Genomic DNA, 288358 nt, shown 5'->3' with positions numbered 1-288358 from the left:
AATGCACCACCTGAAAGGGTGGTGGAGGCAGACTTAATCATGGCTTTCATAAGGGAACTGGATAAGTACCTGAAGGAATTTTTAAAAAAATTAACAGGACTATGGTAAAAGGGTGGGGGTGTGGGACTAACTGAAATGCTCTTGCAGAGATGGCACGGGCTTTACGGGCCGAATGACCTCCATCTGTGCTATAACCATTCTATGATTCTAATTAACTCTAAAGCACTTTGGGACATTCTGGGGTAGTGAAAGGTGCTATGTAAATACAAGTTCTTTCTTTAAAAATGTTGAAGCCTCTTAAAAAATGCCCGTGCATTTACAATTACACTTTTTATCCATGTTTATTTTTAGGTTACAACTGGCTCAGCTTAGCAGAGCCTTCAAAACTCAGGCCATCTTAGTTTCAATTTGACATGGATCCCTAGTTATCAGTAGGACATACATTCAGCTAAGGGGCAAGGTCAGTGCTTAACTGAGTTTCATGTTATCTGAACACATCTACAATGAGAACTCATTTCACTGACTGATATTTTGTTCAGATACAGGAAGTTAACAGACTGCTCTGAATAGTAGCATTTTGACAGTAGTATTCATCGAGACTTAAGGTGATCAAAAGTTAATTCAATTATTATGAATGAAATCCCAATACGTAACTTGAAAGTGATGAAAACGTTTCTACATTCCATGGCTATGTTTAAATCATCATGTTGATTTATGGAAGACAAGATATGGAATGATGGAAATCTCATAACTTACAAGGGCTTTTTTTAACATGATCAAGCCATTGTGACTGCATTATCAGAAATGAATTTTGTTTATGTTCTGCATTCTAACTTTATCAATTTAAAATTATATGCTGCCCCAGATCAAACCTGGCTCAGGATGTGGGAGAGAGATAAAAATGCACTTTCCAAGGTTGTACTGAGAAAAAATAAACACTTGCATTTATATAGTGCCTTTCACGACCACTGGATATCTCAAAGTGCTTTAGTGTTAGCCAGGATTTCCGCTCCATATGGCCGTTGGGTACCTATGCTAAAAGTGTGTCAATAGCATTAGCTCAGCCTCACATCGGTTTACTGGCACTTACTGTCCAAGACCACACAGGCATTTTGGACAAGATACCACACACAAGATTACCTCCACCCCAATACTCATAGACCTGTAAAGTTCTACAATTTCAGAAGACTGGCAAGAGGAAGGAAAAATAGACAACGTGGTAGGGACTAAAATGTGTAATTTAATGTAGGGATTTTCCATTTGTCAAATTATGCCAGCTAGTGTGGATATGAACACTAAGTGAATTCCTACCCTCTTAAATTCTGTGTATTCAGCCTAGCAGAGTACCCAAAAGGTGTAAATCTGTTGTCATTCATTCTTCCAAGAACTGCAGCAGAAACTCTGTTCTTCCAGGATCTACTGAATCAAACCCACAAAACAATATATATATATATATAAAATATTAAAACAAAGGCCTAAAATACTTTTACGTATCAACCATTTATACAATTTCATCAGTCTTTATTGTTGGATGGTCATGGACTTATTAATAACAATATTTACGATCATAAAGTGCGGGGAAATTAAATTCAAACACTGAACTGCATTTATTTTTGTGCAGAGATGGATCAACACGGATATACTTTAACCAAAATCAGCGGGTCGCTCTCACTCCAAGAATGGCATTCGGCTGCTGCTACGTTCCAGTAAAAACAAAGAATGTTTTCGTAACTTTTCCTGCTTCTTTCATTGGACTTTTAAAACATTAAACTTCTTACGGAGAAACGTTGATCCTCCGCTGTAAACATGTCCCGAGTAGCTGAGCTGCGTGGGCCGACTAATGAGATTTCAAATGAAAGACAATTAACCACCACTTACGGTGTCACCAACAGAAAGTTATTGTGCTCGCTTCAAAGCACATGTTGCTGGTAATGGTATCTACTCGTTAATTGATGCGAGTTGTTGTTATTAAAACCAGGAGACTCGAGCGGCCTATTCAAACCGCCTACCGCCGGTTCCAGGCCTCGGCTTCTCCCCACCACCGCCTGGGCTGGAGCCGAGCACGCTCGGCATTCTGGGAGCTGTAGTCCGCCAGTCCGGATGAGCTGCTTCTTTGTCACGGGGCGGCGCGACCAGAAAACTACATCGCACGCATGCGCGCGCCAATCCGTCGACCATTCCTACGGCGCACCGCGAGGTTCAATATATATAGAGGGGGGAAAACAAAATCATAGCTATAGAAGAAAACAAAAGCAAATCTATAATTAATTCAAGTCTACGCACAAACCACAATAAGGGAGTTTAATTTGTTTTAAATCATAAGATAAATAAGGTAGAAATTCTAATATTAACTTACATGTAGAAGTACATGGTTGCTGCGCTGGTGTTGTAGCAATAACACTGGTCCGCTCAAAACAGGTAACAATTGAAAGAGACTTTTAAAATATTTTTATAACATTAATCAATACCAGTCCCCCAAGAAATGACAACTCTGCTGAAAAGGTACCCTCTGTTACAAGGGCGGGCTTAAAATAATACTCGGGGATGATGGACCTCGTGAGAGGCATCATAAAAAATTAACCAGACAAATGTTGCAGCGCTCGTTTACATTAAATTCGTGCTGGTTCAGTCATAATGAAATTCTATCTGGATTTTTTTGAAGTGCAATTATTGAAATACTCACCCTGTCATTTGTTTTGTTACAAGTTACTTTACATATATCGTGGTTTTATGACCATTTGAAACGATTCTGTCCGAAAGACTTAAATGAATTTGTACGTGAGATTACGTTTCAATCGAATGCACGTTGACTATAATAATAAATGTACATGTTAAGTCCTTCTACAATCGGATTATTAACATTCCCAATAAGATATTTTGATATATTTTTAACCCGTGTGCTTTATGCCCAAACTGCGACAATCTCATCTTGACGTGATGCTTAATACATAACAAAGGTCAGTAATACATAATAAAGGTTAGTGGAGTTAACACTGTTTTAAAACTTTGTCAGTCAACCAACGAGCAAATAACAGCAAAAGCTTTTCTATCATGCAGTGCTACATGCGTAAGGGTGCAGTGTATTTCAATATTTGGTAAAAGGCCATTTGCTTAGTTTGACAAATTTATTAGTACTGTTGCTGAAACCATGCTTTGCCGCCTTTGCAAACACCTTCCTTGCTGACTTTCCCAGCTCCACCTTACACATGGTGCTTCACTTCTGAATGGCCTAGATCTAATTTTAAGATTGTGCTCTTGTCTTTGCCATTATCTTTGGTCCCTGCCACAAACTGCATTCCCAGCCACTGACTCCATCCCTCTCCCTAGCATCTGTCTGAGGGTGAACCAGACTGTTCGCAACCTAGGTGTCATATTTGACCCTGAAATGAACTTCCGGCCACATATCCGCGGCATAACTAAAACTGTCTTGAGGTCATTCAGAACTCGGCAACCCGTGTCCTAACTCATACCAAGTCCCGCTCATCCATCACCCCTGAGCTCGTCGACCTACAAGCACACCTCAATTTCAAAATTCTCATCCTTGTTTACAAACCCTTCCATGGCCTCGCCCTTCACTATCTTTGTAATCTCCTTCAGCCCAACAATCCCCTGAGATGGTCTGCACTCCTCAAATTCTGTCCTCTTGAGCATCCCTGATTATAACTGCTCAACTATTGGTGGCTGTGCCTTCAGCTGCCTTGGTTCCAAGTTTTTGAACTGCCTCTTTTCCACCTCTACCTCTCTTTCTTCTTTAAGCTGCTCCTTAAAACATACCTGTTTGACCAAGATTTTGGTCACCTGCGCTAATTTCTACTTGTGCGGCTTGGTGTCAATTTTTTTAAATCTCCTGATACTCCTGTGAAGCGCCGTGGGATGTTTCACTACATTAAAGGCCCTATATAAATACAAGTTGTGGTTGGATACTCCCACCAGAGGAAATAGTTCCTATATATCCTATTGAATCCCTTTTTCATTTTAAAGCCCTTAATTAGAACACCCTTCAATCTTTTAAATTTGCGGGAATACAAACCAAGTTTATGCAACCTGTCCTCATAATTTAACCCTTCAAGCTCTTGTATTATTCTGGTATTGTACCTGCTCCAAGGTCATGAGGTCTGGTGCCCAAATCTAAATGCAGTACCCCTGATCGGGTCTGACCAAGGCGCCACACAACTGAAGCATAACTTCTTCACTTTTGTATTCCAACCCCCTTGAGATAAAGACCAAAATACCATTAGCCTTTTTGATTACATTTTGTACCTGTGCACGAGCTTTTAGTGATTTGTGTACAGAGACACCTAATTCCCTTTGCTCTTCCACAGCTTCTAATCTCTCACCATTAAGTTCCATAATTTTCTATATTGTTTCTTTGCAAAGATGCACCCCATTGGCTAACTCTTATTCCATTTACAGTAATCATTTATTACAATTAATAAAGCCTCACACACCTTTACACAGCTTGCTTAACTTTATTCCACTTAATCCCATTGCATTGCTATATATCTATAAAATAAAATTTAAAAAAAAATATATCTACCTCCCTTTTAAAAAAACAATAATGGATTATGCTTCCATTAGTTTCCAGCAAGTCATTCTGGCCTAGAATTTCACTGACGCTGCGCCTGATTTACAGGTGTAAAACGATCATGAAAGCATCCAATATGACAGGCCGTGCACGCATGAGCACACAAACTGAGCCAGAGGTGCACCACCCACCATATTGGTATTGGCATCAAAATAGGCATCTTGAAACAGGCATTGGGCCCTTTGCATATGCAAATAGGAGGCCACATGCCTATTTGAGGCCTTCTTTGTAAAATTGGACTGCCCTAACACAGCCATTCAGGAAGACGAGGTCTACGTTTTTAAAAAGAACAGGTTCAAAAAAAATACTTACTTGAATGTGGAGCCGGGAGGTGCAGGAAACCGTTTACCCGCTTCCGATTGCTTCCCTCCCTCTCCCAGTCGCCCATCGCTTCTTCCTCCCTTCCAAGATGCAGCAACCCGAAATTCAAATCATCTTCACTGGCGTGCTGCCTGGGGATGCCCAGCAGGTGTCTGCAGCTCGCCGGCCTCAAGTATATGAGACCTGAGGTCCAATATGGAATACAGGCCGGCGCAAACCAATATCTAGGCCTCTTATGTCCTAACAATTCTCTGAGTAAAAAATAATTCTCCTAACCTCTCCCTTCACTCACCGACCTGCACCATTACCACTAAAGTCCCCCAAAGATCAATCCTTGGTGCCTTCCTATTTCTCATCTACATGCTGCCCCTTGGTGACATCATCTGAAAACACAATGGCCCTGAATTTGCAGTCGGAAACTTCCCACAGGGAAATGCCTCGATCCACAAATAAAATGCCCATGTACCTGGTGGTCCAGAGATTTGCGGTCCTGGGTCTCTCCGGGTATGTGTGGGCAGAGGTCCACGTATCTCGGGCGCAAGAGATTCGTAAGTGCCCCTGAGATCACGTGGTTCAGCCCAACAAATGACAGAAGGGAATCCCCATTTTTCTTCTTAGGCAGTCCCGGATTCGAGGATGACTTGCTTCCACACCAATATGAGTTCTCAGGTGACTGATGAGTCCAATGCGGGACCTACAGTTTCTGTCACAGATGGGGCAGGCAGTGGTTGGAGGGTGGGGTGCTTGAGTTATCGTGCGCTCCTTCCATTGTTTACGCTTGGCTTCTGCGTGTTCCCGGCGAAGAGACTCGGTGTTTGGCGCGTTCCCAGAATCTTCTCCTCCATTTTGAGCAGTCTTGGGCCAGGGATTCCCAGGAGGCGGTGGGGATGTTGCACTTTTTCAAGGAGGCTTTGAGGGTGTGCTTGAACCGTTTCCTCTGCCCACCTCGCTTGCCGTCTTGGAACTCTTGTTTTGGGAGTCTAGTACGGGCATGTGGACGATATGGCCCATCCATCGGAGCTGATCATGTGTGGTCAATACTTCGATGCTGGGGATGTTGGCCTGAGCGAGAACACTGATGTTGGTGCGCCTATCCTGCCAATGGATTTGCAAGATCCTACGGAGGCAGTGTTGATGGTACTTCTCTAGTGCTTTGAGGTGCCTGCTGTACATAGTCCATGTCTCTGAAGTATATAGGAGGGTGGGTATTACTACTGCTCTGTAGACCATGAGCTTGGTACTGGGTTTGAGGTTCCGGTCTTCAAACACTCTCTTCCTCAGGTGACCGAAGGCTGCACTGGCACACTGAAGGCGGTGTTGGACTTCATCATCGACGTCTGCCTTGTTGACAGGAGGCTCCTGAGGTATGGAAAATGGTCCACATTGTCCAAGGTCTCATCATGGATTTTGATAATCGGAGGACAGTACTGTGTGGCAGGGGCAGATTGGTAGAGAAGCTTTGTCTTACCGATTGAGGGTTAGGATTTAGGTGTTTAGGTGCAGGAGTTGGCCATTCGGCCCTTCGAGCCTGCACCACCAGTCAATATGATCGTGGCTGATCATGCAACTTCAGTACCCCATTCCTGCTTTCTCTCCATACCCCTTGATCCCTTTAGCTGTAAGGGGCACGTCTAACTCCTTTTTGAATATATCTAAAGAACGGGCCTCAACAACTTTCTGTGGTTGAGAATTCCACAGGTTCACAATTCTCTGAGTGAAGAAGTTTCTACTCATCTCGGTCCTAAATGGCTTACCCCTTATCCTTAGACTGTGACCCTTGGTTCTGGACTTCCTCAACATTGGGAACATTCTTCCTGCATCTAACCTGTCCAATCCTGTCAGAATGTTACATGTTTCTATGAGCTCCCCTCTCATTCTTCTAAATTCCAGTGAATATAAGCCTAGTCGATCCAGTTTTTCTTCATATGTCAGTCCTGCCATTCCAGGAATCAGTCTGGTGAACCTTCGCTGCACTCCCTCAATAGCAAGAATGTCCTTCCTCAGATTAGGAGACCAAAACTGTACACAATATTCAAACTGTGGCCTCACCAAGGCCCTGTAAAACTGCAGTAATACCTCCTTGCTCCTATGCAAATCATCTCGCTTTGAAGGCCAACATGCCATTTGCCTTCTTCACCGCCTGCTGTACCTGCATGCCACCTTTCAATGACTGATGTACCATGACACCCAGGTCTCGTTGCACCTCCCCTTTTCCTAATCTGTCACTATTCAGATAATAATCTGCCTTTCTGTTTTTGCCACCAAAATGGATAACCTCACATTTATCTACATTATACTGCATCTGCCATGCATTTGCCCACTCACCTAACCTGTCCAAGTCATCCTGCAGCCTCTTAGCATCCTCCTCACAGCTCACACTGCCACCCAGTTTGGTGTCATCAGCAAACTTGGAAATATTACATTCAATTCCTTCGTCTAAATCATTAATGTATATTGCAAAAGCTGGGGTCCCAGCACCCAACCTTGCTGTACCCCACTTGTCACTACCTGCCATTCTGAAAAGGACCCGTTTATTCTTACTCTTTGCTTCCTGTCTGCCAACCAGTTCTCTATCCACGTCAATACATTACCCCCAATACCATGTGCTTTAATTTTGCACAATAATCTCTTGTGTGGGACCTTGTCAAAAGCCTTTTGAAAGTCCAAATACACCACACCTACTGGTTCTCCCTTGTTCACTATTAGTTACATCCTCAAAAAATTCTAGAATATTTCTCAAGCATGATTTCCCTTTCATAAATCCATGCTGACTTGGACCGATCCTGTCACTGCTTTCCAAATGCGCTGCTATTACATCTTTAATAATTGATTCCAACATTTTCCCCACTACCGATGTCAGGCTAACTGGTTTTTAATTCCCTGTTTTCTCTCTCCCTCCTTTTTTAAAAAGGGGTGTTACATTAGCTACCCTCCAGTCCATAGGAACTGATCCAGAGTCTATAGAATGTTGGAAAATGACCACCAATGCATCCACTATTTCTAGGGCCACTTAAGTACTCTGGGATGCAGACTATCAGGCCCTGGGGATTTATCGGCCTTCAATCCCATCAATTTCCCCTAACACAATTTCTTGAGTTTCTCCTTCTCGCTAGACCATTGGTCCCCTAGTATTTCCGGAAGGTTATTTGTGTCTTCCTTAGTGAAGACAGAACCAAAGTAGTTGTTCAATTGGTCTGCCATTTCTTTGTTCCCCATTATAAATTCACCTGATTCTGACTGCAAGGGACCTACAATTGTCTTCACTAATTGTTTTCTCTTTACAGTTTTTATGTTCCCTGAAAGCTTACTCTCATGCTCTATTTTCCCCCTCCTAATTAAACCCTTTGTCCTCCTCTGCTGAATTCTAAATTTCTCCTAGTCCTCAGGTTTGCTGCTTTTTCTGGCCAATTTATATGCCTCTTCCTTGGATTTAACACTATCCCTAATTTCCCTTGTTAGCCACGGTTGAGCCACTTTCCCCGTTTTATTTTTATGCCAGACAGGGATGTACAATTGTCGAAGTTCATCCATGTGATCTTTAAATGTCTGCCATTGCCTATCCATCGTGAACCCTTTAAGTATCATTCGCCAGTCTACCCTAGCCAATTCACATCCCCAGACAAAAAGCAAAAAGGGCCACATTACAGAAAATTCTAAAGGGGCAAAGTGTGTTAAAAAGACAAGCCTGAGGGTTCTGTACCTCAATGCGAGGAGTATTCAGAATAAGGTGGACAAATTAACTGCGCAGATAGCAGTTAACGGATATGATGTAATTGGCATCATGGAGACATGGCTCCAGGGTGACCAAGGTTGGGAACTCAACATCCAGGGGTATTCAACATTTAGGAAGGATGGATAGAACGGAAAAGGAGGTGGGGTGGCGTTGCTGGTTAAAGAGGAAATTAATGCAATAGTAAGGAAGGACATTAGCTTGGATGATGTGGAATCGTATGGGTGGAGCTACGGAATACCAAAGGGCAGAAAACGCTAGTGGGAGTTGTGTACAGACCACCAAACAGTAGTTTGATGCTGTCCCCAACCTCACTACAAGAAATTAGGGATGTCTGCAATAAAGGTACAGCAGTTATCATGGGCGACTTTAATCTACATATTGATTGGGCTAACCAAACTGGTAGCAATGTAGTGGAGGAGGATTTCCTAGAGTGTATTAGGGATGGTTTTCTAGACCAATATGTCGCGGAACCAACTAGAGGGCTGGCCATCCTAGACTGGGTGATGTGTAATGAAAAAGGACTAATTAGCAATCTTGTTGTGCAAGGCCCCTTGGGGAAGAGTGACCATAATATGGTAGAATTCTTTATTAAGATGGAGAGTGACACAGTTAATTCAGAGACTAGGGTCCTGAACTTAAAGAAAGGTAACTTCGATGTTATGAGACATGAATTGGCTAAAATCGACTGGCGAATGATACTTAAAGGATTGACGGTGAATAGGCAATGGCAAACATTTAAAGATCACATGGATGAACTTCAACAATTGTACATCCCTGTCTGGAGTAAAAATAAAACGGGGAAGGTGGCTCAACCGTGGCTAACAAGGGAAATTAAGGATAGTGTTAAGTCCAAGGAAGAGGCATATAAATTGGCCAGAAAAAGCAGCAAACCTGAGGACTGGGATAATTTTATAATGCAGCAGAGGAGGACAAAGGGTTTAATTAGGAGGGGGAAATTAGAGTATGAGAGGCAGCTAGCTGGGAACATAAAAACTGACTGCAAAAGCTTCTATAGATATGTGAAGAGAAAAAGATTAGTGAAGAAAAACGTAGGTCCCTTGCAGTCGGATTCAGGTGAATTTATAATGGGGAACAAAGAAATGACGGACCAATTGAACAATTATTTTGGTTCTGTCTTCACGAAGGAAGACATAAATAAAATTACGGAAATACTAGGGGACTGAGGGTCTGGTGAGAAGGAGGAACTGAAGGAAATCCTTATTAGGCGGGAAATTGTGTTAGGGAAATTGTTGGGATTGAAGGCCGATAGATCCCCGGGGCCTGACAGTCTGCATCCCAAAGTACTTAAGGAAGTACCATAGAAATAGTGGATGCATTGGTGATAATTTTCCAACAGTCTATCGACTCTGGATCGGTTCCTTTGGACTGGAGGATAGCTAATGTAACACCACTATTTAAGAAAGGAGGGGGAGAGAAAATGGGTAATTATAGACCGGTTAGCCTGACATCAGTAATGGGGAAAATGTTGGAATCAATTATTAAAGATGAAATAGCAGCATATTTGGAAAGCACTGACGGGATCAGTCCAAGTCAGCATGGATTTATGAAAGGGAAATCCTGCTTGACAAATCTATAATTTTTTGAGGATGTAACTAGTATAGTGGACAAGGGAAAACCAGTGGATGTGGTGTATTTGGACTTTCAAAAGGCTTTTGACAAGGTCCCACACAAGAGATTGGTGTGCAAAATCAAAGCGCATGGTATTGGGGGTAATGTATTGACGTGAATAGAGAACTGGTTGGCAGACAGGAAGCAGGGAGTCGGGATAAACGGGTCTTTTTCAGAATGGCAGGCAGTGACTACTGGGGTGCCGCAGGGCTCACTGCTGGGACCCCAGCTATTTACAACATACATTAATGATTTGGATGAGGGAATTGAGTGTAATATCTCCAAGTTTGAAGATGACACTAAGCAGGATGGCGGTGTGAGCTGTGAGGAGGCGCTAAAAGGCTGCAGGGGAACTTGGACAGGTAGGTGAGTGGGCAATCGTGTGGCAGATGCAGTATAATGTAGATAAATGTGAGGTTATCTACTTTGGTGGCAAAAACACGAAGGCAGAATATTATCTGAATGGTGGCAGATTAGGAAAAGGGGAGGTGTAACGAGACCTAGGTGTCATCGTACATCAGTCATTGAAAGTTGGCATGCAGGTGCAGCAGGCGGTGAAGGCAGCAAATGGTATGTTGGCCTTCATAGCTAGGGAATTTGAGTATAGGAGCAGGGAGGTCTTACTGCAGTTGTACAGGACCTTGGTGAGGCCTTACCTGGAATATTGTGTTTAGTTTTGGTCTCCTAATGTGAGGAAGGACGTTATTGCTATTGAGGGAGTGCATCAAAAGGTTCACCAGACTGATTCCCAGGACTGACATATGAGGAGAGACTGGAGTGACTGGGCCTGTATTCACTTGAGTTTAGAAGGATGAGAGGGGATCTCACAGAAACATATAAAATTCTGACGGGACTGGACAGGTTAGATGCAGGAAGAATGTTCCCGATGTTGGGGAAGTCCAGAACCAGGGGATATAGTCGAAGGATAAGGTGTAAGCCATTTAGGACTGAGATGAGGAGAAACATCTTCACTCAGAGCGTTGTTAACCTGTGGAATTCCCTACCGCAGAGAGTTGTTGATGCCAGTTCATTGGATATATTCAAGAGGGAGTTAGATATGGCCCTTATGGCTAAAGGGATCAAGGGGTATGGAGAGAAAGCAGGAAAGGGGTCCTGAGGTGAATGATCAGCCATGATCTTATTGAATGATGGTGCAGGCTCAAAGGGCCGAATGGCCTACTCCTGCACTTATTTTCTATGTTTCTATGTTTCATATCATCGAAGTTACCTTTCTGTAAGTTCGGGACCCTAGTCTCTGAATTAACTGTGTCACTCTCCATCTTAATGAAGAATTCTACCATATTATGGTCACTCTTCCCCAAGGGGCCTTGCACAACAAGATTGCTAATTAATCCTCTCTCATTACACAAGACCCAGTGTAGGATGGCCTGCTGTCTAGTTGGTTCCTCGACATACTGGTCTAGAAAACCAGTTATACACTCCAGGAAATCTTCCTCCACCGTCTTGCTACCAGTTTGGTTAGCCCAATCTATAAGTAGATTAAAGTCACCCATGATAATTGCTGTACCTTTATTGCACACATCCCTAATTTCCTGTTTGATGCCATCTCCAACCTCACTACTACTGTTTGGTGGTCTGTACACAACACCCACTAGTGTTTTCTGTCCTCTGGTGTTCCACAGCTCTACTCATACAGGTTCCACATCATCCAATCTGATGTCCTTCCTTACTATTGTGTTAATCTCCTCTTTAACCAGCAACACTACCCCACCTTCTTTTCCTTTCTGCCTATCCTTCCTGAATATTGAATATCCCTGGATGTTGAGTTCCCACCCTTGGTCACCCTGGAGCCATGTCTCCGTAATCCCAATCACATCATATCCACTAACAGCTGTCTGCACAGTTAATTCATCCCCCTTGTTATGAATGCTCCTCGCATTGAGACACAGCCTTCAACTTATTTTTTAAACACTCTTTGTCCTTTTAGAATTATGTTGTAATGTGGCCCTTTTTGATTTATGCCTTGGATTTCTCTGCCCTCCACTTTTACTTACCTCCTTTCTACCTTTTGCTTCTGCCCCAATTTTACTTCCCTCTGTCTCCCTGCATAGATTCCCATTCCCCTGCCATATTAGTTTAAACTCTCCCCAACAGCACTAGCAAACACTCCCCCGAGGACATTGGTTCTGGTCCTGCCCAGGTGCAGACTGTCCGGTTTGTACTGGTCCCACCTCCCCCAGAACCGGTAAGGCCCATACTCTCACACGCTTTGGTGAAGGTTTGGAGTTTGACTTCTGAGTGTGCACAGAGACGAGCGTCGTCTGCATACCGTAATTCTACAACAGAGGATGGGTCAACCTTGGATCTTGTTGTAGGCATTAGGCACCTGCTGAATATATCAAAACCTAGGGCAGCGGCACCTGTAGTATAAGGATAGAACTAAATATGTAACTCTAATACCATAAAAATGGCTACCCGTGAAGCCTCAAGGGATTTCTGTTCGCTGAAATAGAACGCATTCCTGGAAACTGATAATTGTTGTTTCCCACACACAGGACTAACAAGCAAACTTTGCAGATGCCTCTAATCAGCCAGGCCTCAGACGAAATGTTCTGGTAGGACAATATGACTCTGTAACAGGATTAAGATAAGGAGGCTACCTAAAGACAGCACCCAAGGACGGTAAGATAAGGGGGGCCTGGACCATGTTACAAGATACATGAGTCATTCCTAGCAACACACCCCTTAGCAACACATGAGCCACTTTACATTTAGAGACTAACTATCTATTGGTCTAATTGAATCTATAATCAGTATGATTGGATAGTGTCCAGCCGAAATGGGCTGATGTAACTGTAGTAAACTGTTGTAAAACATACAAAAATCCATGAAACCCTTTGTTCGGTGGAGAGAAGTGCCTGGATCCAGTCCTGAGGCTTCCTCCCCGCTAGCGTAAATAAAGGCCGCATTGGCGTTGGAACCGACTCTGAGTGTTGTGATTCTTCTGAGAAAACATTCACACTAACTGTGGCGTCACGAACAGGATTTCGGGGTCGCTGACGCGCTTGGAGAAACCGGGTGAGTATACCTTAAACAAAATTTTATAACGGATGCGGAAGGTGGATGCTGGTTGATTGACACGAGGAAACGGTCCAATATCTCAAACACCTAGCCTGAGCCTGAATTAAGAGGACTTCAGTCCCACGTGACGGCCAGGAACTAAGTAGGTGCCGGGAACACACTTGGACCGTAGGATCGTGATACCGAAAGACATCTTCCGGACCCAGTAGTGTGATTTGAAATATACCCCGGGGTAGAACCAAGCGGTGTACAGCGGCTAACGGAATCCAAACCTGTGAACAGGATCGGACCAACGGGAAGAGCGGTGGTAGGTAGTCGTTAAGGATATGTAGAGCACTGCGGGAATTGCTTAAGCACGTTTTAAGAATTGTATAAGTTTGTGTAACAGCAGAACTTGTGACCTGACAGTAGCCAGGAGATGGTCTACTACAAGTTACGCTAGGTAGAAAGCGGACCTCTGAGAGTAGATTCCTAACTGTTCTAGTCCTACCCAGGAATGGCCACGAAAGCAAGTAATCTCGGGTGGGGACCAGAATGGTCCCTTACCTGCCACCTGGCGGAAAAACAAAAGAAACTAATCGAGAAAATGATTAGAGCAGGGTGGGATCCTCAGGACCTGCCAGCAAATGGTGGGAGAAGGAAAAGAAAGATAAGAATGAAAAGGCTGTAGTTTTGATACTGCGAGCCCATGTAAAACTAACAGAGGAAGTAAATCAATATGTAAGAAATAAAAAAAAACCTGATAATGATTATCTTAAGTGATGTATGGATCCAAGAATAGAGCCGGCCAAAAAAAAAAATTAATAAGCTTTGTTGAATGAAGAGAGACTTTTGTGAATGTCAGTCGTTGAGAGTCCTTGTGTGATTTTTTGACTGCGGAATGAATTTTTTTTATGTTTTCATGTTTCCGAAAGCCTGGTTGGAAGAGGAATGCAACTGTATGTTTATTTTAGCTCCACCCACTTTTCTAAACAGAGTGAAAGTTTTTTTTTAACCCTTTGTAGTGTTGTCCTGTATGTGGGAAGTTTTAAGACATTTTAAGTTAGAAACGCAGGTGTGGATTTATTCGGATGATAAGTTACGGAGCTAGGAAATGTACAAAAGATAAAAAATACATGGTCCCGTTGGTTAAAACATGCAATGATTGATTACATTGGGTTGAAAGACATAAATTTAGTCTCGGAATGAGATAAAGAATGCCTTTTAAAAAAAAAAAGCTTCTAGCAAAAAAAAGTTTTAAATAAAGATTGAAATTACAAAGTTTGAATTGGGATTTTGAGATATTCAGAGAAGGCACAGCAAAATACTGAGGTGGATTCAAAAAAAAAATTATTAAATTAAATCTGATCTCTTAAAGAAAAAAAAGGAGATATAAAACTAAAAGGTTTGGAAACAATCTAGAAATACCTTCAGGGATCAGGTCAAACTCCTGGGCGAGTGGCGAGCTATCTGCGAATGTGTAAAAGGGACTTTTGAAAAATGTTAAAAACAGCAAGCTTTAGCAGTTTAGAAGAGACATTTTCACGACTTTGAAACTGGAGAATTTTGAAGATAACGAGGAGAAAAGATCTAAGCTATGCGAACTCAGCACAGAAAGAAAAAACTGGGAATTAGAGAATCTTACTGAATTTTTAAATTCTTATAGAAAATAGAACTGGCACGGATGTTGAGATTTTGTGCTGAGAAAGAAATAAAACACAAGATTTGCCCAGTGAACGGGACCGTAAAAAAAAACCCGAAGTGTTGGAATGTATGAAAATAACGAGAAGAAAAGATCTAAGCTATGCTAACTCAGCACAGAAAGAAAAAATGGAACTGGCACAGAAGTTTAGATTTGATGCTGAGAGAGAAATTTAAAAAAAAACAAAATTGAATTTCAGTAATCAATTAAAAATGTGTGGTCTCGTTTTAAATCAATTTAAAAAAAAAAATTATTTGGCAAGTACTTGAATTAGAAGTTAAGAAAAATTAGAGTTTAATCTAAAATGCTGTCTTTCCTGATGAGAAGATTTTTATTCTGACCACTTTACTAATGATTTATGCTGTTTAATGCATTCCTAATTTCTAAGCAAGTTTTGAAGGCAGAAAGACTTGGAAAAAAAAAGAATTTTTCGGATGATTACATGAAGTCACGTAATGACATCAGGCTTTCTTACAAACCTGTAAAGGAGTTAACCCTTTTCCATTGACAGCTGTTTTATACTGGACATTATTAATTTGGATTTCTTAATAAAATAAAGAAGACTCACCTGGCAGACAGGAAATGGTGGGATATTCAGAATAAAAATAAAACGGAACTAGCTGGTCAAGAGTTAAAAGCTAAAATAAACAGGCTGGAAGAGATGTTTTAAGAAAACGGGACTAGACGGATAGTGCAGTGCGCAGCCATAGCACCATCACCTATGGCAATCGAGCCAATGTACCCCACGGTGGGTAGGTGTAGTCCACAAACCCAACCTAACGGTAAAGCAGACAGCAATGTTTGGAGGAATAATGGTGGCATTGGTGTTGATTGGAGTTTGGATAATATTTAGATGGGTCATCGTGCAGGCTCGAGCACAGCAGGCTCAAACGCAAAACCGACGTAAGCCCAGACAGGGACATGAAGCGATAGAGATGGTACGACTATAAAGAATATGGTTAACCTAATCCTTACCTCCGATTCCACAGAGTGACAGCGACACAAGTAGACCAGAACCTAACACCTGGTGACGACCAGGCTATCTGTTTAAAATTTTCAGATAAAACACTCACCAAGATGGGACCGCAGTGGTGACTTCAACTCTGGGGACTTATGATACTGGGAACCTCAAGACCCACGCAAACACTGGATGATACCAAACGATTGCAGCGCACTCAGGAAATAAACAACTACATGAACTATGGAGTCTTGTTTAATTTAACGGATGGAATGTGCATCCCAGCAGCCAAGGATTGGAGCAAGGACAGGACTTATTTTAATGCATGGTTACAAGTGAATCCTAATAAGAACCGGGTATGTGTACAGTGCTCCACGGGTATAAGGAGCAGCTGCATTAAACGGAGGGATGTCAAAGGGCCCGATGAATGTACTTTCAGCATAATTTGCGCGCCTCCGGGACAGTCCCAGCAATCAGTCATCCGCAAAAAGGGAGTGGGGTTGTGTGGGTACTACGAGGAGGTAGGGGCGGCTGCAATATCATTGTATGTATGCTTCTCACCCCCTCCGACACCGCGCCCCATAAGAACCACTACATTGCCCGAGGAACTGCCTTGTCCCATAACTACTAAGGGACCAGAAAATGGGATTGTAATGTACAATGAAGGGGAATTATTGTATGATAATGTTAAACATGAAATTGTGCCTGTCCTGATCAATATTTCAAGCATCCAGATGCCGGAATACTGTACAGAACAGTCAATGAAAATGTACAATGTATTAAGTAAAGTTGTAATGCAGTAGGCTGCCGATGCAATGGGTGCCAGTAGATTCCAAGGACAGGGGTCAGCCTCCAGGATAAAGAGGGGACTAGTTAATGATGTTGCTACCGGTTTCAATACAGGGACCTCCGTAGTAAACTCGATAGATATACAACGGTTAAATGAGAGAGGGGAACAGCTTAGAGGGGTGATGAAGGGGTTATTAGAGAGGGTGGAGCAAAACCAGGAAGACCAAGCCAACCTAGGAAAGGAGGGTGCCGAAATCCAGTTGGATGGCATCTCAGTCCTGGAAGCTCACGCCAAAACCATCAATCACCTCATTGATAGAGAAAAAGAAGATACAGGAAAGCAAAGACAGGGGCAACTCTGTCACGCTTATGGTCTGTGGATGGTGGGACAGATCCGCCACAATCTCGACCAGATCCAACGCGGGGAAGTACCCGATTGGATAGACAGTTCACATTTAGCTCAGTTGGCTAACCAGAGGGGGACACTGGATAATTGTACTCTGAAGGGACTGACCCGAGTACACCCAGTAATTCCAGATTGCCAGATGGATAGGAATACTGGGATAGGGATAGTCCTGATGATCCCTATAGCCACGCCATACTCAGGGCCGTTCCCCCTGTACCAACTAGAGAATATCGGAGTAATACGAGAAAATGTCTCCATGCGTTACTATCTGACCACCACCTCCGCCGTTCGTCGAAACAACATGCTTATCGGAATTTCCCTAAAAGAATGCAAGCAAAGGGGGGAGATCACAGTATGCCTTCACCCGGTAGGCTGAGGTGAGCTAGACGAGTGCGGGTTTAACCGAACCGACGGGTGTGTACTAGAAATAGTGCCCGCACACAGGCACTTCGCGAGGGCAGACTACGGAGGGAAGGGAAGATACTGCGTCTCTACCACAGAGCGTTCATACCGGTATAATGACCTGCAGTGCCCTATACCACAGCCAAAGTTTTGCTTTACGCCACTATGACCTGTCACGATCGGGCAAGCGCATATCACCCAGGTTAGGCGCCGGAAGCCCGAAGTTATTGATGTAACCGATCAGCTCCACGATCATTTGCAGGATTATGACGAGCCAGATCAGGTCCCTATCCCACATCTAACCGAAGTATTACGAAAATTAAGGCTCAGGGTGGGTCAATCCATAAAGCTCTACCACCAACTGCAAATTAAAATCAAAGTACTGGAAGAAGATATCGATGTAGACTTACAAAGTCAGAGTTGGTGGAGAAAGGTCTGGGACTGGGGAATAAATGTGAACATCCATCCTTGGATTCGAATAATTTCACACATACTGGTTGGGATACAATTGATCTTAGCAATAACATGGGGCATAATGGCCTGCCAGGCGTGCAGGCACCAGGCACAACGAAGAGGGACCCATGACCGGTCCCCAAATACTAAACAAGCCTGTCTAATAAAGGGGGAGGAGGATTTGGCCTTTGTCAATTTGATTTAAGCAACCGGGACTCCTGAAACCGCGTGACTGGCCAGCATGTTGAGGCAGGGAGTACTGGGCCATGCACAAAATCTAATAAAAGTAGGGCGGTCGGTTAAAGGGGGACTAGGACTAGTCCCTTTACCGAAAGGAGGGAATTGTTGTAGGCATTAGGCACCTGCTGAATATATCAAAACCTCGGGCAGCGGCACCTGTAGCATAAGGATAGAACTAAATATGTAACTCTAATACCATAAAAATAGCTACCCGTGAAGCCTCAAGGGATTTCTGTTCGCTGAAATAGAACGCATTCCTGGAAACTGATAATTGTTGTTTCCCACACACAGGACTAACAAGCAAACTTTGTAGATGTCTCTAATCAGCCAGGCCTCAGACGAAATGTTCTGGTAGGACAATATGACTCTGTAACAGGATTAAGATAAGGAGGCTACCCAAAGACAGCACCCAAGGACAGTAAGATAAGGGGGGCCTGGACCATGTTACAAGATACATGAGTCATTCCTAGCAACACACCCCTTAGCAACACATCTCTTGGCAACACATGAGCCACTTTACATTTAGAGACTAACTATCTATTGGTCTAATTGAATCTATAATCAGTATGATTGGATAGTGTCCAGCCAAAATGGGCTGATGTAACTGTAGTAAACTGTTGTAAAACATATAAAAATCCATGAAACCCTTTGTTCGCTGGAGAGAAGTGCCTGGATCCAGTCCTGAGGCTTCCTCCCCGCTAGCGTAAATAAAGGCCGCATTGGCGTTGGAACCGACTCTGAGTGTTGAGTGATTCTTCTGAGAAAACATTCACGCTAACAGATCTGGACTGGAGGCGACAATGGTTGAACATTTTCCCGTTTGTTCTGTAGATTAGCTCCATTCCAGTGGGGAGCTTATTGAGGGTGAGATGGAGCATTGCAACAAGGAAGATCGAGAAGAGCGATGACACAGCCTTGCTTGACCTCGGACCACACGTGTATTGGGTCTGTGGTGGATCTGTTGGTCAGGATCACGGCTTGCATGTCATCCTGAAGCAGGCGGAGGATCGTGATGAACTTTTGAGACAGCCGAATTTGAGGAGGACACTCATAATGCCCCCACCGCCCCCCCGCCCCCCCGGTTGACAGTGTTGAAGGCCTTTGTGAAGTCAAAGAAGGCAATGTACAGAGACTGGTGATGCTCCCTGCATTTTTCTTGAATTTGACATGCGGTGAAGATCATGTCCATTGTGGGCGGAATCTGCATTGCGACTCTGGGAGGAGCTCTTCAGCCACTGGGAGAAGGCAACTGAGGAGGATTCTTGCAATGGCTTTCCCTGTGGCAGACAGCAGAAAAACTCCTCTGTAATTACTGCAATCGGACTTGTCACCTTTCTTGAAGATGGTCACGATTATAGCGCCTCTGAGATCCCCTGACATGCTCTCCTCCTTCCAAATAAGAGAAATGAGTTCATGGATTCATGCCAAAGTGCTTCTCCGCCATGCTTTAGTGTTTCGGTGGGGATTCCATCTGGTCCTGAGGTCTTATTCTTCAGTTGGCAGATGGCCTTTTCAACCTCATGCCGGGCTGGGGTTGTGCTGAGGTGGCGGCGGGTAGCATGCTGCGGGATGGAGTCAAGGGCACTTGCATCTAAGACAGAGTGTCGGTTAAGGAGATCTTCGAAGTGCTCCTTCCAGCGGGTACTGACTGCCTCTCTGTCCTTGATGAGTATCTCTCCGTTCTTGGGTGCTCGGGCCGTAGGTGGTCTTGATTGCGCTAAGGAATCCACGCACATCATGGTTGTCAGCTAATTGCCGAATCTCCTGCGCTTTTTCCACCCACCATCTGTTCTTTAGGTCGCGAGTTTTATGTAGTACCTCGGTCTTCAGACGTCAATAGAGCTGCTTTCATGCTCTCGAGTTGTATTGCTGTTTCCAGTTCAAGAATGCCTTGCGCCTGCGGCTTATCAGCTCCAGGTCATTCTCGTCGAACTAGTCTTGGTGTTTCCTGGTGGAGTGATCAAGCATCTCTTCACAGGTGCTAATTATGGAGGCCTTGAGGGCAGACCAGGCATTGAGGACACACTGTGTCTCCGGTTCACTGGAAGTCGTCAGGTTGGTTGTGAGGCATTGGCTGAATAGGGCTTTCTTAGCAGGGTCTTTGAGTGCTCCAGCATTGATTTTCCTGTGGTAGCGTTTCTTTTGCCGCTGCTGTTTTGGGGCTACATTGATGGAAATGACAGAGCGGATTAGGTGGTGGTCAGTCCAGCAGTCGCCCGCTCCTGTCATGGTGCGGGTGATGCGGACGTCCTTGTGGTCCCTCGCTCGAACGATGACGTAGTCTAGCAGATGCCAGTGCTTGGAGCAAGGGTGTTGCCATGAGGCCTTGTACTTGTTTCTTAACGGAATAAGGTGTTGGTTATGACAAGACCATGTTTTAAGCATTTGGTCAGGAGGAGGGTACATTTGGAGATGGCTTTCCCTACCCCCTCTCTGCCGATCACACCTCCCCAGAGGTCTGTGTCCTTTGCAACTCTGGCGTTAAAGTCACCAAGGAGGATCAACTTGTCGCCCGGTGGGGCTCGGGTCAGGATTGTTCAAGGCTGGAGTAGAATTCCTCATTGATCTCGTCTGTAGATTCCGGTGTTGGGGTGTACGCATTGATGACCGTAGCGCACTGGTTCTGGGGCTAGGGTGAGCCAAAGGGTCATGAAGTGTTCGTTTATCCAGCAAGTGGAGTCTAGGAGACGCCCAACTAGCTAATTTTTTTATGACGAAGCCTACCCCATGGAGGTATGTACGGAATCCCCATAAGTATGAATGGGAATACTCCAAATATACCTCTATACATCAAATAAATAAATAAAAAATATTTAAAATGAATTAAAACGGCATTTAATTAAATATTTAAAACACAAATTTAATTTTTTGAAAAATAAATGTACATGTTTTAAAGGGGCTAAAAATAAACTTGCCTTATTTCACAGGTTTTTAAATGCATAAGTTACTGAAAACATTTTATTTTCCTGCTTTTACCAGGTGTAAGAATTTCACGGGCATTCGCTGGGCAGGACTCTCTGCCTACTGATGCCCTCTTCACAGGGATGCGTTGGATCTGTCAAGAAGATTCTGTCAAGAAGATGTTAGCGCTTGTGCAGTACATGCCTAAACCCGGAACTTGCCGGCCCTACGGGCGCGTGTGCACCTCGTACGCACCTGTAGAGGCCGCAAATTATGGCCCAATGTCAGATTCCACATGTATGCTGATGACACCCAGCTCTATCTCACCACCACCTCTCTCGACCCATTATTAAACGAGGCAGAATAATTGGGAGATGTTGGAGTGAGCATTGAAAATAACTATCTTGCTCTGCTGTTGCTCCAAGCAAGACTGACAAATGTGAAAGTGATGAAGGTGGTGATGACCCAGAGTCAGACTCGGATGATAAGGGTAAAGGTTATGTCCAGCAATCACACAATGTCTTGGTCCTGTAATCACAGATCTAACCATAATAATTGTTTGTTGCTGAAAGGTAGTAGGCCTTGATATAACAGCAATCACCTGGACTCGAGGCAAAACTCAACCAGCATCCACAGCTCAGGGATCTAAGAGGACAGAAAAAGAAAGCCTTTAAAAGAGACATTAAAGAGGTCTACCTGACATTACTTTCAGAAGAGGCAGAAACAGCAATAAAGCACAATGATATCCAAAACAGATATGCAATAATGTAAAGACTGGAAAAGAGACATCCAGCAGTGGATTAGCTCCAAAGCAGCCTCCAATGGAGACCTGATGACTGATCATAATGACTAACTAGAGCGATGCCAGGAGTACAACTATGAGCTGTTCACATTCACATCCATCGTTCCAGTTCAGGAGTTCATCAATAGAGCCAAAAATGCAAGAATTTACGTTGATATCTGGTGAGCTCCCCACCATGAGGAAATTAAAGAAGCCTTTGCCAAAATGAAGAATGGAAAAGTACTGTGTATTTGTGGCATCACTGCTGAACTATTGAAAAATGTTGATGAAGACACTATCAATCGCCTGCACCAACTATTTACCAACTATTTACAAAAGTATGGACTTATTACTCACCAATACTGCCATGGCATCCTCCTGTGTTTTTACAATGGCAAGGGATCCATAACAGAATGCAGCTACTGCAGGAGTATTACCCTACTATCAATAGTGGTTAAAGTATTCGCTAGGCTGACATTTGCTTGTATCAAAATCCCTCCGAGAGACAAACGCCACAAAAAAACTGGCTTCATAGAGAATGGGTACACTATTGAACAGATATTTACACAAAAGCAGGTGGCAAGCAAACAACGCCAATATATGTGGCTATTATGGGCCCAAGTTTCCACATGATTTGCGCCTGATTTTTAGGAGCAACTGGTGGAGAACAGACTATCTTAGAAATCGCAATTCTCCACATTTTTTTTCTGCAGTTCTCGTCAGGTAGAACAGTTCTACTTTGGAACAGAATCTTTTCTTCAAAAGGGGGCGTGTCCGGCCACTGACGCCTGATTTGAAAGTTTCCACAGTGAAAACGTACTCCAAACTAACTTAGAATGGAGCAAGTGAAGATTTTTGTAGAACTGAAAAAACCTGTTTTACACATTAAAAAATCAGGCGCAGGTTACAAATTAGGCGTCCAGAACGAGGTGGGGGGGAGGGAACTTATTAAATTCTACAATAAATCCTTATTTATACTTCTACAAATATTATACAAATAAATCCAACCTGAATAAACATTTATAAGCAAAGAAAAGATTAAATAAACCATCTTCCTACCTGTGTGAAAGTGCTTCAGTCAGGCCTTTCGGGACCGAAGGCTGAACGGGCCGGGCCTGGCTGGGCCCGAGACTTCGGGCAGGGCCCATCCCCAGCACCAGATTTACAGGTAGGTGGCGTTGGGTCGGGTCGGGGAGGTTTGGTTCGGTTCGGGGAGAGGGAGGGAGAGAGAGGAGGGGGGGAGGGAGGGAGAGTGGGGGGGAGGGAGAGAGAGGGGGGGGAGGGAGGGAGAGAGAGGGGGGGAGGGAGGGAGAGAGAGGGGGGAGGGAGGGAGAGATGGGGGGGAGGGAGGGAGAGAGATAGGGGGGGGAGGGAGGGAGAGAGAGAGGGGGGGAGGGAGGGAGACAGGGGTGGAGGGAGGGAGAGAGGGCGGGGGGAGGGAGGGAGTGAGAGGGAGGGGGAGGTCAGGTCGGATCCAGTCCGGGGCGGGGGGGGGGGAGCAGGAGTTGAGTCGGGTCGGGTCGGGTCCAGTCGGGGGGGGGGAGCAGGAGCGTGTGTCGGGTCGGGTCCAGTCGGGGAGAGGGGTCGGAGCGGGGGTCGGGTCGGATCCAGTCGGGGGGTGGGAGTCGGGTCCGGTCGGGTCCAGTCGGGGGGGGAGGGAGCGGGAGTCGGGTCGGGTCCGGTCCGGAGCGGGAATCGGGTCGGGTCCAGTCAGGGGGGGGGCAGCAGGAATCGGGTCGGGTCCGGGGGGGCGGGGGGGGGAGCGGGTGTCGGGTCGGGTCTGGTCCGGGGGGGGGAAGCGGGAGTCGAGTCGGGTCAGGAGGAAGCAGGAGCTGGGCGTGGGAGGAGCGTTATTCACACAGCCCCAGTGAGGCCATTCGGCCAGGGCTAGGGGCTGCGTGCTTCGGGCCCCTCCCACACAGTTTTGGGCGCCTGGAGCTACTGCACTTGCGTACCCACTGTAGCGCACGTGCAGAGGTCCCGGCACTGTTTTCAGCACAGGGACCTGGCTCCGCCCCCCCCCCCACAGCTCCTGCTGCGCCGCGCCGAGGGCCAGAGGACCAGCAGGGAGGTGGAGAATACCGAGGATTTTTTTAGGCGCATTTTGTGGCGCGAAAAACGAGCGTCCAGGTCGGGACTGCGCCGTTCTAGGTGCGTGTGGAAACTTAGGCCCTATATGTTGCCTGCATTGATTTGATAAAAGCTTTTGACTCGCTGAAAAAGGAGTATCTATGGCTTCCGTTACAGTCTCTAGAAATCCATACCAAAATCATGTCATTAATCAGAGCTTTATACCCACACAAGCAGCCGGGTCTCTATGGACAGAAAGCTTTCTGAACCTTTCATGTTTTATACAGGAATACCTGTACATCATGGCTGTGTTCTTGCCACAACCTTATTCTTGCCAGGTGTTAATTACATCACGATGTCAACAACAAAAACAAGTGGTTGTGGGATCAGTCTAGTCATGGTCTATATGTATATAGATTTGGACTTTGCTAGTGACAAAGCAGCCATGGCTGAAAATGTAGACACACTCACTGAAGCTCTGTGAATTTTTCACCAAGAGGCATGTAGCCTTGGTCTTCAGGTCAGCTGTAACAAGAGAAATTATAATCGCTAGGATGATGATGATGCATCCAAGAATCAGTGACAAAATTAACTGACTTAGGTAGCATGATTTCCTCCTAAAGGGGACTGTTTTCCTGACTGCCATAGGTGCATTGCACTTGCAAACTGTACAGTGATCTATCACATATATAGTGATGAACATAAGTTGCAATCTCAAAGTACGGCGCTACAATGCATTAGTTGTATCCATATTTAAATATGGCTCAGAAATGTGAAAAAGCACCAAAGAAATGAATAAGTGAATTGATGGATTCAATTGTAGATCACTTTGCACACTATTAAAGGTTAGGCCTCAGGATAAAATTCATATAAAACTGCACACATCCTGACTAATCAACCATCATTATCTCTGTTGGTTAACATAGAAACATAGAAAATAGGTGCAGGAGCAGGCCATTCGGCCCTTCGAGCCTGCACCACCATTCAATATGATCATGGCTGATCATTCAACTTCAGTACCCCACTCCTGCCTTCTCTCCATACCCCCTGATCCCTTTAACCGTAAGGGCCACATCTAACTCCCTTTTGAATATATCCAACGAACTGGACTCAACAACTTTCTGTGGTAGATAATTCCATAGGTTCACAACTCACTGGGTGAAAAAGTTTCTCCTCCTCTTGTTCCTATATGGCTTACCCCTTATCCTTAGACTGTGACCACTGGTTCTGGACTTCCCCAACATCGGGATCATTCTTCCTGCATCTAACCTGTCCAATCCCGTCAGAATTTTATATACATCTATGAGATCCCCTCTCATTCTTCTATGGAAGAGGCATATAATTTGGCCGGAAAAAGCAGCAAACCTGGACTGGGAGAAATTTAGAATTCAACAGAGGAGGACTAAGGGTTTAATTGGGAGGGTGAAAATAGAGTATGAGAGTAAGCTTGCAGGGAACATAAAAACTGACAGCAAAAGCTTCTATAGATATGTGAAGAGAAAAAGATTAGTGAAGACTAATGTAGGTAGAATTCTTTGCAGGCAGAATCAGGTGAATTCATAATGGGATACAAGGAAATGGCAGAGCAATTGAACAAATACTTTGGTTCTGTCTTCACTAAGGAAGACAGAAATAATCTTCCAGAAATACTAGGGGACCGCGGGTCTAGCGAGAAGGGGGAACTGAAGGAAATTCTTATTAGTCAGGAAATGGTGTTAGGGAAATTGACGAGATTGAAGGCCGATAAATCCCCAGGGCCTGATAGGCTGCATCCCAGAGTACTTAAGGAAGTGGCCCTAGAAATAGTGGATGCATTGGTGATCATTTTCCAACAGTCTATCGACTCTGGATCAGTTCCTATGGACTGGTGGGTAGCTAATGTAACACCACTTTTTAAAAGGGGAATGAGAGAGAAAACAGGGAATTATAGACCGGTTAGCCTGACATTGGTAGTGGGGAAAATGCTGGAATCAATTACTAAAGATGTAATAGCAGCACATTTGGAAAGCAGTGTCAGGATCGGTCCAAGTCAGCATGGATTTATGAAAGGGAAATTATGCTTGAGAAATCTTCTAGAATTTTTTGAGGATGTAACTAGTAGAGTGGATAAGGGAGAACCAGTGGATGTGGTGTATTTGGACTTTCAAAAGGCTTTTGACAAGGTCCCACTCAAGAGATTAATGTGCAAAATTAAGGCACATGGGATTAGGGGTAATGTATTGACATGGATAGAGAACTGGTTAGTAGACCGGAAGCAAAGGGTAAGAATAAACGGGTCCTTTTCAGAATGGCAGACAGTAACTAGTGGGGTACCGCAAGGTTCAGTGCTGGGACCCCAGCTATTTAGAATATATATGAAATGATTTAGACGAAGGAATTGAATGCAATATCTCCAAGTTTGCAGATGACACTAAGCTGGGTGGCAGTGTGAGCTGTGAGGAGGGTGCTAAGAGGCTGCAGGGTGACTTGGACAGGTTAGGTGAGTGGGCAAATGCATGGCAGATGCAGTATAATGTGGATAAGTGTGAGGTTATCCACTTTGGTGGCAAAAACAGGAAGTCAGATTATTATCTGAATGGTGACAGATTAGTAAAAGGGGAGGTGCAACGAGACCTGGGTGTCATGGTACATCAGTCATTGAAAGTAGGCATGTAGGTACAGCAGGCGGTTAAGAAAGCAAATGGCATGTTGGTCTTCATAGCGAGAGGATTTGAGTATAGGAGCAGGGAGGTCTTGCTACAGTTGTACAGGGCCTTGGTGAGACCACACCTTGAGTATTGTATGCAGTTTTGGTCTCCTAATCTGAGGAAGGACATTCTTGCTATTGAGGGAGTGCAGCGACGGTTCACCAGACTGATTCCCAGGATGGCAGGGCTGACATACAAAGAAAGACTGGATCGACTAGGTATTAAAATAATTGTTAATAACTCCTATGCTATGGGCACCTCATGCACAACCCCAAGTCTAACCATGCCAGATCATTCACCACCAAAACACCATGGAAGAGATCACGAGGCAGACACAGAACAAGATGGGATGACTACATAAAAGCGTTCCGAATAGCATGGGCCTTACTGCTGATGAGGCACAAGTGAAAGCAAGGGCTGGAAGAAGCTGATAGCAGCAATGTCCTCTTATGGATAAGCTCCTAGACAATGACCTGGACTCTACTATTTCTCATCTGATTTTCAAGCTAAGTACTTTTTAATATCCAATGTTGCAAAACTTTGTAGTTAAAATATTTTAGAATCAGTAAACCGCAACCATACAGTGAACTATTTAATTTCTATATCTAGTCAATGCTGCTAAAGGGAATTGAGCAGGATTGACGAGTACAGATGTCAAATATTTGTATTTTGCACTTAAATTAATTTAAACAGTTCCCTCCATGTACACTTAAAGCATGTACTTTGCTGTTAAACAAATAGTTTCCATTTTACAATTTTTGTTAGCTAACATTTTCCTATAATTGTAACCTGAATTACGTAGTCACTTGTATGGCAGTGTTGCATAATTTGATTAGCCTCAGGGATCAGAATCTATCTGCTGCGGATTCATATATCACATGATGTAATTCAGGCGATAATTAACAGCGGAGCACTATGACTTATCTGCTGATTTTCCCTTTGATCTCCCTGTGGGAAATAATTAGCCTTTGTTTGGCTTCATCTCCCATAGTCATGTAGCAGCATGGCTGATATCAGGAGTTTACCACACGGAACTGCAGGCAGAGAGTCTACCCTTCACTTTCTACAGCAGCTTGATAACCCTTATCTGTCAGATTCATTTACTCATTCGAGGTCTCTCCCAGCTTCTCTCTAGTTGTCTCTTTTCCTTTTGTAGTACCATCAGTTTCCTTTCAGTTTTCATCCTCTTCTCTTTTTCATGGGGCAGGGAGACACTTGAAAAATCTTTGCTCAGGAGATTAAATTATTGCATAACGTATATGATAACTTTACAACATTTGTAATACCAAAGAGAAGAATAATGGTGTTTTTATTTTGCATATTCCATATGTTTGCTCTATCTTTCAAAAGCCTCCACACTACACGGAAAGAATACTCATCTCGAAGCTTGCAGAAAATACATGCATCCCTATTTGCCCTGTTCATTTGCAATATGGGCAATATGAAAATAAATCTGAATTACATTGGATCTGGGGTCAGATGGACAAAGGGCGTTGTTCACATTTTAAAGGCAAATATGATACCTAAGATTCACAGATACAAAATATGCATTCAATGCCTATAAGGGCTCACTACAACAATTGCTACAGGATAGAAATTGCACGATCCAGGTGAGCGCAACTGGGGTGTGATTCCACTGGGGGAGGGACATAATCTGGTATAGAACCTGGACCTCCTGGGTTTCTGCCCTGATGAAAAGTTGGCAATAGATAGCAGTCCGAGGGGAGAAGTGCAGGAGAGGACGGATGCTCTGGTAGTTTGTGGGCATGTTGGGGGTTGTGCCTGAGTTTCCCCAGGAATCGGCTTGCATTCCCCTGATTAGTCCAATGGAACCAAAGTTTGCTGAGCGCAGGGGTGGATCGTATTGTGAGCTCACTGAAGACACCATCTAAGGAGAAATGAGTGGTGATCTATCCTTGACTATTTATCATCTACATGCTACCCCTCAGCGATATCATCCAAAAACACATCAGGTTTCACATGTATGCTGACAACACCCAGCTCTACCTCACCATTACCTCTCTCGACACCACCACTGCCTCTGATTTGTCATGCTGCTTGTCTGGCTTCCAGTATTGGATGAGCAGACATTTGTTCCAATTAAATATTGGGAAGACCAAAACCATTGAATTTGATGCTCACCACAAACTTTGTTCCCTAAGCACTGACTCCATCCGTCTACCTGGCCACTGTCTGAGGCTGAACCAGATGGTTCGCAACCTTGGCATCCCATTTGACTTTGAGTTGTGCTTCCGACCCCATATCCTCTCTGTCATCAAGACCGCCTATTTCCATTTCCGTAACATCGCCTGACTCCGCCCCTGCTTCAACTCATCTGTTGCTGAAATCCTCATCCATGCCTTTGTTACCTCTAGACTCAACTATTCCAATGCTATACAATAGCAAAATATTGCGGATGCTGGAATCCAAAACAAAACCAGAAAACGCTGGAAACGCTGAGCACACCAGGCAGCGTCTGTGGAGTTACCGTTTCAGGTCTGAGGCCTTTTGTCAGAACTGGAATAGTTAGAGATGTAACAGATTTTAAGCAGATACAGAGGCAGGGAAAGGATGAGGGGAGGAAAGAACAAAAGGTACAGTCTCTGATAGGGTGGAAGACAGGAGTGATTAAACGTTGCAAATGGGGATGGCAGAATCATACACAGCAGCTGCCTGCAAAAATAGGCGCAGAAGTTAAGGTCTGAAATGGTTGAACTTGATGTTGAGTCCAGAAGGCTGTAAAGTGCCTAATCGAAAGATGAGGTGCTGTTCCTCGAGTTTGCGTTGAGCTTTGTTGGAACAGTTTAAGAGGCCGAGGACGGAGAGGTCAGAATGGGAGTGGAGCGGAGAATTAAAGTGCCAGGTGACCGGAAACTCAGGGTCACTCTTCTGGATTGAGAGGAGGTGTTCTGCAAAGCGGTCACCCAACCTGTGTTTGTCTCTCCAATGTAGAGGAGACTGTATCTTGAGCAGTGAGTACAATATACTAAATTACAAGAAGTATAAGTAAGTCGCTATTTCACCTGGAAGGAGTGATTGGGGCCTGGATGGTGGGAAGGGAGGAAGTAAAAGGGCAGGTGTACACATCTCCTGCGCTGCCGTGTTTTCACTATCCCCTCTGACCTTCCCTTCTCTGACCCCGAACGATCAGTCCTCAGCAAAGGCCTGAGCTTTATCCCCGTATGCCCCCACCTCAATGAATTTCAAGCTCGGCATGATGCCCGAGCTCTTTTTCCGCTGCCTTCGTCTCTGTGCCCACTTATAAGAACATAAGAAATAGGAACAGGAGTAGACCATATGGCCCCTCGAGCCTGCTCCGCCATTCAATAAGATCATGGCTGACCTGACCATGGACTCAGCTCCACTTCCCCGCCTGGTCCCCATAACCCCTTATCCCCTTATTGTTTAAGAAACTGTCTATTTCTGTCTTAAATTTATTCAATGTCCCAGCTTCCACAGCTCTCTGAGGCAGTGAATTCCACAGATTTACAACCCTCTGAGAGAAGAAATTTTTCCTCACTCTGTTTTAAATGGGCGGCCCCTTATTCTGAGACTATGTCCCCTAGTTTTAGTTTCCCCTATGAGTGGAAATATCCTCTCTGCATCCACCTTGTCAAGTCCCCTCATTATCTTATATGTTTCGATAAGATCACTTCTCATTCTTCTGAACTCCAATGTGTATTGGCCCAACCTACTCAACCTATCTTCATAAGTCAACCCCCTCCTCTCCAGAATCAACCTAGTGTACCTTCTCTGCAGTCTCCAATGCAAGTATATCCTTCCTTAAATACAGAGGCCAAAACTGTAAGAAGAGCAGGGGAGTTCAATTGTCCTGACAAATTTTTATTCCTCAAACAACGTGACTTAAAAAAAATAATTCCTGAGCTAATCTGGTCATTTATCTTATTGCTTTTTTTGGGAGCTTGCTGTGTGCACATTTATCTAGATTTTCAAAAGGCCTTCGATAAGCTACCACATAATCGACGAATGAATAAGGTCAGAATGCGCAGTCAGGGGACAAGTAGCAGAATGGATGGCTAGCTAGCTTCAAGACAGAAAACAGAGTAGGGGTAAAGGGTAGTGTTTCAGAGTGGCAGGAGGTGGGAAGTGGTGTTCCACAAGGATTAGTGCTGGGACCACTGTTCACAATTTATATTAACGATTTAGAGTTTGGAATCAAAAACATAATTTCTAAATTTGCGGATGTCACCTAACTGAGGAGAACTGCAGCAAATTACAGGAAAACATTAATAAACTTGCAGAATGGGCATATAATTGGCACAGATAAATGTGAGATATTACATTTTGGTAGGAAGAATTTTAATTGGTGCGAGTCTGGGTAAAGCAAGCAAAGGGATCTGAGTACAGATACACAAATTACTAAAAGTAGCGACACGGGTTAACAAGGCCATAAAAAAGCAAACTAAGCACTAGGGTTTATTTCTAGAGGGATAGAATTGAAAAGTAGTGGAAGTTATGCTAAACTTGTATTGAACCTTAGTTGGACCACACTTGGAGTACTGTGTACAATTCTGGTCGCCATATTATTAAAAGGATATAGAGGCACTGGAGAGAGTGCAGGGAAGATTTACAAGGATGATACCAGAAATGAAGGTTATACCTATCGGGAAAGGATGAACAGGCTTGGTCTCTTTTTTAAAAAGAGAAGGCTGAGGGGTGACCTAATAGAGGTCTTTAAAATTCTGAAAGGTTTTGATAGAGTAGATACAGAGAGAATGTTTCCACTCGTGGGGAGGAGAAAAACTCGAGGTCACCAATATAAGATAGTCACCAAGAAATCAAATAGGGAATTCAGAAGAAACGTCTTTACCCAGAGAGTGGTGAGAATGTGGAACTCACTACCACAGCAATTGGTTGATGCGGATAGTATAGATACATTTGAGAGGTAGTTAGATGAGCATATGAGGGAGAAGGGAATAGAGGTTTACACTCATAGATTTAGATGAGGAAAGACAGGAGCAGGATCGAGTGGAACATAAACGCCAGCATGGATTGGTTGGTCCTAATGGCCTGTTTCTGCACCGTATATCCTATTTAATACTATGTAATTAGTCATTAGCTGTGAAGTGCTGAAAAGTGCTATATAAATGCAAGGGATACTTTCTAATTCTGTTTGCACAGAATGTTTGCTGGATAGTTTTATTTAGTATGCTTAGTGTATTCTGGAATTGAAGAGGATTTACTGTGATTGAAAGGCTGCATTAGTGGGAGCAGCGTGGGCGACCCAGTCCGGAAATCGGCGCGGTCCTGGCCTGCAAGACCATCATCGGGCCGGGGCCATCAGAAGGAGTGTGCAGCGGCATACCCACTGCAGGAGGGCGACGGCTGCGAAGTCAGGTCGCTGATTGCAGTGCGGGCAGGCACAGCAGGAGGGGCGAAGGAGCGGCCAGAGTTTGTAGAAGGAAGTGACCGGGGCCCAGGAGAAGCGTGAGTCTGAGACCCAGAAGAGGCCAGGGCCCAGGGGCAGCACGGGCCGGCCCACACTGCGATTTGTGTGCGCGCTCGATCTGTGCAGCAGAGCAGGTCCCCAGTCATCTTGGGTAATCCTTGCCACTGGACCAAGACCTAGCTCTGTCAAGCCCGTGTGGTGGCTGGTGTGCAACGGCCACCACACGTTTAAAAAAATCTACACACTGGCATCTTCCACCCTCCAAGATGTAGTTCGGGACTTGGAATATTAAATCCTTCATTGAAACACCTGTGAACTCATCCCTTTTTAGCATGGAAGCAAGTCATCCTCGTTTCGAGGGACTACCTATGATGATGATGATGACTCTTAATTCAACTTTGTGTAGTTAATTTATCTGAACACCTACCTTTAACACTACATTTTTCTTGAGGAACAGAATAACAAAATTTTGAAACTTTAACTTTAAGACAGTTCTGGTCGCCGTATTATAGGAAGGACGTGATTGCACTGGAGAGGGTGCAGAGGAGATTTACGAGGATGCTGCCTGGAATGGAGAATATTAGCTATGAGGTCAGATTGGATAGGCTGGGTTTGTTATCCTTGGAGCAGAGTAGGCGGAGGGGAAAGAGACCTCATATTTTGGTGTATAAAATTTTGAGGGGCCTGTATTTAATTGATAGCAAGGGCCTATTTCCCTTGGTGGAGATAATCAGTTGCAAGGGGGCATAGGTTTAAGGTGGTTGGTGGAAGGTTTAGAGTGGATTTGAGGAGAAACTTCTTCACGTAGAGGGTTGTGGGGGTCTGGAACTCGCTTCCTGGAAGGGTGATAGAGGCAGAAACCCTCACCATATTTAAAAGGTGCTTGGATGTGCACAGGTTACGGACCTAGAGCTGGTAAGTGGGATTAGACTGGATAACCTCTTGTTGGTTGGCGCGGACACGATGGTAAGTACATCATGGAATCTAATACGAGCAGAGTGATCAGTGTAAGATTTCTAAATCCCTGGCATTAAATTGACAGCAAGACCGATTCTTTTAAAACAATTTGGAATAGTTTATTAAGCACGCACATGCACATCTATCAGAGAAACAGCAGTCGTCAGCTATCTTACAGATCTACTTAGTTACAACAGATACAATGATGTTACAATAAAAAAGGCATACTTCACTTCCCTCTGGCAAAGCACACGGCCTGCATCTTTGTTTGTAGAGGAAGGTTCCTGCTTTGCCATGTGCTAAGGAGAAGGGAGACCCAGCAATCTTTGCTTGGATTATTAAACCCCTTACGGCCATTGTTTCTCAGAAAGCCTTAGGATTGGGTACTATTTCCAGGGCCATTCCTGATTGGCTTCTCCTCATACATGTGTCTGTCTGGAGGGCCGGTGCCATTCCTTGATTAGGTTAATGGCTTTCCAATTAACATCTTTTCTAGTTTGATGAGTTTCAAAGCCATGCTGACATAAAATTGGGGAAGTCATCCATTTTGTTTCTTTTAACACTGCAGCCTTTTCGTATAATCTACACTTTTAACATTTATTTATATTTATATATACAGCATCAATTTCATCATTACTAAACACTTTTATTCTTACACCTGGACTGGTTTCGATCGCCTGGATGGGTCGGAGAGGAATTTTCCCAGATTTTCTTCTCACAATTGGCCTGGGTTTTTATCTTTTTTTGTTTTTCCCAGGAGATCGCATGGTTCCGGGTGGGGTGGAGTGTAAAATGTTACGATACATAGGGTATCGCAGTTGTGTGGGGCGGACTGGTTGGGCCGGATGCTCTTTATCTGTCCGCCATTGTTCATTATTCATACATTTATATGTAACCTTCAGGGCTGCTGACCGAGGGCCGTGTGGCTCTTTGTCGACCGGCGCGGACACGCTGGGCTGAAATGACATCCATTTTCTATGTTTCTATGGGCTCAAAATTGGCCAGGAGATGCTCCGTTTTTTTTTTGGAGCAACTTGATTTTTCTGGAGTATCTTAAAAATCCCCATTTTGCACATTCAATTTACACCAGTGTAAGTGAGTTAGTTACGATTCTTTTAGTTTCGTTTAGTTTTTCTCAAAAGGGGCGTTACCAGCCACCTACGCCAGTTTTGGCCATTTAGGCCACTTTGGCCAGCTAATAGTTACTCCAAATCTACTTAGGCCAGCATATGTGGCCACTTCAGAAAACCCTTGCGGAGAGTTAAGAAATCAGCGCAGGTAGGTACATTGGAGGCCAGCGGAACTTAATGACTTGACTAAAGAATGTGAATAGGATCAAACAGCTATACAGGACATCATATGACAAACTTCGCAAAGTTAATTTACTATACAAGAGAAGCATTCATGGAAGCTTAAACTACAAAAATAAAAGATACTTGAATTAAATTGCCCTAATCTCACAACTAATTTAAACAACTATTTGTATGCAATGATTATACTGGGCCAAAATTGAGCCTATATTATCTAAATAAAGTCTACTTCAATAAATAAGATGGTCTCTCAGTGTTCCTCTGTCACTTATGTTCTTCTGTCACAATAGCACCAGGTGAATAGGCTTGACAAATGGTCACCACTATTCACAAGAGACAAAACATATTTACATAATTTTTTCAAAATATGCAAAAGTCCAGGAAAATGACAAGCCATTAAGAAAGTTCAAAAATAGCTACAGTGCATAAAATTTCAAACCTGAGGTAGATCGCACCGGGAGGCCACTCGGCTAGGGATAGGGGTGGGCATCGGGTCCCACACACAGAGCGGCTGCAGCACGCACACAGAGAGGCTGGGGGCGAGGAGCTACTGCACATGCGTGGACACTCCACTGCGCATGTGCAGACGTTCCGGCACTGTTTTCAGCGCAGGATGCTGGCTCCGCCCCCGACCCGACTGGCCACGCTGCGCGAAGACCGAGGAGAGGCTGAACAACGGCCAAAGTGGGGAGCGATTTTTTTTTTTCTTTTTTCAGCGCACTTATCAACGGAGAAAAGCGGCGCATCTCTGGTAAGTGCGCCGAAAAAAGGGGTGGGAGGAAACCTGTTTCTAAATGATTAATGGCTGAGGAAGCCTTACACATCAGTGAAAATTTGACAAACTGCTACAGAATCATAGAATTTTAAAGCACAGATGGCAAGTGGAACTACATCGACTTAAGCATCACGTGAGTTCAACATGTTACAAATGAGCTAAAATATTTGGAATTCATATTACAGGTAGTATGCTAATTTTTGTTTAGATGTTTGTCATATTATTGTGGTCATGTGAACAATATAACAATATTTTGTAATACAATTTAGAAAGTCAGCAATTCATTGGCGTGGAGAGGAAAGCATCACAGTCACAACCCTATTGGTAATTGTTTTTCTCAACATCATCTCTCTACAAAGTTACCACGTCCCTACCTGAGGATGCCTCTATTGCTGCTTAATTGTCAAGGATGACCTGAGAGCTGCATCTCTTTGAGGCTGTTATCAAGAATACTTTTTCTTTATACTCATGAGGATAAGCTGGGACTGCTTGATGCTGATGTTAGGTGTTCTCGAAATAGAAATTGTTTCCATTACACAGCACAACCATCCCTCACCTTGGGCATAGAAACTCACAAAAAATATAACCTTAATTCACTTGTAACTTTATCACTTACAAAGTTTGCATTTAGCATCACATGATAAATTCTGTTGTATGAGATGGCATATAATACCTTCAGCTTTCTGAACTCTCCCTTTGGTTCTTTTCCTGACCGTCCCCTTTCTGCTGACCCTGTACATGCTTAAAAGTTGTTCATCTCTTAACATTTTTCAGTCTGATGAAAGGTCATTGGGTCAAATCTTGCTGGAAAATTATTGAGGCGTTATTCATTTGCAAATCGCCCAGCAAGTTCAGGGGATTAAGAGTTATGCTGTGAGTTGCAAATCTCTAGAACTGGCTGGTTGATTTACGTAGCTCCGCTGTTTGATTCGCAAACATGGCACATCACCCTTAGCCTCCCCGTTATTTTTAAGAATTTGCTGGATTTGCACATTAATTGCCCATTAAACTTGCCACAGAAAGTTAGGTCTGGAACTTAAAACCGTAAATACAATTTTAATGACGTGATCATTGTTAATACGATGCCAATCAACCTCTCTGGCCCAGAAAAAAAAAGAAAAGAAAGACTTGGATTTATATAGCACCTTTCACGAACACTGGATGTCTCAAAGCGCTTTACAGACAATTAAGTGCTTTTTAAAGTGTCGTCACCATGGGAAAGGGAACAATTTAAATTATTCAATCTCATTCTTGCATGTAGTAAATTCTTCTTAGAGATTTAAAAAATGTCAAATTTGAAATTTTAAAATATTTTATTTAGTTGCCGTCTCCTTTTTCTTTCTCTCTTAATCCAATCTTTATTTCCCTCTATTCTCTTTCTGTACCTGATTTGACTTCACCCTCCTCTGTTGTTCCTGTTTCCTTATCAATCTTTAAATCTCATTGGTTAAGCAAATACACTGTTGGTCTCGCCATTCACCAAGGTCCCAGATGTCCTGTTACCTTCGCACGTCGTTATAAACTTGCACTTCCAACAATTGGGCTAGAAATTTAGTATCGGCCCTTTTGAGGTGTTAATCCTGTCTGGGCGGTAACAATAGTGCCCCATAAAAGTTTGCGCCGTCTGCCGCAAAATTATTTTTCTGCGCCCCAAGAGGGAAAGGGAGCACAAAATCAGCCGTTGCACAATTCTCTTTGGGCGGTGCAACTGAAAATCTCAGCGGTAAATTTCCAGAACAAATGCGCTTGGTGCGAAGGTCGGTATACATTCCGTGGAAAGTGAATTTTCAAGGCATGGTAAGATAAGTATGCGCATGTGCAGTTCCAACTTCTCAATCTGCTCAGAGTGGGAAAATGGAGGAGGAAGGAGGTCGCCATCGTGCCCACCGCTTCTCGGCCACGGCCGTCGACGCATTGGTGAAGGCAGTGGAGAGGCGCTGGAATGTGCTCCAACCTTCCAGTGGAATGAGGCCCACTCGTAGAATATTCAGGAGGCTATAGAGGGAGATGGCCCAACACATCTCCTCCAGGAACACGGTGGCCAGAACAGCGACACAATGTCGCAAGAAATTCAACAACCTCATTAGGGTCGTGAGGGTGAGTACCCTGTCGATTAACATTGAAATACCATAATGTGAACCTCACTGTGTCTCAATGTTAAGGGCTAGAAATTCGCCGACTTTGCGACCGGGCTTTTGGTGATATTTCACCCTTCGCGACAAAAAACTGGTCGGCGAGAACTTCGGGCACCTTTTTGCGGCGGCACTTTCCATGTACCGCTGAGGAGAGGAGCACTGCTGTGCAAGACCCGAAATACCGATTTCGCCCGAAATTTGGCTCTCTCCGCACCTGTATTCTGCACTCAGAATACCGACTTGGAAAAATCTGCGTTGCAGCCCTGCCAGCAGCGGTAAGTATGAAGACCTGCAAAAAAGGTTACATTATTATTTTTTAATATTTTTCAGTGATTTCGTAGGTAAGGGTTTTGTGAATTTTTTTTTCCAATTTTTTTGTTTTTGTTTTTCTCTCCGCCCAAAGCCTCTCTCGCAGCACTATTGGCCACGGACTAAATTTGCCGAAATGCGTGGTTTGTGCTGCGAATCCTCATGCAAAGTCGATTTTTAACACTGCACAAATTAAAGGCTGAATATCGTGCCTACTCATTAACGGTAGTGAAGCGAAAACGGTAATTATGGTGTAAAAATACCATTTTCGCTGAAAACTGAATTTCCAGCCCATAGTCTTTGCAGTACCTGTTCCTTCACTATGTGTACCAGGCCATGGTCTTCGTTGGTGAAGTCACCATAAAAGTTCAGGTGCAGTTCCGCAGCCATGCCCTGGCCATTCAAGCGGCGGTTACCACCTTCTTCCCTATTTAGCCTGACCCCTCCTCGCACTACCGTTTCACTCTTGTTATGCGTTAGCACCATTTCAGCCTCATCCTTCATCTTAGGTGGTTCTCCCCTAATCCCACTGTTCACACAGCCACTCTGCGCAGCCACACAGATTCAAATGTAGATCTGTACACTTCCACACAGGAGGAGCTATTCAACTGGAAGGCACATGTGGCACACAATGAGCTGCTCACTCAAACGTTTTGTTTGTTATTGCAGTCGAAACTGACACACAACAGGCGCAAGCAGAGACGCATTGGAGGAGGGGAGCCTGACATCCAGGACCTCACGGAGGTGGAGGAACAAGTGTCCGCCCTCATGGGCATACCACTTGGAGCGGTAGTAGTTGGTGAAGCTGAGCCCCCTGGGGACAGCGACGGTATGTTAATGCCCTTTACGTTTTATGTGAGACCCTTTACCCTTGACATAACATGCCGTACCCCTTTACATATAAATATTCAATGCCACTTCCTTCTTCCCTTCCTGCCCCCTCCCCTGCTGCTAACCATAATTGTGTTGCTTTTTGCTTACGGATGATGAGCCAGAAGCACAGCAGCCTGGCTGTAAGCCATCGACTTTGAACAACAGCGGAGATAAGGAGGAAGGGGACCAAAGTGTGACCACAGAGCGGGACCCACCATCAGCAGTGTGGACACCACCTCGGTGGAAGAGCCAACGTTCCTGGGCTTCGAAGATCCTGAAGCTCCCGGCCCCAGTGGCTTACAGCTATGCCCAACGCAAGGGGAAGCTCAGGGGCCAGCTCCCCGGAGGGTGAGTTGGCTCATGAGTCCTGCTCAGAGGCACTCGGATGTGGACCTGGACTTGGAGGCTATGTCGAGAGAGTCCATGGTAATGCACCACGAGTTTATGGGCGCATTAGAAAGGGTCCCGCGGAGCATGGATACACTTGCTCTGACGTTGGCGGAGGCTGCCTCAAGCATTGCCCATACCTCTCTGCAGCCCAATGAGCCCATCCTTGCCCGCCTACAGAGGGAGATGGACTCAACGAGTGACAGTGGAATGTCAGATGTGATGACGCGTGCCATGGTTGATGTGGCAGCAGCTATCGCTTCAAAGACGGGTGTCACGCAAGGCCTTCGTGGTGTGATGCAGTCACTGGCATCAATTCTCAGACTGCTGCATTTCACACTCAGTGTGCAGTGAGTCAGTCTCACATTGATGCGATGCAATCACTGACTGCTGCCATCCTCTCTGTGTTCCCCACACTCCAACGGGAAAGTGACAGTGCCGAAGCAGGCCAGCAATTTGTGCTCCCACAGATTGCTCTGGATGCTGAGGCTCTGCCCTGGGGGAGTGGCAATGGGCCGCTGGAAATGGAAGGTGCTGTTCTTGCTCAAGATGATAGCATTCCGGCTCCCACCACTGCCACTCTGTCTTTGCATCTGCTGCGGACTACATCACAGCCATTCGAGACTGCTGCCGCCGATGTTGAGGCGATGGAGTTCGCAGCCGGGCTTTCCAGGCCCAGAGCTGGTCCAGGGTGTCCTGTTAGGCCATCTGTAGTGTCTGCCTTACAGATACAGCAGCCCTCAAGCAGCTTTGCTGCAGGCACTGCAGCCCCATTAAGGAGGAGCAGTAGGTGTGGGAGGGGAGTTAAGGAAAGGGGTGGCAAATTGCTGAGCAAGTCTCTATAAAAGCTTTGCCCACTATGGACAGATGTCCTCAATCTGTAAATATCTCGTTGCCATTGTTTGACACCTGCTATTGGTGTATGGGTCTGGGCCTAATATGGAAGCTGGTGTGGAATTACAAATGGCAGGAGCATTTGTACACATACTGCTGAAGTTGATTTTGTGTTATGCTGTTTCAAGGGGCATTTGTTACATTTGTTATTCGTTCCTTGTGAGGAGTTGTTGGTGTGATGTTTGAGGCAAGACTTTTGATGCCATTAATAAAATGTTAATTCAACTGTTTACATTCCCATCTTGTGTATTAATGTGTAATTTCACTGAGATGTGCCATTATTGTAGCACATAGCCTGGCCAATATCATCTGCATCCGTCAGCTTCCTCCATTCAAGAGAAGCGATGCATCATGAGCCGCTGACATGTGGCCCTTGCACTGGCAGCATTACCTCCGTGCCTGCTGCTCCTCCTCCTCCTCCTTGTCTGGCTGGTCATTCGGGACCTCGGCAGACTCCTCTTCCTCTTCCTCCTCCTCCTGAGGTGGGGCTGCAATCCCCACTGGCAATGCCTGGGCCCTCATTATGGCCAAGTTGTGCAGCAGGCAGCACACCACAATGAATAGCGATACCTGTTGAGGCAAGTATTGAAGGCTGCCTCCAGAGTGGTCCAGGCATCGGAAACGCTGCTTCAGCACCCCTATTGACTGCTTGATGATGTTGCCGGAGGCCGCATTGCTGTCGTTGTAGCGATGCTCCGCTTGGGTGGTAGGGTTGCGGTGGGGGGAGGGGGAGGGGGCGTCATTAGCCAGGTGGCTAGTCCGTATCCTTTGCCCCCGAGCAGTCAGCCGCGCCCTTCCCATGGTGGGTGAAACATTCTTGGCAAATTGCTCTCACGCAGGATGAATGCATCATGTTGCTATCAAGATAATGGGCACTCACTGCGAGGATGCCCTGCGTGTGGTCACACAGCCACTGCACATTCAGGGAGTGGTATCCCTTTCTGTTTCGGAAGATAATCGGCATTCTGGAATGGTGCTCGCAAGGCCAAGTGTGTGCAGTCAATGGCTCCTTGAACCATTTGGAAGCCCGCTATCCTGGCAAACCCACATGTCCGCTCATCCTGTTTATCCCTGTTCATTGGGAAGGTGATGAAGTCCATTCTCTGGGTGTCACGTCGCGGATGCAGCGATGTGTAGCGAATTGAGGGACGCTGCATATGTCCCCGATGCAGCCTGGAAGGAGCCGGAGGCCTAGAAGGTCAGCGCCACAGTGACCTTCACTGGGATGGGGTAGCACAGTCCTGATGCCGATGTGAGGCTGCAGGTCTGCCTGCAGGAGATGGCATATCTCTGAGTACCACCTTTCAGAAGCGCAGCCTTCTGATACACTGCACTTCCGACATGTCCAGGTAGTAGCATTGCTCCCGATAAACCCAAGGCGGGTAAGGCCTCCTGTCCCAATGTCTATGGGGATTCCTCAGTCATGGCTGACATGACCAACAGCCTTTCTATCTTGACGCTGCCTACCAAGAGCATGTAGACGGCAACGCGGGCGTGCTAGTTATGCACCCATGGAGCTATCAAACTCAAGTTGCTAGGAACCTGTAAGGTCAGATAAATCTGCCGCTGCCAAGGAAGAGGTTCATGCACCATGCTCTGATGAAACGCTGCACCTACTCTGACCTCCGATTAATCTGGTTGCTCCTCCCTTCAAATAGACTGCAGGTATCGCTTAAAGAAGTTGGGACCACCTGGTTTGTCCGGCGTGTTCAGCGACGACTGCTAAATGAGACGGACACAGATAATTCTGCGAGCGTGTTATTGTACGCGTACTGATGTCACGGTCTGACTGAAATTACACGGTGAAGCGGTAGCGATTTGTACCGCCGGTTAACCTGAACCAAAGTTCCCGGAGGGGCACTTCAACCTGCGCGGACGGGCGGAAAGCCATTCGAGGCGCATTACCGCCCCTCCTGGGTGCTAACTGAGGTGCTACACAACTGAATTACTCGCCCAATGCCTCCCTCTCCCTCTCTTTCACTATCATTTTCAACTTAATACACTTTTAATAATTTATAGCACCTGAAACAAAAGCTACAACAGGTGTATAATCAGAACATGATCATTTTTTTCTCAATTTCTCTCACACAGAAATGCGGGGAGACTTTAACTCCGAAGAACTAGTGGGTTGGGAGAGGATGGGGGGTAAAAAGTTTTGATTTTTAGAATAGGAGCGTAACCCACCTCCAACGTGTCCACTTTTGGGTTTAACGGAGCTGTGTTTGGATGCAGGTGAGAACACTACTCGCTGAAGTTAGGAATTTCCTAATTTGATGCGGGCGGGTACTTATTGGTGAAATTAAAATCCTTAGGAGACATTAATGAGGTATTGTTATATTGTTTTTAACTTGGCTTTAAATTTTACTTGGGCAGCATGGGTTTCCCAGGGCTCAGGAAACTGACCCGGAAAACGGAGGCGGGTTTGAGCCGCTGTTCAGGTGGGTATTTAAACTTGTCAGTGTCCCATCTGAATAAAACCTCACTTATTGCAGCTGCTGTTTCAGTTCCTTCTGGAGAATGCTTGTGTGGATACAGCTTTTTTCAACCTTTGAGTATTTCAAATTGACAAGATCAGGATAAAGGTGCCTGGGATTTGTTTGGCAGCATGTCAGAAGAAGACTATCATGATCCACAGCAGTGAAGACGTGCTGGGGTGGGATCAGCACGTGCATAGGAGAGAGATTTGCAGGTGGAGGAGGATGAAGGGGCTCATCATTCATCTTCGGATGAGGAGAGCATACAGGAGGCGGATGAAGATGGGGCACCCATCATAGGATATACAGCGCAGAAACGGGCCATTTGGCTGAACCAGTCCATGCCATCACCAGACCAACCACTTACATTACTGCCTGGGATGCCTGAAGTTCACCGAGTGTAAAAAAACATGACAAATAAAATTCCACCAGCACTAATCGCCCACACCACAACCCAATCCTTCACCGCTCATCCACCTATTGCACATCCACCCAATGGGTCCCATCATGAATTGTCATTCATCATGAAACAAGTGAAATGGCAAGTTGGCCCTCGGGACACAATAATGATGATGATGTGGTAGTGATGCGAATCAATAAATTTTATGTAGCATTATACTTAACAACATAACATTTTGTCAAACACCCATGTGCTTACCTTCGGTAAATTACAATTTCTTTAACTTACGCTTCCTACCACTTCTACGTGGTGCATCCTGTGTGCTGCCCTGACTGCTGAGATGCATTTAGTCTACGTCTTGGTGCCCGCCGGACCTGCCAAAGACAGCTCCACCTGCACCTGTGTGGGGGCAGACTAAGCCATCTGGAGACGAGGCAGCATGTTGTGTACTGGCTGAAGGGTTGGGGGAAACGGGTGAGAAGTAGAAGCGCTTTGAGTGGAGTTTCCCCTTCCATCATCCCTTTCCTGGGTGAGCGCGACATCACTACCACTCTGCTGCAAATCTGATTGGTGAAGTTCAGTGATGATTTATAAGGCCACGGATAAGATATCTGTAATCATGTTGAAGGCGGCAGACAAGGTGGCATCCGAAGTCCGAATGGACATGGTCATGGCATGCATTGGACTCATTTGAGAGTCGTGCTTGAAGCTCCATGGAGGCGGACTCTCCATGGCAGACATTCGTGCAATTTTCTGTGCCACCAATCCAATAGTGGCGAGTTGGACTCATCCATCCTCTCCGCTATTGAGGAGAGTGTGTGTGCCACGTCTGTCAGTACTTGGTTAAGTTATTGTACATCTCTAGCATTCTCCTTCGCAACGATAGCTCCCGGGGTTCAGCATCAATGTTCCCCCTAAGGCCCGTGAACGCGCGGCCTGGCATCAATTGGGAGGTCTCGTGCAGGCCGCTCACAAGCTGTTGCCATTGGAAGATAGTACGCAGCAAATTTAAAGGGGCTGCACTTAAAAAAGAAATTAGAGGGAACATTGTTCAGCATTTGTGTCCAGCTGAGCAGAGCTTGGAGAGGCTTGCTCCCCCGATGCAGACTCTCCACAGTTCTACTGTCAACAAGTGTCTGCTTGTGCTCACTTTTGAGGTGTGAATCACCAAGTGAAAATCCAACTAACTCTCTAACTGGACGCACTGAAGTGCGAGTATCTGTGCTGGTGAATGGCTGTAGGACCTGTGATGGTGCACCCTCTGACAGAATGAGATCCTCTGAGGAGTTGTCCTCATGGATGTCCTGCGACGCTGTATGTGTGAAGGCACTGGAAGACAAAAGAAAGGGATATGACTTAGTCATGGCAAAATCACAATCTTGGCAATCACCATACTCGATCTTATCATAGTTCAGTCATTTGATAAAACAAAGTCACCATATATTTGTAATTCTGTCTCAAGCTATCTGCAAGCTCCCTATATATCCATTCTTGACTGAGAGGGACGCAGATGTGCCACTTATTTCCAGGGCATCCTGCTCTGCATCTGTGAGCTGTACTATTTGTGGTGGCCCACCTCCAGTCCTCACCTAAAAGGGGAGAAAAAACAGACCAGTGAGTGAGTGAAGGTGAGGTATTCGCCCGATGGGTGCACCAAGAAATTCCAGATTTAATCCTGGCCTTTGTTGAATTAATACATTTTACCCAGGTCTGTGTCAGCGGCAGTAATATTGACCTTAGCATCCCTGTGTTAATGAAGGGGAAAATTAGGCTGGATTCCCACTCCTGACAGAAGTCCAGTGATCCCAGTTGCAACAGTATCTGTCTGTTTGTATACATAGCATGTGGACAGGATCAGGTATGATGTTCCCCCGCCCCAATCACTCAGTCAACAATCTTGCCAACATTCACTGTATTCGATCACACGTGAAGGACAGCCACCTGGGCGAATATTGGAGGGTGACAGCATTCCTGGAACTGTACCCAACCTGGTGTCATCTATTGTGTCTGTAATGACTCCACGAGATAAGGTATTGTACTTGAACTGTGGTGACCTTAGTCCATTTATTACAGCCCCTGAGTGAGGGTACAGCATGGTGAACTCCCTTTTATACCTGGTTACCTGACGTGTACAGGTGACCCCTAGGTCTCCACCAGTTGCACCCTCTGGTGGTACAAGCATAGTGTATACAGTGTGAAGATACATCCAGTAGTCTTATGTAACTGTACATTGAGTGTACAGGGTATATACTTATATTATACATACACAACATCACTCTCCCCTAAGTCTTGTGCCACTGACCTTTGCATTGTGTGCTCTGGCCCTAGACTTGAGTGCCCAAAGCCCTTGCACCTTGTCTATGCTTTGGCTTGGCTCTCTCCCTGTTGACCCCCAAGTCCTTATTGCCACAACATTGGGAAATGGTCAGCAGTGGACGGTTAGAGGTTGCAGTGGGAGTTGAGTGGATTCTGGGTGTGATCCATGTGTGAACATGGCTGTGTACATCCATTTTCTCCCCCCATACATAGACCATGTGTGTGGCTCAACACCTGCATGTGCATACATGTACAGAAGGAAAGAACAAAAAAAAAGAACATAGGAGTAATGACATCACTGTTTGGATTCTGCAGTAGTGGAACGTACATTTTATAGGTAAGGTACATACGTGGTATTACAGTCTTGCCCCTGGGGTGTAGGTGCAGGTGGGTGAGGTCGCTAGTTCCAGAGTAACCGGACTGTGTCCAGGTTGTCTGATGGCGGCGCTGCGCCCCCTGCCAGCTGGGTGGGCTCGGATCGCTAACCTGGCTGAGTCTCAGGGCCTTTGTCATTGCCTAGTGGTGGGCAGAGCCACAGGAGTGTGTGGCCTCCCTGTCCTCCTTTGAGGACTGCGGTGTCTCCCTGCTGCCCTTCAGCGGTAGTGGGAGCCTGGTCATCCCAGGTCCCATCGGGAGGGCTGGAGGATGCTAGCCTCTTGCTCCCGGTACTGGTCCTGGTGGCCAGAGAGATAGAGACGATCTGGGCAGGGTACCTGGCCCTGCAGCTGGTATGCTCCCTCTGTGTGTAGTCACGCTCCCTGGGGCATCACATTGGTTCCGGAGGCACAGGCTACATGATTGGGTAGCCCACTGGACCTGGGTGCTTCCGACGTGAGGTTGCCCTTGGTTTTGTCGGTGTACATATAGAACCCGGCATCGCACATCGCTACTTAATTTACTGTCATAATACATTGGCTCCGACCGCAATCGCCCGATTCAACACGGTTAGTTGCATTTACATACTTGCATTTGTCAATTACATCCTTTACATGTGTATTACTGGCATTGCTGTACAGAGTGGAACTGTCCCTTTAATTGTGATGGGTTGCCGGTCTCCTTTAAGAAGGCCTTGCAATCTTTACCCCAATCCGGCTTGCTGCTCAGCATCACGTGCTGCTCCCTCAACTCCACCACCACCTTTACTTCAGGCGCTTCACCTCGTGGTCCGGGTGCCATTTTCTTTCTCTCCATGAGGTAGGCTGCGGTGATCCTTTTCTCCCCAGGTTCTGCCACGGATGCAGGGAGGTTTCCTTCTGCGCCAATTTTTTTCCTCCGGAGTCCTACCACTGGAGGCTGGAAGGTGAGGTCGGGTCGTTTGGGCTGGATCATTTCGCCTTTGGGTTGAGCGGTCTGTGTCGTCTCAACGCAGTCGAATTGAGCGGCTGGTTTCTCAGGTGTCGTGCTGGATCCAAATTCGTGACCGCATAGGACGTCGATCGACAGAGATTGGAGATTTTCCCAGCTCCAACAGATCTGTTTCATCCATCTTCTTCCTAGCAGCGTTGGACCATCACCAGCAACGATCCACAAAGGTAACTTGTGCATCACACCTCCATGGGACACCTGGACAGCCACGCTGCAATCGACTGGGATGGTTTCGTTTGTGTAGGTGAGCAGCTTCATTTGGATCGGGATCATTTTAGGTCGTTCGACTGGATTGTCTCAAAGTTTCTCAAAGGCCGTCTGATTCATAAGTGATTGGCTCGCCCCTGTGTCTACCTCCATCATGACTGAAACACCGTTGATTTCAACTTCCATTTTCAACGGAGAACTCTCGGTGGAGCAGGTAAACACTCCGTACACCTCTTCGTGGGGCTGAGTCGCCTCATGGACTCTCTCCATCGTTGCTGGAGTCCGGATGATCGGCCAATTCTTCATCGACTTGGTGAGTAAAATTTCTCTTGTACATTTGCTGGAGGTGGCCCTTCGTGTTACAGCCTTTGCAAGTAGTCTTTGTAGCGGCACTGGTGGGCCCTGTGATTTCCCCCACAGCGCCAGCATGGGGTTGGCCAGTTGGCCTCATGTGGCGAACTCAGGGTTGCGGGACTCAGGGTTCTGTTCTCTCTACCCTGAGAGAGACCGCTTGCAGCAGCCTAGCCTCTAAAAGGCGCCAGTTGATTCACAATACTTGCTGGGTTAGAGTCCTGGGGGTGAGTCATCTGCTTGGAATCGCAGGCCGAGGCCATGAACGCCTAGCTCATATTAATTGCCTTCTGTAGGGTGACCGTGGTGTCTGCAGAAAGCAGCCTGTGGAGAAGGCCCTCATGGCCGATTCCAATAACGAAGATGTCCCGCAGCGCTTCGGTGAGGTGGTCACCAAAATCACACGGTGCAGCCAATCGTCTGAGGTCTGCAGCATATTTTGCGATTTCTTGGTCTTCGGGCCGCCGGTGGGTGTAGAACCGGTGTCTGGCTGTGAGGATGCTCTCTTTAGGTTTAAGCTGTTCCTGTAACATCATTACGAGCTCTGCATGTTTTGTTTGTTGTCTTCTCTGGGACTAGCAAGTCCCTGCGAGGCCATAGACGGTGGGATAGCTCTGCACTCATCAGCCAGCGAGCATGGTGTGTCTCCCGCCAGGTTGTTCGCAATGGAAAAGTGTTCGAGCCTTTCCACAAAGGCCTCCCAATCTTCCCTAGCGGCGAATTGTTGAAAGGTGCCAAGGTTAGCCCTTTTTCGCGTGGAAATTCGTAATCTCGTCGCCAGTTATTGTGTCTGTAAGCACTCTTGTAGTGACTCCATGAGGTAAGGTATTGTACTTGAACTGTGGTGACCTTAGTCCAGTTATTACAGCTCCTGAGTGAGGGTATAACATGGTGAGCTCCCTTTTATACCTGGTTACCTGTCGTGTACAGGTGACGCCTAGGTCTCCACCAGTTGCACCCTCTGGTGATACAAACATAGTGTGTACAGTGTGAAGATACATCCAGTAGTCTTATATAACTGTACATTGAGTGTACAGGGTATATACTTATGTTATACATACACAACATCAACATCTTCAGAAAAGTAGGGTGGGGAAAAGTTGGCAGGAAGAGGAACAATAATTTATAGAGGCAGTCTGGTGCACTACATGTTGATATAGCAATACTATAGTCATGCCAAGAGTTTTAAAGTCATGACCATTATTTTTTTTTTAGTCGTTCATGGGATGTGGGTGTCGCTGGCAAGGCCAGCATTGTATTATCCATCCCTAATTGCTCTTGGCTTTTTGATCTAACCAAAGTGAAGCACCAAGCAATATTATTTGGCCAGTTAGTCTGACAGCAAGTTTTATTCCAGGTCTTTTTATAGGAATCTTGTGGGATTGGGGGAAGAGAGGCTTTAAAAAAAAAATGAAACGGACAATTTGGGAAACAGTGGGTACAATCCCCAAATTTAATGGACTCAAATTGTATGGATCATGTCTTAATTTCCTGATATGTGCTTCCAGTTGATGTGGTTCCATACCAGGAGCACACATTCAAAAAATGACCCTTAAGTGTAAACATCGGCAGTGAATGGTAATAGGATGGTGCAATACAAGGATGTATGTTAGAAGATGATGCATTTATTTAAATAGGTTTCAACAAGTCCTAGTGTTGTGTTGATATCAGCTTTAGATTGTATTTATTTTATAAGTACAGAACCTTGAAGATGTGCTTTCTATGGCACTGTTGTTAAGCATTGGAGCTGTCATTTATCTTCAGAAATGTAAATCAACTTTATTCATACTGGTGATTCACCACTGACCTTTACTTTTTATAACTGTATAAAAGATATCCCTTGTTATTTATTATAATTTCTTATGTCCCTCTTCGCTAGCATTAACTATGTCCTGTGTACAACACTGTTATTGGTATTATTTTGAAATTAGAAATGACTTTTATCTTCAAAATAAAATATGCATAAAAATAACATTAGTGATAATTTATTCTGTGGAATGGTATGCAAAACATATTTTTACTAACGTTTTAAACCCGACTGTAATTGCCACACTATTTGGCCCCACTTGGCTCTGTGCTGTGTCTAGGTCAGATAAACGCCGGAAATTTCCTCGAGGCTTCATCTATTCTGCACATAAATGGGGTTTCTGCCAAATTTATGGTGGTGGAGCAGGAAAAGCTCCAAAGAAATCCTTGACGAAAATTATAGTCTTGAATTTGAGCTGTACATGTCTGTCCTGTATCATGTACTGCTTGGAAATGTGGTAATACTGCGGGGTGGCAGGAATTGCAGCAACATCTCCTATGGTCCAGCTACCTTTTTACACAACATTTTAACTAAGATGGTAATAGTTGGGATATTATTAATAGTAGAAATAAATGCATCACCATCTTTGCCACATACTGAGGTATTCTGAATGGAAACAAATATGTGGAGTCACATTTTGTCCTCACTTGGGCTAGAGCCTTTCTTTGAATGAAAAATGGCAAAATGCCTATTTTTGTTGATCCAGCTGTGGAATGCACAATTTCTGATGAAAATAGTTGAACACCAAGCTAAAAAAAACAATCAGACTTTGCACATGCTAGAAACCTGTTACATAAAAAACAAACACACTTTTAGTGGGAGAGGTCAACCCCCCAAAATGCAAGGAGGCATCAAGTGTAACAATATCATTCAATGTAGTGTCAACCACTTAGAAGGCCTGACTAAAGCTGCACAAGTTGAAGAGAACTAAAGCGAGACATGAATAATACTTAAGGCAAGTGACTTGTTATTGCTCAGATTAGATTAGCTACTTGCATTTTCACTTCCTTTGGGACTTCTTATGCTAAACTACAGTATTTGTGCAGCAAATTGTGCTATGCATATTAAATGTAAAGATTCATAGGATTTGTTCCAGCATTTCACACTGTACCAAATTACTTGCCCTACCGTGTTCAAAATTATGTGAGGTTTTGATAAAGTAAATTGAGAAAAACTATTTCCACTGATCGGTGAATCGGTAACCAGAGGACATAACGATAACAACTTGCATTTATACAGCGCCTTTAATATAATAAAATGTCCCAAGGCACTTCATAGGTGTGTTATCAGACAAAAAAATTAAAATCATCACCAAAAGAGCAAAGGGAGTGACTACGACAAATGTGATGAACTGAAAAGTCTCCTGTCCTGTATGTGATGAGCAATCATTGTCTATACTAGTCAGTGATTGAGAACGTGCAACACCAATGACATCTACAGTGATGACGTCGGTCATGCATGCCATGGACACAAAAGGAGCATCTCTGCAATGGATCCAAACACCAATGTGCAGTAATAGCTTACTTTAACTTATGTGGACAAGTTACAGGCAGCTTTGAAATAGGGATTCCAAGACCTCATTGATGATATCATAAGCACCATATTTAATAAAATTACTGAATTGAAGCTGGTTGAGATGCCTACACATGGTTTTGCAACAACTAATACTTTGAGATTCCGAGGGCAATATCTGGCCCTAGCACAAGTATAAAATGGAACAATTAACTGCGGTATAATATAGCACATCCATGATACACATTGACAGTCTTTTCCAAGTGATTCCTCTATTAGGAGTATCAAGATGGTACAAAGACTTGGTGTCTGATCTCAACCCCATTTGGATAGAGTTGTTCATTGGTGCAAAGCCCCAAAACCTCCTAGTAAGTCCATCGCACGTGTGCCATCTCTTGGAAATGCCATTTTATTATGCACAGAGGAATTTCCTGTATTTACGGCTGTGTGTACTCTCTGCTTCTTTAACATAGTCTTCCGCTGAGATACCTCTTGGGGAAACATTTTATCGAGTGGCGTAACATCGCCAGTAAAAAGCTCTGTATTCGAGGATCCGACCTGGCACCACTGTGGACCTGGACAGGAAAGTACTACATGGGGCAGCAGCATTCAATCAGTACTTGAGCCACTTTGTTGATGTCCTGCCCAGGACAAAACAGGTTTCCTCTACATACAAAAATTGCTGCAAATCTAGATTGTGAACTATAAATAATTGCGCTCCAAATTTCAAAATCAGATCTATCCAAATTAAAGCTGAGAGTCTGGTGATAGCTGGGAAAGAATAAAAAATTGAGTTTAACGGCTCTAGATATGAAAGCACAGGATCAGGAAAGACCTAAGAGCGGACGTACAGGAAGTCGGGGCGGGGATAAAGAAATTAGGAAATGATGTAAAAAGAGAGTATTGTTGTGCATACGGTGCGGGTAGGCAGATCATGTTAGCGCAGAAAAACAAAGGGGACCTGGCTCGCTTTTACACAATAACCGATCCGAAGAGACACATAAAGGGCTACACGGTTTATAAAGTGACGGCACGGGTGAGTTCCTGTTGTGTGCATGGGAAGAGGTTTCAGTGCAGTCGGTTCTCTCAGTGCAGACGTCTGTGGGAAGGTGTTTTCAGCTGCCGTTCACTGAGACAACCCGGCGGGGCTCGGGCTCGGGCTGCCCCATGGTTCGAATAAAGAACGAGCCCGGGACAATTGGAACACGGGCCCTGGGAGAGCGTGCACCGTGCAGCCTGCATGAGGGGACAGCAGCCTAGCCACTGGTAATAGGCGAGCATGCCATGTTACTGCCTCATTTTCTGTTTTACAAAACAAAAATCCACCTGTGAAGTTACCGATAGAAGTTAAGTGATTCATCTATTTATCGTTTCAACAATTGTAGTGAAGGATGCCAGGGATTGGTTGCAAAATAAATAGGGTTATTTAATGTGTGTGTTCAGATTGCTGGTATAAACGCAGCCCAGCATATTCGTTATTTTGCATTGGTGTCGCTGTATTTCAGCATTACTCATTTATATGTCGTTAATACTTGTTTAATTTCTATAGTTGGGTTAAGATTATTTTGATCGATTTGTCTGTAATTATACGAGTTCACCCAGATGAGGTTGTGTTGAAGGGCACCACGTTGTATTCAATACACAATGTGTGGTTTGCAATTGGTTTTCCTTAGTTGATGATATTTAGCAATCTATTGGATGTACGGCTTAATTCAGATTCAATAGTTTATTATTTTTTTAAAAATAGGTTGTTTCAAGAAGAAATCCAGAGGACGTCCAAGAGGTAATGACTACAGCACTGAGTTAGATTTTGTAGTTAACAGTATTTTAAGTAACTGACGTAGCTTATTTTTGTTATGGAGTGATTTAGGCACATAACTTTAGAAAAAACAATTGACTTATGATATATGAGTAAACTAAAAATATTATGATCACATTTTGAGGTGGGAATCATGAAAACTCTTGGGGTCTAGGAAATGTTGGTATTTTGTGTATGCAGCAGGAAGGAGGATATCAGCTGTCTCCTCCAGCTGCACACACAAAGGCCCCTATTTTCCCCATCATTGGGCGCAGATTTTTTTGGCGTAGATGGGCAGTTCTAATTTTCCCCAACATTTTGGTGCCAGCGCCGACTATCAGTGCCAGAGTTTTTGGTGCCATATATTTTGGCGCTAGAGCACGTTAAAAAGGTGATTACGAGCCGTTTCTGGCCATTAAGGTAATTTTCCCCACCACCGTTTTTTTAAAAACCGCACACAGAGACATTAAAGACCGTTTGTAAAAATCCTACCTTCACTTTATGAAATCGGCACTGGCCCGCTCCTATCCCTGACTGAAGGTCCTCCACGCTTTTCAGAGCAAATAACTGGAGGTTAAAAGTAAACCAGGCGAAATAAAACTTACTGGTGAGCCTTTTCTATGAGTGAGAAAACTGGAGGCAAATTTAAAACACATTTTCCCAAGCAACTTTTCCCCTCAGTTCCAACTCCAGCCAAATTTCCAAAGATACTTCCAGGCACATCACAAAAAATGCAGAGTAACCTCTTCTCCAAAACTGCAGGAAAAGCACCACATCAAGAAGAGCCCTCAGAAAGCATTCATTTTCCATTGGAGAGAAACTTTTCAATGTAGCCAACCCGACCGGTTGCTATCCCTGGCCGATGGTCCTCCACGCAAGACAGTGCAACGCACTCCAGGCACATTGGAAAAGATTATATTAAAGACTGGACATTGATTTTTGTTTTTAAATCGTCTCCCTTACATTTTAAATGTTTGAAGACAATGTTACAATGCTTAGATTGACCTGCATAAACAATAATGTATTTAATGAAAGGGAAATCATGCTTGACAAATCTTCTAGAATTTTTTGAGGATGTAATTAGTAGAGTGGATAAGGGAAAACCAGTGGATATGGTGTATTTGGACTTTCAAAAGGCTTTTGACAAGGTTCCATACAAGAGATTAGTTTGCAAAATTAAGGCACATGGTATTGGGGGTAATGTATTGACATGGCTAGAGAACTGGTTGGCAGACAGGAAGCAAAGAGTGGGAATAAACGGGTCCTTTTCAGAATGGCAGGCAGTGACTAGTGGGGTACTGCAAGGTTCAGTGCTGGGACCCCAGCTATTTGACAATATGTATTAATGATTTAGATGAAGGAATTGAGTGTAATATCTCCAAGTTTGCAGATGACACTAAGCTGGGTGTCAGTGTGAGCTGTGAGGAGGATGCTACGAGGCTGCAGGGTGACTTGGACAGGTTAGGTGAGTGGGCAAATACATGGCAGATGTAGTATAATGTGTATAAATGTGAGGTTATCCACTTTGGTGGCAAAAACAGGAAGCTAGATTATTATCTGAATGGTGACAGATTAGTAAAAGGGGAGGTGCAACGAGACCTGGGTGTTATGGTACATCAGTCATTGAAAGTTGGCATGCAGGTACAGCAGGCAGTTAAGAAAGCAAATGGCATGTTGGCCTTCATAGCGAGAGGATTTGAGTATAGGAGCAGGGAGGTCTTGCTGCAGTTGTACGGGGCCTTGGTGAGACCACACCTTGAATATTGTGTGCAGTTTGGTCTCCTAACCTGAGGAAGGACATTCTTGCTATTGAGGGAGTGCAGTGAAGGTTCACCAGACTGATTCCTAGGATGGCAGTACTGACATATGAAGAAAGACTGGATCGACTAGGCTTATATTCACTGGAATTTAGAAGAATGAGAGGGGACCTCATAGAGGCATATAAAATTCTGATGGGATTGGACAGGTTAGATGCAGGAAAAATGTTCCCGATGTTGGGGAAGTCCAGAATCAGTGGTCATAGTCTAAGGATAAGGGATAGGCCATTTAGGACTGAGATGAGGAAAAACTTCTTCACGCAGAGAATTGTGAACCTGTGGAATTCTCTACCACAGAAAGTTGTTGAGACCAGTTCGTTAGATATATTCAAAAGGGAGTTAGATGTGGCCCTTACGGCTAAAGGGATCAAGGGGTATGGAGAGAAAGCAGGAATGGGGTATTGAAGTTGCATGATCAGCCATGATATTGAATGGTGGTGCAGGCTCGAAGGGCCGAATGGCCTGCTCCTGCACCTATTTTCTACGTTTAAGGAATATTTTATTTGTGTAAAAATGTTGTTATCCACTAGAATAGGGTCTGATCAACCAGATAAGTATGTTTACTACCTTGTATTGAAGCCTGCCTAATGACAACTTGACTCCCAATCAGATGTTCTTACCAATTAAAATTTATAATTGATTGGTGTAGACCTTATTAGAATCTCTAAAATGTTTAGACTCTGTTATTGCAAAGAGCCTGGCCAAATATGAATTGAGCATAATATTTGGGCGCTAAATTGAATCCTGCCTAAATGGGTGTTTGTTTGTGCCACCTGGATCCTTCCATTCATTAACTGCATCAAATTGGGTTACACTTGAAAATCCTGGCTTTACAAGAATACATACATGTACCATGGTCCTGCATTGCATGTGTTAATGACCCAGAACAAGTCAGGATCCATGGACACCTTAGTACTGGAACCTGCCTCTGTTTTATTGAAACTTATTGGTTACAAGGAAGGAGGCCATTTGGCCTGTCGAATCCGTGACATCATCTAAAAAGATTTTCTAGTGCTGGATTTAAAAAAAAATAATGTACAGGATTCAGGTTAAATGTCCAAAATAAATATGTTTATTAACCTTTTGTACAGTACAGTTGTACTTGGCTTAACCTAACTTATCTTTTAACTGTAATAACTTTAATAAATTTCATGTCAAACTTTTCAATGAAAAAACAAACAAACAAACGCCACTCCTGTCCCTGTTGATGCCGCTACCCCTGTGCGTGCCCGTTGTTGCAGACTTCTGCTTCCTTGCCCCCCTACCCCAAGATTTTTTCTGTTTTCTTTCTGACAGCGCATTTCTTGTTGCTGGATTTCGACCGGGACAGAGCTTGCAGATGTCATTGTGGTGGTTCCTCCTTCGGCATCATTCTCAGCCTGTGGATCAACCCCTGACTTTGGTCTGGGCGTTAGAATGTTAGTGGCAGCAATGACAACCTGGGTGTACTCCCTAATGCTGCTACTACCTCTGACATCCCCTCCTTTATCTGTCCCGACAGTTTTGCCAGCTCTAATGACAGTCCCGCAATTTCTCCCCTCCCCTCACCCATTCCTCCAGCCAGTGTTGCTACTTCATGTTTCAGTCCCGCTAATTCTACCCTCACCCCACCAAAGGTTTCCAGGAGCAATCTTGTTAGTTGGATGTTCTCCCCAATCATCCCCACGAGATGTCCTCTGTTCACTGCATTCTGTATCAGCTCTCCCTTCCACCCTCCTCTGCCATCTCACAGGTGTGGCATGCAGTGACACGCTGGGTCTCGCAGCCTCAGACCGTACACCTTGAAATGTCACGTCGGTTGATTCGCTCAGGAAAGGGCTTGGAATCCTCGAGGGGTTCACCATCTTCAATTCCAATGTAACCATCTCGTTATCGGAGTCTTCCTGCTGCCCTTCACTCTCCCGATGTAGAATATCTGGACTGACTGTTTCCTGAACATGCTCTTCTGCTACTTCAGCTGCACCTTCTGTCTCCTGATGCGCAACATCTGCAAAACATAACCGGGATGCTTGGTTAGCAGCAGAAAGGAAGGGGAAGCATACCCAGCACATGCAGTACTTAACATTTAGCCAACCCAGACTGCAATTTGCAGGGCTTTACCCTCTCTTGGTAAACTGGGCCCAGCTTCCACGTTGGTGGTTGATCTTCTCCTGAAAGATTTAATCACATAAGCTATTCTCTGCTCCACAGCTGTTAGTTTCAGCCTACTTGCCGACCTCCTCCAGTTTGTGACCGTTCCCAGTTGATCTACAACACAAGATGAAAATAGAACTTTTGCGCACACACGCACACACACACACACACACACACACACATGAATCACATTTACAGATGTTATTGCAGTGCATAAATATAAATGTAAATAAATTTGTATAAACTTACATAAAAATATTACTTCCAGTCAGTGCTTGTCCGAGGTCATGCCACATTTTGAGCTGTGCACCGCTTCGCGGGGTAATGGACAATGCATTAAACTCTACTGCAATCTGGTCCCAAACTTTTACGAGTACAGAGGGTTTAAGTTTCTTTTTACCGAAGCACCCTTTGTTTTCAAGAACTTCCCATCTACTCTCAATGATGTCTACCAGGGGCTCAGTTTCTTCCGCGAGAAATCTCTTGGCCCTTACGGCTTCCCCTTCTCCGTCTACGTCTCTGACCCTTTCGCCTTCTCTGCACCCTTCCCTTGCATCCATCTCTTGATTGAAGCTGTATTTCCTATCTGCAAATCCACCTCTGACACCAATGGGTTCTCACTGGTGATCCAGACCAGGCAGATCAGACCTGCTGAAATTTTAAAACTTTTTTTTTTACAGTGCATGCGCAGTGAGCGTTTTTTTAAAAAAAAGCGCATGCGCAATGGATTTTCAGCGCACATTGTAAGCTCCGGCCCCCGAAATGGACTCTGGTAGCGCGACGCTAAAAATAGCTTTTAGGTCGGGGAAACTGCCGTTTTTAAAATTTTGCCGCTGATGGTGGGGAGAAAAACGTACGTAAAGGTAAGTGGACACCAGAAGTCTTTATTGGGGAAAATAGGGGCGTTTGGCGCATAATTTACTAAACAAGAGATTTCACGAGCCCTCCCCAAATTTAGTGCAATAATTTTAGTTTCCTCTTGTCTGTGAAACCCAGTTGTTCAAAATTAATATTTTCCAATGTGTTTTCTTACTACGAAGCGGTTGAAGGTGTGATGGACCTCAGTAGCAACATGCCATGTATTGGCACAAACATGCAAACAAATCATTCTGCGAGTACATGATATTGCCAAAACATCCAATGTATGACCCCAAATACATATTTTTGGATCTACATTTTTCCTTGCATGTAGCCTTTGATACTGCATTTGTTGCTGCTTTTCAAAACGAAGACCACCAAAAAGAATGCCGAAGTACGTGTCTCATGTTTGTATTGTCCACATCAAACCTTCAACATTGCCCTCTCTCGGTATATCATTCTTGCCAGCCTACTTGGGTATAATACTGGTGCCATATACTGAGAGGAAATGATCAAATGGTTACATTGTTAGATAACCGTGTTGTATTCTACTCAAATTGTGTAAATTCAATTCTCAAGTCATCTTTCTATGTCCTCTGTACCCTTTACACTATCTCATCCCTGATGTATTGAATACCTTGTATGCTTTTGCTTAAGAAATTAGGGTTTATTTCCATATCATCTTGTGAAAAGTTCCATCTCTGAGATTGAAGGGCTGCTTATCTTCAAAGAAAAAAATCAGTGTGTCCCTAATTTCCAGTTATTCATAAATTTGATTACAAGATATATGAAACTCCTAATACATTTGCTGAAATTAATCAACTTGTATATATCCCTACAATTTCCGAGCTAGCCCCATCCATTTTATTTAAAAAGCTGACCAATTTATGATCAATTTCAATACTGGCATTCTTCCAATGTGGGGCTTCCACTGCTTGGGGAAGATATGCACTTTGCTAGCTCTCATGTGATCACAAACATTGGTGCAAGAAGCATCTCAATTGAGGGACATCAATCTGGGCCCTGAAGTAGAATTCTGTATTCATTTCCCTTCCCAATTCCAGTGAACTTATCTCATTCCTTGAGAGGTAGTCCTATCTTGCTGAGTAATGTAATTTATATGTTCAATAACAACAATAATATAACTTTAGATTCCAAGATCTTCCCTGGCTCTCTGTCTGTAACTTAATTCAGACTTTTATCAGGAGTTTTCCCCTTCCATAAAAAATGTGTAAACTGGTTGACCGTAATCATCAGGAAAGCTATGCAAATCTTAATCTTTTGAGGACATTCTCCATCATTTCTGCACCAAAGTAGTAATAAAGTAAACTTAAAAACTGAAGAAGACATTTATTTAATTTGTCTTAAGTACCACATTGCTAGCATCAGAAGTGCTCTTCTATTGGATTGGTGATGTTTTACAATATTGTAATATTAAAACATAGTGCCCTGTTGCAGAGCATTGAAATTTGAATACAATGCACCACAGATCTCAGCTGTACCATTTTGTGGGAAGTGGGATGAACAGGACAGTCAGTCACTCTTAAGTAACTGTAGTACACCTCGAAGTGGCCAATTATAGAGGGGCATTTCCAGAGGGCTAGGAGGAGATCACCTCACCTGTTCACTGTCTGAGGCAGGAATGGGAGAAAAATAATGGATATTTAAAAAAGAAAAATAAACGATAGGGTTAGGGGAATAATAATCCTGTTGGGAAGAGGGAAGTGCTGAATGTTGTGCCTAAGGTTTAGTGTTGGAACCCTAATTGTTTCTCGCTTATATTAACAACGGTTTCAGAAGTTTAGTGCGTTTTGATGAACTTTACAGATTAATTGTGTGTGTAAGATCTAAAAATATGTAGGTGGGTTACTAGTGATAGATTAAATTTCACATGGACAAATGTAAAGTATTGCACGTTGAAAAAAAAAATGGGGTTGTACATATTCCACAATGGTGTCAAAATACCTAAAGGTGAAATTAAGAGATGTAGTGCTGGAGCGGCTACTACTCCACTTACTAGCCTCCATCATCGAGCCAACCATTCCTAAGGAGCAAGCGGGCTTCCGGAGAGGCCGTAACTGCTGTGACCAAGTGGTAACTTTAACAACGCACATCGAAGCAGGCTTCCAGCACCAGCTCAAGACCGCTGTAGCACCCGTGGACCTCTCAGCGGCGTATGACACGGTATGGAAGCATGGACTGCTTTTCAACTCTCCACCATTTTACCCTGCAGAACAACGATCCATCTTCTCAACGCCATGCTTAGCAACCAACGCTTCTGTGTGTACTCTGGCACCCAGAAGAGCAGATATAGGACATTGAACAACGGACTCCCACAGGGTTCTGTCCTGGCATCCACGTTATTTAACATTTACACCAGTGATCTACCCGAAACAGAGTCACGCATGTTCGTATACGCTAATGACATTGCCTTGGCCACACAAAGCACAAATTTGTCCCATCACCAAAGAGACCCTGATCAGTCATTTACATAGGATGGAGATCTATTTCCACCAATGGCGACTCCAGCCAAACCCGCAAAAGACTCCCCTCGACATTCCACCTGAACACCCATCAAGCAAACCAAGCTTTGAAAGTCTCCTTTTGCGGCGCAGAGGTAAACTATGCCAAAAAACTCTCCTATTTAGGAGTCACGCTTGATCGCACCCTGTCATATAGACAACATCTCCAGAACCTTGGGAAGAAATTAAAGAGTAGGGTCAATTTGATCCAGAAACTCGCCGGATCCACGTGGGAAGCAGACGCTCAAACCCTCTGTACAGCAGCACTCGCCCTGATGTGCTCTGCAGCGGAGTACTGCTCTCCAGCATGGTTATCGAGTCAGCATGTCAAATCCGTTGATGTCCAGCTGAACTCTACTATGAGAATTATCACCGGTACGCTTTTATCGACACCAGCACTGGCTGCCTGTGCTTGAAAACATCGCACCACCACACCTATGCCGCGAATATGCAGTCTCCAGAGAATACAACTTCTACAACCACTACACCAGGCCGACTTGAACAACTTACCACCAACTCATCTCAAATCTGGAAGACCATTTTGGACTGTTGCCAAAGCCCTTCAGTTAGCTCCCCTTAGCCTTGATGACCAGTGGTAAAGTGCTTGGAAGAACTGCGACATATGCAATGGATTCCTTATAGAGGACCCCACAGTACAACCTGTAGGATCAAACCTTCTTCGCAAACAGTGGACAAATCAGCCACCTCAGAACTGATCACGGTAGATGCTGCCACCTTCTCCATAGGTGGAAGATTTAAAGCATCCCCATCATGCAACTGTGGAGCTCCTAATCAGACCCTGGAGCACATCAATGAGCACTGCCCTCAGAGGAAATTTGCAGGCAAATGTGCAGGTTGGGCCGAATGGGATACTATATTGGGTTATATTTTAAATATAGAAGAAATCCTCAAATACATAATTTATTAACCTACAAGTTTTTGTTTCCCTGACAGTTCTTTGGTTAAGGGAATGTTTAGGTGATAGTCTCCCAGGCTTATGCAATTTTGTAACCAGCCAACAGGAGGTGATGGAGAGTGCACAGGGTGCATTGCATGCCAATTTTTTAATGTCTTCCCTTTGAGGAAGTGCTGGCATATGCTTGAGTTTTGCTTCTTACACATGGGTCTGAAATCAGAAACCCAGCTTGTAGGGAATGACAGGAAATACCTGGCCCATTTTGGTTGTACACACTCACTGGACTGTGGCAGCAGTGTGTATATTTTATGCATGAAATTTAAGCAGCATTACTGTTTTCAGTTGCAAACATTTAGGTTTCTTAAAATGTTTCATGCAAAATATTGTCTGAGATTCTATAACAATATTTATAAGATTGTTAAGTCCGAAAAGGATTGGCCAAGCAATATCTGTAATCTACCCTAAATCTGAAAACACCATTCAACGCAGTTGTCTTCAAACTATGATGCACAAGGTTCATTTAATTTAAAGCTGCATTACTTGATGGTGTATATCTTGCAATATAATAAATGAAATTGCAATATATTACTTACTTAAAAATCAAATTGATAATATAACCTGTTTTGGAGTTGAATTTATTTTCTGTATGCTTCAATTTTCCTACACCTTATTTACAAATCCTGCTAATTGTGATTTTCCATTACACTAAGTATTGCCGCTTTAAATCACATAAGTAAATTGTTACAAGGTAATGACTGAGATTAATGTCACACTTTCTAGTTTTTATTTAATGACTACACAAAAGAAAAAGTATAGATTTGCATTAATGAGCCACACTTAGCTAATTTGTTCATTAATATAACTAATTTCCTAAACTACCAAGGGACATTTTTGCCATACAAGAGGTTTATAGGCTGGGAATAGTAAGTCTGGAAAAAGCAAACTGGCTGTTTGCACTGCAGCTAATGCAGTGCTTTATTTCTGTAGTGCAGATTTTTGATTTTCATTTTTATTCTAGTACCCCTGTCACACTGTAACGCAGGTGTCCTAAGACGAGTGCAGGGAGGACAGAAACCTCCCGTGGAGCAGAAGGTGGTTTTACGATCATTGCATCACTAGTTACATAATGCTCCATTCACAGATTTGGAAAAAAAAATGTTGCCTCAATTTTGTAATTTCTTTCCTGAAGACATTAATTCTTGCTGGGGTGTGGTTCAGTGGGCTCCGCTGGCCACCTCTCCTTCAAATCTGTTGTCATCACCCCTCTCCTCAAAAAAACAACCCCTGTTCCCACTTTGTTTGCTAGCCACCGCCCCATCTCCAACCTCAATTTCCTGTCCAAAGTTCTTGAACATGTTGTCGCCTCCCAAATCTGTGACCATCTTTCCTGCAATTCCCTGTTTTTTGAATCCCTTCACTCTGGTTTGTGACCCTGCCAAATTACCGAAACGGCTCATCAAAGTCACAAATGATATCCTTTGAGTGTGACAAAGGTGAACTATCCCTCCTCGTCCTTCTGGACCTGTCTGCAGCCTTTGACACAGTTGACCACTCCATCCTCCTCCAACGCCTCTCCATCAACGTCCAGCTAGGTGGGACTGCATTCGCCTGGTTCTATTCTTATCTATCTAATTGTAGCCAGAAAATCTGTTGCAATGGTTTCTCTTCCCACTCCCGCATCGTTACTTCTTGTGTCCCCCAAGGATCTGTCCTTGGCATCCTTGGAGATATCATCCGAAAACATGGAGTCAGTTTCCACATGTACGCCGACGACACTTATCCCAGTCAAATTTATCTAATTTTGTCTTGTAACACTGTTGTGAAGCACCCTGGGACATTTTACTACGTTAAAGGCACTATATAAATAAAAGTTGTTATAATATGAGCCTAGGCATTGAGTACCAACAGGCTATTTGATCTTGGAGGGCATCTCAGCCAAGTCCCTTTCTATATTCATCTGACCTCCATGCGTAAACTTGTTAGCATGGGTCATTGATAGCCAAAAACAACAGGAATCCTGGTTGGTTCTTCCCCCTACAGTCCAAGGCACTGAGGCCAAATGTAGTTGCTAGCCTGTTTATGATTAACTGACTTGACATATACTAAGAATTGAACTTGTGACCAACTGGTGTGTATGGCTTTGTAGCACATTGTCTGGTACATTTAGCCACTTGACTGTTGGGGCAGTTCCAGAACCTTTTATATTAAGGTAATCCATTTTTTTTTCTCTCTGTCAATGTAGATACTTTAATTTGCTGTGTTGAAGTGCAAATAGTCATATTGGTTTGCTAATGTCTGACTTTCCCCCCTTGTTTCAGATAGTAGTTTGGAAACGTTACAGTGATTTTAAGAAACTTCACAAAGAGCTCTGGCAGCTTCATAAAACTTTATACAGGCATCCAGAATTATTTCCACCTTTTGCTAAAGGAAAAGTTTTTGGTAAGGCAGTTATGTTTTATTTTTTAACTGTTTGCAAAAATGCAGTGTCAGAATTACGTTTCTGCTTTTTCTGCAAAATTTGCAGTGATGTCAGCTAGAATGGACATTTCAGTTTATAATCATGGGGAATAAGTTTTGCTGCATAAAGTACATTAATTTTGGTTTTCAGATAAACCACTGTGTGCGTTCAATTTTTCAAAATTTGATTTGTGTGCTATGGTAATTAGGTACTGAATAAGGTGAGAGCATGTGGAGTCAGGAGACCAGTAACAGAATGGATAGAACGTTGACTACAAAACAGAGTAGAGGTAGGGATTAAAGGTAGTTACTTAGACTGGCAGAAAATGGGAAGTGGTATTCCATAGGAATTGGTGCCGTTTACAGAAATGATTTTGACTCTGGAATCGGAAATACAATTTCAAAATTTGGCATGTTTAATACTGAGGAAGACGGCAACAAAATACAAGAAGACATTAATAAAATTGCAGAATGCACGTGTAAATGCCAAACACATTTCAATATAGCTAAGTGTGAGGTGGTGCATTTTGGTAGGAAGAATAAGGAGGCCGCATATACCTTGGAAAATAAGAGTTTAAATGGGGTAGAGGAGCAAAGGGATCTAGAGGTATAGATTCACAAATCATTGAAAGTAGCAAAACAAGTTATCAAGGCCATCAAAAATACAAATAATGCACTGGGATTCATTGCTAGAGAACATAATTGAAAAGCAGAGAAGATATGTTAATATAGAACCTTGGTTAGATCACCCTTGGAGTACTGTGTACAATTCTGGTCACCATATTACAAAAAGGATATAGAGGCACTGGTGAAGGTGGGTTTAAAAAAAAAGATTCACCAGGATGATACCAGAACTGAAAGGTTATAACTATCAGGAAAGGCTGAACAGTATAGGGCTATGAGAAGGCTGAGGGGTGACCTGAGAGGTCTTCAAAATTATGAATGGGTTTGATAGTATAGACGTAGAGAAGATGTTTCCACTTATGAGGAGTTCAAAACTAATGTCACAAATATAAAATAGTCACAAATAAATCCAGACTTCCTTACATAGAGTGGTTACAGCGTGGAACTTGCTACTATGGAGTAGTTAAAGCAAGTAGCATAGATGCATTTAAAGGGAAACTAGATGAGGGTGAAATGAATTGAAGGATATGCTGATCAGGGTCGGGTGAGAGGAGGCTCGAATGGGCCATACATACCGCATAGACCAGTTGGGCCAAATGGCTTATATCTGTACTGTAATTCTATGTAGTATACTGATACTCGACATTCGAGCATGGAGTCACAGAAGTTGCAGGATTGAATTTGTATCCAGCATTTTTTGCATAGTAAGCTTCTTATCTCAGTTGTACCATTGAGAGGAGGTATCAAATGAAGGTGAGGCAGATCCCACAGGGAGAGAGAGAGAGAAAAAGAAAGAGGATAAGTCACCATAGATCACTCTCGTGCTACTCCTAGTGGGCAGCGGAACACCGGCCTAGCACCAGGTTCCATTAGATTGGAGAATGATGTATTGCTTGGCACCAAAAAGAGGTGGAAGGATTTATTTTAAAACCATTTTAAAAGGTTGAATTAAGTTTACAGAAAAGTTGATTCTTGCTGAATTGCAGTGGAAATATCTAAGCAGTACTTTTTCTATTTGTATTTTCTTTGGTGAGTTTTAATTCTTATCAAGATGTGTGCTGGGAAACAGGAGATTTACTTTTTAGGGCCAGTGTTAACGTATAGTTTAGGCGGGATTGGTGTCTGCAGAATTGAGCTCTCCTTAAACTGTCTGTACCTTAACTCCCGTTTGAAGAAAAACATTGTCTGTTGCACCAGTGTGATATCTTTAATTTCTTGCACTAGCCATTCTCTGGTAATTATGGCTTGTTTGGGTTTGCTTATTAGCACAGAATTACAGTAGTTTTTGTGTTGTAGCCTGTGCTCACTAGGAACTGGGTTAAGTCTGTTCAAACGCAATTCATATGGGACTCGTACACCATCAGAGAAGCTGACGTTTTCAACCCATTCGCTTAGGCAGGATTCAGATGCTGGGTCTCCGAGTTTTCCCCAGTCCCTCAGAAGTAAAAGGAATTCAGCAATATAGTGCTTGATTTACTTGAATATTTTTAACTGTCTCAAAAATAATAATGGCTGAAATCTTAAGAGTGCTTTTCAGAATCATTTTGCTGAGATTTTAATGAATGTAACTTGGGCCCTTTGCTTCACGAAGGTCTCATTGCCATTGATATTTCGAGACAGATTGATGTATTATCTCTTTCAATGCACAAAGACAGAAGAATTCTTTTTAGAAGGCAGCAGAGTCCATTTTAAGTTTACAATCTATCCGTTTGTATAAACTTTCATATGAAGAAGTTACAGCACAGACATTTTACAGTGTGAAGCAAAGAATTCTCCTTTGTCACATTTTATATATTCTCCTTGAAGTGTTCCAATCAGAGTTATACATGGTGGTTACACACCAAGTGTGGTCTGACGTGGAGGCCCCGACCTGCAAGAAACCATCAACAGAAGGTCAGGACCATAAAAGGAACGGCGAACGGCGGCCATGGGCAGCATGGAGGCATAGTACTATAAGGTACAGCGCGAGCTGGTGCAGGAGGGCAACGGCAGCGAAGAGTGATGTCAGCAAGGTCCACATTGGTGATTGGAGCGTGGGCAGATACAGCAGGAGTGGTGAGATCGGGGCGAAGGAATTGAGAGAGACTGTGGAGGGATGTGTTCGGGGCCCAGGGGAGGCGTGAGTTCGTGCCCAGGGGCAGCATGGGCCAGTTCACACTGCGATATGTGTGCGCACCAGGTCCGTGGAGCAGAGCAGGTCTCCAATTGTCTTGGGTTATCCTTACCACTGGACCAAGACCTAGCTCTGTCAAGCCCGTGTGGTGACTGGTGTGCAACAGCAACCACATGTTAAAAAAAAATCCAGGCACAGGCATCTTCCACCCTTCAGGATGTAGTTCGGGTTCTTCATTCGAAACACCTGTGAACTCATCCTTTTTTTTTGGCGTGGAAGCAAGTCATCCTTGTTTCGAGGGGCTGCCATTACAAAGCCTCATTATAACTTATGTAGACATGTACTGCACATTCTGACTACATATTCTGATACTCTTTTTAAATTCAATTGTCTCTTCACATTGTCTTGACACTTAGTGACAAATCTGTTGTTATGCCTAGATCCCTTTCAAAGTCTGTGCTGATTCTGTTCCATTTACAATATACTTGTGTTCTCTTTCCAATCAATATTAAATTCTTTACAGCTGTCAGTAATACATTTCAGTTGCATAACCAATCTATGGCCCCAAGTTTCCACATGATTTGCTCCTGATTTTTAGGAGCAACTGGTGTAGAACGGAGTATCTTAGAAATCGGAATTCTCCACATTTAGTTTTCTGCAGTTCTAGTCAGGTAGAACAGTTTCACTTTGGAACAGAATTTTTTTTTCAAAAGGGGCGTGTCCAGCCACTGACGCCTGATTTGAAAGTTTCCAGAGTGAAAACGTACTCTAAACTAACTTAGAATGGAGCAAGTGAAGATTTTTGTACGCTTGAAAAAACCTTGTCTACACTTTAAAAAATCAGGCGCAGGTTGCAAATTAGGCGTCGGGAACGAGGTGGGGTGGGGGGGCGGAGGGAAGTCATTAAATTCTACAATCAATCCTTAGTTATACTTATATAAATATTATACAAATAAATCCAACCTGAATAAAAATTTATAAGCAAAGAAAAGATTAAATAAACCATGTTCCTACCTGTGTGAAAGTGCTTCAGGCAGGCCTTTCAGGCAGCAGTGTGGCGTCAGTGTCTCGTCTCGACGGCAGCGGCAGGCAGCAAGCAGCCTTCGAGCTGAGCTGCGGTGCTTGAGGCAGGCCTTCATTCCCTGTGAAGATGCAGCACCCAGACGGACTTGAGGCCATTCGGCCATGGGATTGCAGCGGCGTCAGTGGCTGGTCGGGAGCCGAAGAAAGAACAGCAGCAGCCTTCGAGCTGTGAGGGGGACTGACTGAGGCTATTTGGACAGGGAGAGGCAGCCACATCGACATCTTTATATTTAAATTTGCAGAATGGGTGCACCACATATTATGCAATGGTTTGCTTCCTCATGCAAGAAATTCTTTGTTCTTGGTGGAAGTTGATCCATTGCAAAGTTGAATTGGCACTTTTATTTCTCCAAACACACAGTCCTTAATTTGCAGGCACCGGTTCTGCAAGTTTAGCAGTGAAAAGCTGAACTCACTAAAAGCACTCCCTCACACACAGAAATATCAAGAAAATTAAAATACAAGCCTTTGCAGGGGTCCAAGAAACAAATCTTCACTTTTTCTGCAGCACTTTTAAAAATGGCCGAGTGCCAATGTTTACTTCAGACTGCGCGAACGCTCCAACGCGCACGCGCAGGGTTGCCGGCACCAAGAAGCCTCATTTCAATTGTACCCGCCCCCCCCCCCACTTACAAAATCGGCGCGAGTGGTAGGCTCCGCCCCCTTTGCGCCGCGCCAAGCAGACATCGAGCTCCAAGGAGCTCGAGAATACCGCATTTTTTTTCCGGCGCCGTTTTGGGTGCGAAAAACAGGCGCCCAGCTCTGAGGTGTGCCTTTTTCGCCGTGTGTGGAAACTTGGGGCCTAAGTCCTTGTGTTAACTGAATCCTCCATCCATACTGCACTCATTTGAATGTTGACTACAAATTTAACAAGCTTACAATTGGTTTCTGTATGCAGATTATTTTGTATAAATACAAAATTAATTGACCATAAAGTGCTTTGGGACATCCTGAGGGTGTGAAAGGTTCTATATATATTTTTTGTGTATGAAAATTGTTTGTTTTCTTTCTCGCTCACTCTTCCTCGCTCTCTTTCAATTATGTCTCCATGCTGTGATCCCTGATGTACTTGACTCAGTACCTTCTCCTAGTCTGCCATTATATCTCTCACGAGTACTCAGTATTTTCTATTTTTATCTTTTTGTTCTGTCCCTGAATTCCCATTGGTTTTGGTGGTGGTCTGGTGTATTCGCACTACAAGTATAGTGTCTTTTCAAAGTGTCATTGACTTTGTGCCAATGCTAAATATTTTGGGTTTCAAAGCTCAAACTGCCTCCCAAGAATGGGAGTCTGACTACTCTTCATTAGGTATTGGGTCGAACCCTGACTCTGGATTCCAGCTGTATTTATACTATAACTGCAGTATTGCTGTAAAGTGAAACAGCTTCACAATGGTGTTGCAGATATCGTGTAAATACATACTTACTAGTCTCTTGCTAGCGATCTTGTGAAAAGATTTCGAATGGTCCAAATAAACAATATTGCAGGAGTTTCCTTATCTACTTTATTTGTAACATCTTGAAAGAAGTTGAGGAGATTTGCCATGCAGGACCTTCTACTTCCAGATCTATATTGGCAGTTTTTATTACACTGTTACTGTATAGGTAGTCCTCTTCAGTATGGTTATCAGTTTCTCTACTCGTGAACTCACAGGTCTGAAATTTCCTTTGACATATTTGTCCCTCTGTTTAAATATTGGCATTCTGTTTGCTTGTTTCTAACCCTGTACAGCCTCTCCAGTAACCAAAGAGGCTTTTGTGACTATAGCTGGTCCTCTCTGTCTCCTTCACACTAGGATATATATCATTTGGTCCAGGGGATTTATTAATGTAGAGTCCACTTAATCTATCAAGTGCCTCCTCTACATTGATTTCCAAATCCTCTGGGATATTTGCTGTTTCAGAGTAATTGAACAATGAGGCATTATTTTCTCCTGTAGTAAATATTTAAAGAAAATAATAATTAAAATGGTAATGCTGCAATTTCTGTATAGCGTACTGAAAAGCCAACTGCCAGGTTCAAAACTAGAAGGCTGGTGGCATTGGGCCCAAATTTTAGCTGGATTTGCTCCTATTTTTTTTGAGCAACTAGTTTTTTTTTGGAGTGTCCTAGAAATTGCAATTCTCCACATTTAGTTTGCTCCGGTTTCAGTGAGTTAGTTTTGTTTTAGTTTTGTTTTTTTCCCCAAAAGGGGGCGTGTCCAGCCACTTACGCCTGTTTTGTAAGTTTGAAATGCGAAAAGTTACTCCAAACTAACTTGGAACGGAGTAAGTGTCCACTTTTGTACGCTCAGAAAAACCTTGTGTAGAGTGAAGAAATCAGCGCAGCTAGCCAGAGATGGGGGGTGGGGAAGGGGAAGGGAAGAGAGAGCATTGAACACCTTCAATTTTAAAAATAAAGAACCATCATCAATAATAAATCAATAAATAAAAAATTAAAAGTTCCTACCTCACCTATCCGCTCGGGAGCACCGGAAGCCCTCCAGCAGCACACAGCAGCCCTGCCTGCCTGCCTGATTAGGGGCCTGCCGCCCGGGAGGTGGTCGGGTGGGGGCCCCCGCTGCCGGGGAGGAGCTTGCGCAGGGACCCCCAGCGCCGGGGAGGAGCTTGCGCAGGGGCCCTCTGAAGAGCTGGTTGGGCAGCCCCATCACAGGGGAGGAGGTGTTCGGGCGGGCCAGCGAGGAGGCCTCGAGATAAGAGCAGTGGCGGCGAGGCGAGGGACGGTGAGGCAGGCAGGCCACTCAGCCCGGGCTAGGGGTGGCGAGCATCGTGTCGTCCCATCGGCCAGGGATAGGGTCACCCGGAGACGGGACGCGCTGGGAGAGCCAGGAGCTACTGCGCACGCGCGCAGACGCTGGCAGTCTTTTTGGCGCAGGGCTGTAGCTCCGCCCCCCGCTGCACCACGCCGACTGGAATGGAGGCCTGCAGACAATTCAGAATACCGAGGTACTTTTTAGGCGCATTTTTAATTCTACAAACTCGGCGCAAGGCTCGGCGGTGCGCCGTTCTAACCAACAGTTCAAACTTGGGCCCATTATATGGTGAGAATATTTGTATTCTGTTTATTGCAGGGTGAGCATTACAATTACAATATCAGAAATAACTCCCCAAGTACCAAAATATTACAGAATTAAGGGCTGGATTTTCGAGAGGTTTGCGACCAGGCTTTCACTGCAATTTGACCCTATGCGGTGAAAACCCGGTCGCAAAGCCCGAGTGAGATCCTCGGTTACCTGTTTGCAGCAGCGGTGGGAAGAACCGCCAGGGAGAGCTGCACCGGACGTGTAGCGAAACGGATTGCGTTCCGGTCCGATTTTTGGCAGTCTCCCGACCCGTACGCCGCGTCCAGAACACCGACAGGTTCCAGCAGCAGTAAGTTAGAAAACCTGCAAAAAAAAGTAAGGTAAAGTTTTTTATTTTTTAAATTTTGTTGCACCGATTAGTTAAGGATCTTGGTAATGTTTTTTTGAATTTTTTTTTCCCTCCCTCCCAAGGCGCCTCTCAGCGCAAACAACCCTGCACTAAAGTTGCCGAAACTTGCGTTTTACGCCTAAAATAATTGTGCACAGCCTCCCTTTGGGCACAGACCCCAAAGGCTGAAAGTTCGGCCTAAAATCGGTAGCACAGTGATCAGGGTAATTTTCAGTTATCACTACCGTTTCCAAAAACATGAAAATCCAGTTCTTAAATCTTACACGATACTTTAAACATCTGCTTGAATGTATACCACAGTGTGACTAACCATATTTAAATATAACTCCAGTGCCAGAACTTACTTTGAAGCAGGGTTTATGTCTTTGTTTGTCCAGATCTAGGTAATATTTTTTTCCAGGTGCAAATAAGCTGTTTCTGCATTAAGAAATGTCACCCCAGTTCTGATTATATGTTCTGTGTGTGCTTTTCTATGGTCATTAATGTCACTAATTTTCATCCTTTGCTAGATCACCTTCCATTTCTTCAGGCTTGTACTTGTTTTTTTGCACCAATCATACAAGATGTTTTGTCTGTAAACATTACCAATGTGTAAGACTTGCCACCAGGGGACGCACCTGTGGGAGACCCAAGGGTCACCTGCACACACTGGGCAAGCAGGTATAAAAGGCAGTCTACCATGCTGCTTCCTCATTCTGGAGTTACATTAAAGAGGAGACCAAGGTCACAACAGTTTGAGCTTACAATATACAGTCTTGTGGAGTTATTCTGAACATAACAATTGGCAACGAGTAACAGATCACGAACTTTCACAATGTTATGGTTGCCGTTGGTATTCTTGAGAGATTTGTTGAGGATGATGATTTGGGAAACGTTCGTTGAGCATCTTGACTAGTACTTCGTGGCCAACAAGCTGGAAAAGGAAGAAACCACGGTCAAGCGCAGGGCGATTCTCCTCACCGTTTGCGGGTCCACGGTATATGGCCTCATCAAAAATCTGCTAGCACCGACGAAACCAACGGAGAAGATATATGCAGAGTTGTGCACGCTGGTTCGGGAACACCTCAAGCGGAAGGAGAGCATCTTGATGGCTAGGTATCTCTATTATACGCACCATCGCTGCGAGAGCCAGGACATGGCGAGCTATGTCACCGACCTAAAACGCCTTGCGGGACCGTACTTATTTGCTGGATTTTTGGGGGAAATGTTGCGGGACTTTTTCGTGCTTGGAATCGGCCACGAGGTCATTCTTTGCAAACTGCTGTCTGCCGAACCCTTAGCTCATGTCCACGAGCGATAACGCTAAATAGATATCATTGCAGCATCAAAGCTCACCTGCAAGTACTGTGCATAAAATAACGCCTTCAGCAGGCAGAACTGTACATGGCAGGGCCTACACGCCTGCAGAGGCCAGACCTAGGATGACTCCGAGTCTGCCGTGGGGTGTGAATGCGACTCCATTAGCACGATGTTGGCGCTGCGGAGGTGATCATTGAGCCCATCAATGTCGATTCAAGCACTGTGTGCGCAAGGGCTGTGGAACAATGGGGCACCTCCAGCGAATGTACAGACGTGCTGTGACTCACCACGTGGCAGAGTCGGCAGAAGATGACCGATCCGGTGCGGATGACGCTGAACGAGTAAGAGGCAACTCAACCCGAGACTGAAGAGGAAGTGTATGGGGTACACACCTTCACCACCAAAAGATAATGTTAAAAGTCAAATTAAACGACATTCCAGTTTCCATGGAATTGGACACTGGGGCGAGTCAGTCAATTATGAGCCAGAAGGCTTTTGAGAAACTGTGGGGCAACAAGGCACAAAGGCCAAAACTAAACCCGATCCACAGCAAGCTGCGCACTTACACCAAAGAGCTAATACCAGTCATTGGCAGTGCGGCAGTGAAGGTAGCGTACGATAGAGCTGTGTATGATTTATCACTATGGATTGTACCAGGCGATGGCCTAACGCTGTTCGGCAGAAGCTGGCTAGGAAAGATCCGATGGAACTGGGACTACATCAAAGCACTGTCTTCAGTGGATGGTGCCTCGTGCGCCCAAGTGCTAAACAAATTTCTGTCGTTATTTGAGCCAGGCATTGGCAACTTCACAGGCGCCAAAGTGCAGATCCATCTAGTCCCTGATGCATGACCCGTTCATCACCAGGCTCGAGCAGTTTATACATGATGCGAGAGAAAGTAGAGATCGAGCTGGACAGACTTCAACGAGAGGGGATCATATCGCCAGTCGAGTTCAATGAATGGGCCAGTCCAATTGTTCCGGTGTTAAAAAGCGATAGCACGGTCAGAATATGCAGGGACTACAAGGTAACAATCAACTGAGTCTCGTTACAGGACCAGTACCCACTACCCAAAGCGGATGACCTGTTCAGGGAGGAAGTCGTTCACCAAGCTGGATCTAACCTCTGCTTACATGATACAGGAGCTGGCTGAACCTTCGAAAAAATTGATGTGCATCAACACACACAGAGGACTGTTCATATACCACAGATGTCCTTTTGGGATTCGCTCGGCTGCGGCCATCTTCCAGAGGAACATGGAGAGTCTGCTGAAATCGGTTCCATGCACCGTGGTGTTTCAAGACGACATCTTGATCATTGGCCGCAACACCATCGAACACTTGCACAACCTGGAAGAGTTTCTCAAGCGACTGGACAGAGTGGGACTCAGGCTGAAATGCTCCAAGTGTGTTTTTCTGGTGCCAGAGGTCGAATTTCTGGGGAGAAAGATTGCGGCGGACGTCATCAGACCCACGGGCTCCAAGACGGAGTCCATCAAGAATGCACCCAGACCACAATGTGACGGAGCTGCGTTCGTTCCTGGGACTCCAACTATTTTGGTAACTTTCTACTGGGGTTGAGCACTTTGCTGGAACCTTTGCATTTATTGCTACGTGAGGGTGACGACTGGGTTTGGGGTAAATCTCAAGAGACAGCCTTTAACAAGGCCAGTAACCTGCTATGTTCTAACAAGTTACTTGTATTGTATGACCCGTGTAAACGTTTGGTAATAGCTTGTGATGCATCTTCGTACGGGGTCGGTTGTGTGTTAAAGCAAGCCAATGTGTCAGGCAAACTGCAACCGGTTGCATATGCGTCCAGAAGCTTATCTAAGGCTGAACGAGCCTACAGTATGGTTGAGAAAGAAGCATTAGCATGCATATATGGGGTTAAGAAAATGCACCAATACCTATTTGAACTCCGGTTCGAGCTTGAAACTGACCACAAGCCGCTCATTTCGCTGTTCTCAGAAAGCAAAGGTATTAACACCAATGCTTCGTCACGCATCCAAAGACTTTATTTGCGTATGACTATGTAATCCGCCACAGACCAGGCACTGAGAACTGTGCTGATGCCCTCAGTCGGTTGCCATTGCCCACCACCGGGGTGGAAATGGCGCAACCCGCAGACTTGCTTCTTGTAATGGATGCTTTTGAGAGCGAGGGGTCACCCATCACGGCTCGCCAGATCAGGACCTGGACTAGCCAGGACCCTGTGCTATCACTAGTAAAAAGCTGCGTCCTCAATGGGAGCTGGTCGGCGGTCCCGGGGAAAGACAAGACGAAATTAAGCCGTTCCACCGACGCAAGGATGAAATGTCCATCCATTCGGACTGTCTCCTATGGGGGAAATCATGTAGTTTCACCAAAAAATAGGCAGGAAAACGTTTATACGCGACCTTCACAGTATCCACCAGGCATAGTCATGATGAAGGCTATCGCCAGGTCGCACGTTTGGTGGCCCGGCATTGACTCGGAATTGGAGTCATGCGTACACCAATGTAACACTTGCTCACAATTGAGCAATGTACCAAGGGAAGCCCCACTGAGTCTGTGGTCATGGTCCTCCAAAACGTGGTTTTCGCTGGCCCCTTTCTAGGAAAGGTGTTCCTAGTAGCAGTGGACGCTTACTCTAAATGGATTGAATGTATAATAATGTCATCATGTACGTCCACTGTCACCATTGAAAGCCTCCGGGCCATGTTCACCACCCATGGTTTGCCTAACGTCCATGTTAGTGACAATGGAGCATGTTTTACCAGCTCGGAGTTCAACGAGTTCATGACCTGCAATGGCATCAAGCATATCAGGGCTGCGCCGTTTAAGCCCACATCCAATGGTCAAGCTGAACAGGCAGTCCAAACCACCAAGCAGAGCTTGAAACGCATGACGGACGGTTCCCTGCAGACCTGGTTATCTCGGATTCTGCTCCGCTACCACACACGACCCCACTCGCTCACCGGGGTTCCCCCTGCAGAATTGCTAATGAAGAGAGCACTCAAAACCAGGCTCTCCTTAGTCCATCATGTAGAAACCCGGCGTCACCGGCATAATGTGTACCACGATTGCGCAGCTGTATCGCGAGACATTGAGGTTAATGACCCTGTGTTTGTTCTTAATTACGGTCATGGTCTCAAATGGGTTGCTGGCACTGTGTTAGCCAAGGAGGGGAATAGAGTGTTTGTTGTCAAATTTTTGAATGGACAAACGTGCAGAAAGCACTTGGATCAGACCAAACTGCGGTTCACTGACAACGAAGAACTGTTTGAAGAGGACATTACCATCATTGATCCACCAACACACACCCAACCAGCAATCGACCTCGTGGTCAACCACGAGGATGAACCCACCATGCCCGACAGTCCGATCAGATCAGCCACACCACAGTGCAGCAATGATCCGACCGACTCACCCATGCCAGGACTTCAATTCAATGTTATGTATGTGAACTTGTGTGTGTAAGACTTGCCATCAGGGGGCGCACCTGTGGAGGACCCAAGGGTCACCTGCACACCCTGGGTAAGCAGGTATAAAAGGCAATCTACCATGCTGCTTCCTCACTCTGGAGTTACAATAAAGAGACCAAGGTCACAACAGTTTGAGCTTACAGCATACAGTCTTGTGGAGTTATTCTGAACTTAACACAAGCTATTTTTTCTAAGGAATCTGCTGGTAATCCACACCCTCAATTGTTGAAGCAAAGATTCTGAGAATCGCCACATTAGGCTGTGGGTTAAATTTGGCTCTTTTTGCAAGAAGCCACATTGGACTTGAAGGACAAAATTCCACAGGAACCTCATTTTGAGACTTCCATTGTTTTTCCAAATCATGAAATTCTTAAATTGATAACCTACTGAACCCAGTAATGTCGGCCTGTACATGAGTGGTACAATTTAAAGGGTTGGAATAGATGTTTAATGACACTGCTATTTTGTACAATTGTTTGACGTTCCGCTTGTGGTTGAGAATCTTATTACCAGTGACATTTACTACAATTTAAGTTTCAAAATGGTAGGACCTTTTTTGAAAAGTACTAGAGGAGTAATGGACCTTGGACCGGATTTTCGAGAGGTTTGCGACCGGGAAATCACAGCAAAAACCCAGTTACAAAGCTCGGGCGGGATCCTCGGGTACCTGTTTGCGGTGGCGTTTAAAAGTACTGCCAGGGGGGGAGGTGTGCTGACGTGCAATGTCTCCGAATGCGTTTGCGATTGAGTTTCGGCACTCTCCCGACCCGTACGCCGCGGCCAGAATAGCGACCGGTCAAACCGATGCAGCCCTGCCAGCAGCGGTAAGTCAGAAAACCTGCAAAAAAAGGTAAGTTTATAGTTTTTATTTTTTTTGCAGTGATTACTTAGTTAAGGATATTGTAAATGTTGTTTAGACTGTTTATTTATTTTCCTCCCTTCCAAGGCCTCTCGCGCAGCGCAAACGACCCCGGACTAAAATTGCCGAAACTTGCGTTTTGCCCCGTCATTAATCGTGGAACATCTCCCTTACCGATGCACCCCTGACGCAGACCCCAAAGGCCGAAAGTTCGGCCTAAAAACACTACTGCAGCGAAAACGGTAATTTTCACGTTTCACCGAAAAACCCCGAAAGCCGAAAATCTGGCCCATGCATGTATTAATTTCCTGGCGTTATAGGCTAAAGACGAGCTGATCATTAAGCATTTTCTTAAGCCAGTTTGATGAAACTCTCTTGCCAGTGTCGGCTTTGGCTTAGTAGTAGCACTCTCGCTTCTAAGTCAAAAGCTCATAGTTTCAAGCCTCACTCCAGAGACTTAAGCACTTAATATAGGCTGACACTTGAATGCTGCCCTGTTGGAGGTGCCATCTTTCAGATGAGATATTCAACCTCAGATGGACGTACAAGATCCTATAACACTATTTGAAGAAGAGTAGGGATGTTATGTGTCCTGTCCAGCATTTAGTCCTCAATCAGCATCACTGTTGGGGCCGCTGTTGTTTATAACTTAGCTGGTCATTTATCTTGCTGCTGTTTGTGGGACCTTACTCTATGTTTCCCTACATTACAAAAGTGACTGTACTTTAAAAAGTCTTTCACTGTCTTTGAAGCACTTTGAGATGTCCTGAATTGTGAAATATGTTGTATAAATAAATAAAAACAGAAAATGCTGGAAATACTCAGCGGGTCAGGCAGCATTTGTGGAGAGAGAAATAGAGTTCACGTTTCAGGTCGATGACCTTTCGTCAGAAAAAACTGTACTGACAAAAGATCTGTTTCTCTCTCATTTCCAGCAGTTCCTGTTTTTATTTCCGATTCCCAGCATCCGCAGTATTTTGCTTTTTATATAAATAAAAGGACTAACTATTTGTACTGCACTTTTTTTGACGGGCGTCTGTCAAACCCTGCACCCCACTGCCTGTACTGCACTTTTTTGACTGACAAGCGACAAGCCCTGCCCCCTGTCAAGCTCCGCCTCCCCCTTGGCCGAATCATTCCATGCGCGTGGTGTGAGCAGCAGGACCTGAGGCCCCAACTCTCTCTCTCTCTCTCTCTTCCCCCGCCCCACCCCCCGGCCGGCCTGGGCCCGATGGCGGCGGGAGGGAATGATACTGAGGTAGCGAGGGGCAGGGAGAGAGTGAGAGGCATTGTAGAGGCAACTTTTTCTGATCTCTCTTTGTACCTTAGTATCTGGTTTATGGTCCTCAGTTTCTCTCGGTGTAGAGGGAGCTTTACTAGAGAGATGGAGGCGGCCGATGGCGTCGGGTCAGGGCCCAATGGCGAGAAAGAGGCTGCGGGGAGAGAAGTGGGACCCCGAACCGGAATTGAAACCCTGCGACCGACCGCACCTCCCGCTGAGCCCCAAGCCTTCCATGAGACGGAAGAAAAAGAGAGCGAGAGAGAGAGAGTGTCTGGGGTAGGAAGAAAGAGACCGACCGACCCACCCTGGGGGAGGGAGAGAAAGCTGGAGGGGGGGGGGGGGTTGGAGAAAAGAGAGGGGGAGAAAGAAAGAAGGAGCACAGGGATGGGGGGGGGGCGGTGAGGAAAGAAAGAGAGCTTGGGGAGGGGGAGAAAGAGAGAGCTCTGGAGGTGGGGGGGGGGGGGGGAGAGAAGAGAGCTCGGGAGGGGGTGGGGGAGTGAGAGAGCGAGCTGGGGGAGGGTGTAGAGAGAGAGTGAGCTGGGGGGTAGAGAGAAAGCGAGCTGGGGGTGGGGTAGAGAGAGAGAGCTGGGGGAAGAGAAGAGAGAGAGCTCTGGAGGGACGGGGTGGGGGAGAGAGATAGCTTGGAGAGATGGAGAAAGAGAGAGAGAGAGCTCTGCGAGGGGGAGAGAGAGAGAGCTCGGGGGGGGGGCGAGGGGAGGAGAGAGAGCTTGGGAGGGGGAGGGGAGAGAGAGAGAGAGAGAGAGAGCGCCTCGGGGGATGGGGGGGAGGAAGAGATGGGGGAGGGGGATCGGGGGGGAGAGAGGGAACTCGGGGAAGATGGATCACGTTCTTCTGACTTGCTACAAGGGACATCGTTGGAGTGGATGATATCCAGAAGTCATGATACTGTCACTATTCACTTCATACCCAATAAACCTGTTAACAATCCATACACAATGCCCCATCTAGGTGGGATGGGGGAGGGATGTACTTGGACTGGGATAATAAGGCACTTGGACTGGGGAATGGATGCACTTGGACTGGGGCCAGGCACAGACTGGGATAAGGCACTTGGATTTGGGTGGGGGATGGATGTACTTGGACTGGGGTACAGGACTTTGGCTGGCCCTTGCTGTCTTCTGGGGCGCTCAGTGTCGCTTCAGGAAGTCAAAGTGGATCGAGTTACAATTTGCAAAGTCAGTGAGACCTTGGGATAGGCGGACTCAGTGACACATTCCTGTGGAACTTCAGGGTGTGGCCTAGCCTCCAAGGGGACCAATCAAATAAGGGGTGGAGCCTGTTGGCCATTTTTGCAGTACAAGTAAGCGCATCCATAAATAAATGTTCTTTCTTCAAATTTTGAAGTAGAAAACAGACTAGACACACTGGCACCTAAAGGTATTCGAGCCCTGGCACCTGATGAGGTGAAAAAGACTCTGGAACATCACTAAATTGTTTACTTGGTGATTTTTTTTCACACCTAGATAAAAACACTTTTATAAAGAATTTAACACGTTGACTGGCAAAAAGGGTTTCGTACAATTCTTAAATGAATCATTCCAGACTTTTGCAATTAATTTAAAAGTTTCATTCAATTAAGTTATTCATTTAACAGGGCAAAGATAGAAAAGGGATTTGTGCATAAATATATTCTTTTAAATGCTTTATTCTTTTATCAGTTATTCATTTAAATTGACTTGATATCTAATATATATATACCATATATATCTAAGATATAATGACTATATGTATATCTAATATATAATAACAAAAAATGTGAAATTCCTCCCCCCCACACCACATAGTGGAGAAACTTAGTCACTTATTCAAGAAATGGAGGATGTGGGAGGACTTATTAGAGGTCTTCAAACTTTTTGGGGATATGGAGAAATTGGATCCAGTAAAGCTCTCCTGTTGGGCATACGATTCAAGGACCAATGGACGTAGCTTAAAGAAAATAAAAAGTTTAGACACTTTTTCAATAATGATGGTAGAAATGTAGATTACCAGTGCGGTGATGAAAGTTTGGAAGCATGGCCCTATGTACCAGTTATCTTCTGCTCCCATTTATTATGTTACACTGTTACTATGCGGCCAAGTTTCGGCCTGAGTTGTTCCTGTTTTTTTGGAGCAACTGGTTTAGAATGGAGTATCTTAGAAATTTGAATTCTCGGCATTTAGTTTGCTCCAGTTCTAGTCAGTTAGAACAGTTTCACTTTGGAACAGAATTTTTTTCCAAAAGGGGGCGTGTCCGGCCACTTACGCCTGTTTTCAAAGTTTCGGCAGTGAAAACTTACTCCAAACTAACTTAGAAATGGAGTAAGTGAAGATTTTTATACGTTCAAAAAAACCTTGTCCACACTTTAGAAAATCAGGCGTAGGGAATGGTGGGGGGGGGGGGGTGGTTAAAGGGAAGTTTACAAACATTAGTTACAAACACACTTCAGTTTTACAAATAAAGAGCCATCATCAATAATAAATGATAAGTATATCAATAATTCAATAAAAAAAAAGTAATAAAAAATAATTTAAAAAAAATCAATAAATAAAACATTTTCTACTTTCCGACTGCAGCACCGGGAGTCCTCCAACAGCGTGCTGGGACGGCCCCCCCCAGTGTGTCTCTGTCAGTGTCTCTATCTCTCTCTCTCTGTCTGTGTGTGTGTCTCTCATTCTCTGTCTGTCAGTGTCTGTGTTTCTGACAGCGAGGGGAGGGGGGGTGGGGGGGGAGAAGGGGAGGAAGGAGGAGGGAGGTAGAGGAGGGTGGGGGGGGGGAGGAGGAGGAGGAGGAGGAGGAGGGTCAGGGGTGGGGATGAGGAGGGGGTGGGGGGGAGGGATGGGGGGGTGGGGGGGAGAGAAGGAGGTGGGGGGCGGGGAGGGGGGGTGGAGGAGGAGGAGGGCGGGGGGAGGAGGGAGGCAAAGGAGGGCGGGGGGGGAGGAAGGAGGAGGGAGGCAAAGGAGGGTGGGGGTGGGGGGGAGGAAGGAGGCAAAGGAGGGTGGGGGAGAGAGGATGGGGGGAGAGAGGATGGAGGGAGGGGAGGAGAGAGGGAAGGAGAGAGGAGGGAGTTGAGTAGTGCAGATGTCAATCTGTATTCTGGAGCATTACTTGATTATCCTTTGGGATTTGATGAGTATTTACTTAAAAAAAACGTTTCCTCAAGAGGTAAATCAGTGGGTAAAATCTATGAAGTTTAGATGGGGCTACAGTTGGTTATGTGGTTATGTTACTGAACTGGTAATCCAGAAGCCCGGACTAATAATCCAGAAAACATGAGTTCAAATTCCGTTGAATGTGAGAATTTGACAAATCTGGAAATAATCTCAATAAAAGTAACCATGAAGCTGTCCAATTGTTGTAAAAACCGAACTAGTTCACTAATGTCCTTCAGGGAAGGAAATCTGCTGTCCTCACCCGGTCTGGCTTATATGTTGAATCTTAACTGCTCTCTGAAGTGTCCTAGAAAACCACTCCGTTATAGGGATGGGCAATAAATGGCGGCTTTGCTAGAGTTGCCTTAATCCTGAGTGAATTTTTTAAAGCAATTGTAGATCATCTGTAAAAGAAACAGTCGATGGGATGAACAGTCACTTCTTGTTATGTACTTGCTTTCTTCTACTTTTTTAGAAAAATTCTCCCCATCGCCCATCTCCCATCTCCCATCTTTAGTTACATAGGGCCCAAGTTTCCACATGATTTGCGCCTGATTTTTAGGAGCAACTGGTGGAGAACGGACTATCTTAGAAATCGCAATTCTCCACATTTTTTTTTCTGCAGTTCTCGTCAGGTAGAACAGTTCTACTTTGGAACAGAATTTTTTCTTCAAAAGCGGGGCGTGTCCGGCCACTGACGCTGATTTGAAAGTTTCCACAGTGAAAACGTACTCCAAACTAAAGTAGAATGGAGCAAGTGAAGATTTTTGTAGAACTGAAAAAACCTGTTCCACACATTAAAAAATCAGGCGCAGGTTACAAATTAGGCGTCCAGAACGAGGCGGGGGGGAAGGGAAGTCATTAAATTCTATAATAAATCCTTATTTATACTTCTACAAATATTATACAAATAAATCCAACCTGAATAAACATTTATAAGCAAAGAAAAGATTAAATAAACCATCTTCCTACCTGTGTGAAAGTGCTTCAGCCAGGGAGAATTCTGCAGCCGTTCGTGCCGCTGAGCGGGAGGGGGGCGGGGGGGGAGGAGAAAGCGGTTTGTTGTTGTGGAGGGGAGGGAGGGGAAGGAGACAGCGGTTTGTTGCCGCGGAGGGGAGGGAGGGGAAGGAGACAGCGGCTTGTTGCCGTGGAGAGAGGGGAGGGAGGGGAAGGAGACAGCGGCTTGTTGCCGTGCAGGGGAGGGGAGGGAGGGGAAGGAGGGGAAGGAGACAGCGGCTTGTTGCCATGGAGAGAGGGGAGGGAGGGGAAGGAGACAGCGGCTTGTTGCCGCGCAGGGGAGGGGAGGGAGGGGAAGGAGACAGTGAGAAGGGTAGCCTCAGTGCTGATGTGCTGATGGCAATGTGATTTTATTAAAAAATGTTCAAAAATTAAACAGCTACAAAGAACTACAAAAATGGCCGAGTGCCAATGTTTTTTTTCACACTGAGCATGCGCGAACGCTCCAACACGCATGCGCAGCGTTGCTGGCAGGAAAAAAACTAATTTAAATAGTACCCGCCCCCTCCCACTTACAAAATCGGCGCGAGTGTAGGCTCCGCACCAGGCAGACAAGGAGCTGCAAAGCGCTCGAGAATAGCGCGTTTTTTTTCTGGCGCCGTTTTAGGCACGATAAACGGGCGCCCAGCTCGGAGGGGCGCCCGTTTTTTATCCTGTGGAAACTTGGGCCCATAATGGTAGAGCTGTTTTAATTTCTGGGCCGAAGATAAGAGTGATATTCTCTCTCTCTCTCTCTCTCTCTCTCTCTCTCTCTCTCTCTATCTCCTTTATCTCTACCCTTGTCTTTATTCCCTGTATTCCTTTATGTTTCAACTGCTTCTCTTGTTTGCAATTGCCTCTTTCACTTCTTTGTCTCCTCCCTGCTTTCCACCTGTTCTGAGTAGTCTGGGATGTGCAAATTATTTTGCATGTTTTGGTCCAATAGCAATACGGTGTAAGCAGCCTTATTCAAGGTGATTTTCATTGCTTCTGTTGCTCCTGCCACCATCTTCCATGTAACGACTGCTGATGTTTAAAATACAAAAATCAATACCTACTTGATTGATCTCAAAATTGAATTTAATTCAGATCGATGAGATGTAGTAGTGTTCAAAAATAAACCAACGGGATGAATGAGGCCAGAGTGCTCCGTGACGCTGTGGTGTAATCATTAAAAAAATATTTTTATGCTCAATTAAAAGATTGTATAAGTTTTACTGCTCAAAGGTATATCATAACTTATTTATTTTCCTCTCCATCCTCCCCATTTAAGCTTTTCAAAGATTTTTTAAAAAGCTGCTGATTGTTTCACACTCTTGGCTTAAATCTATATTCCTAAACGAAAGGTAAAGTGTTGTAAAGTTAGAATGATTCCAAATAACAATTTGAAGACGTGCACTAGAGTTTTTGTGCAAATATTTTCTCCTATTATCTAATCTATCCTTTAATCTTTGCCATACGAAGATATAAATAACTATTGTTTGCAGATTCAGCATTATTTTGCTACTTTCAGTGGTCTGTTGAAAATCGTACCTGTAGATTGAGAGAACTGCATTTGAAAGTTGCAATGCTGCATTCGGTCTATTATGTTTATTTCCACTATGACCCACTAATTGGTAAGCCTGACTTCTTTTATAACCACATCCTACAATACATTAACAACAACAACTTGTATTTATACAGTGCTTTTAACATAGTGAAATGTCCCAAGGCACTTCACAGGAGTATTATGAGCTGGAAAATTTGACACTGAAAAATTAGGACATGGCCAAAAGCTTGGTCAAAGAGGTAGGTTTTAATGAGTGTCTTGAAGAAGGAAAGAGAGGTAGAGAGGCAGAGGGGTTTAGGCAGGGAATTGCAGAGCTTAGGGCCTAGGCAACAGAAGGCACGGCCACCAATGGTTCAGCAATTATAATCAGATGCTCAAATGGACAGAATTAGACGAGCGGGGGTGGTTTTGGGGCTAGAGGAGATTAGAGATAGGGAGGGGCAAGGCAATGGAGGGATTTGAAAACCTGGATGAGAATTTTGAAATTGAGGCGTTGCTTAACTGTACTTAACTGCTTAATGCCAATGTAAGTCAGCGAACATAGGGGTGATGGGTGTGCGGGATTTGTTGTGAGTTAGGACACGGGCAACCCTAGTTTTGGATCAGCTCTGGTATATGTAGGGTAGGATGTGAGAGGCCAGCCAGGAGTGCGTTGGAATGGTCAAGTCTAGAGGTAATAAAGATATGGATCATTAGCACACGTGGAAACTAATGCTGTGCTTTCGGATAAGTCGCCAAGGGGCAACATGTAGATGAGCATTAGGAGGGGGCCAAGGATAGATCCTTGAGGGACACCAGAGGTAATGATGCGGGGGTGGGAAGAGAAGCTGTTGCAGGTGATTCTCTGGCTACGATTAGATAGATAAGAGTGCAGTCCCATCCAGCTAGATGGCGGTGGAGAGGCGTTGGAGAAGGATAGAGTGGTCAACCATGTCAAAGGCTGCAGACGTCAAGAAGGATGAGGAGGGATAGTTTGCCTTTGTCATAGTCACAAAGGATGTCATTTGTGACTTTGATGATGGCCATTTCGCTACTGTGGTAGGCGCGAAAACTGGATTGGAGCGATTCAAACATGGAATTGTGGGAAAGGTGGGATGGATTTGGGAGGCCACAACACGTTCAAGGACTTTGGAGAGGAAAGGGAGGTTGGAGATGGGGCGGTAGTTTGCAAGGACAGAGGGATTCGGGGTTTTTTTTTGAGGAGAGGTTTGATGATGGCAGACTTCAGGGATAGGAAGACATTACCTGAGAAGAGAAAAGGAAGTTGGGTGAATAGCAGTTTGGTGGAATAGGGTTAATGGAGCAAGAAGTGAGTCTCATGGACAGAATGAGCTTAGAAGATCATGAGGGGAGATTGGATAGAAACTGGAGAAAGACGTGAGGTCAGGGCTAGGGAAGGGGGGATCCTTAGAGGAAGTTTGGCCCAGTGGGCTAGGGGAAGGAAGAGAAGAGGCGACCGAATGGATGGTCTCAATCTTGGAAACAAAGAAGTCTATGAGCTCCTCACATTATCGGAGGTGAGGGTGGAGACTAGGGAGAGGGGTTTAAAAAGACGGTTAGCAATGGAGAATAGAAGCCGAGATTTAGCTTTACATTCCAGAATAGTGAACAATTTTGGTAGACGAGAGCAGGATCCGATAATGCGTTATGTGGTCCAACCAAATCTGGCGGTGAATGGCTGAACCAGTTGTCCGCCATATCCGTTCAAGTCTGCATTGCTTGGACTTAAGGGAGCGAAGATGAGGGCTGTACCAGGGGGAACGGCCAGGGTGAGAGAGAATAATTGTTTTCACAGGGACTAGGGTATCAAAGGTAATGGGACTCAATTTTGGCCAGGGTTGCTCTTTTTTTTTGGAGTAACTTGATTTTTCTGGCATACCTTAAAAATCCCCATTTTGCACATTCAATTTGCGCTAGTGTAAGTGAGTTAGTTACGATTTTTTTTAGTTTAGTTTAGTTTTTCTCAAAAGGGGGAGTTACCAGCCACCTACGCCAGTTTTGGCTATTTAGGCCACTTTGGCCAGCTAATAGTTACTCCAAATCTACCTAGGCTAGTGTATGTGGCCACTTCAGAAAACCCTTGCGGAGAGTTAAGAAATCAACGCAGGTAGGTATATCGGAAGCCATTCGGCCTGGGATAGGGGCGGGAAGGGAAGTGGAGAGGACCTGCACCTAAAGCACCAAGACTTACAAAGCACTAAACAAAGCACAGAAAAGTAATAAGCATTCAATAACAAATTAAAAAAAAAATAGAAGTAAGCCCTACCTTCCTCTGAAAACTCGGCCCGGGAAGGCAGCGGTGCGGGAGGCCACTCGGTCTGGGATAGGTGCGGGACGACCGGGAGACTATTCGGCCAGGGATAGGGGTGGGAACTGCTGACATCGGAGCACACACAGACTGCAGGAAGCAAACTCACCAGATAGGCTGCAACAGGCTGCAGCAAGCAAACGGCAAAACACAAGCAGCTACGATTCCTTTTAAAAATGGCCGATTGACAAATCTCGGCATGCGCAGACATCGCGACCCAATTCCAGTGTGCATGTGCAGACCTCCCGGCACTGTTTTCAACGCAGGACGCTGGCTCCGCCCCTGACTCAACGAGCCACGCTGTGCGACGGGAGAGGCCGAACAGCGGCCAAAGTAGGGAGGAATTTTTTCGCCGCACTTCTGAATGGAGAAAAGCGGCGCATCTCCGGCAGGTGCGCCGAAAAAAGGGGCGGGCCAAAATTGAGGCCATGATTGAGATCGATAACTGCAGAAATGTCAGTGAATGGAGGGCCAAAGGCTGAACAGCTGGGAGTTGCTTAGTGCAAGTCCCAGTATTGTATACTTTATTTAAGGTTTTGAAAGTGCAGCAGCCCATTTTAATGAGTTGGTTTATGTTTTTGTCCTCTTTGATGAATCAGCAGTCATTCCATTTGAAATAAATAACTACTAGAAAACTTTTTAATGAAAGTGGACATTAATCACAGTTCATCGTGTTTTGTACTAAATCAAATGTGCTGTTTCAATGAATTTACTAGTTAAAATCGCAATATAAAATTTCTTTACCTGCTGCGGAATGTTAAGCTTAAGAAAGGGTACATTTCAGGTTTGTGTAAAACCTAATGATTACATCAGTGTTCTGCTGATATTGATGAGCTTGACCGAGAGAATGAAGAATCCATTATTGGGATAAATCCATTACCCGTTTTTTATAAAGCTCAGTACATGATATGCCTTGGCATGCAGACTGCACCTTCATTAAGGATGATGTCAGCATTTAGTAAATGCTATTTGTGACCATATTTAACTTCTGCAGTCATAAGATCTGGGTAATAGTGGTGCATATACAGTAAAATGTGATAACCTGGCTGAGAAAAGTTCAGGACAAATTTGTGGATAATATGCATTCAGTTGTGACTGATTCTAATCCTTTTTTAAACCAGTGCATTTGTGAACCAAATGCAGCCCTGCAGAGGATTAAAAGAGCTTGATTTCATTGTTGAAATCAGTAATTTGATTCCCCAACCTGTTTGATGATTTACAGCAGTGATTTCATTGAGTTGACTTTCCCTAACATTGCCAGCACTTCCATTTGGATTCTGAATCTTCAGTAGTCATCTGTGCAGTTTGTATCCAAGATCTTTATTGCAAGTTCATGATTGTCCATAACTTATTTTTGTTTTTTGGGGAAAAAATCCTGCTGCTGATAGAAACAGTTAGGATCTAAGCAATCAAGCAATTCCTTCTTTAATGCATGTAATTCATTTTAGCCTTTTTTCTTTTGTAATTGGAACATTTTGTGATTTGCACGTAGTCAATTCATACCCAAATATTGAGCCACGTGCCATGAGAAATCTAGTTTATATATAAAAGAACATTCTAGCTGCGACAAGCCAATTGTGTAAGGTGCTGATGGTGAACCTTTCCTGCGAGAACACTGAGATCAAGTGCATGACCAGGCAGGTATGTGAAAATTAATTATTTTTCATTTAAATCTAGAGAGGAAAGAAGTCCCAAGATCAGGAGCTAGCCTTATAATTTAGAATATCCTGGATGTGCAGAATTTCCAGAATGAATGAAGGATCAGAAAGTTGTCTTGTTTGAGCAAAGGAATACTGAGCTTGAAGACTAGCTGGCTGCACTCGACACATATGTGGGGAGGAAAGGTTTCTGGAAGAAGCATTCCAGAAGGTGTTCAACCCACAAATCGAGAGAAATAGTGAAGCAGAGGAAGGGAAGTTGGTGACCACCTGCAGGAAGAAGAGACAGAAGGACCCTTGCTGAAAACCCTAAGGGGTCAAAATTCAGTATCGCCCCATTTGGGGGCGGTAATCGAGGCGAGGTGGGACTTCCTGCGACTGGCACGGAAGTCCCACCCCGGCTGTGAAATTGGGCTGCACTTCCTCTCTCGGATGGGACTGGGGTAAGTGCGCAAATTTTCCAGCGTTACCCAACCTCTCCGCATAGCGCTGGCGCGAGCACAGGACCCTCCCCTTTCATTAAAGGGGAAGGCACACTGCGAGCTCTTCAGTGGGGTGAGGGGCCTCAACTAGGCCACCGGGGATGCAGGGTGCCGTAGCCGCAGCCCGGCACAGAAGCGGAGTGTCGGGCTGCACCATCACGGCTCGGACCCCATGCAATAGACATCGGCAGGCCGGACCGGTAAGTTGGCCGGAAAAACAAAATGGCGGCGTGCACCTCCCCTTTACTTTTTGCCCAGCGAGCGGAGTGCGGCCCAGTTTGCGACCCGCGAGGCTGGCGATGACATCGCCCGCAGCGGCCTCAAGGCGCTACCCAATTTCTGCTGCGAGGCGAAAACGAGTCACTACCAGTTTGCACTTCCACTAGCTCCCGCACAATTTCGCGGGAGGTGATAGCACCCCCGAGGCGCAAGCTATCCGAATTTCTCCCCCGCCCCCCCAGAGTCTAATTCTTGTCCTTCCATCCTTGTTCTCTATGATGAGAACAAGGATGGAGGTACAGGAGAGACTAACCAAGAGTAACACCTTGATATCATGGAGCAAGGGGTTCCCCATAAGGGAAAAATAGAGATGGTAACCAATGGAATAGGAGAGTTGTAGTTGTGAGCAATTCTATAATTAGGGGAATAGATGGAATAGATGATTTTTGGAGCTGTGACCAGGAGTCCCAAATGATAAGGTGCTAGTATAAAGGATGAAATGAAACACTTGAATAAGTTTTTGAAACGGGAGGCAAAACAACAAATAGTTGTGGTTTACAAAAATCCAATTAGATGGGAAAGAGTTAGATGTAGCTTTGAGAGAGAGTTTGTCTAGTTCAGCTCTTAACTAAAGTGCAAGACTACAAGGGTAGTAATTTTATGATTAGTCCTGCTGCCATGTACTGGATAAATTATAGAGAAATAAATTAGATGTGGCAATAAGATTTAAAAAAAAAAGGAAATAACTTACATTTATATAGCATCTTTCATGACCTCGGGATGTCCCAAACGCTTTATAGCCACTTTTTTGAAGTGTAGTCACTGTTGGAATATAGGAGATGCAGCAGCCAAATTTGAGTACAGCAAGCTCCCACAAATAGTAATGAGATAATGAATAAATAATTCTTTATGATGCTGATTGAGAGATAAATATTGGCTGGGATACTGGGACAATTCCCCTGCTTCTCTTCACATAGTGCCATGGGATCTTATACGTCCACCTGAGAGAGTAGATGGGGCCTCGATTTAACGTCCCATCCGAAAGGTGGCACCTCCCTCAATATTGCACTGAGTGTCAGCCTAGAATTTGTGCTCCAGTCTCGAGCGGAGCTTGAACCCACAACCTTCTGACTCCGCGGCAAGAGTGCTACCCACTGAGCTACAGCTGATACCATGGTAGAAAGATGGTACAGAAAGGAACGCTTCACATCCTTGGGGCATTAGGGGACATTCGAGGGCAGGAAGAGGCTGTGCAAAAGGAAAAGACTATATGCAAATTCATGGTATCAATATCCATGCAGGAAGAGTAGATGGGCAGTGGGGAAGAATTTAAACTAATGAGATGTTGGTGGAACAAAGAGCAGATCTAGAAAGAGGGAAAAATAAACTGATGTAGTTGGAAAAAATTCAGAAGGTAGAAGTTTAGGTACAGAGTAGTGGCTGGCAATGACTGTTTATGTGCAGACAGATACAGTAGGTGACTAGTGGAGTGGAGCGTAAGGATATGACTGAGAAAATAAAAAGACAAAACAGTATGGCGGAGCTGGGAGGAATGGAAGCCTCCATTTTTGATATATAAAATAAGCTGACTTTGATCGAGAAAGAAAAACTTATATTTACATAGTGCCTTTCATGTTCTCATGATGTCCCAAACTACTTTAGAGCCAATGAATTCCTTCTGAAGGGTAGTCACTGCTATGTAGGCAAATGTGGCAGTTTTGTGCAGCAAAGTTTCACAAACAGTACTGAGATAATGGCCAGTTAATCTTTTTTTAAATAGTCTGGATTGAGGGATAAATGTTGTCCAGGACACCATGAGGATTGGCTTGATCTTCAAATAGTGCCATGGAACCAGCAGAGAGAGCCTCGATCTCATCTAAGAAAGAGTAGGGCCGAAATTTCCCCCCAACTAGGAGTAAGCGCACTTACCAATCTTTAAGATTTTTCTCTGCCGCAATCTTGCACCGTTATTCAACATTGTTTTGTTTTGTCGGGCTGCGCTGAGGGGCGGAAGTGCCCTTGGATCGCGTCAGTCGCCCCAATGAGTCACCAGCGTCGCGCTGCCGCGTCACACATCTCTCCCCTTCAATTAAAGGGGAGGGCCACTGCGAGCTCTGCAATGAGTTTAGTTAGGCCCACTGGGCCACGAGGAAGGGTTTCGGCCGGGCCAGAGGCCGGGTACACAAGAGGGGGTGCTGGGCTGCCTGTCTGGCTGACCTCTTAGTCGGCCTGACAATTAAAATAAAATTGAGATGCCGGCAGCTTGACCTGCCCTTTCCGGGTGGACGCGCCACCCAGCCACAGGCAGCTTCCCGCAGGGGAAAGCTGTCAGTGGCACCTACCGGCGGCGGTGCCGCTCCCGTGGAGCAATGTCCCGCGGAGTTGGAAAGTGGGTCGCCACCGGGCGGTGTATGGTCGGTGCGTGCCCGATGGGCAGCAGCATGGGTGGCATGCAAACCCATTCCCACTGCTCCCGGCCCGGGGGCAATTTCGGATGGGTCAGCCCATCTGTCTGCCCCCCGGTCGGTAAGACCTATCCGCTCCATTATCACCTCCTAGAGGAGGGAATGGATCTTAAGGAGGGGGGCAATTTTGGCCTCAGTACCCCCTCCAACATTCTCTCAGTACTGCACTAAGGTGTCAGCCAAGAATAAGTGCTCATGACCTTGGAGGAAGTAACGGGAAAGGTAGCATAGTGGTTAAGTTACGGGACTAGAAATCCAGAGCCCGGGACTAATGATCCAGAGATGTGAGCTCAAATCTCACCACGGCACTAGTGGAATTTAAATTCAGTTCGTGGTGACTATCGGATTGTCGTAAAAACTCATCTGGTTCATTAATGTCCTTCAGGGAAGGAAATCTGCCGTCCTTACCTGGTCTGACCTATATGTAACTACAGACCCACTGCAATGTGGTTGACTCTTAACTGCCCTCTGAAATGCCCCAGCAAGCCACTCCGTTGTAAAAAAACACTACAACAACTTGTATTTATATAGCGCCTTTAACGTCCCAAAGCGCTTCACAGGAGTATTATGCGATAAAAATTTGACACTGAGCCGCATAAGTTGAAATTAGTGCAGGCTTGTTCAAGGAGGTATGTTTTAAGCAGCATCTTGAAGGAGGAAAGAGAGGCGGAGAGGTTTAGGCAGGGAGTTCCAGAGCTTGGGGCCTAGGCAACAGAAAGCATGGCCACCAATGGTTGAGCGATTATAATCGGGGATGCTCAAAAGGGCAGAATTAGAGGAGCGTAGACATCTTGGGCGGGGAGGGGTGTTGTGGGGCTGGAGAAGAATTCAGAGATAGGGAGGTGTGAGGCAATGGAGGGATTTGAAAATAAGGCGGAGAATTTTGAAATCAAGGCGTTTTCAGCGAGCACAGACGTGATGGGTGAGCGGGACTTGGTGCGAGAGAAGAATTTAACTGGACGGACCACTGGGCATCGACCTTGGCACCGGCTACGGACACGATAACAGCACACCCAGCCAAGTCGACCCTGCAAAGTCCTCCTCACCAACATCTGGTGACTTCTTCCAAATTTGGGAGAGCTGTCTCACAGACTAGCCAAGCAACAGCCCGACCTAGTAATACTCACAGAATTATACCTTTTCAGACAATGTCCCAAAGTCCTCCATCACCATCCCTGGGTACTTCCTGTCCCACCGGCAGGACAGACCCACCAGGGGTGGCGGCACAGTGGGATGCAGTCGAAGGGAGTGGCCCTTGGAGTCCTCAACATTGACTCCAGACCCCATGAAGTCTCATGGCTTCAGGTCAAGCACAGGCAAAAAAACCTACCACCCTCCCACAGCTGATGAATCAGTATTCTTCCATGTTGAACACCACTTGGAAGAACTTGGAAAAGCTCCACTGGCTGGAGTCATACCTAGCACAAAGGAAGATGATTGTGGTAGTTGGAAGTCAATCATCACAGCCCCAGGACATCGCTGCAGAAGTTCCTCAGGGCAGTGTCCTCGGCCCAACCATCTTCAGCTGCTTCATCAATGAACTTTCCTCCATCATAAGGTCAGAAGTGGAGCTGTTTGCTGATGACTGCACAGTGTTCAGTGCCATTCGCAACTCCTCTGATAATGAAGCAGTCCATCCCCGCATGCAGTAAGACCTGGACGACATTCAGCTTGGGCTGATAAATGGTAAGTAATAATCGCACCACACAAGTGCCAGGCAATCTCCAACAAGCGAGAGTCTCACCACCGCCCCATGATATTCAACGGCATTACCATCGCCCACCGTGAACATCTTGGAGGTCACCATTGACCAGAAACTTAACAGGACCAGCTACATAAATATTTTGGCAACAAGAGCAGGTCAGAGGCTGGGTATTCTGCAGTGAGTGTCTCACCTCCTGACTCCCCAAAGCCTTTCCACAATCTACAAGGCACAAGTCAGGAGTGTGATGAAATAGTCTCCACTTACCTGGATGAGTGCAGCTCCAACAACACTCAAGATCCAGGGCAAAGTAGCCCGCTTGATTGGCACCACATCCACCACCTTCAACATTCACTCCCTCATCACCGGCATACTGTGGGTATAGTGTGTACGATCTATAAGATGCACTGCAGCAACTCGCCAAGGATTCTTTAGCAGCACCTCCCAAACCCGCGACCTCTACCACCCAGAAGGACAGGGCAGCAGGTGCATGAGAACACCACCACCTTCCAATTTCCCCACCAAGTCCTACACCATCCTGACTTGGAAGTATATTGCCATTCCTTCATCGTCGCTGGAACTCCCTTCCTAACAGCATTATGAGAGCACCTTCACCATACGGGCTGCAGCGGTTCAAGTAGGCCGCTCACCACCACCTTCTCGAGGGCAATTGGGGATGGGCAATAAAAGTTGGCTTTGCCATTGACGTCCACATCCCATGAATGAATTTTTTTTTAAAGTTCTTGAGCCCATGACCATCAGACTCGAAGGTTATGTACCCAGAAATGCAATCGTGAATAACTTAGAAACTTTTAAAAGTAGCAGACTGTTTGTTTGTTTACAAGGACATTATTCAATGCCATAAATTGTCAAAATGCATTGGGTGGGACACTTGACTAATTACATTGCTTTTCTAACAAAAAATGATTTATCAAACACTTTTATTAAAAAAAATTCTAAGTGACTGCTACAATGTAATTTTCATTACATTAGACGTGTCCTAATATGTTGCAGTTTAGTTGATAGTGTCTTGTCTCGAGGCCCATCCAGGGGGCCGATGTCCTTGTCCTCAGAAAAGTGTTGGGGCATTGCACGATGGGGGTGGTGGGGATTGTGCTTTGGATGAATGAGATGTGAAACCAAGATTCCATTTACTTGTTCTGGTAATTGATAAAGGTTCTCTATACACTACTGTGAAGGGTGACTTCACTGTTTTCCCATTTACTCCTTTTCAAAGAATTTCATTCAACATCCCTGCAAGGCTCTGTTGAGATATGCAATCATATTGGGTACCTGGTTATATGAATCAAATAAGTAATAGTAATCAGCATGAAGAAAATAACCTGTTTTGATTTGTAAGATTAATGGGCTCAATTTTCCTCAGTGATTTGCACCGTTTTTTTTTGAGCAGGCTGCTCTTTTTGGCCTAAATTGAAAAACCACAGTTTCCCCAATCAATTTGCACCAGTGTAACTCAGTTACGATTTTTTTCCCAGTTTTTTTCCAGTTTTTTTTTCAGCCAAATGGGGTGTAACCAGCCACCTATGCCAATTTTGGCCATTTAGGGAAGTTTGGCCAGCTGAGAGTTACTCCAGTTCTGCTTAGGCCAGCATATGTGGCCTCTGCAAAATAACCTTCCAGAGAGTTAAGGAAATTGGCACAGGTATGGAAATCAGCGCAGCAGTTGCCCGGACACAGTAAAAGAATTGAAAAATACATAGCAGCAACCTCACCCGAAAGGCTTGCCGGTCTGGTCTCATTCTCGGTCCCCAGTTCACAGAGAGAGTGAGTGAGTCTGGGGACCGAGAATGGGACAGGACTAGGAGAATGGGGACCGAGAACGGGATTGGACTGACAAGCCCTTCGGGCGGGGTTGGAGGTAAGTTGCTGCTATGTGTTTTTCAATTCTTTTAATGTGTTGGGAGCTGGCTGTATGCTTCACTTTGCAGCCTCAGCTCACAATGTGTCCCTGGTTACCATGGCAGCCCGATCTTTTTGGTGCAGAGCAAGGCTCCATCCCCAAAACTAAAGGTCGGGTTACACCACGCCAAAATGAAGAAATCCAACAGGGAAACTTAGAATTTTTTTTTTGCCGTACTTAGGCCCCAACAAATCAGGCGTAACTCTTCAAGTACGGCAAAAAACTGCTTTGGGGAAAATTGAGCCCATTATATTGGGATTATAATGATTTCTTTAATGCATTTGTGCAAGTGAACAATTGTGATTTGTTGCTGGGAACTATCCACGAGCCGCAGCCTGACTACAGTAATAGAATTAGTATTTGTTGATGTGCTATTTAGTCATGTGAACCAGCGATGTCCTTCAGGGCGAAATGGTGGTTTGTGTCTCATGGGTGATATACTACTTGCTTAAATTCAGTTGCTCCTATTTTATGTTTGTATTGACTGTACTAAAGTGCATTAAAGATCTGTGACTGCACTAAATCCAGTCCAAATAAAATTAACTAATGGATTGGAATAATTTCACTCAAGTTTGCATTTATCAAAAGAGGATGTATTTTGTGAAGTGTGTGCTGATTTAAAAAAAAATGTTCCTGCTGAACTCTGTGGAATTGTGTACTATTTTCTGACTAGCCCCCTTCAATGATAGATGTAGCCAGTATAATTGTAGGTGAAATAAAACTAGAAAATAAATATAATTTCATATTCCTTTTTGCTAACTGTATATTTTGTTGTAGGTCGTTTTGACGAGACTGTAATTGAAGAGAGAAGACAATGTGCTGAAGATCTCCTGCAGTTCTCTGCAAATATCCCAGCCTTGTACAACAGTAAACAGCTTGAAGATTTCTTCAAGGTACATGTCATTTATGCTTTTGATTTTGTAAACGTAACGTTGGAAAAAGACAAAACAATCTGCAGCTTGATGTGTATATTGTAGAAATGCTGTTGTTGATGAGAAATTATGGAGTTGGGCTTTAGAAAGAAAGACTTGCATTTATAATAGCGCCTTTCACGACCACCGAACGTCTCAAAGCGCTTTACAGCCAATTAAGTACTTTAGGAGTGTAGTCACTGTTATAATGTGGGAAACAAGGAGAGAAGGACGGTGAAGAAGCAGAGGGGTTTAGGGAGGGAAATCTAGAGAGTGGCCTTAGGTGGTTGATGGCATGGTGGCCAATGGTAAGGTAAAAGGAATGGTGGTTGGTGGCAGGGGGGTGCATAAGAGCCCAGAGCTGAGAAAGAGAGTGTGTTGGTGAGTGTGGTTGTAGGCTGAAGTACAATGGGATGATGGTCATTGAGAGCACCAGGGATATCTATCATGAAGGGCAGTTATTGAAATCACCTAATACCTAATTGCTCTCTCACTTGCGATTGTTTATTGTGTTCTGCATCAACTAAGAGAAATTAATGGCTTTAATGAAAATGGTAATTTAAAATCCCATTTTAGATGTTAAAGTAGATGTCTGATTTTGAATTTTAAAATACTCTGTTTCTGTACTGTGTGCACTCCAGCCTTTGATCACCATGTCAGTGTGCAGCAAATCAGGAATTCAAACCATCTGTTCTTTTAGTGTGTGTCCTGTGCTCCTGTGGGACCTTGCAGGCTAGGACTTAGCAGTTGTGCAGCAACTTCAGTTTCGGTAAAGGTAAACAATACTATTGACAATGATGGCCATAAAATAGTTTGGGTCTTTTATTAATAGTTGGCTGTCAATTTTGGCACTTAATGCCCTTTTTAGTCTTCTAGTGGTGACTTCAACAAGAAAAGTTCATTTCAAGGCATGCAACTTTATCACAATATTCTTTTAACCTTTGTCCATAGACCGGGTCACTTTAAATACCACACTAGATTTGTAGGCTCAAGCGCATTTGGAATGTTTCCTCTATCTTAGATTGCAGGAAGTAAACTGGGAGCAGTTGTTTTGAAAAGAATGTAGTGGGTGATGTATTTCATGTTTTTTTTATTTCCTAATTGTCTTCTCATTTTTAAATAAGAGAATCTGCAGCAAGTATTATTGCATGTGTTGAAAGGTCACAATTAATTTTGGCCTCATTTTTGAGCCCTGAAACTCCAGCTTCAGAAATGTGAAAACCTAGGCATTGCAACCACCACCATTAATCCCGCTGCCAATCCACCTTCTAGCATTTTAGAATAGTCTACTCTTAATTCAAAGCAGTTTTTTTTGTTATTGAAAAAACTTCAAATTATTCAGTAGTATTCATTAAGCAATCTTACAGGAGGCTTATTTTTGTAAGTTTTCAATTCCAATGAAGGTAATTCAAATTAAGAAACTTTGAAATAAGAAATAAACTGTAAACAAGTAGGAGCAGAAACATTTCAACAGAGGCTATACTTGGTAGTCAATTTTCTCGCAGATCCAGGGGAAGGAATTTCTGTAACTTTTTTGTTAGACTGGAATCAAAAAAGTTTGGGCAATAGAGAATAGCTGTCCAGATAGTAATAGGTATTTTGAAGTGAAGCCTCTTTCAAATAATTCTGTTTTATGAGGCAGATGGCAGAACACAGACCATTCTGGTTTGTATGCAGCCAGCAGCAGTGTTCCAGTGCGTCCCACGTGGCCTAATTTTGAGTAAGAAAGAGTAAATATTATAGTGACTCAACCAGTAGTGTTTGAGGGAGATGTATTGATCAGTCTTTTTTACTCCTAACCCTTGAGGTTACTATTAAATTATGCATTGTGCCAGGCATCCCCTGAGTTCTTTACCTATGTTTTTAACCCTGTTTGAAAGGATTCACTTCTATGTTATAGTAGATGACCTCAGGAATATTCAGAAATATGTATTCAGAAGTGATCTGAGGTAGATCTTATCCAAAGCCATTTTACAGCTGGAATATAAATAGCAGTAAAAGAACTGTGTTGTATGACTTGGCAGCTCTCTATCTAAAGGTACACATTGGGGTGAATTTGATGCATGTTTCATAATCTCTTATAATACGCTATATTGTATTTGAATCAGCTAGTGTACAGCTAAGGCCTCTAGTTGAGATATTGCACTACATATTGTAGTTGGTCTGAATGGTATGACTATTAATTTACATTTCATGTTGAATGCTAATTTGTGATTGGTTTATTAAATACAGGTGAATGGACATTATAAATGTTACAATATTTAAGTTGTTTGTTCTAATCTTGGATCATTATAATTGTTTAGTGGATAATATAACATTTAAATGTTTTAGTTGTGATGGGTAGATATAATGTATGTATATTTATTGGTGATCCATGCTGCATTTCCCCCCACAGTTAATTGTCCTTTAAAATCTACCTGCTCTGTGTTGAATGTTAAAGTTAAGTGGGCTGTTTAAATGAATTTTTGTGTCTTCCTTCAAATTGGAGGGGCTTGCCAGGAAATAGTTGAATAATTATTGCAAAATTAATTCCTATGGAATGAGATATGAACCTAGTGAAATTGCTACACTACACAGGGCTACCAAAAGCAGCAGAGCTAAGTGGCCCCACAACCAGCATGTCAAAGCAAATCTCTGTAGCCATACCACATTCAATCAATACTGGTGGCACAGGACAAGAGGAGGAAAAAAAAAGAAAAAAAAGACTTGGATTTATATAACGCCTTTCATGACCACCGGACGTCTCAAAGCGCTTTACAGCCAATGAAGTACTTTTGGAGTGTAGTCACTGTTGCAATGTAGGAAACGCGGCAGCCAATTTGCACACAAGCAAGCTCCCACAAACAGCAATGTTATAATGACCAGATAATCTGTTTTTTTGTTATGTTGATTGAGGGATAAATATTGGCCAGGAGACCAGGGATAACTCCATTGCTCTTCTTCGAAATAGTGCCATGGAATTTTTTATGGGCACTTGAGAGAGCAGACGTGGCCAGGGCTTAACGTCTCATCCGAAAGACAGCACTTCCGCCACTGCAGCATTTCCTCAGTATTGCATTGGAGTGTCAGCCTAGATTTTTTTTTGTGCTCAAGTCCCTGGTGTTGAATCAGAGGCAAGAGTGCTACCTGTTATGTCTCTAATAAAGCAATGTGACTGAGTACTGTAGACGTGAGTAAGTGTGACCTTAGTCTCTGTATTCTAACTCCAGAGTGCTGGTACAGCATGGGAGGCCTGCTTATATACAGTGCTCCCAAGGGATGCTGGGATCCCTTGGGATTCCAACAGATATGCCCTCTGGTGGCAGTAGAATGCTGGTTACATAGTGTTGCATACATAACATCACTCCCCCTGCCCTCCCCAAAAGTCAATAGCACACTTATTTACAGGGTGAGACAATCTGGGGCTTTCCGCTCCTTAGTCGATCGTCTTGGTATAAACACAGGTGTAGGTGAGTTGGTTGGGCCTTGGCTGGGCTGCTGTGCAGCTTGGGTTGCTGGGGATGATGAGTTCAGCTTCGTAGTCAACCGTGATGTCGGTTGCCACTTATGTGTGTGTCAGAGGGTCGAAGTTGGTGGTGTCCTCTTCAGGTTGCTCCTGGCTGTCTGTGAATCGCAGTTTGGTTTGATCCAAATACTTTCTGCAAGTTAGTCCATTTGCGAGTTTGACCTGAAACACCCTACTCCCTTCTTTGGCTATGACAGTGCCAGCAAGACATTCGGGACCATGTCCATAGTTGAGTACAAATACAGGGTCATTGACATCAATATCGCGTGACAAGTTTGTGCGATCATGATACATGCTTTGTTGATGCCGTCTGCCCTCGACATGATCATGGAGATCAGGATGGACTAGAGAGAGCCTTGTTTTGAGTACCCTTTTCATGAGCAGTTCGGCAGGGGGAGCCCCAGTGAGCGAGTGGGATCTGGTACAGCAGCTGAGCAGGACTCGGGACAGGCGGGTCTGCAGGGAGCCTTGCGACATGTGTTTCAAGCTTTGCTTGATGGTTTGGACTGCCTATTCAGCCTGGCCGTTGGATGCGGGCTTGAACAGAGCAGATGTGACGTGCTTGATCCCATTGTGGGTCATGAACTCCTTGAATTCAGCGCTAGTGAAGCACCGCCCATTGTCACTGACAAGGGCATCAGGCAGGCCGTGCGAGGCAAACATGGCTCGTAGGTTTTCGATGGTGGCAGTGAACGTGCTTACAGACATTATTACATACTCAATCCATTTTGAATAAGCATCCACAACAACCAAGAACATTTTGCCTAGAAAAGGGCCAGCAAAGTCAACGTGGATCCTAGACCACGGGTTGGAGGACCATGACCACAAACTTAGCGGTACCTCCCTGGGTGCATTGCTCAGTTGAGAGCAGGTGTTGCATTGGCGCACATAAGACTCCAAATCTGAGTGGATGCCGGGCCACCACACATGGGATCTGGCTATAGCTTTCATCATTACTATGCCTGGGTGGGTTCTGTGTAGGTCACTTATGAATGTTTTCCTGCCTTTCTTGGGTAAAACCACGCGATTGCCCCACAAAAGACAGTCCGCCTTTATGGACATTTCGTCTTTGCGCCGCTGGAACGGCTTGATCTCTTCTTGCATCTCCACTGGGATGCTGGACCAGCTTCCATGGAGGACACCTTTTTTTTTTACAAAGGACCGTAAAGGATCCTGGCTGGTCCAGGTCCTGATCTGGCGGGCCATAACAGGTGACTTTTCGTTTTCAAATGCATCCATCACCAAGAGCAAGTCTGCAGGCTGTGCCATTTCCACCCCGGTGGTGGGCAATGAGAGCATCAGCGCAGGTCTCTGTGCCTGGCCTGTGGCGAATTACATAGTTATATGCAGACAGCGTGAGTGCCCATCTTTGGATGCACCTTTGCTCTCCTGAGAACAGCGATATGAGCGGCTTATGCTCAGTTTCTAACTCGAACTTAAGCCCAAACAGATACTGGTGCATTTTTTTTACCCCGTAAACGCATGCCAGAGCTTCTTTTTCAATCATGCTGTAGGCCCTTTCGGCCTTGGACAAGCTCCTGGATGCATAAGTGACCGGTTGCAATGTTCCCGATTTGTTTGCGTGTTGTAACACGCATCCGACCCCATACGAAGACGCATTGCAAGCTAGCACTAAACGTTTACATGGGTCATACAGAACAAGTAGTTTGTTGGAACATAACAGATTTCTGGCTTTCTCAAAAGCAGTCTCTTGTGATTTCTCCCATACTCAGTCATCTCCCTTGCGTAGCAACATATGTAGAGATTCGAACAAGGTGCTTAACCCGGGTAGTAAATTACTAAAATAATTGAGGAGTCCCAGGAACGATCGCAGCTCCGTCACGTTCTGTGGTCTCGGCGTGTTCTTGGCATCAGTGGGTCTGATGCCGTCTGCTGCGATTCTTCTACTTACGAACTCGACCTCTGGCGCTAGGAACACACACTTCGAGCGTTTCAATCTGAGTCCCATACGATCTAGCCGATTTAGAACCTCTTCCAGGTTCTGCAAGTGTTCGATGGTGTCCCGACCTGTGATCAATATGTCATCCTGGAAAACCACGGTGTGCAGAACCGACTTTAGCAGACTCTCCATGTTCCTTTGAAAAATAGCCGCGACCGATCGAATCCCAAACGGGCATCTATTGTAGATGAACAGACCTTTGTGCGTGTTGATGCAGGTGAGGCCTTTCGAAGATTCCGCCAGCTCCTGCATCATGTAGGCCGAGGTCAGGTCCAACTTGGTGAACGTCTTCCCTCCTGCCAGCGTCGCAAATAGGTCGTCTGCCTTGGGTAGCGGGTACTGGTCCTGTAGTGAAAAACGGTTAATCGTTACTTTATAGTCCCCACAAATTCTGACCGTGCCATCGCCCTTGAAAACCGGAACAATTGGACTGGCCCACTCGTTGAACTCAACCGGCGCGATGATGCCCTCTCATTGCAGCCTGTCCAGCTCGATCTCCACTTTCTCTCGCATCATGTATGGCACCGCACATGCCTTGTGGTGGATGGGTCGTGTACCAGGAACCAAGTGGATCTGCACCTTCGCCCCAGAGAAATTTCCGATCACTGGCTCAAACAACTTGCTCAGAACCTGGGCACATGAGGCGTCGTCGCCGGACGAAAGCGCTCTGATGTCGTCCCAGTTCCAGTGGATTTTTCCCAGCCAGCTTCTGCCGAACAGTGTGGGGCCATCTCCCATCCATAGTGGTAGTTCGTGCACTGTTCCATCATAGGAGACTTTTACTGCTGCACTGCCAATTACAGGGATCAGCTCTTTAATGTAAGTTCTCAGCTTGATACGAATCGGGCTCAGCTTGGGCCTGTGTGTCTTGTTGCACCATAGCCTGTCAAAGGCCTTTTTGCTCATGATGGACTGACTCGTGCCCGTGTCCAATTCCATGGATACTGGAATTCCGTTCAGTTCAACTTTTAACATGATCGGTGGACATTTCGTGGTGAAGGTGTGTACCCCGTACACTTCTGCCTCCTCAGTTTGAGTGTCTAGTTCAGTTTGATCCACCATGGATCGGTCTTCCTCTGCAATGTGGTGGTTTGCAGGGTTTGCAGCTCGTCTGCACATTCGCTGGAGGTGTCCCATTGTTTCACAGCCTTTGCACGCATAGTGTTTGAAGCGGCATTGATGGGCTCGATGATCACCTCCGCAGCGCCAACAAGGTGTCAATTGCCTCGCATTCATGCTTGATGGTGGACTCTGAGTCATCTGAGGTCGTGCAGCTGCAGGCGTGTACATTCTGCCATATGCATTCCTGCCTGAAAACGACACTACTTTGTGTACAGTACTTGCCGAAGCATCTTTATGCTGCGAAATTTGTTTGGTGTTATCGCCGGTGGACATAAGTGCCTGGGCTATCATTATAGCTTTGCTCAGGTTCGGTGTTTCAACAGTCAATAGTTTGCGAAGGATAACCTCATGGCCAATGCCAAGCACAAAAAAGTCTCTTAGAATTTGCTCCAGGAATCCATCGAATTCGCAATGGAGTTTGGCGACGTAGCTCATCACTTCCTGGCCTTCAGACCGTTGACATGTGTAAAATTGATACCTTGCCATCAGAACACTCTCCTTCAGATTTAGGTGCTCCCGGACCAGCGTACACAGTTCTTCATATGATTTGGTTGTTGTTTTCACTGGAGCAAGAAGGTTCTACATGAGGCCATAGGTTGTTGCCCCACAGACGGTGAGGAGGATCGCCCTTCGTTTGGCAGCGTTCACACTCCCTTCCAGCTAGTTGGCCATGAAGTATTGGTCGAATTACTCCATGAAGGCCTACCAATCGTCCCCTTCTGAGAATTTCTCCAGGATACCAACAGTTCTCTGCATTTTCGTGTGATGGTTCATTATCTCGTCGCTAGTTGTTATGTCCAGAATAAAGTAATGTGATTGAGTACTGTAGACGTAAGTAAGTGTGACCTTAGTCTCTTTATTCTAACTCCAGAGTGCTGGTACAGCATGGGAGGTCTGCTTATATACAGTGCTCCCAAGGGATGCTGGGATCCCTTGGGCTCCCAACAGATACACCCTCTGATGGCGGTAGAATGCTGGTTACATAGTGTTGCATACATAACACTACCCACTGAGCCACAGCTGACACTACTCCATGAACATCCTCATTCTCCACCATAATGGAGCCCAGCACCTGAGTGCAAGGGATATGGGGATTGAGTGGGAAAGTGGAATGGAGGTCAAAGATCATCCATGATCTTATTGAATGGTGGAACAGGCTCAAGGGGCCGTAAGGCCTACCTTTGCTCCTAATTCTTGTGTTCTTACGATTCATCAATAACTTTCCCTCCATCATAAGATCGTGAATGTGACTGTTGACTGGGGATTCCACAGTGTTTATCTCCATTTCCAACTCCTCCGATAATGAAGCAGCCCATACCAGCTACCGCAGAATTTTGATAACATCCAGGCCTGGGCTGAGAAGTGGTGGCACATAAATGACAAGTAATTATCATCTTGAACAAAAGAAAGCTCAGCCATCTGCTCTTGACTTTGAACAGTACCAACCTTGTTAAGTCCCCCACCTTCAACAACCATAGCAACATAGTGGCTGCAAGAACAAGTTACTCCAATGCAGTTCGTTTGCAACAACATTTTAGAAGCTTGAAATCATCCAGAACACAGCAGAGCAGTTTGATTGGTGCCCCTGCCACTGGGGCTCCGCCCCCACCACCACTACTGGCACACTGTAACTGCAGTATGTATAATCTACAGGATGCACTGCTGCAACTCACCAAGGTTACTTCGACAACACCATCCTCCCTCCCTCTACCACTGAGAAGGGCAAGAGCAACAATGTTATGGGAATATGATTTGAAACTTGGAGATAGTTTAAGAAGTAGGCCTGCTAGCGCTGCCTTAGGGCAACTGGGGATAAGCAATAAATGCAACCATCCTATTGTTGCCCACATCCCAAGAGAAAATTGTTAAAAATGTCCTATTGGCTCTCTGTTTCAACAGCTCCATTCTAAAAGTCTGCCAGTACTATTTTTGTGACTGACCATGACTATTTTAATCTAACCACCTGTTGGTGAAAAGGGGACATCAATATAGTGGCTTTTGGGAATGTTAAGTACTAGTACTAATCGCTAGGTGATTCCAGGTAAACTTTATCTTTGGGGGGGGGAGAGGGGTGGTGGGGAGGAGGGAGGGTGAATTTAAAAAAGCCTCAAAATTCAAGTACTTTTAAGAATCTGTCTTTCACAACCTCCCAGAGTTTCATAGGTGAAGTGTAATCGCTGTTCTAATAAGAGGAAAATGTGACCGCCATTTGTGCACAGCAAGATCCCACATACAGCAATAAGATAAACGACCAGATGATCTGTTTTTGATGATGTTGTTTGAGGGATAAATGTCAACCAGAGTCTCGAGCAAGTTCCCGTGCTCTTCAAATAGGGTCATGGGATCCTTTGTCGACCAAGAAGTCAGACAGGGCCTCAGTTTAGCATCTCCAACAGTGCAGCAAATGCTCAGCACGGCACTGAAGTCAGCCTAGATTATTTGCTTATGTCTCTGGAGTGAGGTTCGAACCTACAACCTTCTGAGTCAGAAATTAAAGTATTATCACTGAACCAAGATTAACACCTTTTGTAACATTAATTGTAGCTGCTCTCCAGTCCGGGACTCTTTAGTCCAGAAACATCCCTGGTCCGGCATCAGTTCTAGCGTGGGTGGTGTCCCGCGCTGTTGGTTGAGGTAAGTGGGCCCGGCAAGGGAAGGAAAGGTCAGGCGGCTGACTGAGGGGCTAAAGCTGGGCCTGGCCCCAGGCTCTCTCGCTCTCTCTCTCTCTCTCTCCTTTCTCCACCCCACCCTTCCCAGGCTTTCTCTCCCACCGCCGCGGCTCAGCGGAAGGCTTGGGGCCCAGTGGCTTGAGGCTCAGCTCTCTCCCTGCTGCGTCGCTTCTCTCGACTTCTGGACGACTAAATGCTGTGCAGTAGGTTTCTGCGCAGCGCATGCGCAGAACACATCCGGGTCGTTGTCAGCAGCATTGTCGCCAGTTGACCTCCCGTGGTTCGGAAAATTCTCTGGTCCGGCACCGGTCAGGTCCCAAGGGTGCCAGATTGGTGAAGTACAACCTGTACTATAAAGTCACAGATGACATGGCCTGTGTTTTTCATTGCTACCTTCTACTTGTTAAAATTTCTTGTACAGCACCAGAGTCGTCATCATAGGCTGTCCCTCGGAATCGAGGAGGACTTGCTTTCACTCATAACATGAGTTCTTAGGTGGCTGAACAGTCTAATACGAGAACCACAGACTCTGTCACAGGTGGGACAGATAGTCGTTGAGGGAAGGGGTGGGTGGGACAGATTTGCCGCACGCTCGTTCCGCTGCCTGTGCTTGATTTCTGCATGCTCTTGGCGATGAGACTTTAGGTGCTCAGCGCCTTCCCGGATGCACTTCCTCCACTTAGGGCGGTCTTTGTACAGGGACTCCAAGGTGTCAGTGGGGATGTCGCACTTTACCAGGGATGCTTTGAGGGTGTCCTTGTAACGTTTCCTCTGCCCACCTTTGGCTCGTTTGCCGTGAAGGAGTTCCGAGTAGAGCGTTTGCTTTGGGAGTCTGTTCGCATGCCTGACACAAATGTGATCTGCCCAGCGGAGCTGATCAAGTGTGGTCAGTGCTTCAATGCTGGGGATGTTGGCCTGGCCGAGGACGCTGATGTTGGTACGTCTGTCCTCCCAGGGGATTTGTAGGATCTTGCAGAGACATCGTTGCTGGTATCTCTCCAGCGATTTGAGGTGTCTGCTGTACATGGTCCATGTCTCTGAGCCATACAGGAGGGCAGGTATTACTACAGCCCTGTAGACCATGAGCTTGGTGGCAGATTTGAGGGTCTGGATTTCAAACACTCTTTTCCTCAGGCGGCCGAAGGCTGCAGTGGAGGCAGTGTTGAATCTCGTCGTCAATGCCTGCTCTTGTTGATAAGAGGCTCCAGAGGTATGGGGACATGGTCCACGTTGTCCAGGACCGCGCCGTGGATCTTCATGACTGGGAGGGCAGTGCTGTGCGGCAGACTGGTGGAGGACCTTTGTCTGATGGATGTTTAGCGTAAGGCCCATGCTTTCGTATTCCTCAGTAAATCTGTCAACTATGTCCTGGAGTTCAGCCTCTGTATGTGTTCAGACGCAGGTGTCGTCCGCGTACTGTAGCTCGACAAGAGGTTGGGGTGGTCTTGGACCTGGCCTGGAGACGGCGAAGGTTGAACAGGTTCCCATCGGTTCTGTAGTTTAGTTCCACTCTAGCGGGCAGCTTGTTGACTGACTATGAGGTGAAACATGGCAGCAAGGAAGATTGAGAAGAGGGCTGGGGCGATGACTGAGCCCTGTTTGACACCGGTCCAGACGTGGATTGGGTCTGTAATGGACCCGTTGGCAAGGATCACAGCCTGCATGTCGTCGTGGAGCAGGTGGAGGATGGTGACAAACTTTTGGGGGCATCCGAAGCGGAGGAGGACGCTCCATAGACTCTCGTGGTTGACAGTGTCAAAGGCCTTTATGAGGTCGAAGAAGGCCATGTATAAGGGCTGGCGCTGTTCCCTGCATTTTTCCTGCAGCTGTCGTGCTGCAAAAATCATGACTGTTGTGCTCCGTAGGGGCCGAAATCCGCACTGTGACTCCGGGAGGAGCTCCTCGGCCACAGGGAGAAGAGGGTTGAGGAAGACTCTAACGACGACTTTCCCAGTGGCTGATAGCAGGGAGATTCCTCTGTAGTTGCCGCAATCGGACTTGTCCCCTTTTTTTTTAAAGTAGGTCACGATCACTGCATAGAAACATAGAAACATAGAAAATAGGTGCAGGAGTAGACCATTCGGCCCTTCAAGCCTGCACCGCCATGGCTGAACATGCAACTTCAGTACCCCATTCCTGCTTTCTCACCATACCCCTTGATTCCCCTAGTAGTAAGGACTTCATCTAACTCCTTTTTGAATATATTTAGTGAATTGGCCTCAACAACTTTCTGTGGTAGAGAATTCCACAGGTTCACCACTCTCTGGGTGAAGAAGTTCCTCCTCATCTCGGTCCTAAATGGCTTACCCCTTATCCTTAGACTGTGTCCCCTGGTTCTGGACTTCCCCAACATTGGGAACATTCTTCCTGCACCTAACCTGTCTAACCCCGTCAGAATTTTAAACGTTTCTATGAGGTCCCCTCTCATTCTTCTGAACTCCAGTGAATACAAGCCCAGTTGATCCAGTCTTTCTTGATAGGTCAGTCCCGCCACCCCGGGAATCAGTCTGGTGAACCTTCGCTGCACTCCCTCAATAGCAAGAATGTCCTTCCTCAGGTTAGGAGACTAAAACTGTACACAATACTCCAGGTGTGGCCTCACCAAGGCCCTGTACAACTGTAGCAACACCTCCCTGTCCCTGTACTCAAATCCCCTCGCTATGAAGGCCAACATGCCATTTGCTTTCTTAACTGCCTGCTGTACCTGCATGCCAACCTTCAATGACTGATGTACCATGACACCCAAGTCTCATTGCACCTCCCCTTTTCCTAATCTGTCACCATTCAGATAATAGTCTGTCTCTCTGTTTTTACCACCAAAGTGGATAACCTCACATTTATCCACATTATACTTCATCTACCATGCATTTGCCCAGTCACCTAACCTATCCAAGTCGCTCTGCAGCCTCATAGCATCCTCCTCGCAGCTCGCACTGCCACCCAACTTAGTGTCATCCGCAAATTTGGAGATACTACATTTAATCCCCTCGTCTAAATTATTAATATACAGTGTAAACAGCTGGGGCCCCAGCACAGAACCTTGCGGTACCTCACTGCCTGCCATTCTGAAAAGTACCCATTTACTCCTACTCTTTGCTTCCTGTCTGACAACCAGTTCTCAATCCATGTCAGCACACTACCCCCAATCCCATGTGCTTTAACTTTGCACATTAATCTCTTGTGTGGGACCTTGTCGAAAGCCTTCTGAAAGTCCAAATATACCACATCAACTGGTTCTCCCTTGTCCACTCTACTGGAAACATCCTCAAATAATTCCAGAAGATTTGTCAAGCATGATTTCCCTTTCACAAATCCATGCTGACTTGGACCTATCATATCACCTCTTTCCAAATGCACTGCTATGACATCCTTAATAATTGATTCCATCATTTTACCCACTACCGATGTCAGGCTGACCGGTCTATAATTCCCTGTTATCTCTCTCCCTCCTTTTTTAAAAAGTGGGGTTACATTGGCTACCCTCCACTCCATAGGAACTGATCCAGAGTCAATGGAATGTTGGAAAATGACTGTCAGTGCATCCACTATTTCCAAGGCCACCTCCTTAAGTAATCTGGGATGCAGTCCATCAGGCCCTGGGGATTTATCGGCCTTCAATCCCATCAATTTCCCCAACACAATTTCCCGACTAATAAGGATTTCCCTCAGTTCCTCCTCCTTACTAGACCCTCCGACCCCTTTTATATTCGGAAGGTTGTTTGTGTCCTCCTCAGTGAATACCGAACCAAAGTACTTGTTCAATTGGTCCGCCATTTCTTTGTTCCCCGTTATGACTTCCCCTGATTCTGACTGCAGGGGACCTACGTTTGTCTTTACTAACCTTTTTCTCTTTACATATCGATAGAAACTTTTGCAATCCGTCTTAATGTTCCCTGCAAGCTTCTTCTCGCACTCCATTTTCCCTGCCCTAATCAAACCCTTTGTCCTCCTCTGCTGAGTTCTAAATTTCTCCCAGTCCCCGGGTTCGCTGCTATTTCTGGCCAATTTGTATGCCACTTCCTTGGCTTTAATACTATCCCTGATTTCCCTTGATAGCCACGGTTGAGCCACCTTCCCTTTTTTATTTTTACGCCAGACAGGAATGTACAATTGTTGTAGTTCATCCATGCGGTCTCTAAATGTCTGCCATTGCCCATCCACAGTCAACCCCTTCAGTATCATTCGCCAATCTATCCTAGCCAATTCACGCCTCATACCTTCAAAGTTACCCTTCTTTAAGTTCTGGACCATGGTCTCTGAATTAACTGTTTCATTCTCCATCCTAATGCAGAATTCCACCATATTATGGTCACTCTTCCCCAAGGGGTCTCGCACAACGAGATTGCTAATTAATCCTCTCTCATTACACAACACCCAGTCTAAGATGGCCTACCCCCTAGTTGGTTCCTCGACATATTGGTCTAAAAAACCATCCCTTATGCACTCCAGGAAATCCTCCTCCACCGTATTGCTTCCAGTTTGGTTAACCCAATCTATGTGCATATTAAAGTCACCCATTATAACTGCTGCACCTTTATTGCACGCACCCCTAATTTCCTGTTTGATGCCCTCCCCAACATCACTACTACTGTTTGGAGGTCTGTACACAACTCCCACTAACATTTTTTGCCCTTTGGTGTTCTGCAGCTCTACCCATATAGATTCCACATCATCCAAGCTAATGTCCTTCCGAACTATTGCCTTAATTTCCTCCTTAACCAGCAATGCTACCCCACCTCCTTTTCCTTTTATTCTATCTTTCCTGAATGTTGAATACCCCTGGATGTTGAGTTCCCAGCCCTGATCATCCTGGAGCCACGCCTCCGTAATCCCAATCACATCATATTTGTTAACATCGATTTGCACAGTTAATTCATCCACCTTATTGCGGATACTCCTTGCATTAAGACACAAAGCCTTCAGGCTTGTTTTTTTAACACCCTTTGTCCTTTTAGAATTTTGCTGTACAGTGGCCCTTTTTGTTCTTTGCCTTGGGTTTCTCTGCCCTCCACTTTTCCTCATCTCCTTTCTGTCTTTTGCTTTTGCCTCCTTTTTGTTTCCCTCTGTCTCCCTGCATTGGTTCCCATCCCCCTGCCATATTAGTTTAAATCCTCCCCAACAGCACTAGCAAACACTCCCCCTAGGACATTGGTTCCGGTCCTGCCCAGGTGCAGACCGTCCGGTTTGTACTGGTCCCACCTCCCCCAGAACCGGTTCCAATGCCCCAGGAATTTGAATCCCTCCCTGCTGCACTACTGCTCAAGCCACGTATTCATCTGCGCTATCCTGCGATTCCTACTCTGACTATCACGTGGCACTGGTAGCAATCCCGAGATTACTACTTTTGAGGTCCTACTTTTTAATTTAGTTTCGTAGGACCTCATCCCTTTTTTTACCTATGTCGTTGGTACCAATGTGCACCACGACAACTGGCTGATCTCCCTCCCTTTTTAGAATGTCCTGCACCCGCTCCGAGACATCCTTGACCCTTGCACCAGGGAGGCAACATACCATCCTGGAGTCTCGGTTGCGGCCGCAGAAACGCCTATCTATTCCCTTTACAATTGAATCCCCTATATCTCGCATCTCCCGGCATGCTCTCCTCCCTCCAGATGAAAGAGATGAGGTCATGTATTCGCGCCAACAGTGCCTCTCCTCCATACTTCAGTGCCTCAGCGGGGATTCCATCCGCTTCCGTAGCCTTGTTCTTGAGCTGGAGAGGTACAACCTGTACTATAAAATCACAGATGACATGGCCTGTGTTTTTCATTGCTACCCTCTACTTGTTAAAATTTCTTGTATAGCACCAGAGTGCTGCATCTTTGTCCCTCCATCATGCTTTTTTTGTATAATGCCACTGAAACCGAGAAAGCTATTTTGGCAAAAACCTATAAGTAAGGGTGGTAAATATTAGATTCTGTGAGTACTGAAGTGGTTCTTAGATGTGTGCTGTCGGCTGTGCACTATTGACGAAGAGCAGGTGATAGCTTCTCTGTAACTATTTGCTTACTGTGACATTCTGAGCACTGTACCTCATGGTCTGACTGCAGGATGGTGAAGGAAGGACAATCTCACTGTCGCTAACCACGGCATACAAATATAACTCTTGCAAATAATTAATTTTTATATTTATTATTTGTTCCTCTTGTCTGATTGGCTTTTTTACATTAATGAATGCATCTGTTTTTATTTCAAGAGTGCGTGTTTGAAATATGAGAATTTGGCAGCAACTCCATTGCCTGATAAAATGAGAGGAGTTGAATTAACATACATACCAATGACTAATTGGGGATAATTTTGACAGCAGTGGTGTAAAACGGCTGATGGCGAATCGGCAGCCCGTTTTACATTTCTCTCATTGACTTCAATGGAAATAAAAATTGGGAGAGATGTAAAATGGGCTGCCGATTCCCTATTTGCCTGTTTTACTTATCGCACAAAGACCAAATTACCTCCATTGTATCTCAAGATGCCAATTTAACTCCTTCATTACAACAGTAACTATACTCTAAAAGTACTTCATTGGCTGTAAAGCGCTTTGAGACGTCTGGTGGTCGTGAAATTCGTTATATAAATCCAAGTCTTCTTTCATATCCTGGTAATTGAGCTATCTTAGCCATATGTAAGAATGTGTGTGTGTGATTTATATATACACACGCATAGTCTCTGCCTGTTTGATAGAATATACTTGGATGCCACCAAGTGACGAAGAAGATTATTGCAGGCAGTAAGGTTTCAGTGGCATTTTCTGAATGGTCTTCTACTACAGCACAATAGTCAATCTATGATGGGGTGGGAAGGTGGAAGTAATGTTTTGCAGTGTTCTCCTATACAATGGACGTCTCCATTTACTTAGGAATTCAGCTTCATCTACAAGTTGCTCTCTGGAGTGAAGGAATAGATTTCCTTTCCTGATGTTCCTCAGCCCCACTTTTGTAGAGGCAACCGTTCCAAAATCCTTCCCATCATTAGCACTTTGTTTGCAAATATCAAGTTAGCATGGATTTATGCAAGGGAAATCATGCTTGATAAATCTAGAATTTTTTGTGGATGTAACTAGTAGAGTGGATAAGGGAGAGCCAGTGGATGTGGTGTATTTGGACTTTCAAAAGGCTTTTGACAAAGTCCCACACAAGAGATTGGTGTGCAAAATTAAAGCACGTGGTACTGGGGGTAATATATCGACGTAGATAGAGAACTGGTTGGCAGACAGGGAGCAAAGAGTAGGAATAAACGGGTCCATTTCAGAATGGCAGGCAGTGACTAGTGGGGTACCGCAAGGTTCAGTGCTGGGACCCCAGCTCTTTACAATATACATTAATGATTTTAGACAAAGGAATTGAATGTAATATCTCCAAGTTTTCAGATGACACGAAGCTGGGTGGCGGTGTGAGCTGTGAGGAGGATGCTCAGAGGCTGCAGGGTGACTTGGACAGGTTAGGTGAGTGAGCAAATGCATGGCAGATGCAGTATAATGTAGATAAATGTGAGGTTATCCACTTTGGTGGCAAAAACAGGAAGGCAGAATATTATCTGAATGGTGACAGATTAGGAAAAGGGGAGGTGTAACGAGACCTGGGTGTCATGGTACATCAGTCATTGAAAGTTGGCATGCATGTACCGCAGGCGGTGAAGGCAAATGGCATGTTGGCCTTCATAGCGAGAGGATTTGAGTATGGGAGCAGGGAGGTCTTATTGCAGTTGTACAGGGCCTTGGTAAGGCCACACCTTGAATATTGTATACAGTTTTGGTCTCCTAATCTGAGGAAGGACATTCTTGCTACTGAGGGAGTGCAGCGAAGGTTCACCAGACTGATTCCTGGGATGGCAGGACTGACATATGAAGAAAGACTGGATCGACTAGGCTTATATTCACTGGAATTTAGAAGGATAGAAACATATAAAATTCTGACGGGATTGGACAGGTTAGATGCAGGAAGAATGTTCCCGATGTTGGGGAAGTCCAGAACCAGGGGTCACAGTCTAAGGATAAGGGGTAGGCCATTTAGGACTGAGATGAGGAGAAACTTCTTCACTCAGAGAATTGTGAACCTGTGGAATTCTCTACCACAGAAAGTTGTTGAGGCCAGTTCGTTAGATATATTCAAAAGGGAGTTAGATGTGGCCCTTACGGCTAAAGGGATCGAGGGATATGGAGAGAAAGCAGGAATGGGATAATGAATTTGCATGATCAGCCATGATCATATTGAATTGTGGTTCAGGCTCGAATGGCCTACTCCTGCACCTATTTTCTATGTTAACATTTAAAGATTGTTCAAGCAATTTGTTGTTTCTGATATTGGGATAGCGAGTACAACAAAAACAACGACATCTTGTATTTATATTGTGCCTTTAACATAGTCCCGCGTCCCCGCGAACGACAAACTGATCATCCTTGGTGATTTCAACGCCAGTATCGGCAAGGCGTAATTAGCAGAGAGGGGGTAGGGAAAGTCAACTCCAGCGGTACCCTACTCCTGACAAAATGTCTAGAGCATGAACTTTTCATCATCAACACCTTGTTCTACCAGAGGGACAATACAAGGCATCGTGGCAACATCCTCGCTCCAAACACTGACATCTGCTTGACTATGTCATTGTCCGAGCCAGGAATTGCAAGGATGTGCGTATTACCCGCACCATGACAGGAGCCGACGACTGCTGGACGGACCACCGCCTAATCCGATCCATCATTGACATCAACATAGCCCCAAAACGAGGGGGCAGCAGAAGCAATGCCGCAAAAATGTCAGTGCCGGGGCACTTAAGGACCCCGCTAAGAAAGCCCTATACAGTCAGCACCTCGCAGCTAACCTGCCATGCCTTGATGACCCTGAGACACAAAATGCCCACAGCGCTTGGTCTGCCCTCCAGGCCTCTATACTAGTGCCTGCAAAGACACGCTCGGTCACTCAACCAGGAAACACCAGAACTGGTTTGATGAGAATGATCAAGAGATCCAAGAGCTAATGGATCGCAAGCGCAGGGCATTTCTGAGCCTTAAGCAGCATCCCAACTCTGGAGCAGCAAAGCAGCTTTACAGACAGCTCAAGGTTGAGGTCCAACAAAAAAGCCGGGACCTAAAGAACAGGTGGTGGATGGAGAAAGCACAGGAGGTACAGCAGCTGGCCGACAGCCATGATGTGCGAGGATTATTTATCGCAGTCAAGGCCACCTACGGTCCTAACTCCCAAGGCCCCACCCCACTGCTGACCAAGAATGGGGAAACACTCATCAAGGACACCGAGACAGTCAGGGCCCGCTGGAAGGAGCACTTCGAAGATCTCCTCAATCGAGACTCTGCCTTTGACTCGAGTGTTCTCGACTCCATCCTGCAGCATGCTACCCACCATCACCTCAGTAAAACCCCAACACTGCACGAATAGAAAAAGCCATAAAACAGCTTAAGAACAACACAGCTACGGGAGCGGATGGAATCCCCGCTGAGACACTGAAGTATGTCGGAGAGGCGCTGTTGGCGCGAATACATGACCTCATCTCATCTGGAGGGAGGAGAGCATGCCGGGAGATCTCAGAGACGCAGTGATTGTAACCATCTTTAAAAATGGGAACAAGTCTGACTGCGGCAACTACAGAGGAATCTCCCTGCTATCAGCCACTGGGGAAAGTCGTGGCTCGAGTCCTCCTCAACCGTCTTCTCCCTGTGGCCGAGGAGCTCCTCCCGGTGTCACAGTGCGGATTTCGTACCCTATGGAGCACAACGGACATGATTTTTCGCGACAACTGCAGGAAAAATGCAGGGAACAAAACCAGCCCTTATACATGGCCTTCTTTGATCTTACAAAGGCCTTTGACACTGTCAACCGTGAGGCTCTGTGGAGTGTTCTCCTCCCTTTCGGGTGCCCCCTAAAGTTTGTCAACATCCTCCGCCTGCTCCACGGACGACATGCAGGCTGTGGTCCTTACCAACGGATCCACTACAGACCCAATCCACGTCCGGACCGGTGTCAAACAGGGCTGCGTTATCGCCCCAACCCTCTTCTCAATCTTCCTCGCTGCCATGTTCCACCTCCATCAACAAACTCCCCGCTGGAGTGGAACTAAACTACAGAACCAGTGGGAACCTGTTCAACCGTCGCCGTCTCCAGGCCAGGTCCAAGACCACCCCAACCTCTGTCGTCGAGCTACAGTGTGTGGATGACGCCTGCGTCTGCGCACATAGAGGCTGGACTCCAGGATATAGTCGACGTATTTACTGAGGCATACGAAAGCATGGGCCTTACGCTAAACATCCGTAAGACAAAGGTCCTCCACCAACCTGTCCTCGCCGCAAAGCACTGCTCCCCAGTCATGAAGATCCACGGCGCGGCCCTGGACAACATGAACCACTTCCCATACCTCTGGAGCCTCTTATCAACAAGAACAGACATTGACGACGAGATTCAACACTGCCTCCAGTACGCCAGTGTAGCCTTTGGCCGCCTGAGGAAAAGAGTGTTCGAAGACCAGACCCTCAAATCTGCCACCAAGCTCATGGTCTACAGGGCTGTAGTAATACCCGCCCTCCTGTATGGCTCGGAGACATGGACCATGTACAGTAGGCACCTCAAGTCGCTGGAGAAATACCACCAACTATGTCGCCGCAAGATCCTACAAATCCCCTGGGAGGACAGACGCACCAACATTAGCGTCCTCGACCAGGCCAACATCTCCAGCATTGAAGCACTGACGACACTTGATCAGCTCTGCTAGGTAGGCCACATTGTCTGCATGCCAGACACGAGACTCCCAAAGCAAGCGCTCTACTCGGAACTCCCCCACGGCAAACGAGCCAAAGGTGGGCAGAGGAAACGTTACAAGCACACCCTCAACGTCTCCCTGATAACATCCCCACTGACACTTGGGAGTCCTTGGTCAAAGACCGTCGTAAGTGGAGGAAGTGCATCTGGCACTGAGCACCTCGAGTCTCATCGCCGAGAGCATGCAGAAATCAAGCGCAGGCAGCGGAAGGAGCGTGCAGCAATCCTGTCCCACCCTCCATTACCCTCAACGACTATCTGTCCCACCTGTGGCAGGGACTGTGGTTCTCGTATTGGACTGTTCCATCACCTAAGGACTCATTTTGAGAGTGGAAGCAAGTCTTCCTTGATTCCGAGGAATTGTCTATGATGATGATGATGATTAATGTCCCAAGGCGCTTCACAGAAGTATTGAGATAAAATCTGACACCGAGCCACATAAGGAGAAATTGTGGCAGGTGACCAAAAGCTTGGTCAAAGAGGTAGGTTTTAAGGAGTGTCTTAAAGGAGGAAAGAGAGCTAGAGAGGCGAAGAGGTTTAGGCAGTGAATTTCTGAGCTTAGGGCCTACGCAACAGAAGGCACGGCCACCAATGATTGAGCAATTATAATCAGGGGTGCTCAAGAGGGCAGAATTAGAGGAGCACAGACATCTCGGGGGTTTGTGGGGCTCTAGGAGATTGCAGAGATGGGGAGGGGCGAGGCCATGGAGGGATTTGAAAACAAGGATGAGAATGTAGGTCAGCGAGCACAGGGGTAATGGGTGAGCAGGACTTGGTGCGAGTTAGAACGTGGGCAGACGAGTTTTGGATCACCTCTAGTTTACATAAGTAGAATGTGGCAGGCCAGCCAGGAGTGCATTGGAATAGTCAAATCTAGAGAGAACAAAGGCATGGATGAGGGCTTCAGCAGCGGATGAGCTGAGGCAAGGGTGGAGCTGGGTGATGTTATGGAGGTGGAAATAGACGGTCTTAGTTATGCTGCAGATATGTGGTCGAAAGCTCATTTCCGGGTCTAATATGACACCAAGGTTGCGAACAGTCTGGTTCAGCCTCAGATAGAAGTTAGTGAGAGGGATGGAGTCCGTGGCTATGTAATGGAGTTTGAGGCGGGAACCGAAAACAATGGTTTCGGTCTTACCAATATTCAATTGGAGAAAATTTCTCCAAAAAGTGCAAGGTGCAGAAGAGATGCTGCTATCACTGCAAAGCATAATTGGGGACTACCTCTGAAGGCTGGCTTGGGGTTGAGGTTACAGTAGTTTGAATCAGTCAACTGCACTACGAGGAAGTTTATTTTTTTTAAATAAAACTAAAAAGGCCTTGTCTGCCCTCTCAGTTGGAGATAAAATATCCCATGACACGAGCAGGGGAGTTCTCCTGGTTAATATCTATCCCTCAACCAGCATCACTAAAAACAAATTATCTGGTCATTTATCTCTGCTGTTTGTGTGCAAATTGGCTGCTGCTTTCCTACATCATATCATCATCGTCATAGGCAGTCCCTTGAAGCGAGGATGACTTGCTTCCACGCCAAAAAGGGATGAGTTCACAGGTATTTCAATGAAGGACCTAATATTCCAGATCCCAAACTACAGCTTGGAGGGTGGAAGATGCCAGTGCATGGATTTTTTTAACGTGTGGTGGCCGTTGCACACCAGCCACCACACGGACTTGACAGAGCTAGGTCTTGGTCCAGTGGCAAGGGTTACCCAAGACAACTGGAGACCAGCTCTGCTGCACGGACCTAGCGTGTACACATATCGCAGTGTGGGCTGGCCCGTGCTGCCCCTGGGCCCTCGCCTCTCCTGGGACTCGAACTCACGCCTCTCCTGGGCCCCGGTAGCTTCCATCTACAAACTCTTGCCGCTCCTTCGCCCCTCCTGCTGCGCCTGCCCGCACTGCAATCAGCGACCTGGCTTCGCAGCCGTCGCCCTCCTGCAGCAGCATGCGCTGCTCCCTGCAGTGGTATGTCGCCGCACGTTGCTCCCTCCAATGGCCCTGGTCTGCTGATGGTCTTGCAGGCCGGGACCACGCCGATTTCTGGGCTTTCCTACATTATAATGGTGACTGCACTTGATAATTGGCTATGAAACACTTGGGAACATCCTGAGGTTGTGTAACGCGCTATATAAATGCAGTTTTTTTTCCTTTTCTTATATTTATTTACGTTATATTGTTTTTAATCAATGGCAGAATGGAGAATTTGAGGAAATTTATACTTAGTTTCAGTTAGATTGAGAGTGCTCTTGAGGCAGCCGACACAGGGAATCTCCAGTCGTACCTTGGAACTCAGTTAAAAAGAAGTCTCTTCCATTATCTGCAATTCTGTCATTTTCTAGTTGGAGCATTTGGATTTGTCAAGAAAGGACTGATCCAGTCTGGCATATTTCCTTTTTTCCTTTATCTTTTTCTTTTTCTTGAAGAGGAAAAGGGAATTCTGGAGAAAGCAGGCAGAAGAGATCGAGGAACATTGGGTGGATTCTGCCCCACACAGACCGTGAAACATGTGTGCAGAGGGAGACAGTAATAAAAGGGCAGATAAAGATTTTAAATAGATTGTGCCAATTTGAGCCCTGCAAGATCCCACAAACAGCAAATGGGATAAAGTGCCAATTAAAATGTATTAATGGTGCTGGTTAAGGGATAATTGTTGGATGTGAGAATTGCTCTGCTCTTTGAATAGTGCCATGGGATTTCTTGCATCCACCTGAACAGGCAGATGAGGCCTCTGTTTAACATCTCATTTGAAAGATAACAATGCAGCACTTCAGTATTGTGTGGAAGCGTCAGCTGAGATTAACCTTTCAAATCCTGCGATTAGGCCTGAGCTACAATTGAACAAAGCTGAATTAAGTGTTAAACTAATCTACATTGTTTCTATTGGAACCAAGGATTTCCATCATTGGTGCAAATGGGCAGACAGATGAAAACTAATACAATCAAATGCAAAGGGTTACTCGAAGGGACCCGAATGTAATCGTGGACTTAATAACATAAGAACATAAGAAATAGGAACAGGAGTAGGCTCTTCGGCCCCTCGAGCCTGCTCCGCCATTCAATAAGATCATGGCTGATCTGATCATGGACTCAGGTCCACTTCCCCGCCCGCTCCCCATAACTTGTCTCCTTATCGTTTAAGAAACTGTCCGTTTCTGTCTTAAATTCTGTCCCAGCTTCCACAGCTCTCTGAGGCAGCGAATTCCACAGATTTACAACCCTCTGAGAGAAGACATTTCTCCTCATCTCTGTTTTTAAATGGGCGGCCCCTTATTCTAAGTTCATGCCCTCTAGTTCTAGTCTCCCCTATCAGTGGAAACATCCTCTCTGCATCCACCTTGTCAAGCCCCCTCATAATCTTATACGTTTCAATAAGTTCACCTCTCATTCTTCTCAACATCCTCTGAACTGCCTCCAAAGCAAGTATATCCTTTTGTAAATATGGAAACCAAAACTGCACGCAGTATAGAAACATAGAAAACATGTGCAGGAGTAGGCTATTTGGCCCTTCGAGCCTGCAACACCATTCAATAAGATCATGGCTGATCATTCCCTCAGTACCCCTTTCCTCTTTCTCTCTATACCCCTTGATCTCTTTAGCGGTAAGGGCCATATCTAACTCCCTCTTGAATATATCTAACGAACTGGCTTCAACAACACTCTGCGGTAGAGAATTCCACAGGTTAACAACTCTCCAAGTGAAGAAGTTTCTCCTCATCTCAGTCCTAAATGGCTTTCCCCTTATCCTTAAACTGTGACCCCTGGTTCTGGACTCCCCCAACATCGGGAACATTCTTCCTGCATCTAACCTGTCCAGTCCTGTCAGAATTTTATATGTTTCTATGAGATCCCCTCTCATTCTTTTAAACTCCAGTGGTCCAGTCGATCCAGTCTTTCTTCATATGTCGGTCCTGCCATCCAAGGAATCAGTCTGGTGAACCTTCGCTGCACTCCCTCAATAGCAAGAACGTCCTTCCTCAGATTAGACGACCAAAACTGAACATAATATTCTAGGTGAGGCCTCACCAAGGCCCTGTACAACTGCAGTAAGACTTCCCTGTTCCTATATTCAAATCCCCTAGCTATGAAGGCCAACATGCCATTTGCCGTCTTCAATGCCTGCTGCACCTGCATGCCAACTTTCAATAACTGATGTACCATGGCACCCAGGTCTCGTTGCACCTCCCCTTTTACTAATCTGCCGCCATTCAGATAATATTCTGCCTTCATGTTTTTGCCACCAAAGTGGATAACCTCACATTTATCTACATTATACTGCATCTGCCATGCATTTGCCCTCTCACCTAACCTGTCCAAGCCACCCTTTGGCATCTTAGCATCCTCCTCACAGCTCACACTGCCACCCAGCTTTGTGTGATCTGCAAACTTGGAGATATTACTTGAGATATTACTCAATTCCTTCATCTAAATCATTGATGGATATTGTAAATAGCTAGGGTCCCAGCACTGAGCCCTGCGGCACCCCACTAGTTACTGCCTGCCATTCTGAAAAGGACCCTTTTATCCCAACTCTCTGCTTCCTGTCTGTCAACCAGTTCTCTATCCACGTCAATCCATTACCCCCAATACCATGTGCTTTAATTTTGCACACCAATCTCTTGTGTGGGACCTTGTTAAAAGCCTTTTGAAAGTCCAAATACACCACATCCACTGGTTCTCCCTTGTCCACTCTACTAATTACATCCTCACAAAATTCTAGAAGATTTGTCAAGCATGATTTCCCTTTCATAAATCCATGCTGACTTGGACCGATCCTGACACTGCTTTCCAAGTGCGCTGCTATTTCATCTTTAATAATTGATTGCAACATTTTCCCCAAGACTGATGTCAGGCTAACCGGTCTATAATTCCCCGTTTTCTCTCTCCCTCTTTTTAAAAAAAGTGGTGTTACATTAGCTACCCTCCAGTCCATAGGAACTGTTCCAGAGTCGATAGACTGTTGGAAAATGATCACCAATATATCCATTATTTCTAGGGCCACTTCCTTAAGTACTCTGGGATGCAGACTATCAGGCCCTGGAGATTTATCGGCCTTCAATCCCATCAATTTCCCGAACATAATTTGCTGACTAATAAGAATTTCCTTCAGTTCCTCCTTTTCGCTAGTCCCTCGGTCCCCTAGTATTTCCGGAAGGTTATTTGTGTCTTCCTTCGTAAAGACAGAACCAAAGTATTTGTTCAATTAGTCTGCCATTTCTTTGTTCCCCATTATAAATTCACCTCATTCTGACTGCAAGGGACCTACGTTTGTTTTCACTAATCTTTTTCTCTTCACATATCTATAGAAGCTTTTGCAGTCAGTTTTTATGTTCCCAGCAAGCTTCCTCTCATATTCTATTTTCCCCCTCCTATTTAAACCCTTTGTCCTCCTTTGCTGAATTCTAAATTTCTCCCAGTCCTCAGGTTTGCTGCTTTTTTTGGCCAATTTATATGCCTCGTCCTTGGATTTAACACTATCCCTAATTTCCCTTGTTAGCCACGGTTGTGCCATTTTCCTCGTTTTATTTTTACTCCAGACAGGGATGTACAATTGTTGAAGTTTATCCATGTGATCTTTAAATGTTTACCATTGCCTATCCACCATCAACCCTTTAAGTATCATTCACTCGTCTATTCTAGCCAATTCACATCTTATACCATCGAAGTTACCTTTCCTTAAGTATAGGACCCTAGTCTCTGAATTAACTGTGTCACTCTCCATCTTAACAAAGAATTCTACCATATTATGGTCACTCTTCCCCAAGGGGCCTCGCACAACAAGATTGCTAATTAGTCCTTTCTCGTTACACATCACCCAGTCGAGGATGACCAGCCCGCGAGTTGTTTCCTCGACACATTGGTCTAGAAAACCATCCCTTATACACTCCAGGAAATCCTCCTCCACCGTATTGCTACCAGTTTGATTAGCCCAATCTATATGTAGATTAAAGTCACCCATGATAACTGCTGTACCTTTATTGCACGCATCCCTAATTTCATGGTTGAACCATCCCCAACCTCACTACTACTGTTTGGTGGTCTGTACACTACTCCCACTAGCGTTTTCTGCCCTTTGGTGTTCCGCAGCTCTACCCATACAGATTCCACATCATCCAAGCTAATGTCATTCCTTACTGTTGTGCTAATCTCTTTAACCAGCAACTCTACCCCACCTCCTTTTCCTTTCTGTCTATCCTTCCTGAATATTGAATATCCCTGGATGTTGAGTTCCCACCCTTGGTCACCCTGGAGCCATGTCTCCGTAATCCCAATTACATCACATCCGTTAACAGCTGTCTGCGCAGTTAATTCATCCACCTTATTACGAATGCTCCTCGCATTGAGACACAGAACCTTCAGGCTTGATTTTTTTACACTCTTTGTCCTTTTAGAATTATGTTGTAATGTGGCTCTTTTTGATTTTTGCCTTGGATTTCACTTTTACTTATCTCCTTTCTACTTTTTGCTTCTGCCTCCATTTTACTTCCCTCTTTCTGCTTGCATAGATTCGCAACCCCCTGCAATATTAGTTTAACCCCTCCCCAACAGCACTAGCAAACACTCCCCCTAGGACATCGGTTCTGGTCTTGCCCAGGTGCAGACCGTCCGGTTTGTACTGGTCCCACCTCCCCCAGAACCCGTTCCAATGTCCCAGGAATTTGAATCCTTCCCTCTTGCACCATTCCTCAAGCCATGTATTCATCTTAACTATCCTGCTATTTCTACTCTGACTAGTACGTGGTACTGGTAGCAATCCTGAGGACCTTTTGAGGTCCTAGTTTTTAATTTAACTCCTAGCTCCCTAAATTCAGCTTGTAGGACCTCATCTCATTTTTTACCTATATCGTTGGTACCTATATGCACCACGACAACTGGCTGTTCACCCTTCCCCTCCAGAATGCCCTGCAGCTGCTTCGAGACATCCTTGACCCTTGCATCAGGGAGGCAACATACCATCCTGGAGTCTCGATTGCGGCTGCAGAAAAGCCTATCTATTCCCCTTACAATAGAATCCCCTACCACTATAGCTCTCCCACTCTTTTTCCTGCCCTCATGTGCAGCAGAGCCACCCATGGTGCCATGAACTTGGCGGCTGCTGCCTTCCCCTGATGAGCCATCTCCCCCATCAGTATCCAAAGCGGTATATCTGTTTTGGAGGGAGATGACCGCAGGGGACTCCTGCACTACCTCTTCCTACTCCTGCTCTGCCTGATGGTCACCCATTCCCTATCTGCCTTTGTAACCTTTACCTGCTGTGTGACCAACTCACTAAACATGCTATTCACGACATCCTCAGCATCGCGGATGCTCCAGAGTGAATCCATGCGCAGCTCCAGTGCCGCAACGCGGTCTGTCAGGAGCTGCAGCTGGACATACTTCCCGCACACAGTGTCCCTGACTTCCCACATAGCACAGGAGGAGCATGACACAGCTCTGGGCTCACCTGCCATGACTTAACCCTTAAATTAATTTCATTTGGCAACAATGCCAAAGGTTTCTTACTGATAAGAAAAAGAAAAAAGATAACGAAAAAAGAACAACTACTCACCAATCAGTTCTTAGATCAATGCCACATGTTTCCTAGGCGAAACAGGTGTGGCCTCACCAATACCTTATATAGCTGTAGCAAGACTTCCCTGCTTTTATACTCCATCCCCTTTGCAATAAAGGCCAAGATACCATTGGCCTTCCTGATCACTTGCAGTACCTGCATACTATCCTTTTGTGTTTCATGCACAAGTACCCCCAGGTCCCGCTGTACTGCGGCACTTTGCAATCTTTCTCCATTTAAATAATAACTAGCTCTTTGATTTTTCCTGCCAAAGTGCATGACCTCACACTTTCCAACATTATACTCCATCTGCCAAATTTTTGCCCACTCACTTAGCCTGTCTATGTCCTTTTGCTGATTTTTTGTGTCCTCCATTGCTTTTCCTCCCATCTTTGTATCGTCAGCAAACTTCGTTACGTTACACTCAGTCCCTTCTTCCAAGTCGTTAATATAGATTGTAAATAGTTATAGTCCCAGCACTGATCCCTGCGGCACCTCACTAGTTACTGGTTGCCAACCAGAGAATGAACCATTAACCACTTGTCAATGTCCAGACAATAATGCTAAGGCAATTGAACAAGCTAACAAATTCTGGTATGTACAGTCAAATACAAAATAAAAAAGCATTCTGAAAATACACAGTAGGTCAGTCAGAGAAAAAAAACAGCATAATGTGTTAAGGAGTACCCTTCCTCAGAGCTGAAAACTGCAAGTCTATTGTAGCAATGAGCCATACAGATCAGGTGATACAGAGGCTCCCAAGCTCATCCCTGGTCTGTGCTGAGTTAATTTGATCTTGTCCTGGGTGAGCTTTATGCTGCTGGACGATGGAGGGCGGGGGCGGGGGGGGGGGGGTGGAAATCAACCACAATTCATGCTCTGGATTGCAGTTCAATGACTCCTGCTGGAAAATGTCAACTTTCTTTGAGGACCCGATTGGGCTTGGTGTTCATGACCTATGGCGGAATGCCACCCAACACTCCATGTCTAGGGTCAAATGTGAAAATTTGGCATCTGGGTGAAGTATTGAAGGGCACCCTGTGAACATGCCCAAGCTTATGTCAATACCTTTAGCAAAGAGAGATTTCTTTTTACAATATTAGTCATTGTAAAATAGTTAAAATTTATTAGGATTATCCCCAACTGTCCTCCAGACCTGTTTCCCCTCCCGAGACAGTTTTTTGACTTTAGACCATTGAGAAGACGAGTTGGCCTCCTAGCCAGTTCAGGAAGAGCACTGATGGAGACCCTGCCCTTGTATGAAGGGATCTAAAATAACTTCTTGGATGTTCTAAAAAAATTTTGTATAAAAAGTTGTTTTAGTTTTGCCATATTATATTTGAAAGTTTACTTTTTAGGATGGTGAAGTTCACGATGGATCAGACCTCATCGGCCCTGTGGATCCCTCGTCGGAGTCCCTGATTGATAGTTTATCAGATGGCAGTACTGAAGGTATGCAGGGGTACCACTCAATAAAACTAGGACAATGTATGAACATTAAAAAGTGGGACTCTTGGTGGATTCAGGCTTGTGTAAAAAAAAAACTTTGAAGTCGAAAGTTGTAACTATCTCTCCACTTCTCTCAAAAATCACTTCTGCACCTGACTTGCCTGTTTTTGAGTGACCTGAAATTATTCCTTGAAGGAACACTAGTTAGGTAGCTCCACTGCTGGTACCACTGGACGGAGTGTGCACGGTCCACGCTCCAATCATTGGCACTGAAAATTGCAAATGGGGTTCTGCAACCGGCAAAGGACCCCGATTTTTATAAGTAATTAGGATCCCATCTATTTTGGGTGGGAGCGCTGGTCACCCATTTCGAGGCCCACCTGAAAAACACATCAGTGATGGAGAATAGCGGGAGGCCAGTGATGAAGAATGCCGGGCGGCAGTCAAAAATTTCATCGTATTTTTACCTCTGACCGTATTTCAAATTCAAACTGATGGGATTAAAGTCTCTTCTGTAAGGAGCCAAAATTAAATTAACTTTAACGAAAACCAAACACTGCAGATGCTGGAAATAAGAACATAAGAAATAGGAGCAGGAGAAGGCCATACGGCCACTCGAGCCTGCTCCGCCATTTAATACGATCATGGCTGATCCGATCGTGGACTCAGGTCCACTTCCCTGTCTGCTCCCCATAACCCCTTAATCCCTTAGCAGTTAAGAAACTGTTTATCTCTGACTTAAATTTGTTCAATGTCCCAGCTTCCACAGCTCTCTGAGGCAGCGAATTCCACAGATTTACAACCCTCTGAGAGAAGAAATTCCTCCTTGTCTTAGTTTTAAATGGGCGGCCCCTTATTCTAAGATTATGCCCCCTAGTTTTAGTCTCTCCTGTCAGTGGAAACATCCTCTCTGCATACATCTTGTCAAGCCCGCTCACACGTTTCGATAAGATCACCTCTCATTTTTCTGAATTCCATTGAGTAGAGGCCCAACCTACTCAACCTTTCTTCATAAGTCAACCGCCTCATCTCCGGAATCAACCTAGTGAACCTTCTCTGAACTGCCTCCATAGCAAGTATATCCTTTCGTAAATATGAAAACCAAAACTGTATGCAGTATTCCAGGTGTGACCTCACCAATATCCTGTATAACTGTAGCAAGACTTTCCTGCTTTTATACTCCATCCCCTTTGCAATAAAGGCAAAGATTCCATTGACCTTCCTGATCACTTGCTGTACCTGCATACTAACCTTTTGTGTTTCATGCATAAGTACCTTCAGGTCCTGATGTACTGCAGCACTTTGCCATCGTTCTCCATTTAAATAATAACTTGCTCTTTGATTTTTTTCTGCCAAAGTGCATGACCTCATACTTTCCAACATTATACTCCATCTGCCAAATTTTTGCCCACTCACTTAGCCTGTCTATGTCCTTTTGCAGATTCTTTGTGTCCTCACACATTGCTTTTCCTCCCATCTTCTGTATCGTCAGCAAACTTGGCTGCGTTACACTCGATCCTTTCTTCCAAGTCATTAATATAGATTGTAAATAGTTGTGGTCCCAGCACCGATCCCCGTAGCACCCCATTAGTTACTGATTGCCAACCCGAGAATGAACCATTTATCCCGATTCTTTGTTAGTTAGCCATTCCTCTATCCATGCTAATATATTACCTCCAACCCCGTGAACTTTTATCTTGTGCAGTAACCTTTTATGTGGCACCTTGTCAAATGCCTTCTGGAAGTCCAAATACATCACATCCACTGGTTCCCCTTTATCCGCCCTGTTTGTTACATCCTCAAAGAATTTCAGAAAATTTGTCAAACATGACTTCCCCTTCATAGGGCCCAATTTTGGCCATGACTTGCATCAATTTTTTGGGGGTATGTTTTTTCTGGCGTAAGTTTAAAAAATGCCATTTACCCCCCCAAATTTGCTCCAGAGTAAGTCAGTTAGGTACGATTTTTTTTTTAGTTCAGTTTTTTTTCAAAAGGGGGCGTTCCCAGCCACTTACGCCGGTTTTGGCCATTTATGCCACTTTGGCCAGCTAAAACTTACTCCAAATCGACTTAGGTCAGTGTATGTGGCCAGCTCTGAAAAACGTTGCAGACAATTAAGAATTTGGCGCAGGTTAGTATATTTAAAGCATCAACATTTACAAAGCACGAAACAAAGCATAAAAATAAGCATTCAATAATAAATAAAAAATACAAGGAAGCTGAGAGGACCTGCACCAAGACTTACAAAGCACTAAACAACCACAAAAAGTAATAAGCAATCAATCAATAACAAATAAAAAAATAGAAGTCCTACCTTTATGCCAGAATCAAGTTTTATTTTTAAAAGACCCCCCCCCCATCAAAATACTCCTCCCCCCCAAAAAAAAACTCTCCTCCCTCTCCCCCCCCCCTCCCCCCACCCCCATCAAAAACACTCAAGCACAACCATCAATAAATAAAAAATAAAACTGAAGTCCTACCTCGACCCGGGAAGTCAGTGGGCCGGCCGGCCGGAGCGGGAGGCCACGCGGCTGGGGATAGGGTGCAGCGAAGATCGGGCGTTCCTTTGGCCGGGGATAGGGGCTGCGAGCATCGGGTCCTACTCGCAGCCCGCAGGACACGCTGGGAGGGTGAGGAGCATGCACGCAGTCCTCACTGCGCATGACGCAGACCTCACTGCCATGCGCGCAGCTGCTGGCAGTGTTTTCTGCGCTGGCCTGTTGCTCTGCCCCCCCACTTCACTAGCTACGCCACACTGCGACACCGGAGACTTGGCAGAGCGGGCAGAATGGGGCCCCATTTTTTCAGCGCTGTTTCCAGCGCGCAAAGTCGCCGCATTTAAGGTAAGTGCGCTGAAAAAAGGGGTTGGGGAAAATTGGGCCCATAAATCAATGCTGACTCTGCCTGACTGAATTATGCTTTTCCAAATGTCCTGCTACTGCTTCTTTAATAATGGACTCCCAACATCCTGGAATAAAAATAAAATATACTGCCACAGTATTGAAACGGCTCTTATCAAAGTCACAACTACATCCTGTGTGACTGTGACCAGAGTAAGCTATCCCTCCTCATCCTTCTCGACCTGTCTGCAGCCGTTAACCCAGTTGACCACACTATCCTCCTCCAACACCACTCCTCTATCATCCAGCTGGGTGGGACTGTCCTCAGTTGGTTCCATTCCTATCTATCCAGTCTTAGCCAAAGAATTACCTGTAATGGTTTCTCTTCTTGCCCCCACAATAGAGTCCCTTGAGGATATGTCTTTGGCCCCCTCCTATTTCTCATCTACATGCTGCCACTCGGCAACATAATCCGAAAACACATCATCAAGTTCTACATGTACACTGAGGACACCTAGGTCTACCTCGCCAACCCCTCACTACGTCTGATTTGTCACGCTGCTTGTCCAACATCCAGTCTTGGATGAGCAGAAATTTCCTCCAACTAAATATTGGGAAAACTGAAGCCACAGTCTTCTCCAGTCATCGACTCCTTCCCTCCACCTGGCATTGCCTGAGACTGAACTAGACCGTTTGCAATTTTGGGGTCCTGTTTGACCTGGTGCTGTGCTTCAGACACCATATCCGCTCCATCACCAAGATCGCCTACTTCCACCTTCGTAACGTCACCCGACTCCACCCCTGCTGCTGAAACCCTCATCCCGTGCCTTTGTTACCTCTAGGCTTCACTATTCCAATGCTCTCCTGGCTGGCTTCACAACTTGCGCCCGCTGTAAACTTGAGCTCATCTAAAACTCTTCTTCCCGTATCCTAACTTGCACCATCACCCCTGTGCTTGCTGACCTACATTGGCTCACGGTCCAGCAATGCCTCTATTTTTAAAATTCTCATCCTTGTCTCGCCCTATCTCTGTAACCTCCTACAACCCTTCAAAATCTCTGGGCTCCTCCAATTCTGGCCTCTTGCACATCCTCAATTTTCTTCGCTGCACCATTGACTGCCATGCTTTCAGCTGCCCATGCCCTAAACTTGAATTCCCTCCTTCAACCTCTCCGCCTGTCTTCCTCTCTCTCCTCATTTAAGATGCTCCTTAAAACTTACCTCTTTGACCAAGCTCTTGGTCACCTGTCTTAATATCTCCTTATGTGGCTTTTGACACTCCTGTCATGTGTCTTGAGATGTTTTACGGTGTTAAAGGCGCTATATAAATCCAAGTTGTTGTTGTTGAAACACTCCAGGCCAGTCAGCATCTTTTGAAGAAAGCAGATGAGTAATCATTTCAGATGTGCACCCTTTGTCAGAATGATACTAATTACTGTTGGGGGAATTATCACAGCACAAAGCTCTCCATAAATTGGCACATTTATTTGGTATGAGAAGTTACATTTTTGAATTAGTGCAGTAGGGGTTAAGATGTATATTGCAGCAAAGCACAATGTTTCAGTCCATGCTATACCTGAACTAGGAGTTCTTGGGCCGGATTTTCGGCTTTCGGGGTTTTTCAGCGAAAACGGTAGCGATACGTGAAACTTACCGTTAGCGCTGCGCAACCATTTTTACGCCGAAAGCCTTTACGTCTGCGGTAAGTAGGGCATAGCACAAGCATTTGCGGCGTAAAAACGAGAGTTTTTCCAAATTTAGTCCGGGAGCGCTGCAAGAGAGGCCCTTTGGGAGGGGGAAAAAAACATTCCAAAAAACATTTACAAGACCCTTAACTATCGCTGAAAAAAAAGTAAAAATAAAAACGTTATCTTTTTTGCAGGTTTTCATAATTACCACAGCTGGCAGGGCTGCACCGACAGGTTTGACCTGTCACTATTTTGGGCGCGGCCTACGGGTGGGGAGAGAGCCGAAAATCCGATGCAAATGCATTCGGAGTTGTTGCACATCGGCGCACCTTTCCCCGGCGGTACTTGGAAGCGCCACCGCAAGCAGATATCCGAGGATCCCGCCGAGGCTTCGTTACCCGGTTTTCGCTGCGGAGGGTCAAATCGCGGCGAAAACTCGGTCACAAACTTCTCGAAATTCCTGCCCCTTGACCCTGACACCTGATGTAATAATGGGGAAAAAATCCCATCCTCCCAATGTAATAAGCTAACAAATTTACCCCCACACAAAAATGTTTTGCTGTACAAATGTTTCTTGTGAAATGTTTGTAGTTTTTCAGCTAGATTCACAAAGGATTTTACTGCCCTCGTGTGGAAAGGAGAGAGAATTTTGTCAGAGCACTGTAAAGGTTGCCTGATATGGAATCAGTGCTGTTTATTTCTCCTGATGCAAATTACAGAAAGCAAAGCAGTGTTTTAAACTTTATGTAATGGCACAGAAATTGCGGTCGGAGGCTTCCCGAGGGCGGATGCCTCCGACTGAAATTTTTTCTATTGGTCATCCCGGAGGAATGTAGAATTGCGCTCCGAGACCTCCATTTGCAGTCCAGCGTAGGGGCCCACATATTCCAGGAACGTATATGCAGCTGAGATCACGTGGGCCGGACCAACCAATAAAAATAGTGTATCCCCAATCACAATAATGGTGATCTCTATTTGTACAGAGATCACTATTTCTATGAATGGGGATATCCCCAAAACACAAACAGTTTAAATAACTAAGAAAAACACAACATATTTAAAGTTAATTGAAATTACTTAAACCTTTTAAACAAATTATTTTTTGCAACTTTTTAATATGTTTTAATAGGGGTGGTAATAAACTTGCCTTAATGGACAGGGTTTTTAATATAAAAATTTTATTTTTCTATCTTTTAAAACTTTATGCTGGTAAAAGCAGACCTTACGTTTGCTTTTACCAGGCATAAGAGTTTGAAGGACATTCGCTGGGCAAATAGCCCAAATCTCTGTTCTGGGGATGCGTTAGAACTGTCAAGACGTTTTGACAGCTCGCAGGTGCTGGTTTTCAGCACATGCGCATTGCGCGCTGAGAACCGGTACTTGCGGGGCCTCTAGAGGCATGTGAGCACATCATACGCGCCAGTAGAGAACAAGATTTTTGGCCCAATATTTTGAGAGGCTGGGGGAGTTTGCAAATAAACTGTGACTATCTTAAAAACAGATTTTAAAGTGAAACTGACCTTGCCTGCACATATCCTGTTGTAAACTATTGTAAAAATAAAGCTGACCTTTAATGACTCCCCTTTCTCCATAACTCTAATCTTGATGATCCTAGTAAACAATCTTTCTCCGTTCTTCCATTGCTTCAAGTCTTTATCCTGCCAAGTCTTTTGGGCTCTGGACACTACTAAGTGGGCCTGATGGTATCACTTCCATCACCCTCAAGATTTATACCTCCTCCCATAACTTGTCCTGTACGTTTCTTCTATATCTCTTAATCCTAGTCCAAAGTTTCTTGGAAGTTTGCTTGTGTTCACTTTAACCTTAAGAAAAGTGATTGCTCTTGGTCTTCATGGTACCATTCTATTGCCCTTGCTTTGATACTTTCTAAAGTGATGGAAGCCACTTTTAACATTTAATAGCCATTCAACAAAGACATATGATGGTAATTTCTTTACAAGTGAATGGTGCCAAACCCTATCAAAGACTTTGGAAATGTCCAAGTCAATAACAAATGATTCACCAAAGTGTTCAAGAGCAGGTTTCCAGCGGTGCTTAACATAGGCAACAAGATTCACAGTGGAACAGATATGCTGAAAATCACACTAGAGATCATGAATTAGGCTAGAACTTTCCTAGAGATGCCATCTGGAAACCTGCTCTTGAACACTTTGGAAATGACCAAGTCAATGACAAATGATTCATCAAAATATTTGATAGGGCTTGGCACCATTCATTTCTAAAGAAATTACCATCATATGTCTTTGTTTAATGGCTATTAAATGTCTTCTCATACTGCTGTATCTGAATCTTTTTTCCATTAGTTCAGTGATTTCCCAGAGGTTTTTCTCCTCCTTTGCTACTTATTCACATCAATGACTTCCTCCACATATCACTCAACCGTATCAATTCCTTTGCTAATGATTTCACAATACATTCATCAACTTCTTGAGTTTACACCCCCTCAGTGCTCATACTCTTCACTCCTCTCAGTGCAGTGGGTGAAGCATTACAATTTGATCTCTTCTATGCCCTTCAGGTTTTTTGGGTTCTTGTGGAGACACACAGTTAGTTAATCTATGGAACTGAAAAATGATTCTGCTGTCTTACCAGTATTCTTTGAGAACAGTAACATTTGTAAAATTATATAATTAAAAACATGACACTTTCAAGAGCATTTACATGGTCTTCCCAGGGCTCGCACCAACTGCAGTAAAATGGGAAGGTGGCTGGGCAATCTGTTAAAAGACCTTCAACACTGTTTATTTGAACTGACAAGTAGGACACACTTAAGAGTGATCCAGTGTAAATTATCCCACCAGTTATTTTTCCCCTCCTTGTGTGTGTTGGGAGTGGGGGCGGGAGAGGGTTGGAAGATCTAGCTTGGCATCTGCCTTCCTTTAGTGTTTTCCCGTAGCAAGGTGGTTGCAATTGAGAACTCAATGGTGCGTGGTATTGCAGGCTGGAACCAATGTCCCATTACTTTGTGCAGCCTCACATGGACTACCATGTTTCTTTTCTAATTTTCTATTTTCTCCTGAAGCTAGTGAATCATTGTTGTGCATCGTTGAACAGATCCCATCAGCCTTCCTGCCCAAGTGACCATATTTGTTAGGTGTAAACTTGGATTGTGGTTAGTACCTACCAGATTATTTAACCATGGGAAATCCAAAACTGTCTATATATCACATCAGCTCTTGTACTTTCTAGGGAGAGCCACTGGATAATGTTCAGGAACCGAATAGCTGCCTGATTATTTCCCTTTCCTAGCCCAGTGACGCTCCAGCTGAGATCAGTTAACAGTGCAGGTTTTAATGGAACAAATTAACTTTGTAGCTTGAGATTAATCTGTAATTATGAACTTGTCAGTACTTCACAACTGTATCAACTCAGTGCTACTCTTCGTTACTGACAGACTCTTGCTCCCCTGACAATAGGCGTGATTGTGAAAATAAGAAATAAAAATGTGGAAACCAACCAAGCTGAAGCCAGCCCTCCAGTGTTGCTTCAAGCCCTCTTTACATAAAAGATTTACGGTCTTTGCAACCAGTGGATTTTCTCTCCCATCGCCACCCTACCCATACTTGCAAATAAATGGTTCAAATCAAATATCGAGCATTTAAATAAACGGCATCAGTAGCTTTATGTTCATTTTAATATATGAACCAATAATTCACAAGAAATTTTGCTTGTGTGTGAGTCCAGTTCCAGAGAGATTTTAGCATAGTCAGTGAACTAAAATATGGAACCTCTATTTATCCTACTCTCCTTGCTTAGTCTGGTCCAGATCACTTGCCCAGTTGGAGGATGCCAGGCCCAAGTGGCATCCTCTGACGAGAGGCCTTTCCCACCAGCTATCATTGATCACCTCAAGATGCTTTTCATATAATGAACACCTACTCGTCAATGCTTTGGCATGGCGGAGGTCCCTAATTCCTTTAAGATTAGACTGCAAAGGTTTTGGTGATAATGACAGTAAATCATCAGCAGCCCACTGCTGTAGGATACTTGAGTATTAAAACCTTGAACTGAAGAGTAGTGGGATTGTGGAATCGTGTTTAAGATTTGTTTCTCTTATCGCACAGTTGAGATCTTTTGATCATATTTGGAAGATCTGGAAAGTCCCACGCGGTGGTGAGGTGCCTTCCCAGAGAGGAGGACAATCTGAGCACAAGTCAATCTCCAGTGCTCTGTCGCACTTCCAAATGACTGGCTCGAGCAGCAGAGGCCTGAGAACAGACAGGTTATTCACCCCTCGCAGGACTACAGAATATGGCATAAAAGGACCAAAAAAAAAGAGAGAGCAAAATGAGAATATATCATGAGAATGTAACAGTCTTTAAAAAATATGTTGGATTTCATGGTAGATACGATTATGACTGCCTCTTTTTGTATTCCTTTCAGCTCGAAGAGACCTGTGTAGCATTGATGATGTCACTATCAGTAGTCAATCCGAATGTGGAGGTAAGATGCCAGAAATTGTTTTCCTTTGCCTACAAGCTGCCAATCTACAATTATTCTTTAATTGATCTCAAAATGTGACTACACATCAATGAGACCTTGTTACCTTAGGCAGACGCAGTTACATAGAACAGAATAACCTGTTGTACATTATGTGGTATAATGCTCCAATCCTTAGAAAACTGTGTACCCTCTGATTTCCTGTGAACAACTCTATGGGAGAACTGCTAGATTTTTTTTTCTTAAAAAAGAATGATGAGAGATGGGAAGTACTTAGCACAGGAAGTACTCTCCCTAGAGTTCTAATTTAGGCCTGCAGTTATACTTGAGTTAGTGACCTGATAGTAATCATTGTCTGTGATGTGTAATCAGCAGATTCCCATTTTCATGCACAATCGCTGTTGGCTGATCAACATCTAGGTGCAGTGACAATGGAGTTCTGTGTTTGTATGCTGTAGTACAAATCAGAGCTCTGTTCCCCTGGCTGTTTATTTTTAAAGTAAAGAGGGAGTGCCTGACTATACTCCTGTAATATTAAAAACAATCTATTCAAAGTTTTAAAAGGTCACTGGAGGCCTCTTGAAATGTTGGTTTCATACTGTACTGGAGTTCAACTGTAGCCAGTATGAACTTGGAGTGAAGTGAGGCACCCTCTTGGAGTGGATCTCGGTACTTGGCTTTAGTGCGCTCATTTACCAAACTGAGATCTGATATATGCAGCCAAGGCACAAACTCTGAAGACCAAATCCTACTGCATCTATTCTTCGCACTTGTATCTTATCTAATTGAAAGAGGAACCTCTTCCAGAAAAAACTTGTATCTCAGTACTTGCTTATCACAGTTCTTCTTCTTAGGCAGTCGCCCGGAGTTGAGGCTGACTTGCTTCCACACTAAAATGAGTTCTAAGGTGACTGATGCGACTAATGTGGGATTTACAGTCTCTGTCACAGGTGGGGTAGATGGTGGTTGGAGGAACGGATGGGTGGGCTGCTTGATTTGTCATACGCTCCTTCCGCTGTTTGCACTTGGCCTCCACGTGCTCCCGGCGAAGAGGCTCAAAGTTTTCGGCGCCTTCTCGGATGCTTCTCCACTTTGAGTGGTTTTGGGCCAAGGATTCCCAAGAGTCGGTGGGAATGTTACATTTTTTCAAGGAGGCTTTGAGGGTGTCCTTGAAGCTTTTTCTCTGCCCTCCTGGGGCTCGCCTGCTGTGATGTAGTTCAGAGAAGAGAGCTTGTTTCGGGAGTCTAGTATTAGGCATGCGGACAATGGAGCTGGTCGAGCCAGGTCAATGCTTCGATGCTGGGGATATTGGCCTGAGAGAGAACGCTGATATAGGTGCGCCTATCCTGCCAATGAATTTGCAAGATTTTACAGAGGCTGCGTTGGTGGTCCTTCTCCAGTGCTTTGAGGTGCCTACTGTACATAGTCCATGTCTCTGAAGCATATAGGAGGGCAGGTATTACCACTGCTCTGTTTGGGTGGGTGGAGATAAGAAATAATAAGGGGAAAGAAATCGCTGGTGGGCGTAGTCTATAGGCCCCCCAACAGTAGCTACACTGTTGGATGGAGTATAAATCAAGAAATAATGGAGGCTAGTAAAAAAGGAATGTCAATAATCATGTGCAATTTTAACCATCACATTGATTGCACAAAGCAAATTGGCCAGGGTAGCCTTGAGGAAGAGTTCATAGACTGTATCCGGGATAGTTTCCTTGAACAGTACGTTGCGGAACCAATCGGAGAGCAGGCTATCTTAGATCTGGTACTCTGTAATGAGACAGGATTAATAAACGATCTCCTAGTAAAGAATCCTCTAGGAATGAGTGACCATAACAGTTGAATTTCAAATTCAGTTGTTTTTTTAGTCGTTCTTTGTTGGCTTTTAAAAGTTTCCCAATCCTCTGGCCTCCTCCTAGTCTTGGCCACATTGTATTTCCTTGTTTTCAATTTGATACCATCCCTTATTTCCTTAGTTAGCCATGGATGGTTATCCTTTCTCTTACAACCTTTCCTTCTCATTGGGATATATTTTTGTTGCGAGTTATGAAATATCTCCTTAAATGTCTGCCACTGCTCATCAATCGTCCCACTCTTTAATCTATTTTCCCAGTCCACTTTAGCCAACTTTGCCTTCATACCTTTGTAGTCTCCTTTATTTAAGCTTAGGACACAGATTAGAGATCCCACTTTCTCACTCTCCGGCCTGAGTTGCTCCTATTTTTTTTGAGCAACTAGTTTAGAATGGAGCATTTTAGAAATTGCAATTCTCGGCATTTAGTTTGCTCCAGTTCTAGTGAGTTAGAACAGTTTCATTGTAGAACAGATTTTTTTTTTTTCAAAAGAGGGCTTGTCCGGCCACTTACACCTGTTTTGCAAGTTTAGACAGTGAAAACTTACTCCAAACTAACTTAGGATGGAGTAAGTGTAGATTTTTGTACGCTCAGAAAAACCTTGCCTACACTTAGAAAATCAGGCGTAGGTTACAAATCAGACGTAGGGAACGAGAGATTGGGGGGGGAGAGGGAGGGAAATGATTAAATTACAAGCATTTAACAGTTTGACTTTTACAAATAAAGAGCAATCCTGAATAATAAATGATAAATAAAGCAAATAATAAAAAAATTGAATTTTCCTACCTGTCTGAAGCAGTAGCAGCAGCCTTCCGAGTAGGCCAGGAGACGGGCGGGAGACGTTCGTGAGGCGGGCCACAGAGACACACGCTGTCAGCACAGCAGCCTCCGAGCTGTGACTTTATTTATAGGCTGCCAGGCCATTCGGCCAGGAGACTGGAGGCGTACAAAGCACCGGGAGGGAGAGCCAGCTAGCCAGCAAGTTTAAAAGTTTAATTTGTAATTCAAGTATGGGTGCTGCATTATCAACACCACGGATTATGCAATGGTTCTCCATCAAATCACTGCATAGGAGAGAACTGATTAGAGCTCACCGCACCAGGTGATGGGCAGGAGACCTTACCCATGTCGGCAATATCGAGCCAGGCGTTCGTACCTGGACATGAGCGAGGCTGATTGTGTCAAAAGGCTACGTTTCCGCAGAGAAGTTGTCGTCGACATCTGTGATATGCTGACAGCAGATTTGCAGCCCAGAAGTAGAACGCCGACTGCCTTGTCTGTTGAAGTGAAGGTAACAGCTGCACTTGCCTTCTATGCCTTGGGATCGTTTCAAGCTACAACTGGAGATGTGTGCGCCATCTCTCAACGTGCAATACATGCCTGCATTTACCAGGTCACGGCTGCACTGTATGCGCAAAGGAATGACTTCTTCAAGTTCCCAATGACTGCACAAGCAATGCATGACAGGGCTGTGGGCTCCTCCAGGATTGCTGGCTTCCCAAAGGAACAGGGCTGCATTGATTGTACCCACATCGCCTTGCGAGCACCTGTGGAGGATTCCAAGTAGTACAGGAATAGAAAAGGCTTCCACTCCATTAATGTGCAGCTCGTGTATGACGACAAGCAGCGCATCATGTCAGTCGATGCGAGATACCCTGGCAGCACCCATGATGCATTCATCCTATGCGACAGCGTTATATCTGACATGTTTGAGCAGCAGCCAGAAAGGCAGAGCTGGTTACTGGGAGACAAAGGGTACGGCCTGGCCACCTGACTCATGATGCCTCTATGCGTAACACGGAGGGAAGCTGACCATCAATACAACATGGCACACATTGCGATGCACAGCATCATAGAAAGGACCATTGGCATCTTGAAACAGTCCGATGCCTAAACCATTCTGGAGGCCACTTGCAATACTCTCCTCAGATTGTCAGTCAGTTCACTGTTGTGTGCTGCATGCTGCATAACTTAACCATCATGAGGCAGCAGGAGCTGGTAGTGGAACCAGAAGACCCACATGAAGAGTCAGTGCCTGATGATAGTGATTTGGAAGAGCAGAATGAGGATGATGACGACGATCAGGAAAGCATGAAAGTGCCCGAGGTCGGAGGAGGGCCGTCCATCGTGTTCCTTTAACGATTGCTCGAGCCCTGCGCCAGCAGCTCATCCGTGAACACTTCAATTACTGATGCCTGAGGGCTCTGCGACAATTGTTGCGCATGGACATGTTTATTTTTTGGAGTAGTTCCTATGTTGTGTTGCATTAGTGGAACATGAATCCGTTTTAATGAAAAAATATTTTATATAAAAGTTAATGTTAGTGTAATAAAATATTTGTTGTATCAAACTTTACTTTTTAATATGACTCTTTAAGATCACTTATAAACTTGTAAAGTTACAAAACAATTTCAATATGAAAAACGTTACTACAGTGACATCAAGAACAACAACAAAAGCAGCAAAGAAAGGCTGCAACCATCTCTCATCCACATCTCGGTGAATGTTCACTTCTTCATGGGGATGTCATTTAATTGGCCAGGCTGTGTGCCCTTATTGCAGCAGCTACCTCACTCAGACCCTCCCTGATGGTCTGTGCCGTCATTTGCATGCCCTCCCTGACGGCCTTGCCGTTGATTGCACCCCCTCGGACATTCCCTCCCTCATTTCCCGTGTCATTACTGCTATTTCTCCCGTCAGTACTGTTACCTCTTCACCCACTGCACTGACGCTGTCCACGAGTGATCGGGTAAGGTCATCGGTTTCCACACCCAATGCCATAACCTGAGCCGCATCTGTTGCACGCTGCATCTCAGGAGACCGTGTCTCCAATCTCCTTCTCGTCTGCCTTGCGGCACCACTACATTGGGAACAACGGGCTGGGACAGTGGTACGCTCGGTGTTCCAAACGGCAGCACTAGAGTGGGAGCCGTGGGCTGGGATGGTGTGGCCCTGGGTCTTGCATCCGGCACCACTTGAGTGCGAACCGTGGGCTGGGATGGTGGGTCAGTGGGTGTAAACTGCTCCATTATATCACCCGCACCACTGGGACCCGCAACGTCCGAATCAAAACCATGGAAGGTGGAACCAGAACCTATGCAAGGGGTTGAAACTCTGATGTCCGCTAATGTGGGCTCATAAATATTAATTTGGAAGTTCTCCCCTGGAGACATTTCAGTCATCGTCACCTTGCAGCCAGTCTGGATCGTCCTCTTCTGGTTCTTGTTCTGGATCTTCAGGGTTAGCATCATCATTATCATCATCATCATCATCATCATCATCATCATCATCTGCAAAATATATCAGAACAGTCAAATGTTTAGCAGCAGAGGGGGGTGGCAGGATGGGTGGCATGAGTACTCTTCACACATAGCAGTCCAGGCAGCAGGTTGATTTGAAGGGCCACGATGCATTTTCAGGACTTGCCCTCTTTCTCGTGTCCGGGCCCAGCTTGTGCTGTACTAAGCAGCTACCCTCTGTCCCTCTGTTCCAAGGGTGTCAGTGGATGCAGATTTGGTGTGCCTCCTCCTGTTCGAGTTCTTTCTCTTTTTTGTTGTGGGCCAATTTCTTCTGCAAAGATTAAAATATAACTTTTTACAAAATGCGTCTTTCTGCAGGGTGGGACATATATAGATAATCACATTACGATTCCATTGAAAAATGAAAATATTACTTACACTAACTACTTGACCAAGGTTGTGCCATTTCTTTTTACACTGGCTTCCAGATCTCATGGTATGCACCACTGCGCAGTAATCTTCTGCAACTTGGTTCCAGCGTTTCTTCTCTTCTTTGGGTGGCACTTTTATGTGACCTCTGTTGCTGGTATCCAGCTCCTGCCATCTCTGCTCAATGACGTTGACTAATGTCTCCACTTCCTCATGCAAGAAATTCTTTGTTCTTGGTGGACGTTGTTCCATTGCTGTATTTAATTGACACTCTGATTTTTCAAAACACACGGTCCTTATTTTGCATGCATCTATGCAGCACTTGTTTTGAAAGTTTAGTTGCAAAAAGCAGCACTCACTGATTTCAGCAGGTGATTTCTTCAACAGTGCTGCTAAAAGCACTCCTTCAGGTGCAAAAAATCAGCAAAATTCACTCACAGGCCTTTCCACAGCTCCACAAAACTAAACAGTACTTTTGCAGAGTAGCTTTAAAAATGGCCGAGTGCCAATGTTTATTTCACACTGCACATGCGCGCAGGCTCCAGCGTGCATGCTCAGGGCTGCCGGCACGACGGTGTCTTCTCCAACCTAGCCCCCCCCCCCCCCCTGCAGTCACAAAATCGGCGCCACGCTTTGGCCCCGCCCCCCGCAAATCTCTCCAAGCCGCGCCAACCTGGAATGGAGCAGCTTTCCACCGGAGAGTCACTCGATGAGTTTGTGACGCACTTTTCAGTGCCGAAAACAGACGTGGCTCTCGGAGCTGCACCGTTCTAGACGCGGCCTGAAACTTGAGCCCAAAGAGAGGCAAGATAGATTATTAAAGTAAACTAGCATAAAATATAAAAACAGATAGTAAGAGTTTCTACCGGCACATAAAAAGGAAAAAGTGGCTAAAGTAAATGTTGGTCCCCTAGACGATGAGACTGGGGAATTATTAATGCGGAACAGAAAAATGGCAGAGACTTGGAACAAATATTTTGTATCGGTCTTCACAGTAGAAGACATTCAAAACATCCCAATAGTGGATAATCAAGGGGCTATAGAGAGGGAGGAACTTAAAACAATTACTATCACAAAAGAAGTAGTATTCGGCAAAATAATGGAACTAAAAGCGGACGTCCCCTAGACCTGATGGCTTGCATCCTAGGGTCCTAAAAGAAGTGGCTGCAGAGATAATGGATGCATTGGTTGTAATCTACCAAAATTCACTGGATTCTGGGGCGGTCCCAGCAGATTGGAAAACCGCAAATGTAACGCCCCTATTTTAAAAAAAAAAAAGGAAGCAGACAGAAAGCAAGAAACTACAGACCAGTTAGCCTAACATCTGTCATTGGGAAAATGCTATAGTCCATTATTAAGGAAGCAGTAGCAGGACATTTGGAAAAGCATAATTCAATCAAGCAGAGTCAGCATGGTTTTATGAAAGGGAAATCATGTTTGACAAATGTGCTGGAGTTCTTCGAGGATGTAACGAGCAGGGTAGATAAGGGGAACCAGTGGATGTGGTGTATTTGGATTTCCAGAAGGCATTTGATAAGGTGCCACATAAGAGGTTACTGCACAAGATAAAAGCTCACGGGGTTGGGGGTAATATATTAGCATGGATTGAAAATTGGCCAACAAAACAGAGTCGGGATAAATGGGTCATTTTCCGGTTGGCAAAGTGACTAGTAGAATGCCGCAGGGATCGGTGTTGGGGCCTCAACTATTTACAATCTATATTAATGACTTGGATGAAGGGACCGAGTGTAATATAACCAAGTTTGCTGATGATACAAAGATGGGTGGGAAAGCAAATTGTGAGGATGACACCAAAAATCTGCAAAGGGATATAGACAGGTTAAGTGAGAAGGCAAAAAATTTGGCACATGGAGTATAATGTGAGATTATCCACTTTGGCAGAAATAATAGAAAAGCAAATTATAATTTAAATGAAGAAAAATTGCAAAGTGCTGCAGTACAGAGGGAGCTGGGGGTCCTTGTGCATTAAACTCAAAAAGTTACTACCGTATATACTCGCGTATCATGCGACTTTTGAAGACCTAAATTGTAACCTAAATTTGGGGGGTCGCATGATACACGAGATACAAAATTTGCGGGTGTGAAGTGCTGACCAAGATTAGGCTGTTAAGCAGACCGTATCCACGCTGAATCTCGACATGCTCCAACAATCCTCCATGTAAAGACATTTCTCTTGGTTTCCCCTCTCACTCTCCATGATGGTTGTAAATCGAATATCCCTGGTTGATATTAGTTCCTCGATACTCATGACCAAATCATTAGTTTATGTGGAAAACAAGCCAAGTTCCTGCAGCACACCACTAACTACATCCTCCCAATGCAAAAAAAAATCCATTTGACTCCTGCTGAAATTCTTCTCTTCAGGGGGAGAGAGGGTCGGGGGGGGAGAGAGAGTCGCGGAGGTCGGGGGGGGAGAGAGTCGCGGAGGTCGGGGGAGAGAGAGTCGCGGAGGTCGGGGGGGGGAGAGAGTCGCGGAGGTTGGGGGAGAGAGAGTCGCGGAGGTCGGGGGGGAGAGAGAGTCGCGGGGGGAGAGAGAGTCGCGGAGGTCGGGGGGGAGAGAGAGTCGCGGAGGTCGGGGGGGGAGAGAGTGTCGCGGAGGTCGGGGGGGGAGAGAGAGTCGCGGAGGTCGGGGGGGGGAGAGTACGGAGAGAGAGCACGGAGAGAGAGCAGAATCCACTCGATGTTTCATGTTAAGGTCTGTATTCTATCTCAAAAGAGTGACTCGCATGATACATGAGATATATGGTAAAATCATGTTTTGGGGACGAAAATTTAGGGGTCGCATGATACGTGAGATCGCAGGATACGCGAGTATATACGGTATGTAGGTACAGCAAGTAATCAGGAAGGCAAATGAAATATTGGCCTTTATTGTAAGAGGGATAGATTATAAAAGCAGAGAAGTCCTGTTACAACTGTACAGGATATTGGTGAGGCCACATCTGGAGTACTGCGTGCAGTTTTAGTCTCTGTATTTAAGGAAGGATATACTTGCATTGGAAGCTGTTCTGAGAAGGTTCACTAGGTTGATTCTGGAGATGAGGGTGTTGACTTATGAAGATGGGTTGGGTCTATACACATTGGAGTTCAGAAGAATGAGAGGTGATCATATTGAAACATATAAGATGAGAGCGCTGGACAAGTTGGTTGCAGAGAGTATATTTCCACTCATAGGGAAAACTAAAACTAGGGCGTATAGTCTCAGAATAAGGGGCCACCCATTTAAAACTGCGATGAGGAATTTGAGGATTGTAAATCTATGGAATTCTCTGCCCCAGAGAGCTGTGGAGGCTGGGTCATTGAATATATTTAAGACGGAGATAGACAGATTTTTGAGCGATAAGGGAATAAAGGGTTATGGGGAGAGGGCAGGGAAGTGGAACTGAATCCATGGTCAGATCAGCCATGGTCTTATTAAATGGCGGGGCAGGCTCGAGGGGTCAAATGGCCTACTCCTGCTCCTATTTCTTGTGTTATGTAGACCATGAGCTTGCTGCCGGATTTGAGATCCTGGTCTTCGAACACTCTCTTCCTCAGGTGGCCGAAGGCGGTGTTGGACTTTGTCATCGATGTCTGTCCTTGCTGATAGTAGGTTCCCAAGGTACGGAAAGCGGTGCACATTGTCCAAGGTCTCATCATGGATCTTGATAATCGGGAGCAGTACTGCGTGACGGGGGCAGGTTGGTAGAGAGAACCTTTGCCTCACTGATGTTTAATATAAGGCCCGGACTCTCGTATGCTGTGGCGAAGATATCAATGATGGTTTGGAGTTCGGACTCCGAGTGTGCACACACACACAAACGTCATCTGCATATTGTAATTCAGTGACTGAGATTGGAACAACCTTGGATCTGGACTGGAGGTGTGGGAGGTTGAACAATTTCCTGCTTGTCCTGTAAATTAACTCCACTCCAGTGGGGAGCTTGTTAAAGGTTACACAGTTACATATTTTGTGTAAATCACTTTTAAAATATTTATCTTGTATAGCAGCCTACCATAGGATAAGTATGGAAGGAATGAAACTGTTCAACAACTTACACTTATGCAGCACCCATTATTGTGGCAAAACACCGCAACAATCTTCGTGGTGGGGGAGGGGTTGTAAATGAACATTAAGCAAGAGTTAGGACAGGAGCTAGGGGAGATAGAAACATAGAAATTTACAGCGCAGAAGGAGGCCATTCCGGCCCATCGCGTTCGCGCCGACCGACAAAGAGCCACACGGCCCTTGGTCAGCAGCCCTAAAGGTTACATAAAAACCTATGAACAATGACGGAAAGGCAAAGAGCACCCAACCCAACCAATCTGCCTCACCACAACTGCGACACCCCTTATACTAAAACATTCTACACACCACCCCAACTGGAGCCATGTGATCTCCTGGGAGAGACAAAAACCAGATAAGAACCCAGGCCAATTTAGGGAGAAAAAATCTGGGAAAATTCCTCTCTGACCTCTCCAGGCGATCGAAACTAGTCCAGGAGATCACTCTGGCTGTATTCTATCCCCAGCAGTACTTACCATTATATCTGCTCCGTCCAACAAAAGATCATCCAGTCTAATCCCAATTACCAGCTCTAGGTCCTGCAGGTTACTGCACTTTAAATGCCCATCCAACCATCTCTTAAAAGCGATAAGGGTTTCTGCATCCACCACTCTTCCAGGCAGCGAGTTCCAGATCCCCACAACCCTCTGCGTAAAGAAGTCCCCCCCCCCTTCAAATACCTTCTAAACCTTCCACAAACCACCTTAAGACTATGCCTCCTCGTAATCGACCCCTCCACCAATGGAAATAGACCCTTACTATCCACTATGTCCAGGCCGTCAATATTTTTTACTCCTCAGTGAGCTCTCCTCTCAACCTCCTGTTCCAATGAGAACAAACCCAGCCTATCCAATCTGTCCACATAACTAAGATTCTCCATTCCAGGCAGCATCCTGGTAAATCTCCTCTGCACCCTCTCTAGTGCAATCACGTCCTTCCTATAATACGGCAACCAGAACTGCACGCAATACTCCAGCTGTGGCCTAACCAAAGTATTATATAATTTAAGCATAACCTCCCTGCTCTTATATTCCATGCCTCGGCCAAGGAGGCAAGCATTCCGTATGCCTCCTTAACCACCTTATCCACCTGGCCTGCTACTTTCAGGGATCTGTGGACAAGCACTTGAAGGTCCCTTTGTTCATCCACACTATTAAGTGGCCTACCGCTTAATGTGTATACCCTTTCCTCATTAGCCCTCCCAAAGTGCATCACCTCACACTTCTCTGAATTAAATTCCATTTGCCACTGTTCTGCCCACCTGACCAGTAGATTGATATCCTCCTGCAGCTCTTCATTATCTACCACACAGCCAATTTTAGTGTCGTCTGCAAACTTCTTAATCGTACTCCCTATATTCAAATCTAAATTGTTGGTATATACCACAAAAAGCAAGGGTCCCAGTACTGAGCCCTGCGGAACCCCACTGCAAACATCCTTCCAGTCACAAAAACATCCATCAATCATTACTCTTTGCTTCTTTCCTCCAAGCCAATTTTGGATCCAACTTGACACTTTGCCCTGGATCCCTTGGGCTTTAACTTTCATGATCAGTCTACCATGTGGGACCTTATCAAAAGCTTTGTTAAAGTCCATATATACTACATCGTACACACTACCCTCATTGACCCCCTTGGTTACCTCCTCAAAAAATTCAATCAGGTTAGTCAGACACGATCTTCCCTTAACAAATCCGTACTGACTGTCCCTAATTAGTCCTTGCCTTTCCAAATGCAGATTTATCCTGTCTTTCAGGATTTTTTCCAATAATTTTCCCACCTCTGAGTTTAGGCTGACAGGCCTGTAATTACTCGGCCTGTCCCTTTCTCCCTTCTTAAACAAGGATACTACATTAGCAGTCCTCTAATCCTCCGGCACACTGCCCAGATCCAAAGAGGACTGGAAAATGATGGTCAAGGCCTCTGCTATTTCCTCTTTTACTTCGCTTAACAGCCTGGGATGCATTTCATCTGGGCCTGGGGACTTATCTACTTTCAAAGCTGCTAAACCCTTTAATACTTCCTCTCTCATTATATTTACTTCATCCAGAATATCACACTCCTCCTCGATAGCAGTATCTGCATTGCCCCTTTCCTTTGTGAAAACAGATGCAAAGTATTCATTAGGAACCCTCCCAACATCTTCCGCCTCCACCCAAAGATTACTCTCATGGTCTCTAATCGGCCCTACCTTTTCTTTAATTACCCTCTTACTCTTAATATATTTATAGAACATCTTTCCGCTAAAGATTCTGTAGTATTTAGCTGTTGATATATGACAAGCGTCTCTTTTTTTCTTAATCCTCCACTGTAAGTCCTTAGACATCCAGGAGGCTCTCGAATTATTTTTTCCAACCTTTTTCTTTAAGGGCACATGTTTGGCCTGAGCCTTCCGGATCTCCTCCTTAAATGCTTGAAGGAAAAGTCGAGGAGGTAGGTTTTGAGAAAGTCTTTGAAGGTAAGATGAGATGCAGCAAGCTGGAGGGGTTTAGGAAGAGAATTCCAGAATATTAGGATGTGATGGCTTGGCGGGGGTGGACACAGATAAGAAAGAAGTAGGACTTTATCACTTACACCCTATCCGGTACTGAGCTTGGAAAATTAGGCTGAAGCTTGGGAGATGTCTAACCAGTATGTGATTAGGGAGCTGAGTTCCCATTTTTTTTGTTTGTTACTTGTATGAAGCAGAATTTTTTTTTTTTTAAAATCTAGGATTAAAATATATTCACTTACTGTTTTTATCTCACTTTACATCTCTTCAGTCATTTTCTTGTCTTCGTGAATTTAAGATGATTGAGTAGCAGAAATTGTGTAATAAAAAGGTTACTGAGGTTTGTCACTGGGGTCATGAAAAATTATTAGAAAAGAGCATTAGCAAGCATATCTGTGCAATACATTTATTATTTAAATGCTAGCATTTGCCAGTGGTAGCAGGGACATGATAAACCAACTACTGTCTAGCAAATTAAAACAGAAAATGCTGGAAATCTCAGCCGGTCAGGCAGCATCTGTGGAGAGAAAAACAGAGTTAATGTTTCAGGTCGATGAAACGTTAGAACCCTTCGTTAGAACCCAGTTGGAATGTTCATCACTTTATATGGGCCTTTTGATAGGTTTGTGTTGATATCTGTAACATAAATCTGAATCATTGTACTAGTTATTTATATGTTGCTGTCCTTTCTGCTAATTTGGACCAATCTGCCGATCACGAGCTGGTTAATTACATTATCCCATAAACGACATAATGATTAAAACCCAGGTACACCCATTTTGATTGCCATATTGAAATATGAAACAGTGATGAACCAAAACCCTAATTACTGTGCATTTAACAAGTAAACTGTCCATCACAATAACCATTCACCCTGCGAATGTTAATGGTGCTCGGTTGCTTCTCCAAGTCATCAGTTTTATAATGTGAGTATCATAAAGAGCCATCTGGAATTCCTAAAATGTAATTTGGTTAAAGATAGGACAAGGCAGAACAATGACCCATTACCTGAAAGGACAAGGCGAGTTTCATTTTTTTTTAAATTGTAACACTTTAATGGTTCGTTAAAGCTTATGTATTTTAACTGTTATGTTGCTGAACTGCTGGAAGTTGGGTGAGATTAAACATTTTTTTAACTACCAAACGTGTTCTGTATATATTAAATAAAAATGGTCCGGCATAATTTTCAGTTTTTAAAGAGGCAGTATTGTTCAGAAAAGAGTGTTGTGTCACGATTAGCAATGATGACGTTTTTTCCAGTTGCTCCTACTGACTTGCAGCTTAATTTTAGTAGACTTGCTGGCAATTTCACCACCAGGCCTGCTCCTATTCCAGCAATAACAACCGTGTCAAATTAGATCTGGTGCTAAAATAACATTTAAAAGTATGAAAATACTTGAGGGCGGACTGATGATGATTCATTTACTGATGTGCTTACCAGACATACTCAAAATGTCTGGAGCATTATTCTTAGAGCTGGGAAGAAAATTAAGCAATTAGAAATATTGAGGCGGAAACAACAACAACAACACTAGTGGTAAAAGGGTTGGAGAGGTGACACAGCATGGTTTTGAAGAGAGTTTTAAAGTGGAGAGTGTTGTTTATGTATAATATAAGTATACTCTCTGTACACTCAATGTGCAGTTATATAAGACTACTGGATGTACCTTCACACTGTATACACTGTGCTTGTACCACCAGAGGGTACAACTGGTGGAGACCTAGAGGTCACCTGTACACAGCAGGTAACCAGGTATAAAAGGGAGATCACTATGCTGTACCCTCACTCAGGAGCTGCAATAAATGGACTAAGGTCACCACAGTTCAAGTGTAATGCCTTGCCTCGTGGAGTCATTACTAGAGTGCTTACAGATACAATAACTGGCGATGAGATTACGAATTTCCACGTGAAAATGGCTAACCTTGGCACGTTTCAACAATTTGCCGATGGGGAAGATTGGGAGGCCTTTGTGGAAAGGCTCGAACACTTTTTCATTGCGAGCGACCTGGCAGGAGACAACCCGACCTCGCTGGCTGATAAGCGCAGAGCTATCCTGCTCAGCAGTTGTGGGCCCACCGTCTATGGCCTCGTCAGGGACTTGCTAGCCCCAGTGAAGACAACGACCAAAACATATGAACATATGTGGAGCTCGTTACGATGATGCAGGAACAACTCAAACCTAAGGATAGCATCCTCACAGCCAGACACTGGTTCTACACCCACCGGCGGCCCGAAGGCCATGAAATCACGAAATATGCTGCAGACCTCAGACGATTGGCTGCACCGTGTGATTTTGGCGACCACCTCACCGAAGCGCTGCGGGACATCTTCGTTATTGGAATCGGCCACGAGGGCCTTCTCCACAAGCTGCTCTCTGTGGACACCACGGTCACCCTGTAGAAGGCAGTTAACGTGAGCCAGGCGTTCATGGCCTCGGCCTGCGATTCCAAGCGGATGACTCACCCCCAGGACTCTAACCCGGCAAGTACTGTGAACTGACTGGCACCTTTTAGAGGCAAGGCTGCTGCAAGCAGTCTCTCTCAGGGAAGAAAGAACAGAACCCCGAGTCCCGCAACCGAGTCCACCACATGAGGCCAACTGGCTAACCCCATGCTGGCGCTGTGGAGGAAATCACAGGGCCCACCAGTGCCGCTATAAAGACTATACATGCAAAGGCTGTAACACGAAGGGCCACCTCCAGCGAATGTGCAAGAGAAATTGTACTCACCGAGACGATGAAGAGAGAATCCATGAGGCAGCTCAGCCCTATGATGAGAGGTTCGGAGTGTTTATCTGCTCCACCGAGAGTTCTCCGTTGAAAATTAAGTCGAAGTCAACGGTGTTCCAGTCACGATGGAGGTGGACACGGGGGCGAGCCAGTCACTGATGAATCAGGCGGCCTTTGAGAAACTCTGGGACAATCCAGTCGAACGACCTAAAATGATCCCGGTCCAAGGGAAGCTGCTCGCCTACACAAACGGCACCATCCCAGTCGTCGGCAGCGTAGATGTCCAGATGTGTCATGATGGCGCGATGCACAAGTTACCTTTGTGGATCATTGGTGGTGATGGTCCAACAGTGTTAGGAAGAAGATGGATGAAAAAGATCCGTTGGAGCTGGGAAAACCTCCAACCTCCGGCGATCGATGTCCTCCACGGCCCCGAAGTTGGATCCAGCACAGCACCTGAGAAACCAGCGCTCAACTCGACTGCGTGGAGACGACCCAGACCGCTCAACCCAACTGCGAGATGGTCCAGCCGAAATGACCCGACCTCTCCTTCCAGGCTCCAGTGGCAGGACTCTGGAGGAAGAAAATTGGCGCAGAAGGCTACTACCCCGCTTCCATAGCGGAACCTGGGAAGAAAAGGATCACCGCAGCCTACCTCAAGGAGAGAAAGAAGATGGCGCCCGAACCACGAGGTGAAGTGCCTGAAGTAAATATAGCAACGGCCAGACCACGAGGGGCAGCAACACGTGATGCCGAGCAGCGAACCGGATTTGGATAAAGATTGCAAGGCCCTCTTAAAGGAGACCGGCAACCCATCACAATTAAAGGGACAGTTCCACTCTTTATACAGCGATGCCAGTGATACATATGTAAGAGATGTAATTGACAAATTCAAGAATGTAAATGTAACTAACCATAATAAGCCGGGCGCTTGCGGTCAGAACCAATGTATTGTGAGAGTAAATGAAGTAATGATGTGCGATGCCGGGTTCTACATGTATGCCGATAAAACCAAGTGCAATCTCCCGTCGGAAGCACCCAGGTCCAGCGGGCTACCCGATCATGTAGCCTGCACCTCCGGGACCAATGTGATGCCCCAGGGAGAGGGAGCATACCAGCTGCAGGGTCAGCGGACGGCAAAGGCACCACTATGGGTACCCTGCCCCTAATTGGCTCTACCTCTCTGGACCACCAGGGCCAGTACCGGGAGCAAGAGGCTAGCACCCTCCAGCTTTCCCAATCGGACCTGGGTTGACCAGGCTCCCACTATCGCTAAAGGGCAGCAAAGAAACACCGCAGCCCTCAAAGGAGGACAGGGAAGCCACACACTCCTGTGGCTCTGCCCATCACTAGGCAACAGCAAAGGCTCTGAGACTCAGCCAGGTGAGCGACCGGAGCCCACCCAGCTGGCAGGGGGCGCAGCGCCGTCATCAGACAACCTGGACACAGTCCAGTTACTCTGGAACTAGCTTCCTCACCCACCTGCACCTACACCCCAGGGGCAAGACTGTGATGCCACGTATGTACTTTACCCGTAAAATGTACTTGTTACACTACTGAAAAACCCAAACAGTGATGTAATTAATCCTATGTTCTTTTTTGTTCGTTCTGTACATGTATGCACATGCAGGTGTTGAGCCACACACATGGTCTATGTATGGGGGGGGGGGGGACAAATGGATGTATGTAGCCATGGACACACATGGATCACACCCAGAACACACACAACCCTCACTGCAACCTCAAACTGTCCACTGTTGACCATTTCCCAATGTTGTGGCAATAAGGACTTGGGGGTCAACAGGGAGAGAGCCTAGCCAAAGCATAGACAAGGTGCAAGGGTTTTTGGCACTCAAGTCTAAGGCCAGAGCACACAATGCAAAGGCCAGTGGCACAAGACTTCGGGGTGAGTGATGTTGTGTATGTATAATATAAGTATAACTCCCTGTACACTCAATGTACAGTTACATAAGACTACTGGCTGTACCTTCACACTGTATACACTATGCTTGTACCACCAGAGGGTGCAACTGGTGGAGACCTAGGGGTCACCTGTATACGACAGGTAACCAGGTATAAAAGGGAGCTCATCATGCTGTACCCTCACTCAGGGGCTGCAATAAATGAACTAAGGTCAGCACAGTTCAAGTACAATACCTTGCCTCGTGGAGTCATTACTCGAGTGCTTACAGATACAAAAGGGAGGGGGAAGTGAAATGGCTAGGCAAAAAGGTTTAGGGAGAGAATTATAAAGAGTAGGACCATGATGGATGAAGGTGGCCACAATTAGAGGACTGAAGAACGTGCATTGAGAGGAGTTGCATGATATGGTGGGTCAAGGCTATGGAGGGATTTCTAAATGAAGACAAGGATATTGAATTTTTGCATTGGGGGACAGGGAGCCAATTGAAATCAGGGAGGCCAGGGACATGGGTGAGTGGGGCCAATGCAGGATAGGATGTGGTCAGCAGAATTTTAGAAATGATTGAAGTTTGTGTGCAGTGGATCTTGGGAGGGCAGTGAACAAGTAGAGTCCTGAGGTAACAAAAGTGTGGATAAGGATTTCTATGACGTTAGGGGTAAAGTAAGGGCAGAGGCAGGTGATGATTGGTAGAAGTGAACGCTCCTGGTTGCAGATTGTTTATTGGGTTTGGGACTTAGCACAAAATTGACCAGGATACTGAGGCTTCTCATCATTTGGTTCTTTAAAAAAAATTCATTCCTGGGATGTGGGCAGTATTTATTGCCCATCCCCAACTGCCCCTGAGAAGGTATTGGTGAGCCACTGCCTTGAACCGCTGTAGCCTATGTTGTGAAGGTGCTCCTTCAGTGTTGTTAGGGAGGGAGTTCCAGGATTTTGACCCAGCGACGATGAAGGAATGGTGATATACTTCCAAGTCAAGATGGTGTGTGATTTGGAGGGGAACTTGGAGGTGGTGGTGTTCCCATGCGCCTGCTGCCCTTGTCCTAGGTGGTAGAGGTCACGGGTTGAGGAAGTCCTGTCGAAGAAGTCTTAGCGAGTTGCTGCAGTGCATCTTGAAGATGGTTGACACAGCAGCCACAGTGCGGCGATAGTGGAGGGAGTGAATGTTTAAGGTAGTGGATGGGGTGCCAATTGGGGAGCTTTTTTGTCCTGGATGGTGTCGAGCTCCTTGTCTTGTTGGAGCTGCACTCATCCAGGCAAGTGGAGAGTATTCCATCACTCTTGTGCCTTGTTGATGGTGGAAAGGCTTTGGGGAGTCGAGGTGGGACACTTGCCACAGAATACCCAGCTTCTGACCTGCTCTTGTAACCACAGTATATATGTGGCTGGTCCAGTTAAGTTTCTGGTCAATGGTGGCCAACAGGATTTTGACGGTGGGGGATTCGGCGATGGTAATGCCGTTGAACATCGTAGTAGTGAGATAGAACATAAGAACATAAGAAATAGGAGCAGGAGTAGGCTACACGGCCCCTCGAGCCTGCTCCGCCATTCAATAAGATCATGGCTGATCTGATCATGGACTCAGCTCCACTTCTCCGCCTGCTCCCCATGACCCCTTATCCCCTTATCCTTTAAGAAACTGTCTATCTCTGTCTTAAATTTATTCAATGTCCCAGCTTCCACAGCTCTCTGAGGCAGCGAATTCCACAGATTTACAACCCTCAGAGAAGAAATTTTTCCTCATCTCTGTTTTAAATTGGCGGCCCTTTATTCGAAGATCATGCCCTCTAGTTCTAGTCTCCCCTATCAGTGGAAACATCCTCTCTGCTTCCACCTTGTCAAGCCCCCTCATATACGTTTCGATAAGATCTCCTCTCATTCTTCTGAATTCCAATGAGTAGAGGCCTAACCTACTCAACCTTTCCTCATAAACCAACCCCGTCATCCCTGGAATCAACCTAGTGAACCTTCTCTGAACTGCCTCCAAAGCAAGTACCGTATATACTCGCGTATCCTGCGATCTCGCGTATCATGCGACCCCTAAATTTTCGTCCCCAAAACATGATTTTACCATATATCTCATGTATCATGCGAGTCACTTTTTTGAGATCGAATACAGACCTTAACATGAAACATCGAGTGGATTCTGCTCTCTCTCCGTGCTTTCTCTCCGTGCTCTCTCTCCGTACTCTCTCTCCGTGCTCTCTCTCCGTACTCTCTCTCCGTGCTTTCTCTCCGTGCTTTCTCTCCGTGCTCTCTCTCCGTACTCTCTCTCCGTACTCTCTCTCCGTGCTCTCTCTCCGTGCTCTCTCTCCGTACTTTCTCTCCGTGCTCTCTCTCCGTACTCTTCCCCCCCCCGACCTCCGCGACTCTCTCCCCCCCCCGACCTCCGCGACTCTCTCTCCCCCCCGACCTCCGCGACTCTCTCTCCCCCCCCGACCTCCGCGACTCTCTCCCCCCCCCCCGACCTCCGCGACTCTCTCTCCCCCCCGACCTCCGCGACTCTCTCTCCCCCCCCGACCTCCGCGACTCTCTCCCCCCCCGACCTCCGCGACTCTCTCTCCCCCCCCGACCTCCGCGACTCTCTCCCCCCCCCGACCTCCGCGACTCTCTCTCCCCCCCGACCTCCGCGACTCTCTCTCCCCCCCGACCTCCGCGACTCTCTCTCCCCCCCGACCTCCGCGACTCTCTCCCCCCCCCCCGACCTCCGCGACTCTCTCCCCCCCCGGCCTCCGCGACTCTCTCTCCCCCCCCCCCCCACCGACCTCCGCGACTCTCTCTCCCCCCCGACCTCCGCGACTCTCTCTCCCCCCCCGGCCTCCGCGACTCTCTCCCCCCCCCGACCTCCGCGACTCTCTCTCCCCCCCCCCGACCTCCGCGACTCTCTCTCCCCCCCAGACCTCCGCGACTCTCTCTCCCCTCCCCGGCCTCCGCGACTCTCTCCCCCCCGCGACTCTCTCTCCCCCCCGACCTCCGCGACTCTCTCTCCCCTCCCCGACCTCCGCGACTCTCTCTCCCCCCCCCGGCCTCCGCGACTCTCTCCCCCCCGCGACTCTCTCTCCCCCCCGACCTCCGCGACTCTCTCCCCCCCCCCGACCTCCGCGACTCTCTCTCCCCCCCCCCGACCTCCGCGACTCTCTCTCCCCTCCCCGACCTCCGCGACTCTCTCTCCCCTCCCCGAACTCCGCGACTCTCTCTCCCCCCCCCGGCCTCCGCGACTCTCTCCCCCCCGGCCTCCGCGACTCTCTCTCCCCCCCTGACCTCCGCGACTCTCTCTCCCCCCCCGACCTCCGCGACTCTCTCCCCCCCCGACCTCCGCGACTCTCTCTCCCCCCCCGACCTCCGCGACTCTCTCCCCCCCGCGACTCTCTCTCCCCCCCCGACCTCCGCGACTCTCTCTCCCCCCCCGACCTCCGCGACTCTCTCTCCCCCCCCGACCTCCGCGACTCTCTCTCCCCCCCTGACCTCCGCGACTCTCTCTCCCCCCCCGACCTCCGCGACTCTCTCTCCCCCCCCCGACCTCCGCGACTCTCTCTCCCCCCCCGACCTCCGCGACTCTCTCTCCCCCCCCGACCTCCGCGACTCTCTCTCCCCCCCCGACCTCCGCGACTCTCTCTCCCCCCCTGACCTCCGCGACTCTCTCTCCCCCCCCGACCTCCGCGACTCTCTCTCCCCCCCCGACCTCCGCGACTCTCTCTCCCCCCCCGACCTCCGCGACTCTCTCCCCCCCGCGACTCTCTCTCCCCCCCTGACCTCCGCGACTCTCTCTCCCCCCCCGACCTCCGCGACTCTCTGTCCCCCCCCGACCTCCGCGACTCTCTCTCCCCCCCCGACCTCCGCGACTCTCTCCCCCCCCGACCTCCGCGACTCTCTCTCCCCCCCCGACCTCCGCGACTCTCTCTCCCCCCCTGACCTCCGCGACTCTCTCTCCCCCCCCGACCTCCGCGACTCTCTCTCCCCCCCCGACCTCCGCGACTCTCTCTCCCCCCCCGACCTCCGCGACTCTCTGCCCCCCGCGACTCTCTCTCCCCCCCTGACCTCCGCGACTCTCTCTCCCCCCCCGACCTCCGCGACTCTCTCTCCCCCCCCGACCTCCGCGACTCTCTCTCCCCCCCCGACCTCCGCGACTCTCTCCCCCCCCGACCTCCGCGACTCTCTCTCCCCCCCCGACCTCCGCGACTCTCTCTCCCCCCCTGACCTCCGCGACTCTCTCTCCCCCCCCGACCTCCGCGACTCTCTCTCCCCCCCCGACCTCCGCGACTCTCTCCCCCCCCGACCTCCGCGACTCTCTCCCCCCCGCGACTCTCTCTCCCCCCCTGACCTCCGCGACTCTCTCTCCCCCCCCGACCTCCGCGACTCTCTCTCCCCCCCGACCTCCGCGACTCTCTCTCCCCCTGAAGAGAAGAATTTCAGCAGGAGTCAAATGGATTTTTTTTTGCATTGGGAGGATGTAGTTAGTGGTGTGCTGCAGGAACTTGGCTTGTTTTCCACATAAACTAATGATTTGGTCATGAGTATCGAGGAACTAATATCAACCAGGGATATTCGCTTTACAACCATCATGGAGAGTGAGAGGAGAAACCAAGAGAAATGTCTTTACATAGAGGATTGTTGGAGCATGCCGAGATTCAGCGTGGATACGGTCTGCTTAACAGCCTAACAGTCTAATCTTGGTCAGCACTTCACACCCGCAAATTTTGTATCTCGCATATCATGCGACCCCCCAAATTTAGGTTACAATTTAGGTCTTCAAAAGTCGCATGATACGCGAGTATATACGGTATATCCTTTTGTAAATATGGAAACCAAAACTGCATGCAGTATTCCAGGTGTGGCCTCACCAATACCTTATATAGCTGTAGCAAGACTTCCCTGCTTTTATACTCCATCCCCTTTGCAATAAAGGCCAAGATACCATTGGCCTTCCTGATCACTTGCTGTACCTGCATACTAACCTTTTGTGTTTCATGCACAAGTACCCCCAGGTCCCGCTGTACTGCAGCACTTTGCAATCTATCTCCATTTAAATAATAACTTGCTCTTTGATTCTTTCTGCCAAAATGCATGACCTCACACTTTCCAACATTATACTCCATCTGCCAAATTTTTGCCCACTCACTTAGCCTGTCTATGTCCTTTTGCAGATTTTTTGTGTCTTCCTCACACATTGTTTTTCCTCCCATCTTTGTATCATCAGCAAACTTGGCTACGTTACACTCAGTCCCTTCTTCCAAGTTGGTAATATAGATTGTAAATAGTTCTGATCCCTACAGCACCCCACTAGTTACTGGTTGCCAACCAGAGAATGAACCGTTTATCCTGACTCTCTGTTCTGTTAGTTAGCCAATCTTCTATCCATGCTAATATATTAGCCCATCAGTGGATATAAATATAATGTTGCTGAGGGTAACATATAAACAAGGAGAAGACCAAGGATGGACCCTTGTGGTTTTTGGGAGGTGATTGTCAAGGGTGGGAGAAGAAGCCATTTCTACCTACATTGGAACACGCAGAAGTAGGACTATGTAAGGGCAGTCCCATGAAGATAACCACATTGATGGAATGGTTGACTGTTAAATGCTGCAGAGAGCCTAGGGAGGGTAACAAGCCATAATCACAATTGCAAAGGTTGTTTTGATGACTTTTTGATTAGGGTGGTTTGTGTGCTTTGGACGGAGTAGAAGCCAGATTGAAGGGATTCCTTTAGAGAATTGTAGTGGTAGTGGCTCACACAGCCATGTGAATAGTCACAAACTTAAGTGATGAGCAAGTCCTTAAGCTCCTTATACTTGCCGAACTTAGTGGTGGAGCTACAACTTGCCTCTGATGTACTGTTTTGATGCTTAATTTTTGCCAAGTGATCTTTATTTTAGTATCAGTTGCAGCAACATGTTGAAACAAATTTTTCTAAAAATATGTGAAAATCCTATATTAACATTACTAATTTGTTTCTTATCCTATTTACTTCACAGGCTGCCTCCGACAGCAAACCTGCTATTGGAAGTGGCCCAGAAAAGGAAATACGGCAATGCCAGTGCTTTCGAAGGCTCCAAGACTCCCCTTGAGGGGATGTTGCCTTTTATTTCTGGGTGCCACCAATGACAAATGTATAAATGGTGATTAGTGGTAGCAGCACCAAGCTTGGGTGCACCATCCTTCCAGAGTCATCAAGGAAAAACCTGGCCAAACCATACATGTGCAGTGATGTTCATTCATCTTTCCATTTGCACCTGTGCAGAGCTTTGTACTGTAGTTATTAGTTGAGGCATCCAGCTACAAAATAAATGGGGTAAATGCAGTAGCAACATAATTGAGCATATTACAGAACCATTTGTGATGGTGGTTCTGTAATGTGTAATCTGTAATTCTGTATTCTATATATGTATATTGGAAAAACTCAAAATGTTAAAAGTATGAAAACCACATAAGAAGAAGTTTGAGTTGTAGAATATTTTCTGCAGTAATGAAGAAGAGAGTGCAATATTATGATTAGCAATAAGCTAACTGTTACTGGAAAATTCGGAAAAGCTAAAATAAAAACAGAAAATGCTAAAAATACTCAACAGGTCAGGCAGCACCTGTAGAAAGAGAAACAGTTAACGTTTCAGGTCGATGACCTTTCATCAGAAAAACAAACCTGTTCAGAAGCTCTCAAATGGTGAAAAGCCACCCTTTTAAAATTACCTTCAGTTCAGTTCAGTATATGTCTGTTGCCAGAGCAAGCCAGGAAGAGTGCTTTTTTTTACCAGACACATGCACAATAGGAACAGAGATTTTTAAGATAACACAATTATTTGTAATTTCAGAAATCATTTGTAGAAAAGAAATGTTATGCTCAGCCCTCATATCTGGAATGCCAATAACTTTAAAGTCACCTTGTCCAGCCCTTTACTCTGCTAATGACAGTTGTGTATGCACCTGGCTTTTCCAGATGTGTCAAAGCAGTTTCTAATTCAGGAAACATCAGTGTTTATTTATCTTAACCAGTGAGTAAGTACAGCAGGACTAAATGAATTGCACATCTCTTCAAATGAGTATGCATCCAGCTGTAACTCTTAGCCATTCTTCCTTCCCTTTTTGCCAGAATATTTCAGCAGCTCTGTAACTCATAATGCTCTCCACATCAAGTAATTTTTTTTTAAAAACACTGCTGTTTTACCACTAAAATATCAGAGTATTTTGCTACTCTATTGCATCAGTGTGGTTGAGAATACTGCACGGGCATCTTCGAATGGCATCTTCTCTGTATACTATTAATGAGCATATGGAGCAGAAGACCTTGACTCATAATTGCAGCCCATCTAATTGAGAGAGCAGCGTGTTTCCATATTGATGGAGTAACTGATGACCAATTAGTCTGCATAAATTTGAGCTGAGCTTAAATCATTTTCTGACCGTTCTTAATTAGATATAGGTGAATATTGTTCAATTTTGATGAGGTTTTTTTTATTTTAATTCTTCCCTCATTTTTCCATAGTTATTTTTTCCTTCAACTTCTCCCTCCCACCCTATTTCTTTTTGCCATTCATCATACTCTGGTGAGGTATACAGGAAACTAACTTTCCGTTAGGTCTTTGTAACTAGCTGCTGGAGGTGTTTGAGGGTAACTCAGGCTAACTCTGCCACCAATTTTTCTCTCCACCACAAGGAAAAAGAATCTTGCTTTTAGTGGATTTCTTCTTGGCCCTGACTCACTCGAGACTAGGAACTTACAATGCAGGGAATCGTGTAGGAAGTGGACTTTTAAGCCTAAGGCTTTGCTGATCCTAATAGAATGATTACATATACCCTTTTAGAAAATAAATTGCCTCCCTTAATCAAGTCAGTAGAACAGCAACTTCAGCATAACAAGGGGGTCAAGTTTCGGGCGGTGCCTAGAACGGCACAGCCCCGCGGGACATGCCTGATTTCCACGCTCAAAACCGTGCCAAAAACTTAACCTCGGTGTTCTCCCCTCTCTCGGGTCAATCCAGGCCCTCGGCGCAGCGCAGCACAAGCTGTGGGGGCGGAGTCAGGTCCCGCCGCTGAAAACAGTGCCGGGACCTCTGCACATGCACGCTACAGTATGCGCGCATGTGTAGTAGCTTCAAGTGCCCAGAACTGTGTGGGAGGGGCCCGAAGCATGCTGTCCCTAGCCCTGGCCAAATGGGCTCACTGGGGCGGCGAAGATCGGACTGTACCTCCCTCCTCCAGCTCCTGCTCTGGCTCCAGCTCCTGCTCCCTCTGGCTCGCTCTCTTTCTTCCCCCCCCGGCTCCTGCTCTGCGCTGGCTCTCCCCGGCTCCGGCTCCGGCTTTCCCCCTCCCTTCAGTTCCGGTCCGTGGCGGGGCCCACCCACCCGGCATCTTGCTGGGGGCGGCTGCTTCTCGTCGGCCAGGCCCATTCAGCCTCCCCCCTCTCCCTTCCTCCCTCCCTCCCTCCCTCCCCTTTCCTCTCCCTCCCCCTCTCCTCTCCTCACCTCCCTCTCTTCTCCCTCCCTCCCTCTCCTCCCTCCCTTTCCTCTCCTGTCCTCTCCCCCCTCCGCCCCCCAACCCTCGCTGTCAGAAACACAGAGACACTGACACAGACAGAGAGAGACAGACACTGACAGAGACAGAGAGAGTCATACTGGGGTGGCACCCAGTGCTGCAGTCGGTGAGTAGAAATGTAATTTTTAATTTATTGATTTTTTAAATTATTTTTTTAATTTTTAATTTAATTTTTTTGATTGATTTATTGATTTATTTATTATTTATTATTGATGATGGCTCTTTATTTGTAAAAGTGATATGTTTCATGTTTGTAAACTCCCCAAACCCCCATCTCTCTTCCTTACGCCTGATTTTCTAAGGTTTTTAAGGCAAGGTTTTTCTGAGCGTACAAAAATCTACACTTACTCCATTCTAAGTTAGTTTGGAGTAAGTTTTCGCTGCCTAAACTTGCAAAACAGGTGTAAGTGGCCGGACACGCCCCCTTTTGGGAAAAAAAATCTGTTCTGTTCTAACTCACTAGAACCGGAGCAAACTAAATGCCGAGAATTGCAATTTCTAAGATACTTCATTCTAAACTAGCTGCTCCAAAAAAATAGGAGCAACTCAGGCCGAAACTTGACCCCAAGGAGTCTCAGAAAAAAAGATATGTGATAGTTTATAACTAACCTCTTTGGAACACAGAGATGTACAGGACAGAATGAGACCATTGTACCTGTGCTGGATTTTTAAAAGAGCCATCCAATTGATCCCATTCCCCTTTGCTTTCCCTATAGCCCTGCAAATTTTTCCTTTTCGAGTATACAATTTCCTTTTGAAAGATACTATTGAATCTACTTCCACTACCCATATAGGAAGTGCATTCCAGATCATCATAACTCTCTTCTCTCCCCTTCGGTTCTTTTGCCAATTACCTTAAATCTGTGCCCTCTGGTTACTGACCCTCCTGCCAGTGGAAATAGTTTCTCTTTATTTATTTATTCTCTTCATTGAATATATTTAAGGTGGCAATAGACAGATTTTTGAAAGGTAAGGGAGTCCAGGGTTATGGGGTGAGGGCAGGGAAGTGGAGTTGAGGTCAAGATCAGATCAGCCATGATCTTATTGAATGGCGGAGCATGCTCGAGGGGCCAGATGGCCTACTCCTGATCCTATTTCTTATGTACTCTTATCAAAACCCCTCATCATTTTGGACACCTCTATTAAATCTCCCTTAACCCTTGCTGTTCTAAGGAGATCAATTCCCAGCTTCTCTAGTCTTCCATTGTCCAGAAACAGTAGCAGTAGTGCAACCCCACTGGTGCACAAGACAAGTCTCACTCGCCATTTGTCCCAGGTCTTGCTGACCTCCATTGGACTGCATAATTTTGTGCTACATACAGGCAAATTAAACTTCGATTAGTATTCCATAGAAGAGTGATTCATTTTTTGTGGTGGGTGAAGGAAAGTAAAGTGTCTGAGTGGTGTTTGAGTGCAAGCGATGGAAAGGGTGAGTTTAGTGAACTGTGGGAGCAAAGGATGAGTGGCCAAAAGGTGAGAACACACATTGCAAGGAGGAGGCACTGAAGGTGAGATGGGGTGATTCCAAGGATGGGGATAATACTGGCTAAAGTTCGAGAGGGAAGTGCAGGAGAAACCTTGGGGGGAGGTAGCGAGTTGCGGCAGAGTGGGAGGGGTCTCAGTAGTGTGTTGGTATGATGCTGAGGTGCAGATATGGATCCGATTGCAATAATCTGTTTATTCCCATCCCTAATTTTCTTTTGCGGGCCTTCAACTGGATTTTCAGGTCGTTTGCGACTGGGTTTTCGCCATGTTTTGACCTCCGTGGCAAAAAATGGGGCGTTTTTCAACCGGTCGCGATCCTCGGTTTGTTTTTGTGGCAGCGCTTAGAAGCACTGCTCCAGAGTGTACCAGCTCGCATTGCGACACTGTCCGAGTTTCGAGACTCACCCAATCGGTATGCTGCGCCGCGATGATCATCAGGGAAAACATGGCGGTCCCGCCCTGCGGCCGGCGCTAAGTTGAATAAACTGAAAAAAGGGTAAGTTAAAGTTTTTATTCATGTTTTGCTTTGATTTGTGAGGTAAGGGTGATGGCAATTTTTAATGAATGTTTTTATGAATCCCCCCTCCCCCAAGGCCTCTCTTGGATTGATCCTGGCCCCACACTAAAGTCGGCGACGCTCCCGTTTTTGTGCGCTTCCCATTGCGCTGCGCTTGACCCCAAATGCCGAAAGTTAAGCAATTAATCGATAATGTTAATTGGGCGGTAATTTTACCGTCCCACCTCCGTTTTCATCACGAAAACGGAGAAGCTGAAAATCCAGCCCCTTGAGTCAGAGGACAGGTGGTGAATATTTCTAAGGCCTATGGAACACATAATAAGTGCCTTTAATTTTTCAGCAAGAGAGCTAATGGTCTTAAAACAAAATCAACAAAATCCTCTTGCATGACTTCTGAAAAGTCTTCAATGTTATGACTGTGGAGATGTATGTGTTAAAGGCAGAATTGTAGTGCACACAAATGTAAGCTAACTCAAAAGGCCACCATACTGTACCAGTACTGTTTTTTGAACTAACGTTACAGTCCTTTAACATTGTGAAGCCTTATCACCACACCCCTACAGGTGTAACTAGGTTCTGCAGGTAGATGTCGTTTTGTTGCCGAATATAGGAGTTTTTAATGCACTTTGAAAGGGAATGTTGTGACTTCCTCATTGATTTTTTATATATATAATATTATGTCCAAGCATGCATGAGCAGCTTTTCTTTGAGCTAAACTCAAAATAAAGTAATCAGCATCATAACTTAGATCCACAAACCTGTAATATAACTGCACCCTAATGCAACATTCAATTATTTTTGACTAATAAAAGACCATTTGTATATGCAAATAACTTTCTATTTGCCAAATGGCAAATTTTTTAATAAAAAAAAAATCCTCAGCATGGTATCTATGGTTAGCAGCAGTAACATTTTGAATCCATGTGGCAAGTTCACGATGTTTGTAATAAAGTGACAACCTTTGTACTGTGACTTTTTTTGCACATTAACTGCTTAATTTTTGAAATACATGTAAACCACATGAAATGAGTGTGGTTTTAATGAGGCAATTAAACTTTGCCTGAGGCAGAACATTATTGAATGAGCCAGTCGGGCATTATAGATTTATAAGGATTATGTTTGTTACCTGGAAGAGGATTCAATAACAGCTGTGGTTGACATTTTGTTCTTGAAAGATATTCAAGGGGAGGGTATTGACGAATGATTGAGATAAAGCATTGTGTGCCAGAAGTACGTCAGCAAATCAGTGACAAGGTGCATAAGTGAACTAAGAGGAAGTCTTGAAGAACTGCAAAACCTTCCTGCTTCGATGAGGGATTTCAACCATTTTTAATAGTCTTTTCCCGCTTTCCATCCCTCCCCATGTGTAGTTGGCCCTTTCCAGTTACATTATTATAAATGCATTTGTTTATTATATGCACTTCTTAGGCCTCAGAGGTTGGTTCCAGCTTGCTGCTATCTATGTAGGAGTCCTTGAATAAACTGATTTTACCAAAGTTTTGTCAAATTCATGAAAAATTGTGATTTCTTATGTTAAATATTGTACCCAAAACCGTACCGTTCTAATTTGTCTTGTTCACCGTGCCCAAATGGCCATCCTTGTGTAAGCCTAAATAGGGAATGCTGATGGACTTTCATCTGTGGAGGGCACCACAACCAAACTTGATCCTGACCTCACTTGATTGCCCACATGTATGTTTTACAGCAGAGGTCACTGGAGGAGTGGGAACCCTTGCATTTTATTCCCTCACCCTACTAGAGAGCTACTGAACTTAATTGGCTCCACTGTCATTCTGGCTGAGAGTGGCTAGATCAGCGTAGACTAGAGCTTAAATGTAGGATGGATTGTATGGCTCAGTACTACACTGTGTAGTGTTCGAAACTGATTTTTAATAAAATGTACATTTTTGAGTAGCTTTTCAAAAAAAACATTTTTTTACGATTTTTATTTTAACAGTAACCTGCAACCCTTAACAAATGCTTACAATTTCACATGCAGCAAACTTTGAAATTGCAAGCTTGCTTTTGATGGCATGTGCATCTTCTGAGGCACTGAAGCACCCCTTAGGCATGGTTCGGCATCTGCCTTCTGAGGTAACGTGCCATTAGCAGCAAACGCAGATGGCTGCTGACAATGGCATTTGTGCCTACTGTAAAGCTATGTTTCTGCCATTCTCCTATTGGTTGCACCAAGAGTGCTTTTTGTGACGTTGTGGCAGTTTGAAGGTGTTTTATCAAGCATCTAAGCAGTGTTGCATCAGATCTGGAAGTCCTGGATGCTGGTGCAAAAAGTGGAGAACCTAACTTTAAAAAAAATAATATACTGGCTGGGTTAATCATGGAATATTTCAGAAATCATTGTTATTTCATGAATAACTTGTCGCAATTCTTAGCACAATTTGAATCCTTCACCATGAACATTATCAGACATTGATGACTTACTGCCATTTTCAGGACAATATATGTCTCGCCTATTAGTAATTGTAGAGAGAAAGTAACCTAGAAGGCGAGAGCAGCAAAACATCTGAGCATTTTAGGGAGGTCCTGATTTTGGGACTCCAAGGTTGCTTGAGAGAAAAGAAGGAACTTACATTTACTTTAGTATTTTATTTTTTCCTTGGAGACATCACACAAGACCGCCATTGCCAGCAGATGGTCGAGAAACAGTGTTGGCTGGGACATCAAAATTTGTACAGCAAAATTCTAAAAGGACAAAGGGTGTTAAAAAAACAAGCCTGAAGGCTTTGTGTCTTAATGCCAGGAGTATCCACAATAAGGTGGATGAATTAACTGTGCAAATAAATGTTAACAAATATGATGTGATTGGGATTACGGAGACGTGGCTCCAGGATGATCAGGGCTGTGAACTCAACATCCAGGGGTATTCAACATTCAGGAAAGATAGAATAAAAGGAAAAGGAGGTGGGGTAGCATTGCTGGTTAAGGAGGAAATTAAGGCAATAGTTCGGAAGGACATTAGCTTGGATGATGTGGAATCTATATGGGTAGAGCTGCAAAATACCAAAGGGCAAAAAACGTTAGTGGGAATTGTGTACAGACCTCCAAACAGTAGTAGTGATGTTGGGGAGGGCATCAAACATGAAATTAGGGGTGCGTGCAATAAAGGTGCAGCAGTTATAATGGGTGACTTTAATATGCACATAGATTGGGTTAACCAAACTGGAAGCAATACAGTGGAGGAGGATTTCCTGGAGTGCATAAGGGATGGTTTTTTAGACCAATATGTCGAGGAACCAACTAGGGGGGAGGCCATCTTAGACTGGGTGTTGTGTAATGAGAGAGGATTAATTAGCAATCTCGTTGTGCGAGACCCCTTGGGGAAGAGTGACCATAATATGGTGGAATTCTGCATTAGGATGGAGAATGAAACAGTTAATTCAGAGACCATGGTCCAGAACTTAAAGAAGGGTAACTTTGAAGGTATGAGGCGTGAATTGGCTAGGATAGATTGGCGAATGATACTGAAGGGGTTGACTGTGGATGGGCAATGGCAGACATTTAGAGACCGCATGGATGAACTACAACAATTGTACATTCCTGTCTGGCGTAAAAATAAAAAAGGGAAGGTGGCTCAACTGTGGCTATCAAGGGAAATCAGGGATAGTATTAAAGCCAAGGAAGTGGCATACAAATTGGCCAGAAATAGCAGCGAACCCGGGGACTGGGAGAAATTTAGAACTCAGCAGAGGAGGACAAAGGGTTTGATTAGGGCAGGGAAAATGGAGTACGAGAAGAAGCTTGCAGGGAACATTAAGACGGATTGCAAAAGTTTCTATCGATATGTAAAGAGAAAAAGGTTAGTAAAGACAAACGTAGGTCCCCTGCAGTCAGAATCAGGGGAAGTCATAACGGGGAACAAAGAAATGGCGGACCAATTGAACAAGTACTTTGGTTTGGTATTCACTGAGGAGGACACAAACAACCTTCCGGATATAAAAGGGGTCGGAGGGTCTCGTAAGGAGGAGGAACTGAGGGAAATCCTTATTAGTCGGGAAATTGTGTTGGGGAAATTGATGGGATTGAAGGCCGATAAATCCCCAGGGCCTGATGGACTGCATCCCAGATTACTTGAGGTGGCCTTGGAAATAGTGGATGCATTGACAGTCATTTTCCAACATTCCATTGACTCTGGATCAGTTCCTATGGAGTGGAGGGTAGCCAATGTAACCCCACTTTTTAAAAAAGGAGGGAGAGAGATAACAAGGAATTATAGACCGGTCAGCCTGACATCGGTAGTGGGTAAAATGATGGAATCAATTATTAAGGATGTCATAGTGCATTGGAAAGAGGTGATATGATAGGTCCAAGTCAGCATGGATTTGTGAAAGGGAAATCATGCTTGACAAATCTTCTGGAATTTTTTGAGGATGTTTCCAGTAGAGTGGACAAGGGAGAACCAGTTGATGTGGTATATTTGGACTTTCAGAAGGCTTTCGACAAGATCCCACACAAGAGATTAATGTGCAAAGTTAAAGCACATGGGATTGGGGGTAGTGTGCTGACATGGATTGAGAACTGGTTGTCAGACAGGAAGCAAAGAGTAGGAGTAAATGGGGACTTTTCAGAATGGCAGGCAGTGACTAGTGGGGTACCGCAAGGTTCTGTGCTGGGGCCCCAGCTGTTTACACTGTATATTAATGATTTAGATGAGGGGATTAAATGTAGTATCTCCAAATTTGCGGATGACACTAAGTTGGGTGGCAGTGTGAGCTGCGAGGAGGATGCTATGAGACTGCAGACCGACTTGGATAGGTTAGGTGAGTGGGCAAATGCATGGCAGATGAAGTATAATGTGGATAAATGTGAGGTTATCCACTTTGGTGGTAAAAACAGAGAGACAGACTATTATCTGAATGGTGACAGATTAGGAAAAGGGGAGGTGCAACGAGACCTGGGTGTCATGGTACATCAGTCATTGAAGGTTGGCATGCAGGTACAGCAGGCGGTTAAGAAAGCAAATGGCATGTTGGCCTTCATAGCGAGGGGATTTGAGTACAGGGGCAGGGAGGTGTTGCTACAGTTGTACAGGGCCTTGGTGAGGCCACACCTGGAGTATTGTGTACAGTTTTGGTCTCCTAACCTGAGGAAGGACATTCTTGCTATTGAGGGAGTGCAGCGAAGGTTCACCAGACTGATTCCCGGGATGGCGGGACTGACCTATCAAGAAAGACTGGATCAACTGGGCTTGTATTCATTGGAGTTCAGAAGAATGAGAGGGGACCTCAGAAACGTTTAAAATTCTGACGGGGGTAGACAGGTTAGATGCAGGAAGAATGTTCGCAATGTTGGGGAAGTCCAGAACCAGGGGACACAGTCTAAGGATAAGGGGGAAGCCATTTAGGACTGAGATGAGGAGGAATTTCCTCACCCAGAGATTGGTGAACCTGTGGAATTCTCTACCACAGAAAGTTGTTGAGGCCAATTCACTAAATATATTCAAAAAGGAGTTAGATGAAGTCCTTACTACTAGGGGAATCAAGGGGTATGGTGAGAAAGCAGGAATGGGGTACTGAAGTTGCATGTTCAGCCATGATCTCATTGAATGGCGGTGCAGGCTAGAAGGGCCGAATGGCCTACTCCTGCACCTATTCTATGTTTCTATGTTTCTATCTGGAGAACACGTCTTTCTTTTGAGTAGTACCATGAGATCTCTAACATCCACATGAACCAGCAGATTCGGAGGCCCACAGAATACGGGTCTCCACTGCGGTTAGTTGTGTGAGGCTGGTAGTTTATATTTGCCAATACCTGATGGAATTGGAGTAAAGTAAAAGAAGTTTCCTTTGGAATATTCCCTTTTGTAATGTTTGTGTTGTAGACATTTAGAAGGAAAATGTTCATGGAGTTTTGTTTTTTAAATAGGTGTCTTCACAACTTACTTTAAGATCTGGAATCCTTGTACCTGCTGCATTTGCAATTTTTTTTTTTTCAAAAAAAAATGTAAATCGAAGTTTTAAAATCCAATCACAGCACTGAAGCAAAAGCAGTGGATGACAAACCGAATGTGGAGGCAGGAAATATCCGGGTATGTGATTGACCAGTGTCTGTGGTAGCTGGTGAAATGGAAGCGATGCTGAATGAGGTGCATGCAAAGAGGGTTGTCCTATTTGGGCAGACTCACTAAAGAACAGTGACACGGTGTCCCTGGCAGTAGGTGGCAGTCAGGGTCAGTATCTGAGTATACTGCCTGCAGGATGTGGGAACTGATGCAGAAAAAGATGAAGCACCTTAAGGAACCTGCCAAAGTAACACTATCCAATAGTAGTATTTTCCATTTAGTTGGCCCAAGTATGCCTCTCAACTTGTTTTGTTTATTTCTGATCCAATCTCAACCCTTATAAACCATTTGTCATTGTTTGCCCTGTATTCCAGCAGGGAACACAATATTATTTAAATGGGGAGAGATTACAAAATGCTGCAGTACAGAGGGATCTGGGGGTCCTTGTACATGAAACACAAAATGTTAGTGTACAGCAGGTAATTAGAAAGGCAAATGGAATGTTGGCCTTTATTGCAAGGGGGATGGAGTCTAAAAGTAGGGAAGTCTTGCTACAACTGTACAGGGCATTGGTAAGACCACACCTGGAGTACTGCGTACAGTTTTGGTATCCTTATTTAAGGAAGGATATACTTGCAATGGAGACAGTTCAGAGAAGGTTCCTGAGGTAGATTCCTGAGATGAAGGAGTTGTCATATGAAGAAAGGTTGAGCAGGTTGGGCCTATACTCATTAGAGTTTAGAAGAATGAGTGGTGACCTTATTGAAATATAAAAGATTCTGAGGAGGCTTGACAGGGTAGATGCTGAGAGGATGTTTCCCCTCATGGGGGAATCTCGAACTAGGGGGCATAGTTTCAGAATAAGGGATCATCCATTTAAGATCGAAATGAGGAGGAATTTCTTCTCTGAGGGTCGTGAATCTTTGGAATTCTCTACCCCAGAGAACTGTAGAGGCTGGGTCTTTGAATATATTTAAGGAGGAGATAGACAGATTTTTGAATGATAAGGGAGAGGGTGATGGAGAGCGGGCGGGGAAGTGGAGTTGAGGCCAAGATGGCCTACTCCTGCTCCTATTTCTTATGTTCTTGTATAGCTGCAACCTACAATTGAAGGGCTCGACATATTGACCTCTTCAAAGATCATTGCAACACAGCCTAGAAGCATGGTCACTTACTAGTGCACAGGATAGGCTGCAGGATAGGTTTATGCTCTCCTTCCACTTACATGTCAAATGACTTTTCTGTTTGTATAGTAAGATAGTGCATAATACAAAGGAACGGGCATGAACTGAAAGGTTTAGTCCTTGACTCTCTTGGACCCTTGGAGGATTACCCTGGACATTCTTGCCTATTAGCATGGAAGGTGAATCTGCAAGCTTTCCTAAGCTCAAAGCTAATACAATCCTGTTTTATTCTCTTTTCTCCCATTTCACGCACTGCTATAAACATACAAAACTATCGCACAGTATCTTTTAATACATGTTCTGCTTGAAGGGGTCTCTTGGGGTCAACATTCGAACATTTGTTTCTTTTATATCATTTGAAAGTGCAGAGGCCCATAACAAGATAGCATCTCACTGCACCTTGTCCCTCTCTACCAACATTTGCAAGTCCCAGCAGAGCTGCACAAAACCCAAGGGATGCAGTTCATGAGCTTGAGGAATTAGCATTGGGTGAGCAACAATGCATCAATAAGAAGGAGCAGGAACATGATGTCAGGATGGTCATATGATTTCCGTCCATGACACCACCGCCCCCTTTGCCCTGTACTTTGGAAAATCCAACAGTGCCGTGACATCGGGAAGCTATGCCATGCTGCTATTGCTAATCAGTGGGAAAGAGATGAATATATTGGTGATGCTGATTGATGGATCAGGCACCTGTTTGATTCATGAGTGGGAAGCACATTGGCTGATACTGAGGATGATCCCTATGCTTGTCTGGAAGAAGCAGAAAATTGGAGGGTGCAATGACTTTGTCTGTCAGTGGCTGTGCCATTCCTATGGTGCAGTCAGCAACAGGTGGTGAAGCTTTCCACCTGGCTCCGTGCTGATCTGGAGCCTATGGAGTCGCCCTTGGCCATTAACACCCAAGTGTGCCAGGGCCTACAGATATGCAGGCTGATCTTTATTCATGTTATCACCTTCACATAGTCTCCCCTCTGAATCAAAAGATTGTGGATTCGAGCCCTGTTCTAGGACTTGAGCACATAATCTAGTTAACACTTCAGGAATGCTGCATTGTTGGAGATGCCATCTTTCAGATGAGATATTAAGTGAGATTCTGCTTATTTAAAGGACCCATGACTATTTGAAGAGCAGTGAGTTTTGTGTTATGGCCAACACAACTAAAATAGATGCACTAGTTATTCATCGCAAACTCCATGTTAATTTTAACTTGGCTTAGCAACTGCCACAGTGCTGTATACTATTCATACTGTCTTAAAATTGATAACCCTCGGAAGTTTAAGGGTATGCTTGCTGAGGAAAATTAATATGAAGTATTGCTTGTCTGAAGTCAGCAGTTTACTGATGGTGCAGGAAAATATGTAATAAATGGAGCACATGGATACAAACACAGAAGCTGGCTGTTTTTGGAATATACTGTGTAAAGAGAACAGTGGGCATTAGCTAAGAGGATAGAATGTTTAGTAGGGCAATGGATTTGTTGCGATGTGACATCTGGTGATAGATCCTGCAAATCTCCATACTTGCCATGTGCAGCATGATTCGCTGTCTGAGTTATAAATCACTTGCCCTAATGATAGACTGGTTAGCATGGAGTGACTGAACTTGCTGTCACAAGAAAATTGAATTGGGCAGAGCATGTGTGATGTATGACTAAATATTGGTACTGTTGGATGATGATGGAATGAACCACGGCTTTTAAAAGGTCACTTGAAAGGGCAAAGCTGAGATAGTCAAACTGTTCACAGGAAGAGTGACATTGGGCAGGCAGCTGTAGAGGGGAGAACATGATGGTGAAGTCTCCAGGCATCTGCAGTCATCCTGGTTATGAATGCTGATAACTACCAGTATTTTCATGGTTGAGCATCCTGTCCTAGATATTAGAGAGAAGTTGTTTTAATACATTTTAAGTGGGATAATTAATAAATCATATATATTCAATAAAGGCATTACAATGTTGTTTTCTGAAATGGAGATTATGTGCTTGATACTTTGACTCTTCAGTCATATAAAGATGCCCGTAGAGACAGTAGGCCCAAATTTCCCCAAAGTTGCCCTGTATTTTTTGGAGTAAGTAGCTTTTTTTGGAATAACTTAAAAATCGCAAATTTCCCCATTTAACTTGCTCCAATGTAAGTCAGTTAGGTTTTTTTCTAGTTTAGTTTGTTCTCTCCAAAAGGGGGCATGACAAGCCACTTAAACCTCTTCTGGTCATAGAAGCAAACTAACTTAGGCCAGTGTATATGGCCACTTTTGTAGGCACAGAAAAATCTTACCTATATTTAAGAAATCAGCGCAGGTAGCCAAAGATTGGGGCGGGGGTGAATTAGAGGATTGCAAAGCACTAAAGACCTTCACAACATCAGCACAACATTAAACATCTTCAGCACAACAGCTGCAGAACATCATAACAAATAAATGAAAGATAAATCAGCTACAGAAAAAGAACGCACCGGCTGGCCCTGCTGCCAGGGCTAGGCACGCATGACTGTAGGGTTGAGGGATTTTTACTTTTTACAATTGACCCTAACTGTTGCATGGTCCTAATGGAGGATGATTCCGTTTTGATGCAAAATATCTTTTATTGTGAATTTTACAGTGCACTTCAACAATACCAACAACAGCAGCAACAACAGGAAAGAAAGTCTGCACCCATCCCTCGCCCACATCTTGGTGAAAGTGGGGTCGATGATGGTGGGGGTGAGGGGGGTGGTGGTTGGGGGCCCGGCTTGGGTCTGACCGGTGGCTGGTGCGTGGAGTGGAGTGAAATGGGAATGGCATTTGAGTCTCCGGCCTTTGTGCCCTTATTGCAGAAGCCAGCTCCCTCATGGCATCTGCCATCGTCTGCCCACCCTCTGAAATGCCCACCCTCACTTCCCGTCTTAGTGCAGAGATTTCACCCGACACTGTCGCGACCTCATCACGCACCCCACTGACGGCCGCCACGAATGATCTTGTGAGGGCATTGGTCTCCTCACCCAATGAAACAACCTGATTAACCTCTGCTGAGGGCTGCCTCTCAGGAGAGACTGGTTGGCTTCTCCTTCCCCTCGCCGTGGGCCTGCCTAGTGGCACCCCTCCAGTGCGAGGCGCAGGCTGGGCCAATGGAGGACTGGGTGTCCCAAGATGCATTTCCCGACCGCCGCTCGGACCCGCGATCTCAGAAGGTGGGAACCCATGGAAGGTTGCCAAGGAGCTAATGGAGGGTTCTGGCAGTGTGATGCCCTGTGATATGTCTTGATCCATATTGTGGTCAGCATTCTCCTGGGCACACATTTCCATGAACCCCTCCTCCCCCCACCTGCCTTGGTCTGGAGCACACGCATCTGGATCCTCAAGATCTTGAGGAGTGTCGTCGTCTTCTGCAAAAGACAACACAACAGTCAAATGGTTAGCAGCACAGGAGGGGGCAGGATGGCTGGCATGAGTAGTCTCACCCATAGCAGGCCAGTCAGCAGGTTGATTTGAAAGGCGACTATGCATTTTAATGACTCACCCTCGCGTGTGGGTCCAGCTTGTGCAGAGCTGATTCTTTTTCTGCCAGTGCAAGTCAGCGAGGCAACAACCCTCTGTTCCAGGGGTGTCAGTTGGTGCAGATTTGGCGGACTTCCTCCAGTTCTAGTTCTCGCCCTCTTGATATGGGCCAATTTCTTCTGCAAAGATGAAAATATTAATTGTCAGACATGGCGCGCTTCTGATGGGTGGGACACATATAGATGCTCACATTTTCCACTACAATTCAATTAAAAGATGAAGATATTACTTACACTCACTACTTGACCAACGTTCTGCCATTTCTTCTTGCACTGGCTTCCAGATCTTGTGGTGTTGACCCCAGTGGAGTATTCTTCTGCAACGAGGTTCCATCTTTTTCTCATTTCCTTGGGTGAGACTTTTGACGGACCACTCTTGCTGATATCCAGCCCCAGCCATTTCTCCTCAATTACAGTCACTACTTTCTCCACTTCCTCATGGAGGACATTCTTGGTTCGTCTTGCATGCTCTTGCGCCATTTGTCTATTGGACTCAAACGCAGCTAATGTTTAAAGATCACACTTGCACCTCTCTTACACCTGTCCAGCACTCCTTTCCATTCCCTCAGCCACACAAAAATCAATATTCAGACCTCACCTTTATATATGCTCCATAACCAATCATTCTGAGGATGCTCTCCCTTTAATTGGCCGATTGCCAAGCTTCCTGTTGCACTGCGCATGCACACAAACTAAACCGGCCATTGCGCATGTGAGCACGCTGAAACGGCCATGCCTGCCCCTGCCCGCACTACACACAATGCTGAGACTAAGCTCCGCCCCCCCCCCCCCCACCGGGCCGGCCGTGCTGAGCAAGCGCAGACGAAGCTCTTCCCCCCCCGCCCCCGCAGGCTCTGCAGCACCACGCCGATGGATCTGGACGACGAGGGAGCGGCCAAAGTCAAAGGTAAATTTTTGTCGCATTTTTTCCCCCAGGAAGTCGGCGCAACACATCTTACTACGTCGCTATAAGCGGCTGGGGAAATTTGGGGCCAGTGTGTTATGTCAAGGAGTAATGGAAACTGGATTGGTGCTCCAAATTTCAGCCTTGCACCTTGTGGAAGTGGCATAAAAAAGCAGAGACAAGGCAAATGCTTTCCCACAAGGAGGAAGAAAATTGGATGAGTAGTTATCTCTGGCTGCTCGCTGCTGTCAGTGCAATATTGGATAGTCCTCAGATGAGGTTATCCACTTGGCTCTTGGCTGAAATTGTGCATAGCATGAAATGGCAAGAAAAGGGAAGGGAAAAGCACCTTAAAAAAGTGATTAGTGAGGGTGCATATTATCTGTAGTTATATCTCCACTACTAAATTTTCCATGGCATTACTCACAATCGGTTGATGAATCTAAGGACCTGGATTTTCCAGTAATAATAACAGTGAGGCTATCGGCGCTCACCGTTATTATGGGGTAAATCGGACAGCAGCTTCCAGCGTCCGCATATGCAGAGTTAAATGTGAAAATCGGGATATTGCTGTCCAAGTTGCCCTGCTCCTTCAGAGGTTTCGCTACACCAGTAGCTGCTTTTTAAAAAAACTTTTTCTTTGTCTCTTATCGTTCTCATTTCCATCTTTCTTTCCTTCTCTGTTTTGCTTTCTGTATATGATTTTACATTGAATTAAATATTCTAACTTGCACTTCCTGGTTTAGACTCTGCATGACTCAGTAAGGATTCTTTAGTCTGATTGATTGAAGAGACACGTTGTTGCTTTCCCTGTTCACAAAGGTCATAGATTGCCTTAGAAGGCGCCACACCGTTTCAGACATTGACCGTAAAATCCAAGCCAAGGTCTTTTTTAAGTATACACAATGGAAACTAAGTTGCGAGAGAGACTTCAGAAGCTTGCTCCACAGAACAATCTAGTGGACAGATCCTACAACTACACCCTGACAGTTGACTTGGCAAAATCGAATGGGAAATGTTGACACAGTAATTTACAATGACCTAGATTTTGCAGTCAGCAGCGAAGTGACGGTGCTCACCGCTGACCTCGAAGAAAGCTGCCCACATAGATCTAGTGATCTCTGGTGACGTTTTGACCTCTCCTGACTTTAATTTGATTCTGATGCCAAGTCGAGGGGATTTCTAACATCCAGTAACAGTGATGTCATCAAGCTGGCTAAGCAGCAAATCACATTGAAGAATTCTCAGACAGCAAACCAGGAAGTAAAATGTGCTGATTATCTTTCACTTTTTAAACCATTTTACACAGAGCAAAATAAAGATTGGGACATACATGTGGGATTAAAGTAGAAGCTAAAATCTAAACGCCAAACCATGGAATTTTTTTAATCTTAAAACAAAAAGTGATATTCCACAAATATAAAATTAATTTTTCAGGGCAAGAACGGTTGTTCAGCAGTTGTTATGACTCAGTACGATAATAAAAACCCAGTTACATTCATTGAACAAGGCTTAGCGTTTTGTGTTTTTAACAGCGATAAAGCTTACGTTCTAGTCAGTTCTGTGATTTCAATCGATTGCTGGCTGCGGGGAATTCAACAGCGCCGCCTGTAGAGGAGCAGGGAATCACTGACAGCAACTTCTGGATTTTTGCATTAAACTGCGCATGTGCAGACGCTAGAGTTGTTGTCAATTTCACAGTTGTAATGATGGCGGACGCTGATTGTTTCGTCGTCATTACAACCGCAAATTCTGGGCCAATGTTGACACAAAAATGTGGCCAAATATTGTGATGGCAGAAAAAAAGTTTATGGACAGGAAGGGTATGCCCTAATCAAAACTTTTAATAATACATAGCTGGTTAAAGAAGGGGAGAGCAATACGCTTCCACAGCATGGTGGTGCTCCAATGCAAGGCACCATTGTGTGATGGCAAATTTGCCCCCATGTTTCTCTACATGACCAGTTATCAGCCTTAGTGGTGCTGTCATGAAGATGTACCGAGAAGAAACCAGGCACTTCCCTATAGAGAAGATCATCACTCTGAGGCACATTTAAGTACATACAGGCTGCTAGTTGTACAGCAACGTTAGCTGAGCTCCGGGAGCAGTTGGCTGAATTGTATGTATTGTTCTGTGACAGCATGAAATTGCCTTTAGAAATAACTGAAAGCTCCCCTAGCTAAAGGCAGTTTGGAACTGAGCCACATAGTCCTGAAGTCCCAGATTCAATTTTGTGCTGCAGGTGTGCTATAATTAATAGAGGAAAATCAGCCAGGGTTTCTGTTCTTGATCCCTATTCAGTGCCCCTGTTGAAAGTGTGCATTTGTGTATGTTAGTTGGTGACCAGATCAGGCTTGGCTGAGATACATTTGCTATTGTTGAATAGCATTCTGACACTCGCTGTCTTGGCTTACAGATGAAGACTTGGGCGAGGTAGCAGAGGACACCTGGCCCATGTGGAACCATTCACTAATGTGACCCCATTTGGGGAAATTTAAAGCCCAAGGATGGGCGGGGGTTTAAAAATAAAAAATGGCAAACCTGCTTCCAACGTGCTCACTTCCAGTTTTAATGGAGGCGGGTTGGGGGTGGGCAACCAACCTGCTTTGTGGAGGCGAGTTTGTCCTTAAAATATTTTAATGAGACTGCTTGCCTCCAGTTTAACCTCTATTTCACATTTAATTCCTGGGGGCCGGGTGTTCCGGACCTCTGGAAACCCGGCAGTTGAAGAGGAAGCGAGAACAGTTGGATGGAACAAGTAAGTGCCTTTCCAGTACTGCTTGTGGACCAAAGGCCCACCAAGCAAACCTGTTAACTTCCCTGCGATTGGACCTAGGCGATCCGTCCCCCTGCCCCCGCGATCGGACCCCTGATGCCCGACTCCTCTCACTACAATGCCCCACTATATCCCCATGATCCACTCCCCCCACCCAATGTCCAGCTCGCCTCCACTCCACTCCCCATTGTTGTGGTGAAATAACCACTCGAGTCTGCAAGGTCTAAGCAAGTAAAGATTTTATTCGAACATGTGCAAGGGAGCAAGTCTCAGTTGCCTGCGATGTCTCACTCCCCTATATAAAGTTTGCAGCATATATTTATAGTACACAAGTTACTATAACTTGATTTTCAGACAGTCATAAATCAGTATACACACTATTCCAACACTTATATCACATGACGAGTTTCACAACTCAGTTAATCAATTGAGTTATTCAAGCCCAGCAGATGTCTCCTGTTATCTTAACTCTTTCTAGTCTTGCGCCTTCCATTCCCATGGTAAACTCCTGTCTGGCCTTCAATCTCCCTATCTCTTTGTTCTGAACATAACAATAAGTAATATGTTTTCCAAAGCTTCTAAATGAGTTAGCTGTCTCTAAAGATACCCTTGGTTAAGTATCCCATCATGCCTATGCAAGGGGCCTAACTTGTTGTCTATTCCCAACTACAGCGTTTATTTCAAAGATGTGCACGTTACTAACAATTCAAGCATGGTTATTATAATGGTAACCCCACTCGTCCCACTTCGCTGGTTGTCGACCCGCTAACCTCACAATCTGGCTGGCTGCAGCCGGGAAACCCAGTCAAAAAATTTACATCAAGTCCTGCCATTATATTCAGCAGGACCTCTTGGAAATTGTACTTCCGGGTTTCCTGACCACCATATTTCTCCCCCGCCCCTAGCCCCACTCCCTTCCTGCCTCGCAGTTATTATTGGGGCCCATGTCTCCAGAAGAGAAAAGGAGGATGAAAAATAATTTTGAAAGAACAGGATTATTATAACTGGTATTATACAGTGTATTATGGGACCATTGATTTATGGTGCATTGAGTTTATATTAAATGGAATGTTGAGAGGTTTATCAGTGTTTTGGGGATTGCATTACATAGAATTTACAGCCAAGAAAACGGTCATTCAACCCAACAGGTCTATGCCAGTAATTCTACATTTGTGCACGTTTTCCACTAAAAATACAAATCAGTGGATTTGTTTTTTATTTCATGTTGATTTTAGTTATCTACTATATATTTAAAAATCCCGAGGGACAGGTTAAATTTTCATTTGGAAAGACCTGGATTAATCTAGGACAGTCAGCATGGATTTGTTGAGGGAAGGTCACTTACTTGATTGCATTTTTTGAGGAGGTAACCAGGAGGGTCGATGAGGGCAATGTGTTTGATGTAGTGTATATGGATGTTAGCAAAGCTTTGGATAAGGTCCCACATGGCTGACTGGTCACAAAAGTAAAAGTGCATGGGATCCAGGGCAAAGTGGCAAGTTGGATCCAAAATTGGCTCAGAGGGAGGAAGCAAAGGGTAATGGTTGATGGGTGGTGTTGTGACTGGAAGGCTGTATCCAGTGGGGTTCCGCAGGGCTCAGTGCTGGGTCCCTTGCTTTTTGTGGTATATATCATGACTTGGACTTGAATGTTGGGGGTATGATTAAGAAATTTGCAGATGACACTAAAATAGGCTGTGTGGTTGATAATAAAGAAGAAAACTGTGGACTGTCATGACTACTGTTGGTACTATCACAAGGTGTGCCACCAGAGGGCACAGCTGTGGGAGACGCGTAGGTTACCTGTACAGGTGTGCCTGGCCCAGTATAAAAGGCAGGCCACCAGGTGTGATCCTCACTCTGGAGTTAATGAATAAAGGACTACGGTCACTACAGTTCAAGTACAACACACTGTCTCGTGGAGTCATCGTTAGAGCATCTAAGGACACAATAACTGGCGACGAGATTGCGAACTTTCACATGGAAATGGCTATCCTTGGTAAATTACAGCAGTTTGCCGATGCTGACGATTGGGACGCCTTTGTGAAGACGCTAGAACATTTCTTCACAGCAAACGACCTGGCAGGAGACGACCTGGCTGCTAAGTGCCGTGCTATCCTGCTAACCATTTGTGGGCCCAACGTCTATGGCCTTGTCAGGGACTTGCTGGCACCAGCAAAGGCAACGACCAAGTCGTACAAGGAGCTCGTAACCCTGATCCAGGAGCAACTCAAGCCCAAGGAGAGCATCTTCACAGCCAGACACCGGTTCTATACCCACCGATGGTCCGAAGGCCAGGAAGTCGCGAACTATGCCGCAGACTTCATTGGGCTGGCGACACTGTGCAAGTTCGGCACCCACATCAACGAAGTGCTGCGGGACATTTTTGTCATTGTAATTGGCCTTCTTCACAAGCTTACTGTCGGTGGATACCACAGTCACACTGCAGAAGGCCATCTCTGTGAGCCAGGCATTTATGACCTCGACCTGCGGCTTTAGGCAAATGTCTCGCCCTCGGGACTCAAACCCGGCAGGTACTGTGCACAGAGTGGTGCCGTTCAGGGGCTGCACTGTAGTGCGCGAACCCTCTCAAGGAAGAGAGAACAGGCCCTCCGAGTCCCTTAATTCAGAGTCCACCAAGGGGGGCTAATCGAGTATCACTATGCTGGCGTTGCGGAGGGAATCACGGGGCTCACCAGTGACATTTTAGAGACTGTGGGCAAAGGCTGCGGCATAAAGGGCCACCTCCAATGAATGTGTAAGAGAAATAGTGTTGATGGCCATGAATCCAGCATTGTTTATGAATTGGTAGAGAGGCAGCCAAGTCCCACGGGGAGGTACACAGCATGTTTACCTGCACCACCGAGTGCCTCCCGCTGAAGGTGGAAATCGAGATAGAGGGAAGTCCAGTCTTCATGGAAGTGGACACGGGAGCGAGCCAGTCAGGATGAATCAAGGAGCCTTTGAAAGGCTATGGGACAATCCGGCTGAACGACCCGAGTTCGCCCCGGTTCAGACAAAGCTGCACACCTACACCAATGAAATCATCCCAGTCGTTGGTAGTGCGAATGTGAAGGTACTCCATGATTGCGCGGTGCACAAGTTACCTCTGTGGATTGTTGCAGGTGATGGACCAACGCTGCTCGGCAGAAGGTGGATGGAGAAGATCCATTGGAAGTGGGAAGACTTCACCCCTCCAGCGATCGAAGCCCTCTGCGCTCAGAGGAAAAGCAAGCCCTCATCTGAGAGTGGACCCGGCACCGGAGAGCAGACCAGCACAGCACCCGAGACACAGACCGCCCAGCACGACTACGTAGAGAGGATCCAGGTGAGACAACCCGAACGCACCTTCCAGGCTCCAGTGGCAGGACTCCGGAGGAAGAAAATCGTATCCAGAAGCGACTTCCCAACAGCGGAGGCAGAACCCGGGGAGAAGAGGATCACCGCAGTCGACATCGTGGATGAAGGAAAGATGGCGCCCAAACCTCGAGGTGATGCGCTGAAGACAAAGATGGCCGCTGCCAGACCACGAGGTGCAGCGCTGATGGAGCAACACGTGGCACTAAATGGAGAAGCGGATTGGGGTAAAGCAAGCAAGGCTCTCTTAAAGGAGGCCTGCAATCCACCACAATTAAAGGGACAGTTCCACACATTTAAGCAATGTAATTATAAGTTAGAGACAAAATGTGTAACGGATCGTGTAAAGTGTGTAACTGATCATGTAAAATGTGTGATTGATGATCTGAACTGTGCATATGCAACCAGCGAGGAAAAGTCGCGTGATCGTGATCGGACCCCCAGAGTGTCCATCATAAGAAAGGAAAATCTGTGCGATGCAGGATTCTCACTGCACGCAGCGAGCTACCCAATGTTGCAGCCTGCGTCCCGGGGACCAAAGTCATGCACCATGAAGTGTGGCCACAAGCAGCCAACACACACGAGCTGCGGAGCAAGCGACCTCAGCAGGGCAACGGCAACGGTGTTGATACCATGCCCCAGGTCGGCTCCATCTCTCAGGCAACTGATGGCACCAACTGCCACGAGCCTGAAGGAGCAGACTGCACCAGGGCCATACCCCTAGATGTAGGGTCACCTGCCACTGTTCCCCCAGAGGAAACAAGCACCAGCCAGGATCCCAAACCAAGCGATGTCCGGCCAGCGAGTCAGCAGTTCCCTGTGCACTGTTAGACGACAGCTCCTCAGGGAGCAGCTGTGACCCAAGGTGTAAAGAAAGGATGGGGGGAGGTCACAGACATCTGTGAACCGACCCGACGCTGGGGACCACGGCAACAGCCCCGAGAGCCAACCGGGTTCCCACTGCCAGCACCGGGCTCTGAGCCACTACCAGACTGCAGAGACACCACCCAGCAGCTCCGGAACTAGTTTATCCTCACGCACTGGTCACCACATCGATATGGCATCTAACATACTTGTCGCACCACGGAACCACACTCTCAAAAAAAAAATGCGAAACCCACTTACCCGAATTTGAATGTCAGGAGCCCCCGCCATATCGAAGTTGGAAGGGGGGGGGAAATGGAGTGGTTAGGAACACATACACACAAACTGCAACCACCAGCACATTACTGCACCAACTACCCACCCAAGGTTGAGGTGGCCCACCAGAGATCAATCAGACAAAACCCACATAAAAGCTAAGCCCAGAGTATAGTCAATGCAGAGGCGATTTGCACTGAGGGTTCAGGGGGGAGTGATGTCATGTATCCTATATGGCTACTGTTGGTACTCTCACAAGGTGTGCCACCAGACGGCACAGCTGTGGGAGACGCGTACCTGTTCAGGTGTGCCTGGCCTAGTATAAAAGGCAGGCCACCAGGAGTTAGATGAAGTCCTTACTACTAGGGGAATCAAGGGGTATGGTGAGAAAGCAGGAATGGGGTACTGAAGTTGCATGTTCAGCCATGAACTCATTGAATGGCGGTGCAGGCTAGAAGGGCCGAATGGCCTACTCCTGCACCTATTTTCTATGTTTCTATGTCTATGTTTCTAGGTGTGATCCTCACTCTGGAGTTAACTAATAAAGGACTAAGGTCACTACAGTTCAAGTACAACACACTGCCTCGTGGAGTCATTGTTAGAGCATCTAAGGACACAATAATATCAATGTACTGGTCAGGCGGGCAGAACAGTGGCAAATGGAATTGAATCTGACTAAGTGTGAGGCATTTGGGGAGGCCGAACAAGGCAAGGGAATACACATTAAATGGTCCCACACTGAAAAGTATAGAGGAACGAAGGGACCTTGGAGTGCAGGTCCACAGATCCCTGAAGCAGGTTAGGTAAATAAGGTGGTTAAGAAGGCATATGGCATACTTGCCTTTATTAGCCAAGGCATGGCATACAAGAGCAAGGACGTAATGCTTGAACTGTATAAAACACTGGTTATGCTGCAGCTGGAGTACTGTGTGCAGTTTTGGTCACCACATTACAGGAAAGATGTGATTGCACTGGAAAGGGTGCAGAGGAGATTTACAAGAATGTTGCCTGGACTGGAGAATTTTGGCTATGAGGAAAGATTGGAGATGCTGGGTCTGTTTCCTTTGGAACAGAGGAAGCTGATGAGAGACCTGATTGAGTTATACAATTATGAGGGGCCTGGATAGGAAGGACCTGTTTCTCTTGGCAGAGGGGTCAACAACCGGGGGGCATAGATTTAAAGTGATTGGGGGGAGGTATAGAGGAGATATGAGGGGAAATGTCTTTACCCAGAGAGTGGTGGGGGTCTAGAACTCACTGCCTGAAAGGATGGTAGAGGCAGAAAGCTTCACCACATTTAAAGTTCTCGACAGTTTGATGTATTTTTAAATGGATTGTAGTATTTTCTAGTGTTAGGCAATAATATTAGTGGTCTAATAGAGCCTTATTTACTCGTTTAGTTGCTCTCGCCCCCCCCCCCAAAGCCTCTCCGCGGGCCCCACCCTCCACGTCCCCCCCACCCCGGTCGCTCTCGCGCCCCCCCCCCCCACCCTGTCGCTCACACCCCTCGGGGGTTGCAGATCTTGACAACCACACGTGCGCACAACTTGGGAGCTGAAGATTTCCGAGTTGATAGGCCTCCTCTGCCGCACACCGCCCGCTCCACATCACTCCCTCACTGCTTCGCCGCCGCTGACATGGAGCACCCGAAAACCGTGGGAGCGCGCACCAGCGGCATTCCGGTGGTTGAAGAAGATGCTAAGGATCAGGCATGGACGATTTAAAAGGAACGTCCAGCCCTATGATTCTATATCTTGTTAGCTTCCTGAAAGTGAAAGAGCAAAGATTCTAGGAAAGATCATGTAGCGGCACTGGCGAGTGACTGGGTTAGGGAGCCATGGAGTGGTTGTTAAAATTGGCAATGGCATCGTGTAGCTTAAAAGTACTTGCTGAGATTTTTGAGGATTGACAGCATTGTGGAATTTAGGGGTTCTGGGGTTTGGGAATACTGGTGTGAACAGCCCTAGAATTTGGTGGAAATAAGATTTACTGTGGTGCAGCAGAACTGTGGGTGAAGGTTGTGTGGACTCAAGACTTGGGAGTAAGGTTCCTGGAGTTTTGAGTCAGATGGTTCAGTTTTGTAGAAGTGGGGAGTTGTCAAGCGTGTACGCATTGGCCTCCCCCACCTGCTATGTTTGGGGTATTAACCTGTTTCCCGCTCCTGAATAGGCCAGTAGCCTGAGAAGCGGTGCTTCTTGCTGAATTCTTTTGTGTCAGCTAGCAACTGGAATTAATTGACCTAAAAATGCTCACTGTGCTTTTAGTGTATTTGTTGACTGTACACAGTCTGTTACTGATTGACAATTCAGAATGTGGTGCAGAAGCAGTTTTTGCCCTGGGTAGGGGGAAATAGAATGCGATCAGTCAGGTGGAGATGGGTTGGACTGGCAAGTGTTTGGGACAAGATTGCCAAGAGGTGGCAACTAGAAGAGTAGTAAAGGTAGAAATGGCTGGATGTGGCATGAGGAAGTGCTAGGCCAGAGGCCTGATTTTCTAAATCCTCAGTGGGGTGGTGCTGTGGAGAACAGCCACCTAACCTTGGAAAGGAAGCTGGGAGGAGTAAGTGGAATGTGGTGGAGGTAGCAAGACTAGAAGTGTTACAAGAAATAAATGTTCCACATACAGGGAGTGCTATGCAGGACTCTTTTTTTTAAAGTCTCGGACACTGAATTAAAAAAAAATCAGTGTGTGATTTAAAGGCACCATTTCCAGGCCTCATTTCTCATTGGAGTGTAACATAAGTTGATGAAGTCTGGGAGCAATAGTTAAAAATGTCCTACAACTGCTCTATAAATGTTCTCCTTTACACTAGTGTTAAGAAGCAGTCACGTTGCATTGGGATAGTCGAGGCTATACCTCTCCTTCTCAAAATGGAAACTGTAGAGTGCTCAAGTTGTAACACTTATTGTGGTGCACTTAACTTCTAACAGAGAGCACATGTTCTTTAGGTTTATAATCACCTTGGCACATGCAAAAACCCATGGACTCACCATGGTTACTTATTTTACTATTCAGCACTAAAAGATCTTTGTACTTGACATCACCAGACAGTGGAAGGTGGAGTAACCCTGCTAGTATTCTTTCCTGCTGAGGTGGATCATTCCACTAACTGGAAGCTTCCAAGGAATTCTTGATAAATTTATTCAGTGAATTGAATTTGAATTGAAATCACCAATAGAATTCTGCTTCTTTAAATCTCAGTTAAGTCCTTTGTTACTAAAATTAAGAGGGTCAATGCCCAGTTGAACCATGATTTTGAAAATGTACTCTCTTCCTCTGATGTGCTTACTGGAATTTTTCTCTTTACCTTAATTTTCTCTCTCCCCTTGCCATAGAACTCGACCAACCTGGTTTATCCAGTGATAGTGACTTGCTCTCACTGACAGTGGACGTGGATTCTCTCACTGAATATGATGATGGAATGGCATCAAATAGAAGCTCCCCAAGCAGATATACAAGACTTGGTTCCTCCCCTGAACCTACTGCAAGATCTGCCACCTCTCATCAGGAGAGGAGCAAAGATGCAACAGATGGAAGCAAAGGCTTGTGGTCACAACCAATTGGAAGTCTGAAACATAGAACAGGGAGAGGTGACTACTTGGCAAAGGCAGGAGAGCAGATAAAGCTGGCATTGCAAAAGGAGGCAGAACAGGATTATGAAGGGGCCTTCAATTTCTACAGGAATGGAGTTGATCTGCTTCTTCAGGGAGTTCAAGGTATGTCCAGTAAAGGTTATTAATGGCCTTTGCAGGCTTCTTGATTTATAAAATATGTATATGCCAATAGTATTATACACGATCAAATTTTTCTAGGGAAGTGTATTGTGTTTTTGAAAAAATACAAAATGAATTCCAAAGGTCGCTTAACTTCTGAATATTTTAATGCATTTAACATTTTTAAACAGGTGGGGTTGTTAGTGTTGGGAATGCAGCACTTTCCATTTCTCCATCAGACATTCTCAAATAACACAATTATATACAGAGTAACGCACCCTCCTCTGCTCCAACAAATGCCTCCACCCCAATTGGGGAAGAGCACCTCTAATTGCACCAGTCATCCAGTGCACACTTTCAGAGAGATTCTCAGTTTAGTGCCAAATTAGGGACAATTTTACTGGCCAATGTCATGAATGATATTCTATGTGACTGTGGCCATGGTCCATTATCATTCCTTGTCCTCTTTGACATCTTCACAGCATTTCATATAGTTGTATGTACATACTTCCTTGCCTCCATTGTCCTTTATCATTTGAGCTGCCCTTGTTTGCTTCCACTCCTAACTGTCCAAAGTAGCAAGAAAATTGCCAGTAATGACTTGTCATCCCACCCCACGATAATCTCAGCAGACCCCAATAATCTGTTTTGCAGCAATGCTGTTTCTCGGTGACATTGTCCACAGGCGTGGGGTGAGCTTCCATTTGTATGCTGATGATACTTAGCACTACCTCCCTACCTTGATCCCATGACCATCTCTGTGCTGTAAGATTGCCCATCTTACAATACTACAACAACAACAATTTGCATTTATGTAGGATCTTTTAATGTAGAAAAAAATATCGTAGAGGCATGAGGAGTACAAGCCAAAGAAGGGGAATCAGGAGAGGTGACCAAAAGCTTGGTCAAAGAGGTGTGTATAAAGGAAGGGTCTCACATATGGGTGCACACAGTTTATGCGACTGGAACATCCCTCTGGAAAAGGAAAGGAGGCAGGGATGCAGCAGAGCACGTCTCCGAGCAGGTTTTGACCCCAGTCTACCTCTCGTCCACTGGAAGACCACTGGCCATGGCCAGAAAGCTTATGCCTAACAGTTCTGCTGGCTAATATGCTGTATCCAAAACCTGATTTGCCCACAGCAGCAAGCATTGATGCTGCAGTTGAAATCGGTGTGCACGTCTTCAAACCTGCCTTCATGACTATGTTGTTAACTTTGGGCTGTTATGAGTGGCAAAGTAGGTGAGATATAAATCACTTTAGTGTTAACCGGGCTGCAACAGATGTCTATTTTTGTGGACCAAAGAGAATTATTAAGAAAGTCAAACCAGCAGCATAAACTAATTTCTACCTGTAACTATTATGACCCTGCAGTCTTTCAACAAAAACAGCTAATGGTGTCTAAATTAACTCCTTCAAGATTGAGCTAGGTAACTGTTTTTTGAGTGTGATTTATAAAGGGGTAGATAATCAAATGTTCCATGAAAAATGGTGTCTCCTTTGTTGATGGGATCATAGAAATGTCGTGTGAATTGTAGGGGTTTACTTGACTGGATTTTGGGATTTGGGAAGACATTTTGTAAAATTTTTCCCTTTGTTGATCCGATAAAAAGGGCAGAGTTCATGAAATGTTGGCTTGTACGTGCTGTGCAGAAGAAGCTCCATTGATGTGTTGAACGTCTCTTTCTTGTTCAGTCTTTGTGTTCTTACAAAAGTAAAAGGGACATGAGCACAAAAATCTAGGCTGACACTTCAGTCCAGTACTGAGGGAGTACTGCACTGTCGGAGGTGCCATCTTTCGGATGAGACGTTAAACCGAGGCCTCGTCTGCACTCCCATGGCACTATTTTGAAGAGGAGCAGGGTGTTCTGGTCAAGATTTATCCCTCAATCAACATAACAAAAAAGCAGATTATCTGGTCATTATCACACTGCTGTTTGTGGGAGCTTGCTGTGCGCAAATTGGCTGCTGCGTTTCCCACATTACAACAGTGACTACACTCCAAAAGTACTTCATTGGCTGTAATGCACTTTGAGATGTTTGGTGGTCGTGAAAGACGCTATATAAATGTAAGTCTTTTTCTTTTCAAAATGCATATATAGTGGTTAACACTTTGGCCCTGAATATTTATGTATTTGAAATTGCTAAGATTTTCAATCTCTCCAAGTGTATATGAACCACAAACTGTTTGACATCAAAACTGTTTTTTGAATGCAGTACAAAATAGTTAGCTTTTTGACTACATGCTGGTTAATGAGGAGTGTTTTTATAGCTTCTGAAAATGGACCCTCCTGCGTTTGTTCATTTTAAGGGTGAGGCTTCCTCTTTTTCTTATTGTTGAGTGCCCACTTTCAATACTAAACACAGTTCCTCATATTACTTTTTCCTAACGCTGTTCTGGAACACCAACTGCTGGGAGTTGTGCGGGAATTATCTTTTCTCCTATTTCAGAATTCTTTTGCACCCAGTGGGGAAGCATTGAGCTTCAGCTCAGTTCTTCACCACAGTACCTCAACTCCGATCGAAAGCTTAGGGCGTGGAGAATTTTACATACCTCACCCCCAAATGAATGTCAGGTAAAGATAGAATTGGGTTCAGCTGTAATACTCCCTCTCTCCCCCCGCACCCCCTCACCCCCAAACCATAACCCATCTAACATTTAGATAACCATAACTCACCAGCAATATTTTGTGATTAAAATACAACACATTGGGAATTTTGTTCATTTAATGGGGTAGTGTCATTGTAATGGGAAGTTTTCAGGCAGACTTGGTTGCTCCGATGGACTGCACATAAAAATTCAGCCACATTGCTGCGATGTTGGTCATGGCTATCTTGGTAATCTTTGTTCCACAGCACAAGCAGCAACAACTTACAATTGCATAGCACATTTAACATAAGTAGATCATCCCAAGGCTCTTCACAAGACTGAGGGGAAAATTTGGACACTGAGCAGGAGTTGAGAGAAGAGTAGGAGGAAGAATCTAAAGGTGAGATTGAAGGGATAGGTTTTGAGGGGGCTTTAGAAGGTAGGGAGAATTAGTAAGATTGGAGAGCTTTGAGTGAAAATTGCAGTCATGATGGTTGAAGGCTGTGCCAATGATGGTGGAGCAGAGGAGTGGCGGGGTGCACAGTAGACTCTGAGCAGAGTGCAAGAGCTACACTGTAGAGGTTGCAGAGGCAGGCTGGATTGAAGCAGCTTCATAATATGGCTGTTGCGTTGTCATGTGTGTTTATTTTTTAAATAATGGTGGGATAAGTTTGCAATGCTGTGGTGCAACAGTGCAAGTCACATCATTTACATATGAGTAAACACAGCAAAATGTGCCACTCTTTAATAGACTGCTCTGTAGAAATCAAAAAGATTTATGTACTACATTAATGTATTTTTGCATGTTCAAGAAAAATTGATTGGGATACTTTTATTTCCCTTGCAAATAGAATATCTGATTGTGGCTCCTAAAAGTTGATTTAAATATACTGTTGCAGTATGCAAATATGATCTTACTCTGCACATAAATGAACCAAATGAGTCAATTTTAGCAGGAGCACCAGGCAGTACAGTACGTTTCAGAAAATGTTTTTCAATTAATAGACTAATTGTAATCATTAGTATAACTGCTTGGAAGTAAATGGGAACACTTTCATAGAATTTACTGCAGCTTTTTGTAATTCTGTGCCTAGTAATGACAGAGGGAAACATTGTTGTGTGCACTTTGTGAAACTTGAGTTGAGAGAGAACTGCATTAGTTGAACCATGGCAAGTTATGGCTGCCCTTTTTTTGTACTGAATACACAGAAAATCACTACTTGCACACTATAGCAAACATTAAGCTACAGTATCATCATTTAGAAGAAAACAGCTATAATTATGATCGCATGCATGGGCTTAGTATTAAATGCGTTAATTTGGTATGACACGTTAATTACCTGCTTCTCCAGATGTTTAGTGTATTGTTGTGCACGCAGTTTACAAAATAATTACAGTAAAATTGAATGAAAATAAAATAAGCGAGTGGTTTCTTGCCTTAATATTTTCATTCAAGTGAAACCATATGAGTCGCAGCTGCACAGACACTAATGTAAGCGAAATGGTTACAGAAACAACAAAGGTTGCCATTAGGACACTTTTGTCCAAATAAGTCCCCAGCTGATTTTATCCTATCATACATTTACTTCAATCCCACCATCACAGCTACTCCCCGAGATGATTTCAAAGACCTTGTTTCTGCTCCGTCTGTGTTTGCTGTAAAATACGAGGTTTGTAGGGGGATAAAAGCAGCAACATTTAGAGCCAATATAATGCCTGTTCATTTTGCTTTGAGAACTAATTTCTTTACAGATTATGTCTGCTATCACAAGACTGATGTGGATATTGGCTTCTGTACATTTCAGGTAGTGAATAAGAAAAAGTCATTTTTCAAATCTTAACCTAATCCTAGAACATTTTAGTTTCTAGTGAATATTAATATTCTTTAAACAGCCAATGGCACTCATGGCTTACTATCTACATTAATTATATAGGTACCGTTCCCAAATGGGTTTTCTTAATGTGTGAGTCTAGACAGTGAATGTTAACAGGCTATTTGACTATGAAGTGAATCACGGGCAAGCTCAGCCCTGCCCTTATCCAACATCCACAGAGCTGCTTCCAGCAGTGGCCACTGGTTAGAAATTTGGTGTAGCAACCCTAGCTGATTCCTTTCCTCCCTTTCCTAGCAGCCCAAAGACACTATGGACAAGTGTAGTGCTCCCAAATGATTTTCTGGCTGAGATCAACCAACTCAGCACAGACCAGGGATTGGACCTGTGGTGTATGAAATTATACAATGAACTCCATACTGTGAGCCAGTGACCAGGTGTAACCTGGTCAGTCTTTAATGGCTTCCAGAAATGAAGATACAAAGGTGAAGTTCAGGTTATATACCGGGCCCAGCACAAGTGTACCTATGACCCTAGGACCTCTGACGGTAGTGCCCTCTGTTGGTAGGTGACCTTATGTACATACATTACATCATCCCCCCCCCCCAGTTCTTGGCACAAGTCCATATTACAAGTTCAGACGGTCTGGAGCCCTTCGCTCCCTGGTTGACTGTCTCAGTACAATCCCAGTGCTTTCCAAGTCTCTCACGACTTGGGGCTGAGTGTTGACCACAGTGGGTTCTTCTGATGGCTGGACGTGAGTTCGTTGGTCGTCTTAAGTTAGCGGTGTCTTCTTCCAACTGTTCCGGTTCGTCAGTGTGTCTTAGCTTGATTTGATCAATGTGTTTCCTGCACATCTGCCCATTCTTGAGCTTAACCATATACACCCGGTTACCCTCCTTATCCGTAACGTTGCCCGGGAGCCACTTGGACCCTTGACCATGGTTAAGTACATGCACTGGGTCATTTACAGATATGTCGTGTGACACTACGACACGGTCGTGATACCACTGCTGGCGTTGACGTCGGGTTTCGATATGATCGTTAAGGTCAGGATGGATTAGAGAGAGCCTGGTTTTGAGGCCTCTCTCCATCAATAGTTCCGCAGGCAGGACCCCGGTGAGTGTGTGTGGCTTGTCCTGTAACTGAGCAGTATGTGTGACAGGTGTGTCTGCAAGGAACCGTGAGTTACACATTTCAGGCTCTGCTTGATAGTTTGAACTGCCTGCTCCGCTTGACCATTGGACGCAGGTTTGAACGGGGCTGACCTCACGTGTTTTATGCCGTTGCGTTTCATGAATTCTTGAAACTCCAGGCTCGTGAAACATGGTCCGTTGTCGTTGACAACGATGTCTGGCAGACTATGTGTGGCAAACATGGCGCTCAGGTTCTCAATGGTGGCAGTGGAAGTGCTGGGTGACATGATCACACATTCTATCCATTTGGAATATGCATCCACCACCACAAAAAACATTTTACCGAGGAAGGGGCCCACAAAGTCGATGTGGATTCTAGACCACGGTTTGGATGGCCATGATCACAGACTGAGCGGAGCTTCCTTTGGGGCATTGCTTAACTGCATGCAAGTGCTGCACTGATGCACGCATGACTCTAAGTCCGAGTCAATGCCAGGCCACCAAACATGGGACCTGGCGATGGCCTTCACCATGACAATATCGGGATGCGTACAAATCTCGCCTTGCTTTTCTTGGGTATTACAACACGATTACCTCACTGTAAACTGTCGGACTGGATGGAAAGCTCAACTTTGCGACGGCTGTACGGTTTGGTTTCATCACCCATTTCCTTGGGGATGGTCGACCAGTCCCCGTTTAGAATAGAACGCTTTACAACCGATAAGGTCAGATCCTGGCTGGTCGAGGTCTTAACTTGTTGAGCAGTGACTGGCGACCCTTCTCTCTCAAAGGCATCCATGACCATAAGTAGCTCTGCAGGCATTGGCGTTTCCACCTCTGGTGTGGGCAACAGTAACCGGCTCAATGCATCAGTGCAGTTGTCGGTGCCTGGTCTATGGCAAATGACATAATCATAGGCAGATAATGTCAGCGCCCACCTCTGGATGCGAGACGACACATTGGTATTGATACCTTTATGTTCCGAGAACAACGATATAAGCAGCTTGTGATCGGTTTCCAGCTCGAAGCGAAGCCCAAACAGATGCTGGTGCATTTTTTTTACCCCATTAACACATGCTAAAGCCTCTTTCTCTACCATGCCATAGGCTTTTTCCGTTTTGGATAGGCTTCGAGATACGTATGCAACTGGTTGTAGTTTGCCTGACTCATTGGCTTGCTGGAGTACGCAGCCAACCCCAAAGGACGACGCATCACAGGTCAAAACTAGACGCTTGCATGGGTCGTACAGTACCAGTAGCTTGTGGGAACACAACAGATTTCTAGCCTTCTCAAAGGCTCTGTCTTGAAGTTCACCCCACACCCAGTCGTCTCCTTTCCTGAGCAGCTTGTGCAAAGGCTCTAATACTCTGCTCAATTTGGGTAAGAAGTTACCGAAGTAGTTGAGAAGACCCAGGAACGAACCCCATTCTGGGGCCTGGGCGCATTTTTGATGGCTTCTGTTTTCACGTCTGTAGGCCTGATTCTGTCTGCAGCAATTTTTCGTCCAAGGAATTCGATCTCTGGTGCCATGAAAATGCACTTCGAACGTTTCAGCCTGAGTCCCACTTTGTCTAGACGACGCAGAACCTCTTCCAGATTGTGCAGGTGCTCGGCGGTGTCACGACCTGTGACTAGGATGTCGTCTTGGAATACCACGGTCCTGGGGATGGATTTCAATAGGCTCTCCATGTTTCTCTGAAACATGGCTGCCACCAAACGAATGCAATAGGCACCTGTTGTAAATAAACAGTCCTTTGTGTGTGTTGATGCACGTAAGTTTCTTTGATGATTCAACCAGTTCCTGTCATGTGGGCCGACGTTAGATCCAATTTGGTGAACGATTTTCCCCCGGCTAGCGTTGCAATCAGGCCATCAGCTTTTGTTAGCATGTACTGATCTTGTTTCGAAACTCGGTTGATCGTGACCTTGTAGTCTCCACAAATCCTGACTGTGCCGTCGCTCTTTAACACCGGAACAATGGGACTGGTCCATTCATTAAATTCAACCGGTGAGGTGCCCCCCTCACGTTGTAGCCTGTCCAATTCGAACTCGACCTTTCCTCTCATCATATGTGGGACCACCCTCGCTTTGTGATGGATGGGCCTTGTGTCTGGGCCTAGATGAATCTGCACCTCGGCTCTCTTGAAGCTGCCAATTCCTGGTTCAAACAGTGAGGGAAATTTGCTCAGCACTTGAGTACACAAATCATCATCCGCTGATGACAAAGCTTTGATATTGTACCATTTCCATTTTATTTTCTCGAACTAACTCCTGCCGAATAACGAGGATAATCCATAACAGTAGATCATGAACCGCTCCCTCGTACGACACTCTTACTACTGCACTACTGATCACTGGTATGAGCTCTTAGTGTAGGTACGCAACTTCGCATTTATTGGACTCGGCTTGTGTCTCTCTGCCTTGGTCTCCCACAGCTTTTCGAAAGTCCTCTGGCTCATTATCGATTGACTCGCACCCGTGTCTAATTCCATGAATACCGGCACACCGTTTAATTTACCTCCATCATTATCGGTTGGCTCTTTGTTAGGAACGCACGTAAGCTATACACTTCCTCCTCGGAGCTCTCAAATGCCTCGGGCTGCATCGCCAGATCCACGCTGAATTGATCATCATCCACGTGGTGTGTCACAGCTCGCTTGCTCCGCTGCGGACACATCCGCCGAAGATGCCCCATCTTCACACACCCTCAGCATACATACTGCCTGAAGCAGCACTGATGGGGTCGGTGATTGACCCCGGAATGCCAACACGTTGAGTTCGGATTCGTGCCCGATGGCGAACTTTGAGCGGCTCCCGTTCTCACATACGCAGTCGAGTAGGCCCTCAATGGCGAACTTTGAGCGTCTCTCGGTCTTGCAGACGCAGTCGAGTAGGCCCTGGCATGTGCAGCTCTGCTGGCCGTCGATACAATTTTGTCCACAGTACTTGCCATGGAGTTCCTGTTTTGTCACTATATCTGCTTCGTGCTTTTCTCTGTGGACATGCAAGTGTGGGCGATGGTGATGACCTTGCTGGGGTCCGACGTCTCCGCAGCCAGCAGCTTACTTAAGATCGCCTCATAGTTGACCCCGATCACGAAAAAGTCATGCAGCATGTCTTCCAATGCAGGCCCAAATTTGCAAGGCCCTGCAAGACGTCTTGGGTCAGCAGCAAATGCCGCTACGTCCTGGCCTTCTGGACGAACGTGCTTATAGAAGCAATATCTGGATATGAGGATTCCTTCCGTGGGTTTAAGGTGTTCCCGAACCAGAGCACACAGTTCTTTTGTAATCCTTTTCTGTAGGAAGAGTGGGTGAGAGCAGATTCTTGATGAGTGCATAGATCGTGGGGCCACAGACGGTGAGAAGAACTGCCCTGCGCTTCTCTGCATCCTCGTCTTTGTTTAGGTCGTTTGCCACAAAATACTGGTCAAGACGATCCGTGAAATCTCCCCAATCCTCTCCTCATTGAATCTCTTGAGAATTCCAACAGTACTCGATCGTGCTGTGCTCGCCATACTTTTGCGTGGGTTCGTATTTGCCTCATCGCCAGTTGTAGTGTATGAAATGATACAATGAACTCCGTACTGTGAGCCAGTGACCAGGTGTAACCTGGTCAGTCTTTAATGGCTTCCAGAAGTGACGATACAAAGTTGAAGATCAGGTTATATACCGGGCCCAGTACGAGTGTACCTATGACCCTAGGACTTCCGACGGTGGTGCTCCCTATTGGTGGGCAGACCTTATGTACATACATTAACAGGACCTTGAGACTCTGATCTGTATGATTTAATTCCACCTAATATGCATTATCCACTAAGCCAGGAGCCATGGATGCCTCGAGCTATGCATCTGCAAATGTAGCAGAGGCAAGCATTAATTTGCACCACAGTAACTTAGTTTGAATATACTAAGACACTTTATCCTGCTGATTTTCTTATCAGAATCCTGTTCCCCTAGAATACATGAAGAACAAATACTATGGCATTGCTCTTGTGATTTTTTCTTTCTTGTACATTCTAAAGTTTAAATATGCCATTCAACAGGCTCTTTATTTTAACTGCTTTTTGAATGATGCTCAGAACATTTTCTATAAACATTTTTCTGAGGATTTTTTTTCTATCTTTGGTTTCTAGTATATTTTCACATTTTTTTTTGCATCAAAAATGACCATGTAGATGATCAACAACAACACCCTACATTTATATATCTCCTTTCACATAGAAAAACGTTCCAAGGCACTTCAGAGGTATCTGGAAAATGGACGTTGTGACAAAGCAGAAGAGATTAGGAGGGGTATGAACAAAAGCTTGGTCAAAGAAATAGATTTTAATGAGCACCTTAAAGGAGGAGAAGGCGGCAAAGAAGCAGAGGGTTTAAGGCTAGAACTCCAGAGTGTGAGGATTAGGGGCTGAAGGTACGGCTGCCATTGATGCGGATACACGAAGGACTGGAGTCAGAGGAACGTAGAGGTTGTAGGGGGAAAGGAGGAGTTGTCGGGTTGGTTGCAGAGATGGGGAGGGATAAGGCCATGAAGGGATTTAAGGACAAGAATGAGAATTTTAAGTTTGAGCCAACAGTTTATATCTAAGCCTTAATTAATATACATATATAATATGGGAGAAAGGAAAAGCTGTGAATGCTGAAAATTTGAAATATAAAAGTTAAATAGACAGCAGCTAATTCATCTGAAATAAACAGGTTAATGTTTCATCCTCCTGATGACTGGTCTCGTTTGAAACATTAACTTATTTTTCTCTTTCACATACTGTCTGGCCTATTGCATATGTAAATATTCTTTATTTGATTTACAGGTTTTTCAGAAAACATTGAAAGTTTTCTTTTTGTTGCTGATATAAAAAAGGAGAGTGCTAATAACTTGAATTAAACCTTTTTGGGTTTGTGGTGCTGCTCAGAATCCCCCCCCCAAGCAATTACATGTGCGATGGTGCTATTTGGATCACAATTTCTGTTCAGCAGTTACATATGTTACTTAGGATGTATAACATTTTGTAAAATAATTAATCGACTACAGAGTCTAAGTTTTGAAGTTTGAGTTCTTTACTCTGTACTTCTGCACTGACTTAGTTTTACTTTCCCCGAGCAACTATATTTGCCCGAACAAGGGGCCCAAGTTTCCACAAGAAAAAAAACGGGCGCCCGTTTTTCGCGCCTAAAACGGCGCCTAAAAAAATCCTCGGTATTATCCACCTACTTACAGGTCCTGTGGCACTCGGCGCAGTCAGCACGAGCTGTGGGGGGGCGGAGCCAGGTCCCGGCGCTGAAAACAGTGCCGGGACCTCTGCACATGCGCGCTACAGTCGGCACGCAAGTGCAGTAGCTCCAGGCGCCGAACTGTGTGGGAGGGGCCCGAAGCACGCAGCCCCTAGCCCTGGCCCAATGGCCTCACTGGGGCTGCGTGAATGAGGCTCCTCCCACGGCCAGCTCCTGCTTCCCCCCCCCCCACCCCCCGTCCCCGACCAGACCCGACATTCGCCCCCCGCCCCCCCGCCGACCAGACCCGACCCGACCCGACACCCGCTCCCCCCCCCGCCGACCAGACCCGACACCCGCTCCCCCCCCCGCCGACCAGACCCGACACCCGCTCCCCCCCCCGCCGACCAGACCCGACACCCGCTCCCCGACCCGAGGCCCGACACCCGCTCCCCCCCCCCACCCCGCACCGACCCGACACCCGTTCTCCCCCCCCCCCCCCCCGCCCCGACCCGACCCCGACCCGCTCCCCCCCTCCCACTGACCCGACCCGCGCTCCTGTTCCCCAACCCGACGCCCCCCCCTCTCTCCCTCCCTCTCTCCCTCTCCCTCCCCCTCTCTCTCTCCCTCCCCCCCCCCTCCCTCCCCCACTCTCTCCCTCCCCCCCCTCTCTCCCTCCCTCCCCCCCTCTCTCTCTCTCCCTCCCTCCCCTCTCTCTCCCTCCCTCCCTCTCTATCTCCCTCCCCTCCCTCTCTATCTCCCTCCCCTCTCCCTCCCTCCCTCCCCCTCCCTCTCTCTCTCTCTCTCCCCCTCCCGCTCAGCGGCACGAACGGCTGCAGAATTCTCCCTGGCTGAAGCACTTTCACACAGGTAGGAAGATGGTTTATTTAATTTTTTCTTGGCTTATAAATGTTTATTCAGGTTGGATTTATTTGTATAATATTTGTAGAAGTATAAATAAGGATTTATTGTCGAATTTAATGAGTTCCCTTCCCCCCCCCACCTCGTTCTGGACGCCTAATTTGTAACCTGCGCCTGATTCTTTAATGTGTAGAACAGGTTTTTTCAGTTCTACAAAAATCTTCACTGGCTCCATTCTACTTTAGTTTGGAGTACATTTTCACTGTGGAAACTTTCAAATCAGGTGTCAGTGGCCGGACACGCCCCCTTTTGAAGAAAAAATTCTGTTCTAAAGTAGAACTGTTCTACCTGACTAGAACTGCAGAAAAAAAAATGTGGAGAATTGCGATTTCTAAAATAGTCCGTTCTCCACCAGTTGCTCCTAAAAATCAGGCGCGAATCATGTGGAAACTTGGGCCCCAGGAGTGGGGTTGCTAACATTCCTAAAGCAACTGTCACAACATACTGGAAATTACATTGCTCCACATCAATTTATTTTTAACATAAATTCTCAGAAACCAACATTTTAAGCAAAACCTGGTTATTTAAGTTGTTTAAGGTAACTTTAAATAGTTCAGGACATCGGCTGCTTTTCCCAACTTTGGAGACAGGCGTGCTTCCTGTGCAGAATCTGGAGAGATATTTCTGTTAACCACTTGGTTTGCTCTCTTGGCAGTAATTATTGTCACCTTTCCCTCATTGATACTCAGCCTGTTATGTAGTTACAGAATCTTTACGAGCGTAGTGCGTCCTACTTTCAGAGAAGTTTTTTTTTGACATTCCATTTGGCATCCACAGCTCACTGGCAGCATTCAAATAAGGCTAGAACCTGAAAATGGTTCGGGTCCCCCAACTGTGGCCTTGAGCTGAAGTTGAAATCCCCCCCCCTCCTCCCCACACACATTGTTACTCTGATGACATGTTGGAAGATTTCAGCAGGTGCTGGGTTTAAGCACTTGTATCTCCAAAAGCTAATATACGTGATAGATGTGGTAATGTCCAGCTTAGAGAAGATTTAGCTAAACAAAATGTCATTACATTGTGTTGCAATATGAAAAATGCTGATTATACTTCTGTCTGGACTCTGGAGACAGAAATTTCCTCTACCTGTACAGAGTTTGAAGGATCTATAAGCACATATGCTCGTATATTAAATTTGAAATGATTGGGATTCATTTTTTATCTTCTCCACCTGGGTTATAATCTGGCAGAGAAGATTGTCCCGCCTAATTTTTTATTTTTATTGCAGATATCACCCAAAGGGTGAAAATGAAAATTATTCCCATTAAGTGGCGTTTTAATGGGTGGTAGCTTATAAGTGATGTTAGCACCACATCTCCTGGCACAACGGAATCAACTAGGACTTCCAGTAGATAGCCTAGTATTAACTGGTTGGTGGTGGGATTGGATTTGAAGGATGTATTATGGGGGGGCTTGCATTTGGGAAGAGGCGAGTCCATGGCAGAGAAGGCCTACGCTTTCCTCATGGATCCTGGAAGAGCACACCTGCTCCTCCTGGCCTACAAAGAAAGTAAAAACACTTACGTGTTTGTGCCTCTTCTGATCCCGGCTACTCTTCCCGCTGTGTTCGCCTGGCGAGAAAACTACAGCAGTTACTATGCTCAGGCCACCTGTTAAAATTGCAGTCGGATCCCGATTAATTCATTGGGACTCTACATACATATCTTAAGAAGGACCTGCTGGCAGCTTTGGGTGAGTGTCCTTGCTGACTGCCCAGTAGAGCAGGTTAAAATTTGGAAAACTGAGTTCCTGGCGGCTTTCTGCTGGGTAAGTGACCTGGGCAGATGGGTAGCGTTAAAATTGTCCTCCAAGTCTCTTTTTCCAAAATGGTCCGAGTGTGAAATGCAGGTGGTGAATCTCAGAAGCTGTGAAGGAAAGCAGCTTAGAAAAAAAGACCAAGACATTGTTGTTTAGCAGAGCTGACTGCAGTGAAATAAAATCCATTTTCCTTTTACTTTTGTCTTTCTTTGCTGGCTGTCTTTTGCTGCAGGTCGCAGAACAGTGTGTTTCTTTTTTTGCTTTTTTGCTTCTTGCTGGTTTCTTTGCAATGTGCTTTCAGAGATTAAACTACAGAAATTCAGGATCCTATTTTCTTTGATGTTTTTGGAATAAATTGTATAGTAAAATTTGTTGCAAAAATGACACGGGAGACTGGGTGTTATAGTTTGTATCCTTTACATCCGTGCTTTTATATTAAATTCACTTTGTTTTCCCATGGCAACTGTAGGGTCCTGAATCGAGAGAGGAGTTTGAGTGATCCTAAAGATCCAACAGTAGTAATATACTGAAGGTTACACCTTAACCACCAGAAATGGAAAAGTGCTGCCATTGGAAATGATGAGTTCTGCAGAATAGATGTGTGCGCATTGAGCCACATATTCCTGTGGATGGCAGTAAAGAGCCCATAATCAGAGAGTTGTGTGTGTTCGGCCTTGTACTGTCACCCACAGAACAGGCTGATCTTTGTTTTCCGAATTCGGAAAAGTGACTGCTGGAGCAAAGATAACTATATTGTTGCTGGTCATATTGTGTGGTGCACATGCCGGGGAATCTGCAGTCTGTGATTCTGATCCCACTGCTAATAGTCTGCCTCTTTTATGAGCGTACGAGCCAACCTACAAAACTTCAAAAGCTGACAAACCGCTTCAGAAAAGCAGTCAACTGAAACAAACCATATACAACTGGGGAAAAAAAAACCTGAGTAAAGGCCAACAAACAAGGCAGTTACTTCAAGGTGACTAAATAAGTTGAACTCTTTTTTAATACATTGAATTTCAGAATTTTTATTGGTGTTTTGGGATCACATTCTGCAGTTCAGTTTGTTTTCCTGTAAAAACTGATACCCAATAACTTAAGCTGAAACTATGGCCAGGTATTACATCAGATGTATTATAGATTGAAATAACCCCTCAAGCTCATGGTCTACAGGGCTATAGTAATACCCACCCTTCTGTATGGATCAGAGGCATGGACAATGTACAGAAGACACCTCAAGTCACTGGAGATATATCACCAACGATGTCTCCAAGATCCTGCAAATTCCCTGGGAGGACAGACGCACCAATATCAGTGTCCTCGTCCAGGCTAACATCCCCAGCATTGAAGCACTGACCACACTCGATCAGCTTCACTGGGCAGGCCACATAGTTTGCATGCCAGACACGAGACTCTCTAAGCACGTGCTCTATGTGGAGCTCCTTCACGGCAAACGAGCCAAAGGTGGGCAGCGGAAATGTTACAAGGACACTCTCAAAGCCTTCCTGATAAAGTGCACCACTGACACCTGGGGTCTCTGGCTGAAGACCACCCTAGGTGGAGAAAGTGCATCCGGGAAGGCGTTGAGCTCTTCGAATCACAATGCCGAGAGCATGAAGAGGTCAAGCGCAGGCAGCGGAAGGAGCGTGCGGCAAACCAGTCCCACCAACCCCTTCCCTCGACAAATGTCTGTCCCACCTGTGACAGAGTCTGTGGCTCTTGTATTGGACTGTTCAGTCACCAAAGAACTTACTTCAGGAGTGGAAGCAAGTCTTCCTCAATTCTAAGGGACTGCCTATACAAAGATACAATTTTTGCAGTGGTGGGTTTAAACATTTTTGACGAGGGAATAAGCTCTGATGCAATTTTCTTTTCCTTGGGGCTGGGTATATGATCCTCAGAAAATTTTAATTTTTGAAATTTTTAGTGCTTTTTTAAGCACTTTGAAATGTATTGTGATTCTGCCATTAGGTTTTTGAATATGGAAAAGGTGACAGCAATCCTATCTGCTGAGCAGGACTACAAACCCAGGACTACACCTTCTGCCCTCTTCCTACCGGTGTTGCCAAAACCTAGGACTGTCACCATTGCTACCAAAACATGGGACACTCCACCCCCACCCCCTGCACCCCCCCCCAATACAGCTAAACCACATCTCCCCTTCCCACTACTACCAGATAATGACCTCTAGTGGGGCATCATGCATGCTATTTTGGGGCTTGTTCTCAGCTTTAAGAATAATGAAGAATATAATACCTGCTCAATTCCATTTTTCACAAAGTAATGGGCAGAGTTGTGGAATTCAATCCCCATTACATTTAATAAAACTGGAATTTGACTTTTTCATCACTGTAAATCAGTGGCCTTGATGTTTCCCCTACATGGACACAAAGTTTATGGATGCAGATCAGTCAAATAATAGTTTTAGAAAATTCTGAATAATGCCCCACGTACTCAGCCCCTCACAGCCCAACCACCATCAGAGTTGTTTGTGATGTCACATTCCCACTTATGACATCATCAAAATTATCGACAGCCGGTCCAATTGAAGGGTGAATTTCAGTATTCAAAGGATGAAGGGTGAATTTCAGTATTCAAAGGATGTATGTGCAAGAGCAGGAGCAAGAATCATATGAAGCACATGACATTGGAGGAATAAAAGTATGCAGAATGAAAAGTATGCAATATACTTGCTTGGAGTTTGTTACCAGCTGCTAGACTATAAGTGGGTTCAGTAACATCATAAGCTGCAAAAGTGAAGCCCAGGGTGAGATAGGAGAGTTGGTGTAGAGTTGCTAACATATTTTTTGATTCTTGATAATTATTTGATAACACCCAATGATTTATATCACTCCTTTAGTGTAGGCATCACCATGTAGTTTCTCCTGTTATTCTCCAGCCACTGCTGTGTACTTTCTGTGTCCAAGAGTACAGGATGGTGGTGCAGAAACTGCATGAAAGCAGCCCGGTGAAAAATTTCAGTGCGTTATCTAATCATTCCATGAAATACCATGGTTTTACGAAGTCCTGTAAACCGGAGATTGTCTTAGAACTTGATAATCCATCCAATATATACATGATATAAGTAAAGTGTCGCATGAAGTAAATTAAACTTTATGGGGCTGAAATGAGCTATCGCTGGGGGCAGGTATGTACCGGGGGCGGTAACCTATCTGAGGCAGGACATACTATGCCCGGTGCAGAAGTCCCATCCTGGAAACAAAATTGGGGTTACCGCCCCTCACAAGAAGTGGAGCACAATGTCGCACGCTCCACTTCCTCTTGGGGACGCTACCCGGATGCATTGCGGAGCACTACGTGGCTTCTCTACGTAGCGCCAAAGCATTTCAACACCCCTCCCCTTCTGTTAAATGGGAGGACGCTGCGAGCTCTGTAGGCCTTTTGATGGGCCTCCACTAGGCCACCAGGGATGCGGGGTGCTGTGGCCACAGCCCGGCACTGAAACGGAATGCCATTCTGCACGATCGTAGCCCGGACCCCGTGACATCGTTGGACAATGGCCGACTGGTGAGTTGGAGAAATAAAAATGGCAGCGCACGGTGCCACACATCTTCCCTTTAAGTTCCGCCCCGCGATCGGTGTGCGGCCCGGTTTGCGATCTGTGAGGCTCGCGTGGGCATCGCCATGGGATGGAAACAGGTTGCCGCGGGGCGAAAAGGGGTTGCTGCACATGGCAATGACATCATCGTTGGAGGCGCAGTGGGCCAGGAAGCTACTGGATTCATGCCTCCGCTAACTCCCGCACAATTTCACAGGTGCCGATAGCCCTCATTCCCCGCCCCCCCCCCCCCCCCACCGGAGGTGCGAGGTGGAGGCGCACAACAGGGAAATTTTGCCCCCTAAATTTTATATAATGAAGCTGAATATTCTGTCTTTGCTTATCCCTCCACCCAAATACAGCACTTGTGAAATTGGTCTTAATGAATGGCAAAATGTTCTATTGGGGCCAAAGAACAGATAGCGGAGTTGATTTTCTCTTGGCTCCTGGCCACTAGGCAGATGAAAAGGAAATGGAGACTCAGGATTCCTTCATGTTGCTTGGAGATTCACAGCATTTCTCTTGGGGCATTTAAATGAGGCAGTGGTGCCTCCTGTCTCATTTTCCTGCTTCAGTGCTGGGGCAGCACTCCGTTATAGGGATGCCCAAAAGAAGTGAGTCTTGACCAAGTGCACAGCCCCACTCAAATAAGAAGATCTGAGCAGGACTTGGGTGCCAACTGTTAAGAGTTTCAACACCACCAGGTCAAAGATTGAGGCTGTAGGCCCTCTGGCTGCTGTTTTTGGACAGTACATTATTGGTGGCCACTATTGCTATTGCAGTCGTCTCTCTTCCAGGTCCAAGGACTTGCAAGGGGGCATGCATGTCATGTACTGGGGGGGAGGCCTATTTAATTAAGCTGAACTTAGAAATCCAGATGGGTTCATACCTGGCAGAGTGTACGGACATGACTAGTACCCAGGCAGAGCTTGAAAGTAGAACAAAATCAACTACAATCTTTCTTTAAGCTTTATGGGTGGAAATGGAAATTTCAATGCATCTTACTTGCTGGGAGCCGAGAGATTATTGATAGTTACAAAGACATAATTTGGCAGGAACAACCCTGGTGCGATTCTGTGATACAGGTTGAACCTCCCTTATCCTACACCCTCGGGACCTGGCCCGTGCCAAATAAGGGATTTTACCGGATGAGGGGAGGTCAGCGGCCCAAGGTGGGGGAGGAGGTCGGCGCCCCAGGTGGGCCCAAAGTGTTGGCACGGCCCCAGATTCGGGGTAGAGGTCGGCCGCGTTCTGTGCATGCACCCCTGGCTGCTGGAGTCATGTCGGACAAGGGTTGGTGCCGGATAAGGGAGTCCCAGATAAGGGAGGTCTAACCTGTATAAGGGTGGTATCACATGCAGTGAATTAAATGTTATAAATTGTGGCTGAATTCGCGGCTCCTACGGGCACGTACAAGGTGTGCACGCGTCTGTAGGGTCCCCGCAAGTTCTGGGTTAAGACGTGCACTGCGCATGCGCCGAAACCCGGATCTTGCGATTTGTCCTGAATCCTCTTGACAGTTTGCACGCATCCAGAAAAAAAGGGCCTCGCGGATGGAAAGTTGGGCTATTTGCAGCAGCAGCCAAGTCCATGGCACCAGGGCTGGCTCTGCTGCACAGGAGGGCAGGAAAAAGAGTGGGAGAGCTATAGCGCTTGAGGATTCGATTGTAAGAAGAATAGATAGGCATTTCTGTGGCCGCAAACGAGACACCTGGATGGTATGTTGCAACAGTCAAGGATGTCTCGGAGCGGCTGCAGCGCATTCTGGAGGGGGAGGGTGAACAGCCAGCTGTCGTGGTCCATATAGGTACCAACGATATTGGTGAAAAAACGGGGTGAGGTCCTACAAGCTGAATTTAGGGAGCTAGAAGCTAAATTTAAAAAGTAGGACCTCAGAGGTAGTAATCTCAGGATTGCTACCAGTGCCACGTGCTAATCAGAGTAGGAATTGCAGGATAGCTCAGATGACTACGTGGCTTGAGGAATGGTGCAAGGGGGAGGGATTGATAAGAATATAAGAACATAAGAATTAGGAACAGGAGTAGGCCATCCAGCTCCTCGAGCCTGCTCTGCCATTCAATAAGATCATGGCTGATCTGGCCACTTACCCACCCGCTCCCCATAACCCTTAATTCCCTTATTGGTTAAAAATCTGTCTATCTGTGACTTGAATACATTCAATGAGCTAGCCTCAACTGCTTCCTTGGGCAGAGAATTCCACAGATTCACAACCCTCTGGGAGAAGAAATTCCTTCTCAACTCGGTTTTAAATTGGCTCCCCCGTATTTTGAGGCTGTGCCCCCTAGTTCTAGTCTCCCCGACCAGTGGGAACAACCTCTCTGCCTCTATCTTGTCTATCCCTTTCATTATTTTAAATGTTTCTATAAGATCACCCCTCATCCTTCTGAATTCCAACGAGTAAAGACCCAGTCTACTCAATCTATCATCATAAGGTAACCCCCTCATCTCCGGAATCAGCCTCGTGAATCGTCTCTGTACCCCCTCCAAAGCTAGTATATCCTTCCTTAAGTAAAGTGACCAAAACTGCACGCAGTACTCCAGGTGCGGCCTCACCAATACCCTATACAGTTGCAGAAGGACCTCCCTGCTTTTTACTCCATCCCTCTCGCAATGAAGGCCAACATTCCATTCGCCTTCCTGATTACCTGCTGCACCTGCAAACTAACTTTTTGGGATTCATGCACAAGGACCCCCAGGTCCCTCTGCACCGCAGCATGTTGTAATTCCTCCCCATTCAAATAATATTCCCTTTTACTGTTTTTTTTCCAAGGTGGATGACCTCACACTTTCCGACATTGTATTCGATCTGCCAAACCTTAGCCCATTCGCTTACCCTATCTAAATCTCTTTGCAGCCTCTCTGTGTCCTCTACACAACCCGCTTTCCCACTAATCTTTGTGTCATCTGCAAATTATGTTACACTACACTCTGTCCCCTCTTCCAGGTCATCTATGTATATTGTAAACTGTTGTGGTCCCAGCACCGATCCCTGTGGCACACCACTAACCACCGATTTCCAACCCGAAAAGGACCCATTTATCCCGACTCTCTGCTTTCTGTTAGCCAGCCAATTCTCTATCCATGCTAATACATTTCCACTGACTCCGCGTTTATCTTCTGCAGTAACCTTTTGTGTGGCACCTTATCGAATGCCTTTTGAAAATCTAAATACACCACATCCATCGGTACACCTCTATCCACCATGCTCGTTATATCCTCAAAGAATTCCAGTAAATTAGTTAAACATGATTTCCCCTTCATGAATCCATGCTGCGTCTGTTTGATTGCACTATTCCTATCTAGATGTCCCGCTATTTCTTTCTTAATGGTAGTTTCAAGCATTTTCCCCACTACAAATGTTAAACTAACCGGCCTATAGTTACCTGCCTTTTGTCTGCCCCCTTTTTTAAACAGAGGCGTTACATTAGCTGCTTTCCAATCCGCTGGTACCTCCCCAGAGTCCAGAGAATTTTGGTAGATTATAACGAATGCATCTGCTATAACTTCCGCCATCTCTTTTAATACCCTGGGATGCATTTCATCAGGACCAGGGGACTTGTCTACCTTGAGTCCCATTAGCCTGTCCAGCACTAACCCCCTAGTGATAGTGATTGTCTCAAGGTCCTCCCTTCGCACATTCCTGTGACCAGCAATTTTTGGCATGGTTTTTGTGTCTTCCACTGTGAAGACCGAAGCAAAATAATTGTTTAAAGTCTCAACCATTCCCACATTTCCCATAATTAAATCCCCCTTCTCATCTTCTAAGGGACCAACATTTACTTTAGTCACTCTTTTCCGTTCAAATTACTGGGACATTGGAACCGGTTCTGGGGGAGGTGGGACCATTACAAACTGGACGGTCTGCACCTGGGCAGGACCAGAACCGATGTCCTGGGGGGGAGGAGTGTTTGCTAGTGCTGTTAGGGAGGGTTTAAACTAAAATGGCAGGGGGTTGGGGATCAATGCAGGAAGGCAGAGGGAGGTAGAAAGGGGGCAGAAGCAAAAGGTTGGAAGGAGAAAAGCAAGGATGGAGGGCAGAGAAAACAAGGGCGAAAATCAAAAAGGGCCACATTGCAACAGAATTCTAAAAGGATAAAGAGTGTTTAAAAAAAACAAGCCTGAAGGCTCTGAGTCTCAATGCGAGGAACATTCGTAATAAGGTGGATGAATTAACTGCACAGATAGATGTTAACGGATGTGATGTAATTGGGATTACAGAGACAAGGCTCCAGGGTAACCAAGGCTGGGAACTCAACATCCATGGGTATTCAGTATTCAGGAAGGATAGACAGAAAGGAAAAGAAGGTGGGGTAGCGTTACTGGTTAAAAAGGAGATTAACGCAATAGTAAGGAAGGACATTAGCGTGGATGATGTGGAATCTATGGGTAGAGCTGCGAAACACCAAAGGACAGAAAACGTTAGTGGGAGTTGTGTACAGACCACCAAACAGTAGTAGGGAAGTTGGGGATGGCATTAAACAGGAAAGTAGGGACGCGTGCATAAGGTTACAGCAGTTATCATGGGTGACTTTAATCTACATATTGATTGAGCTAATCAAACTGGTAGCAATACTGTGGAGGAGGATTTCCTGGAGTGTATAAGGGATGGTTTTCTAGACCAATATGTCGAAGAACCAACTAGAGAGCGAGCAGGCCATCCTACACTGGGTCTTGTGTAACGAGAGAGGATTAATTAGCAATCTGGTCGTGCGAGGCCCCTTGGGGGAAGAATGACCATAATATGGTAGAATTCTTCATTAAGATGGAGAGTGACGCAGTTAATTCAGAGACTAGGGTCCTGAACTTAAAGAAAGGAAATTTCGGCGGTATGAGATGTGAATTGGCTAAGATAGACTGGAGAATTATACTTAAAGGGTTGACGGTGGATAGGCAATGGCAGACATTTAAAGATCACATGGATGAACTACAACAATTGTACATCCTTGTGTGGCGTAAAAATAAAAAAGGAAAGGTGGCTCAGCCGTGGCTAACGAGGGAAATTAGGGAAAGTGTCAAATCCAAGGAAAAGGCAAATAAATTGGCCAGAAAAACAAGCAAACCTGAGGACTGGGAGAAATTCAGAATTCAGCAGAGGAGGTCTAAGGGTTTAATTAGGAAGGGGAAAATAGAGTATGAGAGTAAGTTTGCAGGGAACATAAAGACTGACTGCAAAAGCTTCTATAGATATGTGAAGAGAAAAAGATTAGTGAAGACTAATGTAGGCCCCTTGCAGTCAGAATCAGGTGAATTCATGTTGGGGAACAAGGAAATGGCAGACCAATTGAAGAAATATTTTGGTTCTGTCTTCACTAAGGCAGACACGAATAACCTCCCGAAAATAGAAGAGGACCGAGGGTCTAGCGAGAAGGGGGAACTGAGGGAAATCCTTATCAGTCAGGAAATGGTGTTAGGGAAATTGAAAGGATTGAAGGCCGATAAATCCCCAGGGCCTGATAGTCTGCATCCCAGAGTACTTAAGGAAGAGGACCTAGAAATAGTGGATGCATAATGTAACCCCACTTTTTAAAAAAGGAGGGAGAGAGAAAACAGGGAATTATAGACCGGTTAGCCTGACACGGTGGTGGGGAAAATGCTGGAATCAATTATTAAAGATGTAATAGCAACGCATTTGGAAAGCAGTGACAGGATCGGTCCAAGTCAGTATGGATTTAAGAAAGGGAAATCATGCTGGACAAATCTTCTAGAGTTTTTTGAGGATGTAATCAGTAGAGTGGACAAGGGAGAACCAGTGTATGTGGTGTATTTGGACTTTCAAAAGGCTTTTGACAAGATTCCACACAAGAGATTGTTGTGCAAAATTAAAGCACATGATATTGGGGGTAATGTATTGACGTGGATAGAGAACTGGTAGGCAGACAGGAAGCAAAGAGTGGGAATAAACGGGTTCTTTTCAGAATGGCAGGCAGTGACTAGTGGGGTGCCCATGGTTCAGTGCTGGGACCCAAGCTATTTACAATATACATCAATGCTTTAGACGAAGGAATTGAATGTAATATCTCCAAGTTTGCAGATGACACTAAGCTGGGTGGCAGGGCGAGCTGCGAGGAAGATGCTAAGAGGCTGCAGGAGGACTTGGACAGGTTAGGTGAATGGGCAAATGCATGGCAGATGTAGTATAATGTGGATAAATGTGAGGTTATCCACTTTGGTGGCAAAAACAGGAAGGCAGATTATTATCTGAATGGTGACAGATTAGTAAAAGGGGAGGCGCAACGAGACCTGGGTGTCATGGTACATCAGTCATTGAAGGTAGGCATGCAGGTACAGCAGACAATAAAGAAAGCAAATGGCATGCTGGCCTTCATAGCGAGGGGATTTGAGTATAGGAGCAGGGAGGTCTTGCTGCAGTTGTACAGGCCTTAGTGAGACCACACCTTGAGTATTGTGTGCAGTTTTGGTCTCCTAATCTGACGAAGGACGTGCTTGCTATTGAGGGAGTGCAGTGATTCTCGGGATGGCAGGACTGACATATGAGGAAAGACTGGATCGGCTAGGCTTATACTCACTGGAGTTTAGAAGAATGAGAGGGGATCTCATAGAAACATATAAAATTCTGACGGGACTGGACCGGTTAGATGCAGGAAGAATGTTCCCGATGTTAGGGAAGTCCAGAAACAGGGGATACAGTCTAAGGATAAGGGGTAAGCCATTTAGGACCGAGATGAGGAGAAACTTTTTCCACCCAGAGAGTTGTGAAGCTGTGGAATGCTCTGCCACAGAAAGTTGTGGAATCCAGTTCGTTGGACATATTCAAGGGAGTTAGATGTGGCCCTTACGGCTAAAGGGATCAGGGGGTATGGAGAGAAGGCACGGGTGGGGTACTGAGGTTGCATGATCAGCCATGATCATATTGAATGGCTGTGCAGGCTCGAAGGGCCGAATGGCCTGTGCCTGCACCTATTTTCTATGTTTCTATGAATGCCCTTGGAATTCTCATCCTGGTAAAAGCAGGTGTTATGCCTGCCTTTACCAGCGTAAGAGTTTAAAAAAAATTAGAAAAATAAAATGTTGTCACTCATTTATACGTATATTAGAAACCCTGTCCATTAAGGTAAGTGAGACACAAAAGGATAGTATGCAGGTACAGCAAATGATCAGGAAGGCAAATGGAATCTTGGCCTTTATTGCAAAGGGGCTGGAGTATAAAAGCAGGGAAGTCTTGCTACAACTATATAAGGTATTGGTGAGGCCACACCTGGAATACTGCATGCAGTTTTGGTTTCCATATTTACGAAAGGATGTACTTGCTTTGGAGGCAGTTTAGAGAAGGTTAACTAGGTTGATTCCGGGAATGAGGGGGTTGACTTACGAGGGAAGATTGGGAAGGTCGGGCCTCTACTCATTGGAATTCAGAAGAATGAGGTGATGTTATCGAAACGTATAAGATTATGAGGGGGCTTGACAAGGTGGATGCAGAGAGGATGTTTCCACTGATGGGGGAGACTAGAATTAGAGGGCATGATCTTGGAATAAGGGCCCGCCCATTTAAAACTGAGGTGAGAAGAAATTTCTTCTCCCAGACGAATGTAAATCTGTGGAATTCGCTGCCTCAGGGAGCTATGGAAGCTGGGACATTGAATAAATTTAAGACAGAAATAGACAGTTTCTTGAACGCTAAGGGGATAAAGGGTTATGGGGAGTGGGCAGGGAAGTGGAGTTGAGTTCATGATCAGATCAGCCATGATCTTATTGAATGGCGGAGCAGGCTCGAGGGGCTGGATGGCCTACTCCTGCTCCTATTTCTTATGTTATGTTTATTTTTAGCCCTGTTAAAACATATTTTTTAAAAAATTTTAAAGTAAATTTTTGTATAAAATATTTATTAAATTGTATTTTAATTAATTTTAAATATGTAATGTGTTGTTTTTATTTATTTAATGTGTTTGTGTGTTTTTGGGGTATTCCCTTCATACTAATGGCAGCTCCGTAGAAACGGAACTCACCATAAGCATGAATGGGGATTCTCTACTTTCATTGGTTGGCCTAACCCACGTGATCCCAGGGGTGCTTGCGAAGCGCCTGTGCTCCTGGGGTACGTGAGTCTCTACGCAAGTCGCTGAACCAACTGGACCAGTAAGTCGGTTCACAGATTTTTTGCAAGTTGGAAGCATCCGCCCACGGGATGCCTCCGACCGCAAATTAAAGTAGAATATTCTGGTTTTGCTCATCCCTGAAATCACTCTTTCATCATAGGCAGCCCCTCAAAACGAGGATGACTTGCTTCCACACCGAAAAGGGATGAGTTCACAGGTGTTTCAATGAAGGACCTAATATTCCGGATCCCGAACTACATCTTGAAGGGTGGAAGATGCCTGTACGTGGATTTTTTTTTAAACGTGTGGTGGCTGTTGCACCCCAGCCACCACATGGGCTTGACAGAGCTAGATCTTGGTCCAGTGGCAAGGATTAACCAAGACGACTGGAGACCAGCTCTGCTGCACGGGCCTAGTGCATACACATACTGCAGTGTGGGCTGGCCTGTGCTGCCCCTGGGCTCTCGCCTCTTCTGGGCCCCGAACTCGTGTCTCTCCTGGGCCCCGATCGCACTTTCATCAAGCATTGAATATGTTCTGTTAGGGTGGATTAGGCTATCATTTTAACCTTTTAGTTCACTACCTAGTTTCTGTTACCTTTATATCATAGAACATTTATGTAATTTTAGTTCAAATTGTTTCCATTATTATGTAGATGCCATCGTATTTTTACTGCTTTGGAGTCTCGGTCTCAGCCTGGTGTCAAATGGGCCGAAATTTGCGGTCAGCGGCAAAGCAAGAAGTTCAGCTTTTCCAACGTTCAGTTGCGTTCAGTGCAATTTAATGGGGATCCCTGAGTGTGAGCTGATGTGACGTCAACCAGCTGCCTAAGCAGCCAGTCACAATGCTGAGTTCTCACAGACTGGGAACCAGGAAATGAAGAAGCTCCTTTTAGTCGAACCTTTTAAAACTGTTACAGAGAGCAAAACCAAGATTGGGGCTCTTTTGTGCTGAAAAGGTAAACCTGAAATCAAGATAAACAATTTTTTTTTTTTAAAAGTAAAACTTTTTTTTTTAAGTTTCTTGAATTGTAATTTTTATTAAAATGTATAAATTTGACACTCCACAAAATTAAATTTAGTTTCTCAAGGCCGAAACATTTGCTTACCAGTCGATATGCTGTTAAAACCCCAAAGGCGTCTAACTTTTAATGGGATATTTAACAACGATATTACTGCAGAAAAGCCAAAATTTTTCATCAGTTTCATTAATTGGTCTGATTACACTGATTGCCGGCTACTGGCGTGGGGGACGGTGGGTGGGGGTGGGGTCACAGTGCAGCCAGTGTCGGAGCAGTGATTTCCATGTGAGGATGCGCATGGACTAAACCCTGAAGTTGCGGTCTGTTTCAAAGGAGCAATAACGGCGAACGCTGTTGGTTTGCTGCTGTTACCAACTGCAAATTCCAGGCCATGATGATTATAGGCGATGTGATCCGAGATACCTGCCATGGATATCCTGTCTTTTTGGGAATTAAATCAGTTCTGCAGCCCAATACAGTAAATATGTGCAACAGAAATTAGTCAATCTCTCTCCACCACCCCCCACACCCCCTCCACCCCGCCCCCCACACACCCCCACCCCCAGCCCACATTGCCAGGAGAGAGTAATTACAATGTGACAAGTTTTATAAATATGGACAAAGGAAATTATAATGAGAACAGTTGGTAGGAAGTGCTCACAAATGCATTTTTTGATAGATTTCATAGAATTACATAGAAGTTACAACATGGAAACAGGCCATTTGTTTACCTTTCACCTGAGCAAATGGTTCTAATCACATTAACACAAGACCAAGTACAGTCTTCAGGTAAAGCAGAGTTCGAGTCTGAGGAATAATTGGACACACAGACATAATTCAGTCCCATACATTCTATCCTTATTTTTATATATTTCCATTATAAATTCCTATGTTCACATCTATAATGGAAACTACCAATGTAAACTTGTCACACTGTAATTGCACCCTCCTGCTAACTTGAGCTCTAATTACAGCAGGACAAGTTTGCATAAAATGTGTGCTCAGGTGAACGATTTCTCTCTCAAGTACATGCACACATGCATCATAGATTTAGTGTTATTGGACAATAACTTTCAGTCACCAGGACATTCCTTTTGCGGTATATACTGTAAATTGATTTATGCATAAATTTGCAATCATTTATGGTGTTGCCTATCCTGCAATATATCTTGACAGTTTCAGAAACTGCTCTGCAGAGGTATTAGACAGAAAAGAATGAATTGTGACTAATGCCTTTTGATAAGTGCACATTCGAGAATGGTTTAGTTTGTGATATTTAGTCACAGGAGAAACAGTTGACATCTATACCAGTTGAGGACATAATTGAAAAGAGGCAGTGTGGCATAAAGAAAGTGCTACTCCAATGACTGACAGATGAAACCTTTGTATTTTTCATTAATAAACCTAAATACTGTAGCCAACATGTGGTGATGTGGCCAAAAAGTATATTGTTTTCACAGATGGTAATTACTTGTGCCATTTGTGACATTAGCTTCAATTTGAAAACTGACTACCATATAATCCAGTGTATAAGCCACTCCACTCATTTACTGTTGTGTTAGTTTCCAAACTTTTCTAGACATAGTGAGTATAAGTTGGTACAGTACTCGCACAGCAAATTTAAGTGTTTCTTAACCCTTCATCTTTAATATTTCTAGGTGAAGCAAGCCCAAGTCGCCGAGAAGCGGTGAAAAGGAAGACTGCAGAGTACCTGATGCGTGCAGAACAAATCTCTACTCAGTGTCTCAGGACATCCATTGAAAATGGTTCCGTTCATTCATGGGTATGTCCACATTTTCGTTGCATTAAGGAATAGCGTAGATAAAATGCATTTTTAAAGTCCATGAAAATCTATTCTATCCCCTGGGCAAGGCAATTTTCTTTGCACAGGAGTGTTCCCAGTGATAATTTTTTGTATACGATTTAGAGTGCAGTTTATGCAAAATTATATTTATTTTTCACGCTTTAATTTCTGCATGTTTTCAGTTATTTTCTCAGAACCTTTCTCCGGTTCTCAGCCTGCTCCCTTGCATATTTGTTGGCCGCGTGGAAGGCAGGCGACCTATTCCTAAGTCTTTGCCAATGATGTTCTGTAGCTTGCTGTTGGGTAGGTGCCTGGGTAATTTGCCGACTGAGAGTAAGCGCCAAACTGCCATTTGCAGAATTTGCCATTTTATAATTACTAATGTTGCGCTGCCAGTTTCCCATTATTTAACATTTTAAAACCGTTGAAAATATGATCCTCTGGTGAAATGCAGTGAAAGCCATGATAGCAAAAACTGAACTGTAAGATGCAAAAATAAATATTTTTTAAACTAAGAAGGAAAGACCTATGGGGTAGAGTTAAGGTAATATAATATGTAGAGTACAAATTATTTGATGACCTCTTTTTAATTAAGCCTTTTCTTCAAAAGAATGATTATATTTAAGGTCTAAGGTTTGTTCTTTCAGAATCTGCTATCAGCAGGTACTTCTAAATTTCATTTTAGTCACTTTCGAGAAGATGTAAAGAAAATAGTGTGCACCTGGTCCCACAGGTCCATGTAAAAGGATAATCTGAGTTTCATTCCCAATTGTATCAGGAGGTGGCGTCGAGAATCATTTCAGAAAAGGAAACACATTTATCTCCTACCGACTGCTCATAGTTGAGGGATTTAGATGTAAAATGTTTCAGGAAAAGTTCCTTTTATAATGATTATAAAAACATTTGTAGTAGTATTCTGAGAATTCAAATTGATAGGAATATCTTTGTGCATTTTTCAAAATTTAATTTTAAAAGTCTTGCTTTAATCAACATCACTAAAACAAATTATCTAGTCATTATCACATTGCTGTTTGTGGGAGCTTGCTGTGCACAAACTGGCTGCCATGTTTCCTACATTACAACAGTAACTACACTTCAAAAGTACTTCATTGGCTGTAAAACGCTTTGGGACATTCTGAGGTCATGAAAGGCCCAATATAAATGCAAGTCTTTTTTATATTGCTTCCATTAATTCAATAATGTTGCATTGCTATTAGTTTCCTGTTATTGTTTGATTTAATGTTCAAATAACTGACATGCAGTTTTAAAAAAAAAAGTCTATCAGAGATTAAAAACAAAATCAACCTAGGAAATGTCTCAAGTGATTGCTAAGCTTTTGGTAACGTCCTGATCTTTTCCTTCCTGGATTGTCCCAGTCTTCATTGCCCCTAGGTTGGAAGCGCCATGGGGCTCTTTTTTATGTTGAAGGTGCTACATAAGTGGAAGTTGTTTTATTTTTTTCTAATTATATCTCCGAGAGTATTGTCATAAAAGTAGGTAGCTCCCTTACTGGCTTGGGAGGTTTATTCAATGAATAGCTGAACCATGCAAACCAGGGAGTTCCCAGCTTCAACCTATGGTTTCTTCTTCTTGTCCTGATAGCTAGAGTGGCAATAGGTGTGTTGAATTCAGTTGTAAAGACACTATTGATGCCCAAGCTGAGATCAGATGAACCATATCGAATTGATAGCCCAGATGGTGCTCACCACTGACCTCGAAGAAAGCTGCCCACAAGGATCTAGCAATTTCTATGGTGTAGATTTCACTTTTCCCGACATTAGTTTGATTCTGGCACCAACTCTAGGGAATCTCCAGCGTCCAGCAACAGTGGTGTCATCAAGCTGGTTAAGCAGCCAGTCACATTGAAGAATTCTTACAGACAGCAAACCAGGAAGTCAAATGCACTGATTATCCTTTACTTTTTAATCATTTTACAGAGAGCAAAATAAAAATTGAGATTAACACATGGGATTAAGGTGGAAGCTGAAGTATCATAAACAAACTTTAAAAAAAATTATTATATTAACAACGATGGAATTTTTATCATAATAGAAAAATTGGACATTCCACAAATATAAAATTAGATTTTCAGGGTCAGACAGCTGTTCAAACATAGAAACATAGAAAATAGGTGCAGGAGTAGGCCATTCAGCCCTTCAAGCCTGCACCACCATTCAATAAGATCATGGCTGATCATTCACCTCAGTACCCCTTTCCTGCTTTCTCTCCATACCTCCTTGATCCCTTTAGCGGTAAGGGCCATATCTAACTCCCTCTTGAATATATCCAACGAACTGGCATCAACAACTCTCTGCGCTAGGGAATTCCACAGGTTAGCAATTCTCTGAGTGAAGAGGTTTCTCCTCATCTCAGTCCTAAATGGCTTACCACTTATCTTTACACTGTGTCCCCTAGTTCTGGACTTCCCCAACATCGGCAACATTTTTCCTGCATCTAACCTGTCCAGTCCCGTCAGAACTTTATGTTTCTATGAGATCCCCTCTCATCCTTCTATACTCCAGTGAATAAAGGCCCAGTCGGATCTAGTCTCTCCTCATGTCAGTCCACCCATCCCGGGAATCAGTCTGGTGAACCTTCGCTGCAATCCCTCAATAGCAAGAACGTCCTTCCACGGATTAGGAGACCAAAACTGAACACAATATTCCAGGTGAGGCCTCACCAAGGCCCTGTAGAACTGCAGCAAAACCCCTAGCTATGAAGGCCAACATACCAATTGTGTTCTTCACTGCCTGCTGTAACCTGCATGCCAACTTTCAATGACTGATGTATCATGACACCCAGGTCTCGTTGCACCTCCCCTTTTCCTAATCTGCTGCCATTCAGATAATATTCTGCCTTCGCGTTTTTGCCCTCAAGGTGGATAACCTCACATTTATCCACATTATACTGCATCTGTCATGCAATTGCCCACTCAAGGACCCATTTATCCCGACTCTCTGCTTCCTGTCTGCCAACCAGTTCTCTATCCAAGTCAATCCATTACCCCCAATACCATGTGCTTTAATTTTGCACACCGATCTCTTGTGTGGGACCTTGTCAAAAGCCTTTTGAAAGTCCAAATACACCACATCCACTGGTTCTCCCTTGTCCACTCTACTAGTTACATCCTCAAAAAATTCGAGAATATTTCTCAAGCATGATTTCCCTTTCATAAATCCATGTTGACTTGGATCGATCCTGTCACTGCTTTCCAAATGTGCTGTTATTTCATCACTGATAATTGATTCCAACATTTTCCTCACTATTGATGTCAGATTAACCGGTCTATATTTCCCCGCTTTCTCTCTCCCTCTTTTTTTAAAAAGTGGTGTTACATTAGCTACCCTCCACTCCATAGGAACTGATAGATTCGATAGACTGTTGGAAAATGATTACCAATGCATCCACTATTTCTCGGGCCACTTCCTTAAGTACACTGGGATGCAGACTATGAGGCCCCGGAGATTTATCGGCCTTCAATCCCATCAATTTCCCCAACACAATTTCCCGCCTAATAAGGATATTCTTCAGTTCCTCCTTCTCACTAGACCCTCAGTCCCCTAGTACTTCCGGAAGGTTATTTGTGTCTTCCTTCGTGAAGACAGAACCAAAGTATTTGTTCAACTAGTCTGCCATTTCTTTGCTCCCCATTATAAATTCACCTGAATCTGACTGCAAGGGACCTACGTTTGTCTTCACTAATCTTTTTCTCTTCACATATCTATAGAAGCTTTTGCAGTCAGTTTTTATGTTCTCGGCAAGCTTCCTCTCGTACTCTATTTTCCCCCTCCTAATTAAATCCTTTGTCTTCCTCTGTTGAATTCTAAATTTCTCCCAGTCCTCCGGTTTGCTGCTTTTTCTGGCTAATTTATATGCCTCTTCCTTCCTTGGATTTAACACTATCCTTAATTTCCCTTGTTAGCCACGGTCTAGCCACCTTCCCCGTTTTATTTTTACATCCTATCAGGGATGTACAATTTAGCAGTAGTTATGACTCAGTACGGTGTTAAAACCCAGTTACACATCATTGAACAAGGCGTAACTTTTTCAAGGATTTTTAACAGCAATATTACAGCTTAAAAGGGACAGTTCTCGTCAATTCAGTGGTTTCAATTGATTGCCGGCTATGGAGAGTTCAACAATGCGCCCTGTGGTGGTGTAGGGAATGACTGACAGCAACTCCTGGATTTCCACGTTTTACTGTGCATGTGCAGATGCCAGAAGTTGCTATCAGCTCACAGTTGTAATAACAGCAAACGCTGCCAGATTTGCTGTCATTACAACTGTAAATTCCACGTTGATATATCTTCCATATATAAAGCATGATGTTTACTGAAAGTATGGAAGAAAAACATCTTTTATTTATAAAGTTTCTTATAGCTTGTAATATTTGTGATATATATTTCTTTTCAGAACTATGCTTTTATTGAATTTACAAAAATACAAAAAAAGGTAGAGAATACTTGAGCTTTTTTGAGATCAATAGAAATTTAAGCCTATAATTTATGTGATAATGAAGAACTTTGATGAAAACAAACATTTACTCTCGCTATCCAGTTGTTGAAGATTATCCTTACACATTTTAAAGGTAAAGAGGAAACATAGAAAATAAGTGACTATTTTCAAATTGAGTTGGTTTATTATTGCTTGTTCACTATCCATTGTGTTTATTTAATACAGCATTTAATTCTGTTCTGTCAGGGTATTGTGCTGAATGCTAGCAATAAAACACTGCAAGTATAGGATATAGACACACACACCTATCCTTGTATGTTACCAACTCATGTTCACAGGGTTTACATTGATTGAAAATTCTGCTTACTTTTCACTTCACTTAGCTCAACGAAGGATTCCTCAGGGCAAATCTCTCGGTATTCACAATTCATTTGAGCTAACTTTGCAAATTTTCAATCCTGTGATTGATCTTTCAAAGTTTTATACATTTTCTATCCCTTTCTTACTCTCTCTTTTTCTGGTTGAACTGTCTTTTACCAGGGAGGTAAGTGAATAAGGAGCAGATTTCTGCACTTGTCCATTGTCTGTGGACTGGTGTGCTTGGTGTCAGGCGAGATCGTCATGTCTTTGTTTTTGCTTCCTTCTAAATAAGATGGTCTATTGCAAAGTGTTCCAATTACCAGTCTAGTTCAAAATTATTTTTTTTTTAAATTCTGCTTCTTTGATCGGAATTTTAACAGGAAACAGTGAGTGGGTTGGGAAGTGGGAGGGTGATTTCATGGGCTTCAATCCTCCGGCTTTTGCATTTCACTCGCACGTATTCGGCTGTGTGCAATTAAGAGCTAGTAAAGTGGCCATTAAGAGCTTTTTTACATGGGTTTTCAAGTTTAACTGTGTTCACATGGGATTTCCATGCTTTCTGGACCTCGCCAGTGAAAGTAAGGCGAGATCACAGCAGCAATTGAGGGGACTGAACAAATGACAAGCAAAAAAATGACTTAAGTAATGATATCTCACACCTGCTTCCTTGCCTAAGTGAAAGGCTTTTGCTCACAGCACTTGTTCTGAGAGTTTGCTTCTGTACTTTACAGGTGATTTCTACAACTTTGGAAGTCACTTTCATTCCATTGGAGGATTGTGCGTCTGACCTGCACTTTACATCTGTCTCGGAGCGGGTGCAGGACATTCTAAAAAGGGAGGGAGAACAGCTAGTTGTCGTGGTGCATGTTGGTACCAACGACATAGGTAAAAAAAGGGATGAGGTCCTACGAAATGAATTTAAGGAGCTAGGAGCTAAATTAAAAAGTAGGACCTCAAAAGTAGTAATCTCGGGATTGCTACCAGTGCTACGTGATAGTCAGAGTAGGAATCGCAGGATAGCTCAGATGAATACGTGGCTTGAGCAATGGTGCAGCAGGGAGGGATTCAAATTCCTGGGGCATTGGAACCGGTTCTGGGGGAGGTGGGACCAGTACAATCCGGACGGTCTGCACCTGGGCAGAATCGGAACCAATGTCCTCGGGGGAGTGTTTGCTAGTGCTGTTGGGGAGGAGTTAAACTAATATGGCAGGGGATGGGAACCAATGCAGGGAGATAGAGGGAAACAAAAAGGAGGCAAAAGCAAAAGACAGAAAGGAGATGAGGAAAAGTGGAGGGCAGAGAAACCTAAGGCAAAGAACAAAAAGGGCCATTGTACAGCAAAATTCTAAAAGGACAGAGGGTGTTAAAAAAACAAGCCTAAAGGCTTTGTGTCTTAATGCAAGGAGTATCCGCAATAAGGTGGATGAATTAACTGTGCAAATAGATGTTAACAAATATGATGTGATTGGGATTACGGAGACGTGGCTCCAGGATGATCAGGGCTGGGAACTCAACATCCAGGCGTATTCAACATTCAGGAAGGATAGAATAAAAGGAAAAGGAGGTGGGGTAGCATTGCTGGTTAAAGAGGAGATTAAGGCAATAGTTAGGAAGGACATTAGCTTGGATGATGTGGAATCTATATGGGTAGAGCTGCAGAACACCAAAGGGCAAAAAATGTTAGTGGGAGTTGTGTACAGACCTCCAAACAGTAGTAGTGATGTTGGGGAGGGCATCAAACAGGAAATTAGGGGTGCGTGCAATAAAAGTGCAGCAGTTATAATGGGTGACTTTAATATGCACATAGATTGGGCTAACCAAACTGGAAGCAATACGGTGGAGGAGGATTTCCTGGAGTGCATAAGGGATGGTTTTTTAGACCAATATGTCGAGGAACCAACTAGGGGGGAGGCCATCTAAGACTGGGTGTTATGTAATGAGAGAGGATTAATTAGCAATCTCGTTGTGCGAGGCCCCTTGGGGAAGAGTGACCATAATATGGTGGAATTCTGCATTGGGATGGAGAATGAAACAGTTAATTCAGAGACCATGGTCCAGAACTTAAAGAAGGCTAACTTTGAAGGTATGAGGCGTGAATTGGCTGGGATGGATTGGCGAATGATACTTAAGGGGTTGACTGTGGATGGGCAATGGCAGACATTTAGAGACCGCATGGATGAACTACAACAATTGTACATTCCTGTCTGGCATAAAAATAAAAAAGGGAAGGTGGCTCAACCGTGGCTATCAAGGGAAATCAGGGATAGTATTAAAGCCAAGGAAGTGGCATACAAATTGGCCAGAAATAGCAGCGAACCTGGGGACTGGGAGAAATTTAGAACTCAGCAGAGGAGGACAAAGGGTTTGATTAGGGCAGGGAAAATGGAGTACGAGAAGAAGCTTGCAGGGAACATTAAGGCGGATTGCAAAAGTTTCTATAGATATGTAAAGAGAAAAAGGTTAGTAAAGACAAACGTAGGTCCCCTGCAGTCAGAATCAGGGGAAGTCATAACGGGGAACAAAGAAATGGCGGACCAATTGAACAAGTACTTTGGTTCGGTATTCACGAAGGAGGACACAAACAACCTTCCGGTTATAAAAGGGGTCGGGGGGTCTAGTAAGGAGGAGGAACTGAGGGAAATCCTTATTAGCCGGGAAATTGTGTTGGGGAAATTGATGGGATTGAAGGCCGATAAATCCCCAGGGCCTGATGGACTGCATCCCAGAGTACTTAAGGAGGTGGCCTTGGAAATAGTGGATGCATTGACAGTCATTTTCCAACATTCCATTGACTCTGGATCAGTTCCTATAGAGTGGAGGGTAGCCAATGTAACCCCACTTTTTAAAAAAGGAGGGAGAGAGAAAACAGGGAATTATAGACCGGTCAGCCTGACATCGGTAGTGGGTAAAATGATGGAATCAATTATTAAGGATGTCATAGCAGTGCATTTGGAAAGAGGTGACATGATAGGTCCAAGTCAGCATGGATTTGTGAAAGGGAAATCATGCTTGACAAATCTTCTGGAATTTTTTGAGGATGTTTCCAGTAGAGTGGACAAGGGAGAACCAGTTGATGTGGTATATTTGGACTTTCAGAAGGCGTTCGACAAGGTCCCACACAAGAGATTGATGTGCAAAGTTAGAGCACATGGGATTGGGGGTAATGTACTGACATGGATTGAGAACTGGTTGTCAGACAGGAAGCAAAGAGTAGGAGTAAATGGATACTTTTCAGAATGGCAGGCAGTGACTAGTGGGGTACCGCAAGGTTCTGTGCTGGGGCCCCAGCTGTTTACACTCTACATTAATGATTTAGATGAGGGGATTAAAAGTAGTATTTCCAAATTTGCGGATGACACTAAGTTGGGTGGCAGTGTGAGCTGCGAGGAGGATGCTGTGAGGCTGCAGAGCGACTTGGATAGGTTAGGTGAGTGGGCAAATGCAAGGCAGATGAAGTATAATGTGGATAAATGTGAGGTTATCCACTTTGGTGGTAAAAACAGAGAGACAAACTATTATCTGAATGGTGACAGATTAGGAAAAGGGAAGGTGCAAAGAGACCTGGGTGTCATGGTACATCAGTCATTGAAGGTTGGCATGCAGGTGCAGCAGGCGGTTAAGAAAGCAAATGGCATGTTGGCCTTCATAGCAAGGGGATTTGAGTACAGGGGCAGGGAGGTGTTGTAACAGTTGTACAGGGCATTGGTGAGGCCACACCTGGAGTATTGTGTACAGTTTTGGTCTCCTAACCTGAGGAAGGACATTCTTGCTATTGAGGGAGTGCAGCGAAGGTTCACCAGACTGATTCCCGGGATGGCGGGACTGACCTATCAAGAAAGACTGGATCAACTGGGCTTGTATTCACTGGAGTTCAGAAGAATGAGAGGGGACCTCATAGAAACATTTAAAATTCTGACGGGTTTAGACAGGTTAGATGCAGGAAGAATGTTCCCAATGTTGGGGAAGTCCAGAACCAGAGGTCACAGTCTAAGGATAAGGGGTAAGCCATTTAGGACCGAGATGCGGAGGAACTTCTTCACCCAGAGAGTGGTGAACCTGTGGAATTCTCTACCACAGAAAGTTGTTGAGGCCAATTCACTAAATATATTCAAAAAGGAGTTAGATGAGGTCCTTACTACTAGGGGGATCAAGGGGTATGGCGAGAAAGCAGGAATGGGGTACTGAAGTTGAATGTTCAGCCATGAACTCATTGAATGGCGGTGCAGGCTAGAAGGGCCGAATGGCCTACTCCTGCACCTGTTTTCTATGTTTCTATATATCAGATCAGCATGGGTGCCACTTATGCTGTTTCACCTTGGGACCTCAGATGATGACCAAGATGAGTGCCAGCAGCAGCAGCCTTCTCTTCGCTAACCTGGCGCTCCACATGAGAGAGGGGATGAGCACAGGGGTGCAGCTCGCAGGAGACGATTCCCGCAACACTGGGTATATAGCCAAAGGATCAGCTTCCTGGACATGATTGAGCAGCAGTGGCTCAGAGTATCGTGTCAGGTCGTGACAGACATTTGTAGCCCGCTGGAAGAAAACCTACTGCCAAGGGGACCTGGTGGACATGCATTACCAGTGGCTGTCAAAGTGACCTTAACTTCTTCACCTTTGGCTCCTTCCAGGAATCTGCAGGAGATGTTTTCAGGATTTTGCAGTCGGCCACCCACTAATGCATCTCCCAGGTGACCGAGGTCTGGGTTATCTACACTTTGCCACTGATGAAGCCAGTCAGAATAAGTGGGTGCTCGAGTTTGCGGCCTTGGATGGCTTCCCACAGCTGCAGAGCATCATCGATTGCACACGTGGCGATCAAGGCACCCTCCAGATCACTTTTATGTGAACATGGCACCAGCAGCATGCACATTGCTGTCCAGGATGCCCGAGATGGCCTTATAATAGCACGATTTCATTAGGTTGTCCCAGTGCACCGATCTGGCACCCAGATACTGAAACCACTTTATGTCCCTCAACCACAAAGCAGTTGTACAATGACCAAACTATTCCTTTCACAGACACCTATTGTTCGCAGTCAAGTCATGCCTTACGATTCATTACAAGTGACAAGGTTACTTGCCAGGCAACAGGCACAAATGGACAAGACAGGAAAGTCGTGCAAAGAAATAATTTTATGTGCCTCAAAATTTAAACATAACCTTCATAGTGCAACATTGGCTAACACACCCATGTGCATACCTTTGTGCAACTAACATAGAAGCATAGAAAGTCGATGCAGGAGTAGGCCATTCGGCATTTCAAGCCTGCACCACCATTCAATATGATCATGGCTGATCATGCAACTTCAGTACCCCATTCCTGTTTTCTCTCCATAACCCCTTGATCCCTTTAGCCGTAAGGGCCACATCTAACTCCCTTTTGAATATATCTAACGAACTGGCCTCAACAACTTTCTGTGGTAGAGAATTCCACAGGTTCACAATTCTCTGAGTGAAGAAGTTTCTCCTCATCTCGGTCCTAAATGGCTTACCCCTTATCCTTAGACTGTGATCCCTGGTTCTGGACTTCCCCAGCATCGGGAACATTCTTCCTTTATCTAACCTGTCCAATCCCGTCAGAATTTTACGTGTTTCTATGAGATCCCCCCTCATTCTTCTAAATTCCTGTGAATATAAGCCTGGTCGATCCAGTCTTCATATGTCAGTCCTGCCATCCCAGGAATCAGTCTGGTGAACCTTTGCTGCACTCCCTCAATAGAAAGAATGTCCTTCCTCAGATTAGGAGACCAAAACTGCATACAGTTCTCAAGGTGTGGTCTCACCAAGGCCCTGTACAACTGCAGTAAGACATCCCTGCTCCTATACTCAAATCCCCTCGCTATGAAGGCCAGCATGCCATTTGCTTTCTTTACTGCCTGCTGTACCTGCATGCCTACCTTCAATGACTGATGTACCATGACACCTAGGTCTTGTTGCATCTCCCCTTTTACTAATCTGTCACCATTCCGGTAATAATCCGCCTTCCTGTTTTTGCCACCAAAGTGGATAACCTCATACTTATCCACATTATACTGCATCTGCCATGCATTTGCCCATTCACCTAACCTGTCCAAGTCCCCCTGCAGCTTCCTAGCATTCTACTCGCAGCTCGCACTGCCACCCAGCTTAGTGTCATTTGCAAATTTGGAGATATTGCATTCAATTCCTTCATCTAAATCATTAATGTATATTGTAAATAGCTGGGGTTCCAGCACGGAACCCTGCGGCACCCCACCAGTCACTGCCTGCCATTCTGAAAAGGACCCGTTTATTCCCACTCTTTGCTTCCTGTCTGCCAATCGGTTCTCTATCCGCGTCAATACATTACCCCCAATATCATGTGCCTTAATTTTGCAAACTAATCTCTTGTGTAGGACCTTGTCATAAGCGTTTTGAAAGTCCAAATACACCACATCCACTGGTTCTCCCTTATCCACTCTACTAGTTACATCCTCAAAAAACTCTAGAAGATTTGTCAAGCATGATTTCCTTTTCATAAATCCATGCTGACTTGGACCAATCCTGTCACTGCTTTCTAAATGCGCTGCTATTACATCTTTAATAATTGATTCCAGCATTTTCCCCACCACCGATGTCAGGCTAACCGGTCTATAAGTCCCTGTTTTCTCTCCCTCCTTTTTTAAAAAGTGTGGATACATTAGCTACCCTCCAATCCATAGGAACTGAACCAGAGTCCATGGAATGTTGGAAAATGACCACCAATGCATCTACTATTTCTAGGGCCACTTCCTTAAGTACTCTGGGATGCAGACTATCAGGCTCTGGGGATTTATCGGTCTTCAGTCCCTTCAATTTCCCTAACACCATTTCCTGACTAATAAGGATTTCCCTCAGTTCCCCTTTCTTGCTAGACCCTCAGTCCCCTAGTATTTTCGGGAGGTTATTTGTGTCTTCCTTATTTGTTCAGTTGGGTCTGCCATTTCCTTGTTCCCTATTATGATTTTCCCTGATTCTGACTGCAAGGGTGCTACATTAGTCTTCACTAATCTTTTTCTCTTCACATAACTATAGAAGCTTTTGCAGTCAGTTTTTATGCTCCCTGCAAGCTTTCTTTCATCTTTTTCTTCCTATCACTTCTGCGTCATGCAACTCCTGTGGCTTGAGCAGAGGTAGAGGCAGGTTGCTCATTTACCGGCTCTGGCTGCTCAGATACTCTTGGCTGATGTTTTCTGGGTTTTGGAGTCCGTGAGGACCCAGCCAAAAATTGTTCCTCCTACATTTGTTCAGGAGCAGACCCGGCATTCGGGACAGGAGGCAGCATGTCGGGTACTGACTGAGCGGGAGGCAATGGATGAGAAATGGAAGCGCTTTGAGCAGACTCCCTACTTCTGTGTTGTTTTAAGCCATAATCCCACTCATGGCCCATCCGCACATCCCTGCTAGCAATGAGCTGGAGAACATTTTGCTGCACATCAGTGGGGCGATGAATGGCCAAGTCAAGGTTTTTATCCATCCTCGTTATCATGGCATTCAGAATGTGCAAGCTGTTGGTGAGGGCAAGCATGCACTTGTTTGACTGCCGTGTTTGATGTTCCATGCAGGTGGCCACCCTTTCCATGGATGAACATGTCATAGCCATGGCCTATGCCAATCATACTTGAGATGGACTCCTCCATTCTCTCTGCAAGTGTGCACGTCGCAGCTGTAAATCCTGCCAGGGCCTCACGCATTTTCTGCTGCTCCTCCAGAACCATCCTCTTTGCCGACAGCCCCCGAGGTTCAGCATCTTCATCCAGCTGAGCAGAGCTTGGAGTATCTTGTACCTTCTGACAAGGACTCTCCACTGCTGTCCCTGTCTGCACCATCTGCTCTTGCTCACATGTGATCTGTGAGACACCAGGTGATAACACTACTACCTGACTAAATGATCCCACCGATGAGTGTGTATCTGCGCTGCTGCTTGGCGTGTCTCTACCATGGCAGGGCTGTGTACTCTTAACTGCTATACAGGGTACCATTGAATTAATATGTAAATGCATTTGTTCTATCACATGGCATGGGTAAGGTATGTATTTGCAGGTAGGGAAATTATAATGACATTTCTTTGCCATCCAGAACCCAAGTAAACTTTGGTTACTGCAAAAACATTCCGTATCACCTTCAGTCCCTTTTCTCCTTCTGTCAGCATTATTTTCAGTTGCATCTTGCCGTATTGAAAGGTGGTGTAATTTCTGGAAAAATTGATTTAGTTTTGTTCTGTGATGCTTTCTCAGTATCTCTCCGTTTTGGAGTTTTTCTGATTGATTTTTTGCCCATGTCGTGATCTCTGTTCTCTACAGTGCTGACAATCTAGTACAGCTAATCCAATTAATTTAGTGGTTGTATTGCCTCCTGCTTGATCAAATATTTTCCTTTACTGAGTTCTGCCAACTTTTTCTTGAAAAGGCAACAGTACCATCACATGAGAGATTGAGAAGTATTATTATTAAAAATGCTATCGGATGTAGGGTCTGAGCACAAGAAGGACAAGACAAAGGAAAAGGACAAGAAACTCAAATCATTCACTTCCAAAGACCACGCATACTTGCCTGGTAGCAAACCAAGCAGCAAGGTCATTCCTAATGAGAGACCAACATTACATTTAGGGATCTTCTTGAAGGACCGCAACTACTGTTTCTCAGGATTCACATACTTCCAAAAATAACTGTCTTGAAATTTAATACCAGTATCTGTGAGGAGACTTGAAATGATTGTAATCTTACAGCCCACTGCATTGTTTCCCAAAATGGAATTGTAATTAGTAGTGGAGATTATATCAGTGTCAGGCTTCTGATTTAGAACCTTAACTGGTTGCAAACACCTCCTCCCCACCCAAAGCTCAGAAAACCTCGGAGGGCCCATATGCACCAGTATTGTCTGTATTTATGAGGAGGGGTTGACAAAGACACTATGGCCGAAATTTTAATCTTGAGGCGGGAAGGGGGAGGGAGCTGCAATGCAGCGGTTGGGAAACCCGGGAGACTGGGTTTCCCTTGGGTCTTGCTGGATTTAATGGCAGGGCCTGATTAACATTTTGAATCTCTGTTTCCTGCCCGCAGCCAACCAGATGGAGAGACTGGCTAGCTGTCGGGCGAGTAGACCTGCAATACTAGGCCACAGAGAGGAGGGAGGAATCTATGGTGAGGAGGGGGGGGAGGGGCAGTCGGAAGGCCGGGGATCTTCAGAGGGGGTCAGGGGATGGAGTTGGAAGCTGGGGGATCTTTTGAGGGCTCGGGGGCTGCAGATCGTTGCCGGGTTCTGGGGCTGAGGGGTTGGGGGCTGGGTGGGGGGCGGGTGGGTGGTGCAGGAGGAGGTCAAGGGCTGCAGATTGGACGCCGGAGTTGGGGCCAGTGGTCAAAAGGCTGGAGGGGAATCTGAGATCGTCTCCTGCGGAGTTGGCTGCCCACCCCCGGCCCAAAGTGTATTCATGCCTTATACAATTTACCAATGGTCCTGGTTGCAGTCTACTTGTCCAATAATTACATTGTGATTGAGTGAAGGAGTGTGCGCTCTACAGTACTTCAAGCCCGAATATAGAAAGAGTTGGTCTTTTTGTGCACAGACATTATGGTGCTCTGATCAATGTGTGTTTGTTTGAAAGGAGTATTCAAGCTCTCCCGGGATCAGCATAGGAGCTGGCTGATTTCTCACCCTCTCGGGTGGATCGGCAAGCTGTTTGGGATTTGCAACTTGCAAGTTGCATGTTAATCAGGCCCAACCACCAAGATGGTTGGGATCTCTTGCTGGTGCGATCGGGTGGGCAATGCCGATTTGTGCACCAGACAAAAATGCCCCCCAGTGAAACATCTGTAAGACAGTGGTCTCCAATTTTGGCAAATGAAGACTGTGGGTTGATCATTTGTCGGAGTGAAAACAAATAATTAATAATTCGGGCCCTTGAATTCCAGCACTGGAAAGTCCCCCTCTGCTGACGTGAATATTCATTGAGTTTTTAACTAATTGTATTAACTGGTAATACCAAAATGTTATGATGAAATATTTCTTTTTTGGAAGGTTCCTCCTGGGCCCACAAAAAAAAACTCTGGCTGTATGAGGCTCCACTTCCTCAAGACCATCTCCTCTCCCACCCCCAAACCTGACCTGTTGGTTTAGTGTGGGAACTGGCTGATTTTCACCCTCCCAACAACCAGTGAGCTGAAGTAGGGGGCTTGTTTGGGACCTGCAGCTCGCCAGCGTTAATTAAATGAAGCCCAAACTTGAAAATGGTTCCAGCCTCCCAACCCCAGCTTTGAGTTTGTGGTACAGCTGCTCCGCCAGCTTTGCACCTATTTCGGGGGAAGATGAAGATCTTCCTGAATGATGTTTAAAGAAGTTATTTCCTGAGGTTCTTGATATTTTATGACTTTTTCCTCAAACTTAAAATTCAGTATGGAAAAGATGCAATGTTGTCAGTGATGCTTTGTATCTTCTTTAGATTAATTCTGTTTGACCTTTGAGGTACCATTGCAACATGTACCAGTGTTATATGGAGTAGACATAGAAACATAGAAAGTAGGTGCAGGAGTAGGCCATTCGGCCCTTCGAGCCTGCACCACCATTCAATAAGATCATGGCTGATTGATCCCTCAGTACCCCTTTCCTGTTTTCTCTCCATACCCCTTGATGCTTTTAGCCGTAAGGGCCATATCTAACTCCCTCTTGAATATATCCAATGAACTGGCATCAACAACTCCCTGCGGTAGGGAATTCCACAGGTTAACAACTCTCTGAGTGAAGAAGTTTCTCCTCATCTCAGTCCTAAATGGCCTATCCCTTATCCTAAGACTGTGATCCCTGGTTCTGGACATCCCTGTCATCAGGAACATTCTTCCCGCATCTAACCTGTTCAGTCCCGTCAGAATCTTGTAAGTTTCTATGAGATCCCCTCTCATCCTTCTAAACTCCAGTGTATAAAGGCCCAGTTGATCCAGTCTCTCCTCGTATGTCAGTCCCGCCATCCCTGGAATCAGTCTGGTGAACCTTCGCTGCACTCCCTCAATAGCAAGAATGTCCTTCCTCAGATTAGGAGACCAAAACTGAACACACACAATATTCCAGGTGAGGCCTCACCAAGGCCCTGGACAACTGCAGTAAGACCTCCCTGCTCCTATACTCAAATCCCCTAGCTATGAAGGCCAACATACCATTTGCCTTCTTCACCGCCTGCTGTACCTGCATGCCAACTTTCAATGACTGATGAACCATGACTCCCAGGTCTCGTTGCACCTCCCCTTTCCTAATCTGCTGCCATTCAGATCCTGCCTTCGTGTTTTTGGCCCCAAAGTGGATAACCTCACATTTATCCATGAATGAAGAAAGGCGGATTATTAATCTTTAGGTGTAAGGGTCATCATTCTTAGAATAAAAGTATTCACCCTGTACTATAATTCAATTTCTCCTTTCTTTCATTTTCTCCTTTCTTTCAAGTTGGTTTATTATTATTCTTGGCTAACCATAACAGTTGTGATTTATTTCTAGGTGACTATTGCCTGTACTTTGATTTTAGACAACAATATTAATCTATACAGGTCAGGGGGAAAGCTCCTTCATTTACCTGCCAATAGTAATGCCACTAGGGGCTCATCTTGGGCAGCTTCCATTTGCAAGGGTGGGGGAGGGGGGGTCCTTCCCTCCTACTTCCCCTCAGCCCCCCCCACCTCCCCACCTGCCCAGAAACAACACAGAGCTTCCCCCTTAAAAGAAGGTCATATTAAAAAAAATGACTTTCTTCGGGGGCCTCACCACTACTGGCGGTTGGGTAAGTAGGCCTGGTTTGACTAACTATATGCTTGGTCCCTCTAAAGACCAGGAGTGTGGAAACTCCTAAATTAGGTAGTCCACGCACTCAACAGGCCATACAGGACACTTGGCTGCAGGGCCGGGACCCAGCGTATCTAGTTCCTAGCTGAGACTTTAGTTGTTCCGGTGGAGTCCACTAAAGTTGTGGTGGGAGTTTCCTCGAATGGCTGCAGATTTTCAGGGTTGGTGTTCTAATCCACTGTAGTTCCTCCTCATAGTTATCTTTATATTTGGTACACATTACATTTTTAGGTCCTGAAGATTTTATTGACTGGTGGTGGTGTTTTTCTGACACAATAATGATCACATTTGTTAATATTACATTGTTGGTATTCGCGAACAGCTGTTGCATTCTAAACTTAACAATGACTATCTAAACCAAATAAATATTTCTACGGAGATTCTCCTCCGTGCTGGACACAGATTTGAAGCGGAAATAAATTACCTTTTGATCTTGTCCACAACTGTTCTGTGACAAATTTAGTTTTCTATAACTTGGCATTTGCTCCAGTAGGCCATCTTCCTTTAAGTGTTACTCTGATTGATGTGATATCTTTGATATCTTCTATTAGCCTCCGGGACCGCTAAGTTCAAGGCCTGCTTGGAACCTGAGGAGTCCTGCAGAGGAGCTGAAGGCCTTCAGAGTCCTTGGGGTGATTGACAAGGTAATTCTTCAGCATCACTTCAAGGGTTCAACCATAAATCAACCACCAGCTGAGGTTGTAGCTTTGAAGCTATTGGTTTTGACGGCTAGGAAACAAAAGAAAAATGACTTGGTTTGTCTGCATTTTATAGAAACGGGGGAAAGGACATTTGTTTAAGCAGGGACTGTAAGATTATGTCGTTATACTGCATATTATAAATCAGAGGAGAGAATTAGACATAGCCTTTTTCAATATTACATTGTAAAATTGAAACAACAAATGATGGTAAATACTAATACTGTATTGTAACAGCAAAGATTATGTAAGCTAAGCCATTTCATGAACATTTAATAGACTAATTGTTTGAAAGTTGTGAATAAAACAATAACAAAACTGCAGAAAAAGAACCAATTCAACAGCAGGTACTGCTTAATAGAAGTATGTAAAACAAAGATTTTATCTGTACCATACCGGAGGTTAAGTGCTCAAACTATAACAAAAGTGAGGGAGACCAACATGACTGAAAGTGCTGCAGTAATATATAAAATCCGACATACCAGCCGGGGCATTGCTACTGTAACAAGGGTAGCATGTGAACTGTACTGCAGTAAAGTCAAAACATAAGCAATATTTTTATTAGGAGAAAAAAGTCTGTTGGCAATATTAGCAGAATATGATGATTTTTGCAGGTGCAAGACTTTTAGTACACTGTTCAGAGGACTGTGCTAATGATACATTTATAGTTACATGATTGCCTCATTAAATTCCACGTGACCCTTAGGCTATTTTGCAGTGACAGTTGTAGGTAGGTTCAGTTTTGTCCCACACATGTTTAACGCTATTCCATGTTTACACAGCGAGGTAAGTGATGCAGAATAATAGATAAATGCCAGTAATTCAGTGAAGTGCTATTGTGACATCATAACCCTTGAGAGCAAAACTCATGCAGTATGTGGGGTCATCAGAAAACTGAAATTAAAGTAAAATTTAAAATTTGCTGCCAAACATTTATTCATTATAATGTCTTTCTTTATGTAACATTTTTGTTTTATTTACTGGTAGTTTATTTAGCTTCCACACTGAAAATGGTAGCATGGTAGAAGCAGAGTAATTGTGGTGTGGATCAAGGAATGTCAAAATGTAAGAGGTGAAAGTATACAACACCATGCAACACTCTCTCTCCTCTTATCACAACATATTATGAACAGGTTTATTTTTTTTAAAGAGTGAATTATTACCGTGATCTCATGCTCTCTATTTTCTTTATCTCTCTATCTCTCATACATGCATAGATATGTATTTATCTTAATCCCAAGGTTCGTGTTTGTAAAGAAAATTGATATCCAGACAGAAATAAGGTATTATACAGAGAGAATTAATGAGAACCTCTTGACGTTCCAATCATTTCTTCAAAAGAGACTTTATTTAGTGACCTTGTATTAAACAGATATGGTTGAGCCAAACTATATTAATTTTCTTAAGCACTTTCACAAATTATGTTATTCTGCAGAGACCAAACAGAATCCTGAGGGGTCGTCTTAACTATTACAGTGAATCATTTTCAGCAGCTTCCTTTTCTAATCTAACACTAGGAGTGCTTAGAGTAAATTACAAGGCAAAAACCTGATTAAATTAGCAGCTGAAGGTAGATTTAGCTCTTCCCATTTGTTCCAATTTCCTTTTAATTTGAGCCCCAAATTTCCTTTGACAAAGTAATTAAATTATAAAATATTAGCATTTCCTTTGCAAACAGATCAATTATTGCATATTATTGTTAATAGTTAAAAATATATATAGCGGGAACTCAATATTTTTGTGGAACCATTTTATATCATTTGTGCCAGACACATTGATCCTTGTTGAGAATAATACTACTGCAGTTTATTGGCTATTAAATCTGAATATATGTATGTTGTACTGCAATTTAATTCAATGATGACTAGAATTAATTAAATGTTGAATCCGTGGAAAATCTGAGTACTCCTGGTTTCAATAAGACTGTAAAATTACAGAGGAGACCAATATACAACCTATAAGAAATGCTGGACACCAGCTGAAGATTTTCCTGGAATTTTGGTTTGCTAATTCACTTTCAGCAAGAATATCAGGGAGAAACATGGAATCTTGATCATGTTAATTCAGTTGTAGCATAAATAGCATCAATTGTAGCATCAATGCATAAGTGTTATTGAAAAATTTTACAGTGGTAATTTAGTTGCTATGTGACTTTATGCCATTATAAATTTTAGTCACAGAACTGGTGATTAGAATCAAAATGCTCATATAGGAACATAGAAACATGAGGATATCATTCAGTTCTTCAAGCCTATTCTGTTAGATCATGGGTGATATGTATCTTAACTCCATTTACCTGCATTTGCTCCATATCCCTTGATACCCGTATCTAACAAAAAAATCTGTTGATCTCAGTCTTGAATTGACCCAACACCTACAGCCTTTTTGGGGGGGGGAGGGGAAAGAGTGCCAGATTTGCACTACCTTTTGTGTGAAAAAGTGCTCCACTCCTAAAGGGCCTAGCTCTTATTTTATGATCCCTTGTTCTAGATTCCTTCCACCAGAGGAAATCGTTTCTCTGTATCTACCCTAGTATCATTTATCATTTTTAACACCTCAATTAGATCACCTCTCAACCGTATAAACTCAAGGAAATACAAACCAAGTTTATACAACCTGTCCTCATAATTTAATCCTTTAAGCTCCGGTATTGTTCTGGTGAATCTGTGCTATATCCTTTCTGTTAGAAATAGCCAATGTATGTCTATCTCTGGTTACTTTAATAATCAGGATCGACTGTAAACCAACATGGTGGGTAAATTGTGTTTAATCAGAGTTTAAGATGGAATATGACACATTAGTTATACAGCAAAAACATATGACCGCGACAAGTAGCTGGTACCGATCCGATCGGACAAATGGCTGGCGCACGTGAGCAGTTCTCTGAGCAGCCTCACTTTCGACCAGAGGCTCCTTTGGTAAGCATGGAATCACTCTCAAAGAGTGTTTGACTCATCCAAGTCATTGATTGAAATATATGGTGAAAAGCTGAGACCCAGTACAGATAGATCCCTGGGGAACACCACTTTTCATGTTCTGCCAATCAGAGAACACTCACTTTATCCTGCTTAAGAACATAAGAATTAGGAGCAGGAGTAGGCCATGAGGTCCCTTGAGCCTGCTCTGCCTTCAGTAAGATCATGAGTGATCAACGACCTCAACTCCATTTCCCGCCAGATCCCCATATCCCTTGATTCTTAGTCCAGAAATCTATCGATCTCAGCTTTGAATATACTCAATGACTGAGCATTTACAGCCCTTTGCGGTAGAGAATTCCAAAGATTCAGAACCCTCTGAGTGAAGAAATTCCTCCTCATCTCAGTCCTAAATGGCTGACTCCTTTTCCTGAGATTATGATCCCTAGTTCTAGACTCTCCAGCCAGGGGAAACAACCTCTTAGCATTAAGCCCCCTCAGAATCTTATATGTTTCAATGAGATCACCTCTCATTCTTCTAAACTCCAGAGCGTATAGGCCCATTCTATTCAATCTCTTCTCATAGGACAACCTTTTCTTCCCAGAAATAAATCTAGTGAACATTTGTTGCACCCCCTAAGGCAAGTATATCCTTCCTTAGGTAAGGAAACCAAAATTGTATACGGTACTCTAGGATCACAGACCCGAAACGTTAACTGTTTCTCGCCACAGATGCAGCCGGACCTGCTGAGATTTCCAGCATTTTCTGTTTATATTTCAGATCCCAGCATTTATTTTACTACAGTGCTTCAGGTGTGGCCTCATGAAAGACCTGTTTCCTATCTACCAGCCTATGTAATAAGATTACCTCCAATTCTGTGCACTTTCATTTTTGATAATCTCTTATGCAGAACCTTAAATGCCTTCTGGAAGTTCTATAGACAATATCCATAGACACTCCCCTATCCTAGTGAGCTCCTCAAAAAATTCAACTAGGTTAGTCAGACGTGACCTTACCATCACAAATGGATGCTGATTTTCTTTGATCAGCTCACACTTGTCCAAGTACTCAGTCACTCTGGCTTTGATTAACCCCGCCCCACGACAGGTGGGAAAAGGTCGTGTGGGGTGTGCCTAAACGAGAAACACAACTCCAACCTGATGCATACACTCATGCCGACATTTTTACAGCGGGGCTGCGTGACATGCAGACCCCGTCTTGGAGAGTCAAGACACTTCATCAACCTATTGAAATCAGGCTCGTACAGTGCAATTAGGAGCCTGATTTAAATTTAACTTCTGCCGACTGGGTTCCCAAGGCTCAAGAAACCTGGCAGCGAAACGGAGGCAGGAGCTGCTGCAGCCAGAAGATAAGTGCCGTTTTCTTGTGGGTGAGCAGGTGCAGGAATGCTCTAGCCAACCCCTCAAGGAAGCCTTCAGCCTCACTTCTGCCGATCGCATTGTCTTTCTAGCCCCTGCCGCAATCATTGACACTTTTTCATCCCCCCTGTCCAAGCCCCAATCTGCAGCCTGCGATCCCCTCCCGATTGCTAGAGACTGTCCCTGAAGGTCCCCGGCTGTGGTCTCTTGCTGCTGGTTTTCCCACCCGTCAGCCAGACAATCTGTCAATTTGGCCAGCTGCTGGTATTTAAATTCGGCAGGGCCTTTGTGTTTCCCCCACGCTCCCTTGCACCTTCCCCACCTCCCCTTAAATATCAGGGCCTCAGTCTCTGATGCTAAATTCCAGTAACTTTCCCACAACAGGTTAAGCTGACGGGTCTGTGGCTACCTGGTTCTCCCTCCCTTCTTAAATAATGGTGTGTCGTTTGCAATTTTCAAATCCATTCATGAATCTAGAAAGCTTTGGAAAATTATGTTGAATGCATCTGCAATTTTTGTGGAGATTTGTCTATTTTGAGTCCCATTATTTTCTTCTTTACTATTTTTAACTTGTATTAAATCCACTAAATTCCTCCCCTTGACTTTTTAGGTTCCCTTGCAGTGCTGGTATTTTGTCATCTTCCTGCACTGTGAAAATGGATGCAAAGTACAAATTTAAGAAAGTCTGTCATTTCATTATAGTTTCATCTGCATTAGCCTTTAATGGGCTCACATTCCCCCTTTCTGTTACTATATTTATAAAAACTTTCACTGATGGATTTGATACCTCTTTCAAGTTTTTATTTGTTTTGCACCTGATTACTTATTTTGTATCCCTGTGTTGCTTTTTAGAGCTTTTTCCATCTGCTGGATTTCCACTTTTCCTGAAGTTGTGTAAGCCTTTTCTTTTAGCTTAATACGGTCTCTTGCCTTATTTGATGAGCATAGTTGCTTAACTAAAGAAATGGTGCCTTTGTATTATACCAAATACTTCTTTGACTACTTCCCATTGTGTCTGGGGTTTATCATTAACAGTAATGCCCAGTTTAATGTGGCAAATTCTCTTCTCATCCCTTCAAAATTTGCCTTAAATTGAAAACCTTGCTTTGTGACTCTCCCGTCTCCCTCTCAAACCTAACATCAAATTCAATCATATTATGGTCACTATTTTCTCTTCCCTTACCGTCAGATTGTTAACCAAGTCTAGTTCGTTATTCCTCACTAAATCTAGTACCTAAATCTGTTCCCTTATTGGTTCAAAATGCTTCCCAGATCTCCGTAGTTATACATTCCCCCCCCCCCCCCCCCGCACTACATCACTGTTGTCAGGAGGTGTGTATACAACTCCCATTAGAGTCTTGCATCCTTTGTAGTTACTTAATTCTACCTATAATGTTTCCACATGACTGTTTAACCTGACTGAAATCCCTTCTTTCTTTTGCTGTAATAGTGTTTTTTAAATCAATATTACGACTCTCCCTCTTTTCCCAATGTCCTTGGCCTTTCTAAAGATCCTCTAGCCTGGAATATATAGCTCTCAAACATGCTAAGCTTATAGCCAGGTTCTTTATTAATATCTGAGTCAAATATAGTATAGCCACATAATACTTTTAATTTGAAAAAGGTAAATGTTGGGCTAAATGTATCTCTCTATAAGCTATGCTGTTTCCCTTCTCTGCCTTTATTGTTCTCCCTGTTCACTGCCTGCTATAATATGTAATGGGCCATTGTGTCCTAGTTGGTGACCTTCCTTAGATTTGTCCTTTTGTCTCCAAATATGCACAATCAATTCTCCTCTACTGGAGTTTACTTTCTCCCTTTAGTCACTCTAAGCACCAGTGTATTGAAGTTGCCCGACAGGATTTTGGGTGACAGCAGCTGGTGGATCCCTGGGGCAATTATGTTGTGCTGGTATTTGGTTAGGACATTGGATTTAAAGTCAGTAGCACATACAAGAGAATTTATTCAACCATATTTTTGCTGCGTTTTGAAAATGTGTTTTCTGACCATAACTTACAAAGGACGTTAGTTCATATTGGTAAACAATAAATGACTATCCACATGAGAAGAACATAACCACTTCCAGTTGACCATAGGCTCTGTTATTTTATTACAAGGATAATTTTGCAACAACTTAATGGTGTAGCAGTAATGGTGCTGCTTTTGCAGTCCAAACTGTATACAATTAAGTGCCTTGGGATGTTTTACTAATGACGCTCTATAAATACAAGTTGTTAAGGCCCAGGTTTGCCTGCACTTGAATCTGCCATTCCCTTTTTTTTAATCCAGTTTTCTCATCATTCCTTCCTCCTGTCCAGAAACCAGAGCGGTATGGGCATTGGTAGCTCGCTATCCTCTGATACTTGTCCAAGTGGCTTGTTTTTAATCTGTCAGCCTGGACAGTGCTTGTTAAGAATGGAAAGTTTACAGTTGAGACGTTCCTCTCCCAACCTGGCATACACACACACACCCTGTTCAGCAAAGGCCACTGAATAGCCACAGAGGCCAATGTAATATCCCCATTGCTTAGTTGCAGTGATCCTAATCAGTTCTTGATGTGGCTCTGAGTGATGAGACATTATGATTTGCAGGGTTTTAATCACCCATTAGACAGAGTTGTGCTTCTCGTTGAAATGCTAAAAGAATAAAAAGACAGCCAAAAATCAGAGTTATGACAAGCATGTGAGTGTTTGCCTGTCAAACAGGGCACATGTTTGAGTTGCTGGTAACTCAAAACTGCTTATCTCAGTCATGAGGGCTTCACAGACAACTCCTAATTCAAAACTCCACATGCACCCAGCTTCTACACCGCCAGTTGAATAATTCCAATCTAAGTTCACATTCAAGATGCTTCTATACAGGCTTATGAAATATTTTCCATTGAGGACTGTATGAATCATGGATAATACTGATTTTTCCCACATTCCACCCTCCGTAAACTAGAGGTGATCCAAAACTCTGCTGCATGTGTCCTAACTCGCACCAAGTCCCGTTCACCCATCAGCCCTTTGCTCGCTGACCTACATTGGCTCCCGGTTAAGCAACACCTCGGTTTCAAAATTCTCAACTCTGTTTTTAAATCAGTCCATGGCCTCGCCCCTCCCTATCTCTGTAATCTCCTCCAGACCCACAACCCCCCAATTTCAACCCCCTCCCCCCCCCGAGATGTCTGCGCTCCTCTAATTCTGCACTCTTGATCATCCCTGATTATAATCGCTCAATCATTGGTGGCTGTGCCTTCTGTTGTCAAGGCCCTAAGATCAGGAACTCCCTGCCTAAATCTCTTTGCCTCTCTACTTCTCTTTCCCCCTTCAAGACGCTCCTTAAAACTTACCTCTTTGACCAAGCTTTAGGTCACCTGTCCTTATTTCTCCTTATGTGGCTCGGTGTCAGATTTTATCTCGTAATGCTTCTGTGAGGCACCTTGGGACATTTCACTACGTTAAAAGCGCTGTATAATACAAGTTGGTGTTGTGGTATATTTTATATCCTAGTAATCTGCAGTTGGGGCCGAAACTGGAAATGTTTGAAATGCACGAATATTAGTGAAATTTAGGAATGATCTTATAACTTGAACTGAGTATCCTTTGAAGGACTGAGATATGGTCCCCTCATTTTAATTTTAATTTTAATTTTTAAAGCCAGGATCATATCTCCATCTGAGTTATCTCCTGATAGTGTTATTCAAATTCAGTGTTCACAAAAGGAAATTCAACTGGTCAACAGAAATCAGTAGAAAAAAACTTGATATGAAAGCTAATCATAATTCTTTTAATTGGTTAATTGTTAATAATGGTGAAAATGCCCCAAATCAACAGAAAAATAAAACAAAAGATTGTTAAAAGTTGTAACTGTTTGATTCAGTTTATTAAAATGAAATGAGGGTACCTTACCTTATTCCTTCAAAAGCTCAGTTCAAGTTATAAGATCATCCCTAAATTTCACTAATCTTTCTACGTTTCAAACGTTTCCAGTTTTGGCCCCAACTGAACAAAAAGCACGCAGGGTAACCTTGGCTTTTTAATCCTTCCAATGCTGCAGATAACTTTTACTCATTAATTGGAACGGGAACCTTGAGTTACTGCTCCAGGAAATGCTGATGATATCAGGAGAATTGACAAAGAAATTACTGAACCTAGATCCAATTGTAGACAGTTAAAATGCCAAGACTGCTGAAGAATCCTCAGTGAATGAGTATGTCTACTGATGTCAACCTCATAGCCCATTTTATATTGGAGAAGCACCTTCAGAAGTAGTTACCTTCCACCATCTCCCAATCACCCTAAATTAACCGAATCAACTTTAAAACGACAGCATGTGTAATTACAAAATCGATATTTTCTTCAGTGCTAGTACGTTCCTAAAATATCTTAAATTTATTGTTTCCTTGTAATTTGATAATTAAGATTTGTTCTTCAGAAGTGGTAGCAAACAAACCTGTGAAACCAGCTACAAAACCTTTTGGACCCACATATAAGTGGTCTTCGGCACTCTATAAAATACCTACTATTGTGTATTGTGGATACATTGGATAATGGAAAAGAATCATTTTTACATCATGACTGGAAAGGGGGAGGGAGAGAATCCACTTGCGGTAAAATGTTAACAGGTTTTATAAAGACATTTGTCACCCCCTGTAGAAAGCATTTACTGTGGAAGATAAATAATTAAAATGCAAAATACTGCATTTCTGTTTACATCACAGACCACCAGTTGGGTCAGATACAACCCAGCTGTATTCCATGCTGTTGTAACTCTGCTACCACAGGACTTGGCAGCACAAATATTCATGTTTTAGTAAGTAAGTTTATAAAAGCTCAGTTGCTGCAGATTTAAAGAAGTAAAAGTGATTAAATATGACATTGAACAGATGGAGACTATCTACTCGCCTGATGTATCTGGCTCTAATTATATTATCATTGGTTTCGCCTGCCTTGGAGGAGGTGTTTCCAGGGGCTGATTTACAGTCATTTATAAAACACCTGTTTGGGAAAACTATCTGCCGATGGCCAATTTAAAAAAAAATCACAGATGTGCTTTCTTCGTGTCAGCACACTGTAAATATTCTCAGGCTTTAAGAGTAAAGGGGAGGAGAGGAGACAGTAAAAGCGTCCAGTGTTTTTATCCTTTCGTTTTTAAGGTGTTTTTCTAGGGGTCAGATTTGTGTTCTCTGATTCCATTTGCTATGCTGCCCCGTTCTAACTGAATAGATTTTAAATGCAACTTTCAAACTGGTTTGACATTGGGATAAATGTGTACACAAATGTATTGCTTATTCTGTGTTGACGGAGACTTGATTTTTAACGTGTGTTTGTATTTGTTTCTGAAGGTTTTACTTGTGTTGGATTCCAGAACACAGGAGACCTTCATTTTAAAAGTAAGCAGCTCTTTAAAATCATTCCTATTTAATGGCTGAATTCTAAAAATGCAACATTACTATTTAGTTATTATTGTTTTTGTGAGTGTTTCCAGTGTGCATTTTTCAAAACCTTGTTCCCCCCCCCTCCTTGTCTGAGCTTTACTGCTGTAATATTGAAGGCAAGTGAGAGAAACTGCACAAGAGCTTTCTCAACCTGATTGCTAGTGAGAACCTGTTTGCCCAAAGACAGAAATGGTAAGGCTAGACAGTTTGAAACTTTTCCATGCTGTGCTCCCTTAATAGCTCAGATGGGAACAGATGGAGTAATCCCATAGATGGTTTTGTGGGTAAATTGTTTCAAGTCCTACTCCAGAGACTTGCGCACATAATCTAGGCTGACATTTCAGTGCAGTACTGAGGGAATACTGTCATGTCAGTGGTGCCATCTTTTGCTTGAGATGTTAAACCCTCAGATTACATAGAATTACATAGGATATACGGCACAGAAACAGGTCATTCAGCCCAACCAGTCCATGCCGGCATTTATGCTCCACTCGAGTCTCCTCCCATCTTTCCTCATCCAACTTGATCAGCATAACCCTCTATTCCCCTCTCCCTCATATGCTTATCTAGCCTCCCCTTAAATGCACTAATACTATTTGCATCAACCACTCCCTGTGGTAGCGAGTTCCACTCCTCACCACTCTCTGGTGAAGAAGTTTCTTCTGAATTCCCGATTGGATTTCTTGGTGACTATCTTATATTGACGGCCTCTAGTTTTTCTCTTCCCCCACAAGTGTAAACACTCTGTGTCTACTCCATCAAAACCTTTCATAATTTGAAGACCTCAATTAGGTCGCCCCTTCACCTTTTCAAGGGAAGAGAGACCAATGGCCTGTTCATCCTTTCCTGATGGGTATAACCTCTCATTTCTGGTATCATCCTTGTAAATCTTTTTTGCACCCTCTCCAGTGCCTCTATATCCTTTTTATAATATGACGACCAGATGCACATAAAGATTCCATGGCACTATTTTGAAGAGCAGGGGGAGTTCATCCAGTGTCCTGCCCAATATTCACCCCGCAAACAACATCACTAAAACAGATTATTTGGTCATTTTCTCATTGCTGTTTGTGCGGCCTTGCTATATGCAAATTGGCTGTCATATTTCCCTACATTACAACAGTGAATATGCTTCAAAAGTACTTCATAGAAAGAAGGAAGACTTGCACTTGTATAGCGCCTTTCATGACCACCAGACATCCCAAAGCTCATTATAGCCAATGAAGTACTTTTTGAAGTGTAGTCACTGTTGTAATGTAGGGTACACAGCAGCCAATTTGCACACAGCAATCTCCCACAAACAGCAATGTGATAACGACCAGATAATCTGTTTTAGTGATGTTGATTGAGGGATAAATATTGGCCAGCACACCGGGGATAACTCCCTTGCTCCTCTTCGAAATAGTGCCATGAAATCTTTTATGTATGGGTGGAGCTGCGGAATACCAAAGGGCAGAAAACACTAGAAGGAGTTATGTACAGACCACCAAACAGTAGTAGTGAGGTTGGGGACAGCATCAAACAAGAAATAAGCGATGTGTGCAATAAAGGTACAGTAGTTATCATGGGCGACTTTAATCTACATATTGATTGGGCTAACCAAACCGGTAGCAATGCGGTGGAGGAGGATTTCCTGGAGTGTATTAGGGATGGTTTTCTAGACCAATATGTCGAGGAACCAACCAGGGAGCTGGCCATCCTAGACTGGGTGATGTGTAATAAGAAGGGACTAATAAGCAATCTTGTTGTGCGAGGCCCCTTGGGGAAGAGTGACCATAATATGATAGAATTCTTTATTAAGATGGAGAGTTACACAGTTAATTCAGAAACTAATGTCCTGAACTTAAGGAAAGGTAACTTCAACGGTATGAGGCGTGAATTGGCTAGAATAGACTGGAAAATTATACTTAAAGGGTTGACAGTGGATAGGCAATGGCAAACATTTAAAGATCACATGGATGAACTTCAACAATTGTACATCCCTGTCTGGAGTAAAAATAAAATGGGGAAGATGGCTCAAGCGTGGCTAACAAGGGAAATTAAGGATAGTGTTAAATCCAAGGAAAAGGCATATGAATTCGCCAGAAAAAGCAACAAACCTGAGGACTGGGAGAAATTTAGAATTCAGCAAAGGAGGACTAAGGGTTTAATTAGGAGGGGGAAAATAGAGTATGAGAGGAAGCTTGCCAGGAACACAAAAACTGACTGCAAAAGCTTCTAGAGATATGGGAAGAGAAAAAGATTAGTAAAAACAAATGTAGGTCCCTTGCAGGCGGATTCAAGTGAATTTATAATGGGGAACAAAGAAATGGCAGACCAATTGCATAAATACTTTGATTCTGTCTTCACGAAGGAAGACACAAATAACCTTCCGGATATACTAGGGGACCGAGGGTCTAGTGAGAAGGAGGAACTGAAGGATATCCTTATTAGGCGGGAAATTGTGTTGGGGAAATTGATGGGATTGAAGGCTGATAAATCCCCAGGGCATGATAGTCTGCATCCCAAGGTACTTAAGGAAGTGGCCCTAGAAATAGTGGATGCATTGGTGATCATTTTCCAACAGACTATCGACTCTGGATAATTTCCTATGGACTGGAGGGTAGCTAATGTAACACCAATTTTCAAAAAAGAAGGGAGAGAGAAAACGGGAAATTATAGACCGGTTAGCCTGACATCAGTAGTGGGGCAAATGTTGGAATCAATCACTAAGGATGAAATAGCAGTGGATTTGGAAAGCAGTGACAGGATCGGTCCAAGTCAGCATAGATTTGTGAAAGGGAAATCATGCTTGACAAATCTTCTGGAGTTTTTTGAGGATGTAACTAGTAGAGTGGACAAGGGAGAACCAGTGGATTTGGTGTATTTGGACTTTCAAAAGGCTTTTGACAAGGTCCCACACAAGAGATTGGTGTGCAAAATCGAAGCACATGGTATTGGGGGTAATGTACTGACGTGGATAGAGAACTGGTTGGCAGATAGGAAGCAGAGAGTTGGGATAAACGGGTCCTTTTCAGAATGGCAGGCTGTGACTAGTGGAGTGCCGCAGGGCTCAGTGCTGGGACCCCAGCTCTTTACAATATACATTAATGATTTAGATGAAGGAATTGAGTGTAACATCTCCAAGTTTGCAGATGACACTAAACTGGGTGGCGGTGTGAGCTGTGAGGAGGACGCTAAGAGACTGCAAGGTGACTTGGACAGGTTAGGTGAGTGGGCAAATGCATGGCAGATGCAGTATAATGTGGATAAATGTGAGGGTATCCACTTTGGGGGTAAAAACACGAAGGCAGAATATTATCTGAATGGCGGCAGATTAGGAAAAGGGGAGGTGCAACAAGACCTGGGTCTCATGGTTCATCAGTCATTGAAAGTTGGCATGCAGGTACAGCAGACAGTGAAGAAGACAAATGGTCTGTTGGCCTTCATAACTAGGGGATTTGAGTATAGGAGCAGGGAGGTCTTACTGCAGTTGTACAGGGCCTTGGTGAGACCTCACCTGGAATATTGTGTTCAGTTTTGGTCTCCTAATCTGAGGAAGGACGTTCTTGCTATTGAGGGAGTGCAGCGAAGGTTCACCAGACTGATTCCAGGGATGACTGGACTGACATATGAGGAGAGACTGGATCAACTGGGCCTTTATACATTGGAGTTTAGAAGGATGAGAGGGGATCTCATAGAAACTTATAAGATTCTGATGGGACGGGACTGGATAGGTTAGATGCGGGAAGAATGTTCCCGATGTTGGGGAAGTCCAGAACCAGGGGATAAGTGGTAGGCCATTTAGGACTGAGATGAGGAGAAACTTCTTCACACAGAGAGTTGTTAACCTGTGGAATTCCCTACCGCAGAGAGTTGTTGATGCCAGTTCATTGGATATATTCAAGAGGGAGTTAGATAAGGCCCTTATGGCTAAAGGGATCAAGGGGTATGGAGAGAAAGTGGGAAAGGGGTACTGAGGGAATGATCAGCCATGATCTTATTGAATGGTGGTGCAGGCTCGAAGGGCCTACTCCTGCACCTAATTTCTATGTTTCGACGTCCACCTGGGAGAACAGACAGGGCCTCAGTTTAACACCTCCAACAGTGCAGCACTCCCTCAGTACCGCACTGGAGTTTCAGCCTAGATTTTTGTGCTCAAGTCTCTGGAGTGGGACTTGAACCCACGACCTTCTGACTCTGAAGCACTTTGGGACACCCTTGGGTTGTGAAAGGCACTATATAAATGTATGTTCTTTATTTAATGTAACTTGTGTATGACATAAGGCAGTGGAGTAAGTTCTAAAACTAAAACTCCATTGGGTTATATTTTGCTTTGTTTGAAAAGTTAGCGAATTCTGTTAAACTGGGGAGATTTATAATAAAAGTATTTTTTCTTTAATTCTACACACAACAAAATATTATCCATTGTATTTATAAGAAAGGAACTCAGGATAAACATTTAACTGAATCAAGCATAAGTTGGATAATTTATTTTTTTGCATGGGTGAAGGTGGAAGTGAGACCTAGTTAAAGTATTGCCCTTTCACCTGTCGAACACAGATTTAAATGCAGCTCAGGCAGATGGGATAGAAGCCTTGTTTCTATCTCTGTCTCTCCCTTCTTGACAGCTGTTATCCTAAGTGAAATCAGTTTGGGCAGTCTCAACCCATTCCCAGCAGCACAAAACTGCCCATAATTCATCACTAATTGACACTAATTGGGCAATCTCATACAAAGATGCCATAAGGATGACTGGTTTGAGCAGTGTAAATGTCATGCTAGTGAGGTAGGTGGTAATCTTCTGAATTTGGGAATTAGGTGTGTTATTGTAGCAAACTGTAGGGAGCTCTGGACTCTTTTCAACTTGCGCTGCACTTTGCGCTCAATGAGACTAAAATAAATCTTCCCCCACCCCCGCCCATTCTTTGTCTTGGTAACTCAATCTACATGGCATTTTTGTGCTGTGGTAGATTACCAAATTGTCAGTAACAAAATGAAATAATGTTGGTTCACTCATGTTCGATCACTTTTAATGTGTAGTCAAGCAAAATCCCAATGAATGCATAGTGCCTTGGTCAAAATGGTTGTGTTCGTTTTAGGATTCAGTTGACTAAGTATTTGGAATAGCAGTAGATTTCCAGCATGTTTCCAAACTGGCTTCCTAAAATCATAGTTACCTTTTATTGCTGAATGAAACCCTCCATGCATGTGTGTGTGTATGTGTACAAATATTTGTTATGTATTTATATTTATTATTATGTTTACCCCTCCACCTTTTCATCATCTCATCTCCATAAAGTGGCGGCCTAGATATTCCGCAAAGCCATTATGCTGGCAGACGTGCAATAGGTTGGGAGTTCCATCCACTGCAGATTTTCTGGAGTCTGGGCACTGCACGTTTTTGCCATGCTCCCTGGCTTTTACTACGATGCTCATCTATCTGGTGGTGGTTGAGAGAGTAAAATGGCTGCGGCAGGGTTGGCTGGTGGCATTGTTTAAAAGTTTAAAAACATACGGGCCTAGAAATTGCACTGTGCAGCACCCATTTCTAAGGAGCTGCACGGACAGCTAAGGCCTCAAAATGGTGGGCAGGAAGTGCACACACATTTCCAGCTGTAAGTGCACCACCCTCCATATTGGGTAAGGACAAATAACAGGCTTCCTTTACCTATACCTGAAGCAGGTGTTGGTCCCTTTGCATATGCAAATAAGGGGCCTAACACCGCCTTCTGATCCCCTCTCCCAGATTCGTTTGCCCGGAGGCAGCCAGCGCCGTTGTGGGCTGCATCAGGGAAATCAGTCCTAGTGATTGCCTACAACATAGAAGATAAATAAATTAACCAAATGTGGAGCCGGGAGGAGCGAGTGTTCCTCCCGATGGCCCATGCTCCCAACCCCTGACCGCCCACATTTAACCACCCTCCCAATTTCCCACACTCCTGACCCCGATATCCAATCGCCCACGCTCCCGACCCCAACCTCTGATTGCTCACGTTCTCGAACCCAACAGCCCACGCTCCTGTCTCCCGATCATCCATAATGCTGACCCCCAATCAATTATGATTTCGGCCCCAAGCACCAATATCTTGCCCCCATGACTCCAGGCTCCCTGATCTGATCGCGACACCCAGCCCCCATGACTCCAGATACCCTGACCTGATCCCGGCCCCTGGCTCCTGAGACTTCGTGCTCACGACCCCTCAGCCCTGATCCCAGTACTCTGCGTTGACTCGTCCCCCCCATTGCTGACCCGACCCCCAGGCCCTCTCACCTAAGGGACCGAGAGTAGATTTTGCTCCAGTCTTTGCCGCAGGGCTGCATTACAATGAGGTCAAAGGCCCAATATTGGGGCTGCCTCAGACCTCAACGTTCAGGCAAAGGGATTGTTCCCTGCGAGCTCCCAAATATCTAGACCATGAACTTAGTCATACACATTTTTTAAATTAAATTGTCTTTAAATAAGAATCTATTAATCAGTACTTTTATGCGTTAATGAAACTTAAATTGATAAAACTCATAACATGCTTGCACAGTCTACAGCCTGAAAAATCACACCAACCTTTGGTTAACCTGTGTAGTTTTCTGAGAAAAATAGCGTAAGTATTATTCTGATGACTTAGTTGAGAAAGAGATTAATAAAAACATTGACCCATGTAATTGATTTTAATGGCAGCTCAGTGCCATCCTCAGTGTATTGGCTAGCAGCCAAATGCCATCAGTTAGGCCTTGGGGAGCTTAGGGCACCGAGCGGAAGATGAAGAGGACTAACTGGTTTTCCAAAGCACAGAATAGCACAAATAGATTAGTCTAGTGGATAAGTGCGGAGCACAGCATGTTCTAAAGCAGCAGAGGGTACAACTGACCTTTCCGTTCTCTGTCAGAGTCTGAGGAAAAGCAGCGAGTGCAGCAGGAACAGAAAGACCATCATTCCCCACTGTGTGCCCAACATGGTGCAACTGAAGAAGCAAATCATCTCTGAAGACTCCATCTTTCTTTTGCTGCAGTATGCAGAAGGTGTGTGTTGGTCTTTATTTTATTAAATTTAAGAAGATTTGCTAACTCACCTTTAACTTACCATTCAAATTAGTAGATTCCTTACAAAAACAATCTGTCGAGTGTTTTGTATGGAAGAAACCAGGGTGCATTATTGCAACATATACCATCAAGGGATGACATTGCTTCTTGTAGGGCATCCCAAGTGAGACAACATCATTGCAGCTATTTTGTGTTCTGTAGGTGCGATGTTTAACTGCACAGACTTCAACAAATAAATAAGAGTTTTGAAATGTATGCAATTTGATCAATCTGTCCCCAAAATGCTACGAATTCTGGGTCAATTGAAATTTTCAGGACCCGAAATTGATAGATTTTTGTTAGGTAAAGGCATCACGGGATATGGAACAAAGGCAGGTAAATGGAGTGGAGTTAAGTTGATCTGTAGATCAGCCATGGCTAATAGAATGATGGAAGAGGCTCAAGGGGCTAAATGGCCGCTTCATGTCCTATGTCCTATGTTCAGTTATTCAATAAATTTCACCCTTGTGCAACAATTGAATATTTCAAAAGATACTAACTTATGTAAAAGCTTTACTGTCAATAGGAAAAATCATAATATTGCTCACACAATTCCTGTGACAATTTAGGAATTGTCAGGTCTTTAAAAACATTTTAATTGAATCAATTTTCCATTGAAAGCTTTTTACATGAAGATGGATCCAATCTTGTGTACAAGGAATGCTCTACTGATCATTTGCTAATGCAGGCACTAAATAAGCCCGAGTTAGAATGCCATGAAATTTTGTCCAGATTAAACACACATTTTAATATTTTTCTTTAAAAGATAAATTAAATTCTCTTTACATGTGTGTATGTATTCAACTGCTTCAGGAATAGTAAGAAATAAGAAAGAAATAATTTGCAATTAAATGGTAATGCTAGAGAACAATAATATTTTGCATCATCGCCACTTCAGACACTGCTATGGTAAAGGTGCTATTCAAATACAATTTCTCATTAACCTCAAAATTATACCAAAAACCAAAACCCCCAAAATTCAACCCTGTCAGAATGTGATTTATTCCACAAAAAAATACATGCATGCCTTATTCAAAATTATTGATAAAAGCACAAAATGACTGCAAAGTAATTAACAGCAATGATAACATTAGGGATACTTTCACTGTAAAATACTCCCCAAATTGGGTAATGTGGGGAAAAAAATCACCCAGATCTCTTACTTCTTAAGGATATTCCTAGATCGTTGTGTTTCACTCCCAGCGGAGACCTATTTTAGCTTTCTGCTCTCAGCAGGGAGGCCCTCACCTGACCTCCATGGTGGATCATCAGTCAGTAGTTATATTGGAAATCCCGCAGATCGGCATCACTCCTGACCTGGACTACTTTGGGGTGGGGAGAGGGATAGTGGAGGGTTGGTGGCATCCAAGCTGGGAAAATTAGTACTGGTATAGTAGTGAACATTTTATATTCAGTTTAAATTGTATATTTAACCTTTACATTCCAAACACAAGTCATTTATTACCAATATTCGCTATAGTGTGCTTGACTAAGATCTGACGTTCATATCATACAGACTCCCATTCAGCATCCTGTTTTCACATTTTTGGGAGGGAGAATAGAAATGCACTTACTGTGCGGTTACAGTGTGCATTAAATGAGCAATGTAATTGTAGACCCATGCCATTTTCAGAAGAGTAGACCCTCCAATTTTTAGTGAAGCTAAAAATCTGTTTGTTGTTTTTTTTTGTCTTTTTCTTTCTTGTCTTCTCTTCTCTCTTGAAGCCATTGACTTCTTGCTGGAGCATGCTTCTGGTATTTCTCCAATTTCCATTATTCATGTGAGAACCTTGACAGTACCACTCCAGTGCAAGGAACACCATAAACACGCTATGTAAATGCAAGTTGCTGTTGCTGATCCTGTCCTTCCTGCGTCCACACATGCACTTCCAGCAGTGGTCGTGGGAACAGCCTTTTTAAGTGTGTTAATATGTCCGAGTTCCATAATTGCCGAGTTAATGCGGCTCTGCTTTTTGGCAAGAGGGAAACAAATTCATTAAAAAAGTACCATATATTTAAAAAAAACAAGTGACACCATGCACATCTACAAGAATCAGTTCTAATCTATGTATTGCCATTTATTATGTAATCTAAAACCCAAGATTAGCTGAACCAGGGAGTAGTGATTAGGTGATGCCATGCTTGGATTTTAAAAGCCTGAAGATGTAGGAGGAAGGAACAGCTGAAGGAGGTCCTGAGAAAGAATGAACCAGGGTAGGAGATTGTGTAATGAGTCTTGAATTTGTTTGGTAAATTCAGATAATCTGTTTAAATACTATTGTGTTAACACAAGTTAATCTTCAAATGCATGCGTGCACATATATTAGTTGCGCTAATGAACATTCAATGCAGAAGGCTCATTGAGCCATGTGCCATTGATAAACGACCAATGCACTGTGTATGGCTGAATTGCTGAGTAGAATCTGAGAGTCTAAACTCTGCTCTCAGCAGCAGTGTCACTCATGCCTCAAGAAGATCTGTTGCTAATCAGTTTTATTTTTCAAATGTTACGTAATTTTATCACTATATTGTACATCTCGTATAAACTTTGAGTGATCTGAAAAGGAATTTTCCTGAAGCTCTATTACAATTCAATATGTGAATCACAGGAGTTAAATAAAGATCTCTTTATTGCTTTGCAATATATGGATCTATTTTTACATTGTGCATACATCCTATTATACAAAAATATTTTAATGAATATCCACTTTACAGAAGAGCTTACTTGCGATTTATCTATGTTAGACAGTACTATTTCCTATGCTTTGGCCATATTGTGGAGTAAAATTATTTTTGAGTTGACCAATTTGCTAACTGTATTGGTGGAGTATTGGAGCACCATTCAGACAAGGCAGATTTGAATCCTAGTCTCATTTAACAGTCAAATACAAAGATACTCTAGAGCTGAGTGTTCCTATTCTAGTCTGGTATGTTCAAACCTGTTGGATATAGCACGTCATGGTAACAGTGTATTTTTGTTAGTGGAGGAAGAACTAATGTAAAGTGGTATCCCGTACTACAAAGCACGTGGGCTGGAACTTGCTGGAGCAGGGCATCTCACTGTTAAATAAACTGTTTTCTGCACCCTTGAGCTTAACATTTTTTGCACTGTAAGTTGCTGGAAGTATGAGCTGATAACAGCATGGCAAGGACAGCAGGACATCTGGGCCCTCAGTGAACAGCAGAACCAACAGTGTATCTCCTTAACTGGAAAAAACTCTCTACTGACTCTCTCACAACTGCACTTATCAACTCCCAACTGTCGAGCCTTTGGTCTTCCATTCACCATGATATTTCTGCAGCCACCGATCTGCTCAATCACACCCTCATCACCACCTTTCATATCCTAGTCCCCGTTAAAACAATTACTCTCTCTCTCACCCTGGCCGTTCCCCCTGGTACAGACCTGACCTTCGCTCCTTTAAGTCCAAGGAACGCAGACTTTAACGGATATGGCGGACAACTGGTTTAGCCATTCACCGCTAGATGTGGCTGGACCATATAAAGCACGATTGGATCATGCTCTTACCTGCCAAAATCACTCACTATTCCAGAATCACTGGAATGTAAAGATAAACCTCGGCTTCTATTCTCCAATGCTAACCGTCTTTTTAAACCCCTCTCCCCAGTCTCCGCCCTCACCTCCGACAATAAGTGTGAGGAGCTCATGGACTTCTTTGTCTCTAAGATTGAGACCATGTGTTCGGCGGCCTCTGCCTCTTCCCTTCCTTCCTCTAGCCCACCGGGCCAAACTTCCTCGAAGGAAGCCCCCTGCCCTATCCCTGACCTCATGTCTATCTCCAGTTTCTCTCCAATCTCCCTTCATGACCTTTCCAAGCTCACCCTGTCCATGAGACCCACTTCCTGCTCCCTTGACCCTATTCCCAGCAAACTGCTGACCACCCAACTTCCTTTTCTAGCTCCTCTGTTAGCTGACATTGTTAATGATTCTCTCTCCTTGGGTACTGTTTTCTGCCCCCCCCCCCCTCCCACTCAAATCTGCCGTCATCAGCCCTCATCGTTACCTCTGGTGTCTCCCAAGGATCTATCCTTGGGCTCCTCCTATTTTTCATCTACATGTTGCCCCTTGGCGACATCATCCAGAAACACAGCGTCAGTTTCTATATGTATGCTGATAACACCCAGCTCTACCTCACAACCACTTCTCTCGAACCTTCCACGGTCTCTAAATTGTCAGATGGCTTGTCCGACATCTAGGATGAGTAGAAATTTTCTCCAATTGAATATTCAGAAGATCAAAACCATTGTTTTCGGTCTCTGCCACAAACTCCGTTCCCTCGCCACTGACTCCATCTCTCTCCCCAACTTCTGCCTTGAGGTTGAACCAGACTGTTCGAAACCTTGGTGTCATATTTGACCATGAAATGAGCATTTGACCACCTATCTGCAGCATAACTAAAACTGCCTATTTCCACCTCCATAACATCGTCCGTCTCAGCTCTTGCCTTAGCTCATCTGCTGCTGAAGCCCTCATCCATGCCTTTGTTACCTCTAAACTTGACTATTCCAATGCACTCCTGGCTGGCCTCCCACATTCTACTCTACGTAAACTAGACGTGATCCAAAACCCAGCCGCCCGTGTTCTAACTCACACCCAGTCCCGCTCACCCATGACCCCTGTGTTCGTTGACCTAATTGGCCTCCGGTTAAGCAACACCTCGATCAAAATTCTCATCCTTGTTTTCAAATCCCTCCATGTCCTCGCCCCTCCCTATCTCTGTAATCTCCTTTAGCCGAGATATCTGCGATCTTCTAATTCTGCCCTCCTGAGCATCCCTGATTATAATCGCTCAACCATTGGTGGTCATGCCTTCTGTTGCCTAGGCCCCAAGCTATGGAACTCCCTGCCTAAACCTTTCCACCTCTCTTTCCTCCTTCAAGATGCTCCTTAAAACATACCTATTTGATCAAACTTTTGGTCACCTGCGCTGATTTCTACTTATGCGACTCGGTGTCAAATTTTTATCACATATTACTCCTGTGAAGTGCCTTGAGACATTTCAATACGTTAAAGGCACTTTATAAATACAAGTTGTTGTCAACTAACACGATTTAAGAATTGAGAACGAAACAGAGGAATGATGGAGAGAGGGTGAATGTGAGAGAAAGAGAAATAAAGAGATGGGCGAAAAGATTTAATTGAGAAAGAAAAAAGAAACAGAAAGGAAAAGTTAAAAAATTGATATTTTAAAGATCTACAAGAACAATTTACCACCTGACGGAATGAAATACCACAGATTAAATTGTTCAATTTCTGGGCGAGAGAGGTTGACTGCATTAACAATTATCACATTAAAAGGGTACTTACACTCTTAATTGCCAGACTTAACTTTCTGTGGCCAATTAATGTGCAAATCCAGCAAGTTCTTAAAAATAACAGGAAGGCAAAGGGCGAGGTGCTGTTTGTGTAAAGCAAACGACAGAGTGGTGTAAATTGACCAGCCAAGATCTGAGGATTTGCACTTCACACTGTATCTCTAACCCCTGAACTTGCTAGCCAATTTACATACCTCTTTGATCAAACGTCAAGATCTGGCCCATTGTCTTTAGTTATCGTCTGATACAGAACACCTTCGATGGTACCCAGGAAAAACTCTCAGCCCAGCATATGTTGCTCTCCCAGGAGAACAGTGTGGAGGCAGAAAGGCTTTGAAGGAATAAATAGAAGTTTAAAAAAAAACTCCTAATGTCTCGTGTGATAAAACTACCAAATATTATAAGCACTCTACACATGAGGACCTGGACATTTGGAATGAAGTCTTTAGTTTTAGCAAAACCTTACAAAGGCACTGTTTGATATGCAGGAAGCTGTGATGTGCACTTGGGTTGAAAGTAGTAATTAAATCATTACAATTCAAGCACTTAGAGGAATATTAAGTAAAGGCTGGCAGTTTATACCTGCATTCCAGTCTGGCACAGTAAACACAATCAATTGAACACGATAATAACCCTAGTTGTTCATGTAGGCTGCTGTTATTTGTACAGATGCTCAACATGATTTTAGTACCTTAGTGAAGCAGATAATAATAGGCTTTCCAGAACAAAATATTTTAGATACATTAACATGATTAAAGTTAGCACATTGTTTGCACTTATATTTCATATATAAATGATGTTGATTTGTATAAAGTTGCGTGCACCCGTGATTCTTTGAAACATTTCTGAGAAACAGCTTCTTCAATAGATTGTAATGGACACAAGATATTTCTAAAAGAGTATTTCTTTTTAATGTTGGTTCTCTTACTCATTATTACAGGAACATTTTAAATGTCATTTATTGAAGTATTCAGATTGATTCTTTATGTAAAGATACAGGCATGCCCAGTTGTAGATGTTAAATGTTTGTTGAGCCTGTTATTTGTGATCGGGCTGCAGCGAGAGAAGAACTCATCTTCTCACACCCCAAGTGAAACATCCTGTCACATGTGCAGCTGCTGAATTTCCCAGCATGCTATTTGCAATGATGTGATTCTGCCCAGAAGGTATTGCATGAAATGACGTTCCCTCTAGTGATACAACATTACAGCCTAGAAATTGGCCTCCTTAGCGCCTCCCGTTATCGCCTCCGGAATGTGATAATGGGGCGCTAACCACTTACTGACCGGGCGCGGCGAGATGAACGACTCCCGTTAAATTTGACAGGAGATTGGCGGCAGCGGTAGGATGTTACGCCCCGATCTCCTTTGCCCGGAGATGGGGATATAATCGCCATGCGCATTGCCCCGGTAGCGTCCCAGACCCAAACTTCGGTTCCGATCCCTGCAGCATCGCCAGGCAAAAACACTGCAGCTGCAGGAGGCATTCATCGGGAGTTCGGGGGCGATGCTTAAAGGCGAGGTGACCAAGGTAAGTACTGTAATAATATTTCTGCAATGTTGTAAGTTGATTTTTGTCAAACCTCTTCCAATCCCAATCAATCAGCCCAGCACTCTCTGTAGGTGATTGGGCTGGATCGCGCCTGCTGTTGGGGACCAGGTAAGTTTTTTTTCCTTGCAGAGTCTGCAGCGATGACCCTTCCCTTTCAGGGAGGGAAAATGTCTCTGAACACAGCAGCCCCGCCCCACTTGCTCCAGGAAGGAAGTGACGTGCTTGATTTAGTGCTACAACAGGGAGTCGGGATAAATGGGTCAATTTCCAGTTGACAAACAGTAACTAGTAGGGTGCCACAGGGGCCTCAACTATTTACAATCTATATTAATGATTTAGATGAACAGACCGAGTGTAATGTAACCAAGTTTGCTGATGATACAAAAATGGGTGGGAAAGCAAATTGTGAGGAGGACACAAAAAATCTGCAAAGGAATATAGACAGGCTAAGTGAGAGGACAAAAATTTGGCAGAGGAGTATAACGTGGGAAAATGTGAGGTTATCCACTTTGGCAGAAAAAATAGAAAAGCAAATTATTATTTAAATGGAGAAAAATTGCAAAGTGCTGCAGTACAGAGGGACCTGGGGGTCCTTGTGCATGAAACGCAAAAGGCTAGTGTGCAGTTACAGCAAGCAATCAGGAAGGTAAATGGAATGTTGGCCATTATTGCAAGGGGGATAGAGTATAAAAGCAGAGACGTGGTGAGGCCACACCCAGAGTATTGCGTACAGTTTTGCTCTCCGTATTTAAGGAAGGATATACTTACATTGGAGGCTGTTCAAAGAAGAATCACTAGGCTGATTCTGGAGATGTCTTATGAGGATAGGTTGAGTAGGTTAGGTCTATACTCATTGGAGTTCAGAAGAATGAGAAGCGATCTTATCGAAACTTATAAGATAATGAGGGGGCTCGACAAGGTGGATACAGAGAGGATATTTTCACTCATAGGAGAAACTAAAACTAAGGGACATAGTCGTAGAATAAGGGCCTGCCCATTTAAAACTGAGATGGGGAGGAATTTTTTCTCGAGGGTTGTAAATCTATGGAATTCTCTGCCCCGAGCTGTGGAGGCTGGGTCATTGAATATATTTAAGGTGGAGATAAGATAGATTTTTGAGCAATCAAAGAATAAACGGTTATGGGGAGCGGGCAGGGAAGTGGAGCTGAGTCCATGATCAGATCAGCCATGATCTTACTAAATGGCGGAGCAGGCTCGAGAGGCCAAATGGCCTACTCCTGCTCCTATTTCTTATGTTATGTTCCTGGAGCACAAACCCTGAATTTTTTTTTTCTTTACAGCTAATCTTTTCAACTTTTAAAAATTAGCGCCCCAAACAGGGCGTTCCCGAATTTCTCCCCTTACATTGTTACAGTGTACATTGCTCTCTACATGATATGGTTAAAAACACTTGGGCAGTATTGTACTAAGTTGGTATTTTTTTTAATGGTAGGAATAAGTAAGCAGAGTTGTCATTCATGGATAGTGAATCAAAAAAAACCTGTAAAATAAATTGTCAGAAATGTTGTTTATTTTTACTAATTATTGTTCTTTTTTGTGAACTTAGGGGGTAAACTGTGGTCCTATGTATGCAAATTCCTCCAGAAAAGATCTGAGGAAAGTTTTGAATCTCCTGACTTGGGCAAGCATGGTCCTAAAACAGTCACTGCACACGGTAGTTTTACCATGGACCAGTCAAGCACTGAAGGCATGGGCAGCAGTGTAGGCTCGGGGGGAAGTGACCTTGGAAACATGCTTCAAGGCCTGCCTTTGAAGAGCAACCAAACTTCAAGTTCACAGGATGATAGTAGTGCTCCAGATGAAGATATGCAAGACAATTCACATGAACTGTTAGGATCACCATCATCTGGCTCTGAAACAGTTGAAGAAGAATGTACTCATAGCTATCTTACATTGTGCCATGAATATGAACAGGAGAAAAAAGAGCCTGATAGTCTGTCTTCTGAAACCTTTCCAACAGTTTGTGAAGATGTACCTGAAAGTTCCACGGACATGGGAATGATCTCCCGGTCACATTCCCTTCTTAGTAACGACAGTCTTTGTTCCCCTGCTACAAATCAAGAGCTTCGGTTCTTCACAGAGGACATTAACACTGAAGTCTTTAGTCCTACAAAAACCTCTGAGTCTCTAAATCTGTCCAAAAATAGTCCGATGGAATTTTTCAGAATCGATAGCAAGGATAGTGCAAATGAACTCGTAAGTCTTGACCTAGCAGAAAAATTCCTAAATGTAAAAACGGAGTCAGCACCAATTTTTAATCTGGTATCTGAAGTGGACAGTAACGAGAACAATTTTGATGCCAGCAACATGAAACTGGAGTCAGTCGTCTTTTTGGCTCTAGATACTTGCAGCAGAGGATCCTCAAATGATTCTGTACCAGTTATATCCTTTCAGGATGCAGCAGGTGGGGATACAAGCAGCTGTGAGGAGGGTAAACCTGATCTATTAATCAATTTACCAGGTGTTTCACAGGACGGTGAGGCAGGTGGACTGGTTTTATCTGATAAATGCAGTGTGACTAACACTGATAATTCAGAGAATAGACTCTATGAAAAACCTGACGTTTTACAAATTAATTATAATATTGATCATTGCATGAATTCTCAAGGAACACTGGAACAGATTTTACTCGAGGAAGATAGCTCTTGTGATGAAAGCCTAGATAGTACCTCAACACAACAGTTACACCTTTCTGAGAATAGAAAGGAACAAGACCTGTACAAGCAAATCAATGCCAGCATGCCTGTTGAGAAAGAAGAACTTAATTCATTGTTTGCCATCACCCATGCTGAAAATATGCCATCATTTATGACTGTTGCATCTTGTAGCACCTCAGACTTGGCACACATCCACAGAAATCTAAACCCTATTCCTCAACGACATGACCGAGTCAGTCCTTGTGGTACAGATTCAGGTGAAGATAGTTCAATTTATTCTGATCACAAAGAAGCTTCCCTAACTATGAAAGAAAAAATTACAGATGAAAAAGATATTTCAGATGAAGAGCAAACATTTGGAGAACCCACAGAGAGCTGTGACCAAGAAACACAAGTCAGTGTCCCACATTTTGAGAACGTAAGTGAAAAGGCAATGGCAGAAAGCCACATTGCCACAAGAACAGATGGAGATAAGTTAGTATCACACATGTTTAAAGAGCTAGAAGAAAGTTTTGTGCAAGCTTCTAATGCTCACATTCCTGAGAGCTGCATTCAGCATTGGGCAGCAGAGATAGCTGTAGCCCTTGATGCACTTCATCGAGAAGGAATCATATGCCAGGATTTGAACCCAAACAACATCTTGCTGAATGACAAAGGTCAGGAACTTTTGCAAATGCATTTTTTTCCTAATATCTTTTGCTGTTGCTTACTTGCTTCCAATTAAGTGAGTAGGTGTTTCATCCTATAATTAGTATCTTCATTTCCTGTCTGAAGCCTCATTTCCAGTGCAGTGAATTCACCCACAGTAATAGCTTCTAGTGCTTAATGATGCCATTATTCTTAATGATACTGTTTTTTAGCTACAAAAGAATAATTACAGTTCACTTCTACAGAAAATGTAGGAAAAAATTGTTTTGATTTCTCATGTCATTTTGTTTTTAGGACACATTCAACTAACGTATTTTAGCAGATGGAGTGAGGTTGATGATTCCTATGACAGCAGTGCCATAGAGAAAATGTACTGCGCCCCAGGTTAGAACACTTAGTTGCATATAAAGTACTTTGTTAGCCTTCTCTTCTGTGCATTATGCAGCCCACATACCTTTCTTTATGTGTGTCATCCATTTGGTATGCAAAGCATTTCTTTGCAATTAAAAAGTGTGACATGGGTAGAATTTACTATTTTCCAAAAAGCATTTGCTGCTTATGTAAATTTATATTGAATGGGCATTTTATAATTTAAAACAAAACTGTACTCATAGCTTCCTGGAAAATAAAATTGCAAGACGCGGGGTGGGGGGTGGGGGAGAACAATTATATACTGTGCTTAAAATTAAGTTGTCGTTAAATCAAAGAGAAAAACAAAACAATCATTTTTAATTAATCGCTTTGAGGCACTAATTCCTCTTGCTGTTAAGAAGCTGTATCAATCCTTCCTGTATAGGTTAGGCCCAAATGAAACAAATTTCATGTTGAAAGCAGAGGCCAATTTTGAAATCTTAAGATAATCAGTTGGGTGTGAGGGATTGCTTTTTGTGGGAAATTAAGTGGGGTAGGGGTAGCCTATGAGGGCAACTGCAGCTAGTGGGGGCTAAGGGAATGGATTGGAAGCCAGTGGCTGGATGGAAAATGGGAAATACAGCCAGTGGCAAGTGGGGAAAGGGGTCAAAAACTTTGTTTATTGGGGGAGTTTGGTCAAAAACTTGCTCAGTGGGGGATTGGAGACCTTTTGGTATGGGGTGATGTGGGATCTTTATCAATTGAAGCGTTGGGGAGGGTTATTTAAGAGGTTGATGGTTGTGAATTCTGTGTGTTTGGTTTGGGCTTGACACTTAACTTTAGTCTGATGACACTAATTAATTGGTCACATGATGTTTTGTTTTCAGTGCCACCTACAGGTTCAATATGTTGAGAATCTTGGATTACATAGGTTACACAGCACAGAAACAGGCTATTCGGCCCAACCAGTCTATGCCGGTGTTTATGCTCCACTCAAGACGACTCCTGTCTTTCCTCATCTAACCCTACCAGCATAACACTCTATTCCTTTCTCGTATGCTTATCTAACCACTCCTTAAATGCATCTATACTATCACCTATAATATAAGTACTTAATTTACTGTAAGGCGCTATGAGACATGAAAGGCGCTATATAAATGCAAGTCAGTCTCCTTTCCTCCTTCCCTTCCTCCCTCCCTTCCCACCAGTTATTGGGGTCATTTTGACTTTGGGTGATAGTGTAAAATGGGCAATATGGAATCAGCTGTCTGTTCTTCATCTCTCCCGATTTTTATTTCTATTCACATTAATGGAAAAAAAATTGGGAGAGATGTATAATGGGTGGCTGATACGAAATTACATTTGTCTAAAGTCAAAATGACCCCCATTGTTTTTCATCTGTAATTGATGTGTGAGGTGGAAAGAGGTATTGGCACACACAACTGTAGATCAACAATTAAAAATGGAGACTAATACATGTTTCAGGTTGTTGTGGATAAATAAAACATTTAGAAACAAACTAAAATTGAAGAGGAGGACATACAAGGCCTTAGATATAAAACTAAGAAGCTCTTCTACAAATATCTTAGTAAAAATAATTTTTAAATATGAGTGGCACTTGAGAGAGGAGGATAGTGAGTGAGGAGAGTACAAACAGAAATTGGTGGGGACACTTAAGTACTTTACAAAAGAGGATATTGGGGAGGAGGTAAATCCTGAATTGGCTAAATGTGAGATGAGAGATGATATAATCAAAAGAAAATGATTGAGAAGTTAGTTATGCTAAAAGAGAAAAAGTGCCAAGATCTGATGATAACACCCAAAGATGCTGAAGGAAATGGGGAAGCAATAGTAGACTACTTAGAAATTAAATTGCAGGCTTCTGCTGAGTGTGGTGTGTGCTGGAGAACGGCTAATGTGGTAACCATTTTCTCTCCCTGTCCCTGGCATCTATCTGAGGCTGAACCTGACTGTTCGCAACTTTGGTGTCATATTTGACCCTGAAATGAGCTTTCGGCCACATATCTGCGGCATAGCTAAAACCACCTATTTCCACCTCTGTAACATTGCCCGCCTCCGCCCCTGCCTCAGCTCTTCTGCTGCTGAAACCCTCATCCATGCCTTTGTTACCTCTAGACTTGACTATTCCAACGGACTCCTGGCTGGCCTCCCACATGTAAGGGGAAAACGGGAAGGCTTCTCCTTCCATGAGTGGGCCCCCTGATATAGAGGGTCGACGCTCGCCCCAACCTACGTAACAGCCCCTGGAGTTAGCAGACAGAGATGAATGGCAAGGTATAACGATCTTTTATTATGAACGTCCGGGAACACTTCTCATCACAGCCGCCTGTGAGTGGAGATGCTCTCCGAACAGCACAATCATACAACTTTTATACGTTTCAAAAACCCCTCCGTTCCCTGGTAAGACCTCGCTAGATCTCTAGTTGGACTACCTTATCAGTGCTACTTCTCTAATTGGACTACCTTATTAGTGCTACTTTGGATTGACAGGCCAAGACCCTCGTGACCACCTTAGGCCGTGACTAGAATGACTTCATTAGGTCAGAATTTGTTGATTCTCCTTGATGCCCATGAGTCTGCCTTGAGCCTCTTCGCAAGGTCTTATCAATGTCTTGTTTAGGTTCTCACATCGTATCCTGTCAGAATATTATTGAATTGATAACTTCTGGAGCCTTGGTACTGGAATGTACAAGGCCAAAGAGAGGCCTTTTACCTCCTTATGGGTCGGTGCAGGAACCAGCACTTTAACCCTTGTCCCGCTGGTATCCCTAATGCTAAATTTCTCTTACATACCCTTTGTAAACTTGAGGTCATCCAAAACTTGGGTGTCCATGTCCTAACTTGCACCAAGTCCTACTCACCCATCATCCCTGTGCTCGCTGATCTACATTGGCTCCCAGTTAAGCAACGCCTTGATTTCAAAATTCTTATCATTGTTTTCAAATCCCTCCATGGTATCGCCCCTCCCTATCTTTGTAATCTCCTTCAGCCTCACAACCTCCCCCTCTGCCCCCCCCCCCCCCACCACCATGATATTTGCACTCCCCAAATTCTGCCCTCTTGAGCATCCCTGATTATAATCGCACAACCTCCGGAATTCCCTCCCTAAACCTCACTACCTCTCTTTCCTCCTCTAAGACGCTCCTTCTGACCTACCTCTTTGACCAAGCTTTTGGTCATCTGCCGTAATTTCTTCTTATGTGGCTCGGTGTCAGATTTTTGTCTTATAACACTAATGCGAATTGTCTTGGGACGTTTCACTGTGTTAAAGGCGCTATATAAATACAAGTAGTTGTTATTTTCAAAAAAGTAGTAGTATAACATCTGTGGTATGTAAAATTTTGGAATCTTTAATTAAAATGAAACTACTAAATATCTAGATGAAGAGAAAATAGTTAGAAGCACCCAACAGAGATTTTAGCAAGGAAGATTATGCTTAATAAATCTAAGACAATTCTTTGAGAAGATGACAAATATGGTAGATGGGGAAATGCATTGGATGTTGTGTATATTGGCTTAATTAGGGAAAGGTAACAAATTGGATTAAAAACTCCTTAGAAGGGAAGAATTTAAAAAGTAGGAGGTAAAGGCAGTTGATGGGAGTGTAAAATCGGGCAGGGGTGTAATACTGTGCATGTTGTATGATAGGAAGGATAAACACTCTCAATAATAACAGTATATGATAGAAAGCGCATTTTACTTAGAATGAATACTTCCCCTTTTTCACAGAGAAGGAGTTTTATGAGATGTACATTATAAAATAAAATCTCAGATGCCAATGCGAAGAAATGTATCAATCTTTATTTTTCTTTTGCATAATTATTTGTACCATGCATGGTGAATCACTTTGAGCAAAGGGATTAAGAATGCTATTTTATGGAACAAAAAAAGAAAATGCTAGAAACACTCAGTATCTGTAGAATGACCAAACACTTAGACTGAGTTTGCATACTCAAAACATTAACTTGGTCTTACTCTTCTCTCCAGATCTCCGCTGAATGTTTCTAGCAATTTCTGTTTTTGTTTCAGATTTTCAACATTTGTAGCATTTTGCTTTTTGCTATTTTATGGTATTGAGGTGGGGAACAATTTTCTTTTAATTTATCTAATAGTTTTCCTCACACCTCTGTTAATTTTAGAATGACTCTATTTTCATATGTTTAGATTTAGCATTTAAAGCAATGCTCCCTCAAATGGTGAAAATAATTCACCAGATTAAGATGTTATATGCATTAGAGAATTGAATTTGTTCATTTTCTCATTAGATTCTTTAAATTGAGGTGCTGAACCAAATAAAACTTAGCAGCATGATACTGTTTCTCATACAAAAGCAAAATACTGAGGATGCTGAAATCTGAAATAATAATAAAATGCTGGAAATGCTCAGCATTTGTGAAGAGAGAAACAGAGTTAACATTTCAGGTCGGTGACCTTCCGTCAGAACTGGATAAAGTTAGAGATGTAACAGATTTAAACTAAGTGCAGGGGGAGGGGAGGAAAGAACAAAAGGAAGGCAGGAGTGATTTTGTCATTTAATCACTCCTGCTTTCCATCCTATTACAGACCTTCCCTTTTGTTCTTTCCTCCCCTCCCCCTTTCCCTGCCCCTGCACTTGTTTCAAATCTGTTACATCTCTTAACTTTTTCCTCTCTTCACAGATGCTGCCTGATCTGCTGAGTATTTCCAACATTTTCTGTTTTTATTTTATACTGTTTCTCATCACTGTTTTTGTTAACTGTTCAAAACGTAATCTGAAAAATTATAGCATATGGATGGCTTCTCTGACCATTTATTCTTAATTTAGTCTTCATATAGGTGCATTTGTGCTCGAACAAGATGGATAGCACGCTTGTGTTTGCAGTAACATTTTCTTTGCTATGTATAACCAGTAAAACATAACCAGTTGCACTTTGTTGCATTATTTTGCTGATTTTATTTGCTTTCCTTCCCTCCCAATTGATTACCTCTTATTCTTCCCCCTCCTTAAAACTTCTTCCTCACTTGTGTGCATTGTGCTATTTTTGTGCTGAAAGGTATCAAGGATTCTGTTTGTTCTATCAGTAGGAAGGCTGAGTAAAGTGATAAGATAAGAACAAAAAATACAGTAAAGTAATTCAGGAATGTTAGTACTGAGAATTAATTTGGGTTGCATTTATTCACATGGCTAATGGGCCTATTATTCATATTTGCTTTACAGTATTTTGTTCAACCTGTAGGTGCTATACATTTTATACTCCATTCGACTGTCCCATGTAATATCAGTTGTGATTTCACTTTAAAACTAAACGGTCTGATTGTTAGCAGTACTATTTCCTGAGAGCCACGCAACCTTCACCTGTGCAGGTACAGGTGGATTGAAACTGATTTAGAGAGAGGATTTTTTTTCTCTGACAACTGGTGAGGACAGCTAAATGGGGCCTTTCCTTGCTGTCGACCATGACAGTGTGTTAGCATGAATCAGACACAACAGTCAAATATTTTTATGGAGAGAGCTGTAATAATAGCAAGCAACCTGCAGGAGATGTCATGCACCACTGATGAAATTCCTGTCAGCAATACACACAAATGATGTTCACAGAAAAGAACAGTTGGCACAACAGCTTTCAAGTAAATTATTGACTGGACAGAAGAAGTTACAGATTGACTCGGGATTAAATACTTAAGTGCAGAAGGCCCATTAACTCCGTGACTTGCCCTGATGAGAGTATTGAAACGTCCCCAGTTGCAGCATTAATTCTGATTGCTGCAATGGTATATTTTTTTAAATACCGGTGTACACTGAAATCAGATCCATGGAAACTTGAGGGAATAGTGTTCAAATCCACCATGTAGATTTATTTAATAAATTTCTTCTTAAAGCATTTATATATTTGAAATACAAATGTTGGAAAGGGAAAATAAGACCGTGTAAGAGAATAAAAGTTGCAATTTTGTAAGACTAAGTTTGCTCTATCTATAGATTCTGACACTAGGTTCTTGTTCTATGTAAGTTTCTAAATATGTTTTCCACTCCTCCCTTTAAATTATTATTTTACAAATGACAGCATATCTCAGTAATCTAAGGTGACCTTATACCCTTTTGTCTTGTATCCTGTACTATTAATAACTTGTTAATGACCCACATTCACATAACAAAAACCTTCAGATGGGTGTTATCAGCCCGTTCATAAAAGATGAGAATACACTGATATGCCTATTATTTCAGAGGTATCTATCCTCATAACTCGGATTTTACCTGGTGAAGTGCTATTCAGCTACTGAATAAATTAGCTTTATTTATAAATCATTGTTTTACAGATTTTTTTCTTTAAAGAAATGGCATGCATTTATATTTTCCACTGTTAAAAGAAACCTAGCATAACACATTTTCAACTATCTAGTGGGTAGTATTCAGATTTTTTTTAAAATGGTTTATCAGAAGCCTATCACAATTATTCTTGTTAGCTTGTAGATCAGATGGAGTGACAGGTAGGATACTGTTAGTGTGCTGCCTGGGAAAAGGGATCAGGTGGAAAGTAAGTAGAATTAATAACACAGACTGATCACTCTACCAACACTCAAAATGGCAGGTAAAAGGAGTGTTGGTTTGCTTAAAATTAATGAAAAATACTCTTTTAAAAATAAATCTTAGAATTGAAATATTAATGATTTTACCACCAACAACAGCAACTGTGGCTTCCCACTTGCTGAACAGCAAGTGTTGCAGAGCAATTTCATACACGAGCCAAGCTTTGCATCATTTAATAATGGTGAAACGTGAATTCCTGATAGCAATATTGTTCCCTTTCTGACATTCATATACATTTGAGTACAATATTCACCTCTCCGGACAAAGAAATCTCCATCCTATTGCTTAAAGCCTTGCCTACAACAAGAGTAAGTAGTCCCTTTCTTCTCTTCAAATGAAGACTGCTCCAATTTGTACAAATATCCATACACCGCCACTTTATTTTGACCTAACTGTTGTTTCACTAATTCTCGCTTCAATACCGTAACAATTGAAAATATAAGGGCCAATGTCGGCCTCGCCATGTTTGTGCCCCAAAGCAGGGCAGTAGTAGTTGGGAAATGTCAGGAGGATTTGGTCCCGTTCTCTTTCCTCTGGTTTATGGGGCACTCAATTTTCTGGTGGAGGGATTTTGCTGGTACAGAGAGCTCCCATTCACAGAAAGGAGGGAGGTACATTAATCTATGTAAATGGGAGCAGCGATGGGACAAAGTTCATTTTGCATCTTGTGGGTATGGTGGATGCCGAATCTCCAGGATACTCATGGAAACCTAGCTGGAGTAGGAACTCTTCTGAAAATCAAACTGTTAGAAATAAATAGAGCTTTATGTTTAGTTTGCCTGAAAGGTAGTGGAAGGGAGCTAAATTAAAAATGGAATATTATTTGGTGGGGGGAAAGGAGAGAGATCAAAGAGGTACTAACAAATTTGAATGTGTAGTAGCCTTTGAATTAAGAGACAACTTCATCTTTCGTCCCTTGCCAGCAGCCTGCTGGAGATCTTCCATGTTGGGACTAAAAGTTGGAAGGGAGCTGCTGAACTACGGTATGCTTTCTTGTCGGTGCTGAATTTTTAATCGCTGAACTACAGCATTGACATCCAGAATCTGGAAAGATGCCATTTTACATTACCCTCAAACTATCCATGTACACCAGCTGAATTGCTCTTTTCTGGCTTCCAGGTCCAACACAGTGGGTCTCCATTCAAGACTTCTATTTCAATGGGATTGAAGTCCTTGGACAAGCTGAAAGAGCTTAAAACAAATACATGTCCAGGCATAGATGGTATTTGAAGAAGATTTGTGAGGCACTAACAATCATTATGAGGGTGTCCATGACTACTGGGGAGGTACCAGTAGATTGGAAACAGGCTACTGTGGTGCCCATATTCAAAAGTGTTTACAGAACAGACACCGGAAACCACAGACTCATTAGTCTTACTTCAGTGCTGTGTAAAATAATGGAATAAACTTGAGGATTATCTGTACGACAATAACCTAATATACAACAGTCGCCAGAGCTTTAGATGGGGAAGATCCTGCCTGATCAATACCATTTCTTTGAGGGGGTGACAACTCAAGTGGACTGTGGTAAACCCTACGATGTGTACTTAAGACTTCCAAAAGGCATTTGATAAACTTCAGTCTGAAAGATTACTATTTAAGCTGAAAGCTGTGGGGATTGAGAGCAAAACCTGGATATGGATAATTAACTGACGGGTAGAAAACAAGAAGTACTGGTTATGCAATAATGTTACGGTGTGTGTGGAGGGGGAGCACTTAGGACTTGGTATTGGGACCACTGCTGTTTCTAACTTTATATCGATGACTTGGATCCAGAAACTCAATGCAAATCGGTTAAACTTAAAATGGTAATGAAATTGCAGAAGACAGCCCAGAAACAACAGAATGAGCTAATCAAAATATGAGTAGACTAAACAATGGCAGATGAAATTTAATGCATACAAGTGTAAAGTATTGCACATAGGAAGGAAAAATGGAATACATACACACTTCAAGAATGGTGTTGAAATAGCTACGCTGAAATAGCTGAAGCTGAAGCTGAATGGGACCGAGGAGTCTTAATAGATTCAATGCTGCTCATGTCCATCCAGTGCAGGACAGCAGTCAACAAAATCAATAAAATGTTGAACAATGTAACTAAAACAGCAGAATACAAATTGGCGGAAGTTGTGATAAAATTGTACAGTGTTCTGGTCGGACTGCATCTTGAATACTGTATCCAGATTCTGGTTGCCGAAAAATGAGGGGGACAATCAAGCGCCAGAGGCAGTGCAGAGAAAAGCTGTGAGACTGATCCTGAGTATCAGGGGTCCCAGTTATGAGAAAAGGCTGCAGAGTCTTGTTCTTTTCAGCCTGCATAGGAGGTGTCTAAGGAGGTAGAGTTATACAAGATGGTATGGAAATGGTTAAATTAAACTGAAAATAGGATAAGGTCACAGTTTTAAACTACAGATACAACGTCAGAATTCCGACAACCTTGGGACCGAGACCTGCTGGTTTTCAGATTCTCCACTCCTCGCCTCCCGCCCCCCCCCCCCCCCCCCCCCCCCGCCGATCCTCCGCTCCTCGCCGCCCGCGCCCCTCCCCCGGTGCTGTGTTTTGTACCGGTTTCTTCATCCTTTGCCACCGGATGTCGCCATTTTGGCTGCCTCAAAAATGTCGTCCAATTTTCGGACAATTCCGATTTTCGGCCAGCCGGATTCGAGACGTTGTACCTGTAGTAAGAAGTAACTTTGGGAGTGATATCAGGTGGTTCTTCTTCACACAGGGTGATCAACATCTGGAATGGATTTCTGAATTGAGTTTTAAGAAAAAACAGTGGGGGTGCGAAAGTAGTGTGTTCTTGATGGATGAATTAAGATGGGCTTTACATAAGAGAAGAGCAGAAATTTCTCCCAATAGTTAGATTGATACAGTTGTTACCAGTTTGTTTTTTCCATGTTTTATAGAAGTTTTTCATATTAAACGTCCTTCATTGCACAGTAATGATTTCCCTTTAACATACACAATTAAAATTACAATCACTAAAAACTGAGATTAATGACCTTTGTATCTACTGTTGTAATTCATCTCCCTATGACGTGGGGCTTTAAATAATGACACCAAACCAGCTTTTCTGATGTTATCCACAATCACCATTTAAATAAAATATTTTAAAATAAGATTGCAATTAATAAATCTATAATAGCTTTATTCTTTCCTTTCTTGTTTAGCAATAGGAGTGGATTGTGAGACTTGCTCTTTATTTAAACTATAGGGAAGTTGCTGTGAAGGAGAGGGGATGTTCTTTAAAATTATTTTTTAAGAACAATAGATTTTCTGCTTCTCTGAAATGAATAGCTGTTCTTCCTTTACTTGAATTAGACAAAATAGATAATTTGAGTTGTGTGTGGTGCAAAAGAAATAATAAAGATCTCTTTTAGTCTCTGTGACCTTGTTTGATGTAGACACTTTTGGGGAAGCAACAGTATCTTATTGGGAAGTGTGTAGTTTCTTCCTTTGCATCAAAACATTTTTCTTAAGGACAGGTGGAACTCCTTCATCTGAAAACGGAACCGCCCTCACCATGCCTATAATTGAGAAATGTTTTACTTCAACAACAATCTTCCTCTTTCAGAGCTGACATTGAATTTTTTTTGGCTCCTACTCAAACTTTCATTTATATAATACACCCACTGGCAAATGTACTTCAATAATGGGACTGTGTTACTTAACCCATTCACACCTATGAATTTCAGGAATTTCCTATAGCCTCCGTGGGCCCTTGCTCTTGGTGTTTTTTTTAATTATATTAATATTGAGGTCTCATGAAATACATCAACATGCCAGTGCTGTAGGCAAGCTCTGTGCTGATCAGTTAGTTTTGTCATTGAGAATTCAATCAAAATCATGAATTCAAGTTTATTCAATGTCTTGTCATCAGTACATTTCCAGAAATGAAAACCATTCAAATATAAATGAAAAGAATGAATAATTAAAGCCATTTTGCTGAAACCAATAGTGAGTTCTGATGATGGTACATGGAGGGCACTTGATTTTGGCAAGTTACTGAACACAGCAGTATGAAGGAACTGAATTATATACAGCTGAAATAACATGTTGGCTAACCTCCTGTACGTTGATGACCTTTTGGGGATTCATCTACTTTTTTTTCCATGCCCAGTGCAAAAGACCTTGCTCCCTACGTGTATAAGTATGACAAAGCATCTGATAATGCAATGTGTCGATGTGAACAGTAAACTTACACTGCTGTTAAGCTCACTGCAATTAAAACAAGAGGCCTACCCCAGAATTAAAGCAAGACATTTTGGAGGTTCTCAGACAAATGCAATACTTTATATTTATGTGCAATTAACAAAGAAAAACACTATGAATACATTAGTGTTTAACCTATGACCACTTTGCATGCTTCTAGTGCTTTCCCTCTATGCAGTAGAGCAAAACAGTCCTTTCACTTCAAAGGAACAATTTTTTTTAACTAAACCATGGAAACACCAATTTAGTCAGACACATTTGAATCTTAAGTAAATGAAACCAGTATTTCAACTAATAGGGCAGTTGCACCATACAGTTTGTGGTGATGCAGAATAGTTTCTTGCATGCAAGAATGCCATGAGCTTTCTTTTTCCTGGCCTGAGTCAAATACACTGCCAGCAGTATAACTTACATTCATTTCTCGGGGTCCTGTCCGAAGGTAATGGTGTGTGTGGGTAGGAGGAGAAGCCATTGCTGGAGATGCTTTGCTACGTTCAGATAGATAAGAGTGGAATCAAGCGAAAGCAGTCCCTTTAAGCTGGACAACGGAAGAGCGGTGTTGGAATAGGACATGGCATCAGGCAACATTATGGTGCAAAGATATTTTATTTGGGCAAAAGAGCCTCCTAACTGAACCTAATGGGAATTCAGGCATCTAAAAACTGTATTAAAGCACTGTATATTAAACTGTAAATTAATTATTTTCTGCATTTAGAGGTTGGTGGGATAGCAGAAGAAACTGAAGCTTGTGACTGGTGGAGCCTAGGTGCAATATTGTTTGAACTCTTGACTGGAAAAGTGAGTATAGAAGGGTTGTGATCTGCAGTGCATATTTGAATTTTAAGTATGTCGAAATAATATTCAATGATGGCGACTGATTTTCTTTGTTACAGCCTCTGTTTCAGTGCCATCCAGCTGGAATAAATACACACACAGCTCTAAACATGCCAGATCACATGTCAGAGGAAGCCAGATCAGTGGTGCAGCAGGTAATCTGCTATTATAATAAAATTCTGCAGAATAGAAATATTGAGGATCTGTGCTTTAAAGCAGCAATGCCTTTTTGTTATATGCATATGGAGGAACCGGCGAAGACCCCGGCTCTAGGGGAGTAAAAATCTTCCTATCGTTTCTGTTGTGAGATTTTCTTTTCTTTTAATTTTTCTTTCATCTCCAATTTTCTCTTGTCTCCTCTCTCCTCCCGAAGGCAGTGATTCATGCTGGGCTATGATAACACAGGTATCCTCATCCTTCCTATACCTCATACAAGTGGCCATTCTTTGTGTAAGTTTAGACATGGAATATGAGTTGACAATGGGGATCACAACCGAGCCTGATTCTATCTTCACAGTTTCTAACCAGAGTTACTGGATAACAGTCAGCTGTGATTTTTATCCCCGCCCTCCAACCTACCCCAGAATAATTAAGACCAATTGTAACACCCTTCTCATTGCCCCATTTGAAATCAGCTAGCTCTCACGGGCTGGAGATTGAGTAGGAATGACACAATTCCATAGTATCTTATTGTGAGCATTCTCAATTTTGGGAAGGTGGAAGGTGACAAAATAGACACTGAGTTTGACAACAGAAGTGGCCTGTTTTTATTGTGTGTATTTTTGTGTGTGAAGGGCAGACACTCTGATCAAGCTCAGCGATGCTGTCAGTAATGAAATCACAAGCCAATTATTCAGAAAATGACCCCTTCAGGGTGTATGATACTGTGGAACTGAGTCATCCCTGATCAGTCTCCAGCCTGTTGGATCTAGCTGATCTCAACTGCGCCAATGAGAAGGGTGTTACAATTGGTCCTAATTATTCTGGAACAAGCATTGCATGTTGGGAAGGGGCATGAATGATTTCCTGTTTAAATATTGGTGGACTTTTATTTTGCTCATGGGATGGAGAAGGATTGGAGGATAAACTTAAATAATATGCGAGTTGGATTGTTTGACTGAAGTTTCCTTTCCGTGCACAATCTGTTTAAAATAAGATCTAAGGCAAACCTTGACTGGTAGATTTTGTATCCGTTCAGAAGAAATAAAGAAAGATACAATGCCCGTCATAAACTCTGGTCATCCCAAGGAATTATTTTTGAAATGTAGTCATTGTAAGGAAATGCGGCAGCCAGTTGGTACACAACAAGCATTGTGATAGTGACCAGATAATCTATTTTAGTGATGTTGGTTGAGGGATAAATATTGGCTAGGGAAGAGCTCCGCGACTTTTCTTTGAAATAGTGCCATGGGATCTTTTACGTCCACCTGAGGGCCCCTGTTTAATGTCTCATCCAAAAGTCGCCACCTCTGACAGTGCAGCACTCCCTCGAAACTGGACTGAAGTGATAGCCTGGGTTATGCCCCGAAGTCTCTGAAGTGGGTCTTGAACCCACAACCTTCTGACTCACAGATGAGAGTGCTACCCACTGAGCCACAGTTGACAGACTCTATGCTGAAATATTTAATTTATCAATTTGAAAACCAAGTACTGCCATTCAGAATAAGTTCTATTTTTCTCGGCACACAAAGATTTCTAACTCTTTGGTTCAGATTTTGTGTTTTATTACCCAGATTTCAATAGATGACCAGCAATGTTCCCCACGCAGTGCTCGGGAGCTCCCATGCAGCCGATTCACCAGCTTTTAAATGGGAAGAACTGCGTGTGCACGATATTTTGAATGGGCTCCTTAAAGAGGCCATGCATCCAAAAAAAAATTAAAGAGAACATTGATGACCAATATTTTTGTTTAAATGATTTTGGTGAACCCAACAAGTTAAGTTCTTTTTTGGACGTTTAAAGAAAATTAAAATCGGAACTCCTGCCCAGCTATATTATGCATTTAAAATAAGAGTGGCCGTTTGAAAGAACAGTTTCTTCAGCACAGTTAGGTGAAGCAAAAATGCTCTACCTCTTCTATATAACTCATTAGAATAAATAATTTTGCACACTATAAATGCATTTGTTTGATAGTAGTCAGTAACAAATTAGGCATTCTGGGCTACTGTCTTGTACTGATCAAATACTGTACCACAAATGACTGAACTGCTTTTTCACACACTTTACAGAAAGAACAGCAAGTTGCACTTAACCCAACTGCTAAAGGATAGTTATAAAGATATAGAATAAAAACTTGGATATGCCCCTATTTTGCTCTGGTGCTTATGTTTCTCTTTACAGACGACTCCACTTAAAATTAACTTTTTTAATGTATGGATTTAGTCCCATTAATTTCTGACATTCATTTCCTATTCATAATGAGATGTTCTCCTTATAGACCGTTCGTAGTTGGAAGGCACTGCTGTGACCTTTTAAATACTTAACATTTTATCATCTAGTTAATAATATTTGCTATCTTATGTGTAACTTTTAAGAAAAGTAAATTAATTAAGAATAATTTGCTTCTATCTACACAATTTAGCATAATCTTAAGAGTGAAAATGTCTAATCCTAGTGAAGGCTGGTTGTGTTAAGAGCAAGCATTGTGTTGCTGCAAAGTCCTACTTGGTCTTAAGTGGAATTGGTTATAATTCGATGCACAGTACATGGATAAGCTGTAAATCTTTTTGTTTATAATATTGCATATAATTGAGTATTGAAGGTGGATTTACCATGGCAAGGTTTGAAGTGTTGATAATTATAGTAATCAAAATAGATCATATAACCTCAGATGTAGCGATGACTGGATTTATCTGCACAGAAATGTGATCTCTGGGGAAAAAAGTACAATGTTATAGAGATATTTGCAAAAGTGCTTGGACACAGGGTTGATATCAAATGACTGAAAGATAGCCAATGTGTTTTCAGTCTTTTTAAAATGGATCAGAACCATTTATGAAAGGCAGGTTATGCTGTACAAATTAATGGAACTATGGGAGGACCCAGCAGAATAGGTGATGAGGGTAAGCTGGCGATTATTGTGTGCCTTATCATTGAGAAAATGTTTGATTGGATCTGTCACGGGAATCTTCTTGATGAAAGCCCATGGGATCCAAGACGTTGGATAGAAATTGAATTATTAGTCGATAGATAGGAAGTGTACTGTAGATATCAACTGTAGTAGTTCCAATTGGAGCAGTGAGGTGTCTGAAGAATTGGTTTTGGAACCACCCCACCTCCCCCATTCACTCGTAATCATTAAGAATGACCTCAACAGAAGTAAGCTGACTGTCTAGTTGTGTGAAAAAGGTTGTTCCAAGCAAATGGATGCTGCTCAAAGAAATCTGAAGACGTTTAGGCCGTGATTTCGCCACCCGTGGCGAGTCCGGTGCGGCCCCAGTAGACGCGACCTCAAACCCCGCTCCCGTCTTCATCCCGCCTCCTCCAAGTGATTTTCCCCTGATTGGGCATGTTAAGCCCGCCCTGCGAGGTTCCCGGCCAATGAAAAGGAAGCCGGTCTGATGACAGCATCTGATAATGCGTCATCAGCCGGTTTCCTTAAAGGAGCCATGTCCACATTCATTTTGACAGTTATACTGTCAGTGTTCTACAGCATTGAGCTGCTGCAAACACTGACGAGCATTGCACAGAGATGCAGGGCTGCACCCAGGCTCTCACATGTGCGAGTCACAGCACGCATGGAGTTTCTCTTCCCTTCCAATGGGCGGAGGAGACCTCCCTAGGTGATCAACACAACCTGGTTGCACATTGCACAGGAATACATAAGCAGGGATGTTGTCAGGAGGAACTGGCTGCAGTGGCTCAAACCTTTCAATGATTACAGTCGATCATGAAACGTTACTGAAAGCCACACTCAACCTCATCCTTCTGTGCCACTCATCACATCCCCATCACTCTGCCTTCCCTACCCTACTCCTGCACATGCATACCCACACCAACTTACCTTACACCTCCACCCATCCCTCTCTATCTACGTTATCACTTCCCCATCTCACTGGCCACCCCTCACACTCGCTCTCATCCTTGTCCAATCATTCAAACTAACAACACACAAGGGAAGACACTTGGGTGCTTTAGCGAATGTTCATGTAAAGTTTCTGTTAATGTGTTGTCAAGCATTGAAATCTTTATTTTCACCACTTTGCTGCCTTGGACAGATTTGTGTGCACCTTTGAAAGTGTCTTGGTGAGTTCCACTGAATGGTAAGACATAACACCCCCCGCCCCTCCCCCCCCCCATGGTGATGAGTGTGAAAGGAATGCCTTGGACATTGTAGGGATGCTTTATGGGGTGGTGCCAACCGCATATCATGTGGCAGCCAGGGTGTACAGTGTTAAGTGAAGTAAATCCGGACAGCTGGGGTCCCGGGCAGCCCTGTGTCCCGTGCAGCTTCAGTTGATTGTGGAGAATGTTGGTGTGCCCGATGATGCTGTTATTTGGGCTGATCGTGTTGGGAATCTGAGGACCAAGGTAAGATTTTTTTCAAGGGCACCGATGCTGATGGAATAGATGGCAGATGAGGTTGAGATGACAGAAGTGACCTTTCAATGGTGAGAGAGGTTGTTCCAATGAGGTGACACTGGATAGAGAGTTTGCTCCAAACACTTGCTAGCTGCATAGAGGTCAGTCTGTCTTCCAAATGCAGAAAGCAAGTGCTTCTAATCTTGGAAAGTGAAGACCTATGAAATGGGAGCTTTCATAGACCAAATGCAGCTGTCAAGTTAATGAATCATTCGATGCTGACACAACACCCGACCTACTTATCTGACGTGATCACTGTGCTCCGGGAAACTCGTTAAAAACCTGGTAATATCGTGCTTGACTACCTTTTAACAAAGTTTTAACCATCTAAATTGGCTGACCTGCCGCTTGGTGTCTGGTCTGTTCAGGAATGACAGACCCGACACTTGGGAAACTGACAAGGGGGCAGGTTTACAGCGGGATACTGACCCGCTGTCTTTTTCATTTTGACAACAGACTCGCCTCCAAAACCGCACTCGCAGGGCTGGTAAGATTCTGGCCTTAATGGCTGGGCACATAACAGCAAATAATATTGAAAATGTGAATTAATGCGTATACAAAGTAATGTTATTACACAGTATAGGGAATATAATGGATTGAAATGCATTGAAAAAGATTTGAGTCACCAAGTTAACCAGTTGTTGAAAATGTTTTCACTCAGACATAAAATGATAGTATGGTACAGGTAGTTCCTTAGAATATAAGTCCAAGGATACCACAATGAGACTATGAAGCATAGTGAGACCACACTTGGAGTGAATTGTCCAGTTTTTAATCAGTGATTGAGAGGAATTGCTGTGGACTCAAAGAAAAGTAACAAGGATGATAGTGGGTATTAAATCAATTAATTTTGGAGTTAGATGTTTATTCAATGAGTGAGAGTGTGCTTCAGTTTTTAAAAAATCATGAATGGGATCATTGGGGTCAATATAAATATAGAATGTGTATATTCAGTAGCATCTGTAACATAATCATTTCGACTGCCGGATCTGTGTAATATTTTTGTCTTCCTCATCTTCAGCTTTTGCAGTATAATCCCACTGAGCGGCTTGGTGCTGGTGTGTCAGGTTTTGAAGATATCAAATCACATCCATTCTTCTGCACAATGGACTGGTCCAGAGTAATGAGGTAAAGAACTAATGCAAAGGAGACTTCTTCATTACTGCACTAATCAGGATTGTACTTGAGGGTGTACACTCCATGCCAAATCCCAGGCATTGAGACTGACCTTTCACCGCCTAAGTAGTCAACTGTGTAACTGCTATCGAACAAAAGGAGCAACTAGAATTTTGCAGGATTATTTCATTATGTTTGAGTCTGCATTAAAGGTACTCCGGGCGCTGGGTTCTGGATCATGTCGCAGAATCTGCAATGACTACATTCTGTGAATAAATGTATATAAGATAGGAAGGTACAGCAAGATTGGAAAAACATGTACACAATTCCTATTTATTTATAGAACATAGTTTGTGGTGCTGTAACATATTGGATTTAGCCTGTCACTAATGAGGGTAATTTCTGCTGACTATTGTTACTAATTACTATTCTTATTACATGATCCAATTAATTGCAAGGTATAGATTAGAACCAACTAAATAAAATGGTTTACAAATGACCTACAATGGAAATTTGTGTGTTTTCCTAAACAATATAAAGTATTTTTTTCTTTACAATGTAATTCAAGGATGAATTCCTGATCAAAACACATTTTAGAAATCAAATATCTACATTATTTGCACCAGACCAAAACAAGACGGAACTACTTTATATTTTCACACACACAAGTCAGCCACCAAATTGAGATAGCGTAATCATGCTCGGAATTACTGCAGCTAAGTAATAAGCAGCTTTAGCATCTAAACTCACAACTACCTGTGGAGAATTGATTTTTTAACACATTATCAGCAACTTCCTCTTTTTTTCAGAAATCCTACTTCTGTAAAGTCAACATAAAACTAAGCTAGAATGAAATGTTGTAAGTTGGTAATTTTTTTGTACAAGAACACTGAAGTATTTTGAAACATTCCAGATTAAGAATGAATTCTTCCGAGGTATCTGTTATAATAAAATATTACTCATGTTCAATGCATGAATTGTATTCACAAACAATCCTTTGTATCATTTTGTGTCAGAGTGGGTCTTATAATCTACAAAAATATTTTTTCTAAACATTATATCCATCAAGGCGAGGGATGTCATTGCTGGGATAATGGAACATTTTCCACTTCAGGCACCAAGTATCAGCATCATGAATTCCCAGGTTAAGTACAGTCTAGTTAGAAGCAGAATACAACTCCTACTCTGATCTAAAAATGTGTCTCTGCCCCAACTGCAGTAAGCATCACACTGACATTTTTTATTTCCAAATCGAACATTCTGTGGCCTCTCTTGAGTAAGAATGCCAATTAGTGATGTCACTAGGAACTGTTTAAACTGCCATTTTCACACATACAGCCAGTGGACAGCAGAGACTCCTCCCACCAGTTTTGGGTCTAAGTCTCATAGGTAAAAAACCAATGGGGCCGAAATTCAGGCCCGCCAAAAAGCTTGACGCATTCACCATTTTTGAAGTTTTTATCGCCATCTTGGGAGAGGTCAACACTTGATCGATATTCAGGTCTTTGTCTTTTTTTTCCGAGCGGACCGGAAGGGGGTGGAAGTGTGGCGGTAAGTGCTGGTGAGGGGTGGAAATGGAGGTGGGGCGGATTTCCCGTCGCTATCGCTCAGCGGCAGAGCGGTGGTGATGTCATTGCGCATCTGCGTCACTGCGTATCTCCCCTCTGTTAAAGGGGACAGAATCGGCAAATCGATAGGATCGGCCACTGGGCCACCAGGGAGGGTTTCGGCCGGGGCAGTGGCCTGGCACCCAAGAGGGGGTGCCAGGCTGCCTTTTGACGGCCCGGCCGAACCCGGGAGTACAACAGTCCGGCCGGAATGGAAGTCGGCCACACAAAAAAATAAAATAGAGGCGGCACCCTTGCCTTTAATGGCTGCCGCGCAGCCAGGGCTCACAGAGGGACTACAAGGGACTACAAAAAGCTGTCGGGGGCACCGCTCAGCGGGCATTCGTTTTTTAACCCTGAATATCGATGGAGGTGGCGGGTTCCCGGCTGTGCGCAGACTAATGACGCACCTACAGCCGCTTGGCAGCGGAGAGGCGGAAGTGTGGACCCCCCACCCCCCCGCTGAATTTGGCTGGCGGCAGCCATTCAATTAGAAATTGGCGGCCATTGGATTCCACCGACTGGCCGCCACATTCCGGCCGTAACGGGCCTTATCAGGACCCTGAATTTCGGCTCCAATGTCTTAACTCACTGCAGCACTCCGCCCCCAACGATCAAACGGTCGAATGAAAAATAGTTCCAGTACTTACCAAAGTGAACTGCAGCTCTTTAAAAATAACATTGTCTCATGCAGACCTAAGATGCAAATGTATATTCGAAAAATATAAAATCCCAAATTCAGTTGGCGTGGTAATGCCACACTACAAATGGTTTTAGCATTCCCAAGCTAATGATGGAGATATCAGCCATGATTCCAGCTCCAGCTCTGGAGGGTGGGAATTGTCTACTGGAGCATCATCTCCCACAGCTGCAGTTGATGGAGTTCCAGCCAACCATGAAGGCTTTATGGAATAAGGTTTGTTTAAGTGTGTAGGGGCAGCTAAAGAAGACACAACAGAAACTAATATTTCAATTTGGGTAACTTCAAAAAAAGCTAATTTTACATGCAACACTCAAAAAAAAAATTCTTCTCTCACCAGACTGATCATTACATTTACATTTCCAATGCTTCACCCACTGACATTATCATTCACTTGCATATGCCAGTATATGTAACCTCTTCCAGAACCAGAGAATAATGGGCCATCTTGAAATGATTTTGCACAGAGGCAACATGTATTGCTTCCCTTGGGAGTTTGGCAGTTAAGACTTGGATGTAAAGGTATGTGCAAATGTAGATCATATTCGACTGTAGAGGATCACTATAAAGGTCCACATTTTAATTAACCCTTTCCTTGCCTTAACATATAAGGGTGTTCATATAACTTTGACTACATTCTACTTTATAAATATATATGTCTTTGTTATCCTAATATTAATAGAATATCTACAAATGAATTAAGTGGCAGAGAATACGTTGCAATATAGGTTAAAGTAATGGGCAGATGAAGCATTGGTAATTTTAGCACCAGCAATAATAGTACAGTCTAGGTGTTGATATATCAGAGTATTGCCTTAACAGAGTGGTAATAATTACCCTCAGGGTACTGAAACATTAAATGAGGCTGAAATGAGAAATGCAACTAAATAAATAACTGCATATTCCAATATTTAAAATGCTTTCCACCACCAGTGTTATTACAGTTTGACCAAGGTTTATGGCTACCAACAAAGATATTCACAAAAGATGAAATTCCACATACTATCCTTCGTTTGATTCAAGTTATTTTACAATGACTTGAATTAACATCAAACATGATCCATCAAATTAATTCCTCCTTCATTTCTGTGACTGTTGATTTCAGCAAATCGAGTCACTTAGAAACGTGCCTTCTTTCCCAATTTCATTATCTTTGTGACCTTGGGTAACTTGCATCTTTATGTTTCAGAGCCAGCACCACTAATTACCCTATTAATGACCCATAGACAACAATATCAGAAGGGGAGAACATGTTAATTGTCTACATTTCAAAGTGATAACTGGCCAGTGTGTAATTTTACACAGGCACGTCTGCCAATAAAATTATTGTCATCTGTCTAACAAAAGTCACGTCTAATTTACAACTATAATTAATTTTGCAAGTTTCAATCATTATAACCAAGTTACTGAAGAGTGATTAACCACTATATTCATATTTTATCTTGGCAACCATGGAAATTAAGCAGAACTTCAGTATAAAGTATAGGTTTCCAAATAGGACTTCGCAAAGGGAATTCAGGGGTCATCAGATTTCTTCCATCTGTTATCATTTTTTTATTTGTTGACTTACCAGCATGCTATTTTTATTATACTAATAAAAATTAATTTACAGCAATAATAACTGTTTTTCTTTGGGAAACTGATACTATCTTTCTTTTGAAAACTCAAACAGGTGGTTCCTGAGAGTGAGTCAATATTTGCAGGGAATCCCCAACAGTATGTTTCCCACACAGAAAAGTTTGAAAAAACACTGATGATAAGGGAAGTACCAGATATTTGTGAGCTATCAATTTCCCCCCCACTTCTACAGGTTTGCTAAAACAGCAAGTAAACTATGGAAGGGTAATGAGGTGGTGCAGTAGATTAACACACCTCCAGGATCCAAATATAATCTAGGCCAGATTGATGGGATAAAGGTTTCCTTTCTTTGTGGCTGATTGGGTGCTACATCTATTGAGGCTGGCAATGTCAATCCTCTTCCTAGTGCATATCACAAAATTGTTCAGCAATTAATAATTTAATTCAGAGAAGACGCAAGTGGCCGAATTTTGTGGTCAGAGGCAACCTTTGTTACACTTGCACTTGCACTGGAACTTGCTGTTAGAAAGGCATTTTGACACAGCGGGGCATCCGGGATCTGTGTGAAGAATCATTATTGAACGGTGCAGAGTCTGAAGCAGATGTGTCAGTTAGAATAGTTAATTCAATGTTAAATCAGATATAGAAAGCAAAATAAAAAGAGAGAAAGAAAGAAAAATGTGATTAAGCGAGAGATAAAAGTGAAAGAAATAGTAAAAAAAATTATTTACATTTTTTAAATTTTTTATGACTTATCATGCTATTAAAAATGTGTTTACAATTAAATGGACAAGCCTAACTTTTTTCTGGCAAGTTTAGTGCATATAACTCGAAGACTAAAAAATATTAATAATCTGTGAAAATTGGAGAAGGAAATTATACTATGATTGAATTGGAAGCAGATTCATTCCATTAGCAGGAATGTTATATATATGGTAACAGGTTATGGGGATCCCTTTCCAAATACCACAAATTCATGATTGTTCATGAGCTCCATGAACAATATAACTGTCTTGAGGATTTTGATTGAGGGAGGAATGTTGATCAAGACACTGGGAGAATGCCTTGATCTTTAAATAGTGCCGTAGAACTTTTAATGTCCATCTAAACCACTAGAATAGGCAGACCAGTTTCTGTTTTGCAGCAAAACTAAGTTATTGGGGTAGAAATTTGTATGCTGGGCGGTGCCTAAAACAGGCCTAACGCCTGTTGAAAGACCACATCAAGAATTTGTGGAGGATGAACTAGGCAGGCATTGGGCCTAACTTGTTTAGAGACCCCCATGGCCGCCAACGAGAGTTAGGTGACATTTTTAAAATAAATGTTCTGAGGAGGCGTCACAATCCATCTCTCTCTGCAACGACCAATTTCCATCGATCCTCTGGTCTCTTGATTCGGGCAAGTGCTGATAACGCAAGTCTGGGCACGAAAGCAGGCCCAAATCAAAATTTACCCCATTGTGTAAATCCAGAGTTTGGTCCCGGCCTGACTCCTGAGAGATCCGTGTGACACTTCCTGGAGCATGTAGTCTTCACATTGCTTTGGTTTGACTGAGCATTAAGCCTAAATCCAGTGCAACCTCAAACAAGGTTTAAAAAATGCATACAATTCATTTAAATGTTTAGATACTGCAGACACTGCCTTCTACACTGTATAAACATTTAATATTCAATTACTGCATCTGTGTAAGCAAGCATGTGTACAGCTGTCTACTGAGCAGAAGAATCAGAGTTCCAGGCAGTGTAAACAAGGTACTGTCTGCCTAAGATCAATACTGGCATCTCGAACAAGGCAACACTCCCTCATTACTGCATTGGAGTATCAGCCTAGATTATTGTAATGACTCCAGAGTCTTGTTACTGTAAACTGCCTCAGGTGTAAACCTGATCCAACTTTATTCGCGCCCAAAGTACCCGCGTGACATAGTGCCCGCGCTTATATATCAGTGACTGCGCATACAGCCTGATGACCTCTGACAGTGGCGCCCTCTGGTGCCTGGTGACCCCAAGCATCAATACATAACAACATCCCCCTTTCAAGATCTTATCAGTCACTTTACAAATTAAGATGGTTTGGAACTTTCCGCTCATGAGTTGATCGTCTCAGTTCAACTTTAGTTCTGGCGAGTGTTCTGATTCAGTTGTGACTGAAGGCTGAATAACCGATCATGGGAGTGGTAATGACCACATCAGAGACTGAAGGTCCAGGTTCAGTAATGACAGCAGAGTCCTCTGATGAATGAACATTGGTTGGTTGATCACTGACTGCATCTTCCTCAAATGGTTCCAGTTCATCCATGTGCCGCAGTTTGACCTGATCAACATGTTTCCTGCATGTTTGCCCATTCTTGAGCACGACAATAAACACTCCTTGGCTGTAACAGTAGCGGCGATCCACTTTGGACCTTGACCATAGTTCAGTACATAAACCGGATCCTTGACAGATGTCACGTGACACAGCAGCACGATCATGATACCATTGCGAACTTTGATGTCTGTTTTCAACACGATCATTCAAATCAGGATGAACAAGAGAAAGCTTGATCTTGAGGTTTCTCTTCATCAGTAGTTCAGCAGGGGAAACCCCAGTAAGCGTATAAGGTCTTGTCCTGTAAATAAGCAATATACATGAATCTTCAGTGAACCCTGAGTTACATGATTCATACTTTGCTTGATCGTTTGAACAGCATGCTTTGCTTGACCATTAGAAGCAGGTTTGAATGGAGCTGACCTCACATGTCTAATACCATTGAGTTTCATGAACTGAAACTCAAGACTTTTGAAGCAAGATCGGTTGTCGCTCACAACAATGTCAGGCAGACCATGAGTAGCAAACATGATACGAAGGCTCTCAATAGTAGCTGTAGATGTACTGGATGACATGATTATACACTCTATCCACTTTGAATATGCATCCACCACAACAAAAAACATCTTTCCCAGGAAAGGGCCCGCAAAATCGATGTGGATCCTCGACTATGGTTTGGATGGCCACGACCAACGACTCAGCGGAGATTCTGCTGGTATTTTACTTAGCTGCATGCAAGTATTGCACTGATGCACACATGATTCCAGATCAGAGTCAATTCCAGGCCACCATACATGAGACCTAGCAATGGCTTTCATCATGACAATACCAGGATGAGTGCTATGTAGTTCACGTAAAAAAATTTCTCTACCTTTCTTAGGCATGATGACATGATTACCCCACAGTAAACAATCTGACTGAATGGACAGCTCATCTTTGCGATGGTTGTAAGGTTTGGTCTCATCACACATCTCCATAGGCCTTGCAGACCAATCACCACTGAGGACACAACATTTCACAACCGATAAAATAGGGTCATGACTGATCCAAATCCTAACTTGTTGAGCAGTGACAGGAGTTCCTTTACTCTCAAAAGCATCCATTACTAACAGTAGATCTGCAGGTTGAGGTATCTGCATATCAGGTGTGGGCAAAGGCAGATGACTCAGTGCATCGGCACAATTCTCAGTACCAGATCTATGATGAATAACAATCATAGGCAGACAATGTCAACACCCACCTCTGAATATGGGTCGATGCATTGATATTAATACCTTTGTTTTCTGAAAACAATGAAATGAGTGGCTTGTGATCCGTTTCGAGTTCAAACCGAAGACGAAACAGGTACTGATGCATCTTTTTGACCCCATACACACAGGCCAAAGCTTCTTTTTCTACCATGCTGTAAGCTCTTTCCGCTTTCTTGAAGCATACGCAACAAGTTGTAGCTTACCCGACTCATTTGCTTATTGGAGTACACAGCCAACCCCATGTGATAAAGCATCACAGGCCAATACAATACGCTTACACGGATCATAATGAACAAGCAACTTGTTTGAACATAGCAGATTCTTAGCTTTCTCAAAGGCTCTATCTTAAGACACACCCCCAACCCAGTTGTCGCCTTTTCTGAGTAGCATGTGTAGTGGCTCTAATAAAGTACTCAATCTGGGGAAGAAATTACCGAAGTAGTTGAGTAGCCCAAGGAATGAACGCAACTCCATCACATTCTGATGCCTGGGTGCATTTTTGATAGCCTTGGTTTTCGAATTAGTAGGCCTGATGCCATCAGCAGCAATCTTCCTCCCCAGGAATTCAACTTCAGGTGCCATGAAGACACACTTTGAAGGTTTCAGCCTGAGTCCCACTTTGTCCAGACGATGTTGGACTTCTTCAAGATTATTCAGATGTTCAGCAGTGTCGCGACCTGTGACCAGAATGTCATCTTGAAACATGACAGTTCTAGGAACGGACTTCAGTAGACTCTCCATATTCCTCTGAAATATGGCTGCAGCCGAACGGATTCCAAAAGGACACCTGTTGTAGACAAACAGTCCTTTATGGATGTTGATGCAGGTGAGTTTCTTCGAAGTGCCGACAAGCTCCTGTGTCATATAGGCCGACGTCAGATCTAGTTTAGTGAACGACTTTCCACCAGCTAGCATGACGAACAGGTCATCAGCCTTCGGTAAGGGATACTGATCCTGTTTTGAAAATTGGTTAATCGTAACCTTGTAGTCTCCACAAATTCTGACATTGCCATCACTCTTCAACACAGGAACAATAGGACTGGCCCACTCATTAAACTCGACCGGTGATATGACCCCTTCACGTTGGATTCTGTCAAGCTCAATTTCAACCTTCTCCCTCATCGTGTAAGGAACAAAACTGAGCTGTATGATAAGACAGGCCTTGCATCAGAAACCAGGTGAATCTGCACTTTGGCTCCAGTAAAATTACCAATGCCCGGATCAAACAAAGAAGGAAACTACTTCAACACTTGAGCACATGAAGTGTCATCCATCGAGGACAACACTTTGATACCATTCCAGTTCCACTTGATTTTCTTGAGCCAATTCCTGCCGAACAACGTTGGACCATTACCTGGGACGATCCATAATGGTAGATCTTGAACCACACTATCATATGACACCTTGACTGCTGCACTGCCAATCACCGGTATGAGTTCTTTAGTGTAGGTACGCAACTTGCCATTGACTGGACTCAGCTTAGGCTTCACAGCCTCAGTGTCCCACAGCTTGTTGAATGTCCTTTGACTCATTATCAACTGACTCGCACCCGTGTTGAGCTCCATTGATACAGGCACGCCATTCAGCTTAACAATTATCAGCTGGCTCTTTGCCAAGAACGAATACAGACCATACACTTCCTCCTCGGGTTGTGTATCTGGGCCAGCACTAGACTGGTCATCATCAATAATGTGATGAGCAGCAGCATGCTTGCTCAGTTGTGGGCACATTCTCTGAAGATGCCCCACTTTCGAACAGCCATTACAGGAGTATTGTTTAAATCGACACTGATGAGGTTGATGATTGCCCCCACAAGGCCAACAGGGTGAAATCAGATTTGTACCAGTTAGCGGATTCTGAGCAGCTACAGGTTTCACATAAGCAATCGAGTACGCCCTGCCATAAACAGCACTGCCAGAAGACGACACAATCTTGTTTACAGTACCTGCCATGGAGCTCCAACTCTTTGATGATATCTGCCTCAAATTATCATCAGTCGTCATGCATGCCTGGCCTTTCTCAAGTCCAGCTTCTCTTCAGCCAATAACTTCTGGAGAATCACATAATAGTTGATGCCTATCACAAAGAAATCTCGTAACATGTCTTCCAACATGTTCCTGAACTTACACAGCTCAGCAAGACATCGTAGGTCGGTGACGAATCCCGACACATCCTGGCCCTCAGCATGAACATGCGTATAGAAGTGATAGAAACATAGAAAATAGGTGCAGGAGTAGGCCATTCGGTCCTTCGAGCCTGCACCGCCATTCAATGAGTTCATGGCTAAACATGCAACTTCAGTACCCCATTCCTGCTTTCTCGCCATACCCCTTGATCCTTCTAGTAGTAAGGACTACATCTAACTTCTTTTTGAATATATTTAGTGAATTGGCCTCAACAATTTTCTGTGGTAGAGAATTCCACAGGTTCACCACTCTCTGGGTGAAGAAGTTTCTCCTCATCTCGGTCCAAAATGGCTTACCCCTAATCCTTAGACTGTGACTCCTGGTTCTGGACTTCCCTAACATTGGGAACATTCTTCCTGCATCTAACCTGTCTAAACCCATCAGAATTTTAAACGTTTCTATGAGATCCCCTCTCATTCTTCTGAACTCCAGTGAATACAAGCCCAGTTGATTCAGTCTTTCTTGATATGTCAGTCCAAACATCCCGGGAATCAGTCTGGTGAACCTTCGCTGCACTCCCTCAATAGCAAGAATGTCAAGTTAGGAGACCAAAACTGTACACAATACTCCAGGTGTGGCCTCACCAAGGCCCTGTACAACTGATCGCGTGAGATGATCCCCTCTTTTGGCTTAGGATGGTCACACACCAAAGCACACAAATCCTTGTACGCTTTGTCCGTTGGACGTAAAGGCAAGAGAAGGTTCTTCATGAGGTCGTAAATTTTCGGACCACAAACGGTGAGGGAAACCGCTCTGCGCCGAACTGTGTCAGCCTCTCCCTCCATTTTGTTGGCCACAAAATACTGATCCAGGTGGTCGATAAAATCCACCCAGTTCTCACCCTCCAAGAATCTCTCCAGAATTCCAATAGTGCCCATTGTACATGCGAAGGTCCTTAAGTTACCTCATCGCCAAATGTAATGGCTCAAGAGTCTTGTTACTGTAAACTGCCTCAGGTGTAAACCTGATCCAACTCTATTCGCGCCCAAAGTACCTGCATGACATAGTACCCACGCTTATATACCAGTGACCGTGCACACGCGCATTCTGCCCGATGACCTCTGACAGTGGCGCCCTCTGGTGTCTAGTGACCCCAAGCATCAATACATAACAATTATATACTCAAGCAGGCCTGTTATCTGGGATTTGTTTTCAAAAAACTCAAATGAGTTACTCATGAATTGCTTGGAAGTAAGTACTTATCATTCCTGGTGCTTCCCTCCTACATTTAAATTCCTCTTTCCGAATAATTTCTTATTCCTGGCAACCATGGCAAAGTTGACCAATAGCTTCAAATAAGCTGATACAGTCCCCAAAATGCTGACAGCTCAAAATCAACCTTGAATGTAGGCCCTATGACATAAAGCTACACTGAATGTGCATTGAGTCAAAGTTTGCCACAACATATATTGCAGGTATGTTCAACATTCCATTATTTGTATATTGGAAGATTCTGTGTGCAAATGTTATGGGCATTTTCTCTTACTTCTTACAGAGAAATTGTGATTATAATGGCTAACGGATTCCTGCTGGTGCCCTTGTTTCCCTGGCCCTGCTGCAGTTCATGCTGGCATTCCTCTTTCTCTCCAGAGTTGTGAACTGGAATGCACTGCCTGAAATGATGGTGGAAGCAGAATCAATTGTAATATTCGAAAGAGAATTGGATAAATACTTGAAGGGAAAAAAATTACAGGGCTATGGCGGAAGAGCAGGCGAATGGGATTAATTGGATAACTGTACCAAAGAGCCAGCACAGACACAAATGGCCACCTTCTGTGCTGTAACATTCTATGATTCTATCCCTAGCTCAAACTGGCACTCTTCACTATATCGTCCTCAGTTCCTGCCAGCATTTTTCTCTCCCTCATCCCAGTTCATGCTAACACTCTCCTGCTATCGTCCCTGGGTGCTTCTGACTTCTTCCCCTACCCACTTAGTGCCACTCTCAGCTTCCATCATCTACTGCTGTTGCTCCATGGAGTTGAAAATTCATTGCACACTGTAGGTGAGAACTTCTGATTTTGGAAAACTATCTTAAGGATTTCTGCCCATAGTTGGTAGCAGCAACAACAACAGCTTGTATTTATATAGCGCCTTTAATACAGTGAAACATTCCAAGGTGCTTCACAGGAGCATTATAAAACTAAATTTGACATCAAGCCACATAAGGAGAAATTAGAACCGGTGACCAAAAGCTTGGTCAAAGAGGTAAGTTTTAAGGAGTGTCTTAAAGGAGGAAAGAGAGGTGGAGAAGTTTACCAAGGGAATTCCAAAGCATAGGGCCTTGGCAGCTGAAGGCATGGCCAAGCTACTTGCTCTTGGGTCTGTCCATCAAGTTGAATGGATTGTAATAATTGTGACTGGAATCAATGTTATTGAGTGATTAAAATCAGGGATGCTCAAATCAGAGCTGAAAATGGAACTGAGGTACAGAGCAGGGTGTGGTACCGAGGGAGGGAGCCGGGAGTGGGACTGAGGGACTGGGCCGGGAGTGGGACTGAGCTGGGAGTGGGACTGAGGAACTGAGGGATAGTGTTGGAGCTGGGAGTGGTACCAAGGGACAGAGATGGAACTGACGGAGGGAGCCAGGACTGGGACTGTGCGGTGCTGAGGCGGTCTGGCCTATATGTAACACCAGTCCCACACCAACATGGTTGGCTCTTAACTGCCCTCTAAAATGGCTTAGTAGAGCCACTCAGTTGAATCTCACTGGTACTAAAGAATTCCTAACAGCATGGTGGGAGCAACTCCACTAATGGACTCCAGCGGTTTAAGCAAGCCCACCAACCACCACCTGCTCAAGGCAACGGGATTGGGAATGGGTAATAAATGATGTCCACATTCTCAGAATGAATAAAAACAAATATGTTTGATATATGTTTTTTTGTTGGACAATCTACTTGCTCTTGGGACTGTCCAAGTTGAATGGATTGTAGTAATTGTGACTGGAATCAATGTTATTGAAAACATTTGTTTGAAAAAATGTGTTTGCAAATCAAAAGCACTCCAAAGCTTATCTTGTCAGGAAGAGTGAAATTGCCTTGTGCATCTATAGAGTTTTAGTCCAGCACATCCCATTGGTTGTTGTTAGGGGATACATGCAGAGCTGGTTGCTGCCAGGCTGAGCATCGGTTCATTGAACAGGAATCCACAACAAAATCTGCACCAAATGTTTGCCAATTTCAGTGCCAGATGGTCATGGTTGATAATGGAAGTACTGTGCAGCAGGATGACCCTTTCTCCTTTGTGTTTAGGGTTTAAAATTGAGATGATAAAGATAACACTTGGCATTACTGCCAGTGAGCTTAGCACTTGACTTAAAATTTCTAATCAATGAAATGTTAACATTTTATTTGCCATTGATTTCACCTTAATGAGCACCAAAGCCCGGTTTAACCCAGAAGGTAAAGGAGAGATTATCCAACAACGTGGTAAGTGAGATATTTGTTTCATCGCAATGTTCAGAGAATTTTATTCCTATGGCAATTTATGCTCCAACCTCTGTCGCTATATATCTGTTTATCTTTCACCTTCTGTTTGAGAATGCAGCATGGAGAACATTGATATCTGTGCCACCACATAGAAATACACTTCCTTCTTCACCCCGCCCCCCCACCATAGTGCAGTCGACATAGTGTATCACCCTGAGTGGAATGCAAGGTTACAGATTTACACATGGGAAAACATGAGAAACTAAATTAGATGAAATAAAGTGCAACAGAGATCAAAACCCCAAATTTTCTGAAAAGCAGCTCATTGTACTGACATTTCATTTAAAACAAAAGATCATACAGTTTAATGAGAAAATCAATAAAGAGCTTTTATTTTTTTTTAAGCGTGGAGCTGACACGGCTATTCTGTGTACCATGTTCATATGGTTGCTTGGTCTGTGATGCTATTTGTCATGTGATAGCTACCACCACCATGTTTTAAACTAGTCAGAACATACTTTACTCTGGAAAGTGAAATTGAAAATGTAGGTTATTGAGCACACCTCAAAACAAAAAATTACAGTATGTGTCATTTTCGGATTCACTTTATGTGACTATCACTGGGAATTTCCTCAAGTTCTCTTGCTCCACCACTACAACTATGGCAGAAATTCAGTGGATGAGGTTTCTGCCAAACCTCTGCCAAAGTTACAGTGGCAGAGAGGGACAAACCACAAGGAAATTCCCAACAAATATCTATATTTTCAAGGAAGTTTTAAATCAGTGGGTTTTGATTATTATATATCAATTTACAGGTGAGTTAAATTGTATCTCATCCTTTTTTAAAGTCTAAGATGCAAAGGAAGATGATAGAGAAGGTGTTCTAGCTAGGTAGAAGGTGAGTAGGAGGGGAGATTATGCTCGTGTTGGAAGGTGCCAAGTGTGGGATGAATGATTGGAAGGGAAAACTGTAAAGCTTGACAATATTGTTCAAGAAAAGATAATGACGGTTGGAGGCTTGTCGCTGGTGTATGCCTCCGAACCGAAATAAACCCGAACTTACCTGGTGAGTCCCAAACTTCGGACTTTTCTGGTCCTAGACCTGCGGGCATATGTCTGCTTAAAGGCCCACGGATCCCAGGGGCACATACGGTTCGCAAGTGTTCCTGGCATCACGTGGGCCCAGTCAACCAATCAAAAAGGGGGATTCCTATGATGCTTATGGGGATTCTATTTACGTAGGCATATTAGAAATCCCAAAATAAATAAAATTTCACACCATTTAAATAAAAATAAATGATCACATGTTCAAATTTAATTAAAAGTTAATTAAAAAAAAAATTTAAATTTGAAAAGTAATTTAAAAATTACAAAATGTGCGGGAAGTGTATCCGCCTGCAGATCCTAACAGACCGCATTGCGGCACTGGAGCTGCGGGTGGATTCATTCTGGAGCATCCACGATGCTGAGAATGACGTGAATAACACATTTAGTGAGTTGGTCTTACCGCAGGAAAAGGGTACACAGCCAGATAGGGGATGGAAGACCAACAGGAAGAGCAGTGCAAAGAAGGTAGTGCAGGGGTCCCCTGCGGTCATCCCCCTGCAAAACAGATACACCGCTTTGAGTACTGTTAAAGGGGGATGACTCATCAGGGGAGGGCAGCAGCAGTCCATGGCACCATGGGTGGCTCTGCTGCACAGGAGGGCAGGAAAAAGAGTGGGAGAGCAATAGTGATAGGGGATTCAATTGTAAGGGGAATAGATAGACATTTTTGCGGCCGCAACCGAGACTCCAGGATGGTATGTTGCCTCCCTGGTGCAAAGGTCAAGGATGTCTCGGAGCGGGTGCAGGACATTCTAAAAAGGGAGGGTGAACAGCCAGTTGTCATGGTACATATAGGTACCAATGATATAGGTAAAAAATGGGATGAGGTCCTACGACAAGAATTTAGGGAGCTAGGAGTTAAATTAAAAAGCAGGACCTCAAAAGTAGTAATCTCAGGATTGCTACCAGTTCCACATGCTAATCAGAGTAGGAATCGCAGGATAGCTCAGATGAATACGTGGCTTGAGCAGTGGTGCAGCAGGGAGGGATTCAAATTCCTGGGGCATTGGAACTGGTTCTGGGGGGAGGTAGGACCAGTACAAACCGGACGGTCTGCACCTGGGCAGGACCGGAATCAATGTCCTAGGGGGAGTGTTTGCTAGTGCTGTTTGGGAGGAGTTAAACTAATATGGCAGGGGGATGGGAACCTATGCAGGGAGACAGAGGGAAACAAAATGGAGACAGAAGCAAAAGATAGAAAGGAGAAAAGTAAAAGTGGAGGGCAGAGAAAACCAAGGCAAAAAACAAAAAGGGCCACTTTACAGCAAAATTCTAAAAGGTCAAAGTGTGTTAAAAAAGACGAGCTTGAAGGCCTCTGTGCCTCAATGCGAGGAGTATTAGGAGTAAGATGGATGAATTAACTGTGCAGATAACAGTTAACGGATACGATGTGATTGGCATCACGGAGACATGGTTCCAGGGTGACCAAGGTTGGGAACGCAACATCCAAGGGTATTCAGCATTTAGGAAGGATAGACAGAAAGGAAAAGGAGGCGGGGTGGCATTGCTGGTTAAAGAGGAAATTGATGCAATTGTAAGGAAGGACATTAGCTTGGATGATGTGGAATCGGTATGGGTGGAGCTACGGAATACCAAAGGGCAGAAAACGCTAGTGGGAGTTGTGTACAGGCCACCAAATAATAGTAGTGAGGTTGGGTACAGCATCAAACAAGAAATAAGGGATGTGTGCAATAGAAGTACGGGAGTAATCTACATATTGATTGGGCTATGCGGTGGAGGAGGATTTCTTGGAGTGTATTAGGGATGCTTTTCTCGACTAATATGTTGAGGAACCAACCAGAGAGCTGGCCATCCTAGACTGGGTGATGTGTAATGAGAAGGGACTAATTAGCAATCTTGTTGTGCGAGGCCCCTTGGGGAAGAGTGACCATAATATGGTAGAATTCTTTATTAAAATGGAGAGTGACAAAGTTAATTCAGAAACTAGGGTCCTGAACTTAAGGAAAGGTAACTTTGACGGTATGAGGCGCGAATTGGCTAAATTAGACTGGCAAATGATACTTAAAGGGTTGACGGTGAATAAGCAATGGCAGACCTTTAAAGATCATATGGACAAACTTCAACAATTGTACCTCCCTGTCTGGAATAAAAATAAAATGGGGAAGGTGGCTCAACCGAAATTAAGGGAAATTAAGGATAGTGTTAAATCCAAGGAAGAGGCATACAAATTAGCCAGAAAAAGCAGCAAACCGG

At 44.3% G+C, this 288358-nt stretch overlaps 2 protein-coding genes across 18 annotated transcripts in view; one reads left to right on the top strand and one right to left on the bottom strand.

Annotated features, from left to right (window-relative positions):
• Positions 1-2506, bottom strand: part of angel2 (angel homolog 2 (Drosophila)) — a 159083-nt gene extending 156577 nt beyond the window's left edge. For 5 of the 12 annotated variants that reach the window (XR_011595015.1, XM_070889487.1, XM_070889476.1 and 2 more), the window contains exons 1-2: positions 1603-2110; positions 1312-1419 (exon numbers count right to left, since the gene is read on the bottom strand). Coding sequence is in view for 8 of the 12 variants with exons in the window: in XM_070889487.1 (XP_070745588.1) it covers positions 1312-1419; positions 1603-1607 (113 nt within the window). In the remaining 4 variants the exon portion in view is untranslated. Of the gene's footprint in view, positions 1-1311; positions 1420-1602; positions 2111-2356 lie in introns of those variants that run through there. The other 7 variants (XM_070889479.1, XM_070889481.1, XM_070889482.1 and 4 more) reach the window with 7 other exon arrangements.
• A 48550-nt stretch (positions 2507-51056) lies between these two features.
• On the top strand, positions 51057-272477 carry rps6kc1 (ribosomal protein S6 kinase polypeptide 1). 6 transcript variants are annotated; one of them, XM_070889473.1, is made up of 17 exons: positions 51057-51196; positions 51908-51943; positions 62523-62643; positions 94046-94161; positions 123103-123196; positions 132126-132185; positions 181689-182069; positions 209825-209949; positions 227159-227251; positions 236930-236977; positions 243886-244018; positions 252534-254300; positions 254587-254676; positions 266163-266245; positions 266341-266436; positions 271319-271349; positions 271884-271987. In XM_070889473.1, the coding sequence occupies exons 1-17, from the start codon at positions 51095-51097 to the stop codon at positions 271895-271897; spliced, it is 3390 nt and encodes a 1129-aa protein (XP_070745574.1). In that variant the 5' UTR covers positions 51057-51094; the 3' UTR covers positions 271898-271987. The 6 variants fall into 6 exon arrangements, 5 of the variants coding, with proteins under 5 accessions (XP_070745574.1, XP_070745572.1, XP_070745573.1 ...); XM_070889471.1 differs by lacking the exon at positions 271319-271349 and having other exon boundaries at positions 271884-272477; XM_070889472.1 differs by lacking the exon at positions 271884-271987 and having other exon boundaries at positions 271319-271873.
• Positions 272478-288358: the final 15881 nt, after the last annotated feature.

This window comes from Pristiophorus japonicus, chromosome 9 (genome assembly GCF_044704955.1).
Source record: "Pristiophorus japonicus isolate sPriJap1 chromosome 9, sPriJap1.hap1, whole genome shotgun sequence".
Taxonomy (NCBI): domain Eukaryota; kingdom Metazoa; phylum Chordata; class Chondrichthyes; family Pristiophoridae; genus Pristiophorus; species Pristiophorus japonicus.
The sequence above is the reverse complement of the archived record's forward strand: the minus strand, read 5'-3'. Positions and strand labels throughout refer to the sequence as shown.

What these genes read in the sequence shown, in the direction of transcription:
- rps6kc1 (XM_070889471.1), top strand. Translation starts at nt 51,095, where the DNA reads ATGTTAGCGCAGAAAAACAAAGGGGACCTGGCTCGCTTTTACACAATA. An exon ending in TAGTCAATCCGAATGTGGAG is followed by an intron (nt 132,186 to 181,688) that starts GTAAGATGCCAG and finishes CCCTTGCCATAG; the next exon opens with AACTCGACCAACCTGGTTTA. An exon ending in AGGAGACCTTCATTTTAAAA is followed by an intron (nt 236,978 to 243,885) that starts GTAAGCAGCTCT and finishes GTTCTCTGTCAG; the next exon opens with AGTCTGAGGAAAAGCAGCGA.